The sequence below is a fragment of the Sparus aurata genome, chromosome 8 (assembly GCF_900880675.1).
Source record: "Sparus aurata chromosome 8, fSpaAur1.1, whole genome shotgun sequence".
Lineage (NCBI taxonomy): Eukaryota > Metazoa > Chordata > Actinopteri > Spariformes > Sparidae > Sparus > Sparus aurata.
This window is the reverse complement of record NC_044194.1, coordinates 28,831,488-29,092,079: the sequence shown is the minus strand read 5'-3', so window position 1 is coordinate 29,092,079 and position 260,592 is coordinate 28,831,488. Positions and strand designations below refer to the sequence as shown.

Here is a 260,592-nt window from a genome sequence, read left to right as displayed (position 1 = left end):
TCCAGCAGACCAGCCTGTTCGGAGCATTTTGCTGAGGCATAATGATTAACAGGAGTGTGTTTTCAGTTCTGCTTGGTGATGTCTTTTTTCCAGGAGGATTTGTCGTCAGGAGAAATGTGTTGCCCTTGTGATGTTTCACATGAAGAATCCAGAAAATTGCTGTTTGTGACGTCCTGGGAGCTGAGGGATGTGAGGCTCACAGCATGTTATTACATCTGCCTTGGAAGTCGAGTTTTGTGTTCCTGTTCATGTCTGTTTGTTTGCATGTCTTGAAGTCTCAAAATCCAAGGTGACAGATTTCAGTGATGGACCGGGGACATGTTGGTGCAGATATCATCGCCATTTGTTTAAAAGCACACTGGTTCTTGTACTAAATACTGCAGAGCTGAGAGGCAGAGATGCAAATTTCTTTCCTCCTTAATCCAGCGGTTGTCTAAACACAGCCGCCTCCACTTATGTCTCCAAAACACTTTCCACTGCAGATTACTTTCAATCTTTATATTTGGCACTGAAAGTATCCACATAAGCTGGAGGGGTGTTTGTTTTCTGACAGTTTTGACTCGTTTCCTTACAACCAGTGGGTAAAAACATGGAGGTGCTGCCTTTTTGACATTTTTTTTTGACGTCTTGATAAATAATTGTGGAAAAAAAGCCTGGTCCTGATATTCAGATCATACAGATGAAAGAATTGAATTGAAGAAACATGTATACATTTTCTGGTATAAAAAAAGAAAAAGGGTCACATGATTGGTGGGTGTATGCACATTATGGAAGTGTATGGGAGCATAAAAAGGCCAAAAAGACTGGAGACTTATCGGCAAGTGAATAAACTATTTTGAATTAAATTAGTGCTAAGTAACTAATGTTGACATTTAGATAATTAATAAAAATTAAATGTTTCAGCTGTTTTGATATGCTTCTGAATTTTTGCTATTTCAAGTTATGTCTGTATTATTTAGAAAATGTCTTTCTTGGAATTCCAAAAAGTGAAATTGAACCCCTGTACTGAACATTCAGATATGAAATATTGAAATGTTATTAATGCTGGCATTTACATTTTGAGATGAAGTCGCTTTACAATAAAAGGATGAATTGATGTGACCTTTTTTTGCTTCCATATGTGTGTATATCCTCATTTGCGCTGGGCACCAAATGCACATTCTAATATGGACTTTCAGATCGCCTCCTGCCCGCTCCTCTTCTATTATTTGAACTGTATGAACAGTACGAACCACACAACTAATCTGGATGTACATACAATATGCCATTAAAGACTGTAACGTTCCAGTGTACTGAAAAGAGACAGACAGCAAGTAGAAACATGTAAATTGGAGAAACTTACAAACCATCCCAGAACGAGAGAGACGATAAATTAATGTGAGATTGAAATCCGTAGCTGGATAGGAAGCGGAGGTTAATGATTGCCTCCTGTTTCCCAACATCCTCCTCCTGTTGGGCTAATCTACAATCACATTCTTTCATTCTGGGGGAAAGTGGAGGAGAGTCCCTCTGAACCTGATCTCTCTGCAGCACAGTGGATGAGCGCTGTAGTGAGCTAACCCGGGAGTGTCTCATCTTTAATCCTGGCAACGACTGCAGCTTCATACATAACGACATAAATAATCACTTCAAACACGTATACGTAATTGGGTCAAGTGCTGGCATGACGAGACGCAGAACTGAGTATCTGACTGCTGACAGAGGCTACAGCGGTGAAAAGAGACACAGATCATTCTGATCCCAGTTATTCAAGTCACTTTGTTCTCAGTCGATGCGTGTAAACATTGTTACGGCCCGGAAGATTATATGAACATTATCTACTATGTTCTTCAGTTTCCTCTGAGCTCTAATGCCCCTCCGTTGTGTTATCTGCCTGAGTGTGTGTTTTGCTGAGCGAGTGGAATGATGGCTGAGTGTGTCGGCCGTCCCAGGGTTTTCCCTTCGGTTAACACTTCACACAGCGCCTTGGTTCTGTGTGTGATGACTCGCCTTTTGTTTGGTCACTTTGTCAGGTGGAGCTGTAATTAATACTTTTGTGTGCAGTAACTTGTGTTTTGTGGCCTTTGTGTTGTGGTAACTGCGCTCCATTTTTGTTGGGTCACTTGTTGGTTAAAGCTGAGGTGTGAGCTGGCAACATTTGTGTTTACTGGTTGACTACAGTGTGACATCTTTGTGTGGTGGTAGTTGACGTCCACTTTGGGTGCGGTCACTTTTGTGTGTGTGTGTGTTTTACAGCTGTTTTGTCTTTTATCACAACTCATTAGCTTTGTGTTTGGAATGGAGTCACTCCACAGATCAGTGGATCTTTGAGCGGTGGGTGTGGCCTCTACGTGCGTCTGGTCACTTTCTGTTGTTGGTTTCCTACAGTCAACCCATTACAGTAAGGTGTGTGGTTGGAGACCACGGTGTCCATTTTGTGCTGTGGTTGTGGCAGTGACTGTTGTTGGGTCTTCGTGTTCTGCGGTTACTGTTCGGCCGCAATTCTGTATTTTAACCACTTGTTGTGACATTTATGAGTGGGTCAGAATAACCTAGTTATAATAATAAAATATAATGTTATGATAAGCAAAAAACAATACTTAAACAGTGTGACAGTGTAAACTTGTAGTGATGACCCTTTGGATATCATCTAACCTGGCAGCTCCCTGCAGCTTTACAGAGCTTTATGGTGAGTTTGAGCTCGTTGTTTAGCTCAGTAGTGATCGGGCTGTCACTCGCAGAGAGGGATGCTGTTTTTGCTTAAGACTAGGTGTAGGGAGGGCTGACCAGGTTTCCGTGACTTTTCTATATTAAAGAGTCTGTAGGATAGACAGGATGACGCTAACTGCAACCATATTACTGTTGTTCAGTCTTGAACAATCCTTTGTGGGCTGAAGTGTGGGGCATCTCACTTCATATTTTTAGCGATATCCAGTGAAGGATCTGTTTAGTTGTCAGACTGTGAACGCCATCAGACCGTCACACTCCTGCCCCGGGCTGCTGGCTTCCTCTTTCACACAGACGTCCTCTCACCTCGGCTCTGTTACTATCTCTGCTGGAAACTGTCCCTCCACTCCGTCTCTGTTACTTTCATGCAGATGGCGAGGCGGATTAACGCCGCAATATTCCCACCTTGAAAAGGCAGTGTGAAAGGGGCTAATGAAGGCAACCAATAAGAGGCAGAGTAGGGCGGGTCTTAGTGAGAAAAGCAGCGGGATCCACAAAAGTGCGTCTTGGACTCGCTGCTAGTTTTGGGGTAAACTCATGTTGCCGATATGTTAAGTGATGCCAGGTTTAAGAGCGCGGTGAATGGAGGACCTGTCAGCAGAGTGGAGTGGGAGTTCCGCAGGAGGCCACGTTAAAATCATCCTCGCATTCATTTAGCTGAGCTGATTAGCTCCAGAGCAGATAGAATCACCAGAGCAATAGAATCCTGAAACAAGGCTCTCTCTCTCTGCCTCTCTCACACACACACCAACGTTTCCAGCTCAGATGACGAGAGCAGAGAAGGAAAGTTCAAATGTGTTGCGCCACTCGCGCGCGGCTCGAGCGAGCACACATGCTGCAGAGGTAATGGGAAGTGGCAGGAAGGAAAAGCGGACGGCAGCATCTGTTTCCATCTATTTATCTGTGGGTGACGGTGATGAGGCTGGAGTCAGAGTGAACATCCTGCGTGCCGCTCGCCCCATCGTCCGTCTCTCTCTCTCTCTCACACACACACACACACACACACACACACACACACACACATTCCAGTCCAGATGTGCAGCCTCGTCGTCGCTCCATTTGGCGTTATCTGTAAAATCACTCATGGTGCGGTGTCATGTCTCCGGAGACAACCACCATGTAATGATGCTGGATGTCTGTTGAGGCCAGTGGAAATAAGCATGTGACTGAAACACTCCGTTTGAGCCAGATATGCATCAGTTTGTGTTCTTTGGACAGAATCGGAGCGTTGAAGCGAATGAGAACTGATATCTGTTTAAACATACATCTGTTTGTTTGCATTCTTACAGACAGCTGGATGTTCAGATTTAAACCACTGTAACGTCTGAGCGGTAAATATGAAGCCACATCCGTTTAGCTTCGCTTGGCATAAATACAGCAAACAGCCAGCTTGGTGTCATCCAACGTTTCCACCACCTCTTTTTTATTGTTTATTGTGAGAACATTTTTAAGTATTCCCGTTTGATTTATTCAGGTTTGTCAGGTGTCCAATCGCCACAGGCTCCAGGACTTGTACACACCCGACTCACAGGTGAATCAAGAGGTGGATATAAAAGTGAGGTGCCGTCATGAGCTGTCAGAGGATTGCGAAAGTTACTTCCTGTCGCTCTCACTGAATACTCTCTATTCAATGTAATGAACCACATGACATCACTGCAGCTCGCAGAGGCAGGTACATGTGAGCTGTTACATTGGTATCACAAGAATTGCTAGCATGCGTAGCACCAGCCCATGAAAATATTAATGCCAAGAATGAACCTACACCCACTGCTACTACACCGAGCCAGAAGCTGCTGAGAGACACACTGACATGTTTGTTTTGGTCTTCCATGAGGATTTTTGGGAAGTTCCATCTCTTCTGGTGCCGCACATGGGACTTTACTTCAGAAAGTGGAGTTGTCAGTGGGGAGCACCGAATACAATTTTGATCCGAATTGTGGGATGGATTAAACATGTTCGTTATTTTAAATGATAGATTAGCAAAACAAGAAGTCACAGTTTCAAGATGGTAAAATGGGGATGACTCCGCCTCTCTATATATCATCCGATTTTGTGATTTATTTAATTAATGCTGTCTTGTAACTCATCCAAGTGTTTGTTTTGGCGAGAACTTCTTACATTAGGAACTCGTCTGTATGTGAGAATCAGAGCTTGTGCCACTAATGAGGTTGTAAACCTGCCACTTCACCCTGTCCCTCGCCTGTCTGAATAATAGATGGCGTCATTATGCAATTAGCCACCAAAATCTGAGGCTACCGTGCATGTTGTAACACCACCCAACCCTGACCCCTCTGTGGAAGGAGGACCCACCCCGCCCAGTATGACAGTAAATGGGTGGGCTTGTTTTGTTGTACAGAGTAGTCAATAAAAAAAAGATTGTTCCACTCTCATTATTTCTGAACTTAACAAATTTATATGAACTTCCTCATGTAGTTCACGTTTCACTGTGGCATGATGACACAAATCAAAACAAGTAAGAAGTTAACAAGTTTCCCAGAGTGTGTTTGTGTGTGTGTGTGTGTGTGTGTGTGTGTGTGTGTGTGTGTGTCATAAAGAGTAAGGCATCATTAGCTGTCTGTAATTCCGGTGTGAGATGATTGATAAGTTGCCGGAGCTCAGCTGTGATACCACCCACCTGTGGGAACTTGTTTTTGTGTTCGTGCTCGCACGGTGCCGTGACCCGTCAGCTCCTTTCTGTCTGGGAATATGTAAAGTGTGGTGAGAAAAGAGGACGTGATGACACTCACAGGTCTGGTAAAAGTCACATCCTTGAATGTTTAGAATAAAAAATCCCTGACGCGGGCGGGTCTGTTTGCCTTCGACAGGAGTCGGGAGCGTGAGGTCAAGGCAGCTTCGGGCTGTGTGTGTTGACTCCTGGTTGATGTTTAATCCAGAGTTTACATTACTGCACTGGGTGGAGTGTGGTCTCCATACCATGACCAGTGCAGGAAGTACCCCAACCCAACCCTCGATAGACACAGCAGGAAATCCACTGAAAAACTGTAGTTTCATTGGCACTTCAGTGTATCAGATGTGAGGACAGAATACGCTGGTTGTTCTAGTATTTTAAAATCGACTCTAGAACTAATGCCAATATATGTCAGGTGTTAGAAAACCAGAGGTGACATGCCTGTATGAGATTTGTTTAATCAGTTCTACTGGATTATATTTTTTTTTGCATCACAAATCTCTTCCCGTCCATTGGCCTGATGGCGACGCCGACTGTTGCCTCTCTGACCTCTTAACCCGACCCTGCCCATCTGGAAAACAAATGACTAAAATAGAAGAGCGCACTTCCTCTTTGATGGTGGTGATGTCAGGAGAGAACCCCAGATAAAACTGTTCTGATGTTCGATGCCAGTTTTCCAATACGCTTGTTTGTCTTTCATCTCGTTTTTCCAACAGATGAGGCACCGTCGCCTCCACCAAATATGCCCCCCTCTAAGTCCGACCGTCCCTCCTCCACACACACGACCGACCGTTCTGAATCAGAGAGTCCTCAGCTGACATTTATTACAACTAATCCACCCTCCCGGTTGTCTGTTTTTGTTTGGTGCTCGGAAAGAAATTGAAAATTTATGAAAGGGACTGAAGTAACGTTCTTGCGCTGAAGAATAAATGCAGCGCAAATAATCTCTGCCTGTCGGTGAAGCTCCTGAAGAGACTGAAACCAACAATGAATGTATCCTCCACACGGGCATTGTCAGTGTGGCCAGGGTTTTGTTGCTTTGTGCTGTACAACTCCGTCGTAATTCAGTAGCTATTTAAGACACATCAGTATGCCACGCCGTGACACTGACTGACATGTTTCTTTATTACAATGAACACAGGTACTGAACTAAACACAATTCATATTAATCCATGACTGGAAAGAGTCCCAACAAATGCTCTACTTACAGTGCTCCTGCTCACGTAATGTTTGCAACTACAGCTGCTTTATGAAAACACAGAGATTATTAACCCAGGGCTAAACAATTCATACTGTCCTTCTACTCGCCTGGGGTTAAGCACACCAGTGCTCCGAAGTTAAGCTAACCCTTTTAGAATGTTGTCTTACTGCTCCTTTTATCCTTAGCCTCGTTTCACACCGGCACCTTTTAGCCCCTGCCTTTGTTGATTTTCCGGGGATGACAACACAAAGTCTGGGCTAACCCTCCTCTGGAGCAGGGCCAGCGAGCCCGAGGCTAGAATGGAGGTGAGCCCAGTGTTAAAGCCCTTTTGTCACTGGTGGTCTGAACCAACTGTAAGAGTCAACGGCTATGCTAGCAGCTCTGTGAAGCTGTAGCCTGAGGAGTGCTTTGAGCACAATGCTAATTACAACAGGCTAAAGTGCTGTTTTGGTCAATGCTAACATTGGAGTTAAACTGTTTACCATGCTCACTGTCTTAAGCCCCTTTCACACATGCACTGTAACTCTAGACTTATCACAAGTTTACCTAGACGAGCTGCATATGTGAACACAAATGTGTGCGGTATTTGCCCTGGACTCTGCCCAGCTCCGTCATTATTCGAGAGGGTCCTGTACCCCTTACCCAGACGCTGCCACTTGCCCAAACCATACAGAGTATGTCCAACATGTGTGAACACGTCTGACACGGCCACTCTCCTGCTGTGTGCTGCATGTGTGAACAAGCAAATGTGGACAATGTCCTGATCTGATTCTCCGGATATTGTGCGGAGTTCATTTGTCAAAGGGGCTTTGGTCTAACATGTTAGCACATAAACGTATGCTAGTTAGCGCTAAATGTGAAGTGCAGCTGAGGTTTTGCAGACATTTTTATCACAAATCAAAGTTTTCAACAAATTAAAATGTTGACCTGACGATGGCGCTAAATGAAATGTTATTGCAATGCATCCTGAGGGACATGAATGTCTTTACACTTCATGACAATCAAGTATTGTTGAAATTTCACTCAAAGCTACATATGTGTATGAAGCTTGTGATGGCATGAGAGGAAAAGCCAAATGGATTCATCATCTGGGGACCATGAATGTCTGTTGGCAATTGTGTGCAATTACATCAAGAAGCTGTTTTTTCAAGGGATAAGTTGAACTTAAACCTGTGTGTGGTGCGAGGAGAAAAGCCAGGAGGTCATCAAAGTCAATGCGATCTCTCCCATGGGGACCATGAATATCTTTACAAAACTCAGAGGCAGTCCATCCAGTAAGAGATACCTCAGTCTGGACCGTAGTGGTGGACGACCCACCGACAGACCAACATCACCACCCCTAGAGTCATATATGACATCATTATGTCACAGGCCACATATCAATGAGTCATCATCAGCCAGAGATCAGAGCTGTATCTTATAAAAGTGGGGCGGCATTCTCACAAAATCTAAACATTTCTAAACTGAAGGAACTTTAACGACTGATTAAAACCACTTGAAGTCAGATATACTGTTACTCAGGTACAGTAGCAGGAGTCAAGTCGTAACTTCAGACTCGGCTGCTTCGACATGCCTCTTCAGATCATCAACGACATAAAGGAACCGGCAGCGACAGTCTGATAAACCCACTTTAACTACAGATCTTCAAAGGCCTTGTTTTCATTCACACAGACTGTCAGAACTCAGATGTGAAACAAATGTTCCTGAGTCTGGAGCTTTTCACCCTGTGTCTGTCTCTCCCCTGTCTCTGACGTCACCAACGCCGCTCTGTCTGTCGGGCTGAGCTGCTTTCGTAAAATATTGATCATCCCTCCGCCCTCCCTGCTGGCGTTGGCTTTAATTGACTGGCAGACGAGTGCGGGGACGGAGCCGGCGAGATGATTGAAGTGACGGAATAAAACAGAGACAAGAGCAAAACAGAACCGGCTCATCAAGTTCATAAACGTCAAGGCCCGACTCCCTCCCCTCCTCCTCTATAAATCACAGCGTCTCGTTCCTCTTGTTTATCGTCTGCTCTCACACTCCTCGCTCTCTCGCTGCAGTTTGGCCTCTCTCCCTCATTCTGGTCCATCCATCTCTGCTCTCTGGGTAATGAGAGACCCAATCTGACGGAGCGTTTTCGGAACAACACACTGCAAAGAAAATTGTGTTGAATTATACTGTACGATGCGGATGGCTGTTCTATTTAAAGCTGCACTTGGCAGATTGTATATGTTAAAGGATGACAGCCTGAATTACAGCCTGGAACGAACAGCGCCCCCTCCGCGCTGTTTACCCAGGTGAGGTTAGCTGTCCGACCGGGAGACGACCCACCAGAGCTCAGAGGAAGAGTTCTCACAGTGACGGTGCCAACATGCTGCTACAGCGTTTTACATAATTGCCATGTTCATTTAGCCTGCGTTAAAGGCAGCTGAGTAGAGCTGAGGCTGAGAGAAATGTCAGTGATGATGCAAGTATGTGTTCACAGATCAAATTGCTGGGCATATTAACAGTTTGACCTGATTATGGCTGTAGATGGAAATGAAGCGATCACCAAATGACAAGTGAATCAAATTCATCCTGTCTGTATTCAGTTTAATGGCAATCTGTTCAGGGATGCAGGATTTGGATTTTTTCATTTTATACTGATAGCTGATTACTATCTGCTTCTCACTGGCAGATACGATAGATGATCATTTTACATTTCTTTTATTTTTAAAGAGTTCCTTCCTGTCGTTTCTGCACACCTGAGAAAGAGGGCCAAGACAGATCTGTTAGAAGATTTGTTACGGGAAAACTCGTAGACGTCTCCCCCTTCTCTCTGAACCCTTGTTGAACATGTGTTGCAAATCACAATCATATTTTTCTTCCTCCGCAACAGTGAAAAAAATAACGACATGTTCGTCTCTCTGGTCTACACTGACTTGTGTTGTGAAGCACTTTGAGTGGTCGCTAAGAGCAGAAGAGCGCTACATAATACGTAGACCAATTACCATTTATCTTTGTTTAAACTGTACGCAAAGGCACCAATTTGGGTTTGAGGTGAGGACAGCTGATACTTGGCCGACTGGAGATGGAATGAGTAAAAGATCTCGGTTTGATTAGCAGAATTGCTGTCTGTTGAAACATTCCATTTTTCTTGGCATTGCTACGTTACCTCATTCACCTACAAGCTTTGTCAAACTTGTGTAATGTGAAACGTTGAGGCCGTTCTGGAATGCTTTCCCTCGATCTATTGTAGCTTAAACTATAACTCATATGTCCGTTGCTTTTCAACCAAAGCATCTGCCAGATCAATAAACACAGAATCTAACGATGGACACATGGATGTTGTCTCATTCTCTTTCTGAAAAGCAATGTGTCATTACTGTTGTCCAACTGTAAAGGTGCACTTTGTAGTTTTGGTGAATCAGAAGAGAAAATCTTAACTGACTGATTTTCTTTTTTTTTTCATGCATGAACAAACTAAAGATCAAACTCTTTATTTTCATGACTGAATAAACTGAATTAACAAACTGACCTTAAAGGAAACATTATTTCATTAGAAATCCCTTATTTCCCTCTGAGAACAGCTTGTTTGTTCATATATGGATACAATAAATGTTTCTGGGTTTGTAAAATTAAATAAACAAACAATGTACTTTACAAAACTACATATATCCAGAGCAACTGCATGGAGTTCGACAGCACAAGTCAAGTCGATCTATTTATATAGAAAATGTTTTGGAAACATAAAATATCAGTGTTCCTTGTCAGCCCTTCAAATTTCAAAGATTTATGATCCGAGTCAGACTGAATCATCAGGTCTTGATTTATTTGGGTCTCCAGACATGTCAGGCAGCAGGGAGCCCTGTCACACCAGGTAAACAAATGTAAAACCAAAGTCTGACTTTGTAGACTTTGTGTAGACATGAGGCGTCGCCTCTGACAAATGACTGATTGTCGATCCATCACTGATTTCTGGCACACAACATGGGCTGAATCCAGCGTTATCGTGCCGAAATTGTGTATGCGTGCATACATTCCCACACAGGGTAAAGCTAGTCTGTTTTTATGATGTTGCTCTCTCCGCCCACTTTAATTAAATACAGCGTTGCCAATTATTTTAAACAGAAAAGGTTCTTAGAACTGCCACTAGCACTGATTTGCTCCCAGCAGTTGAGAAACAAAGCTGGCAACATTGACAGCAATGCAGCGAGTACAAGCCTGTTCTCTGGGATCGTTTCAAAACACAACAACCGAAAAACCAAAAAATCCATCACATTACAGCGTGAACATCGGATATGATGACACACAGTACTCACCACCTGGATGTGGCGTAACTTGTCTGTGTGAGACTCACCCCTGAGTGTGTTTGAATGACCTTCCTTCTCGGCGCGAGCAAACACATCTCTGCTTCGATGACAGTTCCACTTTGCCGATAGTGGTGCTGATAGAGTCCATGCTACATTATCACAAGGTGTAAATATTTACACATATGAACTGATGGTTTGATGACCAAAACGGCTTTTCCATTATGAAGCTTTTGGAGGCGGTGCACTTTCCTTCATTTGATCGGCCACATGTCGAGTGTAGCATTTGTCACCGTTACTACACGGGGCTGTTTACGCTCAGGAAAATACTCGGCCCTGTCGTAGCCCAGCAATTTTGGGTGAAAAATCTTCCAGTCACAGCATGTACAGGACAGCAGGTGTGTGAGGTCTTAACTGTTTATACGTCATCCTGCTGATTCACCTAGCAGTCACCAAACATGATTAGAAATTCGAAATAATGATTGTTGCATGCCGTTAAAACTCATTTATGAAAGAAAACACAATGACATGAGATTGTTTGATCCTCATCGAGACGTATGAGTGAGTACCTTTAGTGTTTAGTCTCAATGTCAGTGGGATATTGTACGAGGTTTTCCTCCTGGAACACAACCCGGATGTTCCAGTTTCACTCTTATTACTCATTACATAATGACTAATTGAACAAGTACTGACATATTTAACTAATTACTCATCAGTGAACTGGTTACATAACTTGTTTCTTTACTTTTGTTGGAGGTGGACGTGTTCACTGATCATCAACGGCTAGCTGAGCTGCAGTGGCGCCACCCTGCACTCCTCCACTCTTCTATAGCGGGAAAAAATACTCTCTGGCTTGTTTGTATTTCTTTAGACCGGTCACAATCCCCTTGGCGAGACGCAGTTACAGTGCACATGCACATTTTTGTCACGAGGAGGGGCTTGTTTTGAAACCCTCGCATTAAAATCGCTAAATCCGTGCAAAAGCGAAAGGTAACACTGCTAGCTTGTTAACGACCGTACAGACAGCGACCAGGTTAGGATAACAATGCTACCATCGCAGCGTGTAGTCTGCTAGCTTATAGTTGGCAGTTGTCCCATAGAGACAGGGATTTTACACATCATACAAACTGGGTATTAAAACAGATCCGGAGCGATCAGGACTCCCATTACTTCCAGCCAGTGCACTAATATACTGGACCAGTTTGTCCAGTGAACACAGAGGGACCAAACCCATATCAACTCTCCATTCAAAATATCCTACTCAGTCATTATACAAGCTGAGCCCCAAATAACACATTTAGAAACAGCGATATAATTGCTGAATTTATTATTTGTTTCAATTCAGATTCTTGAATTCTCCCCCACTTCCTTATCTCCCTGCTGGCCTCTTGCACGTGTGATTACATTCCACCCTCGCCGGCCTCATCACGTCCCGTCCTAATGCAGGGTGACATAGCAGAACAGCAGCTCTGGCCCGACAAGCTGTTTATGCTCCATTATTTATGACTCCAGTCTCTTACTCAGATGTCAGTGTTTTTAGGTTTTATAGAGGATGCGGGTTTGGAAACATTCTGCCTCGGGGTGAAAAGCTGTCTGAATAAATGAAATCACTGACGAGCTCCATAAATCATGAGATAAGTTACTTGTTAGTCAGGGGTCAGCGCTCTACGTAAGCTCTGATAAAAGCTTCATGATGGAGGCGGATCTAATATGCCACAGTCGCTGCACGATACCGCTGCGGCGGGCGACGGGGGGTCCTCCAGCTCGTCTGGACGCTGATTTAGACACGTCAGCCCGAGGAACGGCAGTGACAGTCGCTCAGTCCAGTCGTTAGTTTCATTCAAAGTGAAATAACAGCCTGGGAGGAAATGGCCCTGAGATTTAGCGGAGACATTCGAGGTCCTCAGGGAATAAATCCTGATGACTTTGGTGATCCCCAGATTATTTTGCATCTAGTGCCACCGGCAGATTGATATTTTCAGTTTAGAGTAAAATGTCTTGTAACTGTTGGATTGACTGCCATGGAAATTTGAGAAAGATATTTGCGTTCCCCTGAGTGTGACTTGTTATATCTGCTGTCATTAAGAAACAACAATTACAATTTTCCTTCACATTGGTTCAGACCTGCAAAACTAATGATGCCAGCATGACTGGAGGTCTCAGGTCGCGTCCCTGTTTACTAAATAAAGCATCATATTTACTGTCAAGCCTTTATATGTGACAGTCTGAAATCTCAGTTTAAACGCTCTTCAATGGACCACCATATACCAATTTCTGGTAACAGTCCCACAATGCAATGGGTCACACACATGTCATGGATGCAAAGATATCAGTCATGCCAGCTGTACACCAGTCAGTAATGACACAAAAGCATTATGATTCACAAGTGTCCAAAATCTCACCTGAATGATCACAACCAGGCACATGCACACATAAGGCCCAAGGGGTGCTTGAGCCCCTGCCCTTTTTGCCTCGTATTAAAAAGTGCCCTTTTTGTGTGTCTTTTTAATGAATAAATAAATTTCTGTTGTGCAAAGGGATGTCAAAAAACGGCGGTATAAATACACCAAAGTTATCTACCGTACGCATTTCGTACGTAATATGGTGTTGTGAGTGAGTGTGTGTGTTGAGTGACAGTGGAGCGACTTGACCCTTTGTGAGTCCTTTTACAGTGAACTCTCTGACAAAGTTGCTTAATCAAGACCACAAATGTAACATAAAACTAGATACCGAACCCAAAGGAGGCGCCTCATAAGTCCAACGAGAATTGGTGTCCTGGTGCATAAAATGTTCCTCAGCTTTATTCGTGGTTACGTGACCCACTGAATATGCACAGTAGAGTTAATCCCAGCGGCTGCGAGAGCCTACACCCCGACACTTTTTAAATTCTTCAGCTTGAGGAAAGTTTAACAAATATAAAAGCTTTGTGAATTACATAATTGACCTTGGTGTAGAGTCAACTGTTATGCAGACGTCTCTTTTATAATGGCAGTCTATGTGGAAAATGCTTTTTGGGATTTTTCACTGCAATACTGCAAATGGCCAATGGGCAAAATTTGAAAAAAAAAGGAAAAAAAAAAAAGGCAAATAATACTTTCATGACCAATGTCGATAATGAACAGAAAAGCAACATGCTACCATGGAGTCATCTTCATCTCCTCTGTTATTTGTTCATATTTCTACTCTTCTTTTTTTGGCACCAAAGAGTTTGGCAAATCATCTACTGTCAGTTCCATCGATGGCTGTAAAGACGACTATCCTGAGATTACTATACTAAAGATAACTTTGTGTGATGATTGTTAGGCGAGTACAAGACATGCACTTACCCATTTCACCTCATGCCGTTTCTTTGCCCCGTCCAGCCGCACACATACACACACTTTGCAGCTCTTCCCATCTTGAAATGACTCAAACAAACCTAATAAAAAATCAGTTTAGATTGCAGATTGTCCTCCAACTTTAAAAACGTATTTCACCTTGAATTTTATTCGAGGTAGGGTTATACCCGCACAGCAACCAAGTTTTCAAACATGTTTCTCTCTAAATTCTAATTTCATTGTATCATATGTCATGGACACGCACACAGATTTATTTTTGACTGAATCATTTTAGTTTGATGTCGTTCCAGGACTTCCATAAATTGGATCAAATGACCCGCTGAGATGAAAGATGAGTTTGTGGTCACACACACACGCGGCGTGACAATATCTCAAACCAAGTGTGTACTTCTTTAAAATGGGAGAGGCCATTTGAGGACAGGGCAGGGAGGAGAGGTGTGTGTTTCACTTTTATCACAGTGGCTGATCGCTGCTGCACATAAAAAATGTGAACCAGGCAATAGAAGATATATGTGCAGAATATCTTCTCTTCATTTTCATATTGGCATAACACACTCTGTGTTCCTATTTTAACTGTGTTTTAAACCTACCAACAAAAATTAAGCTACATCTGTCACCAGCTGTGTGACCGACGGGTGTCCCTGAGCGTTGGCAACACACACACACTAGCAGCTTAAACGGGCCAATGAAGACACCGCTGCGGCTGACTCGTTTTACCTGTTCACTCAAAATCTCAATTTTGATAATGATCAAACGTCTGAGGTGAGAGTTTCCCAGACGTCTCTCCTCCCACGTCTCCCACCGGATCTGTTGTGACATGATCGGAGAGTTCACCAGGAAACCCAGAGGACAAGCACACGAAGTCACCAGGATGTCCCCCCCCACGTCTATTTTCAGTTATAAATCTGATGATGAAACGCGTGTATTGTTTTTAAAATAACGCCAATGACGCCAGATGTGTGCGTGATTAGGAGGGCACACAAACCCCTGGAGCAACCGTCTCACCAGCGGATCACGAACACGACACACAAATGCAGTCCTGTCTGTCTGCGAGCTCTCATCGGGGATTAGCTCAACACACAACTGCACGTGCACGCTTACACACACACACACACACACACACACACACACATTCACACTGTCCTCTTTTATCCGAGCTGGACAGCTGTTTGTGTATTCATCTCGTCGGCCTGAAGCACTCAGAGAATCTCATTTATTTAGTTTGCTGTGTAAGCCTTTGTTTGTTGTTCATCCGTCTCTGTTTTTGCAGTTTTTCATTATCAGGATTGCAGTTTATTCTACGTGACAATGTTGCATTATCGTATACTTCCTTGCCTCTGTAATCGCCCAGACACACAAAGTGGCACACGTCCAAAAATCAACCAAATTGCCAGAATACGTAGGCACTGTATGTGTCTGCAGACCACTGATGTGTTGGAACTTTGTTTCTTCTCTGGTTAAGTTTAAGCACAAAACCACTTTGTTAGGGTTAGGAAAAGATCCTGTTTAAGCTTGAAGTGCCTGTTTTGCTCAGCGCAGACACAGCAGGACATGTCCTGACTTCCTGTCATGTTTTACCAAGTTCTCCTTAAAAAATATCCATTTGTGTCCCACTTACAACACTTAGTTTCGAAACACTGAGGTCCCTCATCAACATCTATCCAGTGGTTTCATACTTACAAATGTTCATAGGTGTGATCGGCAAAGGACAAAAAAGCAGGAAAATATACGGCTCCACTATGTCTCTCTTTACATTTATTTTGTCCCGTTGTCGGCTTCAGCTTCTGCAGCGGTGGCACTGAAAATCCAGCAGCAGAATGCATATAGGAGAAACACTGACACATGAGATAACCTTCTGCAACGTTTGCAGGCTCGTCGGTGGAGCTCTGCTTTCAATGAAGTTCCATCGTGACAAATGAATGGACTACTTGCAGAGTGACATGAAGACATAAGACGTGAATCAGAGGCACAAAAAACGTCCACAGCGGTGGCCGGTCATTACGTTTACCAATACCTGATCCATGCCTTGCGCAACCCCCCCCCCCCCCCCCCCCCCCCCCAAAAAAAAAAAACACAAACCAAAAAAAAAAAAGGATTTGCATGATTTACGAGAGCCTCATTTTCAGGTCAGAAAATCTGGATTTCCAGATTTATCCGGAAGAATCACACCCCTGAATGTTAAAACACAGTCTTGAACCATGGTCACTGGCTTTGCAGCCTTTGCCCACCCAACTCCAACCCAGGTCAGGTCATCAACAGTAACATGTAATGTTCGTATTGTGGAAATGTCGTTGCCAATTTCTAAAAGGTGCAAAGAGTGTAAGAATTTTTTATTTGATTAATTAGAGCCTCAGATCTTCTCTTATAAGTATAAGACTTTTTGTTGAAAACATTCAAAAATTAATAAAAATCATCAACAGAATGTGAAGAAATAAAGCTTTTAACATAATGACCCCTATGTATTGCAGATGCTAACTGGCTACCAACAGCCAGTTCCACTAGATGCACAGCTAATCGAGCTAACTAGCCAATGGCAACTAAAGTTATCAGCAGTTAGCATTTACTGTGGTTATATGCTGCCGCAGTATGTTCAGAGTATGAATCTGACAGCTGGCCAGTTCTTGCATTAGATATGTACAAAAGTGAAAGTATTGGTGGTTTGCAGAAATGTTATCCGTCAACCTTTTTTCGACGGCTCTGCTGGAGAAAATGCTGGCGTGTCTTTGAGCGCTCACGTACGCAAACACACACACTGACAGATTTGCACAGCGCCGTAACACAGAGATTTGTGCCAAACTATTTCTTGGCCACAAACAGTGACTTCCTGAAGACTTGTCACCACCATGAGATTCCTTGTTAACCGCCAAAGATGAAAGATTAAAGGAGCCAAAACCAGTTTACGGTCTTTAAGATAAGCAAAGCTAATTAGCTACTGGCTGTTGCTCCGTATTTCACATACAAACATGGGTATTACATCAAAACTACTGCTTTATACATCCATGTCTTCCTATATTGTACCGGCTGGGTCTGGTTCAGACAAAAGCTGACTGTTCACACTGTAAGATTAAGCAAGCACAAACATCAATCATCATCCTTTCATTTTAATTTTATTTATTAGTTTATTTAAATCTGCGACGGTGTACGAGAATACATACATATATAGATGCAATCTCAAAATTGTACTTAAGTGACTGTACGCAGACTTCACACTGGCTGGGTGATAACACACTTTAACATCTGTTTTGTGTTCATATTATAACTTAAACATAAAAGCACCAGGACATTATTGGGTGCACACAAAACATATGTGCTCACACATGAAAGTACTGGCATATAGTAAATGCATGTACATAAGCTGCAGGCTTAGTCATATGACTACTCAACCGATTCAAACACACACACACACACACACGCACTATGTTTCCCTGCAGCATGTGTTTCAGGTCTGATCTGGTTATATAAACTGCAGTGTTTTTTAGTAGAAAGATGTGAGCATCTGCTGCTAACTGGCCCTCATACCACCTCACACTGTTACTGCCAAACACAACACCGAGGGGTTCAACACACACACACACACACACACACACACACACACACACAAAAAAAATACTCTGGCAGGGTTGCATAATCTATCCGTATCGCTCTGTCTTCTTGTCTCTTTATCTTTGTTTGTCTCTTTCTGTCTCAGTCTCACACACAGTCACAATGTTGAAAGTAAATGAATTTACATAAATTCCAGTGTTTTTAGTCAAATGAATGGCCTATAACACTGCATATGCCATGTATGGAGAAAGGAGGTCAAACACACACAATTACAACAATGACTTTCATATTTGAGATGTTTTGTATGCTTGTACAGTAGTTTCGTTTTGTTTCGAGATGCAACAGATATTTTTCAACAGATACAAACTTTTGTGAAAATAACTGGAACATTCATCAGAGAAGTGGGAAATCTTATCTCATCTAACTGTGTCTTAAAAAAACAGTCTGCGTTCCCTGTGAAGAAAAGTAACCACAGCCTCTTATGTCTGCCTTTCTACGTGTTTGATTGTCTAAGTTGGATTTTTGGAGTATTACTTTTGGCATTTTCATCTGAAGCTCACTGTGAGAGGGTTCAGCTTTTGCAGTGTGGTCATATCTCCATAACAGTATAAGTGAGACTTCAGACTGAACGTCCTTCAATCAATTTTTGAAGATTTGTTAATTTGGTTTTTGGTTGATATTAATGTCATGTCTGCACGGTAAGTGTAAAACCGGAGTCATGACAATGTTAGCGGAGCTTAGCATTCACGCTAGAAGCAGAGGGAAACGGCTAGCCTGGCTCCGACAACTTCAAACTCAGCTAATTATCCAAAGCATCTCATTTGTTTCAACTGTGTATGAACAGAATCATGAGAACATCAGCTTGTGGCTTTGAGAGTTAAATACTTGAACAATCTCACTGCTTTTCTTGCAAGACCTGTTGGTTGGTTGTGTTCTCTACGCTTGACTTAAACTGTATACCGGTAGCTCTGGTTATGTTTGTTTTGCTTGCAGTTCTGCTACGGTAGTTAATGAGCAGTAGCGGTCTTCTTCCTGGACTGCTGCTACTCCTCTCTTGGTCACTCATCCTCCGGAGGCGCTCTTCTGCAAGAGTGTCTCTGGGCTAGTTCGGCAGAGTGGACAGGCAGGGTAGCCATAGGGTGGCATGCTGCAGTGCTTCCCTGTCGCTGGTCTGTCTGCGTCTATGCCTGCTCTCCACTCTAGATAACTATCCTAGAGACACTGAAGCTGCGACAGCTGAAGAGGTCGGTGTGTTTACCAGGAAACTACAGCTCAAAATCCACTGTATCAGCTCTGCCAACACCAGACAACACTGAACATACCACTCAATAGCATGCTAGCTAGCAAATTGTTGTCTTATTTGTGGTGTGATTGACTAGTGGCCCACTAACCTCCCTCAGTACTCTGGTTGTACAGTGGACTACCAGGGCTCAAAGGGGTTTGTAGACACGTAAGGAAAGCCAGTAACTGTCTATGAGCACAGGCTCCACTGATCTTCCTCCCCGCGGTTGTCCAGTTGTCCACCAAGGCCACAAAAATCTCTCTTTTTCTTTTTTGCTGGGAAGAAGGAGCCCATCAGTTGAACTGTATCACCATACTCACCTTCAGAACTTCATGGACATATTTACCATGGTTCCAGGATGCTCATCAAGGAATTGTTCCAGCACAAAACAGTTGAAAGTTGTATTTTTGAACTTTGGAATGAGTAATGTTGGCTGATTTTCCTCGCCTCAAGTCTTAATGCTAAGCTAGACTAAACGGCTCCATTCTTACATAATGGTTATTTTGATGTACAGTTCCTTTGAGGTTTGCAGAGCTGATAAGAAGAAAAGAGTGGAGAGCAAAGCAGACAGAAAGAAAGTGGAGCGGAGACAGAGGAGCCTATTGATATCAAATGAACCTGACAGTGTAACTGAAGCGCAATCTGCCAATGACGACAGTGGAGAAAGTGGGTGTCAACTGCCAGCTCGGATCACTCAAACATTTATACATTTACGGCGATCTAAAATAAATGAACTCGGTAGCCAGTAGGCTACAGCAGACGCAGCTACTGATGAATTCAACAGGCAGCGAACAAGATCCCAGACTGATTAAAAACCAGTCAGTGTTGGAATGAAATGGAATGTGTCAGGTGACAGCCGGGATATAACGTGACACATTTACATGAGACGGAGATAAGCAGGCTGACAGCCAGCTGAGCTGTGAGCCGGTCCCCCGGAGGGAAACTTCTTACCTACACATGGCAGTGTACGTGTTTGAATCAGTCTTTGCTGGATGTAGACTCTCAGGTATTTGCTGTGTTGCTGCAAAGCACATCACAGGCTATTATATTAATTATCTCTAAATATGCAGAGTTTAGTGAAACGTTTGTATTGTTTCCCCCTCAGGGTCACAACACTGAAACTTTAAGTCTTTCTGCTTCTTTCAGGAATATACTTGTCCTGCACTTATATTTTTCTACTTACCCAGGGATTCTGCTACTGATGCTTGTAATGCAGAAGTTCTAACAGAGCTCACCGATTCCAGTTTTTATTTGATTTTAATTTCATTTTCATCCACCTCAACTCCCTTCAGGACGTACACTTTAACTTTATTCGTGATTTAAACTTTGACGTTTCTGTTCACCTCCCTCCAGCTCTGCCGATAATTTGACTTAACGCAGTCCTTACACTCAAACCGAATCCTCTGCTGCAGCACATTTTAATCGGTGGTCACATCTGACCATGAGTTATTATCGCATCTATCACGAGGATATTGATGCTACTGACACGCACAGACAGTCCAGGAATTAACCTGATCTCTTCCTCTTCAAATGGAAATTCAGCTGCCTTCAGTGGTTACCTTTTTCACGGCTTTCGTCTCTTATTCTTTAACTAAAAGAATAAAATTAAAGAATAAGACACTGTATTTGACATATACCTCAAATGGCATTTTTTTTCCCAATCAACGTATCCCTTGCACTTAAGCAACTGCTTTCATTGTTTGAGCTTCAGCACTACCATTTTAACTGCCCTTTGGGACTTGTCTACTTATTCTATTTTGTCTATTGAAAGTGTTTGACTGCAGCAGTGAGCAGACATAATATTGTACTTTCTCTACTGTAGTTCCTACTGCCTCTTCCAGGAGACTACTTATCCTCCTGTTTGTATTTTCCTCTTTACTCACACACACACAATCTTCTTAGGTATTCCCCTAATGATGCTCAGAATAATCCAAGCTTGTTGTGTAAACACTTGCTGCGACGGAGCCTTTCTCTCTGTACTCATAAGAGCATTTCCCCTGTGAATGTAGATTTAAGGCTTATGCTGTAGACACAGGCTCTGTTGATAAAGCTATACAGGCTGAACGTAGCTCAGAACACCAGGGTGTGGCATCATCATCAGAGAGACGCATCAGTGAACAAGGAAAACTGGTACTAAATCATAAGCTTTGTTGGGAGAGATGTCTGGAATTCTGATGTTGGGACTGAGGAGACAGAGACTGAGAGTGGGTTTGACTTCAGTGATTAGGGAACTGATTCATCACATGGCCCGGCCTCAAAATGGTGAAATTTAAAGGAAAAGATCACCCCAAAATGAAAATTCTGTCATTATCTACTCACCTTCAAGCTGATGGAATGCCAGGCTCCGTTTCGTAGTCCACAAACTATTTCTGGAGCTTCACGGCAAAACAGCATTGCTGCATTCTCCTGGACAACTGAAGTATATGGGGACTTGATTTAAAACATTTCTAAAAAAAAAATATTAAAAAACCCCACAAAAAAACAGCTTGTATGGTCGTAAGTTTAAAAGCAGGAATCGTTGTTGTGGCTGCTTAGCTAAAAGTGTTAGCATAAGCATTTCAAATCAGCGTGGCATCTTCAGGCTTCCGGAGATCTGGAATACACCGGTAAGCTTCATGGAGCCAGTTCTTTTTTCTTTTCTTTACATCTTTAAAAGTCCCCATCTACTTCATCTACTTTACCTCCGTAGGACACAGAACTTTACCCAACTTTGTATCGGCATGTGGGTGGTTAGACAACGACCAACTTTACATTGTACTGTTTAACCATTCCTTTAAGAATATCCCGTCTAAAACACTGGAATCAAACTATGAACTATGTACTCTTATCCTTACTGTACCCTAACACAGTGGAGGTGCATCTGATTAACTCAGACCTCCACGGACCTCCACCTAATCCACAGACCTCAATGTAAAACCACCAAAAAACATTTACAGTGAGCTCTGTAGATTGCAGATTTGCCTGGACATTGCTTCTGCAGAGGAATGTTGTTCTAATTTAAAAAAAATAATAAAATAAATAGAATTACCCCACTCCAAACTTATATGAATTTAAGTGGGTGCAAAAATCTCAAACATATAAACTACCAAACAAATAAAAACCGAAACAATCCACATAGTTAGATGAGGGGTAAGTGGGAAGAAAATCAGTTTGACTGTAATTTGGGTGAACTGACCCTTTAAGCCAGCACCTGAGCAACATGCGAAGGTATGTGTCACTACATGATAACCTGAGCTTTACAGCCTTGCTGCGTGCGCCCTGTTATCTGTTTCATTCTCTCATAATTAATGCAGGAGCTCATGCAAGAGCACCCGAGGAACAACGATTAAACACAACTATGCATGACGAGTGTGACGGGACAAGGGGAGCAGAAGTACACACTGTATGGAACACTCACATCCACACACACACACACACACACACACACACAGCTTTCAATGTAAAGCACTGTGGCCTAGAGGTATGCAAACGATCTTTCCATTTAAAAACCACACATCAAATGCAAACCTGTGTGTGGGAAAAACGTTTCCTCCTGACTGAGGCGCTCACACACTAAAAGCAGCCACACACGTCAGTCACGCTGAATGAAACCACGCTGCAGGCAGAATAGGTTTTGTCTGTTTATTTCAACACTAACAGTCATGTGTGCTAATGTGCTGACTGGCGTTACGATGCAGCCACGGTGCATCTTGCGGCGGCCTCGGAGCTGCGACCTACAGCCATCTACGTAGACGAAGCAAAGGCTAGACGTCAAGCCCCAACTGTCCCTGATCCATGTCATAAATTAGCTCCACGCGGGTGATTTTGGTATTTGGATGCAGCTAACAGCTAACTCCACACAAACAGTATCATCAGTCTCTTCTAGTTGTTACAGGGTTATTAGTTCTCACTGTTTTACAGTCACCATGTAAGATGTTACATCACAACAGCCTGACGAACATACAGAGTGATTTACTTAGAGATCTCCACGCGGTGTATCCTGGCAGCTTCTGTTTATTTTCTGTTGCGTGTTGTTTATGTCAGTTCCAGGAAGTGCGGCTAATAATGCTTTGCTGTTACTATTTCCAGGATGAATGAAATGAGGCTTAAAATAGTTCCCTCTAATGTCACAGTGTTCAGAGAGGCAGGGGCTGAGGGATTTATAAACCGGGTCACTTCTCCCAAAAAGCATCTTCAAGTCCAGTCGTACAGGTGTGTGTACTCACAGATACACTTTGTCAAAACTTAGATAGAGGAAGTGTTTCTAAACAAGTCTGCTATTACTTTGTTGTACTTATTTGCTCTGGAGATGAGAGTACCTGCGTCAAGGAGTCGCTTCTATACGGAAGGCTAAAGGGGCCAAAACACATGATACTGATGTGAATTGTATTTGTTTTGAACTCCTCAGAGTGGTGATTAAAAAAAATATTCTCTTTCTGTTCCTGGACTGTTTGTATTTGTTATTGAATAAAAATTATGATGGTCAAAGAAGATGCTTTTTAGGGAAACAAGCCTCCTGCGCCTGAACAGAGCAATGAATCAACACCCAGATTTAAAGGTGCACACCACCAATTTTACACATGAAGTTCACTCACAATAAGTTCTGCTTGGCCTGTGACACAGTCAGACAGTATCCTCTTATATCTTCTCCATGCTGATGTTTTTGGGTCCGACTCGATCTCTCTGTGGCTGTTTCGTGGAGAAGTCACAGCCCAGTCGCCAGGATTCAATGTAGGCAGTTAATGTTTCTGCAAACCACTGATGCGTTCACGCTGGAACACGTAACGCGCCTACTCACCATATTACATTTCCACAAAACCTCACATCCCGTTCAGGTTACATTACCATGACCTGTCATACTGAGAGACGGACAGGGTGATGGTGAGGTTGCAGGCGGGAAGGTTGCCAAGCCAGTGACCACCGTTCCAGACTGAGTTTAAACATTTGTAAGTGAGAAACCACTGCGTATCTTTAAGGACACCCCGGGACAATTTCCAGATTGAGCTTGTAGCAACAAAAAACAAAAACATTTTGACGAGAAGTCCTCACCTAACCCTAACTCAGTGGTTTGTGTGCCTAAACCTAACTGATTGAAACGTATCTGTGATTTGCAGAAATGTGCACTGCCGACATTTATTCTGGCGATTGGTTTGTGAAGATACCACACTGAATAGACTTTTTACCTGCTTTAAACCAGTGGTGCCTAACCAGGAGCTCAGGACCCCGTGAAGGTGGTCAGGTATAAATTCAGAACAACAAAACAATAATCTTGCCCCATAAAATTATGTGTATTATTTAAGATACACATTTGCCTTTTTTTGGCCTCTTTAGGCCTCCATAATTATTAACATTTAACAATCTGAGCCGGTTAAAGAAAAACACTTCTCGCTTGCTTGAAATGCTCAATGTAACATGCAATGAGGGGTTGTTGTTTTGAGAACCACTGCTTCATATGACCATGAAACAACAAAAAAGAAATGCGTGAAGAAAACAAAACAGGAATCAAATGTTTCGTGTTGCGATCTGACCGGCAGAGTGTAGCAGGTGAGCCAGAGGTGACACCGACTAAAATAAATAGGACTGTTTGTGCTTCAAAGACGCTGACACTGAGGACAATATCAAGTGATGTACTCTGCTGAGCGGGCAGGGCGGGAATCAGTGCATTCAGCTCCGATTCGCAAAGTCTACAGTGTTCGTGTTCCCAGAAACTGGACTTCTGAACGCTTAGTGGTTTTACTCTGAGGAGGCTGAAGAGAACTGAACCCACCCTCGTCGTGCAATTGCTAGACTGCAGAGCCTGCGCGGCATGTTTGCGGCTGACCTAACTGAACTTTACTGTGCGTTAAGGTACACGTGATGGTGATCCTTTTAAAGAAACCTGCCTGTTGATGGCCACCAGGTCTGCTCACAGAGTGTGTGTGAGACAACACTCAGCCTCGGCTTCCAGTCAGCGAGAAGTCCGACCGGATCCTGACGGCAGCACTCTGTTATTAACTGTTTGTAAACCGGTGATCACCTTAAGGTTAGTTTCCCACTGAAGACTACAGATTATAAGTGTCTTATCATAATACTCCTCTAGGCTATTACTCATAGTAAGTGGTCCTTTGTTGACTCTCCTCGTGGAGGTCAAAGGTCAGCTCTGGAGCAGCACACCTCTCTAAGCATGCTCCTAGCTTATTGTGCAACTACATATAGGAATTATTGCTAAAGAATTACAGGTGCATTTTGGGTAGGGAGGAAACACCTCCCAGTATTGCCAACACTGATTCTCTGCCCCTGAGTTTGTGGCTTTGACTTCCATAAAAGTCCAGCATGCTTCCCACAGAGTGAGTCTATACCAGGGACTCGCACACAGGCGGGTTGTCAGAGTCCTGGCTGTGCATGGAGCTCAGGCCAGTGTCCGAGTCCTCGTCGTTGGTGTTGCAGGTCTTGGACAGACCCCTGGCCTGCTCCACCCAGCCGCTGCTCTTCTCCGCTGACGCCGGCTCAGCCTCGGCGCTGCCTGCACCCAGCTCCCCCTGCGCGTCATCAGTCACAGTCAGTGTGGTGTTCACCTGCTCTATCTCCATGGTCTCAACCTTGGCCAGCAGGTCCAGCAGTTCACTTTCCTTGGTCTCCCAGAGTGCCAGACTCAGGTCCAAGTCCCCCCTGATGGCGTCCAGGTCCGTCTTCAGCCTCAGGCCGATGTACAGACTGGTGTCCAGCTGCGTTTTGATCCTCTCCTCCTCCAGCACGAGCTCGTTCTCGGACAAACTTTCCACATCTGGCTCCACAGCTGGAGCGGCAGACGCGGCCAGGCACGCGTCCTCCGCCGCGCTGTCCGCGTCCCTGGCCGCCTCCGCTCCCCTCTCCTCCCGCCGCCTCTTCATCCAGCGCCGGTTGAGCTCCTCCTGGATCTCCCCGGTGATGCTCTCCACCAGCGCCTCCCGCTCCGTCAGCTCCTCCTGCAGCCGCACCACCTCCTCACAGCACCGCGCGTACTCCTCGAACTGGACGAGCGCCTCCGCGGTGCTGCGGACGTCCTGCCGCTCCGCTTTGCGCTTACAGTCCGAGGAAGCCTCGGAGGAGGAGTCCACCATGTATGTGTCCTGCACATAGTTCACCCCGTGTCTCTTGATGCGGTCGAAGTGCACTTTGGCCTCGTACCGCTCGATCTCCCGGTCCAGCTCCTTGATCCTCTGGATCTGCTGGCGGATGGTGTGGTCCTGGGAGATCACCAGGTGGACCAGCGTCTCCATCTTCTCCACAGAGACTTTATCTTTACAAACAGTCTGCTCTTTCTTTTTGTTCATCTTATCCAACTTTCTGAAAGCCTTCCTGACGATGCGCCTCTGTTTCTCCTGGGACAGGTTGGCGGCCGCGGCCGCGGCGGTCCAGCAGGTCCTGGCGGTGCCCTTGAGCACCCCGCCCGGTCCGCCGCTCTCCCGGCTCTGGACCACCCGGGCCTCGGCGCTGCGGGGCCCGTTGTTGGGCAGCGAAGCCTCGTTCTTCACCAGGACGAAGCGGACATTCTCCTGCTCGTCCCCCCAGGCGCTCCACAGCCGGAGGATCTTGGTCTTGTTGGGTAAAATCCTCTCGAAGCCTCTCCATTTCTCCACCACGCAGTAGGACTGCGGGGCGCCGGACAGCATCGCGGCCGCGGCGCCCTGCTGCAGGTTCTGGTCATCCAGCAGGACTCTGACCACGTCGGCGCAGGTGGTGCGCTTCGTCAGCCCGGAGACAAGCTTCTCCTCCCGGCAGACCCACACGGAGACCTTCCCCTCCTCCGGCTCCATCTCCGGCTCAGCTCTGAGGCGAAAAAGTTTCGACAACGTGTCCTCCCCGTGTCACTGCGGTTGAGCTACTCGGGGAAAAAAAGACACTGGTGTAGTCTTCAGATTTGTGACTGGATCTGAAGTTGACTTCAAACTTGATCAGGGCTGAGAAACTGAAGCGAAGCGCTCATCCAAAATCACTCTCTCTGCGCTCCCGTCCTGCTCCTCCGCTCCCACTTTAAATCATCTCAAATGTCCGATCATACAAAAAAAAATAAAAAATCATTCTTCCATTCATATTCCCCCAGCGGTCCGGGCTGCCTGCCGGGACCTCATGCCTCTCTCCCCGGCAGATTGAACTCAGCCCTGCGCGCTTTCACGGAGAGCAGAGGAGAGGTGCGTCCTGGTGTCCGGACAGGCTGCTCTGCTCTGCTCTGTGTGTGTGTGTGTGTGTGTGTGTGTGCGGGACAAAACAGGAGGGTGCTGTAACGGCTGGGACACGCCTCCCTGCCTCTCTCACCCCTCTCACTCTCTCTCTTTGTCACACACACACACACACACACACACACACACACACACACACACACACAGGGAGAGCTGGACAAAGGTGCAGTAGGTCCGTATCACTTTAAAGGAGCATTATGTAGTTTTGGGGAAGAATAATGAGAAGGGAAAGATCTTCATTCTGCCTAAACAAACTATACAATCAAACGCTCTTTGTTTTCTTGACTGAATAAACAAACTGACCTTAAAGGACAACACAATGTATACTGTTTCACTTTGTTTATGTGGCGGACCCTGCCACCTCGGTTATTCATTTATGGAAAAGATAGATAATCCCAGGTTTGTATTATTACCGCAGTAATGTTTTGAATATTACAATTCTGAGTTTGAACTTCATTCTCCAACACTACACAATGCCTCTTTAAACTAAATATTTCCTCCTGCTAACTGCTTCATTTTACAACAAGTGTATTTGTTATGTTCATGTGTGCATTTTAAATTTGATCAGTAATCTCTAACCTAATCTAATTTAATCTCTCTCATTTATGTCATCTGCATCTCATTTTTATATTTAGACATACCGCCTGTATGAAGAAAGTAACTAAATATATTTATTATTTACTATTGTAGGCTATTTAAGCATCATTTTGAGGTGTTTGTACTTTACTCGAGTGTTTATTCTCTTTAATACTTCGACCCCTCTTCATTTCACAGACATGTAAACGTGTAGTTACCAGTGACTCTGATGCATGTATATACACCAAACTGTCTGTAAAGTAGTTTACAATCAGCTCAAAATGCTGCTCATACTGCATCTGGCTAATCCAATCATCAGATATCATTATCATGATAATACACCACCAGTGAACAGGGCCGGACAGCATAATGATACTTAAAGGGGCACTACGTAGTTTTGGAGAAGAAATTCAATCTCAGAATTTTAATGTTTACAATATCAGTGAGGTAATTATACAAACTCAGAAATAGGTATTTCTCCATAACTAATAAATGGGGGAAAGAAGGCTGCCCAGAACATTGTCTGAAGCTTGAGAGATGGCAGGGTCCGCCACATATAAACAAAGTAAAACAGTATGAAATTGTGTTGTCATTTAAGATCAGTTTGTTTATTCAGACATGAAAATGAAGAGAGTTTGTTTATATAGTTTATTTAAGCATTAAATTAAAAAAATCAGTTATGAGTAAACCTACCCAGACTTCATAGGGCACCTTTAAGTGCATTTTCATGAGAGTACTATTCTCTGGTACTAATATTTTGAATACAAACTTTCCTTGTAATTTAATGTGTAATAGAATGTTTTAATGTTCAGCACCCCACCGCTAATAGTAAAAATTAGATTTAGAAAATAGGATTGAGACCCTTCGACCAGTCTGTTTACACCAGCCACCTATTTGGCGAACCATAGAAAGAGTCGAACATGCAATCCCTGCAGCTAATGATTATTTTCACGATTAATCAGTTTGGTCTGTGAAAAAAAAGGCTTATCACTATTTCACTGAGCCAAAACTAACATCTTCCACTGCTTCTTTTGTCCAGCCAACAGTCCACAACACAAAGACACTTCAGTTTCTGTCATTAATGACAAAGAAAAGCAGCAAATCGTGCATTCAACAAGCAAATGTTTGACATTTTTCCTCAAAAAGTGACTGAAACGATCAACTGAAGACCAAAATAGAAGGCGATCGGTTTTGTTTCAATCGATTGATCAATTATTAAAGTAGTTATTGGAAAGAAAAGCAGCAAATGTTTGACCTTTTTGCCTGAAAAATGACTCAAACAATTAATCAATCCTTTTTTTTTGGAGATTAATTTTCTTTCCATCCAGTAATCAATCAGTTGACCTATAGCTGCAGCTCCGCCAGCTGCTGCCTGGTTGTATATTTGCAATTTTTTTCCTCCACTGTTTGCCCCTTTACAAATTTCACATTGTCATTAGTCTTCTTCTCACAGACGCGGGCACACTTCCTGTTGCTGCAGCTCTGTGCTCTGTGGATATATTCTAGCGTTCTTTCATGATGTCCCACATAAACTAGAAAAACGAATGAGTCCAGGTTTGCGAGCCAAGAGGAACAACACAAAGCTGAGGCTAAAACACTGATGAAGCTCTTACTCAGCAGTGTTACGCCGCAGTATGCATTGTTACACGGTTTCATCTTCATAATCCCCGCGCAGCCCAGCGTCTCGAGATGAGAGAGCTCAGCTGGATTGAGCGAAAGCAAAAGGAAATCCATCTATTACACCCTGCAGTGCTCTCGTTTAGAGTCTGACCCCGTAATCTGTCTTTTCAACTATTTCAGGCCAGAATATGCTCCATGGAACTCATAAAAGGATTTAAGACCGTTTTGGTGTGTGTGAGTGTTACATTAATGGCGAGCGTTCATCCCCAAGCAGCCACCATTAGTCTGTTTGTCTCTCGGAGAGATGCATCAGGCCACGTTTGTTGGTAAAATAACTGCTTTAAACCATCTGGGGAATGTGAACACACACTGTGCATGCGTGCACACACACAAACCCCAGAGCGTGCATCACAAACACACGCGGCTCGGATAAAGAGGATTGTCAGCGCTGCGTCTGGCATGTGAGATAACAGAATGTTTTGCCTTATCTTTGATCTCACTTCCTGTGAGGTCATCACGTCTGTCTGACCGACCAGCAGACTTATTGTTGGTTGTGAAAAGGTGTTAGCGGCGCACGTGACCACACAGCAAGTCCCACTAACCCAAACATACGTGGTCATGAAAACGGCCTGGGTTCCTAAAAAGCACTGGTCCGTAGATTGTTGATGATGATGTGTTTGGTGAGTCTGGCTCTGCATCCGCTGGGTGACACAGAGAGAAAAGCACAGAGGTGTGATTCGCTGAGGAGCTGGTCGAGCACAGGCTGTGTGAGAAGAATCCAAAACTTAGAATATGCTCGTCACAAAGCCAAACATTCAGACAAACTTTCCACGCTGGCCCAGAGAAGATTTTTGTGTGTGTTGAAAACGCTCGATGCTACGCAGAGGTGTAATCCATCAAACGCACCGAAGTGTGGTAATAACTCCCTTATCTGAAGAGCACATGAATATGATTGATTGAGCCTGTTTATGTAAATAAAGGTATGACAGCGACGACAGTTAAATTCATCATGCCATGTATAGAAATATGGAGCTGTGGGGGAGCGTTGGGCTGAATTGTTTGAGTGTGGCCCCCTCTGGTGTCCATCAGGAGAAACACACTTTTGGAGTGACATTGGACAGCTGAAGCTCTCAGTGAGGCTCGTTTACACACCATCAGTCAGTGATAATCTAACAGGTTTCTCTTAGTTGCTTTGGTTCAATCATCTAACATCAACTGTGATTCTCATAATGTATCTAACAAACTGGATCACTCTCAGAAATGTGCTTTAATCAGTGCTTCGATTCTAAAACTCCCCACTATACACACACCAGAGCTTTTATCTCACAAGATCCTGAAAGTGTGTGTGTGTGTGTGTGTGTGTGTGTGTCCCATCACGGTTCATGAGCACGCACACTTTGACACTCAATAACAGAGTGAAAAAAATCTATTTTAAGACACATGATATCACTGGTACAGACAGTGTAATATTAAAAAATATAATTTAGCAGTCTAAAATATTTCTTGTTATTTTTTTCTCCACAACCATCTGGCAACCCGGGCAAATTAACTCGCAGCCTCCTCGGGGGTCTCAGCACCAAGGCTGAGAACCGATGGTGTAAATGCTCACTTGCGAAATATTTGAGCCAACTGTCAAGACGCTTTCAAACAGAAATGTCTTATATTTTTGTGTCATGTTCACCATCACTAACTATCTAACTTCTGACTGACAAATCGTGTAGGAACGTCCCATCATTTTGCAAACATATTCAATACACAGAAGTGGAGGTTCATGTAGGTACCTCAGTTACTGAACATGAACCAGGCAGACAGGAGGGACTGAGTGTTTCGGGGGTTAATTACAGTTTTCTTTAAAAAAAGAGCTCTTGAATACTGCAATATACTGGATGTCCCCTTTACTGTTACCTTTACAATATCAGTAATGAAGGCTGCTGGTGACATCAGCCGCCGGGCAGTGAGCAGCAGCCGTTAGCAGAGGTTGACTACTCTGTGTGATCTCACACTGAGTGGTCTGTCAGGAGACGTGCAGCTCTGCTGATCACGTGTCGACTCTGCAGAATGGTCCACAGACATTTTGAATGAATCGAATGGTTTTGTTGTTTTAAGACATTTGGTTTTTTTTGTTTTCTGTTTGAAATGACTGTCACGTAGAGGGTAAATAGTTCTAGTGCATGGGTGAAAACCGACAGTGAGAAACCTTTACCTTTACACTTGGAGATTTGACTGTGGGGTGACTGTGTGTTGATGTCACGACAAATGTGCAAAAAATGTGCTTAAACTGAAATCGAAGGTCCATTTATGGCTGGACGTTGGCCAGTTTATATATACAGACATATACAATTTTAATCATATATGACAAAAAAACACATGTTCTCAGTTGTTCTCTACCTGTTCTCTACTCACAGGTAGGACCCTGGACATTATTTTTAAAGGACAAGTTCACCCAAAAATGAAAATTCAGTAATTATCCACTCACACCCATGCCAATGGAGAGTCAGGTGAGGTTTTGTAGTCCACAACACATTTCTGAGGCTTCACAGCAAAACAGCGTAGCAACATTCTCCTAAATGACTGAAGTAGATGGGGACTGGTTTTAAAACCTTAAAAAGAAAAAAAAAGTCCAAATCTCTACTTGCACCTTTTCTAAGCTGACATCCCTGTAGCTGCTAAGCTAAAAGCATTACCACACACCCCATCTGAAGTGTGTGCATGAGCTCAAATGTGCGGCAGGGGTGTAAATCAATTCGGGATTTTAGGGCCTCCTGGACTTGCATTATGCTGAATGAGCCACGGCTCCATCTTCTTCAGTTGTTCAAGAGAATGCTGTGACACTGTCTAGCTTTGAAGCTTAACAAATGACTTCTTATCAGCATGGGGTCAGCAGCTAATGACATTTTTGTTTTTTGTTTTTTTTTGGGGGGGGGGGGGGGGGGTGAACTGTTCCTTTAATGAGGGCTAACGAGTAAAGACAAAACTCCAGGGCACAGTTTGGAACTGACCATTTATTTAAACTGAATAGCATATGCGTACAAAGTCTCTACAAAGCTAGAAAATATCTAACATACTTTTAGCCATGGGGGGGAAAAAAGTTACAAAGCAAAGATCAGACCCTGTGCAGTACCAATAGACACACATCACTAGCTTTTGGATTTTCCTAAATGTAGTCTCTTCTTCGCAAAATAGGATAAACATTAGAATATCAAAGATATACACAACATCTGTAATAAACGTTATTGTCACCTTTATACAAAGCACCTTATCAAAAAACCCTCAGTGCACGCCCAGACGCACTGCGAGTGCACCGGGGCGAAAAGATTCAAGGCCATTTTGGAATTGATTACAGACAGGCTTTCTGTGCCACACGCAGTTCGGAAAAGAAGATAAATATCCAACAGCACATACGAGACGACATTAACAACACGGACGACGCTGATCCAGAAACCTTTTGAAACGACCTTCAGGCAACCTGTGTAGACTGCTTTTTTTTTGTGTGCGTGTGTGTGAGCACATTTTCTAGTGGATTGTAGCGAGCGGACGTTGAACAGTGGAAACCCAACGGTTGACTCAGACATTTGAATAAATCACAGTTTGCAGCGGCCTGCTCATGTCTCCCAACCAAGATGATAAGAGGTGTCCATATTTGACAAGGTCAAATTAAAATACGTATTTAGAGATAAAAACATTTTCATAAAAACACATTTCTAAACCAGTTCCATGTGTTGTGTTTGTGCAGTGTAGCCCATAAATTATAGATGTTTCTACGTTGATAGTCCTGTTCCTTGACTCTATTTTTTTTTTTTTTTTGGCAGAAGCTTGTAAGTTACTCTAGCTTGTAATAAATCCTTTTCCTCTGTATTTCATCTGTCTTTGGTAAGCAGGTGGTAGATAATATCCAGACAGAGGGTCATTATTGCAGAATCAGGCCCTCTGTGGCTGTGTGTCAGCTTCTCACGTACATGTTACATGTTGGTGCTCTGCTGCGAAGGTCCTGCAGACAACACAATGCTGTAGTGTGAGACAAAACTCTGGGAAAGTTTAAGGCAGGGGGGTTTTTGAATGGGGTTTTCCTGACAGAATGATTCACCAGCAAGTTGGAAAGGTTGTGTTTTGTTGGACAGGTGGCTGTAACCCTGAGAGACACCCACGGGAGCGCAAAGGTGGAAGACTGATGGTCCTCCTACAGCTGTCAGATCTGAGTCAGGGGTGAGTCATTACTTGTTAAGACCAAATATGTCACAGCTAGCAACTTCTAACTACAGATGGCTCATTTTCAGGTCTGGTTAAAATAGTACAAGCTGCCCTAAACACAAAGTTAATGACTGGGTAGTCTGGACACTTCATAACATCCCAGCTGGTCACACAGGAACACAATCCTGTGAGTCTTGGCGGTCCTAATCAGCACACTATATTCTTTATTGTTGTTAAGATGTTAGAAAACCTCTGGGCCTCATTTATAAAGACGCACATCATTTTGGAGTTGGAACTTTTCAATCTACATGATGGACAAACTGACTAACTTTGCTACAACTTGTTGGAGAAAGACCACATGTTGATGCATTTTGGACCATTTGTTTTATGAAATGCTAGCTGTAAGGTAGCTTACTCTTAAATTAATTTCATTTTGGTTTTGGAGAAAGAGTTGAATAGTTGAATTTTCAGAAAACACACCCACAGATTTGTTTTCTTGCCAAGAGTTTGATGAGAACATCGACACCAGTTGTGTTGGTACAGTAATTATGGAGCTACAGCTAGCTGCTAGTTAGCTTAGCTTCACAGAAATGCTAAGAGGGACCACTAACTCTCACTTAAAAGGCGCAATAAATAAGAACTGCCCAGCTGTCCAATTTATACTCAGAACAAACAGGGGGCAGCATTCACCACAGTAAAAGCTAACTGTTGCTAACTGTAGCTGCCATAAGTAAGTTAGCTCTGTTAGCTGTGCAGACTGGGAGCTTGGAGTGCAAGAGGAGTGTTGGTTTTTACACTGATAGCACATGAACTTTGGACAGGGACGAGCCGGGGTTATCTGGTTAGCATGCTAACTTCAGTAGATTTCTCTGCAGCACAACACATCATGATGTCAAAACTGTGATTTCCTGACATTCTATTAAATAGTTGAGTTCATTTTTGAATGTTTAAATACAATTCTGACATATGTGAGATTTAGCATGTTTATGTTGCTTGTTTAATGTACAGAAAAAAAAACAAAGCCTTAAAACACTTAGTCTTAGCAGTCTTAATGCTAAGCTAAAACACGCCAACAGTCTCATTTCCAAGCCTTAGTACACCTACACAAGAGTGGTATCAGTCTTATCATCTTACTACTGGCAAGAAGGCAGGTAAGTAGATTACCCAAAATGTCAAACTAGTTCTATTCTTCCTCGTACTGGATGAACATGTTTCCCACCAGATTTGAATAAAACTCCATTGTCGTTACAGGCCCAGATCTTTTTCAAAGATTTTTTCACAACAGGGATATGAGGATACTCAAATTAGTAGCAAGTCCAAGTGGCATTTTAGAAAACAGATACCAGACAAGACCAAGTGCGCAAGCTGTTCCAACATGAATCTGTCACACATACATATAATACACAAATGCAGATACATGTAAATGTGAACAAGAATGCGTCTCATTAACATCCTGCAGGACATACAAACAGTGGAAATTCTTCAGGGTGGTTCAGTGCAGCCTGTCTACAAATTACAACAAGAAACAGCCATTCAATATGGAATTTGATAATTGGCCCTCAGACAACAAAAACTTGAGCATGTGACGCCTAATTAGGCGTTCTTTATATTCACTAAAAATGCCCCTCTATACACCATCCACAACACCAAATCATCAGGACTTACATGAAACAAATTAGAAATGTCTACTGCGGTTCCCGACCAAAGGCACTTCATGCTGCGGAGCATGACACAGACAAACCACCAGTAGACTGCTGCAGTACTCTTCATCATCAGTTTTTTTGGTTTTTGATTATAAATTACTTGAATTCTGACATTAAACCATCTAATTAAACGGAACCAGTCCAGGACAGATTAAAGGGTACTGTATCCTCGACAATTTTTACATCTTCTACAGATAGAAACGAGCACTGAGCGAGCTGTCCTGACACGGAAAGCTCTCAAAATGCAAAACAGGTGCCAAGGCTTAAGGGCAATTTTCAATTGAAATATAACATTTCAGGCTTGAACAAATGTGTCAGTATGGACGTGTTAAAGCTCAAGTTAGCTGGTGCAGGAATACTGATCTAAGCTAGGTTTAATTTTCAAAGTGAAACCTGATCAGAGAAATCATGGGTCTGTTTTGACGTTTCCTTCACTCCATGAATGACGATCCTCTAAAGACTCACAGTGCTTCCCAATGGACTGACCTCAATATAGTTGACATTATAAGTTATAATCCTTAAGATTTTCATTTAATCAAATCCTGTTGGCAACAGTCTTTCAATACATGTAAATTCAAATTCTGTTGGTGGCGGGCTCCGCCATTCTCAAGCTGGATTCAAACAGCCTCACAGTTCACCTTCCCTGCATGTGATCCAGCGTTAATATTTGTTATTTCAATGTTTACTATCTCCTATGGCTGTGTCACCGCTGTATTTAGCTGCTGTTTATGCCAGCTCAGCATTTCCTTAACATGGCTGCTTCACTTTAAAAGCATTCAATTGATGAAATTGGAGTGGCTTTTATTGTGAAGCAATCCCAGGAAGCATAATGCATTTGAAGGGTTACTGCCGACAGAGATCACCAGACCAGCCTCGACTGAAATCTTAAGGACTATAGCTTTAACATGCTTATTTATTCATTCAATCTTGATAAAGAGTCACTTGTTGCACAAAAAGGTACCTGAATTGTTCAATTTCACGTATACTTTCTTATTAACATACATTTTAGATAGTGTCCCTGGAATTAAAATATAGTCTATATGCTACTATCGATAAACAATTTCCCAAAGTTTAGAAGCTATTCATTTTTTTTTCTTTTTTTTTAAACGAAAACGTACAAAAAGGTAAAAATTTGATTTCTTTTCTTTGGGACAAACCTCTTTTTGTCTGTGCAAGAATACAGCTCACACAATTTGCAGTGGCTATCTGTACAAAACCACCTCTATACTGTACTATACGATAATGCAGTGGTGTCATTTCCTTCTCTGGTTATTGATGATACACAGGGTCTGACCTCCAGCGTCCGTCAGCGTCTCGGCAGATAACACACACACGCACACTTTTTGTCGCAGGGGGGAGAAAGAATCGTGAGATTTTTCCTCCTGGGTTGACTTTCCCAGAAACACCAGACAGAAATACCACCTTCATCTCCATCATCGGAACAGCGAAAATAACAAATTTACTGGGAGAAGAAGGACGAGACCAATTAGCAGGAGTCAAGATGCCTCCTGGTGATATCAGAGTCAGGATGTTCCCGGGAAAGAAAAAAAAACACCCAGGTCAATTCTCATGTGTTTCTATGGCTGCACTGCCACTGTGCTTCACACGGCTAATGAGCAATCTGATAGTCAGGTCGGAGTTAATATTTATTTGTTGGTGGAGGATTCTGCAGCGTACGGACTCATATCTGATGTTAATTAAAATGACCCAATTATTGCTGTGATGTCTTTGTGAGCGGCAGTGGAAAGGCAGCCATGTTTGTTCCTCACTAGAGTCGAGTCGTTTTGGCTGAAAGACACTTTTTCTGTTTTGAGACATTTCCTCTCCGATGTCACCAGTAATTAACAAGCAAAGGCCATATGTGTGTGTGTGTGTGTGTGTGCATGTGCGTGTGTGCGTGTTGCGCAAGTGTACAAGTGTATGTGTTATTCCTTGACGAGTCGATAGATGTGATGCTGTGCTCCGTGCTCACTGTTGGACACCTCGAACACACACGCCATACACAGCAAGGTCTCCTGAGTGTCTCTGTTGCTCACGACCTGGAACGCAAAGGGAGGATAAAAAGAAAAAAGACGAATGTTAAAGGTGCATTATGTAGTTTTGGGAAAGACATTTTAATCAGAAGAGAAAGATCTTTATAGACTGATTATTAACGCTTGAACAAACTAAATAAACAAACTCTCTTTGTTTTCTTGACTGACTAAATTGATTAAACAAAACTGCCCTTAAAGGACAACACAGTTTTATATTGTTTTACTTTGTTTATACGTGGCGGACCCTGCCACCTTGCTAGCTGCAAACAGTATTCTGGGGACCTTAGTTTCCTCTGAGAACAGCAATTATGGGAAAAAATATATATTTCTGAGTTTGTTTTAGTACTTCATTAATATTGTAAACAATAAAATTGAGTGTGAATTTCTTCTCCAAGAACTACATAGTATCCCTTTAAATATGTATATGCATTAACGAACACAATCGCTTATGTATCCACACGTAAGTGACTGCTGTCCTCACCAGCAGAATAGTGAAGTTCTCCAGCACACTGTTCATCATGTATTTCTCAGGCAGGTGTTTGAGCTTGTGGATGAAGTTGATCATGTATTCACACATCGGAGAGCGGCTGATTCTGTAGACGAAGCGGCCGTTTTCAAACCTCGCGTACTCCGTCTGAAAGAGGGAGAGACGGAAATCAGTTCTCACCTGTCACTTTCTATGAGAGAGGACCTTTCAGAGACATTTTGGCCCCCGGAGTGCACCGCAGCACAACACGAGCGCGTCCTCACCTCTACTTTCTCGACCACCTGCTTGCCGAAGGAGCAGACCTTGGTGGAGCAGGTGATGGTCATGTTCTCCGAGCTCTCGTATTGGCTGGTGACGCCGTAGAAGGCCGCGGGGTCGTCCTGCATGTTATGATTCAGGTCCGCCTGGCAAACACAGGGCGAGAACACCGTTAATGTGAGCACGGATGCCTCAGATCAAAAGCCGACAAGCCAATCCATCTGCATTCTCACAAACATGAGATCAAACATAAAAAAAAAGGGGACAGCTGTGCACTTTCTCTCAGCACAGTTAGCCAACAGTGCCCTCTGCTGGCAGCTCAGTCGCTGAACTGTGAACTTCTGCTCACACTGCTCTGTAGCATCCGGCACACACTGACCTGATCTCTGTCTTACACAACTAAAAACTGATATCAAACATCATCTACAAGTCAGAAACACAGTTAAATGAAATGCAGTGCAGCGCTGTTCGAGAATAAGCTGGTCGGAAGGTTCAAGCCGATTCTGATTTCTTTTTATGTTATCATTTGCTGCACAGTACAGCTGCCACAATTAACTGTTAACCGATGAATCTGTAATTTATCTGAGTAAAGAGTAACAAAAAAAAAAATGCACTCCTTCAGTGTGAATCTGTTTCTTTACTCCTCTGTGACAGTAAACTAAAAATCTTTGGGTTGTGGACAAAGCAAGTCATTTCAGGAAACACCAATCGACTTTTTCCACTATTTAATGTAATTTATAGACCATAAACAATTAATTGATTGATTCGAGAAAATGATCAGCAATCAAAATAATCTTTGGTTACAGTCACACTGCGATGCATTACAGGAAATAAATATAGAGGTCGTCTAAATGACAGATTTAAGCAGACTTTTATTTTAATGGTCTACAAAACACACCTTTCACTCACACCCTGTGGCAGTTAGACAGTTAGATGTGCACATAGCTCTGATTCAGAGGTGAAAGGATAGCTTTCATTGCTGGAAAAGGGGTCCTTATGAAAACCTTTCAGAGAGGTCTGTGGATTACCAAAGCACAGATACTGATTCTAGAAAAATATTGTCAAACTGTGTCTCCATATTGTAATTTTACCATCGCAATGTCTGTCCATCCATCTATCTATCTATCTGGGATGAACTTCCCCAACTTTTTTCTGCACTTTTTGGCATCTTTCAGTACTTCTGAACCTCTAAACATTAAAACAAACATTGCTTGGCTGCACAGCGTGAGTTTGCACAGGCCGACCGAGTGCTGGACAGCTGCTTGTAACAAATTGTGAAAAATATTTTTATACCGCCAGCGAATTTCTGTTCCCCTTTACAAGCAGCTGAAGCCGAAAACTCAGAGGTCTGACCTATAAAATGGCTGGATTTGAATCCAAACCGCTATTGAGTATGTAAATAGCTAGACACTACCTTATATAAATATTGGAAGACACCACAGGAAAAAAAGGAAAAAAGTTTCTTGTGTAAGTTTGTGTCAGTGAAGTTGTTAAATCAGAGCAGTGAGAACACGCTGCACCTACATCACACACCGACAGAAGTCCGGAAGAGTTTGTACTATTTGTAATGAGTTCTCTGAGGAGAAAGGAGTGTCAGGGCTGAAAACACGCACCAACACAAGCACACACACACACACAAACACACACACAAACTGTGCTAAGTCACCCACTTGTACTCACACATTCACACACACGCACACATACGAATATCAAACTGTGCTCTATTAAAGCAGCAGATTATCAGAAACACACTTCATTGTGGTAGATCAGAGAGCTTTTTAATTAAATTCAGAGGGGAGGCTCCTGACATGGCACACACATGCACGCACACACACACACACACACACACACACACACACACACCAGTCTCTCTTTCTTTGTTTTCAGGCTACAATCACAGCTCATCACTTCTACATTTATTGGTCTGCAGGGTTCTGTGCTCCTGCACGATCCCACTGTCGAGACAGCCTCACTGCTCCGTTGACATTCATCTTGTTCAGCGCTTTTAATGATTCACTTTTGGCTAAACCACGCCCCCAAAAACAGATATTCTTCAATCATGGCTTTGCGACCGTAACCAGGCAGGGCAGGCCTATCAAGCTTTGAATTTCTCTGCAGGCTGGAGTTCTATGTAGTGTGGTGTGTTGGCTTCTTCTTTTACACAACTAAAACTAAAAACACAAGAGTGAAGGTAGAATGGATTTGATTAATGGAATTTGTCAGCTGAAACGACAGTTATCTGCACATGTTAGCATGCCCAGCTGGCTTACTTACCATCTACAATAGTGACTGAAAGGGGCAATATCTAAGAATTTGACTTTAAAATATTCAAAACTACAATTATCAACAGAATGTGACTTAATTACAGTTTTGAGTTTATATTGTGTGATATCTGCTGAAGTTGGCATGCTAACCAGATAGCGCCAGCCGTCCAGGGCTCCAGTTCTAGCAGTGTAAACACCAGCACTTCCCCCCTGCTCTGAGTTCCCAGTCTGGGCACATTTGAGTCGGCTTATATGGCCCCTAACCACACAGCTAACTGAGCTAACTAGCAAAGAGCAGCTACAGTTAGCAGCAGTAAGCTCTCTTTTACTCTGGAGATGTGCTGCCCCCCCCCCCCCCCCCCCCATTTGTTTATATGGATTCAACAGGTGGTTAGTTCTTACATAGTGCTCCTATAACCACACGTCCAAAGACAAAGAGCGTTTCATGCAGTGTTTTGTGAGGTTACAGGTTACTTAACATAAACATTACAATAGCACATGTTATGTGTAGTCCTTATGAGTATTACGTTCAGTAACGACACACTGCAAAGTCCTCGTCATGAAAGCCTTTTCGCTTGTAACATTAAAAGTGAGAGATACCGTTTAATAACTTGCTAAGCTAACTTTTACTTGCTTGTCCAGGTTTGTGAATTAAGCAGACCAACAGTGTAGTGTAACATGATCTTACATTTTTTTTCTTATTAAACTTGCTCCAATACAAGAACAGTTCCTACATGGATCATTAACTGGCCTGGCGCTGACCAACTTGTCCGGGACATGTAGCTTTAGCCTTTTAGCATGACATGATCACCAATCAAAAACAGATCAGAGGAAATGATTACATGTGTGTTACGTTCTGTTGCTAGGAGTTTTGAAAGTCCTTTGGTATAGTGCAGCTTTGAGAAAGATAAGTAACTGATACACACACACACACACATGCATGCGCGCGCATACACACACACACACACACACGCACACACACTTAGAGACAGAGCAACCTGTGAGTCAGGAGGTGAGCAGGTGTTCAAACAAAGCGACTGTGCTTTCATCAACCCACCACCTCCATATCCCAGGTGGAAAGACGGAACACACACATGCAAGCACGTGCACGTACACACATGCACCTGTAAGTACAGACAAAGGCATGGCACTGGGTGGAAAAATACAGGAAATAGAGCGGGTACTTGCTGACCTTGCTCATTGATGGCCAAGGAAATTACAAAAACAGAATTAAGGACAAAAAGGCCTCGTATGAAATAGTTTCACTATTCACTAAACTCAAGAAAAAAAACAAGAACAGAAAGTAGTATCTGTCTGCTCACCCAGAACTTGATCAGGTAGAAAGCGTTCTGCGGGCCCTTGGCGAACAGCTCCTTGAGGCCGCCTTTCTTCTCTGGGAATTTGTCGTAGATCTGCCTGATGTCCACACACTCCAGCAGGGGGTCGCTGTAGCTCGGGCTGCTCTGGCTGATGTGCACAAACATGTGCTTGTTGTACTGTGGGGAGGGAAACGGCTGAATCAGGCGAGGATGGAGGCAGAGAAAGTATAGACACCCTGACTGAAACAGGAGCTGAACAAAGCCCGACAGAAACAACACAGTGTTTTCTCTGGATTTGTATTCACAGGGGCCCTTTCCTGAACCACCTTCTGTGCTGTATTTATAATATATTTATTTATATGTCCTAAGTTTCTCAGATCATGAGTTTTGGCTCTCCTAAACAGATGTGCTCCTTTCCATGGGACAGGAAACCAAAGCAGTCGAGAGACCACACAAATTAAAGTTGACAACGCTGGATCAGTAAAGGGACTGTGGAGCGAGGTTTTAGAGGCAATTCCATGTTTTATGTGTATCAAGAGGTCTACTGGCACACGCTCAAATCAATGCCCCAAAATAAGAAGGTGATCATTTGCTCATCCTTTTTATTTACAAAGTGGCCAAATAACAAAGAAAAAAAAGAAAAGCTAGGCCCAAATCACAATCTCAACATGACAGTGATTAACCAACATATTGTTCATGTTATTAGTATCTTTAAATGTGCAATATGTAAGAATTGTTTGAAACATTTTTAAAAATACTGTTCACTGAATGTGAAGAAAAAGCAGGTTTGATAAACAATTATTATGGCTAAGATGTCTACAGTGCTGTAGGGATATCTACTAGAGTTAGCATGCTAACAGCTAGCAATGAGCCTGAAAACCTCTCTCTCCCAAAGTCCAGAGCTCCTGTGCTAGCACACTCCCACGGCTGTAATCACATCGCCACGTGATGCACTGTGGCCCAAAAATTGTGTTCCCATAAGCTAACATGTTGAAATAAAATGTATCTCGAATAGCCACATGATTCAATTCTTTTATCCCCATTCAAGTTAGCAGGCGCTAAACCGGTAGTTGCCGGATCGGTCTGCAGAAGTGCTCACGCTTTATGGGCCACACAACACAGAAGATCTTGGTATTTTCATGGCTGAGAAGTCGGCCATTTTGGATTGCCGCTGAGCAGCTTTCACAGGAAGGAACCTGGCTCCGCCTCCATGGCTGTGTCCAGATTTAATGTAACATTCTTGAGTAACAGTAGTTACCATCATGGATGTATAAACAGAATACAGCTAGCAGCAGTTAGCAGTTACTCTGGTGCTAAGCTTCCTGTAGTATGAATGAACAGGTGGCCAACTCTAACACATAGAAGATGACCCACTCTCTCTGTAGGCTCATTCTGAGGCAACGAAAACATAATGATTCTTAGTTTCAGGTGATTTAACGCCAATGAAAACTTAATTATGAATATTATAGTACATTTCTGTCAATAAATCCTACACATGTGATCCTACACACTGGATCTCTGCACTTAAATTAGTTTCTACCACCTTATTAGGTTGAATAAAACACGATGGTAACGATGTATTACTGGATCTGAGATGTGTAAACCCACTACTCTGTATTCTACCTGATTTTCTCCACTGAGATAAAATGATATGTCATTCAGTGGATTTAAACCAATCATGTGTAAGACGGTGTCGACTAATCACAACTTAATAGCCGTCAGAAAAATATTTTCCCTAAACCACTCAGCCCTACCCACCCAGGTTACAGTCATTGCTGAATTCTCCTTCATCAACTGGAGTCGCCTTTGTCTCTGTCTACCACTGAAGCCAACTAATACATTTTCTACCAGTAAAATGTTTTGACCTATGAGGCCCGCGTTTACGGCGATGTAAAATTATGCGGGAAACGTAACATCTTTTGACAAGAGGGTCTATTTCAAAGTCAACAGCGAACAGTTCGAGGTTTTTACTGTCTAAACAGAAAGCAACAAGATGAATGCCAGCTGTCTGCGTGCCCGAGGTAGAAAAATGACAGTGTGTCCACAGTGTGGCAGGATGATAGATAGACTGAGCAGACAGAGAGATAGAGCTTTACAAAGGTTATTCATACTAGGATACACACAAAGGGCTTTAACGCTGTTCTCTGCTGTGGGGTTATCTGTCATCTCTGTTTATGGGACAATGGGGAGTGCTTATTGTAGACTGGTGCTCTGTGTGTGTGTGTGTGTGTGTGTGTGTGTGTGTGTGTGTGTGTGTGTGTGTGTGTGTGTGCGTGCGTGTGTGTGTGTGTGTGCCTCTACTCACTGCCTCCTGGTCCCTCTGTGTCTCCAGGAAAGATGAAAACTCCACCAGTCGTAGTTTGGTGGTGCCGATGGAGCGACCCTGCCACGCCGGCTCTCTGTGCGTTTGGGCCGCGGTTGGTGGCTCGTAGCCTAGACAACACACACAATCCAGTTTGACCTCACTTTCATCCCACAGGCATGCAATTTGACAAGGTTAGCAGTAATGCCAACATCATCCTCAGCTGAAAAACATGTCAGATTCATGCCATTACTGCAGTCTGGAGGACAAAGCCCGGCTGAGGTGAGGCCGCAGCCATGAAAAGCGCTTGGCAAAAGCAGGAGTAAAGGTGTAACAATGGTGAGGACCCAGTGAAAATCTCCTGGGTGCTGACTCAAAGCTCATACACGCCATTAGTGCCACTGTGACAAACAGCTGCCATCACCAGACTGAGAATTGACAACCCCGCGTTGAAAAATGAATTGTGAAATATCAACAATACGCGAGAGTCAAATGGCAAGTTGTGTTCTTAAATTCCTGAAAAGCAGCCATTGTTGACCAGCGTTAATACTGCAGCTGGTGTTTTAAAACGACCTTGAATGGGGATAAAGCTGCGGTCACGCAGCGGTTGAATGACAACCTGAGAGCAGGTGATGCTAGGAGGCTCGCCGTCTGGAAAGCATCACACCGCGTGGCCTTTGAATGCTGACACACAGTCCTGGTTATTAACTGATTAACGGTCTAAGCAGTCTGTCCGTTTACCACATTCATTTGGGTGGACCCAGCCTGCTGTTAAGTTCATATTCCACTCAGAGGGAAAGACAGTTAGTTAAGCCTATTAGCATGAGCACATATTCCCACTAGAATCAGCTTTCAGCTAGATTAGATTTCTGCAGATTTCAACACCTGCTGAGTCATCAGCAGGCTCACACTCGGTGTGGGGCTCGCCAATCAAGAGTCCAGTTGTGGTAACGGCGACTCCGCCTGTGTGTCTGATGGAAGTTAGGTCAAATTATAAAGTGTTTGTGGTTCTGGCAAGCTAACGACAGCACAGACACCCATAATCGAAAACAAAAATTCTCATGCAAAGGAGAGCACTAATGTAGAGTTACATCTTTTGATTTTGTTGTACACCTACAACATAAATAGGGGAGAGTGGGATCTCTTGTCACACAGGTAAGTTGTCACACTGGCTATGTCTCAGACACCAGGGGGCGCCATCTTGAAAATCTAACAGCTGCGTCCGCTGCATATTGTTCTTAATTCTGCTCTTGGAATGCTGTTTATGAACTGAGAATAATTTTCAGATTTTTCAATCACAAACATGAAAAGAATTAATAAAAACCTAGTATGTTCAGCCAGCTAGCTTGTAGTATAGTTAGCATCAGCACACGTCACTGTGGGGCAAACTGTCTCGCAGCTTTCAGGCCAAATCATCCCAGGTAACAAAGTGCACATGTTGAATATTTAATAACCAATGCAGTAAACGGGCACATGAGGGTTGTACTTTAGTGTCAGCACTTTGACTCTGCTGATGAGTCTGACTGATTAGTCACAGTTCTGGATGAATTTTTTGCTCTTAGTACCCAGTTTTTAAATGCATCTTTTTCGAGCATGACAATTTAGCTCGTCATAAACACACATTCTTAAACTGAAACACCGTGAAAGCACTAAGTGTGACGAGGTGTCCAACTCGCGTAATTCTTTTGTGAAAATGTATTTGAATATCAGTTCAACTTGAATGTTTTAAAGAGTGAATACTGCAAAAAGTTACACAAAGTTATTCATTAAAAGCGAAGTCCAAAAAGTCAGATCAGCACCGCTTTCTCTTTTTGACCTCTTCCGAGGACAAACCTCAGGGTGCACTGGAGGCCCGGGTGTCCGGGCTAAGTGAAAAAATCCTCCCTGCAGAGAGCCAGCGGCCTGAATGGCAGGAGATAAGACCGCCTGTTCGCTTCACAGAAAGGAGATAATTGTACCGGGGTCCCACTCACCTGAGATTGTGGTGGTGCCTGCTGTCTGCACAGAGTAGGCTTGCTGGGAAAACGGCTTGATACTGAAAGAAGCGGAGACGCAGGCGGACAGACATTAACAAGGGTGAAAGAAGCAGATAGGCACAGTATGACCAACCAGTCACACTGCACCTACATTACACAGAGGTGAATTCTGCTCTGTGTCTCGTATGAACATTAGCCGGAGCACAGATGTCAAGAGCATCCTCTGAGTTCAGTTACAGCAACGGCAGCCCCATTATCATCATCATCATCATCATCATCACATGACAATGAGCAGGGCTTGATACTGAAGCACAATGATCATCCCTAGCCTTGACAACTAGTGTAAGATATGGAAACAACAGGCCAGCAGGTTTTAGAAACCAAGTCCACCAAAACTCTGCATATGGTTTTTATTAGGGATTATATCAAATCAGTGTTTGGACGGATGAGAATAGACAACCATCAACCGTGCGAGTCGGCCAAACGCGTACATTCTGAGGTTTATGAACGAGTGACTTGGGAGGAATATTTGGATATTTCAATCTGCTGCAAAAAAGAAAGAGAAGAGAGCAGCAGTGCAGCTGTGTTTGGCCTCGTCTCATCCTCTGAGACAACCGCAACGCCGCCTTCTTTTGGCTGCTTGGCTACTTTTTAGAAGGTGTCTCTATGTGATGAAGCCGCTTTTCTATCTCCCATGTATTGATCTCCTGGCGTTGTGGTCACTTTTGATCTGCCCCGCTTGTGCTTTTGATACAACTGATCCAGTGTCTGCAGAGCGCATTAGAGTCCATGCCCTGCTCCCTTATAGCCCTCTACTACTGGTCAGAAATCCAGATTAAACCCACTAAGATCTGTCTTTTGTGTGCAAACGGAATGTGTAAACTCTGCATCCACACCCGGGTCTACTGGCTCTGCAGTGGACCCGGGTTTTTATCACCTCGGCTCGGCCTTGATCTAAACTATATCTGGATCCGGCTAACTTCCGCATTTAGCACACAGCTAACTTGAACAGGGATAAAATAATTTCATCGTGCAACTTTCCTAATAATGTTGGACTAAATAGCTAAAACTATGATAGTGAATAGAGTCCTCTCACAGGGGCAGTGACGCTCAAAATAATCCATCCACCGTTTTACAGACGCTTCTTTCACAACGGGTCTGTTTGTTGTTGCGGCTCTGCTGTTACCGGCTCATTCGTGACATGAAACATGACGTCAGTAACATATAAATCGAAGACTGTCTGCCTTGCCTGCAGGAAGTAGGAATGGGGTCAACAGCCCTAATCCTAACCCACATGCCAAAAACCTGCGTAGAGTCTAAGTAGGCTAAGTTCAGTCCAGCCATGATTTAACGCAATAAGAGATTTTCTATGTGCTCTCAGACTTTCAGACCAAAGTGTACGTATGCAGCCTGTTGCAGGTCTGACGTCACACAGTCTGATCTCTTAATTAAGATGCTGGGCTTTAATAGAACACTTATCAACAGCGACTGACTGAAATGTTTTTTTTTAAATTACACGTGGTGTATCAAAACAAGAGAAGTCAAAAAGATCACTAGCTCGCTCCGTTGCTACCAGGAGAGGTGGAATAGCTCAGCCTTAGGGTAAAATCTAGTTTACTGACACAACCAGCCCTATATTAAACAATAAAGGTCAAAGCAGCCACATAAATCAAAGCAGAAAATCAGTAACGACATTACATATGAGTGTGTAAGGAGAGTGTGACTTACTCCTCTGCAGTAGAGCTGGACTGTCCTCCGGGAATCATCCCCTGCCACAGCTGAAGAGAAACACAAACACACACACACACACACACATGCGTTAATACACTGGAACGGTGTGTGATGTTATGTGTGTGCCAGGACTTCAAACTGAGCATATGTGGCCACCAGGTTGTACAAAAAAAAAAAAAAATGGCTTCATGTCCTTGTGTTTCCTGGATTTATTTGAAGTGTGTGTGGCGTGTGTGTGTGTTACCTGCGCGCTCCCGGGGAAGCTGGTCCGTACTATTCCAGGCAGGAGCTTGCTGTGTATGGCGGTGGCCGAGACGATCTGCGCCGAGGACATGGTGGAGATGCTCTGAAGGGCCTTCTCCTTGGCATTCTGGTCCTGCATGGCAACAAACACACTTTTTCAGGTCCTACACGGCCTAATGATCAGCCACCAGCCAATGACACTTCATTCAGTAGTGGAAGGCGGGAAATTCCTGAAATTCTACAGACGGTCTGAAGAGACTTGAGATTTAAAATCCGAGAGAGACGGCAGCCCTGAGTGAAAATCATAAAGGTCGGTCACACAGATTAGATACAGCAATTTGAGTAAATTTCCCAACATGGAGGGAATCATTTTCCCTCCGGTACAACGAGGAGAAAAGTAGTAACACACAAATGAATGGCTTTGTTTGTCTATTTTAGCAGGAATTGGTTCTCCAATAAAACACTGATTGAAATATCTGGAGGAAATTGGAGTAAATACAGTTCAGGACATTTGAGGAATAAAACAGGAGACTAAACTATTCGTAACACTTTCAATGGTTTTGACAGGCGACGCAGAGGTACGGCTCTGTCAGCTTTAATATTTAACCTTTCAGACCTTTCTAACAACCTGCCTCTCGGTGATGTCGACAGGGAATATACCTTCCCCCGTGCGTGTGCAGTTTGGGTGTGGTGGTCTGGCTTGCAGCCCTGGGGGGGGAAGTCATGGCAACGGCAGCGGCGAGCGGAGCGCACAAAAGCATGCAGCCAAGCTAAACGTGCTTTACAAAACAAAGTGAACATCACTGGTCGGGGCCGCTGCCTCGGGGCAAGATTTACAGGAAGTCTGAACATGTGGGCTCATTTGTAACATCTAAACTGAAAGCAACATGAAACTCCGAGCAGAAAACAGCTGAATGAAATGGAATTAGAGGCGCTGCGATAGCTGCAGGATCACTAATTGGCAGCTTCACTCAAGTTAATTGGCACTGAGTGAAATCTCTCCTCCTAGGGGAGGTAATAACATTAGTAGAGGTAGTGAGATGGGAATCTTGCTGGATTTTCATATTAAATACCAGAGACCATATGGGTTTGATAACATCGTTGACCCTGAACTCATTTCTTTGAAAGGACCAACCCTTGATTCGAACAGGAAACGGCGGTGAAAGCTCTTACATCGGACTCCGACGCGGCACAATTTTGATCTGCTGCTGGCAAATCCATGTTTTATAGTGCTGAGGAAATCCATTCATAATTAAATTATTCATTAATACATTTTTTCTCGGTAATCTATCATGTGTATTGTTGGTATTTAATCCTGGGTAAGGCGAGCAGTGAAGTGTCAGTCCGCTCAGCCCGGAACCCCATTTGTTCACAACCCCACAGAGTTTAGTTTTGTTAGGTGAATATTTTGTGAGTGAGATCAGTTCATCATTGACGCTGGCAGCTTCTTTGGAGTTGACTGACAATAACAAGTGTTGTCAGACTTCTACATCGGTTCGCCCAAAAATGCCAAATATTTCGCAGGTTCGGCCTCTCACATGTGGAGATGTGCTGCTCTCCTCTGTTCGTATCACTGGAGGAGGATTATCTGGAGGTTTGGAGGGTGACCTTGGGCTGTGGGAAATTGAATCCAGCAAGAAACACGGTGGGGTCCTTTGGATAGAAAAGGCGCTGCATCTCTCCCGATGAGCTGGTCTGCCATCAGTGTGTGTGAATGTGTGTGTGAATGTGTGTGTTGTGAAGCCCTTTGAGGGGCTGGTAGACAAGAAAAAAATACCCCACAGCTCCACTCATAATGAAAATATTAATTACGTGCAGATAATAAAAAGCTGTGATTAATATTGCCTTTCGAGGTGTCATCACCCGCAATATATCACCATACATCAGGTGCATTCTTTATCATTAAGTTGAATCCAATGTCAACATCCCTGAACATAACAACCTTCAGACCTGTGGGTGATTTAGAAAGAGATTCAATGTAGAGTTTACAATTTGCCCTGTTAGATAATAATATATTCATCATTTTTCAGCTACATTGCACTGTTTCAATCCAATCTAACCATTTCCCAGTCTCATAACTAGAGCCTGACCGACGGATCAGTTGGCTGATACTATTGGCCGATATTAGGCGGATACATCAGTAGCGGCTTATAAGTCGTCCAGTAAGTGTAGTGAACATTTTTAAAGAGAATTTTTTTTACTATTGTGCAGTCAAAGATGCGTGGGGTCATTCATGGTCCTTAAATTCAAGTCAAGTTTACTGCACTGATATCATTCCAGACAAAAAAAAAACATTATTGTTAAAGCGTGACACATCCTGCCATATCTTTGTCACAGGTGCTTGAAAAGCACATCTGAGGGATCATTGCAAAGATGTGTGAATATCAGCTGTTGAATCAGATTTTTTTTTTGTACCCCTTAATATCAATATCGTATATCAATCGAGCTCTACCCATAGCAGGGTTTACCCATAAGATCGAACAGCGCTCGAGGGTGGGACTGTTTTATTTGCACCTGCGGCCAAAAATATGCGGACTCAACATTTATTATTGGTCCCACTGGTGCAGCTGAAATTAAGTTTTGGTTTCTTTTTGTTGTCGTTGTTTTTTCTATTTCAGTTTTTGACCTTTAAGTATATTTATTAAAAAAATAAATCAGTCAATGAAGATCTTTCTCTTCTGATTAAAAACTCCCCAAAACTACAGAGTGCATCTCAATTTCATACTGTTTCACTTTGACCTTATTTTCCTCTGAGAGCAGCTTATTCATCCAGTAATGGAAAAAAATAAATAGATCTCAGATTGTATTACTACCTCATTGATATTTTAATCAAAGTGCCCCTTTAACAATTGAGGTTATTTTAATTTCTCATTGCGTATGATGTGAATTAAATGAAGAAAAATACATATTTGTCACTGCTATTCCTGTTTACAATCATTTACGATGATGTGTTAAGAAACAGACATTTATTATTGGATGCTTTTTAATTATGTTACGTCACACCAGTGCAACCAGTGTAATAAATGAGTCTGGAGCCCCGTTGAATAAATACATTAAATAAATACTTTTAAAGCAAACATCATGCTCCGATGTACTGTATCATCATCAAAATTTTGACACAGTGTATGTTAGATAAAACTTCACTATCAATTCAGATCAACCAGCTGTCATTTTATTTTATGACGGCAAACATCAATTCAGCCCTCGCTTTGTCCCCGTTCGGAATGGCCACCGCTCCTCTCAGAAAAACAAGCGCGCCTTTGTTGCTTTACATGAAGTTAATTACAACCAACAGTGAGGGAGGCAAAGAAAGAGGGAGAGAGGGAGGAGGAGACACCGAGGGGAAGAGATTAATAGACTGAAAGGAGGGTGGAGAGAGTGTAAGGAGAGGGAGGGAAGAGGAGAGGAACAAATGAATGGATGTATGGATATAAGAGAATGACAGGAAGAAGCAGGGGGGGGCGGGTGAAACCCTTAACAGGCTTAATTAGACACCTAGGATACTGCAGTCATTGTGACAGGCATCCGTCCAGACACAGTGAAAAGTTCAAAAGCGAGGGGACTACCACTGAATTCAGATTGCTTTTGTGCAGCCGAGGGAGTAAAATGATTACTGTTGTCTGAAGGCTTCAGGGCGGCCATGTTTACTTCATTCACTAAGGTGAAAACCTTTTATTAAAACAGTAGTCTTGTAGATTTTAATGCCGATATCTGCTGTAGTATTTTCGCACCCAGTTTCCCAGAGCTCGCATCGCTTCACCGATGTGCCGAATACTGTGACGTCTTTCTTCCTCCAACTTTCTGTTAAACGCTTGTTTCTGTTAATGCCGCCTTTTCTGCCTTTTCATCCACAGCGGCCATCGATGTTTATCCTCCCTGATCAGCTGCAAACACATGTGGTCCTTACCTTTAGTTTAGACTGAAACTCCCTGGATTTTCTTCTGGCTAAGACCTGGATGTGACTGGATACCTGGAGGAGAGGAGAGGAGAGGAGAGGAGAGGAGAGGAGAGGAGAGGAAGAGAGGAGAGGAGAGGAGAGGAAAGGAGAGGAAGAGGAGGAGAGGAGAGGGGAGGAGAGGAGGGAGAGGAGAGGAGAGGAGAGGAGAGGAGAGGAGAGGAGAGGAGAGGAGAGGAGAGGGTAAGAGGAAGGGGGTTGGAGGGTAGAAAAGAGAGGTGGAAGGACCAAACAGTGAGTTGCCATGGTTATGAAAAGACTACTGGGTATACACACACACACACACGCAAACACACACAGGCGCACACTTCTCCCCTGACAACAGTGAATAGACTGATCTATGCACATCTTTTGAGAGAGCGAGGAGGCACCTGGGAACACAGGCCAGGAACCGAGATACTACGATGACACCACACACAGGTGGTGTATGCTCTGTCGAGAAATCAGAATAGTTGTATGTCCTCTATTCTCCAAAGGAACGGGTGCCCCTAAAAAGAAAAACTCTGTCATTATCTACACAGCACCATGCCGTTGCAAAGTAGGGTGAAGTTTAGTAGGCTTCAAAACACGGGAGAGCCAGATTGATTTGAGAAGACGTAATTCCGGCCCTCAGCTAGCGGTCGAGCCTCCGTACCCACTTCAGGCTACGTGCACGCTAAGATGATGTCTTTTCAAATCAATTTGAGATCTCAGGGGCCGAGAGACTTACAGACAGGCCGGATGGAGCCAGTTTATTCATTTGTTCATTTACTTTTAAAACAAGACCTCATCTGATTCAGCCGTTTGTTGCTTGACGTTCCATCAGCACGGGGGTGAGGGGATAATGGCCGAAATTGTCATTTTCGGGTGAAAGCTTCCTCTAGTGAAACATACTATCGAAAAGCACCCATCACATTTCCAGTCACATTCTGCTGTGTATCAGTCACACACGTCCACGCCAGCACTAACATCTCACTTGTCAAGTCAACCACAGCGATCGTGTGAGTTCACCTTTAAGACGGTGATCCTTAACCACAAGGCGACTGTTCAAACATTTCCAGACTAGTCCTTTAAAATTGTTTTCTTTGTTAATAAAAAGGGCACCATGTAGTTTAGGAGAAGAAAACATACCCAGAATATCAACCTTTGCAATACTAACAAGATAATAATACAAACTCAGAAATATTTATTTTCCCGTGACTGAATAAACAAGCTGTTCTCAGGGGAAATCAGGTCACAGAACACTTTAAGGTCAGATTGTTTATTCAGTCATAAAAACAAAGACAGCTTGTTTATTTGTTTAAAAGATTCAAATTTCTTCCCCAAAACTACATAGTGAACCTTTAAATAAGTTACTTTATTTCTCCAAATGCAGCAAACTGACACTTTAAATCTTGCAAGGTGCAGCTACAACTTGTTTTTAATCTAAAAACCCAAACTCAACCAGGGACCGTGACCGTTCACTTTCAACCGTCTCTTTTTAAAATCGCCACAGTTTAAAAGCGCCGTTTGCCTCATTACGTCTGTGTAATGTGATATGCTGTGATACATACGGCAGACAGTGTGATTGGATTTGGTGCACGCTCCCATTATTACCTGTTTCCTCGTCCGCGTCTTGCCCGTTCGGAGCTTGATGTATCTGGCTATCAGCTCATTTCGACCTGGGTGGAAAAGACACAGAACATACAAATGAAGCATGCATGTGGTTTTTCTCTCCAGCGCGCGCACGCACGCACACACACACACACACACACACGAACCCCATTTGAACTATCTTTCTTCCTCACAGACAATCACAAGTAGAAATCATATGACCCTGACAAACAACTTAGTGCCTGATTTAGCACTGTTGACCCAGCGACCCTGTGACGTGCATTTTCACAGAGTAGTGCTGTAATCACGATACTCCTGTTGAGCCCTCCACACACACACACACACACTCTCATGCACACAAAATCACACACGCCATGGCCCTGAATACACATGACCCAACAATACAGGCATTCATGCAGACCGGCCGTCCCCTGATTAAAGGAACCAGCAGGCCAGCTGTACCCATGCTTACGTGTGTGCACGTACGCGCGCACGCACACAGACACACGCTTACAATGCTGAATAATTCAGCCCATTCAATGGGGAGCACAGCAAACTCAGCATGACCTGGCTAGTATAGATTAGTGAGGGAGAGGGAGACGGAGGGAGAAAAGAGGAAGAAAACACAGAATTACATCCACAAAACCTGAGGCAGAGAAGTGTGTTTGTGCGTGTGTGTATTTGTGTGTGTGTGCGTATCCATATACACCGTGGTTGATAGATGCATGCCCGCTCAGTGTTGCACTCCAGCGGCCCAAAGTCTGATCAGGTTTATAACTTTAGACTCCTCACGACACAAAGAGGACCGTTAAGAGTTAAATACTTGATGAAATTATGTCGTTTGACTGTTATTTTATTTGCTAACAAGCATGTTTGTGGCTGCGCGGCTCAGTTTGGTTTGTCTCCTGGCCTGTTTTTCTGTTGCGACCAAGTGGAAAACCAAAGTCAGGCCAGCTGGCCAACTGATGGTCAAGATCAGCACAAAGCCAAACCTCTACACACTACCCAAATGGCTCGCAACAATAGCCCTAACTAACTAGCAGATGGTGTGTGTGCATGTGTGTGCGTCTGTGTGTGTGTGTGTGTGTGTTCTGACCAATCCCACTCTCACTGAGATAGGGAGCTTAGACCGATAACATCTACAGCTCCACATGCAGGTGTTTTCCTTCTAGCAGTCAAAAGCTGTGACTGACGACAGCACCCACGCAAACACACACACACACGCGCGCACACACACACACACACACGCGCGCATGTATATACATGCGTGAGTGCCAGCACACACACATACAGAAAAGACAGGCACACACACGCACAGTGAGTCCTGGCTGCGGAGGCTGACATCTGACTCCAGAGGGGCCAGCTGGTCTTTCTAGGAGGCTTAACGGTGAATTATCATCCTTCACTAACCCTGCGGCACACATCCCTCGCTCCCTCCCTCCCCATTTCTCAAAAACTCTCCAGCGCGCGCGCACACACACACACACACACACACACACACGCACACACCCCTCGCTCCATCCATCCATCCTCTGTTCTGGCTGTTCCCTTTCTCCCCTCCTCTGTCCCTCTTGTCGTGAATGGGCTTCCCTTCTGCTCCCTCCCTCCCTCCCGCTTCCTCTCTCTCTCCACTTGCCCAGTGAAAGACTTCAAGGCCAAAGTCAGATGGCCATTAACCGTGACGAACAGAAGCAACCCCCTCACACACACACACACACACACACACACCACACCCCCAACCCACCCCTCTATCTCCAGGCTGAAGCCATCCTGTGTGCGGGCAGACGCACTAGAAAAACAGAATAAACACACAAGTTTGGCGATGACGGACTATCCAGGGAAGATTTGCGAACGTGATGATCGGGAACAGGAGGAGGAATGGGGATAAAAACAACTCCCAAAAATGATAATAAATGAATGTGAATATGAAGTCCAAATGAGGAGGATGAGAGGATGAAAGTCACAAATCACCCAAAAGGGAAATACTTTCCACAAGGCAGCAGCCATGTCAACACCACACTGGAAACAAAATATCTACTGACCTGTGAGGATGAGTAAGCGATCTATTCAAGTCTGCAGCTTCCTCTACTCTTCTTCCCTTGTCCTCTAAAGAAGCATCAGTGCTGTAGTTAACTGACCCCGTGCTCAGTTAGCTGAGTGATTAAGAGCTTCAGCTGCTTCACAGAATAGCCCCAGAACGCTTTCAGACTAAGTTCAAAGCCCTGCTGACCGCGCTCGCTAACAAGGCTGCAGTGGAGTGGTGTGTATTGTTGTGTACCCCGGGAAGACCTCAGAGACCACAGGGGCCGAACTCTGGCCCGGAGCCAGGAGGCACTAACGCAGAGCAGGAGTTCTGCTCGTTACGACATCCACCAGACATTGCGCCGCTGTGCACCGCTCCAGTTCAAGTTCACCTGTCAACCGCACAGCTTCGGCATCGAGACGCCTTTTTTGCCACTTTCGTCTTTTCTCTGATTCATGTCTGTCCTGGTGCAACGGCTCACCGCTCCCGCTGACCACACAGTTAATCTTTAATCTATTACAAACAGAGCCGAGTCCTTTAAAAAGTAACTAAACACTGGACTTTTTTTTTTCCTGCCAGGTGATGTCACCTGCAGGGGAACAACGGGTGGTGACATCACCTAACGCCAAAGATAAGCCGGCAGCAGTTTGCAGTTACAATGGCTGCTTTAATAACTGCTTCTACAGGCGGTGAGGGGAGGAAAACGTGTAGCTTCAAATGTGATGCCTCGGTATATCGAAGCCTGATAGAAAAAACAGATTCTAACCTTCTTCTAATGATCACTTTCTTAAGATGTACCCACTGGGACAATATTGTTCTATCCATTGTTATCATTATGTCCATATTTTGATGTTGTTGTGATGTTACTTTATATATCTGTCAGTCATTTCATGTGTGATGGTTAAAGGTGCAATATCTAAGAATTGACCACCTATCAAATTCATAATCAAAACAAATAGGGGGCAGCATATCGCCGGTGTAACTGCTAACCACTGCTGCTTACCATAATTAGCTAGTTAGCTCAGTTAGCCGTGCAGCCAGTGCTCAGACCTGTGAAGACACTTGGAGAATCACATCCATCTTAACCTAAGAGAATGAGTTCTTTCTGCATCAGTTCCTTTGAAATTAGTCTCATCTTGAGCTGAGTAACCGATTCAAGGGGAGCTTTCACCCCAGTGAAGGATGTGATGCAACACCACCAGTTAGAAGGAATTAAATTTCAATCTTTATTCAACGGGAATATAGCAATGTGTTATAACACGAGGGATTTAATAAGTATGTACTGGAGATGTCTGGGAGATAGTCGTAGTCTGGGTCACTGCCACAGCCTACTCTTTCTTCATTGCCATTCACAGTATGTTGTAGCCTTCTGTAATCCATCTGTTTGGAACACGTCCCTGATCCACAGCCTGAGAGACAGAGAAGGCTCAATACCAACTAAATGACTTTTATATAGTCCATATGACGTTTCTGTAGGGGACAAAGCCACAGGCCATTATACTGTACCTCTGCTGTACCTGTGCCAAGGATAATAGAGCTATTATTATTCACCTTTTCATTCCGTCTCCCCTTTTGTATGCATCCACTTACGATTTCATGAGGTTATCCCTGCACTTTTGCACATTTTCCCCTCATCTTTTCTATTTCAGTCCATTTCCCTGCAGACAGAGGAAGTATTTTTGGAACCCCATAGGTCCCCTACTTATCAGATATTACCCTTCTTTTTCTGGAGGTATACTTGCCTCCCACTCCTTTTACATTTAATGTAATGTTGTGCTCAAGGAAGCTGTAAAAACACCATTAATGACGATTGGGAGAGGTCTGAATCGCTAAGAATATAATGCCAAGTTTTTAAAGTAACCTCAAGGTTGTGCGCACACAGTACGCCGCCTTTGCACGATGGGAAAAACATCATTGTGCTTCTCTTTTGCAAAAGAATGAAACAGCACGCATGAATAAAAATGTGAGCATGTCCTCTCCTGTGCGCATGGCCAAAAATAAACACAGACTGGATGCCTTTTCTTAATTCTAGATTGCGCAGATGTTCTTGTTACTATTAAAACCCCCCGGCCTCTGTGCCAAACGCCGCTCATCCCCTCCTCGCCGCTTCGCCTTTTGAAAACAGACACCGTCTCGCTCAATGAGGCCACAGCGATAAATGTGTCAACAACTCGGACACCAAGTCAACAAGGTAAACAAACGGCACTGAACAGACTGAGTCTGATTGATTGGCGACCGATCAATAAGGCAGAGCTTCAGCGGGGGTGTCAGTATCAGGGTGCCTTCCGCAAGGTCAGCATTTCAGGTTTTTTTTTTTTTCTTTTCCTGTTTCAACATGACAAGGCCCCCAGCGCACATGGAGAGGTTGCATTCATTGATTGTTTTCTTAGGTACTTGAGGGCTGTAAAAACACAAAGCTGACATATTATCATGTTGCCAGTTTGCACATCCAACAGACGCGGACCAATGTGAGCACTCGTTTGACTTAGTCCAATATTCACTCTGTTTTTGTCAAAGAAAACCTTTGTCTTTTTTTGGTGGTTAAATGGCCCGTTATGTTCAGAGGATAGTGGTTAACTTTGTCTGCCAGCTGCTGGTGCTGAACAGGTTTTGTTCACTGGCTTTATCTGAGTTTTCTTGCTGAGAACGGCTTGAAATAAAGGATGACGATGAAGATGTTAAAATGTTCAAAAGACCTGTGGGGAATTTTCTGTGGTTTTGTCTCAACAAGTACCACGTCTGAAGTGGGTACATGAGCTCAACAAGAGTGTAAATAACATTTATTCAAATCACTTTGGGATCTCAGGGCCTCTGGAGACTTGAATATGGCCTAACAAGCTCTACGGAGCCATTTAAGTTTAGTTTTTTTTCATGTTATAAAACAAGTCCCCAACTACCTCAGTTTTTTAGGAGAATGCTTCAAGACTGTTTTGCTGTGAAGCTCCAGAAATGTTTTGTCTCCGAAGCTTCGCAGGACTTTCTGTCGACAAGAGGCTGAGTAGATGACTGTACATTCATTTTTATTAACCATTCTTTTAATATAAATAAATGTTTGGTGCAGCTTTAAAGGTGAAATATGTAAAAAATATTATGAATACATTTTTAAAAAGTAACTAAAATCATTCATAGAATGTGAGGAAATAACAGTTTCAACTCTGTGGCGTTTATGTGTTACGTTGAAGAGATATCTACTGAAGTTAGCATGCTAGCCACCTAGCCCTGGCCTATCATGGTCCAAAGCTCCCTCAATGCCCCAAGCTGCCCGTCTGGACCACTAGCTGCACGGCTAAATCAGCTAACTAGCAAACGGCAGCTACATCTAGCAGCACTTAGCCGTTGCTATGGTGATACGCTGCCCCCTATTTGTTTTGAGCATTAATTCCACAGGTGGCCGATTCTTACATAACTGCATCATTTAAAGAACTGGTTTTACACACAGAGCCTTGACCTGGTGATCTGGAACACTGTGAGCATCAGCGGCTGACCTCCCTGATGCTACTGTGGTTTAATGGTAGATACTCAACAAACACAGGAAGTGGAAGTCTTCAGGTGTCCACATGCTTTTTTTCATCAATTCACTGTCCCGACGCGAGAAAATGTGTAAGGGGAGAAAACGTTTAAATATCTCGGCTTTACTTTAATACTCAGAAGCCTAAAACTCGAGCACGATCATAAAGAAATCAGTAGAGTGCACTCTGCAAACACAGAGAGAAAAGAAAAAAACAACCGAGTGAAAGAGAGAGGGAGGGAGGCGCAGCTGGTGGCAGCCAGAGGACCATCTGTTCATCACTCTATTAGTTCACACACACGCACACGCACACGCACACGCACACACACACACACACAGAGGCACAGACAGGCGCACACACACGCGCACACTCTCTTCCTCGGTGTCACGCTCCTCCTCCGACATGTACAAATACACATGAAGCACCTATAGCACACCTCTGTTCCCTCTTCTCTACAGATCGTGTTATTTCCTGAGTCTCTGACACTCGCGGCCCTGTGAGACCGAACTCACGCACAGCCCCCTCTATCCTGCAATTCTCACAGTCTGACACACCACGGCGAACGCCTCAACAGCTCGGCCAATCACCACGTGTGTTTATAACACTGTGCAGAGATGTCACATTCTAGCACACGGTGTGAATTAGTGCTGAAGAATCAAAATGATCCACACTCTTTAAAAACGGTCCGTCAACAATCCTCCACTGTGAGATTTAAAAATCACCCTCCTTCTGTATGAATGACTAGTGACCAGAGGTGTAGAAACAATCTCACGCATCACACAGCTCGCCCTTTAAGTAGTCATCATTGTTCTATAGAAAATGAATAAACAGCTAATTTGATAAGTCTGACAAACAATCTGAAGATTCATCTTGGATTTGGAGTCGATAGAATGCTGAGAATTTCCCTCTTGTCAGTGATTCATGCAGTTTACACCCAGCTTATTTCCATCCCCTGATCACTCACCGTACATCTTTCCTTCATCTGACAGTATAATCTTCCTCCTTCCACAGGGCGGGTAGATGGCCAGGGCCTCCTGGAAGCTCTGCTCGATGTCAGGGCTCCAGACCCCCTCAGGGTCCCCGTCCATGGTCTTATCTCCTCCTGAGTCACTCAGTCGGTCCATGTCCTCGCCTGCACTCTCACTGCCGCTCCAGCTACTGCGCTCCATACTGGCAGCTAACCTCAACTAGCAGACGTGAACTCGGGGCTAATGCCAGCGGTTTGATGCTAAGCAGGTGGTGAGAAGCTAATGGCAAACTTAAGCTTAAATGTTAATACCAACGGCAATAATTAACTCCCAGTGGGGGACACCCAGCTGCGGACAACTACAGACTGAATGCAAATGCTAGCTGCTGCCTCCACAATGGTGTTCCCAATGTTAGCTGCCAATGATAAGAACAGTTGCAGGTAGAGTGTTGACAGCGCAGCAAGCTGGTCCACAATCCAACATCAGGCAGCACGAACCCTGAAATTGGGGGGAAACAAAGAGAGAAAACAAGGATTGTATTAGTTACAATCAAACTTGTGCACAGCAACTTTACATTGGTGGTTCTGTTAAATCTGAATCAGACGGATACCTGGATACTGAAGTGCAAACATTTTACGCATGTCAACATGGCGTAAACCACAAAGAAGAAGCACTGGACCATCAGAAGATGTTACCTGCTGTGTCAGCACAGTGTACGTGGTATATGCAGCTGAACAATGTCAAACTGCTTGCCATTTTGCCGTCACCCAGTGTCTTCCAGCGTATTAAAGGGGCTGTTGTATCAACGGCAGATTATCTTCTGCATTTCTGCACGCCCGTATCAACAGACACAAAGAGGGAAGCTGGTTCGTGAGAGAGGGAAACACGTCAACTTGCCGTATCTAGGCGAAACTGTAAACCATTCCGTTACTTCACCGCCTATTTCCCACAATAATTTCTTTGTCACATATTGTAGCATTCTCTCTAAATGCACGAGAGAAAGTTTCCTAACTGAATGTGGCCGCCATATATATCCAGTATTTTGGCTGAATAAATGTATCTAACTGTGAAACAAGGCAGTGCTGATCTACAGTCCTGCTATCAATTATTTCTCGCCAAAAATGTTTTCTGAGACATATTTGAGCGTGCTGTTCAGCTGTTGTTCGTTACCAGCCGGCCGCCATATTGTTTCCAGTTTCGAAACAGATGCCAAGGCAAACCAAAGCAGCACCCAAGTAGCTGTGCTTCACCCAATCAGCATGAGTGTTTATTGGTCGGGTGGCGAGCAGCGTTCTGTTATTTTAAGTTTTCTACCTTTAAAACAGAAAAAGCAATAGCACAGCCCCTTTTTCTATATTTTCTCTGGCCATGTAGCACCGAATCAAAAAATATTCGTGTCGTTCTACACCATAGACAGCACAGTTCTTTATGCAAAGGCAGAAATTAAGTCCCATTTTGTTTCAGGGCGAGGGATGATTTGTTGGCCACACAGCTTCAACACAACACTCCAGTTTTTATCCAACACACCCCGAGAAATCCATTACAGAAATCAGGCCAGAAATAATGGAAATGAGCCTCAGATTCACGCCGATATTTGGGCTGTGTTTTTACTAGGAAAATATTTTCTAGCGAGGTTCTAACTTCTGATCAACACATTGTAGGCCTGTGTCCCAGCTGCTGGAGGCAAATTATTGCTTCTTTTCATGTAGGAAATTGCCTATTTTGTTAAACCGTTGTGGTAGCCCAACATCAAATCCACATGCACATAAGTGGAGCAAGTGAATGAGGGGCAGACAGACAGACAGACAGGCAGGCAGACAGGCAGAGAGCACTACTACACACAGATACTAGCAGATTTAGGAAGAAAAAAAAAGAAAGTAAAGGGGCTTGCCAGCTGCCTACAATTCTTCTAAAATCCCCCACGGTAAACAGCAGGGTTGGCTCAGTACACACCACACTCACAGACCAACATATGCACACACACACTCACACACACACACACACACACACGCATACACACACAATTACAGTGCCAGCTCCTTGGGCGAACACATGTCATTTTGTCTGGTCTTCTACTGTTCACACTTCCCATGCTCTGTCCCTTGCCACAGCCTGCACAAGCCTGTAGTGTGAAGTGTATGTCAGTGTGTGTGTGTGTGTGTGTGTGTGTGTGTCTTCCTGGCTAATTTTAACACAATTACACTTGACAGCGCGCACACACACACACACACACACACACACACACACATGCAACTAAGGCATGTAAAGCAGCAGGCAACATTTTGGACACATTTTAACCCCGTCCGCACACTCGGGCCCAGCTCGGCGCTTTTTTAACACCTGGGGGACGACGCTAAGAAAACATCCGCTGGCTCACACTCGCAGCCATGTGTAATGAATGAGATCCGCTAGCTTTACTAGAGTTTGTCGTCTGGTTCTCTCTTCACGCTTATTCTATTCACCCTCATATCCGTTTTCTCTCCAACTTCCCACCCTTGCTTTCTTGCCCTCTTCCCTCCTGCCCTCCCCGAGCAGTTTTCCATTCAAACAAGGAGTCATTCATCCAGCCGGCTGTACGGTTGAGCACCAGCGGCAAGATTTGTCCAGGTCTGAGTGTGTTTGTGAATTTGAAGCGAAGTCTCCTTCTTCACAGACACCAGAGGAGGTGATCATCTTAGATTCATGCTACATTGACTCCACTGATGGAAAGTTTAATTGGTTAAAATAAATAAAACATCCATAAAAATCTTGCCTGTTCCATTTAACCATACTGTTAGCCAACTCTTGTTGGGATGGAGGAGTAGGGTGAGGTGTTAGGGCTACATGGCCCTCCAAACGGACGTTTTTTTTAGAGGATCTTGTAGGGTTGTTATGAGGTTGGCAAACTTTCATCATTAACCGTATTCACAGCCATGGCAGCACGAAAGCTCTGATAAACCCACTGTACACAACCGGCCCAGCACCAAACGCCATACAAAGTTAGCAGCTAGCTGGTGAACACAGTGTTAACACAACATTAAGTTGCCGACGTTAAATTGAGTTCCAGAACCATACACCTCCATTCGTATGCCGCAATCAATGCTGGAGCGTGTTGGCAGCGTGAAGTGTTGGCACACACCCCTGTCTTAATGGGGTGAATTTTTCCTTTAAAACAGCCAATCACTATAGGAGTTATTTACAGCTGGTGAAGCTACAGTGACAGTGAGTACCTTATCCTATCAACCAATAAACACATGAAATCAATTCGTCAATACTTTAGGCCAGCGAAACACGCGGAAATGAAGAACTAATTAGCAAATTGCTGCTTATTTACACATCCAGAGGGTAATAAAAAAAAAAAATGCTAGCTAGAATCATGTCGTAGTCCGATGTAGCTCTGTTTTTGATCTTTTAGCTGGTAAATGCTCCACTACGTTCACCCTTTTAGTCTGACAACGCTGTGTGATATGGGCGAAGACTACATCGTGAGAGCGGCGAGAGTGAGGCTGAACTCTGAAGCTGCAGACCGAAAATGTAAGCAGGCTGGAGAAAAGCTACAAAGCTGTGTGAAGCTGAGGGGAGCTGCGGGGTCAGGTGTTTAATCCCTGCGGCTTCGTCAGTACAAGCGACCCCGTCAACCTTAAGCGCAGATAAAAAATATTGATCACAGCCGCGGTACGCTGTAACGCTGCCGCCTGACAAATGATGTCACGGGGCGGCCAGCAGTTACTCAGAACTTTGGAAGAACTTTCCACACTAAACAAAATTGAGAGTGAGATTTCACTGCCACACATGTGCCTTGGGACTGTGATGAATCTGTAGTTGAAGAGAAGAGAAGAGAAGAGAAGAGAAGAGAAGAGAAGAGAAGAGAAGAGAAGAGAAGAGAAGAGAAGAGAAGAGAAGAGGTTTCAGGGTTAACACAAGAGCCACAGTGAGGCTCAGGAGACGTGAGCAGCAGAGGGGCCCAGCAGCAGATGGACGCTGGAGAGAAACATTAGTCACACAACAATCAACTGTGACTGGGCGACTCCTCTGCGCCCCGGGTGCCCCTCCTCTCTGCGAGTCTCTCTGTCACCAGGCAGGCCCGGGCCACTCCAGCCAGGACAGCAGGCTTCACGGTGTCAGTGCCAGCCCTCAGGAGAACACACGCAGGGCAGCCAGCCACAGTCCTGCAGCTGCCTTGGACTCTCATGCTCTCCCTCTGGGTCGCCTTTCTTCCTCTTCCACTCCTTTTTCTAACAGCACTTACTGGCTTCCACCACACGCCAGCTACATGTATGCGTTTGCGAGCATGCAATGCGCGAGAGGCACTCGGCCTCCACGTTCTCCACAAAACAGGCCAGTGAGGTTGTAATGAAATGTAACGCAAGGGATGTGAGCGTGTGTGCATCACCAGAGGGGCCTGGGAATGTGTGTGTGTGTGTGTGTGTGTGTGTGTGTGTGTGTCAGCAGGGGGGCATGTATGTATACAAGTTGAATGCGTTATCACTGGCTAGTCAGTTCCTTTCACTCATTCTTCTATTGGACCACTGAACAGCATCTGTTTTAACTGTTTCCAACATGTGCGCGCACACACACACACACACACACACACACACACACACACACACACACAGATTTATACAACAGGATTTTCTCATAATCCTCAAAGCAAACATTGTTCCACTTCACAACGTTTTGCCATGTTTTAAAGGTCCATTACAGCCGGAATAGCATTTAAGGTGATATTTCAGGTTTTCTGCTTATTTTGTTTTCTGTTTTTTGCACCAAAGCCCGCGAGGCACGACACTGTTTCCTTTTTTCTTTTTTACTCGCAAATGTGACTGAAGCGTTTGATAACTGCACAGATCCAGGGGTGCCTCGTTTATCTTGACACTTTAACAGCCTCGACAGCGGCCGCGTCATTTGCAAGGTAAAACCGTTCAAGTGCACCTCATGTTATTCAAACAGTCAGAATTTATTTGAGTGTGTGATTTCAGACGGCGTGATGTCCCGACTGTCCCTGAGCTCCTCGCTGCCGGTCACTATGGGAACAAATCTAACATGCATAAAATCAATCGCAAAGTCTCGTCTTCCCTTTATTGCGTTTACTTTTGAGGTATTGCGGTGGATAAAACTCACCGTCTTGTGTGTGAATGACTTATTATTAAGAAATATTGTGCATTTTATTGCATGTTATTATGTATTCTGCTTCAAAGCAGTACTATATAATGATCAGTGGGATTCAGAGGTAGGAGGTTGGTAGCGGAAGACGTTACGTATTTTGAAAAATGTCCAACATTCTCCAATATTCGATTGATGGCCTCTTGCTGTCGTCTCATGATCAGAATCAAAACCAAAACACGCAGCATCTGAGACATAAGCAAGCTCGGTTATAATAATAAATGCTCTATATTTACATGTTTTGGTGCGTAGCTGATTCATACCTAACAAACATTTTGGAATGAGTCCAGTGGATCGCCACCGCTGGCAGCCGAGGCAACTCCGACTATCAACGTGGAGTCCAGTAAAAGTGTTTGTCTTCGCCACTGACGGGCAAGACAGGTTTTGTTGGTAGAAACACAGGTGTCGTTCAAGGAGAAGTCTCATTCTGAAATCTCCACCAAGGTGAGTGGATCCAGCTGTTGCCTCATCTAGACTGTCGAAGTCACTTAAAATGCAGCTGTGACTTTCAAAGTAAATTTCTTGCTGGCAGTCCTTCAAAGAAAACTCTAAAAACTCCTCACCGACTCACGTGTCCACCGGCGTCCTCCTGCAGCACGGGAGGACTTCTCCTCGAATACGACTTGTGTTTGCAGTTAAAATCAGGAGATCATTTAAGAAGCACTTTTAAATATCTTCAGCCTGTCAGAGGCAAAAACAACCACTTTTTAATGGACGCACCCTTGATGGTCCCACTGTACAAAAAATGTAAACATTTGGCCCAAAAATACTTGAATTCCCCTTTAAGCTTTAAAGGCGTTCAGCAGAATAGTACAATGCCGATACATCAGGGATCAGGTTGCTGAAGCTAAATGCCAAGCTACGTCAAGATGCCTTTGCTATGTTAAGAAATGAGTTTCTGCCGTGATATAATTGTTGGATTTTTAGAACGCCCCAATTATCAAGATAAACATCGCCCTGTTCTACCCCGATCAGCTGGGCTGTACTGTGGCACTGTCTTGAAGGCAAACTGAATTCTGTTTATATTCACCAAAAGGCATTTTGTGTGTCAAACCAAACAAACCACCCATGTGTACACACATCCATGTGAGTATCATTATTCTTCACCCCTGCCATTGTTGGTGCCTTACTACCATTCGTAATGCTGCTAACTGTCAGTCAGCAGAGAAGGTCAACAACAACATCCGGAGTGTTAATCTGGTCGGCTGTATGCTTGAACAAGTGCGCATGTAGACCAGTGTGTGCATGATCAAAAACATAAAATGAAACGTAATAATAGTAACAGTGCTTTAGTAATACTAGGGCTCAAACACTCCCACAAGGTATCTGTACTACTACGATTACTGCCAGCGGTTAACGTACTGTCGGAAGCATCATTTGTGAAGTATCATAGTATGATCAAATGGGCCCAAATGAACTCAGAACCACCCCGATCGCCTCGACGCCAGAATTCGACACACAGCGTCTCAAATGTGTTTGGAATGAACACTTGTGATCGCTGTGTTGCTTTCTTCCATGTGATTGTGTCTGTGGTGAAAATGAAAATAAAAAAGACAACATCAACATAACTTTCCCACATTAGCACTCCTGCAGCGAGAGAGGAGGAGCAGCCGGCGAAACGACCGTATCCGACTGTGTCTGGTGATACATGCCGCTTTCCACGCGCAGCAGTCAATAAAAGGCCATTCTCTGGGCGGGGTCAGGAGGGGTCAACCACACATAAATAGAGGAATATGAGGACACTGTGTCAGCGCTGGAGGGGGGAGCAGACCGGACTGCATCTCCCTGTCAGCGCCGATGAAGTTACAGGTAGCTGAAGCTCGCTTTTGTTTGTGAAAAAAAAAAAAAAATTATTCTGTAGGTCCTGAGTCTGCACTAGGTGTTTTATTTTGAAAATTGACCAAATGCTCTATGCTGCTCCTGTGTCTGACTTCCTGCCTGGCTCGATCTGCTCCGTGCAGCTTGACGTGGCTTCTGTCTGAGAACGTGCTGTGGCGGGGCTGGTGGAACCACGAGCATTGTCCCGGCCGCAGTCAGCTCTGGCGGCCAGAGCACGACTCTGGCAGTGTTATCTCACCTCAAACAATGTAAGCAAATAGCAAAGTGTGAAATGATGGATTTGATCTGTAGTGTTTCAAAGGTAGATCACAAGGACGCTCCATACAGCATGTCTCAGTTTCCTGAAGCCGCTTCACCTCAAGCAAACCGAGTTCTTCAGTTCCTCACCAGATTCACGTTTTATAGATCATGTCAATGATCAGACTGCACGAACACGTCCATGCGGGCTGCACTGATCTCTAACGCTGACTGTAATCAGTTCCCGGCTCCATTACTAGCGATTTTATGTCTTGCCCCTGAAACACGTCTCTGCATTCTCTCTTTGGTTCACGATTTCAATTAATCCATTACTGAAAAGTTCATCTTCCACAGTACCAGGGAAAAATAATCACCTTTATGAACGCCTGCAGTTGATTAGTTCTGACCCGATTTCGTGCTTGAAAAGCAAAGACAGATATTCATTAGGGCCGAATGAAAAAGCAGCATCAGTGAAACGAAACCATAAAAGCTCCTTTGATTCTTCCGCGGCACTAATACACACTTGAGAACGACAGACAAAGTGAGGGAGAGACTTGCTTTATGAGTGGTGAAGAGGCTGTGATTCACAGCGTGCACTTCTCATTATTTCGCCATCTCTCCTCACTGAAGCATTACCATTTATGCACACACACAGTAATCGGTCACAGATTGCACACTGATACAGTGAAGTGCTTATTTCCTCCTGGAAATGTGACGGTAAAAGGTTCAGCTAGCAGCTCCTCTACCTGTTCTTCTAGTAGTTTTTGCTGAGTCAGACGGAGCCATTATCCAGCCTCTTCCTGGGGGGGGGGGGGCTCGCTGTCACACATGTAGACCGTCGCATCGACACACACACACGCACACAATATCCTCCACCAGTCAAAAGAGAGGCCTGGGGAGGTTGCAGCAATACCAACACCATTTAATAAGTGCGAACTTGGGAGCATTGCGTTATTGTGAAACCGCATGTGTGTGTTTGTGCGCGCGTGTGAGTGTGTGTGTGTGTGTGTGTGTGTGTCGACGCGCATGCATGTAGGAGTCTCACTCCACACCTGGTAAAAGGAACACTGTATGAAGGCAGCATGAACGTGAAGAGAGTACAGCGGACTCCATCGAGCCGTGCCTCTGCCACAATTACATCCTCCACAGCTAACAGATGCTCTGCTCTCGTCGCCACTGCTCAAAACACACATACACACAACAAGCACACTCGTATGCACCCACATGCAAAATGAATTAGCCCCTGAACTGTGTTTTCCATCTGTGGTCCATTAAAACTTGCTTTATTTAGACCGGTGCAGGTTAGGAGGCAGAGGCCTGGTGGATGTGCGTCCCGCTTTAGTGCGTGGTAAAATTATTTTAGGATATTACTGTCTGATTATTTCATATTCCTTTATCTACTGAAGTGCCGAATGAAGCAGACCAACACTACAAGAGCTTACAGCAGTGTTTCTATGATGTACTCACAGGCCATACAGGAGTAAAAAAAAGATGTCATGTATTAATTTTAGGGGTGGGAAAAATGTTCGGTTCTTAGATGCATCGCGATTGTCTCTAGAATGATTATGTCTCGATGCAGATAAGGTAATAATCAGAATTTTAAAAACTGAAATTAGTTCGCCCGCTGCAATAGTAAGCACCTGCTGATTCTCTGCTGTACATGCGCACCAAACACACATGTACGAGACGTTTATCTTTGAGCGGCGACAAAATGGCTTCAGTGGCTAGTACCAAGTCTATAAGACCAGCACCGACTTCTTTGAAAGCTACTGTATGGCAGCATTTCGAGTTCCATGAAGTCGAGGGGAGAACTGACAAGACCGACACAGTTTGTAAGGTGTGCGGAACTCAACTTAAATACTTCGGCAACAAAACTAATTTGAGAAACCACCTTGCGCGATACCACCCAGAGGCTGGAGAGAAGCAGCGACCTGTTGCAGATGCTAGCCAGAGAACAATGGAGCAGGCGGTGGCACAGCTTCAACCGAACTCTGAGAGAGCGAAGAGGATTACCAAATCCATTGCAAGTTTTATTGCATTAGATTTAAGAGCGTATTCAGTCGAGGAGAACGTGGCTTTTCGGACGATGGTGTTCACTCTAGAGCCAAGATACAAAATATATACATACAATAATACACTCTGCAGTGAAACTAAAACACACGTTTTGGACACTTTGATGAAAGCGGGTAGGTAAGTAGCCATGTTTTAGTATGAGAGCTGATACACTGATTATAGCATTGAAAGCTTTTGTTATTTTTATATAGGCTACAGTGTACGGTTTTTTTCTCAGGGATATGCTCATTGCCTGTAACAGGAGGATTCTGTGTTCATAGAAAGTCAAATCTATTTGTGACAAAGAAAAGCCTTTTCTTTAATAAAACATTAGAGAAGGTAATTAATCTGTTGATTTTTTTCTGATGATCATCACAAAAGTAGGAAGTGATTAGCAATCTCTAAGTAGCAAGCTCAGATTTATTATTATTATTATTATTATTATTATCATTATTGCTAGTATTAGTATTTTAAATCATGCATGGAAATGTACACAAAAAAAATTGTTGCATCAAGATGCATCGATAATCGCTTTAGAATCGAATCGTTGACCCAGAGATTCCCCCTAATAAATCTTATTTAAGTAAAGTGCCCCATGCATAAATTACCGGAGAAAATGATTAGAGTCGCTGATATTAAATGTACTTAAGTATCAAAAGTCAAAAATATGACTGATTACCAGCCTGGCCTATTATTACAGGTGTTGATCTGGAGATTGTTGCCCATTTTTAATTGCTGATTTTCTGGCTGCTGCTGGACAATGAAGTTATTCTGCAACATCATTCAGTTGTAGCTGAACGTGAGATCAGCAGGAAAAAAACCACACCCGCTATTTCATAGAGGCGACATCTGTGCACATTTGGATTTTTATAAACGTGCTCAAGACACACGCTGTGTGCAAAATCTGACTCACAGCCACGACCAACCACGTTAGCCATTTTCAGCTGAAGCTTTCCATAAGGACTAAAGCGAGCACAGCTAATCAGCCGGGGATTGAAGAGGCGCTGTCACCTTTACCTCCTAACTCTGATTGTCAATGAAATAATGTAATTTTAAAATGTGGGCTCTGATGCATCATGTAATCCGCAAACTAAGTAGTACCTGGAGTTTAAAAAGTCCAGTATTTGCCTCTAAAATGCCTGTGTGTGCTCGTCATATCTTACTTCCAAAAGTCTGCAAGCATTTACAGCTGAAAGTCCTGACTGAACAATGTACCAGACATGAGAATACAGAATATCATGATTCATTTTCACAATTTCTGTAATCTATTCTATCACCTCCTACATTGTACTCAAGACGTTAGCTAAACCTTTCAGATATGTTCATCACAGTTATAGTTATAGCGAGTCAAGGTGAAACCAGGGAGCAGCTCTGTGAGCTGAGACAAAAGCTGCGAGACAGACAGGCTGGCTGATCACTTCACTGTCACTGTACACGGCTTCAGCCTGTCAGGTTTATTCTCAGTGTTACTGTTCCAAAATCTGAGCAACTAACTTCTCAATTGCTCTAATTCTATCGTTGCATGATAGCAGGGAGCCCCGGTCACTATCAGAGCCGCCACTATACATATCTTCAGTGTAGGAGTGGAGAGCTGCAGGCCTGCATGCGCTTCTTTACCTGCAAGCAGGTGGTACACATACACTTTCCACCACTGCATATTCAAAAACATGATGACGCCCCCCTGACAACAAGAAGAAGAGGAAGAAGAAGAGAAAGAAGAAGAAGAAGGGCTCCTTTGTTTGTGATATTTGGCTGAACATCAAGAAAAGTAACGAAAAAAAAACATGACTGCGTAACAAGGACAGCGTGGACTCAGGCAGGTGACACATTTACACCACGTGGAACCTCACAGCCACGCGGAGACTGAGACCTGAAAGACACTCGCGGACCTCCATTATGTGTCCATCAACATGTTTCCTTCTCCAGATAGTTCTTGTCATCTCTCGACTGTCCACGTGACGATAAAGCCTAAAATTGCCCAAAAAGACACTAAATATGCAATAACTGGAATTCTCTCTGGAATTACTCCGACAAAGCATGCCACCAATAGAGGAACAGCACTACGACAACCTCCTCGGATGTGGTTTGACACGGTGATCTATTCTCTCGCTGATAAAACAACCTCAGAGGACATTCGTTTGCACGGCGAATATCAACTTAAAAGCAAAACTAGGCCGATATCAGGGTAGCTCCTGTGGTAACAGGTAGGAGCAACAGCCAGAAAGCTCAGACACTGAGGGAGGGAACTAGCTCACTGATGTCAGTTCAACCACAAACATTAGTGCGCGCATGTGATTTTTCATCTGCCTGTGGAGGAGAACGTTCAGCGTCACAGAAGGGACAGAAAAGTAAAAGTGTTTACGAGTCCTAATGAGTGGTTTTCTGAATGAGACACATTGTTTTTATCTGGAGCTGATGGTGGGAATAGCTGAGGAGTGAGACATCTCTGCTGAGGTGCACATGCACAGGGCTGATCTCGAACCTACACAAGCAGCCAGGGACGATGCTACATGGGTTACTTTATATTCTTCGGTCTCTTTCAGCACCGACAACACATTGTTCAAGCACTGCTTCAACCGGGACGGATGGGAACGTCTCCAACTGCATCGAACCGGAAAAAAGGGGTGTAAATGAGCGTGTCCATTTCCATCACAGCCAATCTGAGCTGGAGTCGCCCGTCGCTGCACACGGAACGAGTGCAGACTCGACCCTTTCACACTGAGGACCAAAGCCAGATGTTAGTGTGTGTTTTTGTGGCCCAGTGTGAAAGCGGTATTACACGGCGATGTGTAGCTTAAAGTTGGCCAGCATTAGCTAAGCAGAGGCTATAAATAGCTAGCTGCTCCAGGTCATAGGAGCAAACACACACCGCAGTCATACAGTCAGCCATTCGCCGTCACTACCAGCAGTCCGTGTCAGCAAAATGACCGTCAGAAGCTGCAGGAGAAGCAGAAGCTGCTCGGTATTTTCAGCCCGTGAAAACTTACTTGGCTTTAACGCAGCCATTACTTCAGTGTTTCTGAGTAATGCGTCCCTCTCCTCTACAGGACGCGGGACTGCGGCACAAACAGCGGTGAGTAATCGCTGTCGGGCCTGCCGAAGACAAAAACTGATGTCGCGAGCGCAGCAGCGGGGAAACATTTTTCCACTGAGAGGGTATCAGAGAGCCGAGTGAGCTGTTGTCCCGCGCTCCAGTATTTATCACAGCCTGTTCCTCCAGCAGGGAAAGTAAGCAAGAAGTCGTTGAAATCTAGACTTCCAGCCGGCTTCCTGCTGAGGCCAGGAAACACGAGGTTGATTCAGACTTCCCATGAAGGGTCAGTCGCACCTCATCCGTTTATCTGCTCGGCGCTGGAGCCGTGAGAGGCGGAGATCACGTCCACGCTGACGCAGATCCACCTGAAAATGCTGTTTTCTGTCCACAGTTTGTTGGAGCCCTTTCTTAAAGGTGTTGTATTAAAGCTACAGAAAGACTCCTAAATCACTTCCTCTACTAACGGTTTATCGTTGCTTGGTAAATGGAGTGGACTTCCGGATGAGCACCCCCCAACATCACCCTCAGTATCAATGTGCCCGCTGTGGAGAGCTTCAGATTTGTGGGACTGACAATCACCTCTGGCCTTAAGTGGGCGTCCACCATCGACACCACCATCAAGAATGCCCAGCAGAGGATGTACTTCCTGTGCCAGCTCTCAGCACCACTGATTCACTTCTGCTCTGCAGTCATCCAGTCCGTCATTGTGATCTGATGGTCATTGTTGTTTTTATTAACTACATTGACTTTTCCCACCATCTCTGGCGCATGAATCAGTTCTGTGGGTTGATTTTCCACTCTCTGGGCTGTCCTTGTTTTCAGCTACAGAGCATGTCTGATTCTGCCAAAGCTGTGTGTAGCACTGAAAGCAACTTAAACACGTGAAGTGCAGTGTGTGTGTTCACATACTGGGTCAGAACAGCTGATCTAGTGAGAAGCGTGGCTGAATGAAGTAGATAAACTCCACTATCCTCTCCTCTCTTTTTTTTTTTTTTGGTGGAACATTGTTGCATGAAATATGGATTTAAAAAACAGCAGGAATACACAAAGTCTCGGCCAAATCAGATTTTTTTCTAATTCCCCTGCAAAGACGGGGAAAGCCAACACTGCCAATTGTTTTTTTTATTGTTTTCCCCCCGATACAAAATGGCTAATTTTCAAATTCGTCTCTTGTTTTGCTTTCCTTTTCCTTCCCTATAAAAGATTTCCTGCATTCACAATTGGAACGTCTTTTACCAATCAGAGGTCAGCAGCAGGGAGATCAAATCAGGGTGGGAATCTGTTAAATCTGTGTCATTCTTAATATTTACGTTTTTTATGTAGAAATGTGTGATGTATGGAACTATAAATATAGTCAATTGTTGTCAAAAATATTTAAAAATCAAAATATATATTGATTATTGATATTTGAAACTGTTTGGACACTTGTTTTTCACAGTATCGATACACAGTACGAGATTTTAACGATGCCCCGCCCACTGCAGCACAGAGCCCCGCCTCCACCAGGACTAATGCTACGTTCACACTGCAGTTACAAGTGACCTGAATCCGATTTTTTCGCTCATATGTGACCCATATCTGATTTGCTTTTGACAGTGTGAACAGCACAAGTCGCATTGAATCTGACATTTTCTAATTAGATTCAGGCCACATTTAAATGTGGTACTGAATCGGATACGTATCGAATTTTTTTGAATGCGACCACAATCTGAACAGCCAGGTCGCATTTAATGCGACTTTGACGTCGTTCTGACCCGCGCTGCACTGTTTTGTAAATGAATGACAAATAAAGTTGATTGAAAAAAAAGTGTGCCACAGGCGGGAGCGAGCGGGAGCCTCTGTACGGATGTTGCCGCTATTGCTCCGCATAGAGCCATCATTAAAATATGAATTTTCTTTCTCCTCTTCCTCCTTCGTGATATCACCCGCTCACAAATTTGCCGGCTGCCGCCACACACTGATTTTAGCATTGAGCCATACAGTCCCACGTTACCGGTTGCCGTTGCCATGTTCTCTTCTGTAAACACAGCCGTAGCGTGATGTCATCAATGATCAACTGCGCATGTGGGTCACTTCAGGAGCGTGAGCTGTTCACACAGCAATCCGTAGACAGGCCGCATTTAAAGAGGTAATGTGAACAGCCAAACAAAAAATCGGATTTGAGCAATAAATCGGAATTGTGCATTAAGACCTGCAGTGTGAACGTAGCCCAAATGACCTCAGATGGTGCTCTGAACTCACAGAACACCAGCCTTATTATATTCATCTTTTCAGGAAAAATAAAAATGTTATTCTCTTAATGTTATGTCAGTTTTTCCTGCGGTATCAAACATGATATTTTTCCGAGGTATCTTGGAAATCCCGGTATCGTGACGGCAAAGTGAGTCGATCTAAACCGCCACTGACAGAAACTCCAGTCGCTCTTTAATCGTTCAGTCTCCGGGCAGACAGGCAGAAGATATGATAGCAACATCTGAGAGACAGATCTGCTGATGCCGAATACAAAGAACTACATCGGAGGGAGGGAAGTGTTCGGAGAGGTCGACGTGCTGGAAAACAGATCAGCGCTTCCGAAATGCTCCGCGGTCTACACACACTCTACGGTACGCTCAGCGGCAGAAAAGTTAGCGTGGATTGCGGAGGAGACATTTGATTCCGATTCTAATTTAGTCTCGTGTGATACATTATGTCTCTTTTGATACTGAAGGTGTTTCTGCTGCGGACATTTCCTGTGGTGTTCTGCCTGGTATACGCAGTTTTATCTCAGCTTTTATAAAAAAAAAAAACTGTCTTTGAAAAAAAGAAAAGTGGAATGCAGAGAATAAAAAGAAAACAACGTAATAAATATTACATTTCCCTCTCCGCTTACACATAACGTATCGCGGACGACTCCCTGAACGTCTCTTCCAGAGTCACCTGTATGTTAATACGGTTCTTATCATCTGCCGAACACGCTGATAGCATCGCATTATGAGTTATGTGACTCACAGTCCAGATTAAACCTCCAACAGATACATTTTCAGATGTGTTTGCATCGGTGTGGACATGAGAGAGACAGAGAGAGAGAGAGAGAGAGAGAGACGCAGAAACACAGACGGACAGATGAAGACGAGGCGAGGAGAGACGGGGAGCGCAGGCGGTCAGACAAGCCAGCACAGGCTCCTCAGCCCCCCTCTCCACCCCTACACCTCCCTGCTCCACCCCACCCAGGAGGATGCCTATTGTTCCCCCATCCCCTAAACAAAGCCTGCCCCCCCCCCCACCTCATCCCACAACCCCGAAACCCTCCCCCCCCCCCCACCTACCCCCATTGCCCCCTGCCCCCCACCCACTCAGCATTGTTGCTCTAATAAACCGGCTCCACTCCCTAAATTTCATTACACCCGAGCGCGGCCTGCCCTTCACTTACACTCAGAGGCTCCAAAAACACATCGACTCAACTTTATCCTCACTCGTCCTCGAGTCCTGTCACTTTCTGCCGAGCACAGAAGGCCGAAAATCACTACGTTTGGAGGCAGAACCTTTCTTTAGGTTTCACTAATGCAAATGCTCTTATATAACAGCAAATCAAAACAGGAGCCGGTTTTAATTTAGGGTTTAACGGAACGTGTGAATTTCTCCGATTTACACCTCAGTGACTCCGACAACAACGCAGACTTCTGCTCTGCCAGACGCATCCCACGATCCCCGGGATTCACTGCGTCACCTGTTGATTCGTACACTTGCGCCGAGCCGGGCTCTCACTTCATTGCGCTGCGACGGCAAAAAACAAATGATTCAAGTAAAGATGATGAAAAAGTGGGTCCACATCTGGACATCGCAAGACATCATTTCCTGCCAGATTACTCCTCCTAATCCCGGCTCCAGAAAAATCAGTGTGCTGGATTCTGTCCTCCTGCCTAGAAATGAGGCGACAGATGAAACAACAAGGAGGAAGGCAGTGAGCAGCACGCCGCACACAACTCCACCATATTGTCACAGCACCGGCGAAGTGCATGAACACACACACCAACATGTGCACGTACACAGCGGTTGTGACTAAAGCACACAGAGGCCATATGGTGCGTCCTCATCCACCGACGCCTGTTGCTGCCGCAACAATAGGCCTGCCTGGCCTGGACAGCAAGAGGCAAACACACACATGAACACACACACACACAAATGTGCACACACACACACACACACACACACACACACACACACACACACACACCAAATGGTCGTTAGTCAGTCAGTCTGCGTTGCTTAGGCCCAGAACAAACGCCTGGATTTGCATTCTGCACCTCCCTTCGTCCTCCTCCCCTCTCTCTCTCTCGCTCTCTCTCTCACACACACACACACACACACACACACACACACACACACATACACACACACACACACACACACACTTCCCGGGTCTCTACAGGTGCATGGAGCACTCAAAACAGATGTCAACGGACTGGAGAGGGAGAGGCGCGCGGGGGGGGCGGGGGACGACGGGAGGCTATTTGCCCAGGGTGACTGACAAAGCTTTGTACACTCACAGGCCTAGACACAGCAAAGACAATGACACACACACACACACACACACACACACAAATGCTGTTCCTTCCTGTTACACTCTCAGGCCTGATTTATAATTCTTAAACACTTTTAAAGGCAAAAGAAAAGGGAGACAAAAAAGTGTGATTCACTCTCAAATCACTGTCGACACTTTTTCAAAGAGGTTTAAAAATGAATTAAAATCTATTTCTCGAGACATTCTGGAGAAGTGACAACATACACACCGCCGCTGCTGTAGAGCATCATACGTCTCATTTGTCTGTATTTTACACTGCTGCCAGCTGCAGACGAGCCACAACTTACTGTACAGACTGCATCATTTCACATTCGCCTTCACAGAGTCACAAATGTCATTTAAAAAAAAAATTTTAAAAAAATGATATACAAGAATTTTAGATCTTTCTTATTGTTTTCCTGATATTTCAAATACAGTTTAATGTCCCCCCTATCACACACACACTCGTCCTCTAGTCACTGAGTTACAGGTATTATTAGTAAGTTCACCGACAGACTCCTGACCGGCCACGATATCACTCATCCATTCATTATTTCAGTCATTTTTCAAGCAAAGGGTGCTCATAATTCTCTAGCTTCTGTAATCAGATTAAGTGCCTATTTCTGTTCGTATCAGCGTGAAGTGAATACGTGTGAGTTATGAGGGAACCAGTAAAGATATTAGAGGACGTCGCTTTGGGCTCCGAGTGATTCAAACAGGCCGATTTTTAGGATTTACTGACATTTCGAGGAAAAAAAGAAAACTGTTTGATACATTTGGACAATTTCCTGCAGACTGAACCAGTGATGACACTGATCATGTGCTGCAGAATTAACACGCGTTAATATTTCATCCGACCCGTAAACTCTCTCTGTGATGGATGTGTGATTTCACCGCGTGTGCAACGTCTCCCTCATTGACAAAATGTTACATTTCATTCAACCCGCGTCAATTCGTTCAAGGAAAAAAAAACAAAAATAAGAGTCCTTTTATCCCAGGGACCCTTCCTCTCATCTGACAGATGGATCAGTGTTACAGAAGTAATGCAGCTACTATGTCTCTAGCTACAGGCTGTAATTTTCTCCAATAATTACATTGTGGTTTGGCCTGCATTACCACAGATGTCTCGCTATAAAGGACAAGAGCAGCCCTTTAATCAATATTTAAAAGGAAATACACAACATAACTATAAGGCCATATGGGGATATTACAGGCTGCTGATACCGAGGGGGATTTAAAATGAAAAAAAAAAAAAAAAAAAGCTGGAGTGTCTCTTAGGTCAGGTTAGCTCTAACAGTCAGCAGAGGTTTAAAAAAAGGTTTAAAAAAGCAGAGGTTTAAAAAAAAACAAACACGCTGTGATTTGGGTGTGAAATTAAAATGAGTGTGTTTAAACTGGAAATCATTAGAAATCAACTCAATTTCCAGAAAAGAAAAAAAAAAACAAAACGTGACAAAATCTCACTTTCCTCAAACAAACTGTCACTGATGCCAAGCCTGGATGTACACAATGAGCGATGAGTCAGCCTGGGAAAGGTGGAAGAGCTGTAACCTTTTTAGATAAAATAATGATAATAATAATAATAATAATAATAATAATAAAAACAGGACTTTCAATCCCTTCATCGAGCTCATTTGTCTTTAAGCTGGAGAGGAGGAGTGAGTGCTGACAAATCCACCAGCAGGCCGGTGTGATCGTGTTTCCATTGAGCATGTAATGTGCTCTGTCCACTGGGTCAACACTGGCTGTGTGCATGTTATCAGCCTGTGGCCTGTTCCTGTGGCTGGGCCCTGCCTGCTGCCTGCTGCCTGCTGCCTGCCTGTGAAGGGGAAGAGAGAAAAACCCCGCCGATGCAACAAGTCCCCCATTCACTCCCAGCTTTGTTAAGCTGCCTCCCGGCGCCGCGGCGACAATGTTTTCATCCCCTTTTCGCGTTACAACGGAGGTCAACTCATGAGCACAACTCTGACGGACAGATAACCTACAGTGTGTCTTTCAATACACGAGAGGAAGAAGTGATAGAAAAGGCGGATTTGCTTGTTTTTGTTGTGTGTGTGTGAGTGTGTGTGTGTCGGGAGAGAGGAGGATGAAAAAAAAAAAAAACTGGAGTGAAAGCGACATCCCTCGCTCCGGAGCTCGCACGGCGAAGCGTTAATAAGCTTGTTAGACTTGTTTAACATCTAGAAGCGGGTCGGGTGCGTCGATCCGACTCGCGATGAGGCCGAATTTGTCTTCATTTCGGCTCCGGTGACCACTTCGAGGTTTGAGAAACAAGCGAAAGCGTCCGGGGGCTTTCAGACGCGCAGGCTTACAGGCTGAGGTGGGGAGGGAGGGAGGGGGGGGGACTCCTCCTTGGGAACTTACCTCGATTCATACGCCTCTTTATGGATTAATTCCCACACTTTTCCACGGATCGGAGCCGCTACAGCATCGGGAAGCGCTCCGCCAACTCCAGAGGCTCCTCTCGGTTCGGGTTTGATGAAGGGTCGGGCGCGCTGAGTGCGTAAAATGCGCAGCGTCTCTCCAAGGATGCGAAATATGCGCGGAATGGGAGCAGGAATGAAATGAACGCGGTGGACTGAGTTGAACGGGGCGGGGTGAGAGGGACTGGCGTCACCCTGGATGGATGAAACAGAGTGAGTGAGAGATGGGAGGATGGGTGGAGAGAGAGAGAGAGAGAGAGAGAAGGAGAGCGAGGGGGAAGGGGAAGGGGCCGGACTGTATGGGCTGCGTTCAACAACAAAAGGAAAGAGTGGAGCGCCCAAACTCCGCTGAGAGGAGCAGCAGAGAGGCCGCCGACAACAAGTCTGCTCCACCAACATCGAGACGACACTACGGAGAGAGCCCACTGCAAAACTTTTTATACCACGACAGTCTAACGTGAGACACGCACATACAGGTGTCATTTAATGAAGTTAGATATATAAATATTAAAGGAGCGTTCCGTAGTTTTGGAGAGAAATTTCAGTCAGAAGAGAAAGACCTTCATCGAGTGATTTTATTTTGTGCTTGAATAAATAAACTCTCTTTGTTTTCATGTCTGAATAAACACACTGACCTTAAAAGAGCTAAACAGTTTATACGGTTTCACTTTGTTTATATGCGGCGGACCCTGCCGCCTTTCTAGCTTCGAACAGTGTTCTGGGACCTGGGAAGATACGTCTGAGTTTGTATTAATAACTCATTAGAAATGTAAAGTAGTAGCATGTATAATAGTATGAATTTATTCTCCAAGACAACATAGTGCCCCTGTAAAGAAGTGAGACTTTAAATATGAATCAGCAGTTTAAGTAATTTAGCGAGACTATCTGACTTTTTTTTTTAAAGAATAAAAACACTTTCTTCTTTTTACAAATCAAGACATTTCACTCAATAAAATGAACCCGTCCATCGGGCCTGGCATTGTCTGTTATGTCCTGTAATTTATGCTAGCTGATGTTAGTTAATTTATGCGAAATTTCACTGAGTATGTTCCCAGATGCAATCAGTGTTGTCTACTTGTTCTGCTGTCATGTTAGCTTATATTTGAGTTGTTGTTGGGGTTTTTTAAGCTGTGATATGTTAATATCCCCAAAAGTGACAGAATCTCAATTCCAACACAATATGTGACCATAGACGGGCTCTGTGGAACTGGTCTGTTGTTCTACTCACATACGGCCAATCAAACAGTGAATAATACATGTAGATTGATACACATTATATACAGTGCCACTTTAGTTCAGATATAGCTTTAAAAGTGCCCTATGTAAGAACTGACCACCTGTCAAATTCATATTCATACAAACTGGGACAGCATATCACTAGATTAACCTCTAACTGCTGCTAATTGTAGCTGCTGCTAGCTAGTTAGCTCAGTTAGCTGTGCAGCTAGCGGTCCGGACAGTGTTGGTGTTTACACAACTAGCACAGGAGCTTTGGACTGGTGCGGGGCAAGGGGTTAGCTGGTTAGCATGCTACGTAATACATACTGTAGATGTCAAAGCGTAAAAACGTGTTTCTTCACATACTGTTGAGAAATTCCGTCAACGCATGAACAGTTTCAACAAAAGATCTGACACAAAGCACCTTTGAATATTTGTCGGCTCAGTTGCAATACAAGATATTTTTCTCCATATCCGCAACAGTTGTGCTTTATCACAATATACAAAATCCACAACACGTCGACATTTGAGCGGACGTAACAAATAAAGGCTGCGTTGATGTTACAGTCGGCTGTCTGTCGTGTTCATCAGTAGGACTGTGAGTAAGAATAACGCAAGCTGTGAGTTGTATAAATCCTCCTCTAGGTGTGTATTAAAGGAACCGCATCAGTGTTCTGATGTTTTGTCTCAGGCTGAATCCAGACTGCCCTGACTTCAAATGAACAAAGTCCCCTCCGCCCTGCAGGACCCCCGGGGGCTGCCGGAGACCCCACTTTAGCCTCTGCCCTAACCAGAAAATCTTTGTCTCCCTCCCTCAGATCTGTGAATGCAGCAGGCGGCCGCCTCAGCCTCATAAAGGAGTTGTTGTTTACAACTAAGCTCTGCCTATCTCAGGTTACATCCCCTCAGGCACTGCTGGACTGTCATCTCCCCAGAGGGAGGGGCTGTGACATAAAACAAACACAGATATGCCAGGGTCACAGACTGGAACACCTACTGCAACCTGACACCGCGGCCGGCCCAGCCAGCCAGCCAGCCAGCCGGCAGACCGGCATTCCACATGGCAGCGTGTCTGTGTTTGTGTGCATAAGTCAAATTCTCTCAGATGCATACAAACATTGCCGCGCACAGCTGACTCACATGTGGACTGTACACATGGTCCTGTCACGGCTCTCCGGAGCCATGTGTGTCTCATTTTCAGAGTCAGAGCCGAGCAAACACAGGGCAGGCTAGTAAAACATTCAGCCTGGTGACCCTGAGGTCAACAGTCTGACCTCCAGCCTGACCTCACCTGCTTTCCTGATGTTTTATTAACACTCTGCGCCCGGGATCCCATGTGTTCCTCACGGGAGGCTTGGATCCATGCGGGCATACAACACAATTGGACATCTATTATTTAGAAATGTATCAGGTCGGCATTATTTGCGGAGATTTGAGCACTCCTGGTGCTGGTTTTCTCCAGAGTCGCAGCCTTGATCTTGCCAGAATAGAACGGCCATAAAATCCAAATAGATCCGACTGTCACTCCCTAAACTCTTTGAGGTGCTAAAAATAATTTTGCGGGGAGACAAACGTGTCCTGTAAGCTCTACTTTGGGCAACACTGCTCGAACTGGAACCTTCTAATCTGTGCGCCCGTTTCAATCTGTGTATAATTTAATATTTTTGGTCTCCTCTGTGCCCGAAATGACAGAGGGGAAGATAAAGATGGAGTAGATTAGGTCAGCGTTGACGGACGCATAAATGTGCCCTCCTGTGGTCTGCGGGCAGCCAGTTCAACAATAAGAGGGCAGAGTCTCTACGTGGGTTTGACCAGATTCATAAGAGTTGAGTTCAGGGTGACGTTTACATCCTGACGACATCCGTGCAACAAGCCTCCCCGCGTGCTCGCTGAGAGCTACTCAGTGACAGCTTACATATTATGTGATGTTATAACGTTATAGCAGGTTCACACATTGGTTTCATGTTCTAATAAGCCCTTCAGTCACTTTCCCACACTGGCACAGTGGAAATCTGGCTAGGTTGGACCGAGTAAAATCACTTCCAGCACGGCACACGTCTGGATTTACAGCCCTCACACTAATGCGAAGGCTGCAGCAGCGAAAGGTTAAAGAGGGATAAAAATGTGGGATCTTTCCCTGACTTCTAAAGTCTTGATCGTACTCCAGGACGGACGAGGGCGGCTGCAGACTCACACATGGACAGCAGGTGGGCGCGCGCTCACACAAGCCTCGAACAAAATAAAACTCACCAGAACCATCTTGGTTAGTCTTACCAACCCTGGCTCGGTCAAAATAAACATTAAGCCATCTTGGTTGTTTGTGATTGGCCCGACACAGACCAGGAAGGACTGAAATCCGTCTGAGCAGGAGGACTGCCGGAATCCTCTTTCGCCTCATTACAATATCTTTGCAGTCGCATCTGACTGAGCAAATAAAAGTTGCTCGCAGATTTGTCTGATCCTCAGGCTACAGAATCTCCAGCAAAACACGTCTAAATTTGAGCAAATGTCCATGAAATAAGAAAAAAAACAACTTGATGACATCATCAAGAACTCTGCTTTCTATCAGGGTTGTAGGCTGACAGGCAGTCTAATTCTGCTATTTTACCAAAAACAGTTGACGTCGCTGAGAGAATGTCCTCGCAGATCTGGGTTAGTTGGACCGGTGAGGGGCGGGGGGCGGGGGGCGGGTGTCCCTCGCACTCACAGTGGTCATTGGTTAAGCCATGCAGAGAAAAGGTCATTCGCCTGAAAAATAGGTTTCAAAACCCATCCCTGATGCATCGTATGAGACAACCGGGAGCCCTTTTCTCTGTTGTATTTTTCATTTTCCAACTCACAGCTCCCGCTCACACGCCGGCTGCCACTCATTGCAAGAATATTTATAACCTATAACAGTCGGTCACGTTTGAATATCAGTATATTCAACACGGAACCGGTGTGTCGAGGAGACGCGCCGCACACCGATCAATACCTTATTCAGCAGGGCTTAGAGAACAACTTGAAAACCTTTTTTCAGCAGAGAAGCGCTGACCTCAAATGTTGACACTGTTTGAAGGCGGTGGCCTGCGAATTCCCAAATCTGATTGACATGTCCCCTGTCCTGAAGGCCTCGCTGTCTTCAAGTATCTGACAGTCGGAGCTCACCGCTGTGGCTGGAAAGCTCCTCAGTGAGAAGGACCGCATCAGAGAAAAAATGCTGAAGGCTCAGGATGCTAGTGGGCTTCTGATTGTTGGCACATTTCTTTCATGAAAACCGATACCCCTAAGGGTTAGGGTTAGGGTACCCCTAAGGGTTAGGGTTAGGGTTACATGGACGCTCACTTTCAGAAGAAACAACGTGCTCCCTCGCAGAAAAGTGGCCGAGCTGAACCTCCTCCCACATGCGATGGCCGGGGGGGGGCGGGTTTGTTAATCCTCTTTGCATGTATGTTGCAGATCTGGACCTAACCCATGACTGCACGTGCACCCTGACGCATCCTGCGGGACGCATTGCTGGGACCACCAGAGGTTGCCAGGCCGTAGCTGTGTTCGACGCAGATGCAGATTGCAGTCCTTGCTTGAAATGGAGCTGGTTAAAAGCAGATTTCAACAGTCTCCTCTGCTGTTAGTGGGTGTTTTTTTTTATACAGAGTGCATCAAGGAGGAGAAGAAAGTCAACATTCTGGCGTGCCATTAACACAAGTAGACAAACAGAATCAGACTGAAAATTCATTTAAAGTTGGCCCTGACGCTTCGGTGACAGTGGTGAATGGGTCTGAAATTGAAAGAGAATGAGTAATTAAAGAAAAACCTGAGCGCATAAATTAAATACAACTTTCACCTGATGGAATTTATTCCATCGCGAGACGAGCCCGAGGAAGAAATAACCCTGAAGCGCGCGGCATTCAGCGGTGCCACGAGTTCCAGCTCCTCACCGAGACCTTGGGCTTTGTCAGCGTCACTCATCTTCACCCTGCAGCATTAGTCGCCATATTCTGGAGGGGCTGTTTGTGTAGGATTCAGTGAGCCCGTCGGCGAAATGTGTTTACACGTGTGTGCGTGTTGCATTTGAGGAGCGTGTCTTAAACAACAGGATGGGTACAGAATAGACGCCAAGGCTGGGTTGTTAATGTCTGCAGGCCGCTCCTGTTTTGAAATGCGCTCTCTGTGGCACAGAGATTCCATGAACGTCTGAAACGCCGTTAATTAATTTTTTGCTTATTCATTCGCTTGCTTTTTCAAAACATTTTTTTTTTATCAGCCGCAGCCTTGAAACTACCCGAGACGACACATCTTGGTGAAAGTCGCAGACAGCCTCGGTGAATGAGAGCTGTTTTCGTACGTTGAAGCGGCTTTACCCTGTAGGCCACGTTTCCCCTCCCAACTGAAAAGTATTCCTCCTCTAAGATTCTTTATTTCATAAAGTGCAGAAATCGTATTTTCTTCACATGAGCTGAGATGTTTTACTCCGTCAACAAATAATTTGTGTGGCGAAATCAGGGGGTAAGGACAGGAGTCGTGAGTAGTGGTGCTGAGATGTAAACATGTGTTCTCAGTCGTGCAATAGTCTGATCCCAACAAGGGCAATCAGCCTCATCAGAACGGTAGTCGTGACATAATGAAGACCTTTGTAATGATGAGCTGGCCCTGCTGAATGCCTCCTTCAGCCCTCTTCAGTTTACATAGCGGCTTCACATCATATACACGGAAATAAAGCAGAGCTGTAAGCCTTTAGCTCATGGCTTATTCATCTCTTAAGCAGACAGGAAACACTGTGAGAAATCAAAGTCATTTTGACTTCACAAATTGGGATTGACCAAAGTGTTTTATTTATATTTAGGGGGAATTTTCTGCTCTTTCCTCCCTGAATCTTCTTCCAAATACTAAATTCCACTTAACGTGTATGGAAACTCTACATTCCGTCCAGTTGCATTTGCATTTGCTTAATATCACATACATTTCTGCCATTGTCGCAGTTTCACGTCACCTCCAGCTGTTGCCGAGCACCATTTATTTTTTTTTTAATAACAGACAAAATAAAGCAAAAGAGTTATAAACCCAGTGTGTGCTACCTGCCCAGCAGCAAAGAGCAAACAGGCAGCATTAGCATCAAGCTAGTGGACATAGTGGAGCATTTAGAACCTAAATGGGTCGGATCATTTCCTCAGGAGTTGATGAGGGATATTATTGGACTTGCATTCTTTAGGTGGCCAGAGACATGATTTCGAATGAGTGGTGATGCTGCTAGATGTGTGCTGGATGTGTAATTTGTAGGGAAATGTAACTTTAACAACTTCATCTTTAATATGTCAATATCCTGTTTTAGGTTTTAAGTGGCCCCCCCAAAAAAAAAAAAAGAATACTACTTTAATGTTTACCAGCAACAACAGCGTCGGTAGGTAATGTTTTGTGTGGTCCTGGAGACACCTTTTCCAGGAGGACCTACCACAGGAGTGATTCGGAGCACTGGTGTCTGTCTGTGGAGGGAGTCTGTCAGCAGAGTGGCGTCACAACGGAGCAAGATGCAGTCATGCAAACTTTCCAGGTGTGTAGCCGGGATCAGAATGAAGGCTGAGTTCAGAGACAGTCATGGTCCGACTTCCGAGTACTGAGGACTCACGTAATAATGTAGTCGTGACCTCCGAGTGGCCGTGGTTCAGAACGTGAACGCGTCGGTGTGACACCATCGCAAGGCGGTCTCTAGCTTTTTCGAAGCTTTTCCGACAGTAAGGCCTATTGAATGAGATTAACAGATCATCTGACAGACCAGATGTGACTGTGTTCCTTACACTGAGCGTGGAAGCTTGTTCGTTACCTTGGGAACAGCATACCTTGACGAAGAACAGGATGGACCTACCGGGCCGTTTGCTGAGGAAGACGGAACTCCACAAAAGTCAGTAAGCAGATACCTAATACAGCCTAATTTCAACTCTGATGCCTTAATATGACCTACACAAGCAAACAAAACCATGAGTGAGAAGACCGGCTGCTTCTGTACAGTCTGATCTTAATGCCTGTCACAGGGTCAGATAAGTAAGTATCCTACTTCTGTATGATAATATTACTTCACTGTAACATTACTAAAGAATGTTGATAACCTTTGCTCCAACAAAATGACCGTTAGTGAGCAGTTAAATCTGTTGGGAACCAGGCAAAGTGTATTCTGTTTGACCATCATATGAAGTTATGTATCTGTCACTGCCTGCAAACAGCAGTTTAAAAAACAGAAAGCAAGCTCCTCGCCGCTGCTTTAACTCTGTCAACATGTATTTGTGTGAACTCGCGGGCTTAAAGATGCCTCGCGTGCCGTCTACATCTATATTTGCCACCTCACAGTCTCCCGCTCACTGCCGTCTGTTCTTTGCGCTCCACAGGGTAGCGGTGATGACAATAACCAGTCGTAAGGGGAACAATTTTCAATATGCAAATTTGGAATTCCTTTTAAACAGCATATTCAGTATGTACGGGCTGTCGACAAGACTATAAAGCACGTTGCTGTGAGAACATTGTATTCACGTCGACTTATTCATATTGTTTTCTCTGCAGGGTTTAGTTTTAGTCACTTCTTCTTTCGGAGGGCTTTGTGGGAGCCCGCCTGGCACGCTGCTCTGCTCTTTGACTTGAACACAATGCATTCACAATGCAAACTCAATAGTGTACTCTCCAGTAAAAAAAAAAAAAAAAAAAAGTAAAAAAAAAAAGAGGGAAGCAGGAGATGGAGAGTGGCAGCGGAGCACAGGGCGTCAGGTACACTGAGCCTTCACTCCTTTTGTGTTTTTTTAAATGCTCCGTTTTATAGAAATGGGGAGCAGACCAGCCTCCCTTTGAATTTTTGACATTTATTTGACGCGTGGATAGAGAGTGCCATGCAGACATGAAAGATAGCAGTTACACGGCAGAGGTTCAGGGGCTCAATTTCCATGATCGGCATTGATTACGCTGCTCTGAGAGGGGGAGAGAATGAATGAACTAGTCAAAAGAGGTCACAAGCTCTTTCCCTCCACCGCTGCCTCTCAGGGACGGGAGCGCCGATCTGATTCAGCTTTACCTTTTGTGTCATTATGTGCATCATAAGTTATCAGGGGCTTAAAACAGGGAACAGACCGCACTAACCCAAAGGGCTACAACTGCAGGCCACGCTGTATGTTATGTAAGGCACAGCACGCACACTTCATTTGCGTAGGTGGACTTTAGAGGTTTGTATGGGGGGCCAAACAGGCCAGAATTGAATTTTAAATTAGTTTGATTAATTTAGAAAATCGTAAATTGGTAAATCTGTCTGAATCATCGTCTGTATTTATGCACTTTTGCATACAACTACTTTATTTGTTTACTTTTCCATAATTTAATAATTTTATTTATTGATTCATTTATTTTCTCATATTAATTTAAGTCTCCCTTTGCATTTTCTCCCATTTTATTTCCCCAAATGTAATTATTTGTATATTTCTGCTTGTTTATGCAAATCATTGGGCCGTTGGTCACAGTGTGTAGAATTTAAGTAGAAATAAACCATAAAATATATATATATATATATATATATATTTAATATATTTATTTAATAGATTTAACATATCAAATCACAAATTAAACGAGAACAATCATTTAAGGAGAAGTGAAACAAAGGTAAATAAAGACAGAAGCAAATTAAAACAGAAGTATATATTTTATATGAAGGACATCTGGTTTTAATGATGTGGCTGATCAGATCCCCGTCTCTACCAGCTGCATCAGTTGCCACACTTACACATTAATACATCTCATTCTATAAGCCATCGTAAGCCGTTTCACCTTGAGTACTTTACCTCAGACACTTCAAGAATATTTCCATGCTTGTGATAATTTACACTTTACACTACTGAATCCCTATGTTCACCTAAGTGCCGGATCTGACACCTTCCTCCATCACAGCTCTGTGTAGAACTGCTCTTTCACGTCTCACGGCCCCTTTCATGTACAGTAACATGCTTTTGTAGGGGCCCTCCTTGTGGCAGCGAGCTCTCAATGTGAGAGTACTTCACACTAGTAGCAGGGAGCTCACATGAACACATAATGTGATGGACGGCACGAGTCTCATGTGGTAAAACCTCCTCTCCGTCCCTACGTCACAGTTGCTTTTTCTCCATCTCTCCTCAGAATGTCGTACAGCTTCTGCTCAGATATTCATCCAAAAGACCGGAGGCGAGCCGCGAAGAAACAACGGGAAACGGAGACATGTCAGCACGTAAACAAATAACATCGATACACTTATGACTGATGAAGCAATCCTGCTCTACTTTGTAACATTACCTAAGTGGAGTGCCAGCAAGACATTATTGGGCTATGAGGCCGAGCCCTTTATCTAATGCCACATAATATAATAATGTGATACTTTATTGATCCTCACAAGGAAAACAGCGTTTTCTCGTTACAGAGGTCAGAGGTCACTGTCAGTGGCGGAGGATCGGCTCGAGCTTCTGTGTCGTGATAAAGTTAAAATTGGTGACTCGTGGGAGGATCAACCGTCAAAATGCCAGACTTCAGTGGACTTCGAAATATTCTTGTGACTGTTAAGCACAGATCCAGACTCTGATGAGGCTGTTTTCCCTAATTAGTTTAGGGCGACCTCACAGGGGGAGGTGGGCTAATCCAATAGATCATATCATGATTACAAGTTGTAACCTGTGATGTAAAGAGTTTGAGCGACAACTCCGAATATGTTATCTTGGCTAAATAAAGATGAGATAGGGGTGCCGGTTGGCTCGATCGGTGGAGCGGGCATCCCACGTGCAGAGGCTTTGTCCTCGCTGCAGCGGCCCCGGGATCAAGTCCCGGCCTGGGGCCCTCTGCTGCGTATATGGCCAACGCATTAGCAAACACTTAACATGCGTCCCATGGTGTCCCTGTTGTTCACTATTTACAGCATCTATTTATTTCTAGAGCTGCACTTATACAAGATTTTTAGCCACTTAGGGAGGTGGAACAATCTGTAGTAGACACAGTAGCATCTTATAAAGTTGTTGCAGGAAATATGCTAGCATAAATGTGTTTTTGCAGGCTAACCCGTAAATTAGCATCGCACTGGTTCCCTCACACACGGCCAATGTGTTTTTTGGGGGTAATGGCAGAAAACAAACTCTTATGCAAACACATTTTAATCAGCAATAATTTAACACCAATTTTTTTATATTGAAGCGCAAAATGCAAAAATTATGAATTGCATAGCGCCTGCTTGACTTCAATGTAACCACCGCTAAGTTTCTGCACACTTAACTAAGAATTATGTATACATACAAATACGTAGTTTTGTAGGAAACCTTACCATTCATTGAAAAAAAAGGTACAAGGCAGTAAGTCTGAGTTAGAAAAGTCTGCCCTCTCATTTAGCCACTTGTTAGCAACCACCTTTTTAAAGACGCATAAACGCTTTAAAAGTTGGGTATTTACCGACATATTTCATGTCATAGGACAAAATGTGAAAAGGGAAAATGTAAATCTCGTTAGTTTGGGTTAACTGCAGACTTCATTTCAGGCATTTAACCGAAAAACCATTAAAAAAAACCCCATTGACCTCAAGTCGAGGGAAACGGAAGTGCAAAAAAGCGAACTCTCTTTCTTGTGGCTCTCTATTGTTCATATAAAAATATTGCTTTACATTTGGACTTTTTGGGAATAAGCACTCAAATACAACAGCGGTATCAATTACTGATCGAACATGTGTAAGTGTACAAAATCTATGGTCTCTTGCCATAAGGTGTAAAAAGCGAATACGGGGCTAAGCTTGATTTATTCAGCTGAAGTCTAACGAAACGATGGACGGTAATTTCACTGACTCCAACTCTTGCTACAGATGAAACGTTAAACCAACATTCCCCTCCGTGACGCAGCTTTTCCTTCCCCCATTACTGTGGTGCCTTCAATCAGAGGAATGCGCCTCTGCGTCCCCATGTGACCCACGCACAGAGCGACGACAATGTAACAATAATGCAATAACAATAATGTAACAAGGTAATAACTAGAGCAGCTGAATTGTTCCCTGGGCGAGGGAGCGAGCGGAGAGGAAATGATCATAACATGGTTTCGCATCCCTCAGGATCTGTTGCAACTGACATGAGAGCATCTGAGAGGGCAATCATCGGCGGATACTGTTACTCGTACCAAATGTTGCACTGCGCTTCAGGCATTTCGCCCTCGCGCACTTACTGTATATGTGACTATAGGCCTTTTCTCTATTCGCACACCAAAATGTGGGGATTTTGAGTGCTTCTTGAAGGTGACGCGTAAGAACGCTGCCCCACACACACACACACACACACACACACACACACACGAACAGGGGTTAAATGTCCAGCAAATACAAACAGAGACGGGCAACAAAAGTCATTTAAAAAGCAACTCGCAGTTAAAAAAAAACCTTCTTAAACTGTCCGTGCAATGTGTGGGGGTATCAGCAGAAAGTGCAGCGATACCACCGTATAATTAACAATACATCGACACACAGCTCCAGCGTATACACACACCCAATCCCCACCCTTTCTTTTCAAACAGCTATTGTGGAATGTGTTGAGGAAAAATGAACCTTTTCATCCATTCGGTAAGTGTCCTATCTCTTTGGGTCTGTGTTGGGGTCAACTCCAATTCAGAGAGCTTTTACACGGCTACTCCATTCAGCGAAAAGAAAATTGCTGTGGAGGGTCACTTGTCTTTATGTGCATGCAAAATTGGAAAAATCTGGCCCCAACATTTTTTTTTTGTTGGAGAAACTTTCCTCTTTGATTCCTTTGAGGGACAAAAAAAAAATAAAATGCATCTACATTCAGGGACTGAACGATTTATTGAATGAAATGCATTAAAACATAAATAGATGAATTATAGCGAACGTGTTGGACGCCCGAAACTCAGACAGTTACTGTGTTAATTAGGTGAAACTGCCTTGAATATGAACACAGCATACATTCAATTCAGTCTATATTTCATGAATTTTGCAGAAAGGGGTGAAATTTTAAAGTGTATAACAAATATGAGGTTTATACTGTATTATAATATGTTGGAACCTCTATTGACATTACAATATGTGTGACAATATAAAACACAAGAAAGCGAGTGGCTGCCGAGTAAAGCCTTTATACGACTTGCAGTGAGAATACAATAGAGCTTTGGTCAAATAATTCAATGTTCCTCCACACATGCAAAGGAAATCTGTCGCGTTAAGACATCAGGGGAGCACATGCATCCCAATAATAAGTACTGGGAGCTGACAGTCTTCACATGTTTAAATAAAGGCACTTATGAATGACGAACACGAGCAGACAAAGGAAAATGTACTCGCTGGAAAAGTAAGAACAAGTGTATCAAAAATGTACAATAAATACAGTTAAACTTTTTCTTTTCTGAATTAAAAGATACAAGTGTTGTTTGTTACAGAATGTCCTCTACGACTCAACTAAACATTAATATTGGCCACCGTATTTAGTTCATAGATGTCTGTAGGAGTGTATAGCAAGGCCAAATTTACATAAAAATAAAAAATAAAAAAAAGCTTTCTGTGGCACACCAGCCAAAGATCTCTGCAGGAAGACCAAATACTCATGTGTATGTGGTACAAGATGTGATGCATGCATTCAGATAAAAACAGATTTCAACAACAAATAGGAGGAAGAAACATATTGTTAAGCGTTAGCATGTGGTCCATGGTATTAAGTGTTCCCTCTTGGCGCTCAGTCTACGTTCCGGTACCTGGTGAAGAGGTTGTAGAGGACGCGCAGTGTCGATTTAAGGTCACAGTTGACTATATCTGAAAAAGTGAGAGAGACAAAATAAGAGTTATATTAATAAGAGTATGTATGTAATAAGAGTAGTTTAAATCACAATCAAGTTCACCAAACATGAGCCTTTGCTATGGGTGCGTTCTCTCTACAGCGTAATGGCTCATATCCAGCAGGCAAATATTCCCTCGAGCAAACAAGGTTCAGCAGACGGCTGCGAGATGCTTTGGTTGTAAACACACGATCACCATGAACCGTGAGTAATGTTCAGTTATCAATCAAGAGAATCTTCACGTTAAATACATATGAACAATCTGCCTCTGTTAATTTGCAAAGGTTGTGAAATACAGTATGTCAAATTCTTTTTTATTATTTTCTACTTTCTTTTCAAACCTCACATTAGTGGCAAAAAAAGTGGAACATGCTGTAAACTCGACATTGAAAGACTCCAAAAACATTAAATATGTTGTAATTTTCTGCTGTTGTACAACAAAAATAAGAAGCAAATTATCACATTTACAGTGCACCAACTTTTTCTGAATGAGTGTTGTATCATCTTGTGTTGCTGCAGCAATGCAACACAAAGTACGGGGGCTAGCCATCTGTCGCCTCCTGATGTGCTATTAGGAGACAGGACGGGCTGATGCTAGCTGGTTAGCATGCTAGCTTCAGTAGACCTGCCTGCAACACAGTGTGCAGACGTCAGCACTGCTGTTTCTTCCCACTCTGCTGATAATGTCAAAGGTGACCTCTGTAGTTTTGGGAATTCAATTTTAGCGCGAAGAGTAATTCTTCATTGGCTGATTTCTATACCTAAACAAACTAAATAAACAAAATCCTTATTTTAATGACTGAATAAACAAACTAACTAAACAAAATCCTTATTTTAATGACTGAATAAACAAACTAACCTTAAAGAACAACACAGTTTCATATATGTGGCAGACCCTGCCACCTTTTCTAGCTTCAAACAGTGTTCTGGGGACCTTATTTTCCTCTGAGAACAGCTTGTTTATTCAGATATTGTAAATGTTATAAATTAAATTCTGGGTTTGAATTTATTTTCCAAAACTACATAGTGACACTTTAAATTTGGGCAATCTTACCATGAATAAACATTTATCATCAGAGAGAGACAATAATCAAGTAGCTGTATTGGAATCAAGAAACCTCCAGTTAAATGTGTGTCTTACCCTCTGGTCGGGGCTTTGGTCTCTCCAGACCTCCGTCCTGCATCAGTTCAAAGGAGAAGGACACGTTGTGGACCTGCAAAAAGAGAGTGGCGAAGCTGTTAGGGCACAACAAAGCACAACGGTTTACTACTGTCTGTGCACGCACGCACGCACGCACGCACACACAAATACAACCTGAAGTTTACACATACAGGCAGAGGTTGGCAAGTACAAATCAAGCAACTCCACACAGCTCCCTGCTGATAAGGGGACAGAGACACTGGTTGCCTAAATCCCACAATACACTCTGGGTCGATTCAATCGTGCTACCACAGCTTCCTGTGTCGGCAAACACAACACGGCTCTGTTCTGTAAAACCATAAGCCTTCAGCAGCTGCACAAACACTTCCTCATTTATCAATAGATACATGTCAGCAGTGTCACTCAGAAACCTCCTACCTCCGATAAAGTCATACTGTCACTGTGTTTTTTTCCATGTCATTACCAGTGTACGAGTAGAAACTTGTAGAAGAAGAGGGAACAGAACTTATCAAAAGAGCGATCATTACATCATTTTGTGCAGCTGGTATGGGGACAAACACACATGCTGCAGATAGCGGTTATAAGGTTTTTCCAGGAATCTGACAATTATGGCGGACATGATGAATGAAGCCAAAATGCAGGGCTGACGTTTATTCAGAGCATCTTCTTCAGGTGGACCATTTAATGATGGAATGATTTTGATTTGCAGTCCTACCGCATGGAGACGAGCAGACACACAGTCCTGCTCAGGAGACCAGCAAAGACATAAAGCCACTGACAGGAGAATATGAAAACAACCCTGTGACAGAAACACCGCTCGCAGAGAAGAGATGGAGAGACTTGAGAGATGTTTTCTATTCTCCGCCCATTGTATCTGTGTGTTCGTGTGTGTTCGGCCTGCTGTTGTGTACTAGAAGCTTTGCCCAACAAGGACATATTGTGCGAAGAGTGGTGTGACATCCATCTAATGCAGTGCAAAAGAGAGGAAGAGAATGAACCTCAAGTGGAGATCTACTGAGCAGAAGCAGGAGTGCTTTTCTTGATGCATCGTGCTTCTTTTCACAGCCCACCCTCGGTGTATCATCGATAGGCCTCTAGGCCCTCACACACATGCACACACACACATACACACACACACAGTAATAGAGCTGAGCCCCTAAGCCACTCCAGTGTTTCCCTGTGCAAAAGGAGATTACAGATGCTGTGGGGCTGGTGCCTGTTCTTCCGGGCCAGGAGACTGTGTGTATGTGCATGTGTCTATGTGTGTGTGTGTGTGTGTGTGTGCAGTTGTGTACATTGTAGCACTGATGCCCATTCTGCTTCGCAGCTTGGCAGGGGCTGCTGGCCAAGACCCAGACAAAAGGGTACTGTGGTGTCTCTGCAGATTGCCTGTTCAGAATACCGTAGTACTACAGAGGCCAATGGAGAGGAGAGATGGCTCCGCTCTGAATGGGCTCTGGGGAAAACGGATGGCATTTATCAAGCTATTGAGAGCCCTGTTTCACAAGTTTCTTGAGAAGAAAAGATTTGATCCATCAATACTTTTAAAACTAACCTCCACCATAATGAACTACTCACCCAAAGCAAAGCAGAAAAATTGCTGCGAATGTAAATGTTGTTGAATTCTTGCTAGAGATGTGCCATACCATTGTTTTCCTTTCCTAATCTGATACCAAGTCAAATCCAGGCGGGAATCACCGATACGATGCAGATACTTTGGACAAACTCTTAATAAAAACAGCATTACATATTTCTAAAAGATGTAGGAAACACCTGCTGCCAGCGCCAAAGGACTCTGTGAGCTGTGCCGCACTGAAAGCACCTCCCTTTTCCTCTTCTTTAGACCGCCACTGCATAACCTCATCTCAATCTGTATTGTGATCATATCTCAGATGTTTGTGCAGAAGGTTTGTAGTGTTCCCACAGTTCTCGCACACACGTCACATTGAGCACAATGGCCAGCAATCTGTTTGGAGGCGAGAAGGTGCTGGTAGTATTATGCTGGGAGGCTGTTTTGCTGCCAGTGGATCTGCTGCTTTAAAGAAAGATAATGGAATAATGAAGAAGGAGGATTTTGTCCAAATTCTTCAGGAAAAGTTACCCCAAAACATACATCAAATGTGGTAACGGAATGGCTAAACCAGGCTTGAATTGGGGTTTTGGAATGGTCTTCTCAACGTCCTGACCTGAACCCCATCAAGAGCCTGTGGACCGTGCTGAAGAAACAAGTCTGTGTCAGGAAGCCAAAATATTCAGTTGAACATTTCAAGCTAACAGCCAGAGACAGAGTATTCAAGCAAACACAAAACTGCTCTCCAATGGATAAGGAAAAAAAAAAAGCACACTTTACCTTTTGGTCAAAATTCTCTGGTGTGAGGAAGAAATTGTAGAGTGGCACAAAGTATCCCTCCAACAGCCCCATCAGCAAGACCAGATAAACACCGTCTGCAAACTGAGACAGCAGCACAGTCAGGTGATGAACACCAGTCAGACCATTCAACTGAATACTGGTATTCTGATTCAGAAACGGATTCAGAAATAAGAGACATTATCTCTGGTTGGAGGATTTTTTTAACAACTGTTTCCATAAGACTACTTAATGACAGAAAACATATACTGTATGTGATGGAGGGCATGTTCATGAGCTGTTAGTACGACATCTGTCTGAACATATCTGCAAGATAGCTGACATTTTTTGAGAGTAAGATGAAGTGTCCCTTTAAAAGGTTGACAAAAACAGAATGCCACTGTGAAAAAAAACAGCAACTAGTCATGTTAAAGGTGCACTATGTAGTTTTTGTAGGAGAACAGATCTCTGTTGGGAGAAAAAGCTCTTCAGTGACTCATTTTTTCAAGCCTACACCAACGAACTTGGTTTTCATAACTAAATGAACTGAATAAACAAACTGACCTTAAAGGACAACTCAATTTCATCTTGTTTTACTTGGCGGACCCTGCCACCTTTCTAGCTTCAAACAGACCCTATTTTCTGAGAACAGCGTGTGTATTCGGAGATGGAAAAGATAAATAATTCTGAATGTGTGTTGTTATCTTATTCATATTGTAAATATACAAATTCTGAATCTAAAAAAGGCACACAGTATTGCAGTTTATACTACTTGAAACTTGAAAATGTCTTCCCGTGTGTCTATGTAGCTGTGTGACGTACCTGTGTGTCCAACTCAGATACCTCTAGGTTGAGCTTGTTCAGGTGTTTGTTCACAAATGTGATCAACGTCTGAGAAAGCACAAAGGAAAAGTCTGTTTCAAAAGCCGACATCTCAAACAAGACAGGAAATGACCTGCATACACAGATCTACAAACATTGTTTTGACGAACAGCGCCTGCTTCAGCTATGCCCGTTTTTTATGATTTCTAAAAAAGAAATGTCGAGCACACTCCATTCACTGACAAACATCATTAGATGGGATTGAAAGTACCAGTCAAAAAGCACCGGGTGAACCTTGAGTGTTATTCCTTTTTCTACTCCAAGGTCAAGAATGAACTTTCACACTCAAGAGTTTATGTTAGTGTCTCTTAATGCATAATGCTTTACTAGATTGAAAGGTCGGCTACTTGGCTGCTAACAAAAGCAAAAAGTACTCTTCTCACGCTCAAACGCGGAGAAGCTTCCCTTAACAACAATAACATGAAGTCCCAGGCTTGTTCTTGGGCATGTTGTCAGAGAGCCCTGAACTCTGAGCTGAGATGGAAAACTCCCAGCTGATCAGACCATGTTCACTCTCAGTTGAGTTCATGCTTGGAGATTAAAAGTAGTCATCAATGGAGCGCAAAAACCATGGCAAAAAGTAAATAAAAAGCCAAGCCTCCATTTTATCAGGTATATGTAGAGATATTCATGAGGACAGTGTATATATTTTTACTTCTAAAAAGAAAGAGCCTGAGTCAGGTAAAAGTGTCAGGTAAAGACAATAAAGCTTGACTCAGTGTTGTCCATCAGACCATCACTTAGCCTACATTACATTTCAATATATTTGTCGGCTTTAATCTGACAGGGACAAAACACAGGGGCCAGCAATTATAGATAAAAATGTGGTATGTTAAAGATCAAGATTTAAAAAATATACAGATAAAAGACATGAAGACACGATTGGACAAACCAGTAATACTGTGGTTGGTGAACTGCACTTGAAAAGGCTTCCAGGTTTAAATATAATGGATTTTAAATGTTTAGAAATCAATTTGGATCTTGGCTTAACAGCATCCAGGGACTCTATTTCAGCTACTTCAACAAACTTGGTAAATTATACCACACAGTCACTGAAGTACTGTTTAAACAAATGACTGTAGGCTGCCTTTAAAAAAATAAATAAAAGTCACTTTCAATCTACATTGTTCAGCTGCGTCCCCATACTGCTCACTCAGAAAGTCTCCTGTATTATAGGAATTATAGAATTTGATCATACATGATTTTGTATACAGTTCGGCGGAACCACTCTAGCAACAGCAAGCCAGCTGTCATGTGAGTCACACTGATATATAAAAAGAACTTGAAGGACATGCAGAGATTTTATTCTGAGCTGAGGTGACTTAATGCTGTGTAATATTTGAATATAAAGGCAGAAACCGCTATTCATAGATTCGACTGATGGTGCATCAAGGCAATAACTTTATATAGTCCTTTTATACCGTAGCGTAAGAAAGTAAAAGTAATCTTCAGCGGGACGTTTGGTTCTGACATACAGTTAACCTGATAACTAATGTGCCTTGACACAAGCTTTGATAAGCACTGAATAATAAATAAAAAAAAAAAGTGTGACCGGCTCTGTAAGACGAGGGAGACACTAGATTCAAGGTTTGCTGAAGAAAACGTGTACATTTGTTTTGAAAGCAAGTAAAAGAAAATTGCTTCTTTTACATTTTTAATACTATTTTCAATGGGTGAAAGTTTTTTCTGCCAGTACCAATAACTGATAATCACCTACTACACATGGCCGATACGAAAACTGATAAGATTGCAAGTTACACTTGTGTTGTCGACGACGTGTGGCTCTTGTCTACATCGCGTGGCTCTACACAGTTGCAGCAGCTCCACGTCATGAACGCGACAACAGCATTTTTGTCGTTGTTGTTCCTCTCCTCTGTGTTTATTGGCAGCTGGCAAACCGACTTTAAAAAAGTGCATACTGTGTGTCACTGCTTTTATGAATGGTCTTGTTTATCAGCTATAATTTCATCATCTGCCGATAAACTGATAACCAATAACTTTTTTCTTTTAAACACAGCTGTTTACAGAATGCATAGCCACGAGGTGCTGTATCTATCTGTGGCTATGTGAGATTAAAAGTGTTAATATAATGATGGTGAAGCAAAGTGAACTCTGTTGTAGTGGCGTTCCCTACCACCACACTAAGGAGCAGCTTCGTTCCTCAGGCTAGGTGCCTTGTCAATTCATCCTCAAGTGCCTGCCATAATAATAGTTGTCATTTTATGACTTATGCAACACGGGAATCCAACCCAGTGACAGGAATTAAAAATAATTATTATAACTACACAGAAATTTCCCTGCCGATAGCTTGCTAGTTGTTTTGGAGGGATCAGTATCTAATTGAGATGATGCCTAAATAGGTGAGGGATGATGTCCAAACGAGGTGTCCATTATCAGGGATTAATAAACTACTTGGGGGCCAGAGGACGGGCATTATCCTGATAATATCATGGTGACCTGCCAAAGAAAATAAAGTTCAGATGATTCATTTTTTCATTTTCATGTGTTTTGTGATCAAAGCATTTTTTTTTTTCTACGAGCCATAACTCAGTTTCCTTGGCAACACCTGAGAGATTGGCTAATAGTTGGAAGAATCATTACCATCCCATCAGTTACACAATGGAAACGTTGTTCACTCCAGTAAACAGAACGAACCTTAGATAGTAAAAGCAAATAAACTAGTTTGCTCTGCTCATTTAACCACACAGCTCAGCTGGTGGCAAAGATTCAAAGACAGTTACATTGTGTACAGTCAATAGACAGTAAATAAAATTTGACAATATCTTTTAACAACAGATAATTAACTAATGGCCGCCGTGTAAATTAGAGAGTTGAATATGCGAAATGGATGCGAGATGTCAAGTTTAGAGGGTAAGTGTAGGCAGCTTGTGTGTTTCAGACACACTATCCTGTGGTGTTTAAAGGATGATGAACTGAAGGTCAACACTCAGTGATGAAAATAAGATATTCTGGCTTTATTTTTAATATATTTTATTTCTGACCTTTGCATGTATTGAAATGTTATTTGCCTTTACCTTTTTGACAACATTCAGTTTATCTGGAGCGTGGTCAAACAGGGTGTCGAAAGCGTCTCGCTCTGTGAAGAAAAATGTTAAATGAATCATCAGTCAAAAAAAAAGGAAAAATGACGCGCGAACATTTGTAAAGAAAATTTTGTTTACTGCAGGCTTCTTAAAGAGAACATACCGTGTCTGCCAGAGAAAGCCCTGAGAGACAGAGAGAGAGGGAGAGAGAGGAGAGCAATGGCAAAAAAGGGACAAAGAAAGAGACAGAATATGTCAACGACACAATTCACAGGCTGCTTATTGACAATTTCACAGTTGAATATTCATAGAAAACACAAGAAAATGAGAGATGAGTGTTACCAGTTCAATCACAGAGGAATGTAGAGAATGGAGGGATTATGTCACATGAATGACAATACAATAATTTAGCTTGGGTATTATAATTTGATTAACAGTAAACACAGGTACACCTCGGGTATTCAAATAACCCGGGTATCATCACTGGGACGTTCACAATGACTACATACTATAACACAATGCAATCACCTAAACAGCACAACAACACTGTTGGGTATTGATACAATGAATGAAGACGTGCCTCTGTGTACATGCAGCTTTTCTATGGGAATGGAGGGCCCTCTCTTGTCTATTATTACAATGTTAGCACTTTGGAGGATGTTGCTGTTGGACAGGGTCAGGTGGTTTTGGAGGGTTGGGAGCGCTGCAGTGTGAGTGTCCCCGAGGAACAGATATCACATTGGGCAGGCCAGCAAGAAATGGCAGGCGCACACACACACACACACACACACGCACACACGCACACACACGCACACACGCACACACACACACACGTTCATGGTGTAATCTGTGATGGCAAAGGCAGGCAGTTCTGGGCAATGGTCCTGGTGGTGTGGTAATAACCGTATTTCCACGGTGACCATGTGAGTGCTAGTGAGCCTGAGTGTGTGTGTGTGTGCACGAGTGTGTATGTATGTTATTAACAGTGTACCCACCTACCATGACAAAATGTGTGTGCTTGTGTGTGTTGGCCTGCTGTTATCTCCCTTGTTGCTGCCGTCAGGCTGCAGGACAGCCTCACAGGGAGAATAAAAGGTTGTGCGTGCAAGTGTGTTTTTGTGTGAGTGTGTGTGAATTGTCTAATACCTCAGCTAAGGGTGCCATCACATATCTTGTTGAAATACAATAGCAGTTTATTCACCATTGCACAACATCTAAAGTGCAGTAGGCTGCACAGCTCTGTTTGCAAAGAAAGAAGAAATTCAAGGTTTGTGGTTTCAAGTCTCACCACAGCTGTGAATTCTACTGACAGGCTGTGTTTAAGGCTCAGTATCAAAACTCAATACCTTTGTGGCCCCATTGTAATGTGTCTGCTGTGTCAGATATCAAAAAACTGTTGAGCCCCAAAAGAGGTGGATAATTTCTGATTTAAATTGTAATTATCTTGTTTTCTAGGCTGTTAAGAATTGCTGCAGAAGAACCACAGAGATCATATTATTTATGCCACACATTCTTCCCTTATCAAAACAATGAATGTTTTATTTAGATCTGGATACGATGTCGCCACTCTGCCTTGCCTCCAGTTTTGCCCAGTAGCCATTTCTGATGTTGCAGTTAAACTTACGACACAACAACTCAAACTGCAAAACAAGGTTAATTATGACTCTTTCTATTATAAATGTTTGATCCACAGAGATTTTGTATTAACCCTTGGGAACTTACACATTTGTCCCTAATGAGAAAAAATGTCACCTTCCCAAAAACTGCTGTAAAAATATTATATATTAATATTTTTTTCCACTATAAATGAATCAATCTTTTAAAACTACTTCAGCCTGAAATATACATGCATTGTTATTTTTTTGCAGTGTCAGATTTTTGGAATAAACCTCACAACTAACCCTGGGTTAACCCGGCCAAAATGAGCAGCCCCACGTAAGCCTGCAGTTCGCCGTGTGTCTCTCTCCCACCTCTCTCATCCCGTTTCCTGTCATATCTTCAGCTGTACTATCAATAAAGCCGATAAAAGGCCAAATATATATATATATATATATATATATATATATATATATATATATATATATATATATATATATATATATATATATATATATATATATATATATATATATATATATATATATATATATATATATATATATATATATATATATAAAAAAATTTGTCATGCCGACAATATGCTGCAGGATAGTGTGTAGGTCCCGGGATACAACCACTGGCTGCTGGGATGTAGCGGAGCGTTGCAGTGTTTGTGGGAGACCAAAAGATTTTTAAAAAGTTTTTTAAGTCCTTCCTGCCACTGCTTCATCCATCTCCCCTCCACTCTTATCTTCAGATGAGTCAGAGCTTGACTCCAGCTGGTCGATTTCTCCCTCTGAGGCCTCCTCTGTGTCAGCCTCAGAGTCCTCGGAGGAGGATGAGGAGCATCCTTGCACTCAGAGTGCATAATCACTTCCAGAGCCTCCTGTGTCCTGTAATGTCTTGCCATCTCCACAATGACTACTCCTGCACTACTGCTCATACTTCTAACAATGGCTGCAGTGCACCTGCATAAACAACTTGAGCCAGAAACAAATAAAAGTCCAATTTTGTTTTGGTTCTCACACTACTCATCATTTTTATTACTGAATTAGTTTATAACGCAGAGTGTGGCCTTCTAAGCTGAAGCTGAACACACACACACACACACATATCAACAGCGACACACACTTAACATTTCAGTAGTAAGGCAGAGCGGGAGTTGTTGGGTGCAGTCAGTGGGAGAAGACACTAGTGTGCATATTCAGTGGGCTGCATACCTCTGGAAAAACCAAAATACATATTCTGGCATATGCACTCAGCAAGGAATTGTCATTGTACTGAATAGGTGTTATCTTTGGGTTTGGTGCCTACTTCTAAACCTGGTGCCTATATTACCCACAATGCAACTGGACCATTGACGGCTTTGGCTGGAGATTCAAGTGTTTTGCTAGAAGCAGCTAACATAGCCTCGAGCCGCTAGACTCAAGGAGGACTGAGGTGGGGGCTGCAGAGGTCTGGTAAGTTCAGTCTTTTCTTATGGGGCACTCCATTTGAAGTGAAAGTTTGAATTTCCAAGTTCCCAGTAGACACTTTCAACTGGAATGCCCTATGAAATCTGATGCACATAACCCCAACCTCAAAATCCAATATGGCTGCTTTGTCAGTAACCTGCTTTGAAAGCTTTAGAGCATACAGTTTATTAGCCCTTCTGTCTTATTTGTGTCTCATTAAATGAGTGTTACCCACAGTGCTGTCCAACTTCTATTGTGGACATGATACTTTGCTGTTTGCATGCACAAAATACTGCGTAATGCATTGTTACTGAACTGGTATTGTTAACAGAATCTAACAATCTTTAACCTGGCTAGAAGTGGATTTGAGACTTGTTGTAATGAAACACAGTCAACTCGGGTAGTTCATTCCCAGCTATGATTTCCAATTTTAGAGTAAAATGGAACTCACTATAACTCCACACCACAAGATCTTTCTTTCATTTTCAAACTTGTGCTCTTTGGTTCCAACCGATGCCGATTCAAATAACATCAGATTCAGTATAACTCCCTCTGGAGCCACAGAAGGTGATGTGAACAACTGTTTAACCTGTCTGTTAACTGCTAAAATAATATTTTTTTAATTAATTTTGTCTTGGTGCTTCAGTTAGCATGTAATGAAAAATATATGCTGATACTAAGAGAAGTGTTTTCACACTGTAGATGTAAGTGGTATTGGTTAGTTTCAACTAACAGAAAAAAAGAAAATACACTCTTGAAGAAACTATAGATTAGACACATGGACTAGACACTTCCATGTTTACATAGTAAACAAAGTGCTTTAGTCTTAACAGTCAATGTGCCACTCTTGTAGTTTATTAGTGTCCCTATCTAATAGTTAAAAACCAAATAAATCTACACCACCACTACAAATCTCATAAAAATACTCATATCCATAAAACAGCAATTATTCTTAAAGGTAGTGTAGAAACTATTTTTGTATCTCTAAGCAGCATAGAGTTCCACTTTGCGCCAGCACTAATGTCTGTCAAGACTGCATCTTAATGCCACACATGCACTGCAGGGCATACAAATGAGTCTAAAAGCAGAGTGCACTTACTCTGTGTTGCCAGTGATTTCCTCCTGAATTTGTCTGGACTGAAGGATGCCCTCTCTTTTCTGAAAGAAATAAATGGAGGAAGGTATGTATGAATTCTATTGAATATGACCGGAAAAAGTGAGAAAAGCCAATGATAAACTGACGGCAGTGGAGAAAGGTGTTATGAAGTGAAACTCTCAATAAAAGGTGAAGACTTGTTATGCAAGTAAGTAGACAGAGACTGTAAATTTGTACTAGCAAGCCTTCAAACACAAAGTGACACCCACCTGGACAACCACTACTTGAATAGAAACATGGTCTGGCAATCTGATTGGTGCTCTGAAGTGTTGCGACAGCGCCACAAGCAGGTGCAGGATGGCAACTATACTCTTGGCATGAACAGCTAACAAGAGAAGCAGAAGAAAAACAAAATAAGAAAAAGAACAGGTATGGAATAAATGATATAAATGTTGCAAGTAGCTGACATACTGTACATTTGACATACAACCCTGATCCAAACTAAGGTGGGAGTAAAAGTCACGCAAATGTCAATAAAAACAGCAAATTGCAAACAAAATGGTGTTTACCAACAAAGGTTTTACATGTTCATTCAGTTATATGTGGTGAACCTCGCCCCACTCTTGCTTGTGAATGTCTGAGCCTTTTGAGGATGCCCAATCATAATGCTAATGTATGTATATCAAGCTTATATACAGTATTTGTATTTAGCATCACTGATTGAGCCAAATATCTAAACTTAGAATAGATGACAAAGATGTTGTCATCTTCACTTAATAGGTAAAAACACAAGATACACACTGTTGCTTAGTTACATTTTTATATCATATTATAATATTTGTATATTTTAATTAATTGTCTACGTAAGAACTCTGCTGTAGCTTTTTTCTTTTTTGAGGGGGGGGGGGCACCAAATCACTAGCCACATATTTTCTATCACTTTCATCCTTTCAAGAATTTAGATTTGAAGGTCACATAATGTCAGCGATAAATGCAAACACAAGATAGCAAAAGGTGCCTTGAAGTGATATTAAGAAAACGTCACAAAAATACAATCATTTGGAGAAAGAAAAACAAAAACAACAACGAAAATCAAATCTAAAGTCTCCATCTGCAGCATGAAATCAACCTTAAGGACTGTGTTCAGTCAGACACACTGTGCGAAATGTCTTTAGTCATCCGAACAAATAGGATTTACCTTTGGATACACAACACAATCGGGATCAATTAAGTGTTTTAAGTTAACCTGGCAAAGACATTGCAGAGAGCAAGCTAAAAGCCTTCAGAAAACCAATTTGATCCTCACTGCATAATAGGATCCACATAAGTTATTTTAAAGCTTCAGAACGGGGGATGAAAGTAAGGGCAAACAAAAGCGAATTGATTAAAGGAGAGCTCTCCAAATAAAAGGAGTGCAAAATCAATTACATTCCATGTTATTCACTCTGCTCTTTAGCGTTTATGAAGATGGCTTGTACAAACAGCTTTCAAGGCCAAACTTTTACCAGAGGTGCATTTAAAAATGATATTATTTGGTTTGAAATTCTTTCATTTATAACGTCTTTTCTCTCTAACTTCTTAAAATCTATTCGGTTCCTTACTTCAAGCTTTTCTCTTTGACTCTGTCATGTCGTGTTTCTGCCCTACTCATAAACTAGTCTGCGCATTAGCCATGCCTCCCATTCCATTTTCTCCTCCCGGTATCTCTTACATCTCTCATATACAGTATATATGTTTGGGCTAATGACATATGTCAAAGGCAGTGTGCTGCAAGCCTAATAGTGCTGCAAGCCTAATAGTAATTCTCATTATTCCTGTGTCACACTAAAGAGTGCCACCAAAAGAGACATGGACAGCTTTATTGAACTACATGGCTACATTCACTGCTGTCCTCAATCTGAAAGCTTCAAAGCTTCTTAACTGACAGGAGTACCATAAAAGCCTGAGCATGTTATTCTTTTCTATTTTGTTCTCAAGAACATGCAATAGATGGAATCTCAACCTATTTGATAACCTTTTGAATAAATATGTTTGAAAGAGTAAAACAGCCCACTGCCTTTCTCAGCAGTGTTTCAAATGACTGGGGGCAACGTGGTTGTGATTTCATCTCATGTAATTTATCAGTTGTTCAGCAGCATACTGTTTCATTGACTTAATAGTCCAAACAATATATTACCCTATGAAAATGACATTTTGAAAGAAAATATCATGCTTTTTTTATTTAAATCTAATTAATTTAAATGTATATATTTTTTTTATTTCAAAGGTCCTGTTTGTATGAAAGATAGATTTTTGAGACTCACTCCCAACTCGTTAAAAAGTGACACTATGCGGTGGCAGCCGACCTGTCCAATGCAACATTTTTTGAGGAGTAGCGAAAGAGACTCAAAAATCAACTTTTCTTACAAATAGGACCTTTCATTGATAAATTATACATTTTTCTACTGATTAAATATCCAGTTAAGTTAACCCTCTCGGTGCATTTGTGTCATTTTAAGAAGAAAAAGTGTAAAACAGTAATATATCTTGCCTGTTGTGTTTGTAATCACACTTGTGAGATTGTTGGAAAAGAAAAAAAATGTGTATATTGGCTGATATATCAATATCAGAATTTTTTGCCCTGTAATATTGGCATTGGTCATACAAATCAAGTACTGGTCACACTCTTACTGACTTTCAATAATTGACTTTAGACGCACAATCACAATCAACTCACTTTACTAATCAACCTGTAATGTAATCTCAAAGCCATTCAACATTTCAGCTGATAGTAAGTCCACAGTGACAGGTGACAGCACACTGCAACAGTACTGGACCAAAGCTGAACGCTCGCTGGCTTATTGCTGCAGAAAACAGTACTTGTATAACGCTAACTAAGAAACAGATCAATAACTTTAGACTTACAGTCGACGTTCCAGCGAATGTTCCTGGTGGAGAGCTTGAGCGAGTCATTGATGCGTTCCAAAACAGTCTGCAGCTTCTGTTTCTGGGCGATCTCTGACTGAGTCACCTCGGCTACGTTCAATTTCTCACCTTCCAGCTTTTCTGAGGCACAAGACACAGGCACAGACACTGAGCTTTATATTAATGAACATTAATACCATTTGTCAATCAGGAATGACACCTTTAATTCAGCATGGATTTAATGTCAACAGTTTTTAATTGCTTCTTTGTAAATCTGTCATACAATATGAGCACAAAACACCAAGTTCAGCCTCCTGTCTCAGTGGCCTACGTGTGCAGCATCAACTCCACATTTAGGGTTTTAACTCCTTACCGAAGAGTTTCTGCAGGACCTGTCCGTCATACAGATCTTCAGCCAGATCCTTTACAATGATCCTCTCCCCCACCAGAACATCATTTATCCAGTCGATCAAAACCTACATGGGCAAAGTTAAAGATTGTTAGCTCATCATTGGGACTCGCCAAAATATTTTTAAAGTTATCTGTGATGTCATGATATTGTTTGAGTTGCTTATACAAATTAATTCAATGTCCAGAGAAATACTGAGACCTCATGCATTTTAATAATGGTAGTTCTAGATTTACTTACAGTATATGGTCTGTGCTAGGGATGGGCTTTCAAGCAAAAGTGCTTCCGTATTCACTGGGAACCATTCGATAAGTATTTGAAGACCACTCAATACTCATTTAGTTCAGTAGCCAGTGGCTGAGTTTGCACTGTACCTAATAGTTGTTTATTTTCTTGAAGGGGATCCACACAGAACTTTCTGATGGCTGTAGACGTCTGTGCATGTTTCCGCTGTTTGTATTATTTGCAGCATATACTGGTGCATCATTTAGTGACATTGCGTTACTTCCAGGTGCCATTAAAACGAGATAAAAGAAAAACCCAAAAAAACATCATCCAAGAACTATTCTATTTTTTTTTTAAGTTAATGAATATTCGAATATTCAAAAATCACTGTCCATCCCTAGTCTGTACCGACCGCCTGATGGTACGAGACGTCTTTTGCAAATGCACTCAGGCCCAGTCCAGCCATATGTCTGAGATCTTCGATTTTCCAAGTCATTTCACAGATTTTCAATGAAATATGAGTCTGAGTTTTAGCTCGGTCATTTAAGGACTATGGAACTTTTTTGAAGTTAGTCCAGTGTTGATTGGGAGAAATGCCACGGAAAACTGTCCTGCTGAGACATAAATCGTTGCCCCAATCTGAGGCCTTTGGTAGCCTAACAAAAGAATTCGCCTATTTGACTCCAGTGATTGCTCGCCAGTCCTCACGTGTGCCTGCTCTGCAGCACCATGCTGCCACCACAAGTTTTAAAGTGGGGATGGTGTTACATGTGTGATGAGCTGCGCCTGATAACTCAAATGACCTAAATGTGATGACTGACCCATACCCTCACACTCTGAGCACTAATTTAGCTTTTTATTTACACTTAGTTATTTCTTATCTTGCAAATCATCATGAGATGGAGCACTACACCACACTGAATTACCGTATATCCAAGGCAAATAGTAGATGAAATCATTTCAACTTTACCTTCATTAGCTCCTGCAGTTTGCGGTCATTCTTGGAGTTAGGGTCCACCATGGTGCGCACTTCATTCTCCTCTGATGGATAGGCAGAAACAGGATAAATGGTTGAGGAAGAATAGCAACTAGGGGTGTCATGATTCTCCAAATCAACAACTATGACATTTGTATTTATAAAGATCAACGAATGGTTTTCTGCCCCACCACTGTCATTTACATTTTAAACATTTTCTCAGAACAGAAAGGGGTATTTCATGGCAACTGCTCGACTTAACCTGGGTGACTTTCGCTAAATAAAGATTCCAGAGTTCAACTACAGTTACCCAAACTTCAAGGATCCAATAATAAACAATAAAAGAGAGAAATTAAATTAGTTATGAAGTTCAGTTTCTTAAATCTCTCCAGAGTAAACCTTCTTCCCAAGAAAATCAATAAAGGATCCCCAAATAAACATTTCCGACACTGTCTTGAGTTCTCTCTCTCCAGTCAGTTGATTGTCTTCATGCACAGATGACAAGTGTCTGGAAGTGCAAGCTTGCTAGGTTGTCTTTTGATGCGTGGTTGTTAGGTTTTTTTGGGACGTGTGCAAGTAGAAAACTTACTGGGAGAATTTCTGAGACTGCTTTTGATTTTTGGAAAATCACAGTCAGGTGCATAACGAGATTTTACATTTAATCTGTGTATGTTCAACACAGTGAGCAACTTAAATATACTTATAGTATACTGACAGGAGCAGGTATGGTTGTAACAGCAAGCACATTGTCATTATCATGCTCCATCTGTACTATGGTTGGGCCAGTGGCAGCTGTGTTTGTACTCTGCAAGCAGTTGTCATTGCTTTCTTTACATTGTGGCGACGTTACGTTGTGTCATTGCCTCATGGTTTTCATCGCTTAGCTTCCTCAACAAAGGTGGCCTGCTAACTCTGTTTCAAGCTTCAGAGGCTGATCACAACTAAGATTAAATTACGGACATGTAGCGCGGAAACAAAGATGCTTTTAAAATGTATATCAGACGGCTGCCTGGCTCAGGGATGCGATGGTGAATCTCCCTTCACTGGTTCGAGGTTGCTGTCAGAGTAACAGCGGTAAGTGATGAGCTGGTGAGGACACTCCTGACTCGCTTAGGCACGCTGAATTTTCTGCTATGGCAATGGTTCTCACCCTTTTGAGTCCCAACCCCCGAGAAAAATTAGGCTGGTGTTCACAACCACCCTTTGTAGTTTAACGGTTTAACTCTGTCCAGCACCAGTCTGTGTCTTGGCACATCAGAAGAGAGTGTTCATCAACAGAAGGCTTTAGCAGTGTGTTGGTTTGTTGACTGCTGGCTAAAAGGTGGTTGTCAGATTAGCTGAGCTAATATAGTGGTACAGCAGACACCATACTGTCACAAGCCAGTGCTGGACGAGCCTCCCAGCTCCTCTCCTGTTTGAGCACATTATGGTCTCAGCATGCCTACTGCACCTGTCCACAACTATTGTTGAGCACACAATTCTCTACTGTACTGTAATCCTGCACTCCAACACAGCAGTTGGTGATTTGAACTCATTTGCAGCAAGCATTGATAGCTAACGTATATGTATGTTTTTGTAAAACATTATTTCATGTTAACATTTAACATTATTTAATTAATGTCCAGAAATGGCTTTTTTGACATTTATCAAATTACTCTTTGGAATTAGGTCATCAAGATACACATCCATTTGTCTTTTAATCCGCATAAAGACGTGTACAAAACACTGGCCTCGAAGCAAACGCCTTTAGAAAAGGTGTGTAACAGGAACTGTGAGTGAAGCAGTTTACCTAGCATGGTGTCCTCAGGGTCCAGCTCATAGTGGGAGGGGCTGAGAGGAAGGTTGATGGCATTTATCCCCTCCTCCTGAAGCTCAGACACTACGACAAAGAGATAAACATTTGATCAGATTTAGATAAGACAAACAACGTAGGTATCAGGGACACTGTGAAGACTCTCATAGACTTTTCTTTTCTTTTCCTGTCATTTCCTGTCATCTTCTCTGTTTTATAATAAATTAACTAACACCGGCATTATCATAGATTTTTCTTATTGTTAAAAATTCCAATGACATGATCAAAAGTGACACCACATTAGCCCGTCTCTGTTTCAGACAGTCAAAAAGAAAAATGTCACAAACACATATTTCTTGTCTTTTATTAACACCAGCTGATGTACTAAACCAGTAGGCACCATAGTTTAAAACCTGCTAGAGCAAACAATGTATTTTCTGGGAACTATTTTCAACACATAAGTAATACACATTTGGTTCTCTATTAAGAATTTACTGGAGCAGGATAGTGAACAACGGAATTGATTCAAAATAAAATAATAGTCAGTGAATGTTTATCGCAATTAGGGCTGCAACTTACAATTTTATTTTTGATCAATCAGGTAATCATAGTTTGTAAAAACCCATCACTATCTCCCACAGCCCAAAATTACGCCTTCAGATTACTTGTTCGACTCATCCAACACTGTTAGGTCCAAATATATTCAATGCACAATTATATAAAACAGAAAAGCACAATTTGAAAAGCTTAAACCAGTGAATGTTGAGTGTGTTGGCTTGATGAAAGACCTAAATGATTTACTATTTAAAATGGTCTTTAATAAAAGTCGAAAACACAAGTAAAGCAACCTTAGTTGACAAAGTTCACTCTCCAACCTCAAGCTTAAACTCAAGCCAGATGTATCTGGAACAAGGCTGATTGACAAGTCCACCCCTGAAGCCGCTTGAAATGCCAATTAATTAGATAACTGCTACATGAAGAGCAGATCGGCTGAGACAAAGACAGAACACCTCAGTGAGTAATAATCACTTGCAGAGATGAGCAGTAGTTTGGACAGCTCCCTAAATGTTCCCTTGTTTCCAAGAAGTACTATTAGCGGACCCTCCGTCGAGATTCATTTGACGTCAGACAAACACAGACCGGTGCTGCTTCCTGCTTCTCAGCGAGCTTTAAAGAAGCCCAGCATGCCATTCTTCTCAGTGTGTCAGATACCTGAGGAGGCCTGATCACTGCTCATCTGTGTGTGCGCTGAAAGCATGGAGTGAACATCCTGTGCATCTCTCTGCCTTCACTGGAACAATATCCGCTTAATCAACACCACACACAAGTGCTCACACAGCGGTGTGAGAATATTCCTACAGAGCGGTACATGCTCCGTTCTTCTCTTTCTGGAAATTACCACTTGTTCACCCGGCATCACTGACACTGCTCCGCTCTACATCTTTATTTTCTTTCCCCCACTGCATGACACATAAAACTTAGCAGAATCATTATGTCTGTAGTTTGTATAGCTGAATACTTCACTGGGGTCTAGTTAGACAACATGTAAAAAAGTATCAAGAAAGTATATAAAGATCAATAAGAACGGTGGCTACAGTTAATATGAAAAAGGTATTGACACTGACTCCACAGTTAGCTACAAATGCCATCCAGGAAAAGTGAAACAGGAATTACAGCCTAATGCATAATATTCAATATCTGCCGCTATGGGTTTCTCAATCAAAACAAAATAAAAGAGATTTTTTGTGTTTTGTGCTGGGATGGCTGAGCGAAGCCGGGGGCAGAGCTGCTGTCCACCTGCTTATGAGCTGGCCTGCTCTGGAGGAGAGTCGGATGCAGAGCCACGCCTTCTGGATGAATAAACACCCTCAACATCTGATGTGCGCAAATAACACAGATGAGCTAGTGTTCTAAATTTTGATTTACGTTTGGTCTTATTCGCCGACTTCCTTCCTCACTTTCTGAGTCTCTCCGCTTTTGACCTTGTTTACCTTGAGCAAACATGGGGATTTCTCTGGTTTTTAATTACTGATAATTGTGTGGTTTTTGTTAATTGCATTGTTGGAAACATTTAGGATAATGTAAGTACACAACAACTCCAACTAAACTTTTCAAAACAGCACTACAAGACAACTTCCAAATTGGCACGTCTATGACCCAAAATCCAAACCAGGTAGATGTGACATCAGATTCAAAATAATCCGAGAATATCATGAGTTCCAAAAAGTAAATTCAATTTGCAAGAACTATCCATTTCTATACCTACAAGTCGGGGACTATGGTGTGAAGGAAATAATGACAGGTCTGTCCTATGGGGGGGTTCACAGTGAATGCTAGACTGGCTGGAGCAAATAAACAGACAGATTCAAGACTCATCTTCAAACTCTAACAGGGTTTACAAATCCATAAAGACTACACCGTAGTAAGACTACACTGTAGTTGTTTAGAGGTCAAACACAGCACACATTTAGAAATTCCAGGAATGGGTGGAATCAAGTTAGAAGAATTTAAATTGTGTTTCCTCCCAGCTCACATCAAAAAATAATCAACTTAATAGTCAAACAATAGTGTTGCATATTACTTGGGCACATAAATACTAGTCATTCCCACAGCTTCTGATCACGTGAAAACAAAACTAGTTTCAGGAGACTTTATGTTAGGCCCACAGATAGCACATGACTGCTACATGTTGTTTTGTGGATTGATAACATGTAAAAAGAAACAGATAAAAGCGGCGAACAGTGGATCGCTGTTTGAGTAGAAACTGACATAAAACTTTCGCACCTACTGTCAGTGGCTGGCAGTGTAATCTACAGACTCATTTGGGGGTAAAGCCGCTATACAGAAAAAAAACACCATACCAATTAGCACACGCTGATGTAACTGTGATTATCACTTGTGCTATTTAAGGATAAGCAATTTGAAGCCTAGGTTGCGTGTTATTATAGGGAGTATAGCGGGTAGATAATTAAGGAGAGATGACCATGGTACTACTCCACTGCTGTGCCTCCATACCACTATGTCAAGCAAGTCTGCACCAGTCCCAGTGTTAAAAGCCACCTCTGTGAACACACCGTATATGATGAGTGCAGATCTGATTCGCCGTCAGTATAAGCAGAGGCGTCCTCAGTGTCCCCGCTGCACATCCCTCCTCCCCACTGGGCCGGTGTCATAAAAACAGCGGTACGCGTGAGGATGGGGATGGCAATGAAAGGCGACGTCAACGTATGGTTGAGTCAGGAACATGCTTTCCGCGTGATGCCTTAATGTAAGAAAATAATTCATGCTGCTGATGCCGTGTCCTACCTGGAGGGCAGAGCGCTCCACAGCCCATATCTGTCTGTCTCCGTCCCCCGAACTCAAGCATCCTGTCCTTGCTAGCAGGACCAGCGCTCTCCCCTGCAGCTCATCCTCCACAGGCTGAGCTCACACGTCTCTGATATAACGCGTCACCTGGATATTAATTCTATATCTGCTCTTATTTCATGTAGGAATATAATGATATATTACCTCTCCTGTATGTTGTCTGCACTTACATCCACAATGCATCCACAGGCGTCCGTCCCCATGCAATAGGCTCAGCGCCCGCTAAATGCTTTTAAACCATCTGACCTTCTATTTTTATAACATCTCATCCCCGTCCTATAGCTCACGTTCTCATCCTTTACTCCCTGCTCCTTTTTTCCCCTTTTCCCATCCTGGCATGTCTCCCATTCAAGCCGGCCGCCCCTCTCTTCTCCCCGTCGCACGCGGCCACTGCCATAAACGCCGCGAGGACTTAAATTTAATCAATGATCAACACGAGAGCGGCCAGCCCGCGTCTTCCATCAAATCATGGAGCACACTGCACTGGATGTACACCTTTGAGTGTGTGCCCGTGTGTGTGTGTGTGTGCGTGCACAGAATGAGCAGCATGGATATAATGTGATTGCATGCATGTCTTGTAGACAGAGGCAGCATAAAAAAAGGGGGCTCAGCTGTGCAACAGTATCCTGAATGACACAAAGTAATCATCCAATTGAAAGGGACCTTTCTCACTGGATGATAAAACCTGGCCTTTAACAATGAATGTCAAGCTCTGTGTATTTCCACAGCGACCCTGCGTGGCTACAAACTGCACCGGGCATTTAAAAAGAGGGGTTTTTTTTTGGGAGCATTCTTATTTACAGCACCTTCTTGGTAGTTAAAGGCCAACACAGCGAGGTTTATGACTATCATGAATGAAGGGGAGGTTAACCGACAGTGAATCCCTGTGTGAGCTCCAGAGCTGCTGTCCCTTATCTGACCCTGACCTGTGACCGTGCACCCTTTTCCCCATGAGAGGCACCACTGCTCCCTGTGTTCCCACAGTGTCTGAGGAGGAGGAGGAGGAGGAGGGTGGTGCTGGTGCTGGAGGAGCCTCCTGCCTCAGTCTGTGTGACGGGCCTGTGTTTACTCGTGCCTCATTCCTCACTCATTACAGTAGTAGCGGGCTCAATACCTTACATGGATACAGACACAGCCCGCGGCCATGAAAACACACACAAGCAAGCACACGTTGTAGTTTTCGGTGTTTCTTCGTCATAACGGCGCGTTCAAAGTTTGATTAAAAGTGATATTCGGCGTTAAACGTGTTAGCTTAGTGAATGTTGACTGCGCAGTAGTGTTGAGTTTGTGGGCATTTTCTTCCTGCACCGAGAGGCTCCCTGCTGTCTGAGAGTTATGGTGTAAAAATGTCGTTAAAACTCAATCATTTCGTATTCACTTTTAAAAACGATGAAGTCAAACTATCCGGCAGCTGTTCGTATAGATTTTTCGCTCGTTGCCTCGCAAGCTGTATTACCTTCTTTCGCCTTTTTCCTTCTCGCCAAAGTTCCGCCAAGTTTCCCCAGGAAAGAGTCATCTTTCTTTCTGGAGGACGGAGATTTGGGCGTCGGGGACTTCGGAGAGGACGGTGACTTTTGAGGCGAAGAGGCCATGGTCGTAGCGATGGTTTAATCCGGGACAGTTGTCACCGAACTGTCCGAGCGGACGTGGAAATGAAAGTTGGTTTGGAAGTGAAGGATAAAAAAAAAAAAAAAAAAAAAATCACTGTCCACTCCCTAAAGCGGAAACGGAATTCCAGACATTTTCTCCCGAAGTTGGCTGGAGTGAGTGGCCCCTCCTCTGTGGAGGAGGGCCGGGAGCGGGCGGGAGGCTGCTGACCGCGGGAAGTGGGAGCTCGACGGTGGTCGGGCTCAAGAGGCACAGCCACCGGCTGAGAGGTACCAGGACCGGAGAGGGGCCCTAAGAAGTGGAAGTGAGGACATACTCCTCACCAGCAGAGGCGAGAGGCCGGGCTGAGACCCGCTCCTGGACGGCTAAACGTGAACATGACGAGAGGGGGCGCTTGTTATTGTGTCTGTGTGGTACATGAATGTATTCCTCTTTGCTCGCTTCACAAAGTAGCTAAAGCTAAATATTGTGAGCACACGTATATCATAATAATAATAATAATAATAATCAAAACGTAATGTAATAAATGTAATATACAGCCTTCATGCATAAATGTAATAAGAAATGTAAAGTCTATCTAAACGCAATTTGTATAATAGCAATACCTAAAGCGGCACTATGTAGTTTTGGAGAAGAAATTCAAACTGTAATATTTACAATAATAATGGTCTGAAATATTTATCTTTTCATTAACTGAATATAAAAGCTGTTCTCAATCTCAGACGAAAGAAGGTCCCCGAACACTGTTTAAAGCTTGAGGTGGCAGGGTCCGCCACATATACTCAAAGCAAAAAAAACAGCATGAAACTGTGTTGTCCTCTCAGGTCAGATTGTTTATGTGGTCATCGCTTTGGCTTCTGATTGAAATTCTTCCCCAAAACTACATAATGCACCTTTAAAAGACCTAATGGGACGCCAATGTTCCAACAGGTAAGAGTTACAGGCTAATATCAACGTCTCTCAATATGAAAAGGATGTCGCCATTTCACCAATAATTAAAATGTATATTTATTTATTTTCCATTGAATAGACTTGAAGCAGCATAAAACCAAAACGTGTCGAGGCATAACATACATTTTTTACAATTTTTATCATGAAAACATAATTTATTCTGGATTAAGTGTTTGTTAATTCACAACACAAACAGACAAAACATTTAAAGCCCAGGGACTACATGAGAAATGCGGTTTTCCTTAACCAGGCATTAAAACAAAACAAAAAAAATCATGTAAACACATTATTCATCTTCTCAACAGGGAGCCGAACCTTTCATTATGACTCACAGCCCACACACTAGGTTAAAACGAGCAAAACAAACAATCACAGTTGAACTGACAGTAGTTAGTCACAGAGTTATATTGAGCAGAAAACTGCTTTATATGTCTTGAATCTCTGGCCCCGGTCAGAGATCTCACAGCAGGTGGATTAGGGCTGGGACAAGTGTATGACCAAATGTGCAACATGCATCAAAGTCTCAAACCTGCGCAGATTCCATTTTCTGCCGTGTGATTCAGTCTTCAGCTGTGTTACAAATTCATTGGTGTAAATACTCGTTTTATTTTACAGTGTTGCAGCACAAAGTGACAATACAACAATGTTAAAATACGGACAAGAGAGCTCACACTCGCATAGAAAACTACAAAGTGACTAACAGTGAACTACACAAAGCACAACTCTGGATTTATGGCGCAAATTTAAAAAACAGGTCGTGCTGTGCAAAACACCAAAACGGTATTGAGTCATTCCATGTGCTATCCAGTGAGGCCATACGGGGTTACATTAAATACAAATCCGCCACAACAGTTCCACTCTTAAGGCAGGCGAACACATAAAGCAGCTGTTGATTAGGCAGTCAGTTTGGTTTATGAGGTGCGCCAACATTTTACAAGGCGGTCAGTCACATAATTAGAAGTGGTTAAGCATACTGAGCATCCAGTTTGAGGTCAGTGTCAGACTGGGCCATGACAGATTACACTTATGAGCGCAGAGGTCAAATAACCTAATGGCAGAGAGACGTTTAATGTCTAAAGGAAGTCATTAGCTCGGGCTCCATTTCCATCCTTCCTCCTCTGAGCTCAGCATACCGGCACAGAGTCGGGCTAGACGAAGCCTCGCTGTCTTCTTTAGGGCGAACGAACACACACACTTTCATGACTCCTCACCACATTTTCTACATTTGTAGCTTCATGAGAATTAGCCAGACAATGAGTATTATGGTAAAATTTCAACCTGTGTTCCTTTAAAATAATGTTAGGTAGAGCCTCACAGTGCTTCTCTATCCATCCTGCACCTCAACATTCAATCTTCACTCCAGCCTCTCCTGCCCCCAGCCGTCATCCGCCTGGGCCCAGTGAAACTCGTAGCCCTTGGACAGCACAAGGCTCTCCAGATCCTTGTCCTCAGCTCTCTCCTTCAGCCTCTGCTCCTCCAGGATGGAAACCAACATGTCTCGTTTCTCCACCGTCCTCATGATCTCTGACAGCATCTCCTGTTCCTGCTGCAGCTCAGAGGCGCTCTTCTTTGTATCTACAGCAGGAGGGATGAGAGGAAGTCAGGAAGAGGTTGATGCATTACTCTATCTGATAGTTAGATTAGGTTTGTGTCTGTGTTCAGCCGTTACCTTCTGTTGCCATTCTGTGTCGTAGATCTTGCTGCAGGCGGCTCTGTGTGTCCTCCAGTTCAAGCTCCTGGGCGCTGTGAGAGAGCAGAAAATAGGGTGACCTCAACTGGTGAAAATTAGGAACTGCAACAGTCTCAACATCATTTATGTTTTCCAATACAAGTCTCTGAAGGGTAGGTTTACCCAAAGAATATAAATTGAGTGCCAATGGCAAGGTTTCCATTGGCATTGGAAAAGTCTGCAAAACAGAAATGTAGCATTCTCTAAAGATGTCAAATGTAAACAGATAAATAAATAAAATGGCTCCATACAGCTCGTCTGGTGTAATTCAAGGCTTCCGAAGTGATCTGAAAAGACATTATTTACACCCTCTACACACGGTCGAGCTCATGCGCCCACTTCAGACGTGGATTGTGCAAATGCTTTTAGCTTAACAGCTAGAGTGAAGATTTCTGATTCTGATTTTCAGCGTGTAACCTGTTAATCTAAAAATGTCTCAACAAATGACTGCTATTGCTGATTGTTAATGATAGAAGGATGGAGGATCTGTTCAGTTTTCAGACTGTGAACACCATCAGACCTCCACACGTGCTCACCCTTACACTCAAATGTCGACCTCCCTTCATTCCGCCTCTTTAATTGTCATACAGATGGCGAGGCGGAATAATGGCGCAATATTCCTGCCAGTGTGAAAGGGGGCTGCTGTTTTGCTGTATAGCTCCAGGAAAGTGTTGTGGACAATGTAGCGACTTTCCAGGTTTACATCAGCATGGGGGTGAGACGGAAAAATGACGCCGTTTTCCTTTTTGGCTGAACATGTCCTTAAATCCACGTGTGATCTAATGTAGTCACTTACAAGATCATGAGTTCAGACTCATAGCGGGCCAATCTGTTCTTCTCCAGAACCAATTTAAACCAGGACTGATAGAGCTGGGCCTCGTCGCTGTCATCCGTCTGAGGTGACTCTGGGAGGGGAAGAGTGAGGAAGCAAGGAGAGAAACAAAGGGAGGAAGGTCGGACAGAGAGAGGGGTGGATGAGGTTGAATGTAGCAGGGATTGGAGGGGGGGGGATGGAGGAGGCAGGATGGAGAAAAAAGAGGAAAGTGCTTCAGAATTCTTCATCAATATTGTAAAGCCATTACAGGAAAAAAATAATGATGGAAGAAAACCTCAACCACCCACAGAAATACACACAGATGCACACACACACACACACACACACACACACACACAGAAACACACACAGGCCATGTGCTTAGCTTCAATCTGACAAGACCTCACTATTCACTGGAACACAAACAAAGGCCTGTACTGTAAAAAGATGAAGCAACAATGAAGTCTCGCTGTCTATTGTGAGTACAGCCATTAACTGTAGAGGCTTTTAACCAGGCCGGGATTACAAGGCAGTGCTTTTTTTTTCTTAATGGTCACAGAAGTATGAGCGCAGGAAAATAGAAGAAGAAGAAGAATGAGGCTTTCAGAGTGGAATTCCATTCAGCTGTTTTTTTAAGTCTTACAATGGACCGAGGTGTTATTCTTCAGTTCTGTCATTAAAAGTAGCTTTGTAGTATCTTGTTCAGGCCAACTGACCTTCCTAAGGTGCTAGTCGGTGTGCGAGTGTTGTTTGGTACCTGTTTCTCCTCTTATGATCTTTTCTATGCCCACTCCTCTCTCCTCCAGATCCCTCTGCTTCTCTGCAACCTCCTCCAGCTGTCTTTGGATGGCCTGGAAAATGCAAAAACAGTACATCATATCACACGATCAAAGGAGAGGAGTTTTCGTCTGGGTTTTGAGATACCCCTCTCTTGACATTTCTACCTGCACCTCCATGTCACGAAGGGGAGAGGAATTTAGTTTATGGTGCTTATAAAGAATTCCAGTGCAGTATCTCTCTCTTGTCCACATTACTCTGGGTAATCCAGAGAGCACACTGTCAACAGTTTTTGTTGGCAGCATTCCTTTGCTAGTTACAGTGAATTTATCTTTCAAAGTAGCACATCAGTTCTGGAAGGAGACGCCGCTGTTTTTAAACGTCATTTTTCAATGCTGCGAGCGCCGTAAACAATATCTAATTCACCTTCACTGCCTTGAGGTCACGGCAATACAGACATACAGTTCATCTCCAACACTGGACAATGGAGGAAGCTATCTGCACGGCTGGATTCTACTAGGACTTAAGAAATAGTTTGACATTTTGGGGAATGTCGTTTCTCACTTTCTTGCTGAAAATGAGATGGAAAGTCAAAAGCTCAGTCAGAAGGTAATAAAATTACATTGGAATAAACCACCAAATAACGCGTTAATTAGTGACACCCCCCCCGCCCCATTTTTAAATCAGTACTAGGTATGGTCATGGGTTGGAACACACTTATCTTCGAACTTTGGCTTTCATTGTAATCTCAACAACACACGTGATGTTCAGATCAAAGTTATGGTTGTGACACTACTGGACCGATAATCTTAAAAAAAAAAACACTGATCCTGCTACAAAAGGTGTCTAAGGACCATATTTTGCCATGATTGCACACACACACATCCCACACACACACACACACACACACACACACACACACACACACACACACACACACACACACACACACACAGATGAGAACAGTATCAACCAATGTGTTGTGACTGGCAATGAACAATCTTGATATGGATCCCTATGTGTGTTTTAAAGAATCATGACCAAGATACATAGTACTTCCTCCTGGTCTAATAAGACTAATGAATTAAATGAGTGTCTTTTTAAAAAAGTGAACCAAAACCCCCAAAATGAACCTGACATACAGTAAAAGACTCACAGCATTCATATTATAAGAAAAAAGGAAACTGAAGAAAATCACTCTATTGAAACTGAAGAGACGGATCCAACCATCTGAGGACTTTTTCAGTGCAGTCAGACTCGTCACACTGAGTGGACACTGTGGATTTTTTCAGTCTTTTTCGATATTTCACACGTTTTGCGAGGTAGAAACTGAGAAATGCATTATACCGAGGCCTTGGACGTGTCAGCAACATGAACCATTTGTTGGATCAGAATGGGAGAGAAGTACCTGAGCTCTGTGAAGCCTCTTCAGCTGTTCTCTTTTAGCCTGCTGGGCGATCGTCTTCTCCTGCTTCCTCCTCTGTCTCTCTGGGCAAAGCTGGCATAGAGAGTACAGAACATTTGCAGAAAATGTGCACGCATGCAGTACAGTAACTGTTCCCTGCATTGTGCTGTCTTTTCAATACACAGTAATGGTCTGTACAAACCTTCTGATTGGATGTCACGTTTTCATCTTCATCTTCGCTAGAAGACGACCTTTCCAAATTTTGCTTGGAAGAGGCTTGATTGAAAAAGAAAGACGAGATTAGAATAGCCGAGTAACACTTTAACACTTTAAGCATGCGTGAAAGTGCACAACAACAGTTTCAATGCACAACTTGTGAAACTGATAATATTTAGTGATGAGAATATACCCATGACACCTGCTGGGATAACAGCTTCATTAAAAGCATGGAGGAAGCCATTCTCCTGCTTCCTTCTTGCTTTTACTCACTCGCTGTGTTTCAATTCAGGGTCTGCATCCTTCGGAGGAGCATCTGAAAGACAATTACGTCACTACGCTGCGTGAAGGCTTCCCAATTCGAAGGCTCCTCCAAATGCAGCCCACAAATGCGACCTTCTTTTCCCTCTTTTTGGAGGACGCACGGCTACTATCCTTCGTGGCCTCACATATCCCAAGATTCTTTGCGCGCATGAAAAAGAAGAAAGAAAGAGAGAAAATGGCGACATCGCGTGGCGTAGATCATCACTTTCTTGGGCCTGGGTGGCAGACATCGAAAGGTAAGGGTAAAACACCTGGTGATGCAACCAGGAAATGCTCCAAAGGCTGGACCGTCCCATTTAACAACGGTTGATGCGGTTAACAAGGTCTCTCTGAAGGACTCGCCTTCAAAGACCGCAAAGGCCGGGTCCTTTGAGGGATGCAGACCCTGAATTGAGACACATTACTTTTGAACTTTTGGGACTAGCAAGTGGAATTATCTTCACTACCGTTCATCAACCTCTCTGCAGCAGTGATCCTCGGAGGTGACCTCTGTCGTCAGGTGTCAGTAAAGTATTGTGGCTGTTTGGTGAGTAACTTATTTTACTGTGCAGTCAAACTCTCTGGAGATGTTGACTTTCAGCTCTTTGTTTTGGTTTTGGGGCCCAGAACTTTGCTGTTTCAGTTGGTTCTCACCACTCTTAATATTATATATATACTCTTAAAACCCTGATAAACCAAATGCTTTGCTTCTTATATCGATTTAATGAGATGAAATTATGGAAATGAATGAAACGTTTTTTGTACTGCCCTCCCCACGTGAGCAAAAATGTAGGCTTTAAAACATCACTGCACTGCGCTGCACTAACCTTTGTTCCTGAGGTTGGCGAGTATGGTCCTGATTTCCTTCTGCGCCTCCTGGTCCGGCCCCTCGCTCTCTGAATCCTCCCTCTTCCTCAGCCTCAGGGAAGAGAACAAGTTGACCCTCCTACGGGGCAACGAGCCCGTGTCGTCAGAGAACACCCCTCCAGAGTCTCTGCGACCCTTGAGGGACACCTGCTGCAGCAGCGAGGGCAGGTCCCGCCCGGCCCCCCACGGATCGGCCCCTACAGACGCCAACCGAGCCTCGCGCTTGCCGGCCCTGTTCTGGTCTTCTTGAATCGTGGTGCTGAAGAGGGTGCTAAAGCTGAAAGTTCCCTCTGACATGGGCCTCTGTTTTCGGGGGCCGTAATGTTTGGTCCTCCTGGTAAAGCAAAAGACGGATCATGATCTAAAACAAAAGGTGGGTTCTCCTTAACGCGATAATCTAATACCTAAGTCAGTATCTGTCGCCAAATCGGGTAACACAATGATGATTGAGTCTGAGACCAAAGATGCCCACTGGGTGTCGGTGGAAACTGTCCTGGAAGTACAGTTAGTGACATTTTCAAACAGCAGTGGTTGTTTGGCCAGAGAGAGTAGGTGGTTAGCATGCGACATAACTTTTGTGTTTGTTCTGCTCTCTGCTAGCGTTGGGAGTAAACGGTTAATGTTGCCGTTTACGGTCACGGCCAATCAAACAAAGAACAGACCGATAACAGCGGACGAAAAACTACTTCTGGGAATATTTGAGATTGCCACTTTAAATCTGAATTAAATCCATAAATGTATAGCAAAACAGGCATCTTAAGACTGATAAGACGGGTGGAGTCTGTACAGAAAAAATCTCGACCACAGCAGCTTTAATGTGCTGCTTAAACTTAAGTATGAACAAAGTATTCTATACAAACATTGTGACTGCAGTGTTGGAGCCACTGGAGGGATTGGTCACACTAAATGTCCTCCTGAAGGCGTTGGCTATGAGCTGGAAGGCTGAGGGGGACGAGGAAGAGGTTTGGCTCTGGGTTTGTTCCCCTTCCTGGCACGAGTCGGTCCGAGGCTTATCTGCCTCCGTCTCTGCTTGTACCTGATAAAACATCAGAGGACAGGAAAAATGCGGTCAACATAATGTGGAATTAACTCCTCTTATCTCGCTCTCATCACAGTCTTTGGACCACTGCATTATACTGTAGAAGGCAGCAGATAAAGAGCAGAAAAACATCTCGTGGGCAGGTTTATTCTTCTCGAGAACAACTGATGTTGCCGGCTTAATAAACGACTAACTCCACCTGGTCTGTCTGTTGAAGTGGGCTTTTGGTCTTTATCTCAGGTTCCTCTGGCGTGACCAGGACGTCCCAGTTCAGAAGCTTCTCTTTCTCAGACAGAGATATCATCAAGCGTTTCTTTGGGACAGATGAGCTGCTGTCCGTCGTTACTGTAGCCGAGCACTCTTCACTCTTCCGACTTCCCTCTGAGGGATTCTGGGTATTTGCCGACATCTTGGAACTGCTCTCTGAGCTCTGAGAGAACGAGAATCTTGTCAGCGCACAAAATATTCAGAATATCAAAGACATTGATCCCAATCGAGCGATTTAATTCACAATTATAATACTGTAGTAGGGTGCCTACAGGTAATTGGAAATTTTAAAGGTGATTTTAAAGGGGCAGTACGGAGTTTTGGGGAGAACATTTTAATCAGAAGGGAAAGATCTTCATTTACTGATTTTTTTTTTTAATGAAAAAACAAAAAAATGTGACAATGTGGAATTTAATGCACCAATGTCTATATAAAGACAGATAGAATAACAAACCTAGAGACACCCTGTGTTCTACAAGTACATTTACATATATGGTGTGTATCTGTTAAATCTAGAATAAACCCCACATAACACACGGTTTGTTTTTCTGCCGCAGTGATCTCCTCAAAGTCTAAGTCTGCTTCAGGGACGGTCTCTGGTCCCTCTTTGTCCAGCGGCCAGCTCCTCTGGAAGTGCTTGATGAAGATCAGAGGGAAGGCTGTATGAGGGCAGAAAGAACACTCTCAGCTGTTTGTTTCAGAGGGATGCACTTCAGGTGACACCCGGCTGACCCCTGCTTTTCACAGGAGAAACCCTGTGATCACACAGCAGAGAAAAGCACCGGTATAAGGAGAATGAATGGTGGCTGAGTTCCATGTAGCTGCGGCAGTGTTAGGGTGCTGGTATTTGCATGCCGTCTCACTGTCACCTCTCACTCGGACACTTGAATAGAACACGGCAATCGTTAATATCCTCAGTGACACCTGCTAAGACAAGTCAAAGTGTCTGCTGTGAGGAAGGTTTTCAAGGTTTGGATGTGTCTGTAAACACAGATTAACATGAATCTGACATGTATTCAAAGATACGTTGGATGGATTTACTGTGAAACCATGTGACCGGGCTGACCTAACCATACGCTAAATCAGTGGTTCCCAACCTTTTTTCCTTGAAGCCCCCCTTGCCTGTGTCCAAGACAAGCCAGGCCCCCCCAACCCCAACCCGCATACACTGAAAGAATAAAGTGATTAATTACAAACTTTTATTTGCAAAATTCTATTTTGCTCTTATTGTCCTTGTTTTACAATGTATATAGATGCATTTCTTCCTTTTTTGTGTCATCAGGTGTATCACACACAAACGCACACACACACACACACAGTTTACCTACCTACCTGCCTACCTCATAGGGGTGTTGGTGATAAATAGCTTAATGAATTTGAATGTGGACCAAAAATACGTTCAATTTGGATTATACAGAGTTTTGATTATCCAGTTGGGTGTGTTATTGGGATTTTATACATTTATTGTGCACAAATATAATTTTGGTAACCTCACAACCTCAGAGCAGACAAAGTTGCGATCTCTGGCGCCCCCCCAGGGGGGGGCCCGGACCGCAGGTTGGGAGCCACTGCGCTAAATCACTGTGCAGCAACCTAATTAGTTAGTGCTGAAACATACCGGCTAGTTATCTGTATCATTATCCCAAGTGTACAGACGTTCTTTTGAGCCACAGTGCATTGTTTTCCAACTTATTGAGCAAGAGACTCTGCTGTACCCTCCACCTCGGGAAACCACAGGGGAAACATGCAGCGGGTGAGGCTCACGCGCCACGCAACAACTCCTGCTGACTTGGCACTACGGGCCGCCCTACATGTTATTATAAGCTCGAGTTTGATAAGGAACAGAATACTTACTTACTTTACTTACAAAAAGTACATTTGTCCCAAGAAAGAAACCACAATACATCACCGTAAATAAAGTAAGAAAGAAAAAATAGAAACAATTATCAAGCCCTCGTCTGAGCACAGTAGCTGCTATTTATCAAGGATACCTTATGTGTAGGTGTTATGATTTAAGTGATAAGGGTAAGATCATACAAACGCACATACATTTTTTCAGGGGGTACCTGCATCGTCCCTCTATCAGCTATGTTGTCCTTGTCCTGTAAAATATGAACTAAACTGTCCACAGATGACTCACCAGCAACATTTGAAAAAACGGAGCAAGGCTTGATTTGGATGAGAACAAACTTGGAATGTTTGGTCAGACTGGAGTGTGTTATATCTGAGAATAACTTTGCAGGAACCAGTGAACTCCTCCAAGACGTCAGGGAAGTTCACCCCCATACTGTCTATGTGCTTAAGAGAACAATACTGACCTCTAGTGTTGTTCACTCTGCATTACAAGACAGTGATGCCTGCACTGACCTCGGAGGCATGCTCACCGTACACACTGCCTTCCTTTTAGGACATTTATAACCTCACATGCTTGCATTTATAATTACACACGTCACACAAACATAAACACAAACACACACACACACAAATTCACAAATCTGATTAGCGTGACAACCCTGACATTTCTATCAACTGTTGGTGAGGCCACATGAGAAATCAATACTTACTGATATGATTTGGTCGAATGGAAGGATTATACTTCACGAAACCAAATTACAATCAACCCAGCTGTCTGCTGTCAAACAAACAGGCCAGGCACGGGCTTCAGGTCTTAATCAAATCTAAGTGAAGACTGCGCAGACGAGACAAAACAAGAATCAGGAGGTACTCACTCGCTCTGATCTTCCGTTTCCATCGATTATTCTGTTTGGTGCTGGAGCGAGCTACAGAGACGGAGGAAAGGGAATAGGTTAGAACTTGGCGTGCTTACCATCAGACCTAACTAAAGAGCAGGCTAATTAGCCCAGTGAATACATTATCAAAGGGCTGGAAGGAGCTTGTTAAAAGGCTGCAACCTGCCAACAGTTGAACAGGTCTGCTCTACAGTGTTTTCATTTTTTTTTGGGGGGGGGGGGGGGGGCACCAATAGCTCTGGCTCATGTGACATGTCAAGTGATTCATGATGGCTAATAGTGAGTAAGTAAAGTATAGATATGTATACTGTATGAGGGAATTTCAGGTAAATGCAAGAGTCTCCAGCCAGCAGCTCTGTAAGGCTGCACTCAAAAGGTTGTTCAACATGTTCAACATTTTAGCGTAGCGTGTTAGCAACATTTGCTAATCAGAGTGATGGGATGATCATTAGTTTATAAAAGTACATAATTTGGTCATAAACCATGTGACCTGATGATTGATCGGGTTAAAGCGAGTGTTTTTTTTTTGTTTTTTTTTGGCCTTTTATCGGCTTTATTGATAGTACAGCTGAAGATATGACAGGAAAACAGGATGAGATAGAGGGGGAGAGACACGCGGCGAAGGACGCCCAGGCTGGGACTCGAACCCGGGGCCGCTGCAGCGAGGACAAAGCCTCTGCACCTAGAACAGGACTGGTACCAATCTACAAAGCATCAGTGACATCAGTGAGGTGAGAAGTCTGAGCAGAGCCCAGAGGACACTAAGAGACAACACCCACCCCAACCACAGTCTGTTCCCCTGCTGCCATCCGGCAAGAGATACAGTATGCACTGCCGTACCACCAGACTACAGAGCAGCTTCATTCCTCAGACTGGGAAACTTCTGAACTCTAGTTTATTTTTTTTTAACTTTATCATTTATCAATTAGTCTGTGTCGTTTTTGGTTTTGTGTGTATATGCAGCTTTTCATTACAAAATATTGTCCCAAATCTTGTCAGAAGAAGTCAGAATTTCCCCACTGTTTCATACTCTCAATGCATCTCGTACTTGATGGTGGTGCTAAATGAAAGGTCGAGTGATTGCGGAAGTCACTGTCATTAATCCTCTGGGCACCATGAGTCTCTGCACAAAACATAAGTATATGTATAAGTGTGCAGCTGGACAGATCTTTAACTAAAAGACTGCATGAGGTGCCAGAGAATACAGTGTGTGTCAAGTATATTTAGAAAGTCCAGATTTTCTTCTTTATAGCTTATTTATAACCAAACAAAAGCCTCTTTCGCAGCAAAGTACACTAGTAAGTGTGTGTGGACAGGTCACTGAGCACAGGAAAACTCCGCTGCTGCTGCTTCTCAGATAAAATAACAAACAGTCAGCAAACTGTGGGAGAAACCTTCAGTTTGTCAGCCGCACCCGGATCCATCTCCCAGACATTAGCAGGGGGAGAAACTCCAACACAAACACACATGCTGACGCAGGAGGGTCACTAGATAAAGTTCAGCCAGTTTAAGATTCTCCCTCAGGGAATCTCATGTTTAACAGGGTCTGAAATCTCATTTGTGCAGCACAGTTTTTTTCTTAATATAACATCCTTTAGGTCACTCAACCAGAAAGTGTATTTATCCAGTGCTGCATATTCCGGGAGCTTTAAACCGGTACTATAGGAGCCACACTGACCTTTGGTACTGTCCTGGGTTTGGCCCTTGGCCCCTGCAGTGTCGTGTGCTTCGGGTTTGACAATGCAGGAAGCATCCAGAGCTTCAACTGCCATCTCTGTGTCTTCAGGAACTCTTTTCTGACCTTTATCAAGCTGCTCTGAATGCAGGCTGGACGCCCCGCCTGCAAACAAAACACAGTGTGTGGGCATTAAGTTTTAACTAGCTTTGAATTCATGCTCGGCAAAGTAAAAATTAGCATGTAGCTCCTTTCATGCATAGAGTCTCACTTGGAGTCTACGTCTGCTCAACAGGTAAACACTTGTTGTGTACGATATCATCATTTTATATCACCTAAAAGATCAGTGTAGCATGCTGAGAGATGGTTTAACAGGTAGCAAATGTTACTTTTAGAGAGCAAACATTACATAATATACTATTCAGTAAAAGCACTTAAAGGGGCACTATGTAGTTATTTAATATTTACAGTATTGAGGTAATAATACAAACTCAGAAATATTCATCTCTTCCATAAGTGAATAAACAAGCTGTTCTCAGTGGAAAATAAGGTACCAGTTCACTAGAAAGGTGGCAGGGTCCGCCACATATAAATAAAGTAACTGTTCCCCAAAACTACATAGTGCACCTTTAAAGAAAATATATTAAATGAATGAAGTTTCTGCTTCCAAAATGGGACACATGCCATTTAAAGTGCCAAAACCTCACAGTAAAATATTCATCCCTACCTGCAACACGAGCACTGACACATGACACACTGATAACTGTACTCACAGAGTAATGAAGTCAACATTGTACAGAATCTTTCCAAAGGTGATTCCATGTGGTCACAGAAATGAAGATCTCTCAATACACCATTTGTGTTCAGTGTCCCTATCAGTCATTACATAATCAGAGCTTTTATTAAAGGAGACTTATTATGCTAATTTTCAAGCTCATCGTTTGATGTTGCGTTTCTACTACTATAGGTTTACATGCTTTAATGCTCAAAACACATCAGTTTTCTCATACTGTCCAGTGCTGTATTCCCTCTCCGTCTGAAACGCTCCGTTTCAGCTCCTTTCTCTTTAAGACCCCCACTCCTTAATATCCAGTCTTTTCTGATTGGTCAGCTCACACAGGCCTGAGCCAGCACTGCTAACAACGAGCAGCTGTCCTAAATCAATTCTGATGGGCCAAACTAGCCACTGGGCATTAATTATGCATAGAATTAAAGGCTGGACTGACGAGGCGTTTAATGAGCAGTGTTTTCTGCGGGAGAGAGGAGCTTCTGTTGAGTCTGACCATTTTAACTAGTGAGATCTTTGACATGCACAAGAACAAAAATATAACACTGATGGAAAAAAAAAAAAAAAAAAAGGAAAAAGAACAATATGTCTCCTTTGATGGGATTCTTTCTCTCGGACCCACTGATGTTCTAATTTTGGTTTGGTTAAATGTTTAGCAGAAGAATAGCCACAGGAGAATAAACCTTCACCAAATAATACACAGAGACCAAACCCAGAGGAAAGGATAGAGCAGACCCAAGCTGACAGGGGGAGCTGACAAGTGATTCACTTCAATTCTGTTCAGCTGGACTTGAGTGTAGTTCAAAGGTGACATTTAACTTAGCTCAACAGTATTTCTTTTTTTTATTTACAACTAAGCGTTTGCATTTAGCCTAATGCTTATACCCATTCTTCTTGTTACATTTAAACGACAATCGGCTCTTTTTTCCCATTAGCAGCTTTTGATTATGGCCAAGCTGCTTGAGCCCACTGCTGTTCGCCTCCCTTTGTTGAATCCGCTGCAAACTTAAAGGGTAGTTCGGCTTTTCATCAGGTGTCATGAAGAACATGTTATTTGTTGGGTTAACAAAAGCTGTGATTGGGAATATGATTTGTGTGGGTGATGTTAACTCAGCACAGAGGTGAGGAAAAGATTTTCTGTGTCGGAGGCCTATTGATGAAGTTGTTAATTTTGTGGTTGAAATGTATGGAAACATTTTGAAATGTAACCATTACATGATGGGATCAAACCAAATCTGAGCTGTTCAATCACGGCCGAGCTTTTCTTGGATTTATTCGACTGATTTGCAACAAAACCACGAAGCAAATTATTTATGAAATCAAATTGATTTATTTTTGAATATATTTACAGCTTTTAAATATCATAAATTAAGCAATTTTACAGTAATTATCAATGTGGAAAACAAATAACAAAGCTTGCAGGCTGCTTCAAGGCGCATTGTGAACAAAACTAGAAAAAAATACAGAATATAGCCAATAAATGTATCTGGCAGTGTGCAAAAAGCTGCTATAAGGGCTGCTGATCTCAAAGCCTAGGTACAGGAGAGAGACCTGGAGAGGGGCTCTGAGGGGGGGAGGCCTGCTTCTGAAACAGAGGGAACCACAGACAGACCACAGACACGTGGACACATTCGTTATAGTCAAAACGGGCCTGACAAGAAGGGAGGCTCATGACGATGATGCATCAGAGAGGAAAAAGCACATTCGGGGGGCACTCAGGTGGATGTTTGGTGTTAGGAGTGTTAGGGAGGAACACAGCACAGCATGAGCGTTAGTGGGGTTAGCTCGGATTATGTGTCACCAGCATAACACGGAACGACTGTGGAACAAACAACAGGTGCTACGTGTGTATCAGTTAACCGTCTGTACTGAACGTTTCGCTGTATGCAGTCGGGTCCGATTCAGAAATGTGCTCGCTATGATCTGTTTTGGCAATGAGGGGGCTGCTCTGTCACAGCAAGCTTAAACTTTGTCAAATATAAGCCTTGCTATATATTATATACACCTTTCCTTATGGCAATAATTTAATGAAAATACAAAAAAACAACAGTGAATCAATCCAACTAGCAAGTACTGTTAGTAGCCAAAGCCTGAACTCGCCTACAGAGTGCTGCGGGAATGAGTCGAGGCCCAGAAATCAGTCAGCATTTTTCCCCCTCCTGTTCCCTCGTCTAAAAGGCAATGGGTTTATTTTTTTTAATGGGGTTCATAAACTTAAATATCAAATACTTGAGTTGGTCAAAGAGCGTATTTTGTTGAGGGAACCAGGGAGATTCCAGCATGGTGAGCCCATGAAAAGATGTCATCCCTGCAGCACTCTATTGAGCTCTGAGACTATGAATCTAAAGTCACAACAGCAGCTTTGTGAGGCTGCACTGCTAATGTCAGTATGCTAACATGCTGCTATTTAGCAGTTGTAATATTTACATTCAATACCTTAGTTAGCCAATTAGCAACTAAACACAAATTTAAGCTTAGGCTGATGGGATTGTCCTTGCTTTTATAAATATTTATACATATGGTCGTAAACATTGCGCTGATGATGGCATTGGTTGAAAAAAAATTGGGATTCATCTTCTGGGAACCATGAACTTCTGAACGAATTTTTTTTTTTGCCAATCCATTAGTAGATGTTAAGAAATTTAACTGGATAACTGAAGTTTGACCTGCGAGTAGCACAAGATAAAAAGTAAGAGGATTACGTACGTGGATTTATCCTGTGTCTAAATGTAAATCTATTTAATAGTTACTCAGATATTTCAGGGTGTGGACCAAACTGACTAACTAATTGATATCATCTTCCCAATGGCCAATAGTTTTGGTCTTTTGATGGAACTTATCAAATGTGTCATTTTGAAATACCCTATTCACATCCGTTTTGAGAAACGCAAGTACAAGAAGTGCGAGTGCCACTGAATAGAGATGAACAATTGTGTCTGATATGCAATTTAACTCAGATTTTATGTTTATTTTTGGAATTCTTATATACATTTCAATGCTACACATAACACCTTTACCGACTCCTCGAAGGCAAAACTTGCAAGGACTCGTGCTGGTTTGTGATTGGTTAATCTGGGTTATATGGAAGAGCGGGCGAGCTAATAAGACAGCCAATGCAAAAGCAACACGACAAATCTGATCGCCAAAGCCGGCCAATCGTCACCTTCCCCGCTGGCAGGAATCAGCCAATCAGAGGATGCAGCATTGGAAACTTGAAACAGACTGAACAAAATGAAGTGAACGGAAGAAGGGGGAATGAATTTGGAAAAAAAAGAAGAAAATGAACGAGATGTGGGAAAAAAGAAAATGGAAGATGGAGGATAGAAGGGAAGCAGAGTGCTCAGAATACAAGTCATTACATTTAGACATTATATTGAAATGTGATAGCAAAAATACTCCAACAGTGCATTTTAAGAATGGACCCTAATTCTGCACAATTAAAGCAAAGGATCACAACTTAATTTGCTTCCGGCCTTATTTACATTTACGACATAGAAAATGAAATAACCAAAAAAATACAAATAATAAAATTAATTTCAAAACAATGAATACAAAAAAATTATAAAGTGAAATATTTTCACCGAGTCAGGAATATTCAGTTTTTGTGGATGTGGCTGTTTTAAAGCAAATATGACCACTACAAAAAAAAAACAGAAATGCCCGGAATGATCTTTGATACGGCTCATTGTTTGTGGCTTATACCGACATTCATTAAAACATTAACCATGATATAGATCAGTCTGATGTGAATTTCAAATGGATTTCACAATCCAGAGCGAACGAGTGAGTTTAGAAGTACATACAGGTTCTCTTGTAACAAGAAGAATTAAAGAAAACACTTAAACAAATAGTGAAAATTTTGAAAAAATTGAGTTCTAAAGGTAAACAAGACCATAAATAACGAGCCTTAAATATCTCACATTAGATCAGTCAATTATCTTCAACAGAATACATCAAAGTGAAATACTAACACCGAGAACAAATGACACAATTCAGATAACAAAAGTATTTCCTGAAATGTATCAAAAGTAATAATACTGTTTTGGCATTTCCATTGCACATCTCTGTGGTGCAGAGTTAAGGTGCAGCAGGCAATATGCAGGGTCAGTGAAACATCAAACACCGTGTGGAGCTCTGACACATCACTAGTTCACTGAGAGGACACCACACCAGCCTGTTGGCTTTAAAGGTTAGAGTCAAAGGGCATCTTCCAGGTTACTCTACTGCAATTAATGTGCACATTATAAAACTGATTCTTACAGATAGCCGGTCTGGACTGCAGGAGGGAAAGGTTTAACACTTTGTGATAATCCTATTGGTCATTCTCTTCAGACAAGAGAGTCAAATGACACTGACACACTGTTACGTATCATTTGGTGACAGCTGTGTGATATGAATGTAATTACTAACAGCTTCAGGTGTTACAGCTTCAGCAGCCTGGAACAAGCCCATGTGAGTCAGAGATGCATTCAGCAGGGTACAACACCAGGAGACCCTGACAGTGAACCAACACGTACCAGGGGATCTGAGCTCATTATTAGCAAAGCCACAGGTTCAGAAGGGCTGCAGCATTATATTTATGCATCACCCCTGAAGTCAGCTCAGCATGTACCATTTAATATTTAAATACACAACATAGTCAGAGTACCTATATGACAATTTGCCTAAGTTGGCTCTTTGCTGTGCTGCGCACCAGGCACTGAATTTAATACAAGCGGCAGAAGCTAATTAAGTGAAGCACTTTTACAGCAACTGTCGCAGTTACTTAGTCAAACATTTTGACTTCAAAAACACAAAGCTAAATAAGTCTGGACTCTTGGAATGCAGGAAATATTTGGTTTCAACATCTTTACTTTATTGAACCACTGATTCATCCATTTTGGATTCTGGGCTGTATCAGGCCGACTGGCCCAGCCCCTCCTACATGAACTGGTGCGCGGTGAGCTGCTGCTGAGCCAGCTGTGGCTCCTGGTAGATCTGTCCCAGCACCTCGTGCATCATGCAGAGCAGAGGACAGCCCAGGCTCAGCAGCTCATACAGGAACACATAGTCATGTGAGTAGCTCCTGACGTGAGACCCCACAGCTGTGAAAGACTCACACACACTTCCAAACAGCCGTCGAGGCAACACACACACAGCCCGGCTAGCACGCCTCGGCCAGCTCAGGCCTCGCCTAAGCAAGGAAACCAGGGTACCTGGGGGCTGGATCTGGACGCTGCCCGTTGCCGAGTAGGTCCCACTGCTCAAGGATGAGGTTGTGACACGGTCATCCTACATAAACCAAGATACACATGAGGAAACAATGAAATACAACATGAATTTCTATTACACAGCATAGGAACACGTGACAAGAACTAGGCTATAAGCAATTGCACCCAAAGACATTTGCAAATGTTAGTAGCATGCCAGATAATCATGGAGCAGGTCATTGACAGTAAATCAGTAAAGGAATGATGGCATGTTCATTGGATGCAAAAACACTTACAATTCATTTGAAAGTTTCATTGTCAATTTTGTTTAGTTGCTGCAGCCTTCCTTACCATTCTCCTTTTGAACCTCCCCGTGTAGATGCTGGACTGGCGCTGGGCATAATGCGCCTTGCAGTAGAACTTTGCTGTAAATCAAGCACAGAAAAATTTGAAATATGCTCAATATGGAGAGCAGTAAAATAAAAAAAATGTATACTTAAAGTAACAGGAGAATACAATGACAGAAAACAACATTTCCTAAACTGGAACGATGCATCGTTACTGAAAAAGTAAAGTGACACATCATCCACGTAACATTTTTGTGTAACACCGAGGCTAAAACAAGGATATAAAGTGTCCAAACTACATCTGCACAACCAAAACTCTCTATCGACATGTTTTAAAAGCAGTTGCAGTTAATCAAACGTACCCTCCTGCGAATCAAAGGTGTGCCCACCCAGACGGAGGGTGCAGTTACAGACGTCACAGCGGAAACACTCGCGGTGGAAGAAGTAGCCCTCTGCGCTCAGTCTCTCCATCACGTACACCCGCTTGGTGCAGAAGTGGCAGACGTCGCTGCCCCCGAGGCCGGGAGCGAGGTCCTTACGTACCACACACTGAAAGGAAGAGGAACAGGGTAAGTTTACATGCTTTTTAGTTTTTAGACTTATTTCCGAGAGCTGCCTGCAATAAAGTAGACAAAACACATTAGTTGTGTGGTCCAGCAGCGAGATGGTAAACTGTTAAAGCAGTTGCGCCCATCACAGACAACAGTGGAGATAGTTAAAAATAAAAATCAGTGAAGGATGACGAGAAAAATCCTATTTACTTTTATGAAACGGTGCAAAAATGCTGTGCTGCCAGTTGAATTATGGCAAAAGCAACAGGTTTGCAGCTGTACCTTAGCTGATCAATATTTCCACGTGTAATGTTACTTAAATATCATATTGTTAACGCCCCAGTTACTCATTATAATCCCCAGACCCTGCTGTGATTCTGCTTTCATTGCACCAGGATATTAAAACAGTAAATGACCCATGCCAACCGAGGGGTTTCCTCAAGGGGCCCTGACAGTTTAAAGACAAAGAACTCGTGATAGTTTTTTTTGCCTCCTGTACAACCACAACTTGTCATCTTTATACTTCAGTTTTTGGACAGATTAAAACAAACAAGATGTAGTGCATTATTAAGACAGGCTGTTAGGCAGGTCTTTGTCTTTCATACAGTGCTCAGCTTGCCGTTTTTAATCTTTATGCTCAGATAATCCGTTGCTGGCTTTAACTTCATATTTACTGTACAGACATGAGAGTGGTTATTGATCTTTTCCCTTTAGAAAGAACACGAACAGCCAAAATGTCAACTATTAATTTAAGACACCAGTCAAACCCCAAAGACTCTGGGTAGAATTAACTAGCACCACACATCAAACAAGCTTTCAAGTGAAATGCACAAAATAGCTCAGTATCTTAAATTATGGAGTGTTAATACGACTGACACAGCTGCCAGTTTACTTTCACTTCAATTAAATACACCGGCCAGGTTACCGACATCCAACTTCAAGTCTCATGTCACTAGAACCTCTAACAAGGGTCAAGAGCCACACAGTGTAGACTAGAGGGAAAACATGTCGTCTCCCATGTGAAGGTATTTAAAAAAACAAACAAAAAAAAACAAAAAAACAGAATTGTAATTTGCAATACATGCTCCACAAAGGTCACATCATGCACCCTTAATGGTCCTATATCAAGTCAAAGAAGCAGAGCTGTGTAAGATTCGAGTTCAAACGATGTGACTACTATCCACAACACTACCACCAGCAATGTGTGAACATCAGGCTGATCATCATCATCATCATCATCATCATCTACTCTCATCTAGCTACACTACAGCTAACAGGCTTTTTCAAACTAATGTAATGACTACAGGCCAAACAGCAGTTAAAGTTAGCTACAATTGCAAGCGGATGTATGTTAGCCAGCGAGTCCTCTGAGGTATGAAACCATCCAATAATGCTGCAAACATACTAGCTGTTCTGTTGCTTTGCCCTCATGAAGACAAAGCAGAACCCATTTACCCCTTCAGCCTTGGGAGCCCTCCGTGGCCAGGGAACCAGGGCCTGAGAAAGGCAGATTATCTGGTGTCAAAGCCCGAAGCAGCAGGAAAAGAAACTTATCTTCTTATTTTGTGCCTACTTTTCAAAAGTGTAATCTTAAACACTTGAAGTCATCATATTTAGAATTGAAACCTCTTTTTGTTAAGGTGGTTTCAGTGCTAATGTACTAGCCCATGAAGTGTGGGTTAGATTTATGTCTGCAACATCCACATGCATCTTACCGGTGTGGCATTGGGTCTGTGGTCTGTCTCATAGAGGATGGCCAGTAACTGAGCTTTAGCACCTATGGTGGATGAAACCTTTCCCACTGTTCGCTAACGTAAGGGACACCAGGGACACACAAACACAGAGGAAAGGAAGGAATTGGAAACCACATAGAGGAGTTAGAAAGAGGACAGGTGAACAAGCAGAAAAGAAACATGATTTAATTTAAATCATGGGACTGAGGTCTGGACGAGTACCTCTTTAATGTAGCTAGGAGCTCCAGTGGGACAACTCTCAGAGCGGACTATTGACTTACGACTGATTCTTCGGGGGGTCTCAAGAGCACAGCTCCCATTGCACTAGATAAACACCAGAATGAACGTCACTTGTACAGTGATACACAGTTCATATCTGTCAGATATTTGAATATTTTTCTATTTCTGTTCATACTCTTTGAATGTATATTTTATGAGCAGGTGGTTCTCCTGTCTGTGTTTGGTTGAGCTCACCAACACAAATTACAACCAGTCATGTTGGAATGGGACTAAAGTATTAAGTCTTGCCTGCCACTCAAGTGTGTTCCTCCTTTAGCACTATGAATTTACCCTATTTAAATGGTTTAACCCACTCTTTGCTCAGGCTGTAAATCACAAATACTGTTCATGAATACATTACAAGTACATGTGATATTTCTCCAATGACTTAACCTTATATTTGTATATTCTAGAAACACTATTTGTTTTGCATCCCAGTGATCCCAGTGAAATACACTTATTTCATCAATATGAGTTATCCCAGTGTATTTTGTCATAGGAATAATACATATGAACTTTAAGATAGCTCTACAAAGCTGAAAATATTCTGAGACTGGTTTCTGACAGATGTCAATAACGTCTGAATGAATCATGTGCACATTGTTCTAGTCATTTCTTTAGCAGGACTAATTTGCAACAGATTTGGGTAAATCACGTTATTTTCAAACTTGCTCCACTCTAGCAGAAAATGTTTGGCTTCTGCAAGAATTCAACAGCCAGCGGGACATTTTACTGGATGAAGTCAGTATGAGAGTATCATGAAACACTTTAAATAGCAGACAATTCAGTGCAGCTGCAGACATCTGTTCAGATGTCTTAAAGTTAGCTAAACTTGTCTCAAAAGCATGGAAAATAAGGGAAGATTATTTTTTTTAATACATTAATTTTGTATCATTTTTAGTTCATAATTATACTAATTATACTTATACTCGTATAAGTTATTTACTAATTCTGCATCATCTTTAAAACTAGTTTAAAAAAAACAACCATCCTTTTTAAAAAGGTCCGGTGTGTAGGATTTTGTGACTTCTAGTGGTGACTGAACTGAACACCCCTCATTTCACCCACCCACATGAGAGGCCCTCTGTAGGGTCAGTGTTTGGATTGTCCATCCTGGGCTACTGTATAAACATGGTGATGCAACATGGTCCACTCTGTGAGAGAGGACCTGCTCCCTATGTAGATATAAAAGGCTCATTCTTCAGCAATGACAACTCAACGAGTCTGCATTTTGATGATGATACACTAAAGAAAACCTAATTATGATAAATATATATTACATTTTTGCACGCAAGTCCCTCACATTTGACCTTTTACAGAAAGTAGTTTCTGAAATTCAGAGTAAGTTACTTTGATCAGACATGTGCGAGGTTATTAATACTGGATTATCAGAATGTCTTCAGGCAGGCAGGTGACATGCGTAAGGAAACCGTTACCTTCATGTGATCATTTTCATCTAAATTCTTATCGTCACATGTCTCCTGAGCAGTTTTCTGGAGCTTCTCACTTTCCTGCCTCCTCTCATAGTTTTTCTTGTGCAGTAAAGAAACTGGAGCAGAAGATGAGCTGCTGTGTCCATTTTCAAAGTTAGTATCAGAGAGTGAAGAGAAGAGCTCCTGGCTCTCGTCAAAGCAGGACGAAGCAAGTGCAGAAGACGTTTTGGTGTTGCATGTGGAGGAATCAACGTGAAGAGAGGAGGTTTGATCTGTTTTTTCTGAGTCAGCGAAAGAGGAGTAAGGAGAGGAGTCTATCATTATCTTGTCCTTGTGTCCAGCAGTGTCCAAGGGGACGGAGGAGAAACCAGCCTGGGCAGCGGGCTCAGGGACAGGGTGGACTACAGGGTAGATGGTGGAGCACTTAGATGCAGAGATAGAGGGAGGAGCAGGAGGAGGTGGGGACAAGGAGGGAGGAGAGGCAGATAGATCCACCTATAGAGGAAAAGTCGAACACAAATTACAGACTGAGTAGAACAGGAGGAGGAAAGTTAAGAGAAGATAACTTAATCACTTTAAAAGCTGAGACAAGTCAGTGACACGTTTCAGTTCACTTCTGTTGCAAAACTTCTTCTACCAAGTAATTCAAATAAAGAATGAAGTGTCTTAATGCATGTAGTTAAAGGCCTTTGAAAGTCAGTTGGACTCAAACACCTTCAACAGTTTTCTCTTAAATCTAAAACGATTTGGGTGATTTTGAAATGGGACGTTTCTGTTTTTTAGATGTCTTTCCAACTGCTTTGAAGTGGGCGGTGCTCAGCTTTAAACTAGTAGTATATCTGGTGCAACAAGTCAACAATTGCTTGATGTTAAGGTACACAATGCAGGATTTTCCTAAGATATAATATCAAGGTTTAAGGTTAATTCAATTCTCACAGCACTGTGTTACATCTGAAAGGTGATGTTATCCCTTTTTGCTAAATGAGCAAAAGAATAATAATAATTTGTTGGGAGTGTTGACAATGAGCTTTAGTTGTTTCAAGGCCTGATGGATGAAGCTGCTCTTTAGTCGTCTTTATACTGCATACTACAAGTGCATGTTGGTGTCTGTGTCTATGATTTGTTTAGGACATTTTTCGGCCCTACACACCCAGAAACGGGGAAACCCAACAATTAAGTAGGCCTTTTGACAAACCCCAGCAATCGGAAAGATTGAGGCTGATTGCTGAGTCTCATTCCCTGGTCAGGAAATACCGACAGCAACCAACAGATCCTAGCTTGCCTTTAACTACACTTTTGAAACACAAAAAAACCTGCAAATAACAACAAGCTACATGCAGAGATTACTGAAGCATTCTCTTACTGTTGAGATTTAAATAACACTACATTTGCATACCTGAAATACTGAAAAACATCTATTATAACTTATGTGGTCGTTATTCTTTTTTTTATAATTATATTAGTCAATTTTCAAAGAACTTGTCTTAAGGTAAAAATTCTTATGAATCTATTAATAATAATAATAAACAATATCTTTAAATTGTTAAATTTAAATTAAGTCACACATTTACAAATATCCAAGTGCTTTAACCTGTTTGTTCAAATTCAAACACTAACATTCAGGATCAGAAACACAGATCAAACACTGAACCTGAAGGTCTGTAGGCCAACTGCTACCAGCTCGAACTAGACATGAACATGTGACTGATTGTATATCCAACACTATGATGCACCCTTCACACATGGAGCCATGCTGCACTGTTTAACAAGCTGAAGATGCATGCCATTATCACAACCATGCAATAGTGTCAACTGTGACATTAGGCAAGCATTCCGGTTGTTGCGATACACAACCTGAGATTTAGGAAGAGGAGAAAGAGGAGCAGGAGGAGGTCTGCTGGAGCCAGGAAACAAGGAGGAGAGGAGGACGGCTCTGTCCTTTATACTCCTCCTGGAAAACTCTCTGGCAGACAGTCTCTGCACGGACAGCGGGAGGTGGTGGGAATCAGATCGGAACATGTGAAAATGGAGTTGTAAATAACCCACTCATGAGCTTCATGATGAAAAATATTGTACAGAAGTGGCATGAAATTCACCTGCTGTGCCGACGTCTCTGACCTCTCAGAGGAATGATCATGATCCGACACAGTCAGAGAAGAAGCAGAGAAATGACGGCTTGTCAGGTCAGGAGAAGTGCATTCTGGGTAGTAACGCGTGGAAACATTAGGGCTCGGTGAGCGGGGAGGACTGAATGGACTCGTGGAGCCCGAGGGTGAAGGAGAGCGACTGAGGGGAGGAGATTTGGGGGAATAGAGGAAGGTGGTCTGCTCAGCCACAGCACTGGGATTCTCCAGTAAGCGGAGGTAGATGGAAGGCTGACAACAGGAAGAAGAGACGAGGAGCAGGAGGAAACAAGAGAGGAGTTACACATTGATGTGCTTTGTCTTTGTAACACCTGAATGAAATTCAGTCTGAGAGGTGTTACCTGCCACTTGGGGCGAGGGGGAGGAAGAGAGATAGGAGGGGGGACATCCTTGGGCCTTGCAAAACGGGGGTTTTCCCTGTCCTCCTCCTCCTCCTCTTCCTCATCCTCCTCCTCCTCCTCTGACAGAGGAAGTGGGGTGGTGGAGGGAGACAGAGGAGGAGAGAAGGATGGATCTGACTGTTCCTCATCAGACTGACGCAGGAGGAAAGGAAAGGGAAATAGGACAGGAAAGGAAAATCAAGGAGAGGAAATAGGCCTGAGAGATTAAAAATACACACGCATTTTGAACAATAATAGAGCAGCAAACAACATTCAACGGAGTAATGGCTTCCTGTTTGTCCTCAACTCTGGGTAAGTTATCAGATACCAATCAGACACCTTTAGTAGTTGCTTAGCTGTAGCTTCCTTTAGCTCGTTAGCTCATTTAGCATTCCAACTGACAAAATAAACAGAAACCTGGGATTTTTAAGTGCGACAGTGTGTTCATACAACTGTGGAGGGCGCCAAATCACACAAAATCCCAACTCCTACATATGGTCACTTCATGTACAGAAGCAGACAATAGCCATTAGAATTTTAATTGTATAAGCAATTCTTATTATCTCTCTTGTGATATTTAACCACTAATGAGCACTTTACTTTGAAATGTTTCCATGCCACTGAATTTGTGGCATTGAAACGTTTTATTTTGAAACCCATCTTTCTGAAGGTATGGCGTTCTGAAATCCCCTAAATCCCTTGTTTTATTGACAAATATGACTTCCATATAAACCCACAAATATATGAGAGGTCAGACACAGAACCTTCAAACTACCGACGATGACTAGTCAGGTCTAAACAGAATATTTCAGACTTAAAGTGGTATTAAATGTCAACATTAGTAATGTAGTAATGATACATTTCACAAATCAGGTATTCAGTTATTATAAAATCAACATTATTACTTGCTGAAAGAAATCAACAAGTTAAATCACTTGCCGTCATGTAAGAAATAAATCCAAGTCGACCCTCTTGGGCATGAGAATGAATCAGGTGTCACAGTCCCCTCTGATATGGGACTGTCTTCAACCTGTCCCCCTCTCACCTTGCTGCGTATCTTTGCAGTGGACGAGTTCTCCTCAAACTTGGCCAGCAGCTGAGTTGCCATGGAGCGGACCTTGTTCTCCCTCAGCTCCCCCTCCTCACCAGCAGGGGGGGCACTGTGACAGGACAACTGATGCCACACCAGGGACACAGAGGGGAGGTAGCAGGGAGTACAACATTAAATAGAATTCCTCATTAACTAAAACTGGGATGTTTTATATTTCAGACCTCCTGCTGAACATACCTCAGAGAGGTAGTTGTTGCCTTTTCGCCGTCTCTTGTTCACGGAATCTTCTTCCAGTTTCTTGTCATCCTGTGACAAGATTCATTCACAGAGAATCGTGTGAGCTTCAGATAGGCTGGTAACTGGTGTAGAAGTTGAGCCTGTTAACTATATCATGTGATTTGCTGTTCACATGAGCAGACATCAAGAATCCCTCTAATCACCATTTCAGATTGATGTTCAGGATTAGTTAACATACATTTTACAAAAAGATGCATTGATCTTTATGTTAGCTTATCAAGATTTCAACAACTGTGAATAGTTGGCTGGTGATCAATGGAAAGTCCCTGAGGAGGTCAATGAACGCATCAGACGTATTTCAGTGTTACCCTGGGTATCCTCTTCCTGGGCTGGTTCACCATTTTCAGGTTGGCTTTAGCTGGATATTCTTCACTGTTTTCATCTGGTTCTCTTGAACCTGGAATATAAAACAGTCATTAAGATTGCATTTAGCCTATTTGTTAATCAACATTATTATGTAGGATCCTGTTGACATTAAAGTTACTATATACAGGTTTCCCATTCACAAAGAATCAAGATTAGATGATTGCAGCGGGGCGGCAAAAACATTATGGCCCAATTGTGGACATCATCAGTAGCTAAAAGGACCAGTGTGTAGGATTTAGTTTCATCTTGCTGTAAGATTGCAGACTGCAACCAGCTGAACACCCCTCAACCCTCATATCTGCTAAAACGTGGAAGGCCCTCTCTAAAGCCAGTGTGGGGAATTCTGAAGTGGACCCGCTTCCTTGAAGACATAAAAGACTCATCCTATGGTAACGAGAACACGATTCTGCATTGAAAGGCGATTACACATTAATGAAAACATCATTATGAATATTATATTCTATTTCTGCCCCTAACTGGCAGTAAAGTGTTCAAAGAAGTAGAATAACATTTAGTATGTAGCATTTGTCGTCACATTTCCAAAACCTTTTAGATGCACGGCTCACACTGACAGACATCTGTTGTAACATCACACGTAAAATTCAATTCAGAAATGGAAGCAAGCAGCAGTTTTAATGCTAACCGAGACAACAAGAGAAAAAAAAAAAGAGTAGTATAAAGAGAGTAATACCAGTAGATAACTGACACATAAGGGCTTTAAATGTCAACATAACTGATTAGGTTGCAGAGAAAAAGCCACTGCAACACCAGCTAACACTTAAATTTAGCTGAACTGGAGTCTGCATAAGAAAAGAGGATGTGTATATAAGAGTTATACAATCAGCACAATGTGTGTCATCCTCAGACTCTACATATCATTTAACCATCAGAAATTGACTAAAGAAACTTTGCATAACAACACACATCACCTAGGCCCATTATAGTACAATGGCACACAGTGTAGAAATAAGTGTGGACTAAAAATAACCAAACCAAAAAGTTAAGCTCTTGCAATGTCGCCAAGTACATTCCCACCAAATGAACTGTGAAAACAATTCACTGAGGATAAACGGTTTTCCCAGCCTTTCAGAGGCGAGGACTGCTCTGTGGTGACACTGCGGTCCTCAGGACGTCAACATTAAAGCACGAGAAGTGAAACGTGGCTGCAGCTTACAGCGGTGGTGTGACCAGAGCTGAGTGATTGGATATGGCTTCCACAGACATAGCATGCATACCAGTCATGTCTCTGGCAGGGACTAACCTGACCACGGTTGTGTAACGTGCAACTCTAGCTGACACGGTGGATAAAATAGCCCCTGAGCCTCCGTTATGTCAAGTTCACGTGAAAGTTCACATGAACCTATACAGAATGCACTCTATACTGACCAAAACAGAATCTGAGAAGGTATCTGCATGCATCAGTTTTCTGAAGACCAGTCTCTCTTAACTGTTGACAGACATGGGGATTTTTTGCGGTAGCATAGAGGGTAAAGTTATACTTTGTCCTTCCTTTTGGAGAAGAAAGAAACAGAGATTCTGTTTTCACAGCTTTTTTTGGTTTGGTATAGTATTACACATTTTTGGGTGGTTAGGGGGAAACTCTGTGTCCAACTGTGTGCTGCTTAGCTGAGGCAGGCACTTCCCCATCTGTTAGTTCTGTATGACTGCTAGCCTTTTCTATATGTGAATTTGTAAACTAGAATGTCCCTATAGTTTATCAAGGCTGCACCAAATGTAATTTTTCTTACATTAAAATCTTCTATTGAGGCTTTCCAATGAGCCTTTAAATGTCTGTCATAATATGCTATGATGCCAACACCCTAAAAAAATCCTCGAACAAAGTCCTCAATTTGAATTAAGTGATTCATCAGATTAATCAGGATCAACTTTCATGATAAATAAAGTTGAACCAAAGTGGTGATTCCTCTGACATCTTATTACAGTCGTTGTTGGAAGACAGCCTCATTTCCACCAAGCAGTCTGGTTCCATTTAGTTTAATTTGTTACACATTAGGATTGATTTCTTTTTTTCATTGTCAAAAGTTGTGGGTGGTACCAAAAGAACCGTTCCTTGCTGTCCTGTTTTTTCCTCACTCTTCTGTTGAGGTACCTAGCTCACTGACCCAATATGAAAAAGGTGGAGTTAAAACACAGCGGATCGATCCAATGTAGAATTTCAAAAACTCCTGTTTCATTACAGTCTTGTGTCTTGCTTTTTCTCAAGTAAAGCTTGTTTCCTTGTTGTAATACACAGCCACACGTGTGTTAGGCATAGCAAGTGTGTGGTTGAGCAAAAGAGAGCGAGCGGAAGAGTGAGGAGTTATGAAGTGATGCTGTTCTGATGGAACGCAGTGAATGCAGATGGCTTGAGTAATTTACTTTAATAGTGTGAGGGCCGACTGAGTTTTCCTGTTACTGTGGTTAAATAAAAGTAATAAACGGTGCTGTTAGATTGCTGGTAGACCGCCTGATTAATACAGGTGTGCCTCCCTTTTTATGTGACAGCAAAAAGTTCCTTCACTGAAAATGTTTTTGAAAGGCTACGAATATCAAATTGAAGTAGAAGAGTTTGTTAAATAAAATCCCGTTGTGAGTTTTGTACATTGACCTCGGAAACAGGGCTAAGCAGCCACCACTGGATTCTAAATAGTATAATACTTACAATATTATTGTAGCCTAAACTTATCTGCAACTGTGCTGTAATACCAGGTTTAAAAATAATGAATTGACAGGAAGAAAGTGCAGTGTATAAATGTCAATTTTTCAAATTTCAACATTATGACTGAAGCTTCAAACTTGTTGGTACAGCCCGACAGTTTATGGTGGTGTTGTGTTAAGTTTTTTAGTTTGCAGTCCTGTTAATTTTGTTTCAAGTTTTTAATGAAGGCCAGCCTGAAATTTGAGAGTAAGAAGAACAGATACTTAAATTGATCAACAAGTCTAGCAGACTTTAACGCCAGCATGTCTCCCTGTTAGCTTTCACTGTAACTGCAACCAGGAAACATTACTTTCCGTTTTAACACTAGACTTTATTCCTCATCTAAGCCCTTATTTCACACTGTAGCACAGAGCTTCACAGCAGCTGACGGAGTAAGTTGATGGACCCTGTTTTGACTCTCTTTGACAGAAGCAGGAAGAAGCCTGACCGTTGTCGTTTCCTGGGGAGTTCCTGAAGGCCTCGTAGAACTTGGAGAGGTAGAGAACCATCAGCAGCTTGTCTGGTTCGGCCTCTGCAGCCATCTCCTTTCCTGTGGTCACCGGCTGGATGCCAAACTCACGCTCGGCCAAGTCAAACGCCAGCTGGTTGTTCCCCGCCACATCCTCCTCGTTAAGAGAGTCATAGTCACTGAGAAAGGACAAGTGAGGGGAGGTTAGCCTAGGAGTTTCTATTTTCTCTGGAGACATCCTCCATATTCACAGAGCTGGCAGATGGTGAAGTGGCGTAACGAGAGGAGGAGGACCCTGCATCTTAACATTACTTTGGGTTTTCTTTCAGGGGTGATGGACAAAAGTTAAAAATAAAAGAATGTCACGCTGAATTAAATGTTCTACCTAGCACTGGCACATCGGCTTCCTGATTAAATGACAAAGCTAAAAGTTTCTGGCTATGGTAGAACACACAAGGCTGTAATGATCATGAAACACTAGAGAACTGAACTGAAGACTTTGTTTGACAGAAACACATTTGGAACATGGAAAAATAACAGCCATGAAAATATCCATAATCTCTTTACTTTAAGTACAGATCATGCAGTACATGTGGAATCACACCTGCCTGCTATGACAAGGATTAAGACAAATTGTGTCTCCTCAAAGAAATGATGTCATTCTAGCCAATCAGTCTGACACTTTAATTTGCTTTCTCAGTTGTGTGTGAGCAGCCCGCCTCAAGTAGGTCAGCGTGGACTGTATGACAGCCGGTTTTCAAATGAGATTAATCAGGGTTTAAGTTCTCCACAACCGACTGGATAGAGATACAGTAAAATCGCATGCCACTGAAAAGTGAAGCAACAAACATGAAAATCAATAGAAGTGCTCTCTTTCACAGGTCAAACAGGTAACAGGACAGGAGACAGAATAAAAATAGAAACAGGTTGCGGAGGATTACGATGCCTATTAGCCATCAGCTGATTCAGATCTACTAACAAAGTTAAATTAATCTTTATTCAGGTTTAGGGATCATGTTAAACCCAAACCCCGCAATTTTGGGTTAGGGTTAGAGGTTTTAATACTGTTCATCACAAAATGTTGTTGTCGCTCTCTTTGGGTTTTGATGATTCTCTGGTAGAATTCAAATAGTTTCAAATTTTAAATCAAGTCCACAAGTGGTCAATAGAGGTCTCTGTCAAGGATTAAAATCAGGGCATCCGCTATTCATTTTGAATTAAATTGAAGACAGTAAAATGACTTATTTTCAAATTCAGCATTGTGATGCCAACTTGTATGCTGATGATACCATCTTGTGTGCCATCAGGCTTGTCTAGATTACAATCTGCTTCCATTACTTTTTGAAAATTCTTCCAAACTCACAAAAACACAAAGTGTATTGATTTTGCAAGAGTGCCAAAGATCAACGTTCCCAATCTAATCCATGCTGTTAATTTGGTGAGCTTGGTTAGAGAGCAGACTGTCCTGCATCTTGCTCATACATTAAACATTAAAATTGCTTCTCATAAAAAAAACAAAAACAATATGTAATATCTACACTGGATTATGGACACATCCTGTACGCTCATGCTGCTGCTACTAAACCTGAGCCACTGGACGCCATCTACCATGGTGCCATTTAAATCTTCACCTCACAGGATAGCCATTGCACTCACCCCTGTGAGTTACACAGAAAGGTTGCATGGTCATCACTGGCAGCAGCATATCTCGGTCTTCATTCATAAAGCCTTGGTATCAAAGCTGCTGAGATATTTAACATCTTTAGTTGAGTTCAGAGCTGACAACCACAACAAGAGATCACAGGAGAGGTTGAATTAAACCCATCAGTTCCCTAACCTTTCAGAACTGGGAGCTGGCTGTTTGCACACAATTCAATAAAACTATTAATTTCATCCTGCTCCCTTTAGAGAGGGCCGGTCTGAACCTGACTGTAAGTGACTCTTTTCACACCTGTGGAAACAGAAAACTGCCAAGACCTGAAAAACTGTCAAGATTTTCCTATGAATACATTGTGTATGCTTTTGTGTTTGCTCTTACATGATCTCAGGCCTCTGGCGGTGCATGAGAGCACAGAGGGCCAGGCCGTTCTTCCAGGAAGATGTGAGGTTGGTGACATCGACCCCTCTGTAGCCCTGAGTCTGCTTCTGACACCAGGTCAGCAGCCGGCCAGGACGCACCTCAGACTCTGCAGGAGAGACATAATGTATGATCAGTGTCAGCGAGGTCCCGTCACACTGCTGTAGTCAGCTTGTCATTTGACTTACTGTAACTCCATGAGAAAATTAACCTCTCCATTTAAGAACCACATTGTTTCTTTCAATATCTATGTTTCTTGACTTTACAGTACTTGATTTGTATGGTATTTATTTCCTCTTAAAGTGTTCTGCACCAAATTACCAAGGCAAATTCTTTGTATGTAATAACCTACAGACATTAAACCTCATTCTGGTCCTGATTCCCTTGAACATTGTGACTAGACAGGGAGGCAGCAATTACAGAGAAAGAAAGGAGTTTAAGGCCTCTTCACAAACTGGCCTATTTAAATCTGCAGCAGGAACAGGGTTCCACGGTACGACTGCACCAGTGCAAACATTTTCATTGGTCGCAACCGATGACCGGATTATAAGAATTTGTCAGCATTTTGTTGGTTTAAATGAAAAAGTTAGGCAGACCAAGGCTACCAGTGTAAACAATCAAAAACTGAACTTATCACCTTCATGAAGTAAGGACACTCCCACACAGAGTTTAAAAGCCTGCAACTCCCCTCCAGTTAATTAGAGATTCGAGGTAAAACATCTTCAATAAGCTGAAACAAGTGCAGTTACCTACGTAACAGCACTAAGAATTACCATGACCTGGATGACTGAGAACCTTCATTAACATTAGCAGAGTACTGTGTATTAGACTACATATGTAAGTTCACCTAATGAAACTTATGTGAAATAGAAATAGATGGGATTTGGTTTAGATATTGAGGATCAATACTTAAAGCTATACTGATGAGTATTCTTTATCAACAATGTGCATAGAGACATGTCACCATGTGACTCAGCTCTATGAAACGTTTTCATGTCTTTTAGCTCCACATTTATTTATTTTTATCTGCTCTCATGAAATTTAATTCTAGCAGATTGAGATAGCTGGAGATAGCTCTTTTACTGGAGATAGCTCTTTTACTGTTAAAAGCTGTGATAAACCCACTTAAAATGACCTCCTCAGCACCAAACAAGGGGCAACATTAATGTCTAGCTGGAGTATGTACAATATACGATGAAGATAACTATTGGGATACATTTCCAAACAGTTTGTAGAGATCAAAACAGAGCTAAATGGAGGGTGAATACTGGACTTTCATTCATCGGCTGGCTCAATAAAAAGCTACTGTTTGCCAAAACATAGAAAGACAAGGCGATACTGTGTCACGGTTGTGTTAACTGCAATTTCTGCTTCCCCTAAATGGACAAAAACACTATAAATACAGTTTTAACTGGTGACTTAACAACAATCTTGCATCAAAGTGATGACATCTTTATTGGCCCACATACTGTCTACAGGCCTCACCCTGCTGCTGCAGAGTAGAGCAGGTCAGCACACGTCTGTGAGAGGCATCATGTTGACCCTCATGTGGGTGTAATGTAATCTAGCTGTATTGTCTGTGACGAGGTGTGTCGGCCTGTGACTGAGATAAGGCTAAAGTTTCCCCTCAGTGGGGACTGGAGATGCATTCACGTGATGTCAGCCTCTGTTCCCCAGTAAACCATACTCAGGAGTTCAATCTTATATGTGAAATGCGAAAATGTTGAGACTGTTTCATCAAGAAAAAAAGCTGAGGGTCTTAATGTGACTTATAAATATATCTAGGAAAGCTTTCATGTCATGTTATTGAGGCTGTGGATGCATCTAATCCCATCGGTGACTCACGGGATGATCAGATTACAATTACAACATGACAGGGAGCTTTGAAGGAAGAATACAGTCCCATCTGAGAGCCGGCAGCGATGATCACTGTCACTGGTTTTGTCTAAAGGTATTTGGTGAGTCTGTAGTCTGTTTTTATCGTAGCAACATGAACACCCAAAGATAGGTCTTAATCACACCATCCCTAAAATCAATTAATACATAAAGGATACAGAATTTTCCATAAACTCCATTCAGATTTTTATTTTCTTACACATTTTTTTTTAAAAGCCTGCTCTGTCAAACCTGCTCTGTCAAAACATAACTCATGACTAGCATGAAACAAATGAAGACAATGTGAAAAGAAAATCACAGTTGACTTTATTTTCGTTATTCATGTTCTGTCCGCATACATCAAACACATTGTGAGCAAAATGTTATCTAGGAGTTAGCTCCATTATGCTTTCATTGCCTCACATTGTTGGTAACGTAGTGTAACCCCAGAGTCTATGATTCAATAAGATATCACTTTTTGTCTCTCGTCAATCATTAAATCATCAATATTTCCATGCACAATGACTCTGAATGTGCCTGTCAGCCATCAACCATCACTGTGTGTATATAGTGAGGGGAAAGAGAAAGTCAGTCTGCACTTCGTCTTACCTCTTCTGGACAAGTTCACTGATCTACGTGTGGGTGCTCCTCTTTCCTGGTGACACGAGTCCTGTTGGCCATTAATGAATAGGTGACGCACCTGACAGGAGAAGATATACCAACAGTCAGTTCAGACTGTAAAAAGGTATGAAACCAGAGCAGAAAACATGCATTCAATGCAAAAGCAAACAGTGGAATTTAGACGATTTGCACTTGTTCTATCAGAGGTTGTAGTTGGGTGGCGTCACATTTGCACAATTGCAGCAGAAAGACTAGTCTGAGCTCAAATGTAAAAATGGCACTATGATTCATTGGTGAGGTTTTTTTAAGAGCTGTTCACATTTAAAAAACATGTAACAACCCTGACTCGACATGCACAATGATGGTGTAACCGTTCTTCATCTAATCAATTATCTCTGTCACTGAGCAGAAGAACCATGAATACCTTTTTTATCCCTTTGGAAAGCCTGTTGTAACTTTATTAGGAGTACTGCTATATAAAATAAATTGTATTCTGATTATATAAATGTAGACTGACCTGGTGTGGGCGAACACAGCTGGAGTTGAGGTTGGGGTAGCGGCTGGCAGGGTCAATGGTGTACTGTTCAAAGTTTTTACTGATGTTCTCCGTGGTGGTCTGAGGCAGCAGCCGGTAGATACTCTCCCTGAGGAACAGCAGGGCAGAGAGACCTTTCAGTTTCAAGATTCTGCAGCTTCAAAGATCCTAGAACTACACTGCAACCACTTGATGTTTCAAGACATAAAAAGGCTTTAAAACTATACATGAAGTTCATAATATTAAATCTACTTCACATAACAAGCATTTACAAATCCAGACTGGTTTATTTGAGCTCTGCTTCTTGAACTTATCCATGAAATACCCAAGAAATCACGCTCTGCTTCAAAGCTGGATCATATGATCATAAATAGGAAACAACCCTGTAAGCACAGTTAAGTAGGTATAAATGGTATAAATCTGACAGATATGAGGGAATAATCATTTCTTTAGTATTCTTAAAGCCCCCGCAGTGGAATAAAACTACAAAAATTCAAAGTAGTTGCAGTGTTCAGGAGGACATGAATTTGTTTAGAACATTTATGCCAATCTGCTCATCACATTATGAGAGTGAGAGTGATGCTAGGATGTCCTTTAATGTCTGCACTGATGCTTGTTTTCATCTGTATGAAATACAGACAAAATAAATCACAGAGCACACAGACAGACAATCTCATCTTCTCCATGTCAAGTTACAGGAAGTGGAACATAAACCTACACACCTCTCAGCAAGTATCTCCAGAGGGCTCCTGCCTTGAGCCCAGCCCTTCACCATCCAAGCAGCGTCAAAGGCTGCCAGGAAACCCCGAGCACAGCCTGTACCCATCGGCCAGAAGGGCTTTAAACATAAAACATGATGTCAGTGGGAACATACACAAGCCAGAGTTTCAAACAATTCTGATAACACACAAACAGCGGCCGCTGTGGCTACTACATCTTACTTCAAGCAGACTGTCTCCCACCAGCGCGACCACCAACTGATGTCCGTGCTTCTCCCTGATCAGGGCAGCGTTCTCTGAGGCGTACATGCTTGTGAAGTCAAACATGGCTACATCTGGCTGACCGTAGTGGTTGATGGCATAGTCCAGAGACGGCAACTGGTAGTTTGTGCCAAAGTCAGCTGCCTCACGGGCGTAGGAGAGCAACGCTTCCTGGTTGACGTTGTCAACGCTCAACAGTCGCTCCGTCTCTATATAGTCCTGTGGGAAGCAGACAGGCAAAAACTAAATTCAAATTTGACTCTCACTCATCATTTTTTGTCTATAAACAATGGATCAAATCAATGAAGTGGAACAGTGAAGGGGTCACTAGTTGTGACAAGACACAGAATTATCTCTGTTTTATTTCAAAGAACTCAGGTGGATTAAGATACATTCACTCAATACACAGGAAAGATTTAATGACACAGTTTGTACATTTCTACTCTGGAAACTCAACAGTAGTGAGTCATCAGGCTAAACATTTTGCCCCCACATCAATGCGGCCATCTCTCCTTGAGTCACTCAGGAAATAACAATGTCATGTTGTTTTGACTTGTTACTCCAGAGAGATGCCTCATTATCCCAGGTTTTTATCAAAATAACATTTCCTGAGAAGCCACATGGTGAGCTGAACAAAGCAGCAAGTCTGAGCTTGACTAAGACACAAGATTGCCAATACTAAAGAAATGAAAATTACAGTTAGACTGCTGTGTTTGTCTGCAAAAGCATCATAATGACAAAAACAAGTTAGTCAGTTTGTTGAATCAGTGGGATACAGTGAGTGCTGAGGCAGTCGCACGGATGACACAGTGAGATATCACTCTGCACTAATGAGTAATGTAAGTGAGATGGAGACCACTGAGGACACAGCTTCAACACCTCTGTGTGTCTGTGTTCACATGAGTATGTGTGTATTTCCAGTTCGTTGTCCTGGCGAGCACTGGGTGGGAGTGTTAGCAGCAGTCCTCCTAATATGATCCAGTCTGCGCCTTGATGCCATAATAATATCCTCATTTATACTGTCTAATCTCTGTAGAGGACAGCGACCTTCACTGAGATCACAGCTCTGACTCATAATGCCTCTCTGTGTGTAGGTGTTTGTGAGAGTGTGTGTGTGTGTGTGTGTGTGTGTGTGACAGGTGAGAGAATGTAGGCAGCATCTAATTAGAGGCCTATTTCATTATCAACCCCTATGGAGGACCATCAATCAGTCTAAAGTGAGCTGCTCCCTGCCCTGGCGAAAACACACATTCCTGTCTACCCAACAAAATGCTCCCTGCCACAGAGGCTAATTTTAAATATTCCAATTCATACTGCTATATGTATGTATGTATGTATGTATGTATGTATGTATGTATGTATGTATGTATGTATGCATGCATGCATGTATCTATGTATGTATGTATGTATGTATGTATGTATGTATGTATGTATGTATGTATGTATGTATATATGTATGTATGTGAGTGTCTGTCCGTGTGTCTGTGTTTACGTGTTAATTATGTAATTTAATATATTAGTTGACAACCATGAAAAAAAAAACATTTCTCAATGCATAAAAAACGCAATGATAACATGAAAAAGAGCCAACGAGAGTGGATGAGTCCATACTCTTCATACTATACAGTGCATGCCTCTGATTGGCAAAAAGAATCGTCGGAGCAGAATCCAACAGACTATGTACCTGGTTCTACTGCATCTACTCAACTGTCTATTGTGAGTCTGACAATGTTATAGGAATGTATTGTAAAGGCGCTACCAACACCTGTAACCCTGCTAACTGTACACAGCAGAGATGGTGTATTTCATGTGTACATGCAAGAGGAAACTCACATTTATGATGACCCCTTTGTCTAGCAGACTCTGCTTCTTCGCTGTCATGACAAAGTAGTGTGTGTTGTCTTTGTAGTAAACTATGTTCTCCAAGTCAATTCCTGAAAACACAATCACATTCACTTAGCAAAGTGCTGTAAGACAGAGAAATTAGAGTGGGAGAAGACAGAGACAAAAGACAACTGTGCATGGTACGCATGTTTTGTTTTTACTTTAAGAAAAGGTGGCTTTATGATATGGGTTGCTGGTGCCACATTTTTTTTCAAAACCCACCTGTCTCCTCCCTAAGTTCCAGAAAGAACTTCTGGTTAAAGATAAAGGCAACCCCACTAATCTCCTCGACTTTGGCCTCTGCTGTGGTGTTCCTGTTGACAAAGTTAGCTGTGATGGCGATGGCCAACTTCCCTCGAAACTCTTTGCGACCAAAACCTGCAGAGAGAGGAAGAAAAACCTTAGCAATGAACCATGCAGAGGGAAAATATGACATTAACAGATTAAGTGATTCTTAACCAATATATGTAGATGAACTGTATTACTGATACACAGTCACAACTGGGATTCAAACAACAAGAATAATATTCAAAAAATAGTTTCCCTCCCTGCTAGCTAAAGTGGGTCTACACATAAGGGAGTTTCCCAACAGTCATGGAGACATGCTTCTGGAGCTGACCTCGATGCTACACACACTTAAACACAAAACACACAAAAACATTAAATCATTCCCGGACAGAAAGCTAAACAAGCTCACAAAGGGTTCATAAACCAGAAAACACACATACACACACACCGCTGTCCCCATACACACCATTAAGCGTCCAGCTAAAACTATGTCAACAGGAAATGTTTCACCCAGTGACTAAAAGCAGCTTTGCAACACCTCAACTGTTTTCCAGTAAAAGTAACAAAAAAGGGGGTTGACTTCAGTGTTTATTTTTCAAATGTAGGTCAGGAACAAACCTTTGAAACATATGAACTGCCATCCAAATCAACTGCAAGTTCACCCCACAGCATTCCCATTTCTGAGCTTTTTTCCTCCTCTCTTACCATCTAATGTGTTTTTGCGTCCATCGGCTCCAATCACCACATCGAAATCAAAATCTGAGACAGGATGGTTGGAGGGCCGGACCTCTGCTCGCCACCCAGGACCTGAGAAAGAACAAACAAACCAGATTGACCCACTTTGATTTGATTATTTCTATACTAGAGCAAACATGTAGTCTAAAGAGAGTGGGAGTGAATATCTGATGGTAAGGCACCGTGACAGGATGTAGATGTATAACAAAGGTCTTTGAGAACTGGAGGACAGAAATAGTACATGCCAAGGACTTCACAGTACAGTACAGTGCTCACATAATGTTCAAGTGTTGATCATCTGGTCAAAACCAGATGAGGTTTTTGTGGCCAATTCCCAACTGCCACACAGCAGCTACAGTTGATTGCTCAGCCCTCTAAATCGACCGACAGTTGTGTCGTGTTCCCTGGAGTGTTAAAGTTAGAGGGTCCCCATATGCCATATTTAGGACGCTTAGGACACACAGGAAGGCAAACTTTATGTAGAACTAAAATGTAACTCTCAGCAGACTCTATCAATAGACTTGTGCTATTTTCCACAGAGTTTGCTCTAAATGCTGCCGCAGCAGACGCCTCCGCTCTGGGAAACTTTCTGATCACTTTGACATATGTATTTTCTATTAGCAGAAAACTTCCTATATATAGCTGAGCTATGCAGGAAAAGTCCATGTGTGTCACTGCCACTCAGGTGGCAACAACACACATACATGTTAACATTAGACTATAGACTATAATTCTACCAACAGCAGACAATATTTCTACTGAGACTAAATGTTGACCTCAATTTCTGTTATTGACACTTTTTAAAACAAATTGCCTAGAGGGGACTTGCATCCTTAAGTGATGTCTACCTATCAAAGAGGGGGCTTCCAAACACTGCAGTCGAGCTTATTATAAAGGATTCCTTTCTTTCTTTCTAAAGTTCATAATCAACTTTGATGTTATCAATATTTAGAAATGTCTCTGTGTGTGTGTTGCCATAATTGTTTTGTCTGTATACACACACACAGACAGACTCACTGTCATCAGTCTGCTCCGCTGGTGGTTCCAACAGCTTGCTGAACTCCACATTGACGTGAACCTCCACTCCCAAGATCAGACTCACTTTCATCAGCATCAGCTGGAGCTGGCGGATACCTGGAGTGGAGATACACACACACACACACACACACACACACACACACACACACACACACACACACACACACACACACGCAGATGGTGTATAAAAGCAAACAGAGGAAGGCTACAACTTCCTGTACTGACATTATGCATTTGTCTGCATTAAAGGATAGGTTCAACCAAAATGAAAATCCACTTGTCTACTCACTCCCCATGCTGATGGAAAGTTGGATGATGTTTTGTAGTTTACATAACTTTTCTCGAGCTTCATAGCAAAATAATGTTGCCGCAGTCTCCTAATCAACTGAAGTAGATGACGACTTAAAATTTAAAAATAACAACAAAAAGAAAAAACTGTTCCATATAGCTTGTCTGGTGTAATCCAAGTCTGAAGACTGACACCTATCAATATTTCAATGCTTTTTTGATGCTACATATTAAAAATATGATATCCATATAAGATCAAATTAAATTACCTGAAGCTATACAAATTATCAGATCTAGCCGAGGTACCACAGATATTATAATACACGTGTCGATATGGGTTCAGTGACTTTGGCTTTGGTATCGAAAGAGGAACTGAGTATTTTTTTTTAATACTACTATTGAATGGAAGTTTCAATTCTGGTATCATGACAACCTTTAAGTACAGCAACAGACCATAATGAAACCTTGAAGCTGATGTTGCGCCAACATTCGTGTTTATTGATGTTACTTCAAGATTAGCTCCTACTTTGCTTTCATGTGTGGCTTCTGTAGCCGCCATGAAAAAAGCTTGCTTTTGCATCCATAGTTAAACACATTTACAATTTGACTCTTTGAAATGCCTATTACTATCTCATATCAGAACTTTTTCCATGATTTTAATTTTGGCAAAAATGTACTGTACGTCAACATAAGTCTAGGGCTGCAACTAACAATAACTTTCATTGTTGATTCATTTGTCAGATATTTTCCCAATTATTCGATTACTTGTTTTTCAAATCCCCAAATAATGCCCTCAAGTCCCAAGATATTTAGTTTAGCATCATAGAGGAGTAAAGAAACCAGAAAGTATTTACATTTAATTTGATTATCAAAATAGATGCCTATTAATTTAACTGCTGACAACAAATTGAAAAAAACTGATAATTCCAGCTTTACAAAAGTCAATACCTTAACTGAGTGTATTTGTGTCTACTGAGTACAGACCTGATACCAGTGTTCTTTTTCCTAAATTTCTAAATCTATAAGCTGTACCCAACCTACTCAAAAAGGTCAGTATTGCTAAGACCAACAATCAAGTGTATGGAATCAGTGGATCCCAACCCAGTGAATCTAGACTGCGAAATATTTACAGGTTAATTCTCAGCAGCCATTATTGGAAAAAGACGTGGCTGCATTTGTAGATAAGAACAGGTTAGGGTTCTTAGATGTACAGGAGACATTAATACATGACACCATTACTAAAGCTGGAGAGGGAGATGTGCCAATGGAAACATCCCACAAGGGAGACTGAAGCTGAAGAAGTAAATTGGAGCGAACTAGGCTGCTGGAAAATCTCCTCAACAGGTTACAGAGTCACACCCCCGCAGATGTCACGCCGTAAATACAGGGAGCAGAAATGAAAGGTACTTTTGTGAAGACGGCTTTGGTTTTTATGGCAACATAACTTTACATTTATCTGTGTCATACTGATTTGACACACAGAGACACTGGAGGCCCCATTTCCATGTATTTGCATGTTATCGCTTTATGGAAGACATCAGGAAAGAGAGAGAAATGCAAAATTCTAAGTTTCTTAAGCACATTTAATCTCAAGTGTTGTAAAGCGGCTTTGAGCGATCAGTAGACTGGAAAAGCGCTATAGAATTACGAGTCCATTTACATGGTTTGTAGCACCCAAAAGTTTAGTTTTGAGAAAAGAAGGGAGCTATCAAACAGTCACATAAAAAGCATGTATAAGCACATGTTTTTCATGTGATTGTGGTCATGTGGTCAAGGATTGGATTATATAGAAACTACATGTATTCCCAAGCTCTTTACTTCCTATTACAATTAATTAAGATCCATCAAAGTAACAGACTCCCATGACCTCAACAAGTCAAATGGCTTCAAAAAGGGTCCTCACTCCAAAGTTGAGGAAGTTGTTATCTGAAACTATTTGACACAACCCAAGAACATTTTCTCTCTTCCTTCCTTTCTCTAAGGGCAGAGAGACGTTTTGAAGAGTCAGCCAACCCACTTGTCTCTCTGACCTCTTGATAGGCTTACTTAAGAAGTATTTAAATACTTGAAAGATGGCCCTTGCAGAAAACAGGACTGTCAATGCAGCAGAATGATGCAATTATTTTTGAAATTGGTGCTACATGACAGGAGAAAACACAGAAAAGGTCTCTGGTAGTTCTTTGCTACAAAAGCACAAAACATACAACAACCAGAATGCATTGCGCTAAAATGGAGAGAAGTTTCCTATTGTTAATTTGCTTATACTACCCAAATTTCTGTTTAGTTATACAACAAAATGACATAGACACAGATTCACACTCACTGATATGGTCGATGGAGCCAGCGCAGAACTTGCCGTAGAACTTCTTGGCTCCTAGGCCCCTGAGGTCTTGTATGGTGTAGGGCCACAGGTGGAGTACGTTGTTCCTGGAGAAGGTGTCTCTCTTCTCAATTACCACCACCTTACACCCCAATAGGGCCAGCTCGATGGCCGTCCGTAGACCACAAGGACCACCACCGATGATCAAACACTGAAGGGAGTCATAGATTCAGAGGAAGACACAGTGAGGTGGTTGGGAGAGGAACATGATTTGAGAGCGTGTCTTCTTTAAAGTATTACAGTATGATGTGGAATAGGGCCAGAGTTTACAGTAGGTGTGGCAGCAAATCCTAGCTATCTTAACAGTAATTGGCACTGAGGTCTTATCTCTGAGAGAAAACCTATATGAAATGAGAGCAGGAGTATAAAAAGTCTCATCTGGAAAATCTCAAAAGTCCTCTGTGTTTACGGTTAACGTCTCATTTCCAGGTCAGTATGCGGTTTGCCATTTTCCAGTTAAAAGGGAGAAGCAACTAGCAAAACAATTAGCAGAGCCATCTGGGAAAGGTTAGTTTAATCACTTTTGGGACTATGATTTGTTCCTTCACCCACGTAACAAAACAAAACATCCAGAAAACTGAGTTCAAATTCTGGTTGCAGAGCTCCAGAAAACAGAGTAAACCACCCAGCTCTGTGAGCACCATTTCTCTACAAATAGCAGATTGTGCTGAAAAAATGTCTGTGATAATAGCTGAGTTGTTATTTTTGGCCAACCCCTTAGCCCAGCCCATCTATGTTAATCTCCCCTCTGTGAGTCTGTGGCCTCTTTCCCCTCCAGAGGCTTATCTTTTCCTTCAGATATGAAGTCATTCCAACACCATCCTAAACAAGCTACTTTATACACTTAGACATACATGGTAAGACAACAAGATGGATCAGCACAGAACATAAAACAACTATTAAATACCTTTGACATGAAATATGTATTTGGACTTCCATAATGTCTTTGGGCCTCACTGTGAGCCATAGACTACAATTAGACTGGTGCCTACTTTCATAAAGTTTCCACTATCTTTTACTTGATCCATAAACTAAATTTACTCAAGTTATATGCACTAAATCCAGTTAATTCAGCCTCTCAAAGTTAGGATTACTTATATCTAATCAAATATTTGCATATAATTACAGAATTAATCCAATTGCATCATCTATTTTCAAAACTAATCCACACTGGCAAAGTTCCTACATGGGTATTTGGACAAATTAACCATAATTCCTTCTAATTCCAAATGACAAAGTGTATGTTCTGCTGAATAGAACACAGAAAAGATATTAAAGTCAGCCTACATGCATGCAAACTTTGCACACCAATTACTCGGATGTTTGGCTGACTGACTTGTGGTACTGTAAACATGATGAAACAAATTTACAAAGTCATTTGAAGTGTATACATATATAAATACAAAAAGGTGTACGAAATTCAGTGTTCTAACTTGGAATGTCAACAAAAGGCTGAGGAGTACAGCTCTCTACCAAAGTTAAAGTGTTTTGATCTCTTGAATGTATGTTTTAAATAAACTTTTTAAAAGTATGTTATGAAATTAAAAGATTGTGTGTTTTGTACTTCAGTATATTTTGAAAATGTACATTTTTTACCATGTAATAAATTATTTCTTAAAAGTTATTTATGCTGATATATGGATATTTTCTTTTTTAATAGTAAATAGTATGCTTCCAATACAGTCACTTATAAAACTTTGTTTTACTGATTTATTACTCAGACAGCTACTGCTAGAGACTAGTATACTGGCAGGCTAGCTCCGCAGGTACAGTAGTTCACCAACTGACCTGTGAGTAGTCACTACATAATACTGCCGTGCTTCTAGAACCACATACTATCTGAAGACACAAGTGTGGTCATGTCTTTACTCCGTTTATATAAACCAGCAGATTGCCAACACAATTAAAACAAACCACACTTTTCACATTACTCTAACCATTCATGGTGTGCCAGCACAGCTTAAATTGTTGTGAGACAGGCATGAGAATACACTCACATCATCACTCATCAGCACTTGGCTGCTACGATTCTGGACAAACTAGTTTCACATCATCTATAAGCAGGCTTTAACTTCAGTAGAGGTCCTCTTTAGTTGGTGGCTCTTACCCTAGTGCCCAGGCAGGCTTTATTCTGGTTGTAGACCTTGTGCTGTGCCCTTTTGTCCAGTTTGGTCCACAGAGCCTTGACCTTCCAGGTGCTGATTGCAGCCTTGAGTGAGGTGTAGAAGTTGCTGTAGTCCAGAGGGTCCAGCTCCAGCTGCCTGCAGAGGATGCTGAAGGCCTGCAGAGTCCCTTTACAGGTAGATGCCTGGACAAAGTTCTCAAAGAGGACACTGGCTTGTGCCATACGTTCATCCTCTGTCTCACCCATCTCTCCTGATGGTAAACAGTGTCCACACTCTCTCTTGTTCCTCTCCCACTTCCTTTTCTCCTAAGTCTTTCCAATCTGTTAGTAGTGGACTTTTATGATGTGGCGTGTGCTGCCATGCTTAGCAGGTTCTGGAAGAAAAAAAAAAAAAAAACAATTTTGAGACGGAGACACCAGAGATGCAAATATAATCAACCAAGAACCACTTGATCAGTCCTATATCATATACAGGATAATTACACAACCAAACTATAACCATAGAAACAAACAACTGACAAATATTATTGAGATTATGGAAAATGAGCAGGGAAACTTTTTTGATGCTTTTCTGTGTAAATTAACTAGACAGGTTTGTTTTTTGCAAATTCAGTCACATCGCTCTCATCAACATCTAATTTCCTACCACAGAAAGCAGCCGTTTCCAGCATATCACTTCATTAAAAACTTGTTTTTTGGTGCCAAATTGTGCTCAAAGATGTGATAAAACTAGAGATGCACCGATCGATCGGCAACCGATCGCAATCGGCCGATAATCGGAGTTCTCAAAATAGATCACATCAGGTCGATCAGATGACGTTTAAGTATAAAGACAGTGCATTAACTGCATGCGGGAGGTAATTTCATGGCCGCCGTTGCCCCGCACTTTGGCCTTGATGCCCCGTGAAAAAAAAAAATCATCGTACAGCCACAGTGGCCTCTGTGCCCAGTGTAGTGGGCTTGCCTTTAATTACAGCAACCTGAGTGCACAGTAGTCACTCACAGTAACTTCAGTGAGTCCGCGGTCGTGCAGATGGACTCTCATCATCACGATGATCTCACGTGAAAGCCTCTCAAACAGCAGCAGCTTCTCAAAACAGAAGTACGAAACTTACAGCACAGCGAGCGAGCTCAGCCGGTTTTGACATGATACGTAACTGACTTATGTGGTAGGATTTAGTTTGGTAAAGTTGGAAATATATTCACAGATTTGAACTTCCCAGATCCATAACTCATAATTGACACCTTGTTAAAACACAAACGACGGCTCTTTCCTACCGTAGTGAGGAAGACAACAAGCTACAACCGTATGTTAATCAAAACGAGCGTCTGGACATTAACTCTGGTCTGTATGGTCAGCCGTCTGTGAGACGAGGGCGCAGGGACCGTCTACAAAGTGCAACACCGAAAAGAGAAACTACAAAAAATATTCAATAACTTCACTATGATTCAGAGTGTAGTGTCACCAAAATCACTCCACACATCAGTGGTCTCCTGCTGGTTATTCTACAATTTTTTGTTTGGAAAAAATGTGCTTTGCCATAATTTGGGGGAGTTTCTATTGGGAGAAATATTCAGTAACACTAATATTCAGTGAGGTGTCACACAAATCACCTCACCCTAACCCTACTTAACAAAAACTACTTTTCTAATGTAACTTTAACTTGATTTTGGTATTAAAATTTTTTTTAATACACAATCCATGTCTTATTATAAATTAGGATGTTATGGTATCAGTCTGAAAGGTAAATCAACACATTTTACTCAGTGGCCTTTGTGCCCTGTCATGTGGCCTTGGTGCCCCTGAAAAAAAAAGTGAAGGCCAAATGGACTTGCCCCTAAAATGACGAAATTCCCACCCTGACTGCATGCATTCCCACTAGTAATCTACAGTTACTCTATGTAAGCTGAGTCCAAGTTGTCTCTAAGAGAGTCTCTAGAGTGTGAAATATTGCACATTGCCTCAGCCTGCAATAAAACAGGGGTCAATTCATGATACTTTCTCATCTCCTAATTTTTATACTTAATAATACAATGTCAATGCTGTGTAAGAAGAATCATTAACTAAATATATGAAAGTTACACAAGACAACAATACAGAAGAATTTGTGGATTTGACGCTGTGATCGGTGATCGGCAATATCGGGATTGGCAGATACTGCTTTCGGTGATCAGCCCCAAAAATCCTGATCGGTGCATCTCTAGATAAAACATTATCAATCAAGTTTTTCTATAGCCAATATCTACTGTTTTCTTAACCAATTGATCTGATTATTATTTTTCTGATTCATTGATTGTTTAGTCTACAAATGTGACAAAAAAAAAACAGTGGTGAGAAAAAGCCATCAGTTTCCCAGAATCCAAAGCGGCATATTTAAAATGTTTCATTTGTCCAACCCCCAGTCCAAGCCCAAAAGACTCTTCATTTAATGTCATAAGTGACAAAGAAAACCAGCAAACCCATACACTTAAAGAGCTGAAACCAGTTAATGTTGGAATTTTTCATTGAAAAATGACGATTAGTTGAGTGTCAAAATAGTTGCCAACTAACTTTCTTTCAATCAACTAATCGATTATTTGACTAATCTTTGCAACTCTAAATGCTACATCACCATGTCAGTTTATCCCAAACTGTTCTGGAGAGGACTTGGCTTCTGACAACAAAATGCTCCTTGGTGACAGAAAGTGCTACTCTGGTTTTGGTTGAATTTGCAAAAAAAAAAAAATCCTTGTTCGCATTGTGATAAAACATTGTCAAGTTCTCCTCAACTCTTTAGTACTGATGATGGTCATAACCGTCAACAAAACATTAGGATGTAGAGAACAATATATGGTGGAAAACCTTAAAATCTTATAAAGGAGAGGTCACATTCCAAATGTGAGGAATGTCTGCAGCTCACACTGAAAATAAACTGCAGAGGTCAATGTGCTGCCTCATATAGCCCGAGTGTCACGTCCTGCATTCTCTGTGAGGTGGTCAAGGACATGCACTGATTTGACCATACAATCCTGTACAGTACTACACATCGAGCCAACACCAACAAGCCTGCAGAGTTCAAACAGTCATTAATTAAGCGGCACATATTTTTTCTCTACAACAAAGATATTTTCCTCCTCCAGCTCTACTGAATGCCTGATAGGATTATGACCCAGAATGTGCTTTGGAAGGGTTCAGCTGAGCGGTCACGGGTGAAGCTTAAACGTTACAGCTGCAGGAATACAGACAACACAGTCACATCACATCATACGCAAGCAGCAACCTGGTGCCCACAGCATAGGAGGAAGTTTACCCACTAACAGGAGGCCAGGGGTATGAGACATTTCCCGATTCCTGGTTCCTTTGGTAATCTTATCTCACTTGAAAGGTTGAGGGCATGTTAAGAAGGTTATGAAGTTTGGAGCTGAAATACCTCCACTTTTAGTCAGCCACGTTATCTCCTTTTTGTCCTCCCTAGTCTCTCCCAAATCCACTTGACTCTGGTGTTAAAGTTAAATAAATTGGCATCTCAAACCTGCAAAAAATAGTCTTTCCATTTGGGAACAAAGAATATTGACTTTTCACCTAATATGATGAATGTTAGCATTCATATTCACTGTTCTTAAGTTCTATTGGTCACCATCGAAGCCTGAGGTTTCTGGCTCCTTAGCTGCTAAATGCTCAACTTTGTTCACAGGCTAGTTAATAACTGTGTGTCTGCTGTTAGGTACTGGGCAAGTAGTGTGCAATGGACTTTAATAGCTTTCCACGGAGAACAGCTGTCTACGTTGGCCGAAAACAACATGAGAGTATTGAACCCGAAAAATAAGTTGTAACAAGATGGCTGAACAATGAGCTGAACTCCCTATAAAAATGTGGGGGCCCCCAGAGCTGTTAGCTCAGAACCCTGCTGTTTACAATGTACAAGCAAGGCTGCATTCACAGACATCAAGAGAATGTTATTTTTCAGTTTGACGACACCAACGTCTTCAGCCACATTTTGAACAACGATGAGAGTTAATATGAGGAGGAAATCAACAATCTTGCAGAGTGGTGCACAGAGAACAGTCCACTGCTCAACAACAGGAAGACCAAGGAGGTGATTGTTGCCTTGCTGCCTTAAGTGCCCTGTCCCTATCATGGACCAGGTGATGGTGTCGCGCCATATACTCGAGACTAGAGAAACTGGGTCAGATGAGAGAGGTCTGGCTATGCAAGACTAGATATGACATATGCCAGACTTGTCTGCCTACAATAAAATCAGCTGCTCCAACGTTAAGGGTAGCCCATACTTCCTAACCTTATCACCTGAGTAATGCAGCCATCGGCAACTATCGAGCCAAGTTCAGCCGATAACAATAGTTTGTAAAAAGGTCCTATCGCTGTTGACCTCTACTTTTAGGTGAGGCATGTTAATATGCTGAGTCTTACAAGACTACAGGAACAGCTTCTTAGTGGTGCTGTCACACCTAAGAAAACTTTACAAGAGAGCATAATATTTTTGCAGAGGCTCTACTGGTGTGCTTTAAGACATGTATACTCATGAAGTCTTATTATATACTAAACTGAAATGTAATTGCTTTTATCAATTACAAGTCAAGAAAATTTTCTTTCTTGCATGTCAACTAAAAATTCCAACTACTTTTAAATGACATTTCTACAGCTTTCAACTGTTTAACTTTCAGTGTTTACATAGAAACTACAACTTCAGCTTGAAACAAAAATTTCAACCACTGCCCAGTTTCGTGGCCGTTTGGCGAGCGTCTAGGACCCTGGTTGTTGCAGTTGTTGGCCAATGTCGGTGGCTTTTTGGCTGACTGAGCATGTTGAATCGCAGCTGAGCCCGTCAGTGAATACAAATCATTATGATTGGCTGTTCAGTGAAGCAAACTGCTGCACGAGAAGAGAGAAAGGAGAACAAAGAAATAAAATAAAAGCAAACCCCCTTGAACCTGTCCCTGTAGTATCCATGATTTCACCCATTTAGCAATTTCTCTTCACTTTTTGCTTCCGCCTCTTCACGAGAGCCATCTGCAGTTTATCATCGAACTAATTCCCAATTAGAGGTGGCTATATACTCGAGAATGGTGCTTTATCATAACAATAGTTCGTATATCTGCAGTCCTGATTGTTCAGGTTCACCTTTTTCGAATGACATATACAGACTACGCTACCTGGTATTATTTTCTGTCACACATGTGCAGAATGTACAAGCTAGATGGCCGTCAGCTGTAGTCTTAGCTGCGTGTTCAAGTGCAGCTTTTTGGCTGAGACACAGGCAACGTAAGGGAAAGCAACAGTTGGCCTTTGTTCCTGCCAGTTCTTTGATGTCAGTTTGGTGAGTCATCCCTTACCTTACCTAAGGAAGCAACTCAAACCCTTCCAGTACTGTAAATACAACTGACAATTCATCTGCCTCAGTCCTTCAACTTAAAACACAACTGCATACAACACTTCACATTCCGACACTAAACATTTGGAGACCATTTTCAGTGTATGTGACCACACATTTCTTTTCAAAAAAGGTAGTCTGAATACAATGCATTCCCCAAAATTCAACCAATGGATCCATGCTATATCCCAAGCTCTACCCAACAACAGACTCAGGTTATCTGAAGCTTCTGCCAGGAGTATCATGGACAACACATCTTTCAAAGTTACGTATCAGATCCCAATCGCTGGAAGCCTCTCAGCATTATTCTCACTATTACAGTCATGGAATCTGCTGTCCTGCAGAAGCAGGGAGAGGGATACTGTTACTCTCTCTCACACATGCAGGAACACACACACACACACACACACACACACAGACCAAGTTAAACACATGCATCATATACTTGTTGTCCAACAGGCCTGAAACACAATCACCTGTTAACCAGTGGATGTACTCCATATGCAAACTCCTTGTGCGTCATGGCAAGGGAAAGTGCAAGCTGCACATGGACGACACCTGGTTAGCCTTTTATTCTGTGCCAGTCATATATCCCACTGTACGCACACACCCGACTCCCCAAGAAACACACTTTCCCTTTAAGTCCTTGAGTGGCCCAGAGGGGGTCTCAGATCTCTGATACCAAACAATTTGGCAGCAGACAGTAGCCTCTCAATTGCTATCACCCCCCACAGACACAGACACACACACACACACACACACACACACACACAATTTTATACCTTTCGGACTATTTCATGCCCAGATAAAATGTTACCAAAGCTTTGTTCCTTGTTGCCAAGACTACAGATCAAAAACTGGACTTCACTCCAACATTAAACTGCAACATTTAAAATATCTGCTTTAGGCCAAATATCGGCATATCAATTTGTTTGGCTACATGGGACAAAATGAGCTGAAAACAGGGAAATTACAGGAAATTTATTTGGAAAAGACACCCTGATATCCGCTCAGAGACTGACTGCCCTACTTGTGTCTTGCTCTGATGACTGGACATGATTAACTGCAACTCCCTCTGAACCATTAGGTCAAGAGGAAAAATACAGGCAAGTGTGTAATGATGTACACTGTGCCAGAAAGCTATGGGAGAGATCACAGCCTTTTGGTACTACACTGTATGTAACCACATCTGGCAGGGTCACTCAGGAAGTCATGGCACAGAAAGTGTTTAACTTCCTGTTAAGTGGTATCTCCTTCCAATTTGTTTACTTGTGTATGCACATTCGTATGTGTTTGTCGAAGAGGGTTCAACCCTGCAGTCGAACTCACGTTAGCTGCAGCCGCTGCAAACACAGTCCACTTTTTGGCTTTAAATATATTTTGTTTGACCAGGTGGTTCCTCAAGTTAGACGTATTGCCTCGTCAGATTTGTATTTTGCATCACAAACATTGCAGCAAGTACATTGCAGCACATTGACTCACTGTGTTGCAGGAGAGATGTCTCGCTCTTTCTCTCTATCACGTTTCTCTAAAGATGTGCTCTCAACTTTGGTAGCAATTGTTTACTGTACAGTAATTGGTACTCCATAGAACCAATATATTTTGGTCATTCCTACGGTCTGATCATTAGCGCTTGCATCACTGCATGACCCGTTAAATGATTAAACAACATCTCATTTACCAATTTACAGCTTCCTGGTCATGACTCCCTTGACTGTAGGGTGCAATGTACATGCCTATTTCTATCACTCATGCAAGCCTATTAACACTGAACATTCACTTTACATATATCTATTTATGAACACTGAATGGATGACTTGTTAATTAAGTCAGCTATCTCAAAAGCTTCAAGTGACCACAATGAAGGTGTAAACTGCAACTCAAGAAGCTTTCAAAAGTAACAGGACGCTAACAGCACTTGGGGATATTTATATGGATGCAAAGATAGAGTCCTATTAGATGTTAAAGGTCAGGTGTCACAGTTAAGATCAGTGAACCTGCCCACCTACTGATACAGAAATGTATGTTCAAGCTGGAAGCAAAGTTAATTCTAGCGGCAGCAATAAGAATTGTATCTCCAGAGCTGTATTCAGGATGTGTTTACCTTAGCTGAGCACACAGACTGGAAATGTTAAAAAAACATATCAGCTACAGCTGGCTGGTCCTGTCTACCCAAATAATACATCAACCAAAAAATACATTTTAATGTCCATATTGTACTTGGTTAGTTGAATCCTTACATGAGGCTGATCATTTCCTCTTGCTTCTAGGCTTTATGCTAAGCTAAGATAGCTACGTCCAAACTTATATGCTTATCAAATAAATGAAAGGTCCAATGTGTAACCAGCCAACGGTACACCCCACGACTAACCTTCCCCTACTGTGGCCACTAATAATGCAAAAAACCCAAAAGGCTCTTTCTAGAGCCAAAGCTTGGTTTATCTGTTCTGGGCTACTGTAGAAAAATAGTGTTGCATTATGGCCCAATAATCTGTAGATATAACGGCTGATTCGATGCTTAGTTTCTAATTAACTTAATTAGAAAGATAATATTCAAATTCAATAGATCATTAGATCCTCCTTAATCCTATGTACTGAACCTTTAAGTAATCCATTAGCTGAACTGACTGACTGATGGACTTCTTGGCTATAGCTTATTGCATCACAACATGAATTCACCCTTACATATTAGTAAAGCTATTTCTTTGGTGACACGTTTGTCATAGTCATTATTCCCACTCAGTCACAAATATGATTTTTTTCAGACACAGGATTAACCCATGGTAATACCTGAATGCACAACTGTTCGGCCAAAATGTTCGAACTGTACACACATTCACCAAGAACTGTGGATAAATAACAACCCTGAACCTTACATTTATCAGTGTTGGGATTGATAAAGTAACTCAAAGGGATCACTGGGCTTTAGACTGATAAAATGGCTGTATCTCAATGTGACACTTGATAATGATACTCATGGAACTGCATACAAAGACAGAAAGACTCTGAAGGAAGTTACTATAACCAAGAGATCATGGAAGCCTCGAACTAATCGTTCAAGACAAACTTGTACATAATCATCATTTTTAGCAGTGAGCCACATCAGCTGCTGACAAAGTGAGAGAGTCCAGCCAACCTTCTTAAAGCCAAGAACTCTGCAGTCAATAATAGGAGCGAACCAAATCCTTTCACAGAGGGCAAACTGCACAACACCTGTAATGGGTAATGTTTAGTACACTACACAGTATGGAGTCAGGTTGCCAGTCTCTTGAATTTCAAGGAACTGGAGCGTACAGGTGACAAGTAGAGCAGGAGAAGTATGTCACTGGGTCAAGACAAAGAGACACTACATTCACAATGGAGACGCATCATTACAAACATACAGCATGTCAAGAGTTTTCTTTTGCATACAACCGGAAAAAGGTGTCATCTGTAACACTTTTAACTTCCTGGATCCAGTGTGAACAAAACAATGCATACAGGGCACAAACATTACATTCACCTCTGACTTTGACCTGGTGAGCTACAGTCAGAAAGATTTAAAATTACTCATATACTATGTCTTTTGACTTCAGGCAACTGGGCTATGCTGTAACCTGTAAATGACCTAAAATGTGTTCCATCAACACAATATGAAACTGGAATGCATCATGGCAAGAGTCTGGACTGTTTCCTGGTATATAACAAGACACATTTCAAACACTTAATGATCTTTTGGGATCCATTTGTCTTTTCTGAATCTGTGCCAAAGAGCTGCAACACAGTCAGATCATCTCTAAAACTGTTTTCTTCATTACATTCCTACACTTTGACTAATGTGTCTGTTTCAACACGGAGAGGCTGATTCCAAAATAACAATGAACAGATGCAGTCTGCCTTGTGAGCACTTCCTCTGTCTAGGGATGATTACACGGTTGATTACCATGTACATGTGGCAGGACATGTCAATGCCATCTTGTCACAGGATTACAGATCAGAGTACAATTCCTAAACTTGACCAGAAACCATGTTCATAAAACTGGCCTTTAGTTCGACAAGATTCAGGATTCAGGACTATTAATGATCTTCATGTCGGACAATCAGTTGGATTTCTGGCATGTCAGAAAGGTGTCAGTTGTCTTGATGTTTGAGTAGCTCCACAATTGCTAAACAGCAAGCCCAACCCGCCCTGTCTCATATTACTGCTTTGAACCGCAAGAAGCTAGTTAAGCTGGGAGATATATGCGAAGACATGTTTCACAAGCTCTCTCAGCTGTAAGTGTAATAACTGAGCAAATGTCAAGAAAGGAGGTACTCTCGCATCCATTTTCCATACCAAAATGGAAAATACAACCACACACGTTCTCAATTCAAGCCTCTCTCTTTTACCAAACTAGAATGAGCTTAGATGCCTTATTAACTCCCATTAAAAAATACTTCATTGTGACAAAATAAAACTTACTAAAACAGTCTTGGTTTGCCTTTCCACAATCTCCTCTGCTTTGGTCAAATTAAATTATCAATTCCCAGAAGAATTTCGGCTCTACATCCCCCTGTGATCTGAGGTCTCAGTCCAGGCAGGTCAAGCACGACTGGCCCCACAGCTAACCGAGCCATTAGCCTCTTTGCTATCGGTAGCTAGCCACAGCCAAGGATAGCAAGCAAAAAGCAGCAGTTGTCCGTCAACCTGGTAATATGCTTCCCATTCGATATTTCTAGTTACCTAGGAATTCTGGCCATATTTTGCAAATTACACATTTAAAATGTGTATTGTGTGTTACTATAACTGCCTAGCTTTTCCTGAACTAAGACAAATAATATTAGAGGTGAAACTGCATGTTTTAATTGAGTAGGATCTGAACAGAAACTGAAATTCTATTAAAAGTTTTTTTGCCCATCATAAATTAAACTAAACTCAAAATAAATGTGATGGAGGAGCCGTGTTGGGATCCAACAGATCACAAGTGGAGATCACGAACAGATAGCTGTTGGCTTCTCCATTGTATTGTCTGTTTACAATCCTCAGAGACAGATTTGCCATCAGCAACACATTTGTTCTACAGCCTTTTTTTTTTTTTTACTCAGACAGTGGCAAAGAACTGTGCAGAAAGATCTTTGTCAAGGAGCTCTGTTGATCACAAGACTTTGTTTGGTGAGTCAATCACTTACAACATAACAGAATTGTAGTTATGTAAAGTCAATGGCCTGTAAATGTGTGTGGAAGTCTGAGAGGGGGATCAAAGCTGAGTCAACAAGTTCCTGCCCAGACAGACTAGATGCCAAGAGAGAGGGAGAGAGAGAGAGACGAAAAACAGAAAAAAAAAACAGTGTGAGAGAGACAAGCGAATGAAGAAAATTGTGTAGAGAGGGATCTACAGACAGACAGGGAGTGTTCGGCGCAGAGAACATCGTTGCGGATTCTTTAGTTTTGAAATGTATGGAATTTAAATCGGATCCAAGAGAGTGCAGACTTGGCCAAGAGACACGGATCTCCTGAATGTGATGCTGATTAGCTCCAGCAGCTGCGATTTCTGCTGAAAACAGGAAATATGAACAGCTGGAATGTCAGCAAGCTCAAGTGTGGGCCATGAAACACACCACACTCAACTGCATCAGTTTTTAAATGAATGAGGAACAATATCGGCTAATAAAGAAGCTACAATGACAATGGACCTCAACAAGTTGCAGAGATCTGTCTGAATGAATTCAGTTCAATCCAAAAAAATGTGCTGTTTGTTCGATGTTTTCATGAGAAGAACACAATTAGCATCCTATTTTAGTTGCCAAAGTAGATCAACCATTTGTTTCATAAAGGTGTTCATAAAATGTATTTCATCACCTTTGGCAGAAGCACACAGGTGAGTTCAAGGGGAGCTTATAAGGAGAACTTAGGAGAACAGCTATCCTTAGCTCTGGACCAAAAGTATTTTCCAGTTTGTCATCATACTGTCAAGAAGATCATTATCTTACAAATACCCTGAAATATCATGATTTTATTTGCTAGCCATGTCGCCCATCCCTACCGTGAGCTCCAACAAAACAAAGTTTTCATGATAATTTTACCAGAAAAGCCATTTTCCTAGTTCCTCTCAAGACTCACTCAGCATCTTGCTCTTCAGCTCCATTCTTCATTTTGTTAACTGCTACAACAACAACAACATGTCTAGTTCATCTGCATAACACAAATATATGACACACATAGGTTTCTGACTCAGTATTAACAGAAAGCTGATATTGTTAAATAATACTTCAACTTCACATCTTACAAAACAGCTGACTTTTTCCACTGCTGTCAGTGCATACACACCAACTGATGTTAAACTGCTTATAGTACAAACACTTTCACTTAATTGGAAATTTCAACTACTTTTACCAAAACGGACAAAGTCACTAACTGCTAGTGCTGTCAACGGCCTTTCTTGAGGGGAAACTTCTGGGTGAATATCTACAAGTCACATCAGACTGGTCCACGGCTGAGAGTGACACACCCACAGATAGGGGGCTCTAAGAGGGAGCAAACTGCTCATCAGCTACATATTTGTTATTCCCTGGGTGGGAGACCACAGCACAGTCAAGTGGGTCATTAACGTAAAAGGACGGAACGGGGGCAAAAATGCCTGAGTGCATGTGTGTGGTCACAAACGAATACGTTTGATGTGATAAACAAATGAAAATAGTTAACCGACAGTATTTCCGAAAGTGCATCAGCGAAACAGCCTGACGATAAGATTGCTGTGATTCCTTAAAGGATAAGCTCATTCAAAAATGAGAACTCTCATTAATTACTCACCACCATGCCAACAGAAAGTCAGGTAAGGTTTCGTAGTTGGGGACTAAAAAAAAAAGATAAATTATTGTCCACAGAATCGATATACAGTATCATATTGTGATGAAACTTGTGATTTACAACTCTAGGTGTTGTTGTGTAAACAGCTCACAGGTCCCATAGTGGTTAAGTAGCTATAACTGTACAGGACACCATGTTTTAGTACAGCAGCTAGACTTGACTATCATGTAAGACGACGTAACATGCCTGCTGTCTTGAGGGGACAGCTGAGTTTTATGACTTAGGTCAATGACTCACACACTTAGACTATGACTCCACTTGGTAACAAGTACGTCATTCTGATTCTACATTTTGCATAATGGTGCCAAATTACAAATTTGTAAAACTTGCTCATATTAGCAGACACAACAGTCAAGTCAAGTTTCAATTTCCATGACTGTTGTGTCTGGAATACATCTAAAACATCAGAATATTACAGAACTTCTAGGCAGACAGGCTATATAACTCATGACTATCAAATAAACATGTTCTGCACAAGTGCTCTGTGCAACTGAGGGATCAAAGCCCTGCAGATATCCACAGTGAAAACAATTTTGAACACGAAGGCAAAATAAAACAAAGCCATACGGGAACAGCTGAGTTTTATAACAAACCTTCCCTGGGGTACAGTACAGTCATATCCCATTTCCAATTTCACACAGTCCGTGCTTGTTCTCCAGTTAGCAGCAGGGTGATGACTTCCTCCGTCATATGTCTCCCATCAATAGGCGATGAAAAAGCACCATGAAAAAGATCAGTTGAGACTTGAACATAGCCTTGTGAGGTGGCCACACATACGGTGCTTTAAGGCTGTCCTCTACTAGCCAGGCTGTTGTGGACTGTTAAGTAATTATAAAAACCAGCAAGCCCCTTGCGTTGTAAGGTTATATTTTACATTGTGCGTTAAGGCACAAAAAAGGCAAAAGTCTGCAGCCCTTTGCTACTGTATAAAGGGCTGTATCATTGTGTCATCTGACCAGCTGACTGGTTTGTATCCTGGTGTCTTTTTTGTGAGTCTAAATCCAGTTCATATGATTAAGGAAGGAGGAAGGAGCAAAAAGATTTGCATCTCTTGTCTGGTTCATCAGATGTAAATATGACAGACATTGAAACCACTGATGGGCCAAAATTCAAATGCATGGAAATCATTCTGGAATCAAACAGAGAGGTAAAGCAAAGTCTGAGCAAGTCAGATATTTGCCAAACTGAGAATGAGACTCAAAAACAACTCATTTTAGAATAGCTTTAAGAGTTTGCTTAAATTAGTCCTAAATAGTGTTGCTGTAAATGTCCACCGTAGTGCATGCACACCTACTTTGCATGCCTCTACTTTCTGTTTCCCTCTCCTTTCTTTTATCTCTCTACCAACAAGCTGCTTTCTTCATCAGCTGTAAGTTTCTGCAATTCTGCTGTCATAACAGCAGGTTAGGTGAGTGTGGAGGAAGCTTGCTCATTAGGTAGCCATGTACATTTAACAGGTCCACAACAAACAGGTGCCATTGAAAGTTTGTACAAAACAACAGCATAAGTAGGTCTAGATCAAATAGGAGAGGTTGCATCACAATCAATGTGTTAACCTAGTTAGTTGATCACGGTTGGTGACACAGTGGAAGAAGCGTCACAGTGTGTCACACTAATATAAAAAAAGCCAAGAAACTACAAATATTTAGCAGCTGACAGATGACAGCTCATTGACAGAATGACAGATGCTGCAATGACAGATGAAGGCAGATTTAAGTGCAAGTACTACGTTCTTTGTACTCTTACTGCATGCAACAGTATGTACTCTATAAGAGTGGCTGCAGCACATACAGTACTAAATCTACTGCGAGAGCTTCAGGATAACTGTTGAACAAATGAGTTCCTGCACAGTCTTTGCTTATATTTAAAACATGAACTAAAAATTGCCTTTGGTAATCTTCATCACCAGGTTATGGTGAATTAACAAATGCGTTTTATACAATGAGGCGTCGAGCAATTGTGTAAAACTGATAAAACAAATCCACTGCAGCATTACAGTTCAGTCTGATGACAATGTTAGCTGTAAAACTAGATAACTGGCAAATAGATACAACCAATATATGTGCTCCAAATGAAGATAACCCAAACCTTTCTTAAGGAAATCCATATTGTAATCTCCTCTTAAAAAAAATGTATAGTTGAAGATTTTTACAGTTTTGTAAGCCAAGATGATGCAGGTACTTATTTGTTCAACAATTATCCTGAGGCTCTTTGTGAAATTCAAGAACTCCTTACAGTAGATTTAGTGGACGTCTGGACACAAATCAAAATAAATGCAATGCATGCAACAGTATGTACTCTGTAAGGGTAGCTGCAGTACATACTAAAAGTGAAATGAATAAGCGATGTGATTCAGAACGCTCCTGCATGCTGACTTAGTGGAGACAACATTGTGCCTTTGGAATTCTACTGATGGAAAAAACACTCAACAGTCAAAGATTGATACTTTAAAAAAAAAAAAAAAAAAAAAACCTGACATCAAAACTTAACACAAAAACTGCCTTTGCTAATCTTCAACACCAGGTTATGATGCATTTAGGAACGTGTTTTATACAATGAGGCATTAAGCGATTGTGTAAAACTGATTTTACGACCTCTTTCAAGCAATTTTATATCATTTGCACTTCCCGCACCAAGAAATATAATCAGGCAAACCATTAATCAACTATTACATACAATGTATGTACATATTACATATTGTTTTAAATGCTTGACCAAAGGCAATTACTCAATCATGTTTGAAGTTCAGATTAAAATACAGAATAGCAACTGATACATGGCTCCCCATAAAAAAAAAATATGCCCAGCTGAGCTCTAGACTCACTCAATGTTAAGACACTTCTGTTTATACATACCATGGAGTCAAGAATGATACCGTCTCCAAGCACTCCTGATGTGGATTAACAGCAGTTTATAATCAGACTTTACAGATATATAGGGAGCAAGATAACAATGTGTGTGTTCAACAACAACTCGTCACATTTCTGAGCTGGGGTTAGAGATTCCTTTTAAGGATTTACGCTATCACACATGGACGGTTTCTTTTGACGCAGGTTTACTGACAAGGGCATAGTGCTGAGTCTTACCTTTGGTACAAAGGTTGTAACCAAGTCTGGAGGAGTGTCCAAACATCTGGTAAACACACATTGAACTACTATGACTGTAAAAGGACAAGTGTAGTTACAAGACCTAAATTGGCATTGCTGTCAATTGCAGTTCTGTCACTGCAAATACACTGCGATTGTTTGTATTAATAGAGAACTATGGATTCATCCAGTCATTCAACCCAAATATATCCCTGCTATCACCACGGATAGCATTCTTCTGTTTATCTTAGTACTCCAAAAATATCACATTATTTCAACATAAAAATAAAAGTGACCACTGCCTTAACATTTTATGTTAACTGTTAAATGTTGATAAATTTGCTCAAGATTTAACTAGTAGGCCTAAAGCTTTTTGAAGTCTGATCCCTTGTGGATTATTCTGACTAACTGATAATTAGCACATAGGAAGGGGATGAGACAGTATTAATGCTCCCGCCTTAATTAATTAAATGGCTTAGCAAATACAGGCGTTGTGTGACTGTTTCATGTTTTGGAAGTTGTTACTTCCAAAGGATCCTCAGCAAGAGGAAAAAAAAGGTCTTATTTCTCCTTAGGTCATGTCTGACGTGGTAGTATAATAAACCCCAACTTACAAAATCTGGAAAATATTACAATTATGGCCTTAGTAATAACACAGTGGCTATTATTTTAACTGTAGCAATACAGTTCAGTCTGATGACCATTTTAGATGTAAAACTAGATAGCTGGCGAATAAATACAACCAATATATGTGCTCCAAATGAAGATAATCCAATCCTTTATTTGAAGAAATCCATATTGTAATCTCCTCTTCACCAGATTTCAGAGTTTAATAGCTATTTTCACAGTTTTAAATATTAACAAAGACAGTGCAGGTACTTATTTCTTCAACAATTATCCTGAGGCTCTTTGCAAAATTATTTAGAACTTAAAGCCTCCTTACAGTAGATTTGGAGGACGCTACCAGAGAGCAGCAGTAGCTAATGTTAGACTAGAAATGGAGTCTAGTAACATAAATGACCAGCTGCCAGCACATCACAGAAATTCCATAGTGCCCCTTTAATAAAAAAACTAACAATTGGAGCTGGAGAATTTATACTGTGTAATTGTATCATTGGTATCAATAAATCTTGTGCTACTTGGTGGACAAAAAAGGAGACGTGCACTATAGGGAATTTTGTAGATTTTATGAACAAAATACAACTCCACTTAGTGCTAGTAAATCAAAGTATTGCTTTTGTTCCAGTGTAGAACTTTAATTTCACGGTCTTAATAAGAGCTTACGGCAGAGAATATGAGTCAGGCTTTACTCCACCCCTCTCACAACACAAACTAGAGTAGCTTGGGTTGAATAATACACGCCATATGTTTGCTTGTACTGCGATAGGCTTCAATTGCCGCATGTGAGCCCTGAAATCAAACCCTTAATCCTTACAGTATTAACACAACACACTGTAGAGGTTTGGGGATGGATTAAGCCTACAGCTTGCAAGCAGTTGAGACATTATATCCCATAAAGTATCTCCACATTGCACAGCAATGTGCATAAGGCTGTCTTAATTTAGAAGTCAACCACTTGTTTCTATGAGCTCACTGCCAGCGTTGCAGTATCTTAAGTTACAATGAATAGAGTTTATTGATGTAATGATTTACTGAACAAAAACTGTCCTGGATGTATTACTTAATAGTGCAGCACTCAGTAGTGGTTGTGCTAGAGCCAAGCAATGACCGTCTAGACTATATTTTGATTTAGATTAAATTTAAGACCCCGCCTCATGGGGTTGGATTTGGACCCATGTGTCCTCGAGAAATACAGGACTTTGTAGGCTAATAGGCATTAAGACTACTGATGTACAGCTGCGCACAAAGGGTCTTAATGTTTCCAGACGGCAAATCAAACTTGCAGACACTAAAACCTTAAACTTTAATGCAAAAGAAGAGCATTTATACATAAAGAAAAACAGCTGGTAAATTAATGCAATAAGGCAGACCAATTTTAGTGAAACCAATAGAGTGTGTTAGGGTTGGTGTTGTCACATGGCACAATTATAGTCATACTTTAATGTTAATAGTTTAAAATAGTAGATGAAATAAAGTAGTTCCCAACCTGAAAGCAACAACACATTCAAGTAAGGGAGAATAAAGTGAGAAAAAGTTTAATAAGTTTAGTCTCCATTAACTCCTACGCAAGTAATGACATACAGCGAAGTCAGGTAATTAAAATTACTTCCTATAAACTTAGCCGATGCTCCACAGTGTCCAAAATACGAACTGTTAGTAACTGCTCAGTTTCAATACAGTACTGTCATCAGGAGCACAGGGGAGACATCTGATACGGTTAACACCCTTTACTTTTTTAACTGCTGGGGCCACAACGAAGGGAGACTTTCCCTGGTCCTGAGAGGCTGCAGCATTTAGTGACTATAACTAGGGATGACCAGGTCAGGTTTTTTTTTTTTACCCCGATCCCGATGCAAGTCCTTTAATATTTAGTAAATGCCAATACCGAGTCCTGATCTGATACTTATCCTAAACTAATATTTTCCTGGATAATACAGCTGCGTTAAGAAAAAAAAGTACCTGCATGCAAGCTGTTCCTTAATAGTTTTTTTTATTTTGTTGAAACAAAGTATATTCTTTTATATGGCTCTTTCTTATTCTGCATATGCTATTGCAACACTTGCCTACCACCTTTCTTGCGTTAGCAGGTAAGTCTGTGACGCTGCACTGTGACAGCAGACCCTCGTGTACAGTCAGCTGAAGTGCGATGCAGCCCACGCTTGGTACCTCCATATCATCCATTGCTTTTTTCATATTCCGTACGTTGTCACGTAAAATGACGTGGACGCGTTGCTTGTCTATTTCACGTGCGTTCAGCATCTCCTCGGTTGCCTGTTTCACATGCTCTGCTGTATGAGACCCACGAAACTAGTGAGAATACCAGCATGTTGTAACTCGAAAGTGGAGTCAATGTACTGTAATGCCGAGATGATAGGGCATACCGGGAATTCAAAAACTCCAGATGACGAAGAAAACCCCGATCCTCTACCACGGAGATGAGCTCTCAAACTTTGTGAGTGTTTGTTTTTTTATGTGCTGAATCAAATGAGTAGTATTCAGTGCAGCTCTTTTGTTACCCCCTCGCTCAGCGGCAGTATTGTAGATGTTACATGTCGCCGTTGGACTACTTTCGCTTTCAAATTTAAAATTTTTCCACACTGCAGTCATTTTATCCACAGGCTCTGCTCCAACTTGCAGTCACTTTCCTGCCGCTCACTCTCTCACACTCGCTCAAACATGCACTCCCTATGCAAAATCCTGTTCCTTAAAGGAGCTATGCTACACCTACAGCAGTACTTTCATGTACGAGTCCTCTCAAGATTGATGAGAGGGCGCTGGAACGGGTAATCATGCTTGCACAACATGTAAGTCAAAGTCATTAGCGGCCCACTTTTTTAATGGATTTTAGCAGCGGAGCTCATAATTAAAATACAGGGGGAACACTGACGAGACTTGCCTAGACTTAACCTGGAGCTTCTATACAGGATTTATTTTAATCATCCTGCTACCTGTGGAAAACCCTTGGACATACCAAGAGCTCAGCTTTGCCTTTCTCATCTGACAGGAGCCCATCTGGTCGGACAGTGACACTCCACTCCCTGGTGTATTTTTGTCCCGTTTCTCCCCCTGGCCTGATATGTGCAGTGACACCCCCTTATAAGTCAAGCATTCATTCCAGGAAGTGACAGCTTGTGCAACGGCTATTTTTCTGCCCCACAAGTATCACTGTGCAGATGAGTAGGAAACAGCAAGATGAAATGGTTTGAGATTAACATCTTGAGGGTTGGCTGCATGGCAGTAGGAAGGGAAGATCAAAGGAAAAAAATGAGGGGGAAAAAAACCACTTAAGAAATGTCATACATTTGACTTCTGTTATGAACTGCAAACAGAAAGGGGTTTCCATCAAGGCCACAAACATAAAAATCAAGATGATGAGAGACAATCGAGGGGGAACACACATAACAGCACTGTGAATCAAAGATTACATGTATGGGAAGAAGAAGCTAAAACAAGGCCTCTAATCAACTTCATGTCAAATGCTTTGAACAATGGCAGGTTGCGTTCAAAAAGGTACTTATTCTCACAGATGTCTCTAAATATGACCAGAGGTGAAATCAGTGCTTATATCATTACATCTGTGCATACAGTGCTGTTCCATTCTGCTCCTTTCCACCCATCAAATTCACATTAAAGGAACCCTGTGGAGTTTTTGATCACTAGTAGCACTAAGGAACGCTTAGGTGGATTCCTCTTTTGTTTGTGGCGTGATAGACAACGACTTCACACTATGTCGCCGACCAGCAGCTCGGGTTTTTTACCGAGAAGAAAATGCAGCAATGCACCAACAAAGCTAAATAGAAGACTGTCATTTGGCGAACATTGCTTGTGTCTGAAATCACAGTAAATCACATTACTATAGTAGTATACTACATTTGCTGTCCATTATTTTTCAAACTATATCATGACCTCAAAATGCAATGCTCCGCAGGTTACAAATGGGGCTAGGTAGGCACTCATTTTTTTGTCTGTATCAAGGATGCACAATATGGATTTTTATCAACTGATACCACAACCAATAATTGCCTTCAACTCAAGGCTGTTAGCTCTGCAGATAACAAACAATTTACATTTTTCAACCTGTACTTTATGCACACCTGAAACCGATATTTAGCCCAAGAAGATTGATTTCCCGATATCAGCTCAATAATTTATCTGTCCGATACACAGAACATAGTGCATGCTTCGTGTGGATAAATCATACACAAAAAAAACAATGACAAAGACCAAGATCTTTCTTTAAAACAAAAATTTGCAGTTGTCAGCAGCAGGAACGTTTTAAAGGTGAACATGATTAATTCAGCAGTAATGGTGTAGAAACCGCAACAACAAGGTTGCCCAAGCCTTTTTTCTGCAACTACCCCAGTTTAAAATCACCACTTAACAAGGAATTGTCCAAATCCTGCACCTCTGACCTGTTAGCCCTTTATGCTGACCAAGCTGCTTCAGACCAACACTCCCATCCAACAACCATAAACCACTTGCAACAACTGCGATCCATAATCCATGTATATGAACGCAACCGTAAAAAAAAACACCCTCCACTGAGCGCATGCACCGGATACTCTGACCTCTGCACTGTTGGCAGGCTTGTGTGAATAGAAAGGGGAAAACATTCATTAAGTTGGTGCAGATCCGGTTCTAATGAAGAGTAATCCATTACATCACTCAAGTGCAAATTGAGTGAAAGTTTATCCTGCGAACTGAAACGTCGGTCCACAACTACAGAGGTGTACGGGGTTCACAGATGAGACGTGGCCGACTTGCCTGACTGGATTTCACGTCTCTGAGGACGTGAAGCCACCTGCTGCACACAGGAATCAACTGGAACACGAGAGGAGGGAAGGACACACTTGTATCACTTTATAGAATTACAAGCTCATGCACACAACTGGGAAACTCCGGGGGGAAAATTCACGGCCATGCAATCTTGTACTTTTCCTGTGGGCGAATCTTCCTGGGCACCATGAAACTGGGGCTGTTCTACAACCTCAGCTCCTCTTCGAGACCCTTCTTTATGCCTTTGCAGCTTGTTTAAAGGAGCACTATGTAGTTTTGGGGGACGCCTTTACGGCTAAACAGACTACATCATCAAACTCTTTGTTTTCACGACTGAATAAATTGACTTTAAACAATTCACAATTTCCTACTGTTTTGATGTGTTTGTATGCGGCGGACCCTGCCACCTTTCTAGCTTCAAACAGCGTTCTGGGACCTTATTTTCCTCCGAGTACAGCGTGTTTGTTCAGTTATTCAGTTAAATATGTCAGAGTTTAAATCATTACCTCATTAATATTAATATTGTAGTGTTTAAATTTCCTCTCCAAAACTACACAGTGCTCCTTTACAGGACTAGTGTCCACTGTGAGAGGGGATCATTAGCAGCCCCTACCATATACAGGTCAAATCAAACGAACCTTATTTTAAAGTGTGAATACTATCTGTACTCGGTATCCACAGCACACCTAGCAACTATTCAACAAAGTTCACATCTGTTTACCTCATTTTCGACAGAGGCTTCAGTAAACCACTTGACGGCTGTCTGAGCCTTTGTCTGGGGCCTGCCCACGTCACCTGTTGCACCTTCTACCATCTGTAAAGTTATCACTGAACAGCAGCACGGCGCCCCAACAGTTAGCTTCAGGCGAGCATTACATCTCCCCGGCAGCACGAGCTCAATGTCAGATGTGAAGCATCTCAAAATAACATTCCTGATAACCGCTCAGTCGCGCAACTCACGCTCAAAGAGGAAAGTGCGGCTGTCAGCTACTCACACCGGAGAGTCCATGACGGAGAAAAGAGCGGTCCCGCTGCGGTCCTTAAGGGTTTTATCCACAGTGTGTCCCCGACGGGTCCGCAAACACGTTAATGGTTACTGTCGGCGCCGCGTCCTTCTCCAGCGACCTGCTCCTCTCATGACAGCAGCCGCGTCTCTGTGTCCGAGGACCCCCGTGTTGTAGGGTGGCGTCAAGTCCGACCAGCGGTTACAGGACAGAGAGCGAGCTTCCGGTTTCTGTTTTTCCAGAATAAAACTCTCATCGACGACTCGGTCAGTGAAGTAGGCATAACAAGGAAGAATTAACGATTTGTATCTTTTACTGTATTCGGGCTGCTAATAATTCACTGATAATATGAGTTACTCTATTATTAGTTTTACACATATGTTTTTTTTTCGGTTTCTCTCCCCACACAGGCCTCAGTATCTGCAGGTTTTAATGCTTACAGTTTAAACCTACATTTCCTTCAGCTTTTAAGAAAGAACACTGAAAGATTTTGGTAGAATAAAGACAGTCTACATTAGCCTGTTGGCCCAACTTTAAAATTAAACTCTCAGCCTATGCATTATACACAGTGCTGGATTAAATGGACAGATTACTCCTGGCAGACTATTTCCTCAGGGCCCATTGTCACATGGTTATGATATATTCATTCATTTATTTGGGAATATATTTTAGGTCGTAGTTGCATTTCACTATTCGTACACAATTGTTTAGTCATGCACTTATAAGGAAAGCAGAGCTAACAAGTGTGTTTTATTGTATAACAGTATGTTAGCATAGAAACACATTTTTTGACAGGAGATTCTTATACATTTTCATATTTTAAAAAGATTATAAAATGTTATTGAAACATTAATTAAAGCAAACAGTTCCTTTCTCCTCTGTCTGGGCCACTTAGTAACAAAATGGCTCTAGGTGCGTGCCTGGAATGGATCCTGCCCAGATTATACAGTCAGTTCTGATATTCATAAACAATAGTTCAACGGTTTTGTGTCCCTGCAGTTGTTAAGTAAAGCATATAATCATAAGTGAATGCGTGATTTGTACATTGGGTTTAGGTCTTAACGGCTTTACATTGAAAGTGAATCTGCCCCTCTTCCGGTGCTGCTGTGTCTGTTTGTGGCTGACTTGACGGCAGCGGTGCAGGATTTGAAAAGCTGCGCCTCTCATCGCCTCCTCAACCAACATCCAATGAGGAGCTGAGCGTGAAACTTGGGCTGGTGGCAATCTCGAATGTCAAGTGAATATTCTCTGTCAGCATTCGAGTCACAGAGGATACCAGCAGCAGAGAACACCCAGAATGTATCGATGCCAGAGACAGACAGACAGTTTACATGTCTCCATTCAAATCCCTGGTTAACCCATAACAATGGATTGGTATATATTGAATTTAAAGACATATTTGGCCAATGCAAATTTTTTAACAATTTAGACAAATTATTTTAATATGTGGAATTTGATGTTTTCCTCGGCAAAAAAAAAAAATAAATAAAATAAATGAAAATAAAATCAAACTGTGTGTAAATTTATTCCAGCACCTTTTTCTTTCCCGGGTTTAGCGGCCACTACACAATTAGGCTCTTACCCGCTGCCTGGCATCTCCACACCCAAGCTTTTAAAAAGAATTTAAATGAAAGTGTGTTCCTGGCTCCTTAAAAGCACAGCTGCTGCAGTTGTGCTCATCTGCTCAATTCATTGGACAGTGAAGGGGATTTCAAAGCAATAAGAAACCAAACTTAAACAAAGAGTCATTTTTCATACATACATACATACATCCCCCCTTGCAGGATTAGTGTACATGACCTCAGTACTTCTAAAATCCTGGCTATGGCCCTGAGCCTAACCCTGTGTCTTGATGTTTCTATAGGTTAGTCACGTGTATGAGGATCATTTGTGAGTTAAATGTCCTATTTGCAAACTCACATTTTAAAAACTCACCTACAGGAGTTACTTAGCGTTGCACACAATGGACTGAATTCCCATGCGCCAGTCCTGCCGACATCAACAGTCAAGTGCCTCTTATTTCAGCAGTAAAGGGGCTGATGATGAAATAAACAGATTAGGATAGTGTTATTTTATAAATATTGTTGCCCCAAATAGTTTGTCTTGTCTTGTGTGATGTGCCTCAGGATGAGTAACACACTGATGCTGTAGTTTGCGTGTTTGATTGCAGCTGCATTATGATGTAGCCAGACAAATTGACTTAAACTGGATGACTAAGGAAGGTTTCACACCGGACACATAACTATGTACCTTGTACAGAAAAAACATCTCACTGAACATCTGTCATTCAGCTCCAGATGTTTGTATTTTAATGATACATGCATTATGAGTAGACAGCCTGACTGTAAAATATCGACTGAGGTGACGGTTTGTTCCCCTCAAATCAAGGATGGAAGGATTTCTCAGTTGAATTCCAATTAAGGGACATTTTTCATGGACTTCTTTGGACAACGATGAAGGGAGCTGACAGGGTAGAGTTTGGAGGTAAAGCCTTACACTGTCACCACTGCTGCCTTTGACCCTCAGACCGCCTCGTACAGAGCCTGCTGTTGCACATGTTAGACTGGCTTCATGACATCCCTGCTCCTTTGTAATGTGGGAGACGTCCCAAATAAATCCAACGTGTTATTGACAATGAGCCGACGTCAATTTACAGATTTTCCAGCAAATGTATCATTTATTTGAAGCCAATTTATGTAGCTTGGTCAAGCGTTTAGATGTTTTGATAAGAGATACACACACACACACACACACACACACACACACACACACGTCTCACCAGACCAGCTGCGGGGAGGCGGAACCATTGCTCTGTGGCAGCTGTGTTCTGAGGGCAGAAGAGAATTGCACTTATGCTGAACATGTTCTCCGTATCTAACAGAAGGAGATACCCACTGCATACACTATTACGGATTAACAGTATGTGAGACACTGGTAGTTGAAACACTTCTGTCTTTACTATTAGGGGGAGATATGGTGTAGGAGGCTCCTAACATCAGACATAAATGTATAATGCTTTCAGTTTTGGAACAGAATGTGAAGATGTCTCACTCATTGATAATTCACGGGGCTCTCCGGTGGCGTATGTTGGTGTAGCATGTGCCTTACAGTATGTGCAGAGGCTGTGTCTTCACTGCAGGGGCCGGGGGTTTGAGTCCAGCCTGTGGCCCTCTACCACCAGTCTCCTTCCCTCTCTCTCTCTCCCTCCCTCTTTCTCTCCCTCTTTCTCTTTCTCACTTTGTTTCTTGTCACTCTTGGGCTGTGACGCCATGAATGATCTGCTGATTTATGGTACAAGCAAAAATTACAAATGTATTGTTTCATAAATAACAGGATCTTATGTAAAGTAGAATTTTCACCAAGGGCAAAGATCCCAATGTGCACAGTTACATTCAGGAACATTACCTTCATCCCCAAAGAACAGCAGGCTTAATGCGGCTCTAGAGGACGACAGACTTTGTTGTGTGAGCTAGAGCAGACGATGAGGATGTTAAGTGATTTCATAGTAGCTTTTGACTTAATTGTCCACCATTTACGCTGATTTATTTTGGCTGGATGATTGTAAAAAATAAATAAATGTAATTATAAAAAGCTGTGCTGAAGGAAGGGAACCTTATTTGGAGCAGATCTGGTTTGCCAAACTTGGGAGAGAAGGCAGAATATGTTGTTGAAGACTGAGCTGGAAAAACTAAGATGCGATTTTGTAATTTTGTAGTTTGACCACTACAGCTGTACTTAGGGAGTACGTAAACCCATGAGGATTGGGTCCTTTGTGTGCATGACACAAAAAATGTAATATAAATCAATCCAGCATTTACAGAATGAGGGATGCTTCAGATCATCAGCCACAAAGATGATCAGTATTTTAATTTGAAATTTAGCCATGTATGTCCATTGTGTTTATGGGAAGACAGGGTGTATTCTCTAACTAAAATCTTGCTGTGTTAAAGACAGTAAAATTCTCAGATCCATCCCATTTTCCTGAATCCACACCAGAAGTTAAAGGGGCCTGTTCTTGGCCATGAACATTTCTCTATCCAAGTTTCATAGAAATCAATTTAAGAGTTTTTGTGTAATCCTGCTGACAAACCAACCAACCAATGAGTGGACACAGACAAAACCATGACCTCCGATTAACCAATAGAAAAGACTTGTAATTTAAGTGAACCACCTCTCTCCATTCTCAGCAGTGTGAGACTCCACGTGCCTTTCTGAACAACTGACAAACATCAGAAACTGCTGTCTTTTTTTTAAATTGTCTGTAATATGAAGTGTGCGGACGCGTGTATGTGTGCATGTACATACTGTGTTCTGTTAGTGTCCCTGGATGTTTTGCCCTGCTCTGCCCTCATGTGGTGGACAACTGCTATGACATCACAGAGGCACATACAGTGTTTTCTTAATCCAAGGAGGAGACTGGATTATTCAAAGTTAAAACCAGGAATTGTGAATGGTCAAAACAAAGTGTAATTAAGTGAATAAAACAACTTTTCTCGTTAGTGGTTTATGTATTTCTCATGCCAACTGCTCTGTACATTTATTTTAGCTTTCAGAATTTGCATGCAGGAAATGTAATTCGATTGCTATGTCATAACTTGGAATCACTTTCTGCCTGCTGCCCCTACTTTTTTATCAACGGTAGTATCCATTAAGCTTTCCACTAATGAGCATTATCACAAATTGATCCCTTTTCTGCATTTATACAATCTGATCAATTAATGTCCTTGCTTTGTGCTGACAGTGAAAAGTCACCTCTAAACTAAACATGGACAGTTAAACTAAAACATATTAAAGGTGGATTATACAAGAAATTTTTTTTTCAACGTTAAAAAGTATTGGTTTCGATGCTATTTCAAAGACGTTTATGGCACTATGACATCTTCCTCCTGCCGGCAGCCCAAAGCTCTGAACGAGCTGTGAACACCAACAACACTCCCACTCCTGTTTTTGATTCAGTTTTTATTTTTCAATTAAATGTGCAGATTAGCGAACTTCATTCAATCACGCATAAAACAAACATCATTGACATTTTTTCTTTCTTCTAAACCAGATGAATAGGTTTGTTTTAATGCCATGCCGTGAATGACCGGTACCGGTACCGGTGGCTCAGTTCAACTTGCCTCACATCTCCTCTTAGTAGTACTGGTCGTCTTAGCAACGCAGTGCAGTAGACAACAGATCTGACCAATCAGCGGGCCAGGTGCCAGGTACTTTTCACACCTTTTCGGTCGGGTCACTCCTCAGATATTGAGACTGGACTTGCAACTTGAGGGGGCCCCCTAGTGGTGAGGGGTAAGCAAATCAAGCTCACCTTCTCTAAAGTCTCAGGTAGAGGCAGTAGAGGGGCCAAAGCTACACGATGGACAGGGATGGTATGATAAAAGTTTGTTTTAGGCTGGGAATGAGCTACAAAGACATTCTGAAAAGCCTGGCATTGCAGGGAACCATTATAATCGAGAGGCATTTAAACTGAATATTGAGAGCCAGGTTGCTTTTCTGGCTGAGGTACGACTTGGACACTGGGAGAGATTTCATTGTTGACCAACTGCACGGCCCTGGAGAGGATCACAGTCACCGGTGGATATATACAAAGTGTAAACAACACAGTATTTCTACCGGAAAAGAAGACGTCAGGATCCTCCTCTCTCTACTGGACCCCATCGGTTCCCAAGTTCACCAGACCAGACGTCTCAGAAGGAGGCAATATTTTGCTCAGGGACCTAACTTTGTGTGGCACATACGACAAACTGAAGCCATAATGGGATATGCATTAATGGCTGCATCGACGGGTTCTCACGCAACATCACTTGGCTGCGGGCCACCCTCACTAACAGCGAGCCTAAAGTTATCGGGGGGTACTTTGTGGAAGCAGTGGGGCGCTGTGGGGGCTGCCCCAGGCTTGTACGAACTGACGTGGGCACTGAGAACATGGTGGTCAGAGACATTCAGCGGTATTTACGGAGAAATGACGTGGATGACAGAGCAGCGGAGAGGTGCTACACCGCAGGGGCAAGTACCGCGAACAAGAGAATTGAGAGCTGCTGGGGAGTGATGAGAAAAGAAGGAATCGAACCCTGGATCATGCCTCAAGCAGAACTGAAGGATGAGGGATTCTTCGCTGGGGATTTGGTTGACAAAGCTCCGTCACAGTTCTGTTTCATGCCAATCATTCAGGTAAATAGCCTATATTATGATCACAGCAAGAAACCCACAAACAGTACCATCAACTCTGCATTACCTTCATGTAATCTTAGAGATTTGAGCCACTGTGTGTTTATGTTTATTGAATGTGTATGATGTATTGATTCTTTAGACTGTTGGGAAAATAAGACACATCACAATGCAGTTTAAGCTCCTTTTATTTTCTTAACACAAACGTTTGTTTTTCATACCCACTGCAAAGGCAGAGAACAAAGGGGACTATTTTTTACTTATTATAGGCTCTAATCACTGTTTTAAAATGCACTGTATGCCAGCTGTGACTTAATCGTTCTTGTTTCTTCAACAGGAGGTGTTAGATGACATCCGGGGTGTTTGGAATGCTCATGCCCTCCAAGAACACCAACGTGCCCAGTGGGATACCTGATGTCATGTACATGGCCCCTCACCTTTGGGATGCAGAGGACTGTCTTGTTCACCTGACTGAAGATTTAACCACATGTAAAGACAGCTGCACATTTTTATGTTCAGTCCCATGTGACGTGTTTGATTTGTGCACAATAATAATGGAGGAATCAAGCTTGGAGTTCCCATCTACCATGTCCCAGGCACTTGATTTATATTTTCATCTGCGGGACCATCCAGTTATTTGAGGCAATTTAAATGGACAAAAGCATACAAATCATGTAGTATATTTGGTACTTTAGTACATGTTTTTACAGCATAATGTAAATATTACTTTTCATATTTGTGTGATTATCTTGTGTCTTTGTTTGAACCAAAATAATCAGAAAAGACTGTATAACTTACAGTTCTCAGTTTTCACAATCTGTCAGTAAATTAACTCATCATTAAGTACTATTAGCTATTGTTAGCTAGAAAATAAGAAATGTTTGACTTAAATAGTTGTTCAAGTTTGACAAAATTAATCTTTTTGAGCTAGAGTTATTATCCTTCAATTAATATTAAACTTGTCAAACTGTAAAGGCTTCAAAAGTTGTTCATAACAAAGTTTGGTTGTTACATGTTTTTGGTATTTTGCTTAGGGTAAAGTTCAAACAAAAATAAACTGATCTCTTATTGGCATCACCTAAATGGTAACACAAAAAATGTATCCATCTCTAACAAGGACAACAGCACTCTGGACAGCAACCACATAGACTGGCAATGACATCATAAATCTAATGTTATGATCAGTTTGACTACTGGTCAATTGGACTACTGTATAGTGCATCATTAGGATGGTTGTGTATATTTCTTGAGCCTCTGTTTTTATATCAGTGGAAGAGATTAAAACAATCCAATGTTTGATAAAGTACTGTGTCTTCCATAACCAATCACAGCACATTTCTATCACTAGAAAGTGAGGTGTAAAATAACTATGGGTGGTGTCATTAGAAGTGTAAAGATGTATAGAATGTGACCGAGAGGACATCAACATTTTGTGCAAACTTGAATGGTTTATTGGTCTTTTTCAAAATACACCATAGTCAAAAACAGAACAGGTTGGATTTTGTACATAACAGGATAAGAACAGTTTTCAAACCTCCTGTTAGCCAGCTTACATACTGATAGTTAGAAAATAATGTTATTTATACTCACTTATATTTAAACACCTTGAAAACATCGGTCAAGGCTCACATTCGTGTTTCTACTGGGGTTGCTACAAACAACTGTGATAATAATATAAAACATGCCTAATTGGATTTTGGTATTTATAGTGGGGCTGTACTTATGCCTAGTCAGTGTACCTGCAGTAGACAGCGCTCGGCACTCTCCCAGTTACTGTACTGAACTGTAACTGTACGCTATATTTGGAATATTTTCAGCTCTTCGCCTGCTCATAAAAGTAGTCGTTTCTTTTGGCACTAACCGGAGTAATACAGTGTGCGGCAGGCACAGATGCACTTTAGGTATAGGAATATGGGAGTTCTATGGTTGGTGTCGAAAGAAGCGGCTGTTTTCCCACCAGGTGAATCACTGAAAATACTCCAAATATAGTGTACAGGTAACCTGGTGTATTCTTTTAAGGTGGGACTTCTTTTAGGTGACTAAAATATGTTTTGTTGCTGCGTTGCTGTCCCCGTCCCCAGCAATGTATAGCTCTGCTTCTGTCCCTGCACTTCCCTCTGCTTCTGCAAACTGGGAGAGTGCCAAGTGCTGTCTACTGCAGTTAATACACTGACTAAGCATAAGTATCTCATACAACCCCACTCCCTTTAAGCTTACCATTGGATTGTGAAAGAAGACAGCAACCACTTTAAAAGCAGATGAAATAAAATCCCTCACATAAAATCCGGATAGCTGTAGTAACCAATGGGCAGCTTTAGTACACAATGTGTGGGACTGTATTCTGCAGAGGAATTCTGTGGTTTCTATGAACTCAGTTAGTATGGCCTTATCCAAGAGATCTGATCCTGTACACGACCGCCGCTGTCATCTCCTCTGGAAAGTTTAGAAGCTGTTTTTCGCAGTTGTTTTTTTTGTGTGCAATGAAGTGATGCAGTCCTTCTTGTGGTAGTAAACCAGCTACAGAACCCACAACAGGACGCCAGCACTTAATTACATACATTGGGGCCTGAACGATTACTTTGTGTCCAATCTGTGCCAAAACAGGGAGCAGCGTGTCCCTGGTAGGGACTTGCTTGCATTCATGTGCATCGACTACATCCAGCAATTCATCTGTGTCCACTGAATTAAAGTCCTCCAAAGCCTTCAGAAGGACAGATCTTTCTTCTTGTGATATGTACAGAAAAAGGGAATCCTTGAAACTACTGGTTGTCGAGCCATACAGCACCTCTTCCAGAAATGGTATTGCAAGTTTCACTGGGAAGTAACCAGATTGTTTCCACCCTACGACAAATACTCTAGCTACAACCTGCCATTCTTCACATTGAAAATCATGCCTGATGAAGGGGACTTTCACCTCAACTCCCAGTGTGCAGTTGTCATAGAAATCCATCCAAAATTCTGTCAAGCAGTCTCCCAAAACACCACTTCCTTCCTGTTGTTGACCTCAGATGCAATCGTTTTTGGGTCCTTGAAGGCACTGATCAAGTCATCGAGACAGTGACCTCCTCTTACAATCAGCGTTACAGGACAAGATTGTGGTTCAGGAAGCGCTTGGGCTGGAACAACGGCCTCCCCTGCAAGGACCAGTGATTGATCCACTGTTTGATGAGGTGCATCATCCTCTTTTTCTGGAAAGAGTGTTTCCTTTTTAAAATAAAAAGAGAATGAATACATTCCTAAGCTCTGTTCCATTGAAGTTAAGGGACGACCCACAGTACTGACATGCCGTTACAATAGGACAAAAGAAAGGAAATTAAATGACTTCACACTGAATGTGGAAATGTTGTGAGTGTGTGATCATGGTAATGTTTGAATGTTCCGATATGTTCATCAGCTTGTCTCCAGCTGTGTCTACTGTGGAGTTTTTTTATTTTCTTATTTTGCTGAACATGTTTTGCTGTTAATTCTCTGTGAGCTCGTCTTTATGACGGACACATATGAGACTGCTGAGTAGTTCAGCTTCACATACTAAACCTGAAACCAACACTGAGGAAATACTGAAAACTTTTACCTAGCCTTGCGAAAGTCATGAGACAGTTTCATAAAATTCAACCGCAATTTTTATTTACTGAATGAGTGTAGCAGTAACTCATGACCTGAGAAGATGCGTCGGAAGTCATTCTTCTGATGTTTCTCCTTTGCCCCCATGTTTTCTGAAAATCAAAGGACGTTAAATACCTCAGCCTTACTCCAAAACACACACACAAACTGGGTAATATTCTTATTTTTGTCTTGATATCCTCAATTTAATGTCTCCCTTCTAACTCAAGGATGAATTTCATAACCAGAGGAAATAATCTCACCTGAGGGGAAGGAATGTGCTGTATTTCTATTATAGGGCATTCAGGCAATATGGGAGCTTTTCCAAGCAAATATTGACATGTGTGATTGTCTGATTCCGATTTGTCCCTGAATGAGCTGCATTTTTTTTTTCAAAACATATTATATGCTTGTTGGAAAAACCTGGGAGCGCCCGGGGAAAACCACAGATACACGGGAAGAATGAGCAAACTGTGACAACTTTGATTGCCAAATGCCGAAGAAACCCTACACACAACATTACTTCACACTGTAACTCAACATACACATTCACTACATTCTCATGCTCACATTCCTTCATATTTAACAAATAACGTTACATTTCAGTCACACTCATTCCACACTTGATTCATATACCCAAGACCTTTCTACCACATACACAATTATCTTACACTTGCACTTAACTTCCGCGGTTAACATGTGTGGTGTGACCCCACACATGTTAGCTAGCAACTCAAAAGCGAACTCATTTGAAAAGAGTGTCCTTCTTCACCATTTACTTACAACTGGCTGGCTCAGACTCTTGGTTACGTTACACAATATTTATGTCTGTTACTTACAAAATCTACTATAGACATCTGAAATTCGCGATACAAAGCTTTAAACTTCAGCTTTCAACACGGTGTATACATCTCAAAAACATACAAAAACCTTCCAGAGTGATTACTACAGTACTGATATTATATACACAACTGAGCTGAACATATATAAACAAGTGTTGCAGTACCTGTGAATGATATTCATTCTGAAAAATCCAGTAGAATACCATTAGAAAAAATCACTAGGAACCATTAGGTTTCTAATGGTTCCTAATGTTTGAACAATTAGAAGAAACCATTAGGAACCTAATGGTACCATTAGGATGTAAAACCATTAGGAACCTAATGGTACCATTACGATATAAAACCATCAGAGACCTAATAGTCCGATTAGGATGTTAAACCATCAGAAACATACTGGTCCCATTAGAACGTAATACTGGTTCCATTAGGAGCTAAAACCATTTGAAAACTGGTCCCATTAGGGTCTAGAACTAGTAGAAAAACATACTGAGAAACCCACTGCTGCAACAGAAATTATCACAGAGTCCTAACACTGGGCACCAGAGACATGTCTATACTGTAATTGTGTATGTATTCTGATATTTTCCCCACCGAATTGGGAACAGGACATATGGGGCGTGACAACTCATTGCAGTTTGTGATTTTGAATAAATTTTTTCAGAACATGAACCAACAAACCATCATGAACCCAGTAAAAACCTTAAAACATATTGAACAAATATAAACATACAAATATGGAAGGGAGACAGGGACAAGTGAAGTGGGGTGTAGACAGCAAGACAGCACTAAAACAAGCACCACAACACCCACTAAAAAAACCTTCCAGCGTCCCTGGAAGTAAATGAAAATGAGGGTCTTAAGGGATAGCAGTTTACTCCAAGTGCTTAGAGTCTTTTGGTTTTCCCTGGAGAGGAATAGAAAAAGAAAAAGAGACAACAATATTTATATTTTAGTGACAGCCTGACTTTCAAGACACAGGAATTTCAAGAACATTTCAAGACTTAAAGGGGCATTATGGTTTTTAGCACCCTGGACCCTATTTTCCCATCTACTTTTATCTCAATGAGTGGTGGGATTTTCAATATTTGCAATTGATCCAGTACAAAGTGAGGGACTGCAGGTCCAAAGCTTGTTTCAATGTATTCCAATGGGGCAATTGAAAATGTCGATTTGTTACATTTTCAATTATTTTTTCAAGGTTAGCACCTTGCATGGCAGCTCCCGCCATTGGTGTGTGAGTGTGTGTGAATGGGTGAATGAGAGGCCATTGTAAAGTGCTTGAATGCCTCAGCTGGTGGAAAAAGCACTATGTAAGTGCAGTCTATTTACTATTTGGCCCATAGGAGTTAAGAGGGGGTTAAGTGTCCTTCTCAAGGACACTGACATGTGGACAACAGAGCTGGGATTTGAACCACTAACCCCTTGGTTGATAAACGACCCACTCTATGAGTCTGTGAGAGAAAGACAGATTTTTTCATGAATCTTGTTTTGTCAGATTACGTTTTTTCTCTGCTGTTTTAACCACTGTTCAGAAATTAACCCCTTCATGCCCAACTAAAAATGGTGCACAGAGAGCGCACCCCTTGATGCGATTCAGATCCACACCAATAATTGGTTGGATAATCGAAACCATGATTCCCCTTTTAAGGGGTTCTGCGTTGGCCCATGCTACACGCCTCCACAAAGTTTTGAAGAACAAACAATATTTTTTTTGTGTAATTCCAGAGGAATTAATCCAACAAAACAATGTTTATCCCCATGTCTCCCATACCAGACCGACGGAGCTACAGTCGCCCCACAGTTTTCATGTTAACTACGGCTGCTGAAAAAGTAATGAGTTTGAATGCAATACTCACCTCTGTCTGAGGGCCCCTTTTTGGGATGTCGCTGATTTTTGCAGAGATTCCTCTCCTTACAAGGACCAACTGCTGTTCAATAGCCTCCTTTGGATTAAGCTTCAAGAGTCGGTCCCTCAGGCATTCTATGACCAAAGACAAAGAACTTAGTGATCCTTAGCAAACTACAACAAAACCTAGTTTCAGTAACTGAAAACTACTTAGCACAAGAGGGAGTGATGTTGTTCAGGATGTCACCACTGGTGCCCTTCAGTCGTAAAAACTCGGTTGTTGTTGCGAAGTGTGTCACCTTTTGCACTTCATCCATCACAGCACTGTGAGTTGAATCATACAGACTGGGGAGAGAAGTTTCACTGAAATATTTCCGCATTTATGTCTTGCCATCATTGGCTTTTTCTCTCATACAGCACTTTTCTGCTAAATGATTCAGCAAGGGTTCGTTGAGTGTGCTGACCAGGTACAGGCCGACTGTTTTTCCTGAGCAGCAGTTAAGTCGCAAAGTTTCTCGTATTCTTCATACTCTTTACTATGGTTGGTTCTGAGGTGATGAAACAGGTTTGTTGTGGAGCTCTGATTCACGGTGATAGACTTTCGACAAATCTTGCATAAAACTGTCTTTTGGCCCACATCAGTCTTTTCGAAATCAGACCATTTCCATTTGAGGTAGACCCACGTCTCGGCACTAAATCATCTGAAGTACCGGTAGCTTCAGGGACTGAGGGACACATGAACGTTTGCACACCAAAAACGTAACAGTGTAGCTTTTTAAGTGAGTTTAAGTGGGCATTAATTCCATTTTTATCACAAGTTTATGTTTTCGATATTCTTCTCTCTTCAGCACCATCATATCCTGTTCCTGTGTGTCCTGCTTGCAAGTCAGCGCCTTGGATTTGTATACCATTTCAAATAAATTCAGTTGACTGTAGTTATGACCCTGAGCTGTGTTTCTTTGAGTCAAAAACAATGTTTGTGTTTAAAAACAATCAGACACAGCCTTTAACAGAATACAAGCTTACTTTATTCCCAATGTGAAAGATGACAGTCATTTACCTGCATTAGTGTTTATAACTTAGATTTTATTCAAATCCCCAAGTTCAATATTCATGTCAGATAAATTGTATGGGCTGATTTTATATTTTATCACCACACACACTCAATTGTAAAAATCTTACCTGATGTTTCAACGGCTAAACTATGATATTAAGCCTTACAGTGTAGGACAAAAGACTGGCAAAACAGTGTCTTGTGCATGTCGCACATGATATGTCCATCTTATGAGATGTTTGCTGACATTGCTGACGTCTCCAGAAGAGCGAGAAAACAAAAACTCCTCAGAGCCATCTTCAGGCACACCACTTGAAGGGACCATGTCTAAGCTCACGGTGATGGTCATGTCTTCACTGTCCTGGCACGAGTCTAAAGGGAAAAGGAAAACAAAACACACACATACGCACGAGTATACAATAGGACTAAAACCACTCACTACAGCACTTGCGATTAGCTAGCTAGTTAGCTGGTGAAGTCCTAACACTCACCAAAACCTTGTAACGCTGCTCCCTGCGACTCGAGTGGACAAGACCGACCATCTCCCCATCGGCATAAGTAAAGCTCTTTACATGCCCCGACTTACAGTGATGTTTGCCTCTTTCTAGGCTGTTATCCTCCCCTTGGAAAAAAACCTTTAAAGTAGTGCAGAGAGTGGTGATGTACATCATTCGTGTTGAGAGCAGTGAAGGTTTGAAGTTCACAAAGCGGCCTCATACAAAACCATTATCAAGCTTCTTCACGCTAAATAGTAGTAATCTTTGCATGGAAAATTATCTTCAAAAACCACAAACAACATGTGAAATTCATGGCACAATTCAAACAGGACCAGAAAATATTTTGTATCTCTCCATTGACTGTCATTCATAATAACTCGCATCTGAGGTCCCATGTACCGTAAACTGAAGGGCGTGACTTCGCCACCCTATATTTAAAATACGTTTTAAAATAGTAAGCTAGTATTTTCCATAGCAAATAATATGGTAAGGCCATAATGAATTTTTACCTGCCAATTTTAATATTTGCCCATCATAGCATGAGCCCCTTTCCTCTGGAGTCCTTCTGCAAAGGATCCTGTCCCTCTTCTTGGCATTGGAGTCGTCCAGATTTTTGGGGTGGAAGTTTTGTATGTCATGCGTTGACACGGTCTTCCGGTCATTATCTTCGATGTAGCACACATAGGCATACATTTTCAAACCTGAAAGACATAAATAATAGATCAGTACTGTTTCTGCCACATCAAAATTATTATGGGAGACAGGAAGAGAAAAATAACAATGAAGACCCTGCTGGAAAAACCAGCATAAACCAGCATAGCTGGTGACCAGCATACGTTGTGTTTTGGTGCTGGTATGCTGGTGCTGGTATGTTGATGCTGGTATGCTGGTGACCAGCATGGGATGTGTCAACAACTTATTTCACATTGCAGAGTATGAGGAGGAGTGAATTTGGCTGTGAAAATCCAACTCAGGGCACAGAGTCAGTGAGGTTGTCACAGAACACCAAGTTTATTGAATACAAGCTTCAAACCTGCAAGATTTTGGGCTCATTTGAGGGCACCCGAAACAAACTGCACTATAAATGCAACACTTTGTTTGTTGCTTCCATTTCTCTCACAAGTTTAAGTTAACAATTTTATAGTTTTTCTTTTGTATGTACACAAAATAATTTCTTCTTTCAGATGTTGAGCACACATTTGTTAAAATCCAATAAAATAAGCCATCCACCTGACAGGTGTGGCAAATCAAGATGCTGATTGAACAGGACTCAGGCACAGGTGTTCCCTGCCAGCATTCGCAGGGAACTTCCCATGCTGGTGCATGGGATACTGGTGACCAGCATATCAGCACCATCATGGGACTGATGTCCTCACATCCATGCCAGCGGCTCTCCCTGCACTGTGGCCTCCTAATGCTAGTCTTAATTAACCAGAAATTAGAAATGAAAATTGTAACAAGAATTTTGACAAAATACATTCATTTGTCAATATTTCATTTCAACCAACTCTCCATCTAGCTGGGGACATGTCTCATGTTGTAGGTGTTTGTCGCAGATTTTGATGCCTTGATGACAGAGGCAGGGGGCTCCCACTTTAAACACTGTGGCTCAAGGCTCGCCATCTTCACTATCATGATGGATGATAGAGTTCCCTCAAGAGCCAAACTGTTTCGGGTTTTGGTTTTGTTCAGTCCAACCACAGAGAAAACTCGTTCTGCATCAGCATTTGAATGAGAAAGTACCAAGACCTACTTGGCAATACGAGACAGCCTGCCAAATCTGCTCATACCAGTCACCTTTGAAAAATGTACATAGGAAGCCTAATTACTCTCAAGTATGTTTGTGTAGTATTAAGTTGATTATATCAATGGGTATTCCCATGAGTACAGAATAATTCTTACCTTATTCTTCATTGATGCCATGTTCCCCCAAAAGCTCTCGAAGTCAAACATTGCTGGGTCTTCGGGCATGGCAATGTCCATGGACTGGTAGTCCAGAAACCCCTCAGTCAGTTTGTCACGCTCCTCAGGTCCATTGTACGGGAGAAGTTCAGAAAACCTAAAAAGAACACAATGTGCACTGATCTGGTAAAGTGGTGTAACTGAAACAGGGGTTGTTTTTCAGATGTTCTTAACTGGAGCACATAAGAGGCACATTACTCCCATTCTGGCCTCCCTCCACTGGCTGCCTGTTCATTTTAAGATTCTTTTATTTGTTTTTAAATCTTTAAATGGTCTCGCCCCGCCTTACCTCTCTGAGCTGCTCCATCCCCACGCTCCTGCTTGGTGTCTCAGGTTAGCTGACCGGCTGCTCCTGGAGGTACCGAGGTCTAAGCGGAAGCTCAGAGGGGAAAGAGCTTTTTCCATTGCCGCTCCCAAACTATGGAACGACCTCCCACTACATATCAGACAAGCCCCCTCACTGTCCATTTGTAAAACTCATCTTAAAGACAATCTTTATTCTTCGGCTTTCAACCCAGCATGAGACTCTGCTCTTGTTTTAGTGTTTTAGTGTTTTTTTGTTTTTATTGTTTTAAAATTTTTATTGTTTTATTGTTCTTATTCTGAAATGGTCAGCAACAGCAAATGGAACATTGTGCTGCACCATTGCTCCATTTGCTGTTGCTGACCATTTCAGTCCCTTGTACAAGGATTGTTTTAGAGACTCCCCCACGGCTCAGAGCTTTAAGAGCGCAAGCACCAAAACAACGTACATCGTAAATGAAGCAGTGGCACCACATTTCAAAAAGGAACTGGTGATGAAGATGTTACAGATGGCTCAAATGATACTGGTTTGAGTTTAACAACTACCAGTAATTTGTATGTTTGTATCCATTTCTACATGCACACAATTTTTTAAAAACATGTAGGTTTAATTATGCGCCTTATTGTTACAGGTCTAGAGAAGATGAATCCTCTCACAGTGAGAATATTTGACACCAAGAAAGTTGTGCACAGTTCCTCGATATGTGCACCACCAGTGGGCAGAGCTGTGGCACTGTTGAAGGGATTTATAAAAAAATCAATGACACCTTGCAGGAAAGTAACATCCCTTGGAGAAACTGTGTAGGTCTCTCTATTGATAATGCTCCTGTAAATACAGGTGCCAAAAATTCAATTGCAGCCAGAATGCTGAGGGAAAATGGCAGCATTTACATACATGGAGCCTGTCATATTGTTCACAACACTGCCAAACATGCAGGGCAGAAGTTTTTGGAAGTAAGTTCAAACATGTACACTTTATATTACAAATCTGTTAAGCCCAATGCCAAGTATAACAGTTTGCTGTATAGTGTTGCAATAAATCTTTGAATTCATGTATTGCAGATATCCGGATTTGATCCAGAGGATCTGACTGTGGATGTTGGGTACTGGTTTAAGGGAAGCAGGATTGGACAGAGCCATGCTCTTTGCAAGGTATGTAATGCAGATTTTAGTGTCGCTCACGGCGGACGACACGACGTGAGACAGCACGAAAACTCTCTGAAGCACAAATGTGCTCTAGAAGCCCAGAAACATGCCCCTTCAATGGCTACATTCATCACAAGAAATGTTACGGAGGCAGATCAGGTCACAAACGCGGAGGTGAAGATGGCAATGCTCTGTGCTAAAAACAATGTAGCTTTTAGCTTCTGTGATGACTTCAATAAATGTGTTGCTGCCATGTTCCCGGACTCTGCCATCGCAAGAAAACACTCGGCAGGAAAAACCAAAGCAACGCAACTCATCAAAGGTAAGCGAGCCCCTTTTGTATTTCATGTATATAATGCAGGAATAAGCAAAGCATTTCAATGTCAAGCAGGTAAGCCTATCATATTTTGAACCCTCAATAGACCATTTTCACACTTCCTGAATTTAGAAGGGCATCTTTATTTCATCATGTCCACCACTATTGGATGAAGTGATTATCAGGTGTGCCTGACTTCAGTACAATGATCAGGCACACCTGATTAATCGCTTCACCCAATAGGTAAGGACAGGAAATAGAAATGCCCACCTTGTTTCAGGAGGTAGGAGCTGTAAAAACCATCCTGTAGTTTTTAAGTGGTTCATTAGGGGTAATTTAAATGTCTTGTACACTTTTCTAAAAATGCAATGGGTCATGGCCCATGACGCGGGCAGTCCCACCACCCACAGATGATTTGCCTAGGATTTTCAAAATCCCAATGTTGACAGGTATGACCAGACTAAATATGTACTTTTAAGCACAACCTGTTTTAATTTACAGATGAGAAGCAACCAAGGTTTAGAAGGCTGGTGGATGCATTTTCCAACCCCCTGACGGAAGTCTACCTCCTCTTCTGTCAAGCAACACTTTCATTGTTCTCCACACTGAACCTCCTCCTCCAGAGAGAAAGGTCTTCCATCTTCCAGCTCCATGGAGAGGTAAAATGCAAGCGTTGGGCTATCCTGCTGCCAAGTATGTCTGCTTATTTTTCATTGGCTGATATGTCCTTTTTTTAAGTAATACATGGAAATCTTTTATGAACTACACATTTGCAGATGACAAAGTTCATCATGAAACTGTGTGCGAGGTTAATGAAGCGGTTAACACTACAGGGCTGACAAGTCCATGACATCCTCTACAAGGACCCACTAAACCAACTGCCAGGTAATAATTTCAAGTTTTGAGTTAAAGTGCTGATTGCCAAGTCAAACTCCTGTGTGTCTACCTGATGTGTTTGGTGAATAAAAAGTGATTTTGATTCTGAGATATTGTTTAAACTACCTGTACTTAATTTTCTTTATCTCTTTCTGTTCTCTCTCTGGTAGGAGAAAAGCTAAATGTTGGCTTAACCACCAGAGCTACCTTCAACAGGCTCCTTGAGGCTGGAGATGTCACACCTCAGGAGGTGCTGCTATTCAAGCAGGTAGCACTGGCGTTTCTGGTCAGGGCTGTGGAGTGCGGAATCAACAAACTCCCCCTGAAGGAGGCCCTTCTGAAGCATGCTAAATCCGTTGGCGTGCAGCAGAGGGCTGAGTGTGGGGTGGAAGATGCCCTATACTTCGTAGACGGGCAAAGGTTCCACATTTTCCAGGATTTCAACACATTTAATACTTTGTTAAGTTTAGTTTTGATCATGGCCACAAAACAAATCCTTAATCAGTTCTTTACACATGATGCTCTTTTTAGATTTCAGGAACTACTTCCTTTCCATGGGCCACAGGAACAGGACAAGGTGAGTGAGGAGTTCCTGGAGTATCAGCTCATGGATATCCCCTAGATCCCACCACCTTTAATGTTGAGGAGTTTTGGGTAGCCCCCCAGGAATCCGCGATCGCGGAAATTACCGCAGATTTCTTGTCCGTCCGCCGATTCAAAGACCTTCCGCGGAATATCACATTTTGCATATAGTTTTCATCCCGGCCGCTAGATGTCACTGTCAGATAGACTGGGCTTTAGACTCACAGTAGAAATACACTACCCACTGCATCCGGTGGACGCGGGAAACGCCACCACGGTGTGGTTAGCGACCGGCGACCACCAGGTAGCGATCTCAATGAATGTTAACATTTACTATCTGCTGTACGCAGACTGTTTCCCATATCCACTGTATACAGTAGATAGTTTACACTTTATGAAACATGTATTTTAAATGGCAGAGTTGAATGGTTTCAACTTTATTATTGAAACATGTCTTTCATATGAAGATTTTGTTTTATTTACAAAAGAAAAAACTGTTTATAATTTGGACTTGATTGCACATTTTATGTCAGCATAAAATGTGCTGTAACTGAATGTTTACATTAACTATCTGCAGTATGCAGTAGGCACTTTCTGTTCTTAAACCTTCACCCATAATTTGGTGAATAGTTTTGCACTTTTTATGTTGCAAATAAAGAAAATTTTGATGTTGATTATTTTAAAACCAGTAATAGTAGGTTCCACAATGTTTTACAGTGTTCTGGTATTGCAATTAATTTAATGAGAAAATATTTTATTCATTATTACATTAAAAAAGTATGTTTTTTTGATGTTTGCGGAATTTTAACTTTCAAGCCACAGAATCAAGAATTGTTCTCCGCAGAATCAAAATTGCTCGCCATGGAATTTAAACTTTTTCTCTGCAGATTCCTGGGGGGACTATTTGGGGGAGTATTTCCTCAACCAAGAGCAAGGTAATAAATATTTGGCACCACATGACATATACATAATTAATTGAAATAATAAAAGCAAAGCATTTGAGTAATAGTGGCCCTTGGTTCCTTTTTTAAAAGGTGACCGGTTTGAGTCAGTTTGGGAGGCGTTCTAAGATAGCTGCATTATTGTTGGTGCTCCCTCATTCAAATGCAGACGCTCAGAGGATTTTCTCCATGGTTGGACTAAACAAGACCAAAACCAGGAACAGTTTGGCACTAGATGGAACTCTCTCATCCATCATGACAGTTACAATGTCTGGCCTGGAACAACAGTGTTTCAAATGGGAGCCACCAACCCCTGTGCTGAAGGCCTCAAAACCTGCCACCAACACATACAATAAACACCACTGACCATTCTCTCTCTCTCTCTCTCTCTCTCTCTCTCTCTCTCTCTCTCTCTCTCTCATACACACACGTTTTTTGTTCTCCTTAAAGCGAAACTCTCGCCAAAAAGCAACCGAGGCTTTATTTGGGATTAAATATGAGTCAAACCTTCGTGTGAGTAATGGTGAACCGCTCCTCAAGCGTGCCTGTCAGGTCGCACTCAGGGATCAACACTTTTTGCCTGCCATGAAGGCAACGCGCAGGAGGTGCAGCAGCTAACGTGAGTAGTTCAAAAACCTTCTTTTTCATAAACTCTGTGTAGACAAACAATGTTCTCAATGCTCTTGTTCATGAGTAGAGACCCTAGTGATGCTACGAGCAAAATTTCATGTTGTGCCGAGCCTTCTTAGTGTTCTAAAAATAGCGATTTTGATGCTAGCATGTCTTGCCCCATGCACTCCCGTTCAAAATTAACGTGCCCAAAACTGAAACTACGGTAAATCTTAAAAGTGCCTCTTTCGTCGTAATTATGCTTTCACACGAAGGTTTGACTCATATTCAATCCCAAATAAAGCCTTGGTTGCTTTTTGGCGAGAGTTTCGCTTTAAGGTAGGACTCAACGTTTTGGGCTTCTGCCAAATTGCCCTCCAGCTTCTTCATTTGTGAGGTATCTGCTGCAGCTCTCTCACTGCAACAAACCTCAAATATCGACATTTAAGACAATATGAGTTTTGATATGAGTATGTTGTTGAAGTGTATGAAGTTTATGTGTGTTTGTGTACTGAGCTTTTGAGTGGTGTCAGTGACAACACGTTTTTAGTGTGAAGCACATTTTTGTCATTTGTTTTTTAGAACCTTGTTAAGAAACTTGACTTGTTTCATTAAATGAAAAGTTTCATGTCAATTCACCAAAAAGGTGTCCAGTATCAACACTTCTTTTTCTTCTTCAGGAGGAAAAGTCATCTATTGGATATAAAATAAACTGGGTGCATCTCAATTACAAGTTTGTGACTATTCCCTTCTATTGCCATCGAGAAACAAGCCAGACACTAGAGGAGGTGTCCAATTTCCTGCAGTTCTTCAGCATTTTATTGGCATAACGTTGAGATGTTAGAAAAGCTCATAATACTTAGATTTTTTAGCATATTTTTGTTAGATAGTGTATCAAATAACTATGGATCATGAACTGTAAAGTCTTATAATAATAATAATAATAATAATAATAATACATTTTATTTACAAAGCGCCTTTCAGGACACTCAAGGACACTTTACAGAGGGACATCAGAAAAAAAACAATGGATAAAAAAAATAAAATAAAAAATCAATTTAAAACATTCAATAAAACAACATTCAAACATCCAAATACAAAGAAAGAAAACCATACAATTAACAACATTTCAAAACATCAGTGAACATACAGTGTGCAACAATTTAATAGAACAACAATAGAGGTAGGACGGTGTAACAGTCAATTTTGAACCAGTTGGAGCTTATGGAGGGACTTGTTAGGGAGACTGAGAAGAAGAGAGTTGCAGTAATCTAAACGGGAGGTGACAAGACTAGAAGGATGGAGGCAGTGCTGGGGGTGAGGGAGGGACGGAGTCGGTTGATATTTCATAGGTGGTAGTAGGCAGAACGAGTGCTGTTATTGATGTGGGATTTGAAGGATAGAGTGCTATCGAGGATGACACCCAGACTCTTTACCTGAGGGGAGGGGAAAACTGAGGAGCTGTCGATGAGAATGGGGAAACGGTCAACTTTGGATAGTGTAGATTGGGTGCCAATTAAAAGAATTTCAGTTTTATCACTGTTTAATTTCAGGAAGTTTGAAGTGAACCAGGATTTAATTTCTGATAAGCAGGCGGTAAGGGAAGAGGGTGGGAGTGTGGAGTTTGGTTTACTAGAGAGGTAGAGATGGGTGTCATCAGCATAGCAGTGGTATTGAATGTTGAATTTACGGAAAATGGTGCCAAGGGGGAGGAGATAAGTGATGAAGAGGAGGGGGCCCAGGACAGAGCCCTGGGGCACACCTGTAGTGACTGGGGAGGGGTCGGATTTAAAGGATTTGAGCTGGATGAACTGAGTACGACCTGAGAGATAGGAGTGGAACCATTGAAGGGGGGTGTGAGTCATGCCGATGGAGTTGAGTCTGCTGAGAAGGATAGGGTGGGAGATGGTGTCAAATGCTGCACTAAAGTCAAGGAGGATGAGGATGGAGAGAGAACCGGAATCAGCTGCAATAAGGAGGTCATTAGTGATTTTTATGAGGGCAGTTTCGGTACTGTGGTGGTGGTGGAAACCAGACTGGAAAGGGTCATAAAGGGAATTTTGTGTAAGATGTGTGTGCAATTGAGTGGCAACTACTTTTTCGAGGATTTTGGATATGAAAGGTAAGTTTGAGATGGGGCGGAGATTATTGTAATTATTAGGATCTGAGCCAGGGTTTTTCAGGATAGGGGTGATGGCTGCAGTTTTGAGGGATGGAGGAACAATTCCAGTGGTGAGTGAAGAGTGAATGATGGCAGAGATGAGGGGAAGCACAGATGGGAGGCAGGATTTGACCAGGGTGGTGGGGATTGGATCAAGCTGAGAGGTGGAGGGTGTTGATTTGCGGATGAGGTCAGATGTTAAAGAGCCATTCGGGAGTTGGAAACTGGAAAAGTGCCGACAGTGCTGTGGGGGTGGAGATGAGGGGAGAGGGTGTGAACCTGAGTGTGAGTGTTGGTGGATGTTGGAAATTTTATCATTAAAAAACTGCATTAGGGAGATACAGATGATGATGAAAGATGATGATGAAATGATGATGATACAGATGAAACCGTTGCGGCTGTTGGTTTTCAAGAAGAGCTCGGGCGTCTTTGATGATTGGCATTCATAAAAAGGCGCAGCCCGGTTGCTCAGAGCGTTGCTGTGCCCATGACGCTAGCGACTACTGTAACATGATTGGCCGGCGATGACATGAGATGTTCAGAAGAAAAATAAGAACGTAAAAAAATCACTTCAGTCGCACAACTCGCATTAGGAGGAGCTATTGAAGTGTTAACCAAAGCTAACTGAAGTAAGTTCTTATTTATGTATCTATTATTATTATTATTATTATTATTATTATTATTATTGTTAATAATGTATTTATCCTGATAGGTAGAGCTGCACAGTTCCTGGTGGTTTCAGTCGGTTGATTAACATCTGGTGTTTTGTGTCTGCTGCTGTTTGGCTATCGGCTTCCAGCCCTCTACACAGACCCCTGATTACAATTGTTGCATGCTTACAAGTGAAGCTGGCTTTATACCTCCGGATCCGGATGAAATTTGTCCGTCCGTACCGTACGTTCTCTCTGCTACTGGCCTACATACTCCGTCCGGTTTCAGCGTTTTTATAGACGTAACGCAACTTATCCTCTAGAGGGCAGTGTCTTGTCATAAATGACAGAGCCGTTGACACGGCAACCATTGCCATGTCAACGACGCTGTCATTACCGGCAGCAACATCAACAACATGGCTTCAGTATGGACAAAAAAGGAACAAAAAACGTGCGCGGTGGTGGCATGTGCAGCCACTAAATGAGAACACATAAATGGCGAGTTATTTTCTTTAGTTTTGCCGATAAGAGAACTTGACGATGAAAGGCACTTTAAATACTTTTGCATGTCTGCCGCATCATTTGATGAATTACTACGGCGGGTAGCTCCAATAATCAACCATCCCGCATTCCACAGAGCGCCCGTGAGCGATGCTGAGCGACTGGTTGTGACCCTCCGTTATCTGGCAGCAGGGATCAGCCAACAAGCCCTGGCAGCCAGTTACAAGTTGGGAACTGCGACGGTGTCAAAAATAATCAGAGAGGTGAGTGGACTGCGTTGAGGGAGGAGATGAAGTTCCCAGAGAGCGATCAATGGGAGGCTATCAGTGAGGGTTTTTGGACGCAGTGGGATTACCCAAATTGCGTCGGAACCATCGATGGAAAGCACATCCGCGTCAAAGCACCAGCCAACAGTGGCAGCAGCTTTTTTAATTATAAAGGTTTTTTTAGTTTAGTTTTGATGGCTGCCTGTGACGCGAATTACCGTTTTCACCTTTGTCGACATCGGAGCCTTCGGCGGAGAGAGCGACGCTGGTGTCTTCAGCCTTACCCAGTTCGGAGAGCAGCTAAATCAGGGACGGATCCCTCTGCTGCCACACGCTCCTCCGCCTGGGTCAGATGTTCTGACACCGCCTGTTTTTGTGGCTGATGAGGTGTTCCCACAGAAGATCAACCTCATGCGCCCATACCCAGGTAAGTTAGTGAAGTAGCCTTTCTAATATCTTTAAACATCATTTAAACATTTTGTTAACTAGTGTATTGTCTCACTGTTTATCCTCTGGAAATATAATTTCTAACAATAATAATATTCTGTAATACTACAGGCACTCAAGAGCAAGGAGAGTGATCGAAAATGCCTTTGGCATTCTTGCTGCCAGGTGGCGGGTACTGGGAAGGGTTATGGAGTGCTGCATCGACACAGCTGAAGATGTCACCAAGGCTTGCGTGGCTCTCGACAATTCTCTGTCCAAAGGAGACCAACCCCTGCCGGAACAAAACCGCTACATACCACCATGAATGGTCGATAGGGATGGTGCACCTGGTGAGTGGAGGCAGGTGGTCCAGGGAGACACAACCTCATCAGCACCCGTCGCATCACAGCCGCAAGAGCCAGCCAGGATGGCATGGTTGTCAGGGAGCTCTTTAATGAGTACTTCCAAACAGATCAAGGCAGGATTGACTGGCAGGATAGGCATGTCAGTCGTGGTACTCTATACAATGTAACATAGTTATGTAACATCCCTTTTTCCTTTTAGTTTTTAACTCAGTGTCAATGAGATCCGCTGCCTTTTGTATTAAAATAAAATATTGTATTTTATAACCGTACATGCAGCAAATAACAACAACAAATTAATTTATTTTTAGCACTAAAGTGCAACAGTAGCAAAGGCACTTAACAGTAAAACAGATAAAAGTGTAGGAACACAAGCCTTGTCTCTGCATCTAAACCCTAGGCCTCTGGCTCAGGTTTCTGCTCGAAAATGACATGCCCATAATGAATAGAGCATATCTCAGCAACCACATGGTCTATATGAATAATCTTGGTATCATAATAAAGATAACACTTGGGAGATTTCTGAAAAGATGTAAGCATTAGTATATATGTTACTGGGTCAGATTAAATGAAGATGGAAAACAGCATAAATGAAAGATTTCTTTTCCGCCTAACAAAATTGTACACTTTTAGAGTGAATATCCCCTTTTGAATCATGTAGTTGCAGCCCAAAAGCTCCAGCAAATGATAGAAAAACGTCTGAACATTACCTGTGCCAAGACTGATGCTAATAAAGTAAAGCAGAGCAAAGTTAGAGAGGTTTTAGTAGAGACATTTTTCAGGCGAAAATTAGCCATTTGGGCACACCCATCTAAATACTGTTCCAAAACACTGTTTTGGCTTTGTTTTGAAAAATCAACCAGAGACATACACATTTTCCCATTCAAAGAATACCATACAAAGGTACTGAAGTTTGACTCACTCTTGAGGAGCAGATTTAATTTCATGTGTTATATATTTTATATATATATCTATATCTATATCTATATCTATATATATATATATATATATATATATAAAAGAACAATTATGAACTATACAAGTGTTATAACAGTAACAATGCAACCAAACTGTAAAAACACAAGTAAAAACAAGAATCACTTTTCAGAAAAACATGCTTCAAAAAGCTCTGAACATCAACTATATTTACACGAATAAAACAAGAACCACTTCCAGAAAAACACACTGGAATGAATTTCGAACATCAACTATATTTACACTTAAAAAACAGGAATCACTTCCAGAAAATCACACTGGCAAGAACTTTGAACATCAAATATATTTACACTAATGTGCGTCATGCCACTGCTGGAAGCAGTTCTTCTTTGATGTGAAGCACAGAGGGACCTGGCATTGCCTGCAGTAAACAGGTGTCTTCACTCTTGGCAAGCCAGCATCCTGACACAACCTGCAGTACCTCCTGGACTGTGTGGCATCGCTCCCATAGTACATGGGCATGCAGGTGAGTTGTGGTGGTGGTGGTGGTGGTGGTGCTGAGCCTTCAGCAAACTCTACCATCTCTGCAGCAAGCTGTTCCCTGAAGGTCTTCTGCGTATGTGGCTTCGTCATGGTAGGCTCATTCCTGATCTTGAACAGCTCTTTGTGGAGAAGGAAACTGTTCACCACGGCAATATCCACAAAATGATAAAAGAAAGTTTTGTACCATTTCATGGTTTTGTGGTGGACGCTGTAATATCCAATCAAAGCATCAGACAAATCCACACCGCCCATGTTTTGATTATAATCAGCTACAGCGTCTGGGACAGGTATGGCCTTGGTCTGCCACACGCCAGCCTCTTTTACTTTACGGTTTACCGTTTGTCCACTGAAGTCCTCATGCACTGTAGAGCACATGCTCACTTCCCTGGTGTCCATCCACATTCCTGATCCACCGCAGATCTCCCCTCTCAGCCTTCTTGGGTAAGTCATTACCTTCAGCCTGTGGAAAACCAACACGGTTTTTTCTGATGGTCCCTCAACAGCCAATGTTTTTTTTTGACAAATCCTGAAAGAGGGCAGGGCTGGAGTAGAAATTGTACACATACAGTGTGTAGCCCCCACCAAGCAGAGGAAACGGCAGAAGGTCCATCACCGATGTGTAGCTCAGACCCTGGCCTGTTGTTAACGCACTCTTTCCAGAGTACACAAAAAAGTTCCAGGTGTAAGCTGTTGCGGAGTTTGCAAGCACAAACAATTTGTACCCCCACTTTGTCGGCTTGTCCCTCATGTACTGTTTCATGCTGATGCGGGCCTTGGATGCCACCATCCTTTCATCAATGGCGATGTTCTGGTACGGCTGGAAATGTGCTTTGCAGGCAGTCATGATTTCAATGCACAGGGGCTTGATTTTGAAGAGTCTGTCATACTCAGCCGTGTTCCTCCTGCGCTCATTCTCTTCATCCTCTCTTGGGTTGCTCAGGTGCAGCGACCACAAGATGGCTTCAAAGCGGTCCCGTGTCATCTTTTCACTGGGGAAGGCAAAGTTATATGGCCATTGCCTTCTCCAGTAATCCGCTCTGTGATGGACATTCACAAGGCCCGAGAAAATAATAATGGCCATGAAAACATAAAAATCGCTCACCGTCAGGGCTCTCCAAAGAAACTTCTTTCCAGCCTGTAGTCTCTTGACAGCATTGGCATTGATTTGTCGATGATCGTACGGACTACAGTGGTGCTAAAAAAAAGCTGGAACAGAGAAAGGGGGGACCATGATGCCTTGGTGTCAAATGTGGGGCCAGGGATTCTGGCTGGCATGAATCTGATTGGGTCCGGTCTTTTGTCCTTCTCCTCTCTGTTGTGCCAGCTTATTTCTTCCTCTCTCACCCTTGAAGTGGCAGACCCAACTTGAGCACGCCTTGGATTTGCCAATTTGTGTGACAATTTTCTTTTAGGTTGCATTTTTTCAAGTGAGTCCGAGTCGGATGAGGATGGCGATGGCTGAGGAAGAGGAGCTGAAGCACGGCGAGTGGAATGGCCTCGCAGTGACTGACAGATGGGAGTAGCTGATGGTCCTGGCTGTGGCTGTGGCTGAGGGGGTGGGGCAGATGCTGGTGCAGAAGCACCTGATTGCTTATCATCATCATCATCACTGTGGAAGAAAAACAAATATATTTATTCACTAGCCTAAAATGTAACTCCAAACAGACAATATGTTGAGGTAAACAAGCCCTGTACTATGGACTTCAACAAGTTAGTTTGAGCGAGTTTGAGTGTGTGTATAAATCATTGCAGGATAATAAGGTAGATATATTGGTAATTTGACACCAAATCAATAAATAATCAATAACAAAACAGAGATTACATACCTTTGCGGTGATGGAATTTTATAATCCGAGTCACTGCTGTGGTTTATGACCGTTGTTGTTCCTGGGTCTGACATACCAATCCCCCTTTTGCAGTCTTCTGTTCTCACCCAAATTCAAATACGTCCTTAATAACTGATAAACTACAATTCCAACTTCTTAATTTTAGCAGATTCCAAAACTAGCGTAAGAAGGTCATTCAACAGATCTTTCTTATGTTATTGTGAAGCCCAAATGAAGTTTATTACTCAATAAGTTTGAGGTCAACAGAAACCACCCCTCCCCTTTGTCGACGGAGGAGAGACTTGGAGACATGGGCGGATCTACCGGGGTGGCATGGGGTGGCAAATGCCACCCTCAAAGAAAGTCTTGCTACCCCTGCTGCCACCCCAGTTGGCAGCAACGAATTCAAAGAAAAGTTATGGCCATTTTGACATTTACGAGCGCGAATTTCCAATGTCCGACTGCAGTGAATGCAGCATGAGATAACGCGAGAGCGGCAAGAGAAGGCTTTGTTTGGAAAACCGAGTGGCGTGAAGCGAGGGAGACAGGAGTCGCTACTGGAGAGGAAACACGGCAGGAAAGAGGTAAAAACTGATTAACTATTATCTATCAAGAAATGAAATAATAATGAAAGCACAGTGCTAATATAGTCGCGAAGCTGATTTTGAGGTGATAAAAATCAAGTTGAAGAACGTTATTTCGCTAACTATACATCATGAACTAACGTCAGACCTAGCTAACATTACATGTAACGTTATAATACATGTCATGTTTGCTAACGTACACTCACGGTATTCCGGACATCACGGTATTCCGGACACTTGACCTTTTGCCGCAAATTCTATAAATAAATACTTCCGGGTCATGGGCACTATATATATCCGCGTCACCCCTGACCCTTCCTCTTTCGACTCCGACCACTCCCTTTCTTCAAGAGCCAGTCATTTCGGAGAAATCCACGTGAGTTTCCAGCGTGCTCCTATGAACGTTCACAAAATGGCGGGGGGAGGGTTTTATGGCCGGACGCTTCGTGGTGGGGAGGAGCAGAGGGCCGGTTTTAAAACATGATAACCCGCCAGCAAAATGACAGAAACGTTTCTAAAGTACTAAGGAGTTACTTCTTGCAAGTATTTTTACTTTGTGAAGTGATACACCCTCACTTTGTCCGATGTGATCTGAGCGCAAAAGGCGCATTAGTGCACCAACACTGAAACAACACCTCACTCTCAAAATAACGTTAACTGTCTTAAAGTTCAACACATCTGTGTTTCTGGTTCGGGACATCACACATTTGTATTAACGTTAACAAAGTATTATCAAAGTCATAATGTTAACTTAACTTAATATGTTAATAATACATATTTTGTCAATATTTGCCATGAAAGTCAACATTATTGTCCACGGCTCAAGCTTGTTATAACGTTAAAAGTTGTTAAAATGTTAAATTCATACAAATAAAGGGAGTCTAAAGTTAAAGGAAATAATTTTATTAACAAATTAAAATGAACATTAATATAATGAACATGATAAAATAAAATGAACATAATAATAATAAAAATAAGAAGAAGAACATAACGTTAACGTTAGAACAAGTTGCTCTCCGGTCCAGCCCCTCTCTGCTCTGGTGCGTCCTGGCCTCTCTCTCCCCTGCTGTGAAAAGACAAAATCCATAAATATCAGATTTAACAACTTGAGTTACAGAAATGCTTCCAAATTCTAAATATATATTCTTAAATCAACTGTTAGGCAAGAATGTCAGGGAAAAAGCCATACACGAGGGAAACACTTCTGGCAGCAGTGTCAGAAATCAAACAAGGTGCCAGTGTGAGGAAAGTGGCAGCGAAGTACGCCATTCCCCGCTCAACACTTGCCGACCACAAATTGGGGAAGTTTCAGTGTGGTCCCCATCCAAACAGGGCTGTCAATCTAGAGGAGGAAGAAGCCCTGGTTAACTACGTTATCTGGATGGCGGATCATGGCTTTCCCCTGACGAGGGCCATTATAAAGAGTCTCGCCCTAGAGACAATTAAAGACAGCGGGAGGAAGACACTCACCAACATTGAGAAGGGCCTCAGTGACAACTGGTGGTCCCGCTTTAAAGAACGCCACCCAGAGCTGACCACCCGGACACCGGACTCCCTCGATAGGGCCAGGGTCCTTGCCGCCACACCTGAGGCAATTGAAAGGTTTTTTTGCCTTTTCGGGAACATCCTGGATAAACACAGTCTCCATGACAAACCTCACCTCATCTGGAACTGTGACGAGACTGGCTTTGGTGATAAGCCAAAGTCAAGGGAGAAGGTGGTGTGCCAGAAGGGGAAGAGGCACGTGTACCGCCAGCAGACCACCACCAGGGAGCACATCACAGTGCACATGGCTGTGAGTGCGGCTGGAGCACACATCCCTCCCTTCATAATTTACCCCCGCTGCCTTCCAAGCGTCTCCTATGCCTTGGATGGACCCAAATTTAGTTTGTATAGTTACAGTGAAAAGGGCTATATGACCACCGAGCTCTTCACAAAGTGGCTAAATCATTTTATAAAACATGCCCCCCAAGAACGCCCCTTAGTTTTAATAATGGATCAACATGAAACCCACTGTGGCCACCATGTTATAGACATGTGCAGGCAAAATTCAATAGAAATTGTGCTGCTCCCCCCACACACCACTCACATGCTCCAGCCGCTGGACATCAGCATTTTTAACCCGCTGAAGGCCGTATTCAGCACCCTGGCTAGTCGCATGGGCCTGGTGAGGGGAGACATGGTAATTGGCAAAAAACAGTTCTCCTCAGTCCTCAGGCATGCCCATGAGAAGGCTGTCACACCAGCAAACATCATGGCGGGCTTCAAGAAGGCAGGCATCCATCCCCTGTCGAAAGAGGCAGTGGACATGACGCAGGTTAGCTTCTTTATTTTATTTCCTATAATCATTCATATTAATTCTATTATGCACCTTAAATCTTACTTAGTGTGAAGAATACTAGTTTTTAACCCGAGAAATCTTTATCTAGATTGTAAAGCTCGTGCCCACCTCCTCCTCCGCTGCGTCGACCTCCTCCACTCCACCAGCTGCTGCGTCGACCTCCTCCACTCCACCAGCTGCTGCGTCGACCTCCTCCACTCCACCAGCTGCTGTGTCGACCTCCACCTGTCCACCGGCTGCTGCATCGTCCACTCCACCATCTGTGTCCCCTGCTGGTGATACATGTCCGACATGTAATCGGCATAAAAAAAATTACCTCGTTGAAGCTGGCCTCATTCGACAATCCCTCACAAACATACTCACCACACCCACATTTGGCCCGAAACCTGGTGGAGTACGGCGTCGGTTGCCCCTACAGGCCAGGGTAATAACCAGCGACGAATATGTTGAGCATCTTGATAGGCTGGAGGCCGAGGAGAAGGAAAAGGAGGAACAGAAGAAGAAAAGGAAGGCAGAGCTGGAGAGAAAGAGAGGAGAAAAGAGGGCCAGGGAAGAAAGTTGCAGAAGAAAAGGCAACACTTCACTGGACAGTGCCGGCCACTGTGCAGTCTGCCGCAACACTGCACCACCAGGGTTAGAGGCAGACATCGACGAGTGGGTCCAGTGTGAGCTCTGTGAACTCTGGTTTCACTTAGCGTGCGTAGATATGGATGATGTCCCGGATGGAGAGTGGCTGTGTCATAAATGTTGTGTGAATGTAGTGTGAATGTAACTGTTGTTCATGTGTCTCACACACACACACACACACACACACACACAGAGATTAAATAATGATTACATAATGTATATAGTATTCTAACACACACACACACAGATTAAATAATGATTACATAATGTATATAGTATTCTAACACACACACACACAGATTAAATAATGATTACATAATGTATATAGTATTCTAACACACACACACACAGATTAAATAATGATTACATAATGTATATAGTATTCTAACACACACACACACAGAGATTAAATAATGATTACATAATGTATATAGTATTCTAACACACACACACAGATTAAATAATGATTACATAATGTATATAGTATTCTAACACACACACACACAGATTAAATAATGATTACATAATGTATATAGTATTCTAACACACACACACAAAGATTAAATAATGATTGCATGATGTATATAGTATTCTCTCACACACACACAAGTTTAATGTACATAGTATCATTAAAAGAAAAGTTAATTAGGGTTACCTGTTATATGATGTTCGTTCTTGTTTATTTGCCATGTGGGGAAAGGGGGGGGGAGAGTTAACGTTAGAGTTAAAATGTTTTCAAATAAATGTGTAATTATTCAAATTCACAAGAGTTGTGCTTATTAATTCTCCGCTTGGTTTTACATTAACAGTATTTCTAGCTATATAACGTTACAATATGAATTTAAATTCTGACAAATTAATTTATCAACGTTAATACAGTTAATTAGCATCTTTTTGGAGTGGTGCACCGCCATTTTGAACACATGGCCATGACTATGACGCTACGCCACTTCATATAAGCATTTATCAACAAAAAAGTAATGTAGAAATGCTTAGAAATAAGAAATATACAATATCTGACTGTTATTCAACTAAAATGAGTGTTTTTATGATGTTAAAAATGACTTCTTCTTACCTGTCCGGAATACCGTGTGTTGAAATGGCCAGCCGTCCGGATTACTGTGAGTAGTCACGGTAGTCCGGACACCGTGACTACGATAAGTTTTTTCAAAATTTCTCCCAAACGATTGGCTCAAAATGTGTCAATCAAACTTTGGTATGCATGTAAGACCTACCCCCAGAGACCTATAAGCCAATCAGGCTTATCTTTCCGCGCATTGATATTTTATGGGACTTTTACTGTGCGAAGTGTCCGGAACACCGTGAGTGTACGTTAGGTCTTACATTAGTTCTGTGTAAAGTAACGTTAGGCTACAAAAGCTAATATTGAGTCAACGTCTGTCAAGGAAAACGTAAAGTTACTTTCAATCTTACAGAAATGAAGAGGAAAGGTAGCATTAGTAGTTTTTTCTCACCAAAGAGAAAGGCGACAAAAGAAAATGAACAACTGAGCAAGGTAGACGGTGGAGATGAAGTGGAAGGAGAGAGAGAAGACGAAGACGAGGTGGAAGGAGAGAGAAAAGAGGTGGAGGGAGAGAGAGAACACAAAGACCAGGTGGAAGGAGAGAGAAAAGAGGTGGAGGGAGAGAGAGAACACGAAGACCAGGTGGAAGGGGAGAGAGAAGGGCAACCGAAACCTGACAGAGATAGAATACAAGGCCAAGGCGACCAGGGACAGGAGGAGGAGGGAGAACATCACAGCGGTGACGATATGGAGGAGGGAGAAAGCGACAGACTAGATAACGTGCAGGGCTCAGACAGTGAAAGGGAAAGGAGAGTGCCTGAGCCATCACCAACTAGTCGAACTGGTCCACATGGTATGGAAATAATTGCTGCATAGTATACTAAGTTACATATGAATAAGAACAACTAATGACGAGACATTTTTCTATAAGGTGCATTTAAGAGACATTGCTTATACTCTTTCAAATAGATACAAATATTCATGTCTGCTTAAATATGAATAATTGTGGAAACTTTAAAGTGTGATGAGATGGGGACAGAATTTTAATATTTTGTGTACAATGTAATTTAGATCTATTGCTCAGGTTAAATTCCAAAATTAAACAAGTGAACCTAAAAATACAGTCCCAGGCTAAAATGTTAGTGTGTGTGTTAACACAGTCTGATGGTTATAACTAATCAATGATGGTTACAAATTGATTGTGTTTTTACTAGTTGTTATATTGTATAATTATTTCAGATGTAATGCAATTTGAATCTTTCCTCCCCTCCATCTTCTAGACATATCCAAGTCCAGGTGTGAGGTGCCAGTGCAGCCGACGAGAGAGAGTTTCCCTAAGACCCTTCAGGGAGGAGCCAGGAGAAGCTTCTGTAGTGACTGGTATAAATCTCATCCCTGGTTGGAGTACTCACAATCGAAAGATGCAGCATTTTGTTTTGCTTGTAGACATTTTTCCCTCCCTGATGCTCCAAGGACTGTTTTCACCTCACTGGAGGGTTATACTAACTGGAAAAAGGCTACGATGAAAGACAGTGGTTTCTGTTCTCATGCCAGATCTGATGGCCATGTAAATGCAATGTTTGCATGGACAGAGAACAAGAAAATCATGGATAAAAATACCTCAATGTTTGGAGTAATGGATGAGCAAAAAAAGAAGCAGGTGGCTGAAAATCAGTACTACATTAAATCATTAGCTGAAATTTTAGTTCTAACAGCCACAGAAAACATAGCACAGCGGGGTCACAGGGAGTCTCTCGACTCAGAAAAAAGGGTGTTTTTCTGTCCAAGTTAGACTTGCTGGGTAACCATAACCCCATCATTAAAAAAAGACTTGAGCAACAAGCTAAAAATGCAAAATACACCAGTAAAACAATACAGAATGAAATACTTGAATGCTTAGCTGCAATGGTCAAAGAGGAAATCATCCAGGAGGTTAAAACAAGCAAGCAGTTTTCAGTTATTGTTGATGAAACTAAAGATGTTCAGAAAAAAGAGCAAATGTCATTTGTTCTGAGATATTTTTACAACGGCGTGGTTCATGAGAGCTTTCTGGAGTTTGAGGTGGCAGAACACCTGGATGCTGCTGCCTTAAGTGACAAGATTATATGCTTCCTTGAGAAGCATGGGCTGGAGTACAAGAAAAACCTCGTAGGCCAGGGCTATGATGGCGCGGCAGTGATGCGCGGGGCACATGCAGGGGTTCAAGCAAAAATAAAAGAAGTAGCCAAACATGCCTTCTATGTTCACTGTAGTGCACACTGCTTGAACTTAGTCATAGTAGACGCTGTGTGGCAGATGCAGGAAACTTCTTCTCATTATTGGAACGACTGTATGTATTCATGTCTGGGTCTTATGTACATAACAAATGGTTGGAAGTGCAGCGGGAGATGTTTGATGGTGCACCAAGGGAACTCCAACAGCTGAGTGATACACGTTGGGCCTGTAGGCACATAGCATGTCGCAATGTTATGGACAGGTTACCTGCAATAGTACAGGTGCTTGAAGAGATTGCATCTGAGAACCATCCACAAAGAGCTGTTGAAGCAAGAGGGATATTGGCTCAAATTGATCTGAATTTTGCTGGATCTCTTGTTCTGTTCAGAAAGGTCCTGAGTGACTCCAAATTTTTATCAGGCATGCTCCAGTCTAAAACAGTGGACTATGCTAAGGTTGTTCAACTTATTGAAGCACTTAAAGAGATACTGGTCCAGTACCGTAGTGAAGCCTCTTTTGAGGAAATGTGGAGTGAAGCACTTGATTTATGTCAACGAAGTTACATTGATACAACTCAGCAAAAACCAAAGAGGCCAAGACAGACAACAAAGGTGCTTCAGGATACTGTCATCCACTCCACTTTGGGACAGCATGTATTTCCAGATAGCAAACACAATTTTTGTGTCTCTGTGTACTATCCAGTTCTGGATAACATGATTGGAGAAATAGAACGAAGATTTTCTCACACAAATTGCAACATTATGCAGGGTGTCCAGGCACTAAATCCATCAAGTCAAACTTTTTTGAGAGAGGAAGCTGTTCTGTTATTGGCTGAAGCTTATGATTCAAACATTGAGGATCTCAAACACGAGTTACATCAGACGAGGAGAGTACTAGACAGAAAAAAGGGGGAAAAGGAGAGTCCTACCACTCTAATGGAGTTCACTCAGTTTTTGGACCCATACCAGGACGTTTTTTATGAGTTATTCAGGTTGTGTAAAATAGCGGTTGTTTTACCTGTGAGCAGTGCATCCTGTGAACGAAGCTTTTCATCTCTCAGGCTCATTAAGACGGTCTACTATGACAGAAAAGAGACTATCGAGTTTGGCTGTACTCAGCATTGAATCAAAACGCACAAAAGCATTAGATCTAGATACATTTGTGACAGCTTCATGTTATGCTTACTGGTGAGCCTTTACAAAGCTGTCAAAATGACGAACCTCAACATAGTCTGCACTTATAGTTTCTGTATTTATATCTTTGTTTTAGCAACTGAGAAAATCTGATATCACCTAAAGTGAGAGAAAAAAAGTTTAAAATGTGACACTAGTGTAAACCCTGCTGAACATGAAGCAGTGTTGTTGTTATTGTAGTTATTGTTGTTGTTTTTTTTAATGTCTCTTCCTTTGTATATACAGTATAAAACTGGCCAGAAATGGCCTGTATGAACCTACTCACAAAGTGTTTTTGTAGTTTTTCAGACTGGGAGCAAAATGTATTTTTATGTGACTTCTCTACAGGTGTGTAGAGATTTTGATGCAACATACCCTTTAGTAACTGTGAGCCTCATCTCATCTGGCAAAAAATTGTTCAAGCTAAGTAAAAGCGAGTAAAAGAATAAAAGTGATGTCCAGTGCCTTGTTTGAGTGCCGTGACCTATTTATTTCCACAGTGTATTTATGCTTACCTTAGTACAGCTCAGTCCATAGGTCTTCATGGGTAAGTTTTTCTTTGGATAGTTTCTTGTACAAATGCTGCCTGCAACGCTGGCACTCTGACACAGTCAAAAACTGTTTGCGTCCCCTCTCACACATTTGCCACTTATCACCTGTGTCGTACCTTAATGCCTTTCCTGTTATAATGGCCCATCTACAGTATCTCCTATTATTGAGATCACATTGTATGGTCACTTATTCCTAATATGAACTGTTTCACATGAAAGCTCAAATGCAAGATATTGATTGCATGAGATAAAGTTGTCTGTATGAGTTTGTAAATAGCAGCCCATGTCCTTGTGTAGTGTTTACATACTATTTCTCATCAAACTGTAATAACTGTGATTAAATTAAGTGTATATGTATGTCTGCCATATGTTGCCACCCCTCAAAAATTCCTGCCCCCCTCTCACCACCTCATAAATAATTTTCTAGATCCGCCCCTGCTTGGAGATCATCATTCCTTGTGTAAAACTTGTGTTATTCACCAGTTAAATGTCTGATATGTTTTGTTAAAGATAGAACTACAAGGAATATGTATAAGTCCTTGGTTCTACTGTGTATTGTACACCTTATTGTTATATGTTGTATACCTTGGTACTTCATGTCTTAATCAGGTTATAATTCTCTTTAATGACAAATGATCATTATCATGTTGCATCTTTCACGAAGGCAAAAATTCGACTTTTAAGATGGTGAAGTTTTGGGAAGGTTAAAACACGATTTCGAAATGTTAAATACAAATAGTATAGTTAGATTAACTTTTTGGGAGCCTAAACGCAGATCACAGGAGGTGTGACACTGTCAGCCGGCCTCCCCGTTCAGTCTGCTGCAGCCGGTCATAAAACAGACACTCTCCCCTTCTCCCCTCTCTCTTCTTCTCCGGGCACTCTTCTCTCCCTGTCCTCTTCTCCCTCTGCTTCTTCTCCTTTTTCTTTTCTTTTCCCTTCTTTGTTTTTCATTTTTATTTTTATTTTTAAAGTAATCTTTACTTTTATTTTTGCAACAAGCTCCAAGACAAGCGAATTGAATCCCTACTTTAAGTATTTACTTTTATTCAAGATTTAATAGAACAAATTCTTTGCTTTTTGATTTTATACTGTTAAAGTATCACCGCTTGATTCAGAAGAAGTTGAATTAGTTTCAGAATCAGAACTTGAGTACCACTATTTGAAACCACCAAGAAAAGTATTTTTCAAGACTGTGATCATCTGATGAAGAACGTTGCAAGCCTTGCAAGGAGTCTCCAACAAAAAGAGACTTTGTGTGCTCCCAGCCGAGACCGACTCTGCCCCCAGCGCTCCCAAGGCGGAAACCCCGCTGGGCCTTCGGACCAAGAGTTCCTCAACAGAGGAACATTTTCTGTTATCTGTTGTTCGTCTAAAATTGTCATGTCTTTTATTTTACCTCAAATTATTTAGTCAATAAACATATATAATCGTTGTCTTTGTCTGGAACTTAATTTTAATATGGAGAACCGATGGATACGTGCAAAGAATTCACTACTTCAGAATATTGAGATTGAATAAATTGATTTTGAATGGACTCTAACTGTCCAAGCCAACTTGTACAGTTAGGTGTTTGGAATAATGTCCTTCGGATTATTCCAATAACTAAACACGGAGGTGGTGCCCCATTTTACGAGTGAAATATTAATTTCCAGTGATTAATAATCATATATATATCAAAGTAGTGTGTGAGCAGTGTCTCCTACATTAATATATTTATGGTGCTGCCCATGTCAGGCCCACATACTATCCTACAAAAGCAGTTAAAAAACCATTCAATTTGTGAAAGACATTCAGGGGTCTTAAATATAGATGAATACATGAACAATTAAACTGAAAATATATATATATCAAGTGTACTAGTCTAATGTTTTATTGGTATGTCAGCATTAGCTGCTGAATCTCTTTCACAAGTTTCTTGGCATCTGCTGCAGGAAGCTCTTGAAGGAAAGTGTTCAGGTATGTGCTGAAAGTGCTAAAAACATTTTTACTTTGCTGCGCCTCAGGTCACAACTCCTCCAGCCTTCCCAGCAATGCTGCATCAACAGGATCCACCTGTGGATTTTTCTTCCTCCTCTTTGAGGCTCCAGACCGGGGGCTCTGAGAAGGGGGGGAGCTTCCCACATCAGTTGGTGGTGGTGGTGAGCTTGGTCTTGAGTCTATAATAGAAGTACAAAATTGTTTATATAATATTTTTCATGAGTGTGAGACATAAAAAAAAAACATATCTGGTTTACTTTGGTAGGAGTTCGAGTTTTGCCATGTTTAACTTATGGAGATTGATAGGTTGTGAATGGTACTGATTTTGGTTGTGCATTGTTTTTAAGTCACAGTTAGACATAATTAAACAATACTTTGCGTAACAAACAGTATGTGAATAACCAAAAAAAGTAGGGGAGTAACAAATTTAGAGATAAAGACATATAGACAACATATAGATATAGCAAAAAGATGTATATGAAAAGATTATAGATACTGCTGGACGATCTGAATTTTATTGAGAAAGTAAGAAAGTAAAATGAATAAATAAATAAAATACACTTACATCAAAATTAGACGTGGTATTTCGGTGTCTGACGTGAACTTTCAGCCAGGCCAAACGCTGCAGAACAGGATGTTCGGGTCCCCCAGCAGCATCCCCGCTCTTTTTTGAGGTCTGAGCCTTGTTGTGGGCTCAGATATATCTATCCCTGGCGAGATACCACTTTTTTTGGACAATTTTTACAGGCAGTCCCACGGCACTGGCAATTTCCTCCCAGCTGTTTCTACAGCGCTGTTTGTCGCGATGACCCAGCACTGTGGCATCGTACAAATATATGTAACCTCTCACCAACTCACATACCTTCTCCTCCAAATTTTGCGCCATTTTTAAACGACCAATGTTGTACACTCTTCTTCTTCTTCGAATTTCCGGCAACTACTCTCTTCTTCGAAACTGCTCTCTGAAACAATCTTTTTTTTTTGCAATGGAGTGACTTCTGACTCTATACTGCCCCCCAATTTGCGGTGCTATTGCTCCATTTCGTCCGGAGCACTCCGGATTTATAAGCTCAGAGGCAACGGATCCACTGACGGATGAAACGATCTTTTTTCCCCCGTTTTCCTTGGCATCAATTCAAGAATATTTGCGTCCAACCAGATCCACTGTAAACGACTCATCACGCTGTAGTTCATATTCCAGGCCTATAGATGGCGCTTGAAATTCACCAAAAACAGAGAAGAAGAGACGGAACATGCGCATAAAGCTTGCGCACTGTTAACAAACAGACAGTAGAAGGAGAAACCGAACACAACAAGACGAAAATGGCTAGTGCAAGAATACCAGAATCATTTGTGTGGAACGATAATGACGTCGAACTACTGCTGCTGCGACTCACACTTGACTACAAGGCGAGTGATTGCAAGAAAGGCTCAATATCTTATGCGGCACAAACACAAGCATGTAGTCCGCCATTGTTGTTGATGTTGTTGTTATGAGATGTAGCGGGGGTAAGAGGTCGAAGGCTAGAGATCGACGGATGGGGCGATGGCGTCATCGATACGCAAAGTATGTGGATTCACTGTCCACACAGGGCAACATTTTCGGATTTTTCCACCCTGAGACCAGGTTTAAAAAAAGTGCGTTTACAGGATCCATGTGGACGATCGGCCAAAACGATCCAAAACATGTGCGTTTACACAAAAGAGCGTTTCTATGTGGACGGCCCCTGAGTCTCTCTCTCTGCCCCTCTCTTTCTCTCTCTGTCCCTCTCTCTCTCTCTCACTCTCTTGCGCGCTCTCTCGCTCTCTCTCTCTCAAGTCTCATATAACATTAGTTACTATAATTTATAGGCTAATGGTTGAATGCTTTTCACAGAATGCCAAAAAGGAAATACCAGCAATATCTGGAGCCTGATTTTCCTTCAACTGTCCCAACGACAACAATATTTGTAAGACACTGCACTTTTATCCTACATGGTCACATCTTTTGTTGGTTGCCAATTTTCTTTCTTCTTATTTGTTGAAAATATTAGGCTGTGAAAAGTTGATGAATCAACTGAATGGCATTAGCTACATGACTTATTTTCATAAAAGTGCATTGCTGTAGATGTTTGATGATGAATTTGTGTCCTTAACTGCACCGTGCCTTACCCAGATTTACGCCTGTACCCGTCTTACACCCACAAACAGACTACAAACTTGACATGTTGCACTGTACCCTACTGTACTGCACTGTACTGTACTTTACTGCAGCAGCCCACAAACAGACTACAGACTTAACAGTACTGTACCCTATGTTTACTGTATCAGATTCTGATTTTGAGAATAATCAGATTTGTGTTGGATTTACATGTTGTTTTCCCCTTGTGTCATTTAGAGTGAGAGAGAAGAGCTCGTGGGAGATGGGGATGGCGACACTAATGAATCCTTGGAAGAAGAACATCAAGAACAAGAAAGTGCCACAGCAGACTTGCAGCAGGAAAACCTTGTGATGAAGACAGTAGGCTGTCTGGCATTGATGCGGACAATTCAAGAGACACAGGTGATAACTCCGATCCACTTGAAGAAGTGTATGGGAGAGTTTCTTCAAGAGACAACAGTGGTCCCTGTGAGTTATCTGTGAACAGTCCATATGACAATAATAACAGTAGCACCACAGGTGACAGGTGGCAGGGTGACACATTGCACACGTTTTGGTCAAGTCCATACCGAGATATACTATTCGAAGACAGTAGACACTCTGGCATTGATTGGAACAACTCACCCATTCCACATGCTTGGGTCAAGTCCAGACCTGGACACAGTGTTAACATCTTTAGGACAAACAAAGGCTGAAGCAGGATTGATGATTATGAGTTTTGCGGCGAGGCATCACATTACGGGTACAGCCTTAGGGAATCTTCTTGAAATGATAAACACTATGTTTGGCCAAGGGGTGGAACCACAAACTAAATACATGTTTAACAAAATTTTCAAAGATAGCTGAGGGCAGATTGAATTTCATTTCTATTGTTAATCCTGTAAAGGAAACATAGGCACATTACAACAGATAGTGGATGAGGAACTCACAGTTTGCCCTTTGTGTAAAACTACAATTGATACAGGTGCGATGATTAGAGGTAGCTTCTTCATAAATGTTCCAATCGCTCCTCAGATACAGGCTCTACTAGAGAACACAGACATCAATGCTCATCTAAACTATCGCTTTGACAGAGAACTGTCAGGAACAAACATTTCGGATATATATGATGGGGAGTGTTGCAGAAAGCTATCTGCATCTGGTGGTATTCTGTCTAATCTTGATAATTTCTCGTACACATTCAATTCTGATGGAACCCCAGTGTTCAAATCATCAAAATATTCTCTTTGGCTGATTCGCTTAACACTGAATGAGCTCCCACCAAAACTAAGTCATAAACATGTAATACTTGCAGCTCTTTGGTTTGGGCCTAGTGAGCCTACGATGAATGTCTTTCTAAAACCTTTTGTTGAGCAAGCAAAAACACTGGCAGAAATAGGCGAAAATGGGAATCCTACAATTAGTAAGTTAGTTGGATTGACGTGCTGTGTAGATTCCTTTGCCAGGCCCCCAATGCAGAACATCCCCCAATTTAATGGTTATTTTGGCTGTGGATTCTGTTTGCACTTTGGTAGAGAGACAAGTCAAATATCCAGTTGGGGCAGAGGACTACGAAGACAGGACAAAGTACTTAATGCTAAAGGACATGGAGCAAGCACTCCAGCAGAATTCAAGTGTGAATGGGGTAAAGGGACCATCCCCTCTTATCAATATGCCAGACTTTGATAAAGTGTGGGGATTTGTGCCAGATTATATGCATTCTGTTCTGCTTGGGGTTACAAGACAACTAACAAAGTTACAGGTAGATTCCTCTTCAAGCACAGAGCCATACTATGTAGGGAGTCCAAGAGCACTAAGAGTTCTGGATGAGAGGCTGAAAGCATTTCAGACACCTAACATGATGACAAGAATGCCACAGGGATTGTCTGAAAGAGCCCACGTAAAGCAAATACCTGAAACATATGAGCCTTCTTGTATCAGTCATATACCTTCTTTTACAAGAAGAAATCTCTCACGCAGATATTGACAAAGCTGAAGCCATGCTTGAGTTCACATTCAGATTTCAGTTTCTGTATGGAGAGTCTGCTATGACCTTTAATATCCACCTCCTAAGCCATCTTGCTAAGTCAGTGCATCTCTGAGGCCCACTGTGGCCAAAATCTGTCTTGAGAATGCAAATGGCAATCTGCTAAAGCTGGTACAGGGCACAAAAGGAATTCCTTGTCAGGTTGTTGACAAGTTCCTTTTGCACAAGGCCATCCCACACTTTGCATCTAAGCATCCCATTAGTAACAATGTTCTGAGATTTTGTACAAATCTGACAAACCAGCAAAGCTAACAAGATTGGCAAACCCACAGTATTGGGCAATGACATGAGACACGCCCTCACAAATGAAGAGAAACTGGCCTTTCAAGCTGCAAACATGCAGGTCCCTGACATGCAGGGCTGTACAGTGCAACATACATGTCGCACGTGCTACATCAAAACATGCCTGTGCTAAGAATTAATCTGCCCTGTAGCATGGTTGCTATGGGCAGATTTAGCCACAAAAAAAAAAAAAATCTTGTTCGGAATCTTGTTTGAAAAAAAAAAAATCCTTCTGTGTAGAACCAAAGTAGAACGATGGTACTACGACTATCCTTCCCGGTAGTTGTAGTCAACTGTGGTCAATGATTAATGTTATGTCTTGTATATTGAACGCCAATTCCCACAATTCCTCACGGTCGCAGCTTTTACTCACGCTCTGTCCTATGCGGCTGGGTTGGCACACGCTAGTGGCTAACGCTAACATTACTCCCACAAGTCAACAACATGACGAGATTTTTCCAACCTGTCCGCGTTGACAACACGAAACGAACTAAAGAGACCCCAGGCACACCGGATGACACAGACAATAACGTAAATGAAGTAAATGAGGACCGACCAACACCGACCGAAAACGCGTCAACGACAAAAGTGAAAGCTAAAACATACAGCTACAACACCAAGTGGGAGCAGGAGTGCGCCTGGCTCAAGTTCGATGCCACAAAGCAAGTAATGTATTGCTCCTTTTGTCAGACAGCACCGCTTAAAATAAGAAAAGATAATCCCTATGTTAACAGCAACCACATACTAAAGAAAGACAATGTGCAAAAACACAACGTATCCCACCGTCACATCCTGGCTCGAGATGCCTATCTCGCTCAGCTAAACCCGGAGCGGCCTGGTACCGTTCGCCACTCCATCGCCACCGGTGTCGCCCGGGCAGACAAAGCGGCCCTTGAAGAAGTAAGTTAAACGTATTATAGGCAGCTATATTCTGTCTGTCTGTGTGTGTGTGTCTCTGTCTGTCTGTGTGTGTCTGTCTCTGTGTGTGTCTGTCTGTCTGTCTGTGTGTGTGTGTGTGTGTCTGTGTGTGTGTGTGTGTCTGTCTGTGTGATCCATTCATAGAAAGATGTAACATTCATTCATTCATTCATTTTTTACATTCTTTTCATTTTCAGGGTGTGCTACAACTCTCTGGTCCTGTGCTAAAAAACTGTCAGCCTCTGTAGCACTAGTGCTATGTAGGGGTGGTTAATCGGCCCAATTTCCCGATTCGATTCGATTCGGATTATTGAAGTCTCGATTCGATTACAAATCGATTTTTGATTATTAACGATTATCGATTCGATTTTCAATTATTAACGATTATTGATCTTCCATTTAACATCAGTCAGCTGCTGAATTATTTTACTTATCTTTTGAGTAACACCTCACAGCACCTTCAATATTGTATAGTGTAACTGTAATATACAAATTATTATTTTATAATTTGTCTTAAATGTAGTGTTTCACTGTTAAAAGAAAGCTGCCAAGCTCAGCAGCCGGACTCATGTTAGAAGCATTGTTGGTGACGAGAACCAGGGCATGTTTCTCTCTTCCCCACTCGTCTGCCATTGCTTTGAGAAACTCACACATATTTGTGCTTGTGTGGCTATCATCCATAGCTCTCGTCTGAAGTACGTAGGACATTAGCTTCCATTAACTGCTGACATAATGAGCTGTAACGGTCACACATGAGACTGTAGCTCTGGATGTCCAGGCATCGCAGGTTATTGCTACCCTGTGAGCAGAGTTGAGGGACACTTGCACGGAAAGCTTTGTCTCCTTGTAAAGATTTGGAATCGATTTAAGTGTGAAAAAGCTCCGGGATGGAATAACATATCTTGGCTCCAGACTGTGGACCATGTAGCGGAAGCCAGTAAGAGGAGGACTCCAGTTTGTATTACTATTTAAAAAAAAAAAAAAAAAAGAAATTTTAATAGATTTTTGGAAATTTAATAATCGAATCATAATCGTCAATATTATAATCGCGATTAATCAATAATCGATTTTTTTCACCACCCCTAGTGCTATGTGCTGAAAAAGTTAACGTACAGCCCTGCTGACATGGTCATGATACACAAGCGGATTGTTGTTGAGGGCCTCTTATACACAAGCCAAGACTACAGACGTCCTCTTAGGAGAAACGACCGCTTTGTCAAACTAACCTGTGGTAGCTTTGGGGAAATCAAAAGGTTATTATCCTTCACACATGAAGAAAAAATACACTGTCTTGTTGATGCTGAGAACATTCTATGAAACCCAAGCATTCAAGTTACCAGGTTACCAACTCTCCGCCCTCTCCAGCCAGCCTCAGCCTCTCCCCCTCTTCCCCCCTCCTCGATTTCACGGATGAGATGAAAAAGCTGGTCAATGTTGGACTCAGACTCACACCCCGCCCAATTCTGCCACGCTTGAAACCACCATCGCCAAAACGTCATCGTGCCCCTCCGCCCCCTCTGAATAATCTTTGGCCTCTACAGTCTGAAAACAGCGAAGCACATCCTGTCCATGCTGACAGTACAATTAACGCTTACTGATATGTGCCGGGTCCGGGCTACGAAGTTGATATCACTACTGTTTTCCCCCGAGAAAAGCCAGGGCCCCTTGGAGTTCAGGCAGCCTCCTCAATTCCTGTGCTTACAGGTAATAGAAAAATTGTGAATTTGTTGAGAAACAGGAAATGCGGGACTAAATGTGCCAATCCATTCAATTTAGCTCCCATTCCTCGTCAGCCACTAACTGTCGCAAAAAATTGCACAGTTGGTTTTGATACTGTAACTGTTGCTCTATTAAACATCGGATCTCTGGCAGGAAAATCTTTTTTAATACATGACTTTATCATCAAACACAATCTTACTTTTATGTTTTAAACTGAAACTTGGTTAGAGCAGGATAACAGTGCAGCTGTTCACATTGAATCAAGTCCTCCAAATTTCTCTTTCATAAGTGAAACTAGAATGCATAAAAAAGGAGGAGGTGTTAGTATTCTGTTTAATGAGTTACTCAAATGCAAGCAGATGTTTTATGGAAGTTTTACTTCTTTTGAATATGTTGCTCTTCAGGTAAACTCATCTTCTCGAGCTATATTTCTAAACATCTACAGGCCACCTAAATACTGTACGTATTTCTTTGATGACCTTGTTGAGTTACTATCTCTTATCTGCACTGACTTTGATTGTGTGTTAATTGTTGGTGACTTTAACATCCATGTCGACAAGCCTGAGGACAGATGGATTAAAGAACTGTGCTGTGTTCTTGATAACTTTGGACTCACTCAGCATGTGACACAGCCCACACACAACAGGGGCCACATCCTGGACTTAGTAATCTCAAAGGGTCTGAACATTTCTAAGGTTCTGGTATCTGATGTCGCTCTCTCTGACCATTACTGTGTTTTCTTTGAGAGTGATATATCTGTGTACACAAATGTTCAAACTCAGGTTGTCTCAAAGCGATACATCACTGAAAACACTGGTGACATATTCATTGAGGCTTTCTCTTCCACACCACCCCTCTCTAGGTTCTCTGTCAATGACCTTGTACTTCATTTCAATTCCAAAATTACAAATGTCATGAATGCCATTGCACCCACTAAAGTGAAGGTGGTCTCTGGTAAGAAAAAATCTCCTTGGAGAAACGTCACGCTTGTCAAGATGGAAAAAAGGGAATGTCGAAAAGCTGAGCGCAGGTGGCGAAAAACAAATCTCCAGGTTCATTTTGACATTTATAAAGAGAGACTTTACATTTTTAATTTCGAATTAAAAAAGTCAAGGAAGTCCTTCTTCTCAGACATTATCACCAAGAACAAAAATAATGCTCGTGCCTTGTTTGCTACTGTCGACAGGCTAACAAACCCTCCTGTGCCAGTAGCAGCTGAACATCTGTCGACCAGGGCCTGTAATGAATTTGCATCATTCTTCACTGCCAAAATTCAGAACATTAGACAAGCGGTCAGTGCCACTCTACCAGGTACTGGAGGTGTGTTGTCGTTTTGTCCACCTAAACCCAACTCTAATACCCTGACACAATTTGATCCAATCAATGACAAAAACCTTCAAGACATTATACAGCATTTGAAGTCTTCCTCCTGCAGCCTGGATATTTTACCAGCAGGGTTCTTCAAAAAAGTTTCAGACTGCATGATTCCAGACCTGCTACAGATTGTTAACATGTCTCTTCTCTCAGGTGTCTTCCCCCAAGCCATTAAGACAGCAGTCATTAAACCACTCCTGAAAAAGAGAACTCTAGACACATCAGTAATGAATAACTATAGGCCCATTTCAAACCTCCCAATTTTAAGTAAAATAATTGAAAAAGCTGTCTTTCAACAGCTGAACAATTACTTAATAATAAATGGCTGTTTTGATGTTTTCCAATCAGGATTTCCACCACATCACAGCACTGAGATGGCCCTCGTTAAGGTCTTCAACGACATTCATTCAAACACAGACAGCGGAAAAATGTCAGTCTTAGTATTACTGGATCTCAGTGCTGCGTTTGACACAGTCGACCATAATATCGTCGCTGTCGGGCGGAATCCTCTTATCTCCAAAACCATTATTTTTCAGGAAATTAAAAAAACGGCATATTTCTTGAGTTATTAAACATTATATTGTTAAAAGTTGGTATTCTACCTTATATTATTATCATATACTGATATGTACCAACATTAATACATCATTTCCCCCAAATCATGTTTAATCGGAGATACAAGGTTTATGATTTTGGAGCAGGGAGATAGGAGGTTACGCTTTCATTGATATGAATGGTACGGACACAGACGTCGCTGCTTCCAGCGGTGTTGATAACAGTCTGCTGTCGTGTTGAGCCTTTTGACAAGAGACAAGGCTTTAAGAGCTAATCAAAGCTAATTATTGTAGTTACATACATCTTCGTAAACTCTATTTTAAAATGTTTAAGAGCTATGAGTGATGAAATACCACAATAAACTGACAAGGTGGAAATTAATAGGCGGAAATTAGTCTGCACGCAAACATTTGCTGAAGTTGGCGCTCGCATTGAGCCTTTTCACAAGAGAAAAGGCTTTAATGGTTAACCAAAGCTAACGACTGTGGTTACATACATCTTCCTAAATGCTATTGTTAAGGTTTTAGAGCTATGAGTGATGCAATACATAAAATGGTGAGCTGACCAGGCTGTCTAATAGGCGGAAATTAATCTGCACGCAAACTTACCTTCGTGGATCACGGGCTCCCTTCTGTACCGAAGCATTACTACAGCCATCGATTTTTAACAAAACAGACCTACTCAAATGTATCTTACCTAACTATTTTCACTCGCAATTGTCTAACAGAGTTTTCCAAAGTAGACAGTAGATGGCGCCAGTAGATAGACCTTTTTTCTCCCATAAATAAAAACCTTGTTACTTGGGGTATTTTACATGCGCATTGCCAAGAGAGGCATAGTCTAGAAGTTGGTCTAACAGCTGAACTTCGAGTCAGTAAAACAATAATAAAACAATTTAATAGTGGTACCCAAAACATTCAATTCAGGTATTATATTAGATACATTTTAAAACTCCAATGAACATGTATAATAATAATAGTAATAATAACTACTAATAGTAACAGCAGATATTTGAAATACATCAATAACTGATAACTGATATAACTGATCATAGTTTAACAATAATAATAGTAATAATAACTTCTAATAGTAACAGCAGATATTTGAAATACATCAACAACTGATAACTGATATAACTGATCACAGTTTAACAATAATAATAGTAATATAAGGCTACTAATAGTAACAGCAGATATTTAAAATGCATTAATAACTGATAACTGATATAACTGATCATAGTTTAACAATAATAATAGTAATATAAGGCTACTAATAGTAACAGCAGATATTTAAAATGCATTAATAACTGATAACTGATATAACTGATCATAGTTTAACAATAATAATAGTAATATAAGGCTACTAATAGTAACAGCAGATAAATAAATAAAATAAATAAATACATCAATAACTGAAAACTGATAAGTGATAAAACTGATCATAGTTAAACACAGATTAAATCGTTGTTGAGGCTTGCTTTACTTAGCCCATTACTAAGTAGGGTGAGCACTTGTCTGTCTGTGTGCAAGTATCTGTGAGGCTCTGTGTGTGTTGTTACATTGCCATCATACTGACTGTGTTAATACTGCATCCTACATTAAGCTAGTGAAGCAAATTGTCATAGAAGCAGTGAAAGTCCTTTGGGATGACTTCCTTCAGGTCTTGGAGGTGTTTGAATTTCAGCTCTTTGATCTTCAGGCGGTCTGAATAGAGCTGGGTGACTGTGTGGCTGTCTGAGGTTGAGTTACGGAGTTGGTGACTCGGATGTGGATGCCAGTCATCAGAGTGGTTGATTTTGAAGTCCATCATTCCATTGCTGTTGTACCTAATAACAAAAAATATAACACAACAACATAATCACTGTGAGATTTCATAAAACAATATGCAACATCATAATTTCATACCCACAGTATTTGTTAAGACATAAGATTTACATTAGTAATTACCTGATGGCTCTGATATCATGGACAGTTGGGTCACCAGGCCTTACTCCAGGACGCACAGACTTGCAGAGCCTCAGGTTGGTGAAGTCTTGGAAGAAGGTGTGGTCGATGTACTTGACCTCATATGGATGAGGCTTCACACAGGCCCTCTTTATCAGGTTAACATACTCCACTGGGAGATACACATCCTGGTCCCTCAGGCGCCTCTCGATGACGCTGCGAACGGAGTCGCATTCCATCTGAGTATGCCCCTTCTCAAGGTACTTCTGAATGACCACTTTGTTTTTCTTCATGGAGAACAGAAGAAGTGCATTGCTTAGAACTGCATTCCGGTTCTGATACCCGCAGCCGTCACTCTACAGAATAAATGTGTCAGGCTCAGTGTGGGCAGAGAGGTAATCAACAATGCATGAGGCAAACTCACTGGCAGACAGGGATCCCTCGCCTTCATGCCAGACATAGCATGTGGCACTGTGTGTCAGCATGTTGTACACAGTAAAATTGTGAACTGCAAGCTTTGTTTTGTAATACAAGGGAGAAGCTTTTAGCTTTGGGCACAAAAGGAGGGCTTGTAAGTCCATACATACGACCATGATGTTGTTGCTGGCCTTGCTTTTGTCCGATAACTTTTCGGCGCGGGCCTCTTCTTTTCGAAGGAGATGGTGCTGCCACTTGTCATCAGGAAAGTTGCCGGTCTTGAAAGCACAACAGATGTTGCACTGGTCCTTTTTGGGATGGTAAAGGCCTAGGTTAAGACGCTTGAACTCATCTGTAAACACTTGCCTTGACAAAGGTGTTACATTCTTCTCTGCTGCAGCGCGACAATACACTGCATACAGATTAGCCATCGACTGAAACACAGGTTCCAGGTACTGTTTGGATGTTGTGGATCTGCAGTAGTGTGAGGGCACCTTTGGGAGGTCCTGAAAAAAGCTGCAAATTAATTCATGGCCTGCCACTGAACGTCGTGCGTTGCTGTGTGTTTGTCCCTCCGTGATGGTTTGTGTGTGTCCCTCCTTTGCCCAGTTAAGGGCAGACCACTCGCCTATGCCTAGGGTAGACAAAAACATACCTTTGCAGACACGTCTTCTTTGCCTGCTGATCCGTAAAAAAAAAAACAGGGAATTTGATCTTCGGGAATTTTCAGCCCCCCTTCTCCTTTGCACAGGGACCACATCAATTAGACCACGCACATACATCCTCTTCTCCTCCCAGGTCATATGTTGCCAGAAGTCCTTGAAAATTATGCTCCTCTCAGGCTCACTGATTGCACTGCAGTGATGTTTCGCTGACTTGACACAGGCTGCTGATGAACATCTAGGCCCCATAGCCTGTGGCTCCCTCACTATGTCCTTCTGCTTCTGTTTTCCAGTATATGACTTACCAACCATTCTTCTTTTCTTGTTAGTAACTTTTTTCCAGGTGTTTTCAGCTTTCTGTCTTTTTCTCGGAGGTGTATCTTCCTCAGCATCTGAGCCTGAACTCTCTGCATCTGAGTCGTCTACGCTTTCACCATGGAAAATTTCAAAATACACACACAAATCAAATGTGAATGAATGAGTTACATGTTTATAAACTGTCAACAGTGAGAGCTACTATATAGTTGAAGGAACTTATCCAATTTAATGAAAAATTGTAGAAAAGCATCTAACCTACCCGTGTCAATCTCCACCTGCTCTGGATCCAGCCGCAAGGCCTCCTCTCCCTCCAGACCACTAGAGAAATCTTTTCAAACACATGCTACAGTTAGTGTGAATAATTCTTTTAACAAATGTCTATTGTTGTGAAATCCATCTGCATAAAACTCATCCATTTTGATATGTGAAATCATGATTATCTCTCAGAAATTCACTCTACCAGCATGTACGATGTAATGTGTTACATCTTTATAAACTGTCAACAGTGAGAGCTACTGTATAGTTGAAGGAACTTATCCACTTTAATGAGAAATTGTAAAAAAGCATCTAACCTACCCGAAAGAAGTTCACTCTACCAGCATGCACCACTGTAGCCTCCACCACTGTTGCTTCCTCTCTCTCTACACTCTCTCCATCAGAGCTCTCACTCTCTATTAGGGCCCTTGACTAGTCATATGGCACATTGGCCATCTCACAGAGTTCCTTTAAGGACACAGACATGGTTGCTGCAAAACATAAAATGAATGAAGGTCAAATGATCGTTTCCCTTAGTTATATGGCATGTTTAGGTATGATAACGAGGCAGGAAGCCATAGCTTGCTTAATAGACAATAGAGACAATACAAGCGGCAAACCCCACGAAAAATGCAACAATGAAACCCCGCGAAAGGATGTGTGTCTGGCAGGATCCGGTTATGGCAGAAATAGGTCAAATATTATCACATTTTCGTTGTCTTTTGTATAATTTACATAAAACTACTCTAAACTAAAAAAACAAACACCTTTAGAGAAGGTCATATAACAGCACTACTACATTTTCTCATGGAGCAAAGTTATTGCACATATACATTTGAAAACGGTCAAAATGACCGTCTTGGCTGTTCTAGTGTTTTGCCTCACGAAATCATGTTAGCTATCTCACCAAACCTGATGACAAAACCTAGTGGCTAATGATCGTTTCCCTAAGTTATAGGGCATGTTTACGTATGATAATTAGCAAAGAAACATGGCTGGAGACCGCTCACAAAGTTAGAGACAATAAAAGCAGCAAACCCCGCGAAAAATGCAACAATGAAACCCGCGAAAGGATGTGTGTCTGGCAGGATCCGGTTATGGCCGAAATAGGTCAAATATCATCATACTGTCTTTGTCTTTTGTGTAAGTTACATAAAACTATTCTAAAATAAAATACAGACACTTTTAGAGAAGGTCATATAACAACCGTACAGCATTTTTTCATTCAGCAAAGTTGTTGCACATATACATTTGAAAACGGTCAAAATGACCGTCTTGGCTGTTCTAGTGTTTTGCCCCACGAAAATCACTTTAGCTCTCTCACCAAACATGCCGACAAAACCTAGTGGCTAACAAAGTCAACGGCAGGCAGTGTTTGTGCTTAGATTAATCATCCTTGTCAGAAACAAAACCATGGGAAGATTTCAATCAACAAATTGGCTACCGTCCAATACTGGACCTAGCAGAAAAAAATATCTAGCATCCTCAGAAACGATACATTACACCTCACCATTACTTCCAGGTTGAGATAAAACTGTTTGGCATATAACTGATACACATACTAGAATCATGAATAACCAGTGTTTTGAGGACATTTACCTTAAAGGATGTGTTGCTGGACGAGGATTTCCAGAGCGTTGCGACTTTCCATCCTCAGAAAATAAGACTTTGTGCCGCGAAGCCCCCGCGGAGTGGTGGAAGAGTAGAGGAAGAGGTGGGTGGAGTTACGAGGCTTTGCTGACAGTTGAAGTGTCCAATGGAGTTAAGAGATTTGCTCTCAAGCTGTTTTCAACACTTTAGATTGGTTAATAATTTCTAAAAAATAACAGACCCACGTGGGAATGACCAATAGTGTCGATTTGTGAAAAAAAATGAAATTGACCAAATGTGGACATAGGAGGTTTCCGCCCGACAGCGACGATATACTACTGGACCGACTGGAAAACTGGGTTGGACTCTCTGGTACAACACTAAAGTGGTTTAAATTTAATCTAAATGAGAGAGATTACTTTGTGTCTATTGGTGACTACACATCTGAACGGATGAAAATGACAAGCGGAGTACCTCAGGGCTCCATTCTGGGGCCTCTACTGTTCAACATTTACATGCTCCCTCTAGCTCAAATAATGGAAAACAATGAAATTTGCTACCATAGTTATGCAGATGACACACAAATTTACATAACCATATCACCAGGGGACTATAATCCCATACATACCCTGAGTAGATGCATTGAACAAATCAATGATTGGATGTGTCAGAATTTTCTTCGATTAAACAAAGATAAGACTGAAATAATTGTTTTTGGATCCAAGGAAGAACGACTTAAAGTCTCTGCTCAGCTTCAGTCTGTAATGTTGAAAACTACAGACCAAGTCAGAAACCTTGGTGTGACTATGGACTCAGACATGAATTTCAGCAGCCATATTAAGACAGTTACAAAGTCAGCCTACTATCACCTTAAGAATATATCCAGGATAAGAGGGCTTATGTCTCGGCAGGATTTGGAGAAACTTGTTCACGCATTTATCTTCAGCAGACTCGACCACTGTAATGGTGTCCTTACAGGACTCCCTAAGAACTCCATCAGACAGTTGCAGCTGATTCAGAACGCTGCTGCTCGAGTCCTAACAAGAACCAAAAAAGTAGATCACATCACTCCAGTTCTTAGATCTTTACACTGGCTTCCTGTCTATCAAAGAATAGATTTCAAAGTCCTGTTGTTGGTTTATAAAGCATTGAATGGTTTCGGGCCAAAATACATCTCTGATCTGCTGCCACGCTATGAACCATCCAGACCTCTGAGATCGTCAGGTACCAGTCTGCTTTCAGTCCCCAGAGTCAGAAGTAAACATGGAGAAGCAGCTTTCAGTTACTATGCGCCACATATTTGGAACAAACTCCCTGAAAATTGCAGGTCTGCTCCAACACTCACCTCTTTTAAATCAAGACTTTAAACATTTCTTTTTGCCACTGCTTTTAACTGAAGCAATTCAAGTCTTTGAACTGCATTATTACTCTGACTCTACAGTCTTGTTTCTTTTAAAGCTTCTCTATTTTAGCCTACTTGTTTTGATGTTTGTCTCTTAATGTTTTTACTGGTCTTAAAATGCTATTTTTAATTTTTTTTGTTATTATTATTATTTTTTTTAATGCAATTTTTAATGTCTTTTAAATGAAATGTTTATGTCTTTTAATGTAATTTGTGCTTGCCTGTAAAGCACTTTGAGTTGCCTTGTATCTGAATTGTGCTATACAAATAAACTTGCCTTGCCTTGCCTTACATCATATGCATGAGGTGACTAAAGATTCTCGAGAAACGGTATTATTGCCAGTCAAGGGGTGAGTTTATAAAAATGAAATAGTAATTATTAACGGACATTGTGTAAAGCAAAGAGAGCTTGAGAGGGAGAGAGTGGAAGTTTGGCACATATCCACAATACATATTCTGCTCATTCTCTTGTTTGAGTCCATCCATGTGCATTGTTGTCCATGTTTTCCATTGCACAGATGTCCAAGAAAGAAAGTCCTATTGTTGCTGTAACTTCTCACTCATCGTCATACATCAGTGATGTGTAGAACTGCACCTTTAAAATAAACAACAAACAAAATAAATACAAAATAATATATTAACAGTTTAACAAATGCACTTTTTTACTTAACATTTTTTCATATACAATGTACAGTATGTACAAAAGTTCAAACTGTATATCATCTTGTTTATGAAAATAAGAATACTTTTTGTCAACTACAATATCCTTAAATGGGCATCAGTTACCTTGGTTATCCAGCAGGACTTATCTGGTAGATGTCTTCTGTCTTCTGGACTTCTGTCACAACATAACAGCAGGTTACTCAAGTAGTTACAGGAATTATATTGAAATGTACTGTAAAATGATTACCTTCTCTTCCTGTCCTTGTCTTTGTGCTCTCACTTTCTTTTCATCTCTTCTACCCTGTTATGCCTCTCTTCCTTGAATAACATGTTCATGTTTTTCTCGCCTTTGTCCCTTACTTTCTCTTCATCTCTTCTGTCCTTGTATTCCTCCTGCTCCTTTATTCCTGTATTAGTCCTGCTCTACTTTGTCACAATATTCATCTTCTTCTTATGACCAGGTGGTACAGTTGAGATCATAGTCTTCATACAAATCTAACCCTTTGTGCTTTGGCCTCAGCAAACTTGCCTATCACTGACTCCATATTCAGTGTTTTTTGGACTTCATGTTCTATAGCAATAGTTGCGAGGGCAGACAGCCTGTGCCTGAGACATTGTGGAACACATATACGTTTTCAGCCGCTTCAGTGTCGAAAAGCTTCTCTCACCTGAAGCTACAGTAACAGGGAGCGTAAGGAGGAGTCTTAGAGCTATGCTCAAATTTGGATTAATGTCTAAGAGATTCTCCTTGTATATATACTCCAACATTTCAAGTGGTGATGTGATGTGTGGGGGGAAGGATATAACAGCCCCTTCGATCTCCATCTTAAGGCCCTCTGCATCCACATCCTCCACTGCTTGCTCCAGTTTGTGGCAGCATTCTTCCAGCTTCCCTCCCTGCACTGTGCTTCTCAATAACTCAGATGAGTAGAGAAACCCATAAAAGTCAAAGAAGGCCTGCATGTTTGAGAAACTCTCTCCTCAAGTTGCCTGGGCTGTGTCAACACGGTGGAGGAAAAACTCTCTTTTGAAGAGCTCCTCTGGAGTAGACAGTAGCCCTTTTTAGATAGAAAAGGACGGCACATTTGCTCCAAGGTAAGGACGGCAATGTGCCGGCCTGTCTTTCTAAAACAGAGGCATAATATTCCTCCTTTTCCAAAAGCCGCCTCTGAGGTAGGCGTAAACATGTGACGTGACGTGAAGCTCAAAGTTGGGCTGTGAACGGTGACATAGAATTTGTCTTCAAAATAAGAGCCTGACATTGCACCCCATTGGATTTTAGAACTGGGTTCTTAGCGGGGGGCTTTTAATTTGAAAGTAGCGACCGTCCTTAGCTTTCTGACACAACAGCAAGCTAACACAACAAAACAGCTACAGAGACCAATGAGACGCTAGCATCTCCTGGATCTCAGCGGCTGTCCAGTTGCTCATCTTAATGTCCGCGGATGAAGTGATGAACTGACTGCTGTGATCAGCTGTTTCTTGGTTTTAAAACTCCCCGGCTGTGGGTCGCACAACAGTGCAGGTCAACGACACCTCCGCCCACCTCACGCTGAGGCCGGCACATTTCCGCCTCGTTTTTAGAAAGCAGGCAAGGCGGAAATAAGTGCAGGGTTTTCCCTGCCATTATACGGCTTAGGCGCGGCGCCCAAGCATTTTTGCTTCCCGCCTAAGAGAAAAAATTGAGCAGGTGAGCAAAAAGAAATAAGAGCCGCATTGCGTCCCATTGATCTTTACACGTTGCCGGGTATTTCCAAAAACGGACATTTCACCTTCTCTGTTTAAAAAAAACCCCTGTTTACACCTATCTGTTTTCAGAAAAATGTTCGTTCACCCAGCGTGTGTATCTGCGTCTGTGTGTGTGTGTGTGTGTGTGGCGGTGTGTGAGTGGGCGGGACGGAGGGAGGCGAGTGCGCGTGCCACAACAACACGGAGTGAAAAGCATTTAAGGGAGTACCAGAAAACGTCTGTCATCAGAATGCCACCACGGAAGTCCTGGTGAGTAACATTAGCCAAGCTTACGCTCAAGGCTGGGCAAATAACCGAAAATATACCGAAACCATCGGTGATGGTTATTACTTTCCCCTGCTACCTGTGTCTCTGACAGCAGCAGCTCCACCGCTGAGGAGAGGAACAGGCTGCTAACGTCAGCTACTGCTTGGTCCTTTCGATGGGGCACTACTATAGCTTTATTCCGCTTTACTGTTAGTTATTGTGGATTTTTATATTCTCTATGCTTTATGATATTCAGATGACAAACAGTCTATTATGCACACAGAGAGTAACCCCTGTATAGGAGAGAGTGGAAAGTTACAAAAGCAAAAGTGAAGCAGAGGAGTAAGACACAAATATGCGTCCTTGAGCACAGGGGATGGTACGACAGGGGGGGGAAGCAAAACACCCCCAACCAGGATATGAAGCAAAGTGTGAATGCACCCATTTATGGCTTAAAACACCCCCTACCCTAAAAACACCCCCAACCAAACAACAAGATGTGGAGCAAACTGTAAAATGTATCTAAATATGGTTATGCTTTATGAAATGTAACGCCCCTTTGATTGCAATAAAACGAGCCTGCAAACAACGGAGAACTCGGAACTCTTGGGGTACAGCTGCAGGAGCAGGTCACGTGATCTGTATTGAGCTGTTGAGTTCTCCCTCTTGCAACAGGCGGAAGTTAATTTTGACTCTGTGTGATCATTCAGTCTTCTCTCCCTCCAGTGTTTACAGAGTTGAGGTCCTGAGGATTCGGGGTGACAATTCTGGCCACAACAATTTTGGGGGCTCGTCCGGGATCAACTCCAAGTTGACAAAAGCGGACCTCGACACGTGATTTGAGAAACAAAAGACCGATACGAACAGACGAGGGACACAAGCCGGCACACTTAAGGTAAGCAGATCTTTATTCTGCATTGGCATAAAACTAAATTATTGTGTCCTAAATCCTAGTAGTTAAAGTCTGCAAATTTAGTGGGGGACGAGGTGAATGATTACACTATGATATATAGAGTGAGTGAATGAACTTAAGAATAAGGAAGTGTGTGTAAATCCTGAGAGTGGCGACTCCCACAGTTCTCTGACGAGGGGCTGTTAAAACAGCAGGGCTGTACAGCTGGGTTTGAGTCCCGGGGGCTGAGGATCCCCAAATGCTAAATCAAGGAAAGCTAGAAAAAAGAAAAGGCAAGACCAGGCAAAACACATGGTGTGAATGTTGAGTGACTGAAAACTGAAACACGATCGCACTATCTAGGTGGTCGCTGCAGTAAGTGGACGGAATCTCAAATTACAGATATATAAAGTTTTGGTGTCAGTTGTGAAGATTAGATTCACAGCAAGGACTGGATACCAGGGACATAGCGTGCCATAGTTTCCAGTCGGCCAGAACTTGGGATAGGAACACAAACACATATGTAGCAATTAACTGTGAGTTATCTCCAGCCCCTGAGATAACGAGACCAGAAAAAAAAAAAATAAAAAAATAAAAATAAAAATAACTGTGAGCTGTTTTAACATTTGGAGACTTCAAGATCGCATGACATCCCACGTGAGTTGTCTCTAAATGCTCTGAAGCAGCAAGAACAGAGAAGATAAGTCCTGTGAGTCAAAGCATTCCTTTCCAGAACACGAGAAAACACACACAGAGTAGCAAGACCAGTGAAATAAATGTGAGCTACTCAGAATAAAAGTTAGCAAGACCAGTGAAATAAATGTGAGCTAACAGGCTTAGCAAGACCAGTGAAATAAATGTGAGCAGGCCAGGGACTAGCAAGACCATAGCGCTACTGTGAGCAGTCCATAATTAGAGGGTAATGAATGAATGTGTATGTGTGTGAATGTCAGAGCAAAAGTGAACTGAAGCAGCAGCACTGTTGAAACCTAACGGTGTTAACATACGCAGTGGCCTGTTGAAGTAAGTCACTCAAACTCTGAATTGAGGAAGTAACATCTTGTAGTACGGAGAGGAACAAAACTTGTAGTACACCACCAACTGAAATAACTGAGAAAAACAATGGACGGCGAGTTTGACAGAGAAATAGATGATGACGGGTGGGGACCGATTACGGGACTTAGGACTGTCGAGGAGCAGGTGTTGGCTCTCAATAAAGTGATAGATCGAACACACGAACCCCGGTCAGCGGCAGAAGAAAAATCTAAGCTAAAAGCAGCAGTGACAAAATTGATGCAGGAGAAAAAGAGAAGCATGCAAGGTCAAGGTAACTTAAAGGCTGAGTTTTGGAAAAAAGAAGAGGAAGCCAAGCAAAGGGAGGAGAAAGAGATAGAGGAAGGGAAAACATGCGGACTCATAAATAAGGGAAAGCATAAGAAAGCACAGGCAAAAGCCAGTGAGGAGAGAGCTCAATGGAGCAAATGGGCTATGTGGTGGCAGGGAGTAAAACACCTCATGATAGAAGAATCCAAAAAACAAAAAATAGACAACCCCCCGGTTCCAAATCCCCCACCGTACTCGACTGCATGTCCAAGTGCTCCGCTTACTAAACCTACACCGGGTATATATCCCTCACTGCAGATAACATCAGGGAAAATCTATATAGATAACGCCCAAGATAGTGACTGGACAGAATCACGTAGCGGTATAAGCGTTACGGCAGCTTCAGAAATAACATCTCACGCACCGCTTCCCACACCCCAAAGGCAGGACACTGCTCAGAAGCAGACAAATCATATTGAGCCAGAGCCGTTTTTATTAAGGGGACAGAGAGACGGAACAAATCAGGAAGTGCAGTTAGGCCTTTCTGAGGCGGATTTGATAAAATGGATGCGGCCGAAAGAAAAGGAGGGAGCAAAGACACCAGAAGGGGCCTGCGGGCCCGATATAGATAGGTGGGTGCAGGGAGCACAGGGAGGAAAAGACAAATCAGAAGAAAGAAAGAGACTACTTAGAGAAAAATTGACACAGATACAATTGCAGGAGGAAAAAGAAAAAATAGTCGAAGACAAAATTGCCCGATTCCTACATGAAAGGGAAGACAGAGAAGGGGAGATTGAAATGTCAGCAAAAGGCAGATGGGAATCAGGACCCTATAGGGACGAGGAAGCTGAGGTGGCAATGCATGCGAGGGGAGTATGGGGCGAAGATAACGACGGAAAAGCGTTAGAACAGCTAGAACAAGAGATCGAAGAGTCACACCGGGTTATGAAGGAACTGACCGAAAAGGCCCGCATGCAAACTAGGTCTCAGACAGGACATTCATCTAGACCACCTATCCGATATCAACTCCCACTGATACAGGCAGGTTCGAGCAATACTATGCAGTACCGTCCATTCCCCATAGGTGATGTCCAAGCCTTAGTGGATAAACTACCCCCCGTGGCAGAAGGAGGGTCCTTATGGTTGAGTCAGCTAGATAAATTGACAGCTGGCCAAAAGCTCGCGTTAGGAGATTTCAGGGCAGTAATAAGTAGATGCCTTACAGGGTCCGATGTACGGGACCTTGAGGAAGATGCAGGCACAAATAAAGACAGAGATGATATCCCTTTTACTACTGTTAGCACAAAAATGGGTCAGGCCATGAGGGTTAAATATCCTCTTCCTAGTGCCGCTGCAGTACCAAAGCTAAAATGGGACACAAAACAAAGCCCGCGTGAGTATTTAGACCATAGTAAGGACATGTGGATCAAACAAACCGGGTGCCACCCCGGAAAAGAAGGCGTACAGAGAGAGTGGTATAGGGCGGCCGTCTTAAAGGGTGTTCCAGAGGAGGTGAGAAAAGCCATGGAAAATAACCCTGACATGGCAGGTTGCGATTCCACAGTGTGGGACCGCCACCTCATACATCATTTGTTGCGAGCTCAGGATAAAGTAGAGGATGAGAGTCAGACAGTAAAAGACCTGCAGGCTCAATTACTGAAAATACAGCTGGCAGAGGCCAGGCAAAAAGCCAACGATAAGAAAAAGCCTGATAAAAAAGTGCTGGTAGCTACACAGGGCGCTGTAGGAACCCCAGATCTTTACCCAACACCACCCTGGGTCCAGCCACCTCCCTATCAAAACCAACAGCAGAGGCCCACGCGGGGGTATGGTAGGGGCAGAGGCTCATGGGGAGGCGGGCGTGGAAGGGGCGGTCCACCTAGGGGAGGACAAGGGAGAGGCCGTTGCTACTATTGTGAGGAGACAGGACACTGGGTGAGAGATTGTCCACACATTGGAGAGCAGAAACCTCCACAGCCTCGCGGGCAGAGTGCTCCGGCTGCGCGCCAGCTTCCCGCGATCGGATGGGAACGCTGGGACGGAGAGGCGCACCAACAACAATAGCACACCCCACGGAGAGGCTCCGACAGCAGCAATCCGGCAGACCCGATGCTGTCGATAAAGGTCGACACAGACGTGCTCCCTTTCCTAGTGGATACGGGTGCTACCTGTTCCACACTTATTCAGGCACCACCTGACAAACTCTCGAAACAGCGCATTACGGTCATGGGCTTCTCTGGGGAAAAACAAACTCTGCCAATTACTATTCCACTAACGACTCAAATTGGGGGGCAAACACTGATGCACAGTTTTGTCCACTCCCCCACCGTCCCTGCGAATTTGTTGGGGAGGGACCTCCTCATCAAACTTGGAGCTTCCATTTTGTGTAGCCCGGACGGGCTCGCAGTGACTTTACCAGACCGTACCACCTTACACTGCTCAGGCACTCCCTCCGGAGGTCAATATTTGATGGCTCCCGTCGAAGAAGCATGCGCGGACATATACTGGGGATTGATACAGCCAGAAACCCCAGAAACATCTGGCATCCTCTCTGCGTACCTGCAGTGGAAGCCCTTGATAGCCCAAATCGAACCGTTTGTCTCTCCCCCCGACCCTCCGCATGTGACTCTGTTTTATGATAGACAACAAACTGATTGGTATCAGGAGAAATTCAGGGATCAACTTGAAGGGGTGTGTTGGGATGTACATAGTCAAAACATTTACGTTGCACCAGAAGGGGTGGCTGCGGGTGTTGATTTGGCTCCTGAACAGTTGCAGTGGTACATGATGGAAGACGAGGCTGCCCCTCATGTTTCGCTGGCTGTACATCCTCAGCATCAGGCTAAAGAATTAGGTGGGATGGTAAAAAGGGCATTAAGTGTCTCGGATTGGAGATATACTGAAATTCCGCAGGTTTTATTCTCTGACTCTACGCGCACCTATAAAATCTTGACAAACAGCTCAGATATAGCAACGTTACAACATGATCAAATTACTCGCTCGCACGGCAGAGAAAAAACGGATCACTACCTGGCACAGGAAATTCTTTCCTCACTGCCTGACCACTTGTGGGCCGAGGGTCCCACGGACGTGGGGCTCACTAATTGTACCCCAGTAACATTTAAAGTGAAAACTGATTCGCCGCTATGGATAAGACAATATCCGCATAAACCTCAGGCAGAGGCAGGCATAGCAGACACAATCGAAGGATTGTTACAAGCCGGTGTATTAGAGCAATCATACTCCTCTTGGAACACCCCTATTTTACCAGTAGAGAAGAAAGGTACAGGGAAATATCGAATGGCACATGACTTAAGGTGTATTAATGACATTCTCCTTACGCCCACGGTGCCAGTGCCTAACCCCTATGTGGCTCTGGCTAACCTCGATCCATCACAAACATGGTTTTCATGCATTGACTTAGCCAACGCATTTTTCTGTCTACCACTCGCTGAAGAATGCCGTGACATTTTCTCTTTTACATATCAAGGCCAGCAGTTGCGCTACACCCGACTCCCACAAGGTTTCGCCCTTTCCCCAGGTATCTTTAACCAGGTACTCAAGGATGTGCTAAAAGATTGTGCGCTACCAGAGAACACCACTCTGGTCCAATACGTTGATGATTTATTGATCGCCGCGCCCTCCGCCGCCCTTTGTCTAGCTGCCACCAAAACTATCCTTGAACATTTGGCCAAAACAGGGTTCAAAGTCAGCAAATCAAAATTACAAATTGCTCGTAAACAGGTCTCATTTCTGGGAAGAATGGTATCACAAAAGGGGGTGGGCTTGTCTCCAGCGCATCGATCAACGATCTTACATCACCCCAAACCTGAGAAGGTAAAAGACGTATTATCGTTTCTTGGTTTGACAGGCTACAGTAGAAACTTCGTGGCGAACTACACGGGATTGACTCAACCACTCCGGCAGCTGGTCAGGGATCAGGGCATGCGAAATCTTTCGGCTAAAGTAGAATGGACACAACTGGCGGAAAAAGCCTTTATCGAACTAAAACAATCCCTTGCAACCGCTGCTGAACTTGCAACACCCGATTACAAACAGCCATTTTTTCTTGATGTCTCTGGAACAGAAGGATGCATAAATGGCATCCTGTTCCAGAGAAAAGGGGGAGAGAGAGTGATTCTCATGTTTGTGAGCATAATGCTAGATAACATGGAAAGAAGGCATCCTCCTTGCACGCAACATGCGGCAGGGATAGCAAAAATCATCAAAAAAACTGCGCACATCGTCATGGGGCACCAGCTTAAAATCCTGACAACACACAGTGTAGTAGCGTATGTTAACTCAGAAACTTTTACGCTGACCACACTGAGACAGAGACGACTAAGTAAAATCTTAGAAGCACCAAACATCACCTTCACACACGAGGGGATAAACATGGCAGACCAGATAGGTGCAGGAGAACCACACCTATGTGTAGAAAGAGCAGCAAAAGATGAAAAGGTTAGAACAGACCTACAGGCCAGCCCGATAGAAGGAGCTAGAGATCTTTTCACAGACGGATGTTGTTTCCAACACGAACAAGATGGACTCCGCGCTGCATACGCAGTAGTAGAAGATCAGGGCAAAGAGACAGTTGTCTTAAAAGCAGAGAGACTTGAAGGAACACAATCCGCCCAAAGAGCAGAAGTAGTGGCTGTAATTGAGGCTCTAAAAATAGCACAAGAACAGGAAGTAAACATCTACACAGACTCAGCCTATGCCACTGGAGCAGTCCATGTGGAATTAGGACAGTGGCTCAGAGCAGGATTCATAACAGCTGGAGACAAACCAATCAAACATGAGACCGAAATGAAAGAACTAGCAGAAGCATTATTGTTACCAAAGAAAGTAGCAATCATCAAGTGCAAAGGGCACAGCACAGGGAAAGACAAAATAGCCAGAGGGAACAATGCAGCTGATCAGACAGCGAAACAAGCAGCAGGGTACGTAGAAAGAGCCATACTACTATGCTCCGAGACAGAGACCGGACCACCGATCGACCTAAAAAGACTAGTTGACTTACAGACCAAAGCCTCTCCACAGGAGAAAACTCTGTGTAAAGCACGAGGGGCGACTGAAGTAGATGGACTATGGCGTGGTCCAGACGGCAGACCACTTTTACCTCCTGAAATTAGACAGACAGCTATGGAAGAAGCACATGGGATAGGCCACGTAGGAGTCGCTCAGATGATGAGGAACCTGAACCACTGGTGGCATCCGTACATGAAAGACATGGCTCAATACCTGACTAAAACGTGTGAACAGTGTACACAGTTTAATGTGAAACCAACAATAAAGCCAGAACCAGGACGATACCCTTTACAGACCAACCCAGGAAAAGAGATCATAATAGACTATACTGACATGATCCAGACAGTTCGAGGGTATCGATACATATTGATGTGTGTGGATGCATACACAGGGTGGCCGGAAGCATGGCCAGCAAAGAGGGAGGACAGCCAGACTGTGATTAAAAGTCTGATTAACCATTACATCCCTAGACACGGGTTCCCTGAGAAAATTAGATCTGACAATGGAACACATTTCAAAAATAAAGACCTCCAGCAGGTGGAGGCAATGCTGGGTTTAAAACATGTGTTTGGGACAGTGTATCATCCACAGTCCCAGGGAAAAGTGGAAAGGATGAATCAATCAGTCAAAACCAAATTGGCAAAAATCTGTGCACAGACCAAACTCAATTGGGTAGATGCCCTACCACTAGCCCTAATGTCAATACGTAGCTCGGTAAATACCTCGACAGGTTTTACTCCACACGAGCTACAAACAGGGAGAGCTTTCCCAGGACCAAGCTCTAAACTTCCTCTAACAGAAGAGGAGGGACAAACAATGACTAAAAGAGCGTATTATAACGAACTGCATAGTTTGGTGTCACATTTCTCCAAACAGGTCCAGAGCCAACGCACGGAGGAGAGTGGACACACATCCCCAGAGGTGGGGTGGGTGTTACTGAGAGTAATCAAAAGAAAGTGGACGGAGCCTAGGTGGACAGGTCCGTTCCAGATCACCGAGAGAACAACACACGCCGTCCGCCTTAAAGGAAAGGGGGACACCTGGTTCCACTGGAGCCAGTGCGCAGCAGCAGAGGAGCCACAACGTACTGTGGCCGACATACACAGAAACCTCCAGGAGCAGAACGCTGAGTCGGCTGACTCAGTAGAAGGTCCTGCCAAGAAAGGGGCAGAATAATCCCCTGCAGTGACCAAAGACTCCAGGGTAGTCTACCCCTGGAGTCTGAAGAACGAAGAAACCCCGGCTGGGAGGAGGTGAAATAGCGCTCCTCTCCTACATGTAGTGTGCCAAACTACCACCAAAAAACAGGGCTTTTTTTGTTTATTCTCTTATTTTTTTTTATTTTTTATTTGAGTGTGATTGAGTGTATGTTTTGAACCTTTAGGTCGTCGTCTTAGGTGGGATGAAGGATCTCACTGTTTTCATTCTTGTCTTATGTTGGTTAGCTATTTTAGGAGCATTTGCTTGGGCTTTGACCAAACTAGCTCTTACAGGAACCACATGCATGTGAATCATCCAATTAGATGCCCATAGGAACAAAAAAGAAGGGTCGAAGGTGCAGAGATAAAAATCTATACAAAAGACGAATAAGGCATAAAGTACAAACGCCCTATTGGTATCCCCGACCCCCACACCCCTCAGTGAATTGGATCCAAAACTGGGGAAGTATCAATTCCTGTAGCCTATACCAGGAGCAGCCTCCATACGCTCTATCCTGCGATAAAAGACTCTGGGTGTGTAGAAAAATCGGACCCTTTACGGTACATCACTATTTGGATGAAGGGTTAGCCTTATTCATAAATACAGAACCGACTGGAAAAACACCAGTATATACGTTTACTCGTGAATGGGTGGAAATATATCTTAATTACGCTTGCCTATATACTGAGGAACGAGATAATCGATACGTGAGAGAGTACAACGGACACCGCACTCCGTGGTTGTTTTGCTAGAGCAGTAGGAGCCATAGTTATGCCTCAATATGGGCACGAAATTGCAATTTTGGTATTAGTCGCTTTGATTATCGTGACATTTGTGTTATTCCCTGTATGCGCTCCCTGATTAATCGACTAATCACAACAGCTATCGCTCCTCACTCACAAGATTCCACTCGCATGGTGCCGCTTCTGACCGATAAATCTCCAGACTCAGATGAAGAAGATGTTGCTGACCGTTTTTAGCTTAACTATGCTATTTTTTACTCGCTGATTTATACTGTATCCATACTTCTTGCTGTTTTTATATCAAGTGTGTGTTTGTTTTGAATTTTATTGGTGTTGAACTCTATATATGAGTTCAAAAGGGGGAATTGTGGATTTTTATATTCTCTATGCTTTATGATATTCAGATGACAAACAGTCTATTATGCACACAGAGAGTAACCCCTGTATAGGAGAGAGTGGAAAGTTACAAAAGCAAAAGTGAAGCAGAGGAGTAAGACACAAATATGCGTCCTTGAGCACAGGGGATGGTACGACAGGGGGGGGAAGCAAAACACCCCCAACCAGGATATGAAGCAAAGTGTGAATGCACCCATTTATGGCTTAAAACACCCCCTACCCTAAAAACACCCCCAACCAAACAACAAGATGTGGAGCAAACTGTAAAATGTATCTAAATATGGTTATGCTTTATGAAATGTAACGCCCCTTTGATTGCAATAAAACGAGCCTGCAAACAACGGAGAACTCGGAACTCTTGGGGTACAGCTGCAGGAGCAGGTCACGTGATCTGTATTGAGCTGTTGAGTTCTCCCTCTTGCAACAGGCGGAAGTTAATTTTGACTCTGTGTGATCATTCAGTCTTCTCTCCCTCCAGTGTTTACAGAGTTGAGGTCCTGAGGATTCGGGGTGACAATTCTGGTCACAACATTATAAAAAATGTAAATGCAATGTGAAATGTTAAAATATAAAAAGGCGTTGCTGCGTTAGTAAGTTTCTATAGCATGCTGTAACTTTAGCTAGCATAGCTGCGGTCGAGTGAGGTAGGGAGCTAATGAAGTGAGGGAGCGTGACAGAAAGCATAGATTTGCCCACACACCTCCACCCAAGTCTATAACTCCACATTAGACCTCTCAATCTGAAACAGTGATGTTTCAAACATCTAATGAACTGTTCACTGTCAAGTGCATGGAAATGTTACAGAATGTGTGTCTTTGTTCTTTCTTCAGTCAAAAACTCTGGAAGAGGCCATGAAGTGGCTGATAAGCCCAGATGCCATGGAGCTGTTCCCTCAACTGAGTCTGGCTGCTGCTATAGCACTCACTGCCCCAGTTCAGACTGCAGATGTGGAGAGGCTCTTCTCAGCCCTCAAGCTAGTAAGACATTTTATATGAAAATATTATTATTCAAAGAAAGAAATCACACAAATTAAGATGCTGATTTTTAAGGTTAATCTCATTTTTAGGTGAAGACACCTCTGCGAAACAGGCTGACAGATTGCCACCTAGATGTCTGCTGCCGGGTGGCAATTGATGGCCCTCAGCCAGGAACTTTTAAGATGGAGAAGTTTGTTCAGCGCTTCTGCAGAAGCAATTCAACCAGAAGAGTAAAATGTTCAAAAGGGGGCTGTGAATTATGCAAATCAAGGGTAAATTACAACTAAAGCAAATTGAGTCTGTTTTTTAGTTACCTATAGTAATGATAGTGGTCAAAATTATGTGAAATTGCAGTTTTTGGTTAAAAAAAAGCTTTTTAAAAAAATGTAAGGCCGAGGAACGCTAACCCGGCTTCTTCAGCTGCCCACCCCCCTAAGACCTCTAAAAACCCAGGGAAAACCCTGTAAGTGTACCCTCCGAGGCGGAAAATCGGCGGACCACAACAGACCCCCAATTTGCCCGCCTCTGTCTAAAACCGCGGACCGAGCCGCCAAAAGGACGGGCAAATTGGCAGCTTGGTGCTCTGTCTAAAAACGGCTAGAGTTTCATCTCTCCCCTCATAATCAAACTGCCTTTTTGTCTTCCTCTGTCGCGCCTCAGGCCAGCTCATGTCCACCTCAATCTTCTCTGCTATTTCCCTAGCATCTGTCTTTGCAGAGTTAAAACCATAATCTCCAAATTCCTCCAGATCCACTGGCATGACCTCTCTCCTTATAGGATCTCAACTGACACACTGGGGCTCTGCAAGATTTAACTGACTCTGTTAATGTGGTACAACACATTGTACCAAACAAAGGTACTCACCATGAATGGCCATGTCTTCATTTCCCCCCTGATGCTTCCAGCGCTGGAGACACACGCCGGATCCTTTTTCTCACTGGCATACTCCTTCAGAGCTGTCAGCGCATCGACAATTTCAGGAAGCATCTCTCTCTGTCATTGAGGTCTTTTGGCCACAGTGCCGGGTCATCTTCCAGTAGTAGGTCAACATCATTTTCATGGTCGGTAGACTCACAGCCTACTCACAGCCACATCTTCGTCTTCATCAGTTATAGGCTCCTCCACCAACTCTACTGGGTTGTCTGCACTGTCGGACTCGGGAACAGCAGATTGTAGCTCCTTGACATTAACGGTATTATTTGTGTCAACCGGTGATGGCACAGTAAAAAAACTTGTCAACTTTGGTAGTGTGGCGTTTTTCTTTATAGTTTCTTCTCGCCTTTTCCTCTTACTAGACCCGCTTGGATAATTCTGCTCCATTTAACCAGAACTCCGACAGCATCTTTATTTTTTTTCATAGGAGAAGTTTGGGAATCTCATAAATATTCATGAGGAGCCGGTATCACGTAGCGCCTCACTGGCCAATCAGTCAACGTCGTCACGCAACGTCGTCAAGCAAGTCAACGTAGTCCACTTAGCGCCTTCAGATGACGGCTCGTCATGAATATTTATGAGATTCCCAGACTTCAAGCCGTTTCACACCAAGTGCGAATTTCCGTGCGGAAATGTAAAAAAAAATGATTTCATGGGTTATAATGGGAGCTTGCACACCAGGGCGGAACTTTCATGTGCACACTAAAAACGAATGCGTTGGAAATAACACAATTTTTGTTGGTTTTTAAGGGAGGGAGAAGATCAAACTAACTATGTGCATTTTTACAAGATAGAGGAACATCCTTATCTGGAGAGAAAGAGTGAGAGAGAAGATCTAGACTCAGCATCTTATCACTGGTAAAGTACCAGTGGAACCGCGAAAAACTAAGAAGTCAGAGAATGAACAGATCAAAACAGAGTAAACGGCAGCTATCCGGTCTGAAATCCTCAGCGCGAGCAGCCGCGGCATCCGCTCCTGCTGCCCACGCCGGCCCCCACACACACACACACACACCAGCCTGCCGCCTGCGCAGCCGTTTGAGAGGGGAGAGACCCCGGCACTGCTGCAGAGGAGCCGTGGACTGCGATGACTCTTAGCAGCATGTGAATTACAATATAATATATTTCTTGCCTTTCTCCTGATGATATGAATAAGTCGCCAAATCTGTCGCTTGTCACTTTTTAGAAATAAAGTCGCTAAGAGGGTCCGAAAAGTCGCTAAATCTAGCGAGAAAGTCGCCAAGTTGGCAACACTGGACTCTGCTCCGGTTCATTCATTTGTGCGCCTACAGCGCTGTCTGTCTCTCTGTCTGTCTGTCTGTCTGTCTCTCTCTCTCTCTCACTCACTCACAGGAGTCCGTGACTGTTGTTCCAGTCTGTATTAAATCGCTTCAATTATATATGCCATACTGATTAAAACACTGATTTGCGGTTATCTTACTGCATGTTAGCCCAATGATGAAATGAGTATATTTAACAGTTAACTCAGTACCTCAGGCGTTTAAGAAAAACAGCATCAGAAGGGCTTTCAGACAAAGAGGTACAAATGTGGACACTCAGGGTACATTTTAGTCACCACATCTATGTGAAAAAGCCGTGAAATGATGTCAGCAATTTTTAGCTAACTAGCTACCTAACAGTTACAAAATCAGTTCCATTCAGCAACAGTAACGTAACGTAACGTTAGAAGGCACAACAGATCATTTCAAAAACCACATCTTTGGTAATGTTAACCTGTAACTTTTTAGATTAAAGTTTAATGTCCGACTAGCTAGCTAGCGATGCTAGCTAACGGTTTAGTCACTTGGTCTATTCAATTTTGACAAAAGGCTGCATAGACCATATAAAGCACTATATCTCCAACCTTCCAGTTCAATTTAAAATTAACTGACTTCTGAATCTCTGGGCCTTTTCCTCTGTCACGTCTCTTCCAGCCTGCTCCAGCTTTATGGGGCGTTCAGACCGAACGCGACAGACGCGAATACAATCGCTTCAGACGCTTCATTCGCGCCACTTCATTTTGGACTATTCGCTTCGTTGAAGTCCTCCGGAGACGCACGGCGCTGGGGGAATTTCACTGTCTCCTCCAGGTGCTCCGTCTGGATGACGACCGGTTCCAGCGTTACCTCAAGCTGACCAGAGCCCAGTTCAGGTCGGGGCGGTACAGTGCAGCAACAGTGGTGACATCAGCCATGATCGACGTGGAAAGAGAGTGGTTTGAACGCCTCATTTTTAAAAAAATTTGTCCCGATAGAACACCGCAGTGGTGTCGTACAGCACCGGGTGCCCACACACAGCTACTATCAGCTTTTCCTCCATCGTTGCTCTGAGCAACCGTAAACAACCGTACGTGAGGGAAGTGACATCGTCGGCTTGAACTTGTCGCTGATTGGATGTCGCGGCGCGATGCCGCCTGAAAAGTTGGTTATTTTCAACTTTATTCGCGTCGCTTCAGACGCGCCGCTTCAGACGCTTCATTTGCGCCGCGCCAGACGCTCCATTCGCGCCGCCGCCACCTGAATTGCGTTGATTTTCAATGTAGAGTTGCCGCTCCATTCGCGTCTATCACGTTCGGTCTGAACACCCATTTAGAAGGAGCTCCTCAGTGGAGAAGTCCTTTTGTAACGAGCTCCAAACGGTGGGTAGTGCAGTTAGTGCGCGTGCGTGCGCTGCTGCGTAAAGAACGCGCATGCCTGACAGAGCGCTCACACCAAAAGCGACTTGAGTGACCATGGCGACCAGCTGCCATTCATTTTCAATGTAGGCTGCTGACGAGGAGCGACGCGATTTCAGTGACGCAAGCGGCGTGACGCGAGCGGTGAAAGTTGACAGACGCTCAACTTTATGCAAATGAGCAGCGGCGCGACCGCCAATTGGGGGCTGATCTGGATTCCGAAGGCGTAAAATCAAATCAAACAATGGAGGAGAAACGTATAATTGCGGTCTCCAGTCTCCCAGAACTATATAACGCCAGCCTGTTTGTCTATAGCAGTGGCTATAGTGTTATTGGAGACTTTTGTGGTATCACTCTGCAGTCAATGTGCTCAGCGCGCAGCGGGTGCTGCCGTGAGTCCCTCCCCCGTCCAAAAGCACTCACAGGCGGTCAGTCTCACAGTACCGCGCGGAGCAGTCCAGCCTGCAGTCAGAGCAGAGAGGAGACACACACCTCTCCGTGTCCAGGCTGCAAATGAATCACGGATGCGCCGTCCCCGCCCTGGCTTATAGAGCGGGGTGTAAATATATTACCAAATAATAGCCAAATAATAACTAAATAATAACCGCAGGGTCCCCTTTAAACGCCGGGTGCAGGTTTATATTTTGATAAATAACCGCCAGTTCCAAATAAATGCTGGGTCTAATTCATAAATCAAGGAAGAAGACGTGACCACTGACACTGCACGTTTATCTTCTTCGCCTTTTTCATAAATTGTGCTTGCTTTCTGTCAGTCAGTATCACATTAATGATCGCCATGGCTCCGGTGCAGCAAAAGAATAAAAAGTACGACTTGAAATTCAAACTTTCTATCGTAAAATATGCAGAGGAAAACTCAGGAGAAGCAGCCGCTAGATGTTTCTCTGTTGACCAGAGGAGAGTGAGAGATGGGCGAAAAAGACAAACTGAGCTTCAGCGTCTGTCCGAGGAGGACAGCAACAGGGCCAGGTCTGCCTGGTGGAGGGAGGAAGAAGGCTAGTGAGGAGCCTGAGATAAACATGCGGGGATTAGTTATCAGCAAACGGGCACGCCATGAGAGAGTGTCCCGCAAAATGATCAGGGTGAGAGGGGGTGGAGAGAGAGGGAGAGAGCGGCACGCTCCTCGCCGTCAGCCGGGGGGTGGGGTTGTCGCTTTTTTTTTTACTTGCTCCTCCGGCGCTCCTCATGGGCTTCCGCAGTTCAGAGTGCTGTTTTCACAATATTAAAAACTCGCCAAATGTGGACAAAAGCAGCCCAAATTTCATTCACCCGCCCAATGTATTTTTTACCCGCCTGGCGTCAACAAAAGTAGCCCAATCGTCATCAAAGCGGAGCTCCTGAATCAGCCTGTGAAATTCTCTGTGGAGATGCCGGGTTCTCAGAAATTTATGGACCCAGATGGATCGACGGCAACGGGCCCTGCGTTTCCATCGCAAATATGCCGATGCTACACAAAGAAGGCTGCCCAGTGCAATCCATGGTGAAAGAGGGAACCGATGTAATAGATGTAATATATATATGTGTATATATATATATATATATATATATATATATATATATATATATATACACATATACATACATACATATATGTATATATATATATATACATATATACTAAGACCTATGCCTGCTGCTTGAAAGAACCGCCCCTTCGGTCGTTTCGGTCGCTTCAGTCGCTGCCACCCAGGCGACTGCAGCGACACGATGTGAGCGACCAAAGGCGAATTTAGCGCTTTTGGTGTGAGCACCCTGTGAGCCGTTACTGAGCGTTCACACCAAAAGCGACTTGAGCGACCACGGCGACCAACTGCCATTAATTTTCAATGTACGCTGGCGACAAGGAGCGACCGGTGTCAGGAGCGGCGCAATTTCAGCGACGCAAGGAAAGTTGACAGACGCTCAACTTTCTGCAAATGAGCAGTGGCGCGACCGCGGCGACAGCCAATTGGGGGCTGATCTGGATTCCGAAGCAGTGGCGTCGCCAGACAGATTTCACTGGGGCACGTGCCCCAGTATTGGTCTGTAGTGCCCCAGTATAAATTTCACCAGTAAAAAAAAAATCACTTTAGAGTTTTAAGTCTACAAGGCATAATCTACAGAATGCGCACATATGTACCTAATATGGCAACTCATTGCTACTTTATTCACTCCATACACAATGCACACATGGCTACTTAATATGGTAATTTATTCACGCGACTTTGGCTGTGATTGGGGTCCCGCGGAAACAACTTCGGGACATAACGTCTAACAACGGTGTCTGAGCGCTATTTCTTTCCACCTGTCTTACAGGTTAGTACCGGTTAAACTGCCCATCATTGTTGTTTGTTTTCACCTCTGTGTCGCCATTTCCATGTGGATTTAAATGTTACAACTTAACTTTTTATGTTTAATGTATGAGGCTGTTTGTTGTCGCTAGTTGTTTTTAGCATCACCAGCCGTTAGCCGCTCAGCCGTTAGCCGCTCAGCTGTTAGCTGCTCAGCTGTTAGCCGCAGGTTTCGGCTCCAAGTGAACTTAAAACAGACCAGCGGCTCATTGTTTACCGCGTCCGACCCCAAGGCTCTGGTTTCCGGGTTTCTGTTGAACTCTCCGGACGTCGGGTTTCAGCTATCGACTGTCAGCTGAGCGGCCAAACACGGTGAGCTCACGCTGTTAATCCGCAGATTTGGTCTCCAAGTTGAATAAAAACACAGTATGTCCAGAAGCTCCACAGACAGTTGCGTTTGTTCATATAACACACGGGGAGGTTGAGAGAGAGAGCTTATCATCATTGATGATAGAAGTTTAATTTTAATGTTGTTTGAAGCTGAAGCCTCTTTCGCCTGTACCTGTTATGTTTTTATTGTAAAGAAGCCACAATAAATTTCATATTCAAAATTGTAATTGCTCACTTTGTTTAATACTTGTACTTTTACTTTTGAATGTGAGTCAGTTGCCTGTGGTCTAGCTTTGCACACTGAGTGCCATGCTTTGTTACACAGAACTGAAAATTTCTTTGCCTGATTCTATAGCTCTGGAACAGGAAACCAGAGAACAGAGCACAAACAACTTGTGGTTCCATGCAAGGTCTGCCCGAATCACGTCAACCTCTTTTAAAAGAATCTGCTCTAGGAGAGCTGACCATGAAACACTTACTTCAAGCTTAAAGAGTGCAGCATCAGTACAAACTCAGGCCATGAAAAGAGGTGTAGAACAAGAGCCCATAGCAGCGACACAGTATACGAAGCTCACAGGTAATCTGGTGTATCCATGTGGTTTTGTTGTAAATCTTGATGCCCCACTCCTTGGTACATCACCTGACTGTAAGGTGATAGAGAGAGGAGGGAGTGAAAGCCCAAGCTATGGGCTTTTAGAAATTAAGTGCCCTTCCAAGAACAGCTTCACAGAGTGTCCCTACCTTTGCAAGCAGGCAGATGGAAGCTATAAACTAAAAGAGTGTCATGCCCACCATTATCAAATAATGGGGCAGCTTGGGCTCATAGGTATGTCATGGTTTGATTTTTTTGTTAAATGTGAAGAAGACTACCACCTAGAAAGAATACACTTTGATGTTGCAAATATGCACTATGTTACATGCCAGTGAGATAAATCAGTCATCGTCTTACATACAGGTACTCTTATTTTGTTCTCTTGCGTCTGGCATTGCTGTATGTTTATTTTGACCTCTGAACAGAGAATGAAAGTGCCAATAAAGGAACTGATCTACTGTCTGAAACATCTTGCTGCCTAGACTCCACTACATAGTCCTCCATGCGTTTCTGTTTCTGCCTTTGTCTGGGAACAGCACATGACTCTGGGATTTGGTTTTGGCTGCTTTTGAGTCTCCCTGAATTTGTGATGGTTAACAAGAGAGACAGAAAAGAATGTGTATACACTCTCTAACAGGTCAAATAAATCCTTGGCCTCTGGTATGGCTTGGCAGGTGAAACACAGGACTAGATTTAGTTGATGGGCATAGCAGTGCACATAAATGGCCATGGGATGATTTTGGACCCCTCAAACTGTCCCACTCATGACCGATGCACCATCGTAAGCCTGCGCAACCACCTTTACATGATCTATGCCATTCAATCTTAGCTGTTCTTCAATTGCAGCGGTAACAGACTCTGCATCAAATCCTTCCAATTCTGTCATAGCCAGCAAATGCTCCTTCACACTCCCTTCAGTAACGTAACAAACACATACAGCTAGCTGTTCAGTGCTACCATCTCTAGCTTCATCTGCCATGACTGAAAACATTCCTCTGAATCAGAGTATTTCAAATACTCTGAATCTCAAATGTATCAATGATTTGGAACATTTAAATATTTAAAACAAAGTTCCTGGCTTGAATGAATTAAAAAATAATAGTAAATATAGTTAAAATGTTGGGATTGGGTATTGATTTATTCTCACTGTAACTAACTTCATTAAAGTGAGCAGTCAAGTGAAATGGACAGCCCCTCTGCTATCGGCCCCAATGCTTGATTGTGTCCTGTGTGTGTCCCTGTGTAAAGCGCATCTTACCTCCAAACAGCTGAACTACTGCAACTGATTTCACCATTTACACTAAATTTATTCAACAATACAATATTTATAATTTATATACATGTCAAATGTTTTGCAAATATATATAACATATTTTTAACTATTTACATTCATATAAATTGATTTTGAATTGAAAAATCCAAAATCCCAAAATAACAATAACAACAACAAGTATCCATGTATAATGAAAATGCACCAAAAAAATAATTGTTTTTGATATTGCTTTCAGTTTTATAGCAAAAAATTTACCTTTTTGTTTCTCTGTTAGTCTGCCACAACAGTAAAATTCATAGTCATATCTTTATAATTTTGTAATTGGGAAGACATTGCAGTGTAAGTCTATATTGTGCTAAATAAGGGTGTCCCAATATACCGGTTGTGACAATAATCGTGATATCATATCAGTAATACACATATGATAATATCATGTAAATAAACAGGCACCTCTTCGCTCCCGCTTTCTCAGCGGGAGAGGTGGTAATGAACCTTAATGCTGGTTGCCAGCCGCCTTAAACTGAAAAAAAGAAGGAAAGACAACACAGTAACTAGTTAGCAACTACCACACTGTATGGCTACAGCTGATGTCAGATGAAAGCAAGACACTGTACCCGCATCCAAATAGCTCGCCAGCCTGGACCAACATTGCACTAATTTTATTATTGTGATTATTTTTGGCCACAATTACAATCGTGTATTGGCAATCTGATATTGTGACAATCTTAACGCAAATCGTGCTAAAGCTGCAACAGACCCACTAAAAGCTATAAATATGACACAAAAACATCAGCAGGTGCTAACTGCAGCTGAGCTGTAGTAAAAAAACATGTTTGGTGAGTGGCGAGTGGGGGCTTAAGCCTCTGCCAGAAAAACCTCTGCCACCTTTCCATTGTCATAAATGACGCTGATCTTTTCCGGGAGAGGGAACGTGTCCTCTGGAAATGTTTTTTCCCAGACTCCAGCCGGAATGAAACATTCCGTATCAGTGTTGTCTAGGATTTCAATCCCGTCTGGGACCACCCTGATTCCTTTGACGATGATTTCCTTCAGTCCAGCAACAACCTATTTTAAAAAAGACATTTTTTAGTTATTGTTACATAAACAACCCTGTCTAATATTCAGTATATCTCATGACACATCAATCACCAATGTGAAATACATTGGCAGGTTGGCAAAATGAATGTCATTTATGACTAATAATGGTTTCGTGCAAGCTGTGTTGCTATGGAAACGTGTACTGCATGCATGCTGATTTTGAATAATTAACATGTTAGCTATCTTCAGACATTCTCCTACAAACACAGACAGCCATGTCACACCAAACAAACATCTGTGTTTGTCCGTGGTGGAAACATCAACATACAATACATGAAGTAATATACTCACTTCGACTTCCGTGTGGCCAGACGACTGTAGTTCGATCCCATAAAATGAAGATCGCCGAGGTCTTAGGTGGCTAATCTTCACAGGAACACCAACACTAAGACTCTGGATTAAGGCCTCCCTCCAGAGGACTACTTGCACCTCCACCTCTCCCTGCAGTTATAAAATTGACTGCATAAGCACTACTGATCACTGAAATGTAATTTCTGGAAAATGTATCTTTCATTTGACTGACTGACTTGCATGCCTTGATTCATGACATACAAAAAAATCTGTACAGTAACTTGTGACTGTGCTTCATATCTTAAAGAAATGCATTGTTGCTTTAATGATTCCTTACATCCTTTATGGTGATCGTCCGCATGGGTAGTGCCTCCCCTCGCTCACCACAATACTTTTGTACTGGCTCCATCTAAGGGTACAGAAAAATTGCTCATATAAAAAATGGCATCAAAACCACCAAAGTTCTCTTAGGCACTTCTCTGTTGTATAACGTAGATGGGAAATATTAAAAAAGTTGTTGGGATAGTGTGTTCAGATGTATGTAATGTATTTTATAAGATAGAGACTTTTGAAAAAAAAAAAACTATGTAGGTATGTGTAGGCTTCTGTGAATAGCATTTATAACTTTAAATGAACCTCAGGCTTATTTTGTTTATCTTTTAGTCACTTAATTTCCATGAAGTGTTGGCTTCTGTTATCTAAAGCCAAGGTAACATGGAAAAATACTCAGTGTATATCAATGTATAGAAAAGAATGTCTGTGAAAAGGCTTAAAGAATTTAAGGTCTGTGTCTTGTAGGTTGACCAATATTTTCGAATTATGAAAAAAGGATGGGAGGTTGGATACATTCTCGCAACTTACTGATATTATGGACCCCCCCACTGTGATCCATTGCTTAAGGTCAGCCTGGAGATCTTTAATGGCTACCGATATTGAGGGTGGGGATATCAGTTCCCTGCCTTGACCCTCCAGGTCACTGGAAACATCAATTGATGCACAGAAATATAGGGCTGTGTTCTTGTGGCTTAACATTTTGCGCTGCCCAGTGGCGTATTTTGACAGGCCGTAATTTTTTACAATGTAGCATTTTCCCGCAGTTATTTGTTTTGCCAGATCCTCAAAAATGGTGAATTTCATTACCGACTTTCCGTCTGTAATTGCTGCCACAAAATTTTTGTGCTGCTTAACTGGAACGACTCCCTCCCCTGTAAATTCCCAAATTGACACTTTAACGACT

The 260,592-nt window shown here is 42.4% G+C and overlaps 5 protein-coding genes and 1 long non-coding RNA gene across 17 annotated transcripts; 1 reads left to right on the top strand and 5 right to left on the bottom strand.

Moving 5' to 3' along the window:
- Positions 1 to 22,637: 22,637 nt before the first annotated feature.
- Positions 22,638 to 27,194, bottom strand: LOC115587260 (ras association domain-containing protein 10-like). The gene has a single exon (XM_030426996.1). It carries the CDS (start codon positions 26,782 to 26,784, stop codon positions 25,342 to 25,344), a length of 1,443 nt encoding a protein of 480 aa, XP_030282856.1. The 5' UTR covers positions 26,785 to 27,194; the 3' UTR covers positions 22,638 to 25,341.
- Positions 27,195 to 32,385: 5,191 nt separating this feature from the next.
- Positions 32,386 to 79,429, bottom strand: LOC115586964 (transcriptional enhancer factor TEF-1-like). The gene is made up of 12 exons (XM_030426463.1): positions 79,143 to 79,429; positions 59,931 to 60,432; positions 53,438 to 53,502; positions 51,815 to 51,877; positions 47,909 to 48,040; positions 47,662 to 47,711; positions 45,931 to 45,992; positions 43,961 to 44,088; positions 41,659 to 41,832; positions 38,078 to 38,218; positions 37,809 to 37,961; positions 32,386 to 37,333 (listed from the first exon to the last, which is right to left on the bottom strand). The coding sequence occupies exons 2-12, from the start codon at positions 60,133 to 60,135 to the stop codon at positions 37,220 to 37,222; spliced, it is 1,287 nt and encodes a 428-aa protein (XP_030282323.1). The 5' UTR covers positions 60,136 to 60,432; positions 79,143 to 79,429; the 3' UTR covers positions 32,386 to 37,219.
- Positions 79,430 to 91,195: 11,766 nt separating this feature from the next.
- parvaa (parvin, alpha a) lies at positions 91,196 to 115,162 on the bottom strand. 2 transcript variants are annotated; one of them, XM_030426425.1, is made up of 13 exons: positions 114,910 to 115,162; positions 110,085 to 110,174; positions 108,290 to 108,360; positions 107,059 to 107,161; positions 106,686 to 106,826; positions 104,051 to 104,166; positions 103,785 to 103,843; positions 99,796 to 99,815; positions 99,624 to 99,685; positions 96,529 to 96,597; positions 95,710 to 95,811; positions 93,339 to 93,411; positions 91,196 to 92,174 (listed from the first exon to the last, which is right to left on the bottom strand). In XM_030426425.1, exons 1-13 carry the CDS (start codon positions 115,043 to 115,045, stop codon positions 92,098 to 92,100), a joined length of 1,119 nt encoding a protein of 372 aa, XP_030282285.1. In that variant the 5' UTR covers positions 115,046 to 115,162; the 3' UTR covers positions 91,196 to 92,097. The 2 variants fall into 2 exon arrangements, with proteins under 2 accessions (XP_030282285.1, XP_030282287.1); XM_030426427.1 differs by lacking the exon at positions 114,910 to 115,162 and adding an exon at positions 113,394 to 113,481.
- Positions 115,163 to 116,044: 882 nt separating this feature from the next.
- Positions 116,045 to 182,269, bottom strand: mical2b (microtubule associated monooxygenase, calponin and LIM domain containing 2b). 3 transcript variants are annotated; one of them, XM_030425868.1, is made up of 38 exons: positions 182,043 to 182,269; positions 160,387 to 160,778; positions 158,223 to 158,430; positions 155,591 to 155,707; positions 154,544 to 154,645; positions 153,773 to 153,928; positions 153,500 to 153,600; positions 151,628 to 151,885; positions 151,409 to 151,524; positions 150,669 to 150,795; positions 150,140 to 150,230; positions 147,617 to 147,764; positions 145,558 to 145,757; positions 142,354 to 142,442; positions 141,986 to 142,054; positions 141,743 to 141,871; positions 140,659 to 140,850; positions 140,270 to 140,548; positions 140,028 to 140,150; positions 138,177 to 138,668; positions 136,684 to 136,785; positions 136,444 to 136,536; positions 136,184 to 136,225; positions 134,540 to 134,726; positions 134,182 to 134,255; positions 133,837 to 133,912; positions 127,858 to 128,019; positions 126,159 to 126,209; positions 123,967 to 124,088; positions 123,362 to 123,592; positions 122,984 to 123,159; positions 122,084 to 122,457; positions 120,940 to 121,013; positions 120,741 to 120,830; positions 119,313 to 119,406; positions 118,538 to 118,646; positions 117,682 to 117,755; positions 116,045 to 117,587 (listed from the first exon to the last, which is right to left on the bottom strand). In XM_030425868.1, exons 2-38 carry the CDS (start codon positions 160,648 to 160,650, stop codon positions 117,367 to 117,369), a joined length of 5,613 nt encoding a protein of 1,870 aa, XP_030281728.1. In that variant the 5' UTR covers positions 160,651 to 160,778; positions 182,043 to 182,269; the 3' UTR covers positions 116,045 to 117,366. The 3 variants fall into 3 exon arrangements, with proteins under 3 accessions (XP_030281728.1, XP_030281729.1, XP_030281730.1); XM_030425869.1 differs by lacking the exon at positions 136,184 to 136,225 and having other exon boundaries at positions 182,078 to 182,269; XM_030425870.1 differs by lacking the exons at positions 136,184 to 136,225; positions 136,444 to 136,536; positions 136,684 to 136,785; ... (2 more) ...; positions 140,270 to 140,548; positions 140,659 to 140,850 and having other exon boundaries at positions 182,078 to 182,267.
- Positions 182,270 to 211,973: 29,704 nt separating this feature from the next.
- LOC115586232 (uncharacterized) lies at positions 211,974 to 215,289 on the bottom strand. Of its 9 annotated transcripts, none has more exons than XR_003984842.1 (5): positions 215,130 to 215,289; positions 214,710 to 214,728; positions 213,791 to 213,944; positions 213,536 to 213,699; positions 211,974 to 213,373 (listed from the first exon to the last, which is right to left on the bottom strand). XR_003984842.1 is itself a non-coding variant. In XM_030425080.1 (3 exons), exons 1-3 carry the CDS (start codon positions 214,073 to 214,075, stop codon positions 213,172 to 213,174), a joined length of 651 nt encoding a protein of 216 aa, XP_030280940.1. In that variant the 5' UTR covers positions 214,076 to 214,294; the 3' UTR covers positions 211,974 to 213,171. The 9 variants fall into 9 exon arrangements, 2 of the variants coding, with proteins under 2 accessions (XP_030280940.1, XP_030280941.1); XR_003984843.1 differs by lacking the exons at positions 214,710 to 214,728; positions 215,130 to 215,289 and having other exon boundaries at positions 211,974 to 212,428; positions 212,557 to 212,672; positions 212,747 to 213,373; positions 213,791 to 214,294; XR_003984840.1 differs by lacking the exons at positions 214,710 to 214,728; positions 215,130 to 215,289 and having other exon boundaries at positions 211,974 to 212,152; positions 212,276 to 213,373; positions 213,791 to 214,294.
- Positions 215,290 to 239,088: 23,799 nt separating this feature from the next.
- LOC115587299 (uncharacterized) lies at positions 239,089 to 250,061 on the top strand. The gene is made up of 3 exons (XR_003985024.1): positions 239,089 to 239,257; positions 249,670 to 249,816; positions 249,906 to 250,061. It is a non-coding gene; the product is annotated as an uncharacterized LOC115587299 (long non-coding RNA).
- The last annotated feature ends 10,531 nt before the right edge of the window (positions 250,062 to 260,592 follow it).

Coding starts and splice junctions, on each gene's coding strand:
- LOC115587260 (XM_030426996.1), bottom strand. CDS start 26,784: ATGGAGCCGGAGGAGGGGAAGGTCTCCGTGTGGGTCTGCCGGGAGGAG.
- LOC115586964 (XM_030426463.1), bottom strand. CDS start 60,135: ATGGAGCGCAGTAGCTGGAGCGGCAGTGAGAGTGCAGGCGAGGACATG. Junction 53,503..59,930: donor AGATGAAGGAAAGATGTACG/GTGAGTGATCAG, acceptor TTTTCCACCCAG/GTCGAAATGAGCTGATAGCC. Junction 37,334..37,808: donor AGAACTTCACTATTCTGCTG/GTGAGGACAGCA, acceptor TTTGCGTTCCAG/GTCGTGAGCAACAGAGACAC.
- parvaa (XM_030426425.1), bottom strand. CDS start 115,045: ATGGCCTCTTCGCCTCAAAAGTCACCGTCCTCTCCGAAGTCCCCGACG. Junction 107,162..108,289: donor AACTGCAGGAGCTAATGAAG/GTAAAGTTGAAA, acceptor TTGCCCATGTAG/GTTTTGATCGACTGGATAAA. Junction 106,827..107,058: donor GGTCCTGCAGAAACTCTTCG/GTAAGGAGTTAA, acceptor CTTGTGCCTCAG/AAAAGCTGGAAGGTGAGAAA.
- mical2b (XM_030425868.1), bottom strand. CDS start 160,650: ATGGGTGAGACAGAGGATGAACGTATGGCACAAGCCAGTGTCCTCTTT. Junction 136,226..136,443: donor ACAGACCCAATGCCACACCG/GTAAGATGCATG, acceptor TGCCTTTCTCAG/GCCCTGGTTCCCTGGCCACG. Junction 119,407..120,740: donor AGAGGCTTCACAGAGCTCAG/GTACTTCTCTCC, acceptor TGCATTTTCCAG/GCCATCCAAAGACAGCTGGA.
- LOC115586232 (XM_030425080.1), bottom strand. CDS start 214,075: ATGTCTGCCTCTAACCCTGGTGGTGCAGTGTTGCGGCAGACTGCACAG. Junction 213,700..213,790: donor TCGGGCCAAATGTGGGTGTG/GTGAGTATGTTT, acceptor ATGTATCACCAG/CAGGGGACACAGATGGTGGA. Junction 213,374..213,535: donor TCGACGCAGCGGAGGAGGAG/GTGGGCACGAGC, acceptor CTCTTTCGACAG/GGGATGGATGCCTGCCTTCT.